Below are 288358 nucleotides of genomic sequence, written 5' to 3'. Positions count from 1 at the left end.
AAAGACACAAATAACTTATTTTCACTCTTTAGTATAAGCTCAGTTGCAGAAACTCCGGTCACCCCATGGCTGCTTGCAAGTACTGTAACCTCTTCCTAGCCTCTCCCCTCGGCTCTGGGGTTCACAGGATAACAGAACCTTCCCCTCCAGTGACTCTAACTTGTATGACATTGAGATGTAAATGTATCGTTAAAGGTAGCTATTTTTTTCTTTATCCTGGCTAGCTCCCATGTAAATGAGACTGGGACTATACAATTTATTTAATTAGCTTTACAAACAATAACCGGGCAGTCATTGATCTATTCTAAGCCTCTAAACTAATCTGGCTACCTCCCAGTCAAAATCCCCAAAATACTTCCATTTTAATATTGGTCTGGTTCTCTGGGCTTCAGGTGTTTTTCCATGAATCTCTCTGGACCCCTTCCTTGTAGCACATCCCCTCCACCCCCTCGCTCCCCTTCCCCTGGCTGGCGGAAGCCCAGCCCTATTCTTTTTCTTCCCAACCATTGGCTGGTCAGCTTTTATTGATAAGTCAGAGAGAGTAAATGAGGAGTAATATTCACACAAACTTGAAACAGGAAATACTTAGAATAAGCATTAAAACGACAGGCATGTCCAGATTGCAACAAGATATGGGGGCAGAGAAGTCAGCATTTGAATAATACAAGGATAATATTTTACATAGCACACAAAGCCATTATTCCTACATTGAGATGCACATGACTTACCAGCCCTCTCTGGCACAGTCTTCCGGGCTCTGGTGGCCTGTGACTGCTTGCACCAGATGCATCAGGTCCAGCCTAGGCTGCACAACCCATGCTTCTGCATAGCCTGTTGAGTCTGCCTGACCCTACCCTCCCTGCACCCACCACAACTCCAGACCTAGCCCAGCCCCCACAACTATGTAAATAAGTTTGGAGAATTCTCCAAAAACTAAAACTAAATCTTCCATTTATTTTTACACCTCTTCTTGACATAGTCACAGAGGATTCAACATCCAATTTTACAGATCTTTGTTCTGCTGTGTTCAGTTCATCAGTGCCCTATTCATAATAGCTAGCAAAAGGAAACAACTCAATGCCATTGAAATTATGAATGGATGATGAGAATGTTGTACACATACACAATCAAATATTATTCAGCTGCAAAAGAATGGAATTATACAATTGTAGCTAATAGAATTAGAAAATATCCTATTGAGTGAAGTAATTCAGACTCAGAAAGACAAATTCTTGTTCATTTGTAGTTAGTTCCTAGCTCCAGTCTTCATATGTGAGTATATAATCTGAAGTAGCTGTATAAACCAGTAAAATAAAAGAGGGCAATGGGTAGTGGGAACTCCAGAGCAGGGGGGTAGCAGGAAAAAACAGCAAGGGGCTTAGTTAGTGAGATGATTTGTACATGCTTGTTCCATATACTATTAGAAGGTGTGGCCTTGTTGGAGGAAGTGTGTCACTGTGAGGGTGGGCTTAGAGATCTGTCTCCTAGATGCCTGAGCATGCTGAGTCTGTTCCTGGCTTCCTTTGGATAAAGATGCAGAACCCTCAGCTCCTCCTGCACTATGCCTGCCTAGATGCAGCCATGCTTCTGCCTTGATGATAATGGACTGAACCTCTGAACCTGTAAGCCAGCCCCAAGTAAATGTTCTCTTTTATAAAGCTTGCATTGGTCACGGTGTCTGTTCACAGCAGTAAAACCCTGACTAAGACAGTTAGGTATGGGGAGGGCATACAATACAGAGGGAGAGTGGTAAATAATACTAAAGACGTTTGAAATACCCATAGGCAGTCATATTATTTTGTATTTATCTAAAATTACAGGTGATACATATTTTTAAAGTATAATTATGCCACTTGGGATGATAATACCTGCCCCAAAAGCCAAAGTCTAAGAAAGAAAAAAAAAAAAAAAAAAAAAAGCAGTGCCTGGCCGGGTGGTGGTGGCACACGCCTGTAATCCTAGCACTTGGGAGGCAGAGGCAGGTGGATTTCTGAGTTTGAGGCCAGCCTGGTCTACAGAGTGAGTTCCAGGACAGCCAGGGCTATACAGAGAAACCCTGTCTCAAAAAAACAAGCAAACAAACAAAAAAACAACAACAAAAAAAGCAGTGCCTGTCATGAGATACTTCCTTTTGACTTGTTCTGGGGAATCCAAGAAACTCCCCCAAACAATACAGACAATACAGACTATTGCTCTTCTCCTTGGTGACCTATTAGAAGCTGGTTCTTTATGGCTGAAGAAACCACAGAGTTTGGACACAGGATTTGTAGAGTCCAAGCTGGGTCCTTCCCGGAAACGTCCTCCCTGAGGACTAGCTCTTGTGGCACTGGATGCTGATACGCAAGCTGCCGAGGGTGGCAAGGAATCAACAGTCCTCCTCAGCTGTGAGGCCTATCGTGAGGCCTACACACCACAACGGTGACCAGAATGGCAAACTAGACTAAAGATACCATAATGGCACTTCTACCTTAGCAGTAACCAACAGCTGTGTAAATTGTATTTAATACCTGCTCAAAAGGGGGGAAATAAATCATGCCTGATACTGTAAAGCTAGCCAACCACTTGTGGCTAATGAGGCTGTGTGCCTTAGAGGACAATGTACCGCTGACACTTTCCCAAACCAATATAACTCTTAACGTCATCTAAATACTTACCCTTATACCCACAGATAAAAGTAGGTCTTCCCACTCAGCAAAGAAATTTCTGTCTATAATGTATGAAGGCCATTAGAGTGCCACAACTGGTCAAAACACAGCAAACAAATGACTGCAGGTCCCCAGTCCCAGTGATACAGTTACAACACAACCCCTGTACCTAAGGCTCAGTGAACATCGAGGGAGAGAGGTGGAAAGACTATAAGAGCCATAGACTCAGGATAGCTGCTGTGAGATAAGCATCTTCCATATGTGACAGAGAAGTCCTAGCCATGGAATCTCAACAATACGGTTGCTTCAATAAGACCTGAACAACACAAGGTGACATAAATAAAGAGCTACAGGCAATTAATGACTGTCAAAAGAGGGATAATTATTCTTCTCTAGGGATTACCCCCACCTTAAATGATTATCTGGGGCTGGAGAGATGGCTCAGCAGTTAAGCACACTGACTGCTCTTCCGAAGATCCTGAGTTCAAATCCCAGCAACCACATGGTGGCTCACAACCATCTGTAATGAGATTTGACATCCTTCTCTGGTGTGTCTGAAGATATATATATACACATACGTATACACACACATATATAATATATACAATATAATACATATATGTATAATAAATAAATAAATAAAGCTAAATAATTATCCAATGCCACATGGTTAGTTAGAAAAGCATAGATATAGGGGCTGGAGAGATGGTTCAGTGGTTAAGACCATTGGCTGCTCTTTTAGAGGCCCTGAGTTCAATTCTCAGCAACCACATGGTGGCTCATAACCATCTGTAATGGGAGCTGATGCCCTCTTCAGGTGTGTCTGAAGACAGCTACGGTGTACTAATATACATAAAATAAATAGTTCTTTTAAAAAAGAAAAGCATACAGATGCATTTATCTTTACTAGAATATATGTGTTACAATAATAATTAAAGAAAATAGATAATGAATCTGGAGGCGTGTGGAAGGGTTCAGAATGAAAGGAGGGGAGAAATGATATAATTATATTTTAATTAAATAAAAAAAAAATAAAAGTAACATGTCCAAACCATCCCCCATTGAGACAGCTGTTTGCTGTTCCTCAGTTATCCTCCTGCAAATGAGTGAGCACAGCGGCTCACGGGTAGCCGGGAGTGCTGCCTCGTGCCTGAAACTCCAGAGCTCCGGAGGGAGATCTGGTAATAGTATCCAGAGTTCAAGGTCATCATTGACTACAGTCAGGACCACTGCTTGCATAACACAGTTTAGCCACTGATTCTCTTGCCCTCCCAGAGCCGTCTGGAAGAGTTTGTCGGATCGCTGGGCTTTAGCAGTCTCACATTCCACTCACCATGGTACCACTGGGCTCGAGGGAAAGTTTAGTTGAAAAACCCATAGTTATTCATATTTTACATGAATAATTAGGAGACCATGCCGCAGAAAATGGAGTCCTGTCCATGGAGCAAGATGGCCCGTGAGTTTTCAAAAGAGGAGGCTGGGTACCCAATGATCACATGTGAGGCTCTAAGCTTCCACAGTGTCTTCTGTGGCTGAGTTTTTATGGGGTAATTGCGTGCAAAGATACCATACAGGCACTAAACTATGTTTACAAGGAATAGAAGGCTCTACATAATAGATCACCAGGAAGAACAAAGATGAGGAAGTATGAATAGAAAAGTATATGGAATCGTAACCAGGCTTTCCATCTTAAGAAACAGCACACTGCAGCTTCCTGGGGCAGAAGCAGCTGTTGTGCAGATCATTTTCCTGTGTCCTTAGTGTGCCAAGGGTCAGAGTGTTTTCAGACATAGAATATCTTTTGTTTTTTTCTCACACAAGTCTGCTGGGAAGAAGCCTTAAAATTTTTTTTCTGTTATTTTACTCTGAGCAAATACATCTCAGGTTTAATGTGAAATGCATTAAAATATATCAAAACCACAGAGTAAATAAATGAACAAATTCTTCTATACCTTAGCCTACTTTTGTTTGACCAATAATCTCCATCAACCCCATGCTTGCTTCCCGCCAGTGCAGGCAGATGAGGGAGCAATCGGTGTCTGCTCACATTTTAGGAGTGAATCTAAATCATGACCCTAGAGAAGATTATAGGTTCTATGTACAGCTGCTTTCAAAAATAAGGTACAAAATAGAACCTTGCAATCTGAGCAGAAATCAGAGGCTCCAGGAGTCCTGCACAAGGTGTCCTTGCTCAGAGTTCTGCTCCACAGAGGGAGAGTCAGCTTACAGTCAGTCCCAGCACAGCATTCTATGCAGCAGAGCCTTTGGCATTGATGGAGTGCTGGCTGTCCGTGCTATCCAGCATAGACGCTCCTCTCTGGGCTTTTGAATGCTTGGAATTTGACCAGTACAGCAGAAGAACCAAATTTTAAATTTTAGCTTCAATTAGCTTAAATTCAAAGACTACTTGATTGGACAGTATGAAAAATGCTGAGGCAACAATCAAAACAATAAAAAGCCATGTTTGATTCAGTAATGAATCTGACAACATTTGATGTGTCTGTGTGTGTAGGAACTCTCACATGCTAAGGGAGTGCTAATAATTGAATTTTCAATCCCTTTTTAATTTTTTAATATAAATTTTGAGACAGAGTCTGCCGAGCCCAGTGGCCCTGGTGGCCACAGAGTGACATGGTTTCTGCTCCTGGGACAGGGCCCCAGTGTGAGCCTCCATGAGTGCTGCAGGCAGAAGGTTTGTTTGTGAATGTACTAATTTTCACATTCCTCCAAGTATGTCCTCTCTGTTAACATTAATGACTCCATGATAATCTGACCACACAAGTCCAGGAGTTAAAGGTGTGGCTAATGTCTCAGCAAAATGGTAAAGGCTAGGATCTTCAGGACAGCCCTTAAGGCTAAGGGAGAAAGCTCTAGATACATGAATTTGAAAATACATAATTTCTCAACTGTGCAAAATATAAGGATGTAATAAAATTATGGGGTGGAGGAGACTGGAGAGATGGCTTAGTGGTTGAGAGCACTGACTGCTCTTCCAGAGGTCCTGAGTTCAATTCCCAGCAACCACATGATGGCTCACAACCACCTGTAATGGGATCTGACAGCCTCTTCTGGTATGTCTGAATATAGCTACAGTGTACTTACATATAATAAATAAATAAATCTTAAAAGAAAAAAGAATTATAAGGAGCTTCATGAATATAAAGGAACTACAGCAGTTGCATTAATGAGCCAGCTTGTCAGAAAGATACAAAGGCAGGCCGATTCCTGAGTTCAAGGTCAGCCTAGGACAGAGCAAGGTTAGGCCCAGGTGTGGTAGAGATGGTAATTTCAAGGCAGGGTCCCACCAAATTAGCTTATGGTTTGTGCTTAACAAAGGCAGACAGATCTCTGAGTTCTTTTGCAATGATAAGAAAAAAAAATGTATGCTTGCTCTCTCTTAAGAATCAAAGGGCTGGGGTCCTGGGATGCATATTTGTAAAATAATCTAAAGGAAACCTGGAGTAAAGGACTGGATTGATATGTAAAATAAAAGCCTGGACCTGTGTTCTGCAGATGAGCTCTCCAGGGACTTTTTTAGGATAAAAAGAGAGAACCGCTTGGAGAACTGACAGACACAGAGACAAACACACACACACATACAGAGACAGGCAGACAGACAGACAGACACAATCAGACAAACACACAACACACACACACACACACACACACACGAGCAAGACATGATTTCTTAGAATAGCAAGCAAGCAGAATAGAGACAGAGAAGTCTCCAGAGCAAAAGCAGAACATAGAGGGAAGCAGACTAGAGAAGCTGTATCAAGCAGAACACACGTTGTTAGCTTGACTCCACAATTTGGCTTCAAATTGTTCTTTTCTCTGCTCCCAGACACCCCTTCTCTCAGAATCCCTCTTCATGCTGTGACTAGTCCTTGGCAAGAGTCTTGCCCAGCCTGGCCATGAACTCACTCTATAGCCCAGGCAGGCCTTGAATTTGACAGTTCTTTGCCTTTTCCTCCTGAGCATCTGAGAACACAAGCTTAAGAGTGACTTTCAGTGTTCACAAGCCATCCAGGCCTGCCTGAGGTGACTTCCAGTGTTCACAGGCCTGTCCAGGCCTGCCTGAGGTGACTTCCAAAGTTCACAGGCCCTTCAGCCCTGCCTGAGGTGACTCCCAGTGTTCACAGGCCTGTCCAGGCCTGCCTGATGTGACTTCCAAAGTTCACAGGCCCTTCAGCCCTACCTGAGGTGACTTCCAGTGTTCACAGACCCTTCAGCCCTGCCTGAGGTGACTTCCAGTGTTCACAGGCCCTGCAGCTCTGCCTGAGGTGACTTCTAGTGTTCACAGACCCTTCAGCCCTGCCTGAGGTGACTGTCCAGTGTTCACAGGCCCTTCAGCCCTGCCTGAGGTGACTGTCCAGTGTTCACAGACCCTTCAGCCCTGCCTGAGGTGACTGTCCAGTGTTCACAGGCCCTTCAGCCCTGCCTGAGGTGACTGCCCAGTGTTCACAGGCCCTTCAGCCCTGCCTGAGGTGACTGTCCAGTGTTCACAGACCCTTCAGCCCTGCCTGAGGTGACTGTCCAGTGTTCACAGGCCCTTCAGCCCTGCCTGAGGTGACTGTCCAATGTTCACAGGCCCTTCAGCCCTGCCTGAGGTGACTGTCCAGTGTTCACAGGCCCTTCAGCCCTGCCTGAGGTGACTGTCCAGTGTTCACAGACCCTTCAGCCCTGCCTGAGGTGACTGTCCAGTGTTCACAGGCCCTTCAGCCCTGCCTGAGGTGACTCCCAGTGTTCACAGGCCCGTCCAGGCCTGCCTGATGTGACTTCCAAAGTTCACAGGCCCTTCAGCCCTGCCTGAGGTGACTTCCAGTGTTCACAGGGCCTCCAGCCCTGCCTGAGGTAACGTCCAGTGTTCACAGGGCCTCCAGCCCTGCCTGAGGTAACGTCCAGTGTTCACAGGGCCTCCAGCCCTGCCTGAGGTAACGTCCAGTGTTCAGAGGGCCTCCAGCCCTGCCTGAGATGCCTTTCTTTCCTATCTGCCTTTGAGCATCAGCTCTAAGATCCTAGTTCCTTCAACTCTCTTCTTTCTCACTCAGTCCCAGTAAAGAGATCTTTCTGGATTTTTTTTTTAATTGGCTCCAACATCAAGCCCTAAATTTCTAGTGATTATATTTTGTTGAGAAGAAAAGGGCAGTTGGGGTGAGAGGAGCTACTAGGTTAAGACTTTATCCTTTGCTGTCCTGATAGCAGTCCAATGACTTTACAGACTCTAAGTCAATCAGTAACCAGCAGTGACATGGTGTCCAAACATCCTCACATACGGTACCTTTTCAGTACACTCCTCTACTGTATTTTTAACCACATCACTTTCCAAGAATGAAAAACCTAGATGCCTTTATTGTACCAATTACATGTTGGGACATTGCTCCCTAAGAGAAGATGTATGTGGTTTATTGGATCTGTCTGGTAATCCCTTTTCCTCACTCTAGGAACTGAATGGAGGCGCTTGCACAGGCTAGACCACAGAGGTTCTGAAGTGACTATGGGAAAATGCCTATTTTTTTGTTTCACTAAGATCCTAAGTAATTGTTATCATCAGTAGAGTTCCATCCCAACCCTCTGACTCCATCTAATCCCCCTTCCTCCTCTCCCCTCTAAACCTGAAGAGCATCTGTGGGTCAGAGAAAAGAAAGACATAAACCTATTAGGCAAATGAAGGCAAAGAAATTTGGGTAGGAGAAAAAGCAAGGACCCTTCTATCCATTCTTCTCTATCTCTTCTCAAATAACAAAGAAATACGTCTTCTCTGTGAGCCTGTTTTAGTGTGTGTGTTTTGTGTGTGTGTTGTTTTGCTCTCTTGTGATGATGATAAGGAGGAGGAGGATGAAGAGGAGGAGGGGGAGATGATGAGTCTCAGAGCTTCTCACATGTTTCGGAAGAGCTTAACACTGTTTATAGGCCAGCACTAAGTGAAGACCTGTATGTATGTATGTATGTATGTATGTATGTATTTATTTATTTTTAATTTAATTTTTTTTTACTTATTCACTTTACATCCCTCTCACTGCCCCCTCCCAATCACCTCCTCCCTCAGTTCTTCCCTCCTCCCCCTCCCTTCTCCTCTGAGCAGGTGCCCCCTCCAGGTTTCCCCAACCCTGACACTTCAAGTCTCTGCAAGGCTAGGCGCTTCCTCTTCCACTGAGGCCAGACAAGGCAGCCCAGCTAGCAGAATTTATCTCACAGGCAACAGCTTTCAGGATAGCTCCCACTCTCCCAGTTGTTTGAAGACCAAGCTGTACACATGTGCAGAGAAGCTTAGGTCCTGCCTGTGTATGTTCTTTGGTTGATGGTTCAGACCCTGAGAGCCCCAAGGGTCCAGGTTAGTTGACTCTGTTGGTCGGTCATCTTGTGGAGTTCCGATCCCCTTCAGCGCCTGCAGTCCTTCCTCCTATTCTTCCATAAGAGTCCCCAAGCTCCATCCACTGTTTGGCTGTGGGTGTCTGTGTCTGAAAGGCCTATATTTAATGTGGCTTCACAAAAGTATCATTTTTTTAATCCAACATATATAAAAATAACCTTAAAATAACAGAATACACAAGAGAGTATGTAAAATGTATTAATACATAACTCTGCCAACACTGCACTAAATACTGAGGATAATATAAACAGTGAGGAAGACATCCTTTTCTGCAGTCTCCTGAGAGCTCGGAGGCAGTGGTTGGGAGCGCTTCCAGATTAAGAAATAGATGATGGTTTCAGGTGTAGTTGTGCACAGCTTACTCTTAGCAGCCAGAGGCAGAGGCAGGCAGATCTCTGTGACTTCTAACGCAGCCTGACCCATACTAGGAGTTACAGGCCACTCAAAGCTACTCAGTAAGACCCTGTCTCAAAAAACAACCAAACCAAAACAGAGAGAGGGAGAGAGAGAGAGAGAGAGGAAAAAGTAGAAGGTACCAAAAACCAAAGACCCTCCCAAAAAAAACCCCAAAACAAAAACAAAAAACAAAACAAAACAAAACCCAGTGTCAGACACAGGAAACCTCATTTGAGTTGTTGATCAGAGTTCAAGAGACTTCCATGCAGTGTGAGCATTGCTATTGTCCTTGGTGCTGTGTTTTATAAAAAAGAAAAAGAAGCCATGCCACACCAACTCCAGTAGATTCTGTGTGACAAGTTCCACAGACTGAGGTGTTAGACCCCAAAGGGAGGAGGTCGCCTGGGACCGGTTGTGGAACTCTCTAGCTAGAGGATAATTCTGAGCGGTAGTTCTCACTGCAGTTTGTTTGCTTTCAATTTCCCCTCTTCCTTTTTCACAAGATGATCCTAATAGCCCGGGCGGAGTAAGATGGATAAGAGTCTGTTCTTTGAAGTAGAGTCACTGGCCATAAACTCTTTTCTAAGAACTGCTCTTCTCATAGTCATTTACATAATTACAATATAAAATAACCTCCCAACAACATGTAAATTTATATGGCCATGCGTGTGTAGATGAGGGTGGCTCTGACACTGGTATGGAAAGCATTGATTAAGTACAGTTTTAAACTGAATTTCAAGAAGTTTTTACAAGGTGAAAGCTAGATGTTAGATAAGGATCACTCACAGAAACTCATTAGGACCTAGGGGGTATGACCAAATGTTCTTAAGGACCTTTGAACTCTCTTTGAAGGTTTGCTGTTAACTACAAGTGACTCTGTATTCTAATCAGGAAGATTGATGTTATCTGTGATTGATCCTCTAAATCTGTTACATGGGAGTCATTATACCTAATTGATTTTGCATTTCTTTATGCCAAATGGCTATGATAATTGTTCTTTGTGCCTGCTTCACTGGATACATCTTTTGAAATGGTAATACCGACTCCTCTTGTATAAAAGCCCTTGCTTGAGAGCTGCTAAATACATTCAGATTCAAACCACCTCTGTGCTTCTGTTTGTCATCTCCAAACCCATGCCATCCTGAGTACCAAAAGCCCTGATTCTCCCTTGGTCATGACTCCCCCGCTGGGTCAGTATGTGGCAAAGCCAGGGATATGTTTGGTGGAGGCTGTATGGTGTAGGGAAGGGGGAGCCTCTGTGGGCCCATGCTGAGGCATCCCTTCCCCTTGAGGTACCAGCCACACAATATAGTATAGAATAGAGTTTATTTGGGGCATGGGGAGGGGAGTTAGGGTAGTAGAGACAGAAACAGGCAGGGGAGGGAGGAAGAGTGTTGAGTAGTAGAGGCTGGTCACAAGCATGTTAGGGGGGTGCGGGGGGGGGATGAGGAGAGAGGGAACAGATGGGGAAGAGGGGAAGAGAGCAAGAGAAGAGCAAGGGAGTGAAGAGGGGACCAGCAGCCCCTTTTATAGCAAGTCAAGCATACCTGGCTGTTGCCAGGAAACTGTGGGGCAGAGCCTAGACGATATGCCAACGCTCCGTGCCTTCAGAGATTGAAAGAAAGTAAGACCCTGTAGTTGAAGACATCACATACCTCAGCCACAGGACTTGGAATTGAGTTGCACCTCATCTCGAACCCACTTCCCCGAGGACTAGCTCTCATAGTATCAGAAAGAGCTATACAAGCTGCCAAGAAAGAAAAGCCATCAATAGTTCTAGTCAGTTGTGACACCTACAAACCATAGCGTGGAAAGATATCCTGAAAGGTATAGGGGTAACCAACAGCTTTCTAACTGGACTCAAAGCCTGCTCAGTAGAAGGGAATTCTACTTAGTACTGAAAACCTAGCTAGCTACCCATAGCTGATGATGTCATAAACCCTACTGCCACTTCCCTGCACCAGTACAATTTATAACAAAAAGATTTATTTATTTATTTTATGTGTATGAGCATGCTGTGGCTGACACACCAGAAGAGAGCATTGGATCCCATTACAGATGGTTGTGAGCCACCATGTGATTGCTGGGAATTGAACTCATGACTTCCAAAAGTCTCAAGTTCGATTCCTAGAGCCTATATAGCATCTCACGACTATCTTTTAACTCCAATTCCAGTGCATTCAATGCCTTCTTGTACATATATACATGAGGCAAAATACTCATTTGCATAAAATTAGTTTTAAAAAAATTAAAAAATTAGGACTGGAGAGATGTCTCAGCAATTAAGAGCACTGAATATGCCGGGCGGTGGTGGTGCACGCCTGTAATCTCAGCACTCTGGGAGGCAGAGGCAGGCAGATTTCTGAGTTCAAGGCCAGCCTGGTCTACAGAGTGAGTTCCAGGACAGCCAGGGCTATACAGAGAAACCCTGTCTCGAAAAAACCAAATCCAAAAAAACAAAAAAAACAAAAACAAAAAAAAAAAAAAAAAAAAATAGAGCACTGACTGTTCTTCCTGAGGTTTTGAGTTCAATTCCCAGCAACCACATGGTAGTTCATAACCCTCTGTAATGGGGTCTGATGCACTATTCCGGTGTGTCTGAAGACAGCTACAGTGTACGCTTATAAATAAAAATAAATAAATCTTTTTTAAAAATTTAAAAATTAAAACTATAAAAAAGAAAACAAATAGGTAGTAGAAACTGAGACAGCTGCTGGCTCAGCAATAAAATTTTATAATTTGTTTTAGATGCTTTGGGACTGAGCAAGGTGACACGGAGGGAGAGGCAGGCTGTTGTTGGTCTGTCTGGTCTACATTCCTAGTTCCAGGCCAACTACATAGTAAGACCCTGAGCAGGAACAATAGAACCATGCTTCTAGGCTGGGCAATGGTGGCTCACACCTTTATTTACCAGCACCCAGGAAGCAGAGGCAGGTGGATCTCTGAGTTGGAGGCCAGCCTGGTCTACAGAGAGTTCCAGGACAGACAGGGCCCCAGGGATACACAAAGAAACCCTATCTGGAAAAACAAAACAGAAAGGCAAAAAAAAACAAAAAACAAAAAACAAAAAACAAAAAACAAAAAACAAAACAAAACACCAAACAAACAAAAACAAAAAACCAAACACCAACGTTTTTCATTTTAAATAAACATAGATAACAAACTATGGTATATTCATAAATACAGTATATTTATAAAACAGAATAGTGAAGATCGCTGGTCTATAGCCCTGTGCAACCATGTGGATGAGTTTCACAGATGCATTGAGAGACAGCAAGAGACAAAGTGGGTGATCTGACTATTTTGGAGTGTGTGAGACAGAACTGGTGCTGAGGGAAATCGGGAAACTGCTCTGGGAGGCAAGTACTGGCGAGGAATTCTGGTTCCTTGCATTTGATCCTCTCTTTTATTCTTTGTCGATGGAGATTGAGGCCAGGCCCTCACCCAAATCTGCTTTACAGCTGAGATATTATTTTGTGAAGGTCTGCTCAGTTTCTAACCACTACCACAACTTACAATATATAGACCCTCATGTCTTTAAATATGTAAATATGCTGATTAGTGGCCAAATGCATTTCTCACCCCCGACTTCTTGAGATTCACCTTTTCTTTTTCTTTTCTTTTCTTCCTTCCTTCCTTTCTTCCTTTCTTTCTTTTCTTTTCTTTCTTTCTTTCTTTTTTTAATTTTTTTTATTTATTTTTTTATTTTTTTGAGATAGGGTTTCTCTGTGTAGCCCTGGAACTCACTCTGTAGACCAGACTGGCTTCAAACTCTGAAATCTGCCTGCCTCTGCCTCCCAAATGCTGGGATTAAAGGCGTGAGCCACCACTGCCAGCCAAGATTCACTTTTTCATTACCCCTGTGCCTGCTGCTCTCCACTCCCTACAAACCCCTTTCTTACATTTATGCTCTTTCCTTTTGTACCCTGACCCACTACGTTCAGCCACGGCCTGTGTGCCCATAGGTTTGGAACCACCCATTGTAAACTTTAAGTCTACATCTCATGACACTGAGTCACCTCAAAAAAAAAAAATAAAATAAAAATCCTCTTTTCTTTTTTCCTTTAAATCGGTGTTCCTATCTTAGCTGATGACCAGCTGTACTCACTGACCCAGTCGCTCAGCAATGCCTGGACTAGGCAGTTATATCATATAGCCCTATCACGTCATGACCTCTGGCATGTCCACCTGACACAGAATGGCAGATGTAAGTTAATGATAAATGAGAAAAAGGAGGGGCTGGCTGGTAATACCAAGGCTTGTTAATGAGGAAATAATAGTTATATGGTTTGTATTTTCAACAAAGAAGTCCAGGTAGGGGTCAGCTCTAATTTATTTCAAACCTTGGGAAGCTGGAGTAAGAAGATTGATAGCTCTAGACCAGGGCTACATAGTGAATTCTAGGTTGAGCAGTAAAGCAAGACCCTAACTCAACCACAAAATAATGCTACTTATTTTTCTGAACTTGTGATAATATAGATCTGAGTTAAAGGAGCACTGAGCACACATCTCATCCACTTCACATGTAATTGGTGTTGATACGTGAACTGCAGTGCTAGTCAATCCTGCCTCTACCCTGAGCAAGCAGCAACTCACTAAGTGTTAGTAAAATAGAGCAGAGGTGTCACGGGGTGGCCTGGAGAGATGGCTCAGTGGTTAAGAGCACTGACTGCTCTTCCGAAGGTCCTGAGTTCAAATCCCAGCAACCACATGGTGGCCTACAACCATCCGTAATGAAATCTGATGCTCTCTTTTGGTGTGTCTGGAGACAGCTACAGTGTACTTAACTATAATAAAGAAATAAATCTTTAAAAAAAAAGTGTCACGGGGTGGTAAATTACTGTATAACAATTATACTCAAAAGTATCTTCATTCAGCTGGTCATGGTGGCACATGCCCTTAATCTCAGCACTCAAGAGGCAGATGCAAATAGATCTTTGTGTGTTCCAGCCAGCCTGGTCTACAGAGTGAGTTCCAGGACAGCCAGGGCTGAGTGGCGAAACCCTGTCTTGAAAACAAAGTTTAGAAAAAGGTATCTTCATTCTTCAAAAGGCACTTGACTGCCTTTACTTGCTTTGAGTGATAGCTTATTAATTTGGAAGTTCTGATCAATATAAACCAAATTTTAGAAGCCTGGAGCAGTCCTTAACTCAACAAAGAAACAAGACTTTATTGCCCACCCAGAAAACTATGTAAATTCTGCTTGCAGCCAGAGAAAGATTTAGGCAACACACAAGTCAATCTGTTATACCTGAGAAGTCCAGGGCTTTCATTCTTAATGATAAGATCAACAGAACTCCAGCCTGCAATAGATTATTCCAATTTTTTCTTTTTAAAGATTTATTTATTTATTTATTTATTTATTTATATATGAGTACACTGTAGCTGTACAGATGGTTGTGAGCCATACTGTGGTTGCTGAGAGTTAAACTCAGGACCTGTTCACTCTGGCCTGGCTCGCTCCGGCCTGGCTTGCTCTGGCCCAAAGATTTATTTATAATTATGTGTAAGTACACTGTAGCTATCTTTAGACACACCAGAAGAGGGTGTCAGATCTCATTACAGATGGTGGTGAGCCACCATGTGGTTGATGAGATTTGAACTCAGGACCTTCAAAGGAGCAGTCAGTGCTCTTACCTGATGAGCCATCTCACCAGTCCCGGTTATTCCCATTTTAAAGTAATTAACTCAAGAGCTGAAGAGATGGTCCACAGGTAAGAGAACTTGCTGGTATTGCAGAGGACCCAGGTTTGGTTCCTAGCACCCACGTGGCAACCTACATGTGTAATTACTATCTGTAATTCCAGTTCTAGCAGTCTGATGCCCTTCTCTGATTTTCGCAGGCAACAGCATGCATGTACTGTGCATACAGACATACAGTATGTAAACTAAAAATAAATCTTTTTAAAAAAAATAAAAATAATTCATTCATAGAAAACAAGATATAAGTGTCTACACAAATCTTTATAGCATTGTCTTATGCATGAATCAGGTTATACTTATAACTAGTATAGCTGGGGATCAAATACAGGACCTTGTACTTGCTATACAAGGTGAACTTCATCTCTAGCTTAACTCTTGGACTTTCAAAGTAAAGTCCAAACTGGAGGGTGAGTAAAAGCAAGAAAAAAATATTCAAACTAATTGAAATTAAATCTAGCTATTCCAGAGAAGGTTGCACTACCTATGCTCTAGAAGATACTTCAGAGGTAATTTTGTCAAATTCAGAAGTTCTGAAATCGACAATACTTATTAGTCAAAGCTTTTACCTTGCTAAACATTCTTTGAGAATCTATAGTAACATGCATAGGAATAGAAATGACTATAATTTTAGTTCCTTCTCCACGTCTTGCAGTGAGATTTCATATGTGTCTTAGTCAGGGTTTCTATTCCTGCACGAACATCATGACCAAGAAGCAAGTTGGGGAGGAAAGGGTTTATTGAGCTTACACTTCCACATTGCAGTTCATCACTAAAGGAAGTCAGGACTGGAACTCAAGCAGGTCAGGAAGCAGGAGCTGATGCAGAGGCCATGGAGAGATGGTCCTTACTGGCTTGCTTCCCCTGGCTTGCTCAGCCTGCTCTCTTATAGAATCCAAGAACATCAGCCCAAAGGTGGCACCACCCACAAGGGGCCCTCCCCACTTGATCACTAATTGAGAAAATGCCCCACAGCTGGATCTGATGGAGGCACTTCCCCAACTGAAGCTCCTTTCTCTGTGATAACTCCAGCCTGTGTCAAGTTGACACACAAAACCAGCCAGTACAATATGCATAATTTCCCACTCAATTTTCTATCTGACAAACAACAACAACAAAAGGAGTAGATGCTGAAGAGATGAATTGGTGATTAAAAGTTCTGGCTGCTCTCCCACAGGATCCCAGCTGGACTCCAACATGGTGGTTCACTGTGATCATAGTGATTCATCTGTAACTCTGGACTCTCCAGGGATTCAACAACCTCTTCTCATCTTCATGGGCACCAGTCATACATGTGGTGCACAGACATACAAGCAGACAAAACGCCTATACTGCTTCAAACTCCACAATTTTCAGATTGATCTGACTTAGGCAACAGGGAACCAAGGTCCAACAGATACAAGATACACACCCAGAAAATCTGGGGTTGGGTAGGCGGTGTGCTCTGATGGAGATAAGCCAGCCTCTGGGAAACTCGGTTGTTTATTCTATATAGCTGAAGTAGATTGGGGTTACCTAACCTTCTGAGTGGGTGTCTGTAGGGGAGCAGTCTCAGGCTACAGTCCTTTCCTGGGATGAAGTTTTGGTTGCTACTTCCTATACATCCTGTCAACATCTGTGCTACAGGATATTTGACTATTGTAGCTAGAGAACCTAATTATTAGCAAAATGTGAAAGCCTAGATACTGTGATTGTCAGATGCAGTTGGGTGTGTCCAGAAGAGATAGATGTTCAGGTGTGGCTCTAAAAGCCTCCATAGATAAAGAATGGAAAAGAATGGAAAGTTCCTGCCTATTTTAAGGCAAGTTGCTTGGGAGAGGTCTTGTGGTCTTTGCTCTATGAGCTCAGACAAAGTCAGCTGGATGGCCTTGAGCTACCCCACCATTCAGTAAAAAAGTTTAGCTCCTACTGAGTTGTCTTGGACAGCCCCACCCCCACGGCAGTAACATGGTTACCAAGGGTGTCAAGTGTGTAAGGGAGGAGTTGGGACTTCTTTGACATTTGAGAGAGCTCTCTTTTGGCTTGGAAGAACCTTATGGAAGGAGCTCCAGTTAAGAGATGGGTATCCTCTCTTTAGGTTTTTAGGAACAACACAGAAGCAGCAGGCAGGACACAGGAAAACAGTATCCTAGGAGAGAGGGCTAAGACGATCTCTTGGGCTCTTTTAGGAGCTCAAGAGAAATGTAGACTAGCTTGGTAGATGACACAGAAAGAAAGATTTCTAAAGACCTAGCAGTTTACTGACAGATTGCTAAGAAAATAAAATTACATCACTGAACTAGCAGGTTTTTACTTCATCTCCTGCCTCCAATGTCTTTATTGCTATAAAAATTAGTTAAAAGGATAAATAATATGCATCTGTGCTCAGATCAGGGAGGGCCTTGCAATCCCTTTGACTCTGAGGCACTGGAAACTGTAACATGGCTGTGCTCATGTTAACTCTACATATTGACTCGGGACTTCATCCAGTCCCCACACCCATATGTGGAATATAAATAAAAAATTATCTTAAAAAATAAGAGTAATGATTTACCTCATGAAATTGGTTTAAATGTATTAAACCAGCTAATACATAAAGATTCTTAACCAAAAAAGGCAGTGAACACAAGCTTACATTTTAAGGGGGTGGGGGCTGGAGAGATGGCTCAGCAGTTAAAAGCACTGACTGCTCTTCCAGAGGTCCTGAGTTCAATTTCCAGCAACCACATGGTGGCTCACAACCATCTGTAATGAGATCTGATGTCCTCTTCTGGTGTCTGAAGATCAGCTACAGTGTACTCACATACATAAGGTAAATAAATAAATCTTAAAAACAAACAAACAAACAAACAAACAACCAGCCAGGCATGGGGCTTGTGGTTGCAATCCCATTCAGGAAGCCATGCAGGAGAATGGCTCTAAGTTCCAGCCTAGCTCAGGCTACAGATTGAGTTCCTGACTCAAAAACCAACAAAAACCAGCCGGTAAGACGCTGTTAAGCATTTCATGGCTTTGCATCCATTAAGTGGTCTCCTTTATCTACCAGGAATGTATTTCGATTGGCAGAGTCCTTGCCGAGCATGAATGACATCCTCGGTGGGACCCCAAGGAGAACATAGAACCTGGCTAGGTGGCTCCCGCTGGCCAGAAATCTCAGTCCTCAAGAGACAGAGGAGGGAAGATCATAAGTTCAAGGTTACTCCTGGCTTCACAACGAGTTGGAAAACAGCTTGAGCTATATAATACTATGCCTTAAAGCAGGCAGGGAGGGGAGTGCCTTTGTTAAGAGTGTAAAGATTCCTAAGCAAAGACTGGAGCGATGTCTCAGAGGCTAGGAGTTAGGTTCCTGTTTGGGGACACTCACAACTAAGTGTAACTCCAGCCCTAGAGGGTGTGACACCTTTTTCTGGCTTCCCTGGATGTACACCCAAATGGCGTGCAATGACAGACTCATATACATGCACATAAATAAAAAAAAAAAAACTTAAAGAACGAACCCACCCACCCACCCAAAGATTCCTAGGCAGGGGTGACCGAACTCCCGAATCTGTCCTGTCATCTTGGGTGCCTTGCTGCTTTCACCCATGAGGCACAAGAAGCATCTTGCTCCTTTCTGTCTTTTGAAGTCTATTGAATGCTTCTTTTTAGGATTCTTTGTGACTGACTGAACATTCCAACCTACCTCCAAGGGAGGAGGCCTCTACTACTTCATTGATATAATTCCCAAGGGAAGAAGATAGCTCTGTCCAGGGAGCAATGAGTCTGGGTAAGCAAGAAGACTGAGCTCACAGTGACAAAAGCAGTGTTGGCAGTCTGTTGTCATGTCTGGTCAGGCCTGTGAACCAGGAAGCATCTGAGTCACGTGCTCAGCTCAGGGAGAATTTATGCCTCACAGACAAGCGTCAGAGAGGAAAGCATTTGACCAAAGCCAGACAAGCTCTGCCACAAGGGAATGCTGGGAAGCTCTGGGTTGCTATTTTACCAGGCAGCAGGATAATGACTGGGTCTGAGTACCAAGTCATCACCGAAACCATGACGCTTTGTTTTGTCTCATGAAAGTTGTATTCAGTGATGAAGACGCACACGCACACATGCACACACAACCCCAACAACACAGCCATCATAGTGCAATTGGGGAAATTTGGCAACCCCATGTCTGGGCACATAGCCAAGTTGAAATCAGTGTATCAAAGAGATGTTTGGACTCTCATTTTCACCGAAGCATTATTCTCAATAGCCAAGAACTGGAAACAACCAAAATGTCTGTAACAGCATAGGCATGAACTTTCTGTATAGGACTCCAGTAAAACAGGAAATAATCTGAAGAATTGACTAAAGGGATTCCAGGAATTTAAGAAACAGCCACCAGTGAGTAGTCAGTCTATACTATAGGCCCAAGAGACTGCAGGAAAAAATTTTGCCAACTGTACATCACACAGAGAATTAATATCCAGGATATATAAAGGATTAAAAATTAAATATCAAGAAGCCAGATTATACAATGAATGGTTAGACTAAAGAAGCCAACAGTCCAATTGATACTTGAAAGTATTGAACAACCCAAAACCTCTTTGAGAATCTTTCAGCCAGGTATAGTGGCACATGCCTTTAATGCCAGCACACAGGAGGCAGAGGCAGGTAGACCTCTGTGAGTTCGAAGCTAGTCTGGTCTACAAAGTGAGCTCCAGGACAGCCAGAGCCAAAGAATGAGACTCTGTCTCAGAGATTCTGTTTCTCCCCAATCAGATCATGGCCATCAAGAAAACAAGCAATAACAAATTCTGGGGGTGGGGGAAGAAGATTCATTATTCATTTGGGGTAGGAATGGAAATTTGTATAACCACCATTAAAGTTAGGGGTGATGTTACTCACAAACTGTAAGTGAGTCTATCATACCATCTAGGTATACTAAACTAGGGTATATTGCCCAAGGGAGTCTAAATCAACATAACACTAGTAGCCAGGAAATGTTTATCAAAGGAAGAACAGATAAAGAATATATGATGCATACACACAATGGAATTTTTTGCATTGTAAAATCTTCTATTTGCTGCCAAAGGGATACAATTGGAAATCATTATATTAAGTCCAATCAGCCAGATGCAGAAAGACAAACACTGAATGTTTTCTCTCATATTTGGAACCTGGATTTAAAATTATTCATATATACACATATTATACATGCATATGTACTATGTATATAGATGCACAAAGAGAAACAGAATGCATATAAAAATTAATGGAGTTTTCAATATGATACACAATAGAATCGATTCAGCCTTTACAAAAGGGGCAATTTTGCCAGTGACCTCATGGATGAACATAGGACACATCACAGGTGCTTCCTCTTACGGATATTGTCATCTCAAGCCTAGCCACTGAGGACCAAGCCTTCAAGCACGTGAGCCTGGCAGGGACAAATTATAGCCAACCACAGCAGGTTGCTTATAGTTTGGACCATCACAGGGCCACTTAGACCTTTGTGGACCCATCTTCACAAACATTTGCTTTCATTTCTCTTGGGTACATAACTAGAAAAGGAATGAGTGTGTTGTACAGTAGGGTATGATTAACTATCCAAGAAAACACCCGCTTGTGAAACTGGTTGCACTACTTTATATCTCCGCCAGAATTCTGGCTCCTCCGTATCCCAACAGATGTTTGGCAACATAATTTTCATTCCATCCATTCTTGTAGGTACATGGTACTTGTGCATCCTTTTTCAATTTTTGGTATTTTTATTGAATAATAAGAGTTCTTTCTGTATCTGTATATACACACACACACATATATATATAAGCATAAACATATATGTATATAGATAGATGTTTAACAATTGTCTTCCCCCAATCTACAGTGGCCTTCATTCCTTTAAGAATATCTTCCAGGGGATAGAGAGAGGGCTCAGTGGTTAAGAGGACTTCAGGAGACGGACCAAGGTTTAGTACCCAGCATCCACATGGCTGCTTATAGTTACCTATAACTCCGTTCTGGGGTCTGGTGCTCTCTTATAAATTCTGTAGACACTTGCACACATGGTAGACACAAGCTCTTGTGAGGTGTCTGTGAAAGTACACATACAAATAGATTTCTTCTTCTTCTTCTTCTTCTTCTTCTTCTTCTTCTTCTTCTTCTTCTTCTTCTTCTTCTTCTTCTATTTTGTTTTTTTTGAGACAGGGTTTCTCAGTGTAGCCCTGGCTGTCCTGGAACTCACTCTGTAGACCAGGCTGGTCTCGAACTCAGAAATCTGCCTGCCTCTGCCTCCCAGAGTGCTGGGATTACAGGTGTGCGCCACCACCGCCCAGCTGATTTCTTCTAAAAAAGAATATCTTACAAAGAACAGATGTTTTTATTTTGGTGAAGTCAATTTATTGATTTTATTTTTGTATAGTTTTATCTTTTAGTGTCCTATTTTAGGAATCTTTACCCAACAACAAGCTATTAAGGGTCTTTACAAATGTTTTCCTAAGACAACTTAGAAGGTCAGGTCTTATATTTAGGAGTAAGATCTATTTGAGCTAAATTAAGATAATAGTATGAGGTCTCTGGCATGTTGAGGGCCCATTCTTTGATTCAGTAGGTTTGGATGGTGATGCTTGCTGAAAGCACAGAATCAGGGGCTGTGGTCCAGACCCGCACTCTGAAACACTGAACAACCAAAGGGTTTTTTGTTTGTTTGTTTGTTTGTTTTCCGAGGTTTCTCTGTGTAGCCCTGGCTGTCCTGGAACTAACTCTGTAGACCAGGCTGGCCTCGAACTCAGAAATCCGCCTGCCTTTGCCTCCCAAATGCTGGGATTAAAGGTGTACACCACCACCGCCCGGCTCAATGAAAGGTTTTCAAGCTTGGCTCTATATTAAACCGGGGAACGTTTTTAAAATCCAGATATATTGCTCTCACTCAGATGAGCAAGTATCTGGGATCCCAGTGGAAAGGGAAGACTAGCTCAAACATCAGTGTCCTAGAAGGTTTCTAAAAGTGGCTGAGAGTAAATACGCCTTGACAGGAGGTTTCTGTCTGGGGATCTCTTTAGGGCTGGTAGGCTTATATACAGATTGAAACTGGGCCACAAGGGGAAGGCAGGTGACAGATAACTACAGAAACAACCCACGCAGAACTGTGAGAGAGCTTCCTTCAGGAATCCCCTCCCCGCTCCCCACAAAGACGCAGATGAGGAAGTCTCAAGTTCCAAGCTGTGCAATCCATTTCTGTTTCCCCCTCCCCCTCTTCTCACCCTTCACCTCTCCTAAGTTCAGCCAAGGTCCAGGTCTTTAGCTCTGTAGTTGTCTCCCTCGGCTTTTGGACGAAAGCTTCCTTTTTGGGAGTGGATTCCCTCTTCGCTGAAATTAACTTGCACAGAAATTAATAGTCAGTTATACTCAGCAAGGGCTGGTGTTTTCTTGCTTCCTTCCTGGCGCCCTATTTTTAACCTTCCTGCAATCCTTGTGGCGCTCCCTGTGAAAGGTCGCTTTGTAACCTTGTTTGCCCACACATCTGTAGTCCTTGCTATGGCCCGCCCTTAGGATAACAGGAATACTGCCTTATTCAGTGTTTGGTATTAAATAGTCATCCAACAAGTATTTGACGACCTAGTATACACTGGATATTTTATAAGGACACAGCAATCAAAGTAAAGAGGAACCCTTTCATTAACTGGATAGCAGCATGTGAGACACATAGATGAGTTTAAGAAAATGGGAATAAAAAAATCAGGCATGGTGGCTTATGCTTTTAGTGTCAGCGCATGGGAGACAGATACAGGCAGATCTCTTGAGTTCTTGGCCATGTTTTACATAGTGAGTTCAGAGAACTAGTCAAGGTTATGTCTCCAAAAGAAGCAACAACAACAAACGCTATGAAGAATGCAAATAAATCATAGTATGAAAGTGAATTGAGGGCTACTTAAGATTAAATGTACTAGGAAACTCTTTAGGGAGGAAGCGTTAAGTAAGCGGATAAAGGAGCACTGCGTGTATTCCCCAGAGACTGCCCACCTAGAGGGTCTGTGGATCTTATCGCGTGGGAGAGTAGAGAAGCTAAGGACAGAGAAGACAGGGGTGAGATGACCTTAAACTTTGCAGCGGAGGAAGAGTTTTGATTTGTGCTGCAAGTGTGGAGAGGGGCCTTGTCTGGTTTGTGTTTTTAAGAAGGTCGTCCCGAGGCTACGTGGCAGAGGCCTGAAAGGAGACTGAAACCCAAGGCTCCAGCTTTGGGAAAGGGCGGCGGCCGCAGTTACGGGGAACCGGACGAGAACCCGGGATTTACGCGGCTAAAGAGGCTCTGCCAACAGCTGACAGTCCCCGCAGAGTCCCGGCCCAGCGATCCGCGGGAGGGACCGGAAGAGGAAGTCGGGGCTGCACCCCACAGGTCCGGGTGCCGCCAGCGCAGCCTGCGCCTTGCTGCCCGCCCGTGGGATGGGGCTGCTGCACTCGCTGCACGCTCCCGCGGCTGCCCTGCTCTGGAGCTGCCTGCTCGGACTGGTGAGAACCGTACTCCCCTCCCCTCCCCTCCGCTCCGCTTTTCCCTCCCCTTCCTCCCCTCCCCCTCCATCCCGTCCTCTCCCTCTTCCCCCACTCCTGATTTCCCTCATCTCTCTTCCTTCCCTTCCTCCCCCTTCCTCTTTTTACACCCCAGCTTCCCATTCTCCCACTGCCCCGGCCATGTTAACTGCCTTCATCCTTGAGTCCCGGCATTCCTCACCCGCCCCCAGCCCCCGAAATCCTGCGGAATGCCCAGCCCTGGAGAAACCCGCGGGCGGGGGTGGGAGTGAACGGTGTGGGTGGGGAGCTTCGTCCTCCTTGGTCCTGGAGCCCTCTCTATAATTTTTCAGCGTGCTGACATGTTTTCTTCTATATTAAAGAATTCACTTCTTTATCTGTGTAGCCCATCTGACTGCTGCTTTTTGCCCGGAAAAAGGCGGGTGGAAGGGCGGGTGTGAACTGGGTTCTCGGTGTTAGCGTTCTGGCCTGCTCTTTAGTTGGCTCTGCTCACATACATTTCTCTCTATAGCCATATGATTATCTATATACTTCTCTTCCACTTCCATATACTACGTTCTATGTAATGTACATGTGATTATACTGTGGGGATTTGTTTCATACTTTTGCTTTCTTATAGGTATACTTTAAAATACCTTTAAAAGGGAAATTGGAGGTTTGAGTAGTTTGATGTCTAAAAGGGTCAAAGTCTGATTAAGAAAAAATAACAAATATGTGTACACATACCCATATTTGCAGAAATAATGTTTTAAAATTCGGCATCAAGTAATTTGAGCTCCAGTGTGTGGCCAAGAAGCTAGCTTTCAGTGTTTTAGATTTAGTTTCTATTCCCTTTCTTTTCTGGTGTTTGATGTTGGGAAATTTTTATCGGTGTTGTTTGCACAGTGGTGTGTAAACAGTGTATGCAGTTATTACTTAGAAATCATCACTTCTCTGAAAGACTGCTTTGTTACTCTGGGCTTTAAAAGGTCACTGAGAAAGTCTAAGCCCCAAACAGTATTTTTTTAAAAAGGTAGCCTTTGGCGTTCAAGGAACTTTGATGGACAGCATTCGGAGAGAACTCATTCAAAAAGTATTTTGAGAGAATGACAACACAGTAGCATTACTTTGTATCTTTAAAGTATGAACTAAGTAACCAGACAAGTACCATTTAGGTCCAAAGAAAACTCAGAGGGTATGTAAATGTCGTGAACCTATAACTTATCTGTCAAACTTAATACTCATCTCAGCATACCTCTGAAGACAATACAAAATGATGTCTACATACTTATACCATAGTTCCATTAATCTTTTCTCAAGATAAATCAATATTCAGCACAGTAATACATCTACTCTTGATAAACCCACATTTTTGGGCAGTGGTGGCACTTGTGTTTAATCCCAGCACTCAAGAAGCTAAAGCCTGCGGATCTCTGTGAGTTCGAGGCCAGTCTGGTCTACAGAGTTCCAGGACAGCCTATAGAGAGAAATCTTGTCTCAACAAAACAAACCAAACAAAGTGTTAAGTCCACACTGTGGCTGTTATTAAAGAGCTCAGAAGATCTAATGGATACATGGGTAAATGATGGCTAAGTATGTAGCCCTGCCTGTCCTGGAACTGGTCTGGATCTCCCCAGGAGTGACAGCGGACTTTGATTGTCTTTGGTGTGGGGATTATCAGCATGGACCACCATGCTCAAGTGGCTTCATGAATGGAGGGCAATGCTCAACTGAGCTAAATACTTAGCCAGTTGAGGAACTGGTAATAGGTTTCCTTGGTTGTGACTTTAAACATGTCCGTTTTCTGAGCAAACTAAGATTTCCAGATATTTTTGTAGTGGCTTTGCTCTTGGTTCTTAGTATAAATCTTTTTTTTTTGTTTTTTGTTTTTGGATTTGATTTTTTTGAGACAGGGTTTCTCCGTATAGCCCTGGCTGTCCTGGAACTCTGTAGACCAGGCTGGTCTCGAACTCAGAAATCCACCTGCCTCTGCCTCCCAGAGTGCTGGGATTACAGGTGTGCGCCACTACCACCCAGCTTCTTAGTATAAATCTTAACTAAAAGCATCCATTAATATCTGTGCGAGATAATCTGAACACTGTGCTACCCGGCCATTGCCTCTTGCAGGTTAGTCCTTTAAACTAGGCTTCCCACAGGGTCAAAGTTTGAACAAAATGAGGACAAGTTCTTTACCAGAATGTACAACGTGGTGCATTTAGCCTAATTCCAGATAGAGCCATCATTCCGTCTGTAAGTTCATGAGCCTGCCTTTTTACTGTCTGCACCGAGGGCAGCATCCCACCATTCTCTTCTCTTCCCAGAATGGCTTTGAGAAGCTCTTTTTATAGCATGGTAGGCTTTCTCTAGATTGCTCCTGCAAACCTCCAAACTTCTGCAAAGTAATGTCAAAGGCTTGAGAGCCATGTCATAAGCAATAGCCTGTCATACGCAACAGCCTCCCGTTGTGGTACAGTTTTCTCAGCTAGTTAGCATTCTGTTAAGTTGTGGCTGTTTGTGGTTTCACCTGCTGACCCATCTCCCTGGACCTCATGTTCTCTCTCTCTCTCACTTTTTTAACTGGAAATATTTGGTTCCTTTTAATCAGCTATTGATGGTATAATAAAATAATTTCAAGTGATACCTAATTTAAACATTTAATGCTTCATGGAAGGATCAATCTCAGCACAATGTAAAGCCTAAATGTCAGATGATTCCTCTTTGCTTTTTCAAAAAAGGAGGGATGAAGGCATAGTCAAAACTGTGGCTGACAGCTTGGGCTCACGTTGGTTACTTATGGGTCGTTTTGTAGGTATATTGGCAGGTGAAATGTTGGAGGCAAACCCGCTGTTCTTAGAAACAACAGTATGCTTAAAAAAGAAAAAGAAAAAATATACATTTGAGCTCATATCTGAAAACAAAGAAAAATATCCACCAAATATCACAGCAGATTTTTTTTAATAATTATTTTCTAACATTGTTATTGTTGGGAAATATCACTTCTTTTTGAACACTCAAACTTAATGTTCACTGCATTAAATAAATTGCAGAGAGAACTAAGTTCTGCGTTCTATACAAATTAAAAGTCCCATGAACATACTCCCCCCACCCTCCCAAAGCTCAGCTGTGCAAGGACCTCCTGTTCTTCCTTGTGTTCTTCCTTGTGGATTTAGAGATAGGTGTGTTCACAGGGAAGATGGGAAGAACCCCTAGGAAGGACGGAGCAGTATTCTGAATAATTGAGGTTGTCCGATGTTTTCCACCTCACACTTTTGTGTATTTTTTTTTGTTTTGTATTTTGTTTGTTTGTTTGTTTGTTTGTTTTTTGAGACAGGGTTTCCCTGTGTATCCCTGGCTGTCCTGGAACTCACTCTGTAGACCAGGCTGGCCTCAAACTCAGAAATCCACCTGCCTCTGCCTCACAAGTGCTGGGATTAAAGGCATGCGTCACCACCGCTGCCGCCTGGCTCACCTTTATGTATTTTTATCACCTTTTACTATTTCCCTATATTTCTAGGCAATGGGAAGGAAAAGTATTTTAGCTCTTCTCTAATAGTTATTTTTATTATTTTGTTTATTTATTGTGGGGGGCATGCATTTGTATTGTGATCTGAACACAACTTGTGGGGATTATTTCTCTTCCTCCCAGTATGGGTTTGTAAGACCCTGATCCTCGGTCAGTGGTACTTACTTGGAGACACTGAGATGTAGATCGATGCAAAAGCAAGAGGTTTATTTTCTGGCACGTGGGACCTCAGTCCCTCGAGGCTAGTGATGAGAAGGTGACCCCCCCCCCCATGGCTGTTACAAGCAGTTTTTATACTTTTAGGGGCACAGGTTACATCAGGCAGGTTACAGTTCAAACTTACTGGCTAAGCATATTGATCTTTAAATCTATTGGTCAGCAAGCATGACACGCATTTGAACTCTACCTGGGACTTTCCTGAGGGTCAGGTGACTATTAGTACATTCTGAAAATTTTTTACTCAAGAATTTTCCTGTGGGTGGAGAATGGAACTTGGCCTAGCCTTGACCCAAGGTGGGTTGGTGTAAGGCTGGCAAAAGCCCCTAGGGCCCTTCAAGTCCTGAGATCAAACTCTGATGGTCAGCCTTGGTGACAAGCGCAGTTACCAGCTGCGCTATCTTACCAGCCTTCTAGCTCTCCTTTATTTTATTTACTTATTAATTATTATTATTATTTGTTTGTTTGTTTATTGGTTTTTTTGAGATAGGGTTTCTCTGTATAGCCCTGGCTGTCCTGGAACTCACTCTGTAGACCAGGCTGGCCTCGGACTCAGAAATCTGCCTGCCTCTGCCTCCCAAGTGCTGGGATTAAAGGTGCGTGCCACCACTGCCCACCTCTTTATTTTATTTACATACTTATTTATGATTATTTGGAGATAGAATCTATGCAACCCTGGCTGTCCTAGAACTTACAAAGATCTGTTTGCCTCCGATTCCCCAACAGCTGGGACTGAAGGCATATGGACCATACTGGGCAATTTTTTGTTTGTTTTTTTTTTTTTTTTTTGTTTTGAGGCAGGATTTCTTTGTGTAGCCCTGGCTGTCCTGAAATTTGATCTGTAGACCAGGGTGACCTTGAGCTCATAAAGATCAGCCTGCCTCCACCTCCCAAGTACTGACGTCGAAGTCGAGTGCCACTCCCCACCCCCACTTGGCAAGCAATTTTTATCTTAAACTTTGCATTGGTGTTTGCGGATAGGCAGCTGAAGGCTCTTAAAGACTTGAGCGAAAATGTTTTTAAACTCCAGGTGGTTATCTTATATAGATAACACTTAGGAGTAATCTCACATCCTTTTTATCCTAGGTAAAAGAACTAGTCAAGAATTGATGGTGGGACAGTTGGAGAGGTTTTAAGGACCTCTTTCTGCATGGATGTGCACAGCGAAGTCATAACTCATAAAAGGGGAGGAAAGTCAAACTGAGAGGGAAGACAGGCATTGTTACATCACAGCAAAAATCCTCTCAGGGCTGTGGCCCTTAAAATTGGAGCCATGGTTAATCTTGTAGAAAAGGGACCCATTTTCCCCCAAAGAATGAGTTTAGACAAGTGTGTATCGTTTCACTATTCCTGAGCTAATTAAATAAGAGTAAATAAACTCATTGAAGGACTTGTTCTCTTTAGGAAAAGTGATCAACTCTGTATATAAATAGTTTTATTAAAATCTTTAGTTGTCTGCAAGCCTAAGTATGACTTCCACCATGAAAGCTGTTTGTATCTTAGACAGCTGCTCAGGAAGCCATCCTGCATGCGTCTGCAAATGGCGAATCTTCACGTTCCAAGGACTACTGCATGTATTATAACAACAACTGGACACAGCTTCCAAGTTCCCTAGAAAATGCTGTAAGTAAATAACAGATCATAATTATTCATAATAAGAACAATATTGAATATGGGTAATAACTTTTAGAATATGGATCAATTACTATATTTGGTGATTAATAAATACTTCATTGACTTTGGTCAAGTCTTTTCCATAAAAGAAATGAAAGAAATGACTTGGGGAATGTTTTGTTTGTTTTAGTGGGAAAAGGTCTTACTAAGTAGGCTTGACTAGCCTGGAACTCACTATGTCAATCAAGCTGGCCTCAAAGTCTTAGAGATCTGCTTGTCTCTGCTTCTAGAGTGCTGGCGTTAAAGGCATGTTCTACTGTACTGGGCTTGCTTGAGGGAAGTTTTTATTTATTTTTACTTTATGTGTGTAGGTGTTTTATCTGCCTGTGTGTTTCTACACCACATGCATTCCTGGTGCCTGCAGAGGCCACAAGAGAATGTCAGATGCCTGGAGTTTCAGATGCTTGGGAGCTGACATGTGGGAGCTGGGAACTGAACCTGGGTACTCTAGAAGAGCAACCAGTATTCTAAACTGCTGAGTCAACTCACCCGTCTCAGATTGAGGAAATTTTAAAATTTGCACCTCTAATCCTTGTTGTTTGTCATAAAGTTGATTTTGTTAGTTAACTCAGGTGTAAGTACATGCTGTATCCCTGAGCTACACGCCCAGCCCCTAAAAGACATTGTACCAAAGCAGTGTTGGAGTCCATCACTGAATACTGTTGGGCAAAATGAGGTATCTATCTTATCAAAACCATTTCTTCCTTTCAGGCTTCTCTTAGCTTGATGAATCTGACTGGCACACCGCTGTGCCACCTGTCTGATATTCCTCCTGATGGCATAAAGAACAAGTCAGTGGTGGTACACTGGGGGCCCTGCCATTTTCTTGAAAAAGCCAAAATTGCACAGGAAGGTGGTGCTGCAGCGTTGCTGATTGCCAACAACAGTGTCCTAGTAAGTCCCAAACAGAGGAACTTCTATTGCGCCTACAACATCTAGACTCCCAGGAATCGAGTTCTCTCTTCTGTCTATCCTAGAAGCTGAAGTTTTAATAATTTTATTGATTTTATTAATATACATTCTAGATTTATTAATAAATATAAATAATAAATAATAAAAATAATTATTTATTATAGTTTTGCTATATTTCTAGAGTTGAGATGACTCGATTGGAAGCAAATATGTATATATGTTTATATAGTATCTATACCATATAATGTCATATATAGTATGTATCAGTTCATGTTAAAAGTATTTTGTTTTGAGAACCTATATATTATTATTAATAAAGAATAATGAAGTTTTGTTTTTATAGTTTGACATATTTTCACTTAGTGTAGTAGTATGTATTTTTTTAAAGATTTATTTATTATTATATGTAAGCACACTGTAACTGTCTTTAGACACATCAGAAGAGGGTGTCAGATCTCATTACAGATGGTTGTGAACCACCATATGGTTGCTGGGATTTAAACTCAGGACCTTCAGGAGAGTAGTCAATGTTCTTAACTGCTGAGCCATCTCACCAACCCATGTGTATGTTTTTTATTCTGTAAATAGTTATGCTTCGTATTTTTTTCTTTTAGATTCCTTCCTCAAGGAACAAATCTGCATTTCAAAATGTGACTATACTAATTGCAGTTATAACCCAAAAAGACTTTAAAGACATGAAAGAAGTAAGTTAATTTTTGCATATTAGATTTTTAACAGTGTTACAGTTGATTACATTTAATCACTATGCTTTTTTTTGTTTGTTTTGAGATGGGGTTTCTCTGGGTAGCCTTGGCTGACCTAGAACTTGCTCTGTAGACCAGGCTAGCCTTGAACTCAGAGATCCATCTGCCTCTGCTTTCCAAGTTCTGGGATTAAAGGTATGCCCTACCTCCAGGCTCTAATTACTATACTTAATCTTTGACTAGTCTCCATTTGCTAACAGGAAGCTTGAGGAGCTGAATGAGGCTTCGTTTGTACTGCCTTCTTAGCTGTGTGATGACGTGTCCGTTGTAGCGTGAAATGTAGATGCTGCTGCTGTACTCCAGTAGAGGAGACCCATTCCTGTGTTTAACTGTCACTTTGCCTTTCAGACTCTCGGAGATGATATTACTGTGAAAATGTATTCTCCATCCTGGCCTAACTTTGACTATACTCTGGTGGTTATTTTTGTAATTGCTGTGTTCACTGTGGCCTTAGGAGGATACTGGAGTGGACTTATTGAATTGTAAGTGTAATTATACTTTTTATGACTTCCTGATAAATGGTTTTAAATAATGTTTCATGATAATCCTAATAACAAAAATATTTCATTTTTTTTAAACCTCAGCATATAGTGAGTGCCAGTAAGACCGAAGTGTGGGATTGACTTTAAAAAAAAAAAAAAAAAAAGGAAAGTTGAAGGCACCTGAGTTATTTGTTGCTAGGAAAACACTTATCTTACATCAATGCTCATGGAGGCTGGTGAGATGTCTCAGTGGATAGTGTTCACCGAACAAGTGTTAAGGGCTTGAGTTCAAAGCCCTAGAGCGCATTTAGAGCTGGACACAGTTGTCTATGTCTGTGCTCCTGCAACACTGTGGGAGTCAGAGATAGGAGTCTGTGGAAGCTGAAGGACAGACAGGTGGACCTCTCTACAAGGGTAGAAGACCAGGATCTGGGGTGACGCCTGAGGCTGTCTTCCAACATCCATATGTGTGTTCTGGCAGGTACACACACACACAGTACAATTTCATAGCAGGAGCTGGGAATATAGCTCAGTGATAGGGCTTGCATCTAGTGTTTTGAACAACTTTTGCCTTGTTGTTTGAACCACTGCACTCCCAAAAGAATACAATCAATAGTAGTATTTAATGTATAAACCTGGTACTTGGTTCTCTTTCAAGAAATTGTTTATGAAGGTTACATGTGATTCATGCTTATAATCACAGCACTTGAGAGGTGGAGGTCACCCTTTGCTATATACTGAGTTCTAGGCCACCCTGGGCTACTTATGACCCTGCCTAACACAGCCTCCCTCCCCCCAGTGAAGAGCGTTATGTGGTGTACACACCTGTAATCCCACTACGCAGGAGGACCATGAGTTTGAAAGTGCCCTGGGTTACATAGTAAGTTTAGGTCCAGCTTCTGCTACATCATAAGACTATGTCTCAGCAGGGGGAGTGCCTTGTGCTTCCTACTACATGGAATATGAATATGTAAGTTATTATGACTTCCATGTGTATTACTCTAAATTTTTAAAATTTATTTTCAATGACAGATACCAATGGTTGGTATCTTTTCCCACTTAGGCACCACATTAGTAACCCTTGTGTTAATGCCTTGACATCCTGATCTAGAGTTCTAGTGAAGGCGTTGGTGTCTCAATGAAAAAGTAACAGTTACAAATGTGCAAATGTTTAGACATAAAGTTTTATTTATTCAAAATCTGCAGTGAACCCAGACTTAATGATCTGGGCCAGAAAATGTATGATAGGAACTTTTAACTGGACAGAGTGAAGAATTAGGGTTGGGAGCATAGAGTAGGCTCTGTGCAACTGGGAAGAGGCAATGAGGCTGACAGCAGAGTCTACTCAACAAGGTGACTCTTGTTGGGAGAATTCATGGGAGGTAACAAAGGTAGGACAGGACTGTATCTGATAATTAAAAAAATTCTTCCAAATACATTACTGAGCACAGAAGAGATATATAGTAAATACTGAGTTTGCTTGTATGAGAATTTCATCTTTATATTTGAGAGAAACTAATTTTAGAAATACTTTATTGTATGTAGATGGATAATGTTGTTTGTAGGTTTATGTCTTAAAACTTAACTATGTCAGCATAAATAGTTCTCCCAACTTGATTGTATGAACATCTGCAAACCTTAATTTATTAATATTATAAATGTCATCTCTTCTAACAGTTTTGTTTTCACTAAAAAAAATCTTATTTCCAAGTTGTGTAATGGCAGATTATCTCTGGAGAGTGGGAATATAGGATGTTTTAATTTCCAGATTAAATATTTCTCTCTGGTCCTTATTTTTGGAAATTACATTACCTTTGTGATTAACCTTCAATTGGTGTTGGAAAGGGATTTTTAAAAGTAACTGTACTTGGTAAAAGCTTGCTGATGTTTTCCTGTGTGTGTTTATACAGGGAAAACATGAAGTCAGTGGAAGATGCAGAGGACAGAGAGACAAGGAAAAAGAAGGAAGATTACTTAACATTCAGTCCCCTCACGGTCGTTGTGTTCGTGGTCATCTGCTGTGTAATGATTGTCCTACTGTATTTCTTCTACAGGTGGCTTGGTAAGATGCTGGATTTTATGTGTGCTGCTTTGAACATATATCCATATATATTATATCTTCTCAAGAGACTGAGGCCAGCCTGGGACACACAGTAATCTCTAGGCCAGCCTAGGTCACAGAACTGTGCAGTAACACCCTATCTCAAAAACTAAACTTTGGGATTGGAGTGATGCTTCAGCTGTTAAGAGCAAGTCCTGCTCTTGTGAAGGATCCCAGTTTGGTTCCTAGCACCATGGCAGGTAGCTCACGAGCACCTGTGACTCCAGCTCCAGCAAGATGCAATGCTTCTGACTTCCTTAGGACTTGTGTACATGTATATACCCACCTATACACATACATACACATAATTAAAATACAGATAATTTTCAAAAGATACCTATTCTACCCTAAAGCATATTTCAGTTGTTAGTGAGAATTACAAATGGACTTTTTTCCCAAGAAATGGTTTCTCAGTGTAGCCCTGGCTATCCAGAAACTTGTTCTGTAGACCAAGCTGGCCTTGAACTCAGATATTTACCTGCCTCTGCCTCCCAAATGCTGAAACTAAAGGTGTGCATCACTGTGCCCAACTAACAAGTGAAATTTTTGATGTGGGAAGAAAATCATTGAAATCCATCATAATTGTCCCAGAACATGGTATTAAATTATGATTGGCCAATGTTTTATGTGGTATTGCAAGATTTTGTTTACCCAAAATGAGTTTTCATGACTAAGATGAAAACTTATGCTATTTCCTAGTTTTTTTGTTTTTGTTTTTTGTTTTTGTTTTTGTTTTTTTTTGGGGGGTTTTTTTTTTTGGTTTTTTTTCAAGACAGGGTTTCCCTGTGTAGCCCTGGCTGTCCTGGAACTCACTCTGTAGACCAGGCTGGCCTCGAACTCAGAAATCCCCCTGCCTCTGCCTCCCAAGTGGTAGGATTAAAAGCGTGCACCACCACCGCCTGGCTAGTGTGTAGTGTGTGTGTGTGTGTGTGTGTGTGTATGTATGTATGTATGTATGTGTATGTGTATGTGTATGTGTATGTATGTGTATGTATATGTATATGTGTATGCATATGTGTATGTATGTATGTATATATATGTATGTATGTGTATATGTGTATGTATGTATGTATGTATGTATATTGGTTTTTTGGATTTGGTTTTTTCGAGACAGGGTTTCTCTGTATAGCCCTGGCTGCCTTGGAACTCACTCTGTAGACTAGGCTGGCCTCAAACTCAGAAATCTGCCTGCCTCTGCCCCCCCAGAGTGCTGATATTACAGGCGTGCCACCATCGCCCGGCCGGCTAGTATATTTTAACTTAACAGAATTTTACTGAATTGCTAAGGCTTTCCTTACCTTTTTGTTTGGAAACAGGCATTCTCTGTGTAGCCTTGGCTGTCCTGGAAGTTTCCTTGCCATTTTGTAATTAAGATATACTTGAAGTAACTGATGTTGATCTTGAGAGTGCTTTCTGGTAAAATCCTTATATTTAAAACAGAACTAGTTGGAGCTAAGTTACAATAAAGTTATTCCTCATGTGGAATCATTTCCAAAGTGGTAGCACACTGTTGGACTTCCAGAATGACCTCAGGAAGTGTAATCTCTACCAGGCTGTTAGAGCTTGGGTTATGCAACTTGGCAGAGGACAGACCAAAATCCAGTTGACAGGCCATGGAGTGTGTATCCACTGCTCCTCTTACCACACATAACCAGTACTCATAGGGACTCACACGGGGTCCATGACTATATACATTAGCTTATCCAGTCCTCACAACCACACATAACAAGTGCTCACAGGGACTCACACGGGGTCCATGACTATATACATTAGTTTATCCAGTCCTCACAACCACACATAACCAGTGCTCACAGGGACTCACACGGGGTCCATGACTATATACATTAGCTTATCCAGTCCTCACAACCACACACAACCAGTGCTCACAGGGACTCACACGGGGTCCATGACTATATACATTAGCTTATCCCGTCCTTACAACCACCCAGTATTCGTCTCACGAACCTGACGTGTTAGACATGAGCACTGGGGGATTTAGAGTGGCTTCTCCAGCTTCACCCAAACCCAACTGTCCTGAATTTAGTGTTTGATCAGCCTCCGCTTTTCACCCCATCCCTGAGTACACGGCTGAAGCCTTGAAAATGGAGCTACAACTTGTATTTTTTCACAGTATTTTCTAGAAAGTCCATAAAAAGAATATTGTAAGATATAATAACTCTTCCCCCTTTATAAAAACACAGTAGTAAAATGTCTTTATATAATTTTCAAATAAATCTGGATAGTATATAATGCCCGTAAAATTTTACTACCTTGGTATCTTGTTGCAACAAAGAAGTTTCTTTGAGTGGATTTGAGTGTTTTTCATTTGTGCTCTATTTTTGTCCTTGAGCCAACATTATTCCGTGTAGCTCTGGCCAGAGTGGTAACTTTCTGTACAACCAAAGCTAGTCCTGAGTTGGTGGCTACCATGCCTGGCAGGATTTGGTTTGAACATAGATCAAATTGTTATAGATAAATTCTCCATGGGAAAGTATGGATAAGATGGCTGGTTGATACCCAGGACAGATATTTGTTTTCATCCCTAAATTACATTTCTAAAAAATCTTATTAATAGTTTATTAATCCAAAGCCAGGCCCAGTGGCATATGCTTTTAATCACAGCACTAGGGAGGCAGAGGCAGAGGCAGAGGCAGAGGCAGAGGCAGAGGCAGAGGCAGAGGCAGGCAGATCTCTACAAATTCAAGCCTGATCCACACAGCAAGTTCTAGGCCAGCCAAAGCTACCAAAAATTGTTTCCTAATCACTCAGAGAACATAAGTCAGTTGGTAGTGGTAGAGTACTTGCCTAATATACACAAAGTCCTGGTACAGTCCCAGATGTCAGAGTGGCTGGAGGTGGTGCACACCTGTAATGGCGGAACTCCGGAGGCTGAGAGAGAAGGACCAGAAGTCGAAGGTTTTTAAGGTTATTCTTTTTGGTTTTTTGAGACAGGGTTTCTCTGTGTAGCCCTGGCTGTCCTGGAACTCACTCTGTAGAGCAGGCTGGCCTCGAACTCAGAAATCCACCTGCCTCTGCCTCCCAAGTGCTGGGATTAAAGGCGTGTGCTCCCACAGCCTGGCTTTTAAGGTTATTCTTGGCTGTACAGCAAGTTCAGTCAGTTTGAACTACACAAGGCACACACAGAGGAGTGGGAGGAGTAGCTCAGTTGGTGAAGTGCTTACTGTGCAAGGGATACTTAGAGTCCAGTCCTAGGACCGGTGCGGTGCACTCCACCCCTCCTCCAGGATTTTCACTCTAGCACTGGGTAGAAGCAGGTTGGTCCCTGGAGCGTACTAGCCAGTCAGGGTGGTCTGCTTGGCAAACCTCCAGGCCATTGACTCATTCAAACAATCAAAACAAAAGAAATTCAAGACAGCTAAGGAATAATACCATGCTTGTCTTCTGGTTTTTACACGTATCTGCCTACATGTGTACACCTAGACACACACAAACACACACATATGACAAAGGTTCGTTAGTCCTTCTGTTCTTCAGGTTAAATTAAGGATTTATAAGTCTCTGTAATGAACATGTCACTTTGAATGTAGAACCATCCTGAGCCACATAAAGCAACCCTGGTGGTGTTTAATGGAAATAAAACCACAAGTGCCACGCCCTGTTTTAAACTCTAGCTATACATATTTGCACCTTAGCAACTACTTCAGGTAGTGATATAGTTACTATATTGAAAATATGATCTAACGAAGAGAGCTAAGGAATTAATACCTGTCTGTTCTTTTCTAGTTTATGTCATGATAGCAATTTTCTGCATAGCGTCATCAATGAGCCTGTACAACTGTCTTGCTGCATTGGTTCATAGAATGCCATGTGGACAGTGCACGTACGTATTTATTAGCATATGATGTAATTGGTATTTCAACTTAATACTACACAGGGAAAGTGAGGTGTTGCTTTAGACCTGTATATTCAATATACATTGTATTTATGCCTGTCTGAGTTTAAAGTCAATAATGTGTTTGGGATTTGTTTGTTTGTTTGTTTTGGTTTATGAGACAGGGTTTCTCGGTAGCCTAGTTATCCTGGAACTGTCTCTGTAGACCAGGCTGGCTTCGAACTCACAGAGATCTATCTGCCTGCCTCTGCCTCCTAAGTGCTGGGACAAGGTGTGCACTACCTTAGTGCTAGAACTAAAGGCGTGTGCCACCATGCCCAGCTATGCTTGGGATCTTTAAATTGAATTCCCGAGACATTTCAAGTGTTCAGTAGCCATATGTGACTAGTGGCCATCAATCCTGGAAAGCACGGGGAGCATTTCCATTACCATGAAGGGTTTTGTTGAACCCGTTATTATGTCTCATTGGTTTTAAGTAAAATCATGACATCAAGATTAGTATTTCAATCACTTCTTATTAATGTTCGCAACTTTTTGGTATCAAGTGAACATTATTTTTTATCTGCAGCACAAATTGACTATTTTATTTATTTTTAGGATTTTGTGTTGTGGCAAAAACATTCAAGTGAGCCTGATTTTCCTTTCTGGACTGAGCATCTCAGTTGCTGTTGTGTGGGCTGTGTTTCGAAATGAGGACAGGTATGAGGACTCTAGCCTACTTTAAATTTAAGGATGCATAGTGTTATATCTTTTCCTGAATCATATTCATTATGATTGTTGTGGATTCTTTTGTTTTTGTTCAAGAACATATTTTAAGACAAGGTAATTTGTTTTTTTAATGAATAAGTTATTTAACAGGATCTCTGTATGAGCCCCATTGCTAACCTGTAACTCTGGCCTTAAATTTGCAGTGACTCTGTCTCCTGTATGCAGAGGTTACAGGCACAGGACACCAAACCCAGCAAATGAACACATCTTATGCTAAGGGTTTGAGCTCATGCAGGGAAGGAAATCGGGTTATGCTTTAGACACCTAGACAGCTCAGTTATGCTGTGTTGCAGTGTAGTGTCTTATAACCTCAACAGATGGTGTCCGCACTGATTTCCAGAATGGGTTTTTGTTTGTTTTGTTTTGTTTTGTTTTGTTTTTTTTGAGACAGGGTTTTCTGTGTAGCTCTGGCTGTCCTAGAACTCATGCTGTAAACCAGGCCGGCCTCGAACTCAGAAATCCGCCTGCCTCTGCCTCCCAGAGTGCTGGGATTACAGGCATGTGCCACCACTGCCCAGCGGTGTCTCTCTTTTAAAAAAATTATTTCAAGTATTTAGTGTGTGTGTCTCTAGAGTGTAAATGCCACAGCATAACTGGACGGTACTTGACAGTTCTGGACACTTGAGGCAGTTCTCTCCGTCCACCCAGCGGGTCTAAGGACTAATGAGCCCCATTGCTAACCTGTAACTCTGGCTTAGGCCATCAGCTTGGTTACAGGTGTCTTTACTGCCCCATCGTGCCAGCCCAGGGTCTATCCGCAGCAGGAAGGGAAACCTGGAAAAATATATAACTCATCTTTAATGGCTTATTAATAAAATCATCGACCTAGAAATATTTTTATAATTGCCAAAGTTATTGAGTTTATCATTGGTTGCTAGTTATGCATTTTAGTTTCTAATAAGTAAATTGTGTTGCTTTTGCTTTGTGTTCAACCTGACTAGATATGAACACAAGGCTTTTGTTTGTTTGTTTGTTTATTTGTTTTTTTGAGACAGGGTTTCTCTGTGTAGCCCTGGCTGTCCTGGAACTCGCTCTCTAGACCAGGCTGGCCTTGAACTCAGAAATATGCCTGCCTCTGCCTCCTAAGTGGTAGCATTAAAGGCATGCACCACCACTGTCCCACTGAACAGGAGGATTTTATTGACAGCTGTCTTTGTAGAAGGAGACACGTAAAGCTGGAAAGATTAAGATGAATGTGTACTCATATCTGACATTCTTCTGAGGTAACCTTGGCAGTCATTATTCTGCCAGGACAGTAACTGGCTGAGCAGAGAGGATATGAGGAAACAGTTCATAGCTCTAACCGTAACAGCATAACCATAATGACCTATTTAAACTTTCATCTGAAGATAATGGAATGAAATAATAGGTTGATCTCTCTCTTTTTTATTTTAGGTGGGCTTGGATTTTACAGGATATCTTGGGAATCGCTTTCTGTCTAAACTTAATTAAAACAATGAAGTTACCCAATTTCATGGTAAAATATGTTATTTTATAGAACTGTAATAATTTTTTCCTTTTAAAAACAATATGATTGAGGTATAATTTGCATATAGTAAGACAAGCTGGTGGGGAGGGGCTAGAGAGATGGCTCAGTGGTTGGGAGCACTGACTGCTCTTCCAGAGGTCCTGAGTTCAATTCCCAGCAACCACATGGTGGCTCACAACCATCTGTATGGGATCCGATGCAGTCTTCTAGTGCATCAGTGTACTCATATACATAAAAAGTAAACACATCTTCTTTTAAAAAAAAAGATAAGCTCTTTCTAATTACACTCTTGAAATGTCACAAATGTATATATGGCTTTTGTAACTTTCATCCTCTTGAGCTACAGACCAACAGGCCGTTCCCCAGGCTTCAGAAAGCTTGTTCTGCCTGTCTGTACTCAGTCTAAGCCGGGCCAGGCCAGCTGCTGAGCATTTCTGTCAGTCATGCTCATTGCTTAAAACCTTGTGAGACTAAATATTGGGGAAGAACATTCTTTAATTCAGAGATGATCCTAAGCTAATGGGATACAGGAAGTAAGGATTTTTTAAATGATATATGAAATAAAATTATGCATAGTAATACTGGAAAACACCTTTTAAAAATGTTCAAATGTATACAAGTCCTTTTGCAAAGTAAGTTAATGCGTTAGTTTAGATGTGGGAAGTTTGATCTTTTAAATTCCTTTTTTCTCTGACAGTCATGTGTGATACTGCTAGGCCTTCTCCTCATCTACGACGTGTTCTTTGTCTTCATAACACCCTTCATCACAAAGGTATGACCATTTTAAATTCATGGCAAAACCTTCAAAATGATGGAACTTTTTTTTTTTTTAAAATCTGTGTGTGTGCTTTGAGACAGGGTCTACTCGGCATAGCCTTGACAGGTAGAGAACTCTCTATGTATAGCAGGCTGGGCTTGAACTCACAGAGATCTGCCTGCCTCTAGATTAAAGGCATGTGTCGCCACTCCCTGCACTGCCACATGCAGCTCCTTAAATATTTTCTAGTATTTATTTTTATTTCATGTATATAAGTGAGTACCTGTGTGTGTGTGTGTGTGTGTGTGTGTGTGTGTGTGTGTGTGTATGTATGTGTGTGTGCACCTCATGCTTGCTGCTTGGTGCTCACAGAGGCCTGCAGAGGGCAGGCATTCTGTCCCCTGACACTGTTGTTCCAGACCTTCAGATGCCACCCATTGTGGGTACTGGAACCTAGGCCCTTCCCAGAGTAGTGGGTGCTCTTAATGCTGAGCCATCTTGCCAGCCTCAAGAAGGGAACCTTAACTCTCTTCGTAGATTGTTGGTTTTGTGGATTTGTATTTCAGGGTGAACTTTAATTTCCTGAAGGAAATTACCTTTGAAATTGGTCTTTCAGTAGAGGGTATTTTAATAAGCAAGCTTTCAGTTGTTTATTAGAGAAAATGAGGAACTTCTGATTAGTATAAAGGGAGAATGTAATTTTTTTTTCCTTTTGAAAGTAAGACTTTCTTACAATCAGTGTCTACTGCGGACAGTTTAGGGGGCGGAGAGAGGGAGGGGAATGTGTCATTGATATCTTCATTTCTGAGAACTAATCTGAGAATAACAAAGAACAGCATGCCAACTCCGCAGGCTTGGAATGGACTGTGTACCCTGGCAGCCCCTCCTGAGCTTTAGGTCCCAGTCGACTGCAAGAAGCAACGCCAGCTTCCGACGTCATTAGAGTTCCTTTGGCTGAAGAGCTCAACTTGATTTTGATCTTTCTTTTTTTAGTTTTTTGGGGTTTTTTTTGTTTTTGTTTTTTTTGTTGTTGTTGTTGTTTTGGTTTTTTTGGATTTGGTTTTTTCAAGATAGGGTTTCTCTGTATAGCCTTGGCTGTCCTGGAACTCACTCTGTAGACCAGGCTGGCACCGAACTCAGAAATCCGCCTGCTTCTGCCTCCCAGAGTTCTGAGATTACAGGCGTGTGCCACCTCCGCCTGGAGATCTTTTTTTTTCCTTAAAAAACAAAAAACTAGTGGGGTAGTGGTGTCTTTAATCCCAGCACCTGGGAAGCAGAGGCAGGTGGATTTCTGAGTTCGAGGCCAGCCTGGTCTACAGAGTGAGTTCCAGAACAGCCAGGGCTACAAAGAGAAACCCTGTCTTGAAAAACCAAAAAAAAAAAAGGGGTGGTGGTGGTGGTGGTACAGGAAACACTGTTCTTGAACAAGCCTCTAATCCTAGCACCCAGGAGGCAGGGGCAGAGGATCTCTGAGTTCAGGGCAAATCTGGTCTACAGAGTGAGTTCCATGATACACCGAGGAACCTTTTCAAAAAAAACAAAACAAAAACCCAAACCCCTTATTTATCATTGTCTTCATAAAGCAGCTAGTCCTCAGCAGGAACTGGAAGTACAGCAGTAAATGATAGCCAGGTTTTGATGTGCTACTTTTTTTCATCTTAGACTTGGTATCAGTTTAATGTCAGATGAAGTTTTAAAGGTACAGGCTTTTTAAAGGGTAAAGGCCTTTGAGTCTTTTTTGTGTGATCAGTACATTTTTCATTATTTATTTATTTTTTTATTTATCTTAGGCATGTGATTTCTAGCAAATCTGTTGTTGTAGAAGTAGCTGGAGGCGCTCTTTGGCGCTGTTGCTGTAAATGTCCATTTAACCCTTCTCTGTTCCACCCTTTGCCTTCCTTACCGCTGGATGCTTTATCTTATTAGGTAACTGCAAATGCATGTCAAGCGCTGCGCATTCCCGGTTTTTATGATTTTCAAAATCCAGTTTGTATGTCTTCTCCCTGGTCTGCTGAGGCATTTTTTTTTCAATGAAGCATAAAAGTAGAGGCCCCACACAGAGTGTGGTGGTGCACACCTGTATCCCAGCGCTTGGCTGCAAAGGCAGGCAGATCAGGAGTTCAGGGTCCCCCTTGGCTAGATGAAAACAACAGGAAGGAAGCTTTGAGTATTTTTAGCCTCAAAGTTTCACCTCAGGCAGACATGGATTTCAGGAGAAAACTTGCTAGTAAACACCTTGTCTAGCCCACAGAAAAGATTTTAGCAGAAATAGGGCAGGAGCTGCCACTCAGGAGAGGGCTGATTGGAACCAAGGAAGGAGGCAGGGTTGACCCTGAATAGGAATCGGGCTGAAGAAGGCTGACCTATTCTCTAAGGGTGGGTCTTTTCAATCTGGCTTTATAGTTGTGTTGTGGGAAATACCAGAAGGTCAAACACATTTTTATTCAAATAAGATTACTTATATTTGGTAGAAAGCTAAGTTTAAAGGATTTTAGTATTTTCTCTTTTTTTTTGATGCTGAAAATGTTTAAGAACGATAATATACATAGTAAAAAAATTAAAATACTGAAAGTTCATAACCTCTGAACTTGTTATAACACGTTGGATGTCAGTATAATCCAGATCTCCAGGTAAGCTTGAATAATCTGTGTATATGCGGATTTGATCATTACTGAGCTCTAGTAAAGTGGAGTGGCGTACTCTCTGGATTTTGTCTCAGATTCAGTATCTGCTGTTTGTCGAGTCTGAGGAAGAAGTAGTTGATACCCCTTGTTCAGTGGCAGTAGGCTGTGTGCTGGGGGCTGTCAGTCATCCTTGCTTTGTGGCAGGTTATTCTCTGTAGAGGACTGAACGACATCTCTTCCTCCCTTTAGAATGGCGAGAGCATCATGGTGGAACTTGCTGCTGGGCCTTTCGAGAATGCTGAAAAGGTGGGGATGGTGTACGCGGCAGCTCACCCAGTTGCTGCCTGCCTGTCTGTCTCCTCCTGGAACTCATTGGTCATGGGTGCATGCTAAGGTGTTATCAAACTTCTTTCTCACAAATATAGCCATTTTCTTAGTTATTCTAAATTATTAAATACCTATTGACTTGGGTTTCATCCTAGAATGATGGAAACTTTGTGGAAGCCACTGCTCTGCATTCAGCTCCCCATGAGAAAGTAAGGATTGTACTTCAGATAAGTTCATTGGACTTTAAATCACACCCTCTGCGAGGAGGCTCTTCCTTGGGTGGGAAAAAATGTAGACTCACCAAAACAAAATAACACAACAAAATGTGTCAAGGTCTGAGTCCTATTCTTGGTAAAAAGAAAATAAAAATGTAAAGGTTGGCTGTGGGGGGAGTATGTTCCTAGCGTCCATCCTTCATGTGTTGGATGTAATTTCCTAAAACTACATGTCTTATTCCTTCAAGTGTTTTGTACAGAGTCTATGTTTGTATTATGTATGTGTGTGTTTATGTTGTCTTAAGTTAAGTTTTTTTTTCAAATGATCAGTTTAAAAAACACCAAAATGATTACTACAGTGTCAATGTTTCCCTTCTTAAAAGAGAGATTGGGAAGACTTACTGGTTCATTCTCTTTCTCTCTCTCCCTCCTTCCCCTTCCTCCTCCCTCCTGCCCTCCCCCTTGTCTCTGTTTTTCTTTCTTACAGTTGCCAGTAGTTATCAGGGTGCCAAAACTGGTGGGTTACTCAGTCATGAGTGTGTGCTCTGTGCCTGTTTCAGTATTGGGTTTCGGAGATATCATTGTGCCAGGTGAGTGAACATAATAATTTTAGCAAAACCATACTTATGGTTTTAGGGATGATATTCACAGTATCTGGTAAAAGTTACAAAGTTCTATATTTTTGGCTGTCATTAGAACTGGGATCAATGACAAAGGTTTAAAAAAAATGCATTGTGAAGGCTAAAAGAGAAATCAACACTTGGGACAGCCAACGTAAAATGTCTGCTGCTGAAAGACGTCTTGGAACCACAGGGGTCCATTTATCCTTATCTAGAAGGACTGGAGTGCTTTAGGGAAGTCATCAAGGTAGGGTTGAAGAAGAAAGGGAAGAGAACCCCAGCTTTCATGGCTTTATAATAAAAGACAGTCCAGTGGGAAGCCAGTCACGGTAGCCTGTCGGTTGGGGGCAGGAAGGTGCCTGTGGGAAGCTTGGAGGTTTTGAGAAGCACAGACCGGGTACCAGCCTAGGCTAGGACTCTGGATGTGATACCCAGGCTAGATATGGGGGAATTGTGGAAGAGGGGATCAAAGGGACTTATCTGACTAAACACTGGAGATACACATCTAAAAATACTTAAATACATACAACATGAAATTTCTTTTTTTGGTGATGTTCAACAAATTTCCTCTAAAAATAGGTATTGAGGGTTTTTTTCCCTTTACATTTGCATATATTAGTGAAAGCTTATATTTCAATTTTTAAAATTCCTAGTATTAGGGCTGGAGAGATGGCTCAGCAGTTACGACACTTACTCTTGCAGAGGTCCCGGGTTCAATTCCTGGCACTCACCCAGTGACCCAAACTCTGCAAGTTCAATTCTAGAGAATCCGATGCCTCTTTTGACAGGTACCAGGCATACACACGGTGCACATACATACATACATGGACATACATACAGGCATAATCAATGTTCAAACTCGTGAAATAAATAAATGTCTTTAAAGTACAATTCTTAGTAGTAAATCTTAAGTCATTATTTTAAACATCATTTAAAGTTACTTTTCTTGATGTATTATCAATATATTTTTAAACTCATATTTGTTTGTTTATATAAATGGAAAAATGGGTAATTTTTACACACAACATAGTTTGGAAGAATGTATAGAGTGTGGAATAACAAGCTGATTGGCAGAGGTTACCTTACCTTTTTTTGTCAAGAACATTTGCAATCCACTCAGCAGGTCTCTCAACTAATATATTGCTCATAACTACCATCGATGTGCTATTTGATGATTATTTCTATCTGGGTGAACTTTGTGTCCTTTGATCCGTATTTCCTTCCCCAAATCCCCAGTCCCACTGTGTTTCACTCTGCTTCCATGAGTTAAGTCTTTGAAGTTTTATTTACAAGTGAGATAATACAGTGTTTGCTTTTCTATGGCTGGCTGCTTCTTGCTTAACAGTGTCCTCCAGGTTGATCACAATGCTGTTACCACAGATGACAGGATTTCTATCTAGTCTGCTCTTCTCTCTCCCCACTGCTCCTCACTCCTTCACGCCCCCCAACCTCTGTGTGTGTGTGTGTGTGTGTGTGTGTGTATGTGTTCATGGAGGCCAAAGACTGATGGCCCTCTCTCTCTACCTTATTTATCCTTTTTTTTTTTTTTTTTGTTTTTTTTCGAGACAGGGTTTCTCTGTATAGCCCTGGCTGTCCTGGAACTCACTCTGTAGACTAGGCTGGCCTCGAACTCAGAAATTCTCCTGCCTCTGCCTCCCAGAGTGCTGGGATTACAGGTGTGCGCCACCACTGCCCGGCTTACTTTATTTATTCTTTTTGTTTGTTCTTCTGTCTTGTCTTCTCTTTTGTTTTCTTTCTTTCTTTTCTTTTCTTTTTCTTCCTTTCTTTTCTTTTTTTTTTTTTTGAGACAGTCTTTCTATATATCCCCAGGTACTGGGGGTACTTGCTTTGCAGGGCCAGGCTGGCTTTGAATTCACAGAGATTCTTCTGCCTCAATCTCCTGTGTACTGAAATTAAAGTTGTGTACCATACTATATCTGTCTCTTTAAAATATTATTTATTTATTTTATTTCTTTATTGTGTGTATGGGTGTTTTGCCTACCTGTATCTCTGATTACGATGTGCATGCTGTGCCTACGGAAGCCAGGAGAGAGCATCAGATCTTTGGGACTGGAGTTACAGATGGTTGTGAGCCACCAAGTGGGTGCTGGTGAACCCGGGTCCTCTAGAAAAGTAGCCAGTGCCCTTAACTGCTGAGCCATCGTTCAGTGTCCAGCTCAACATTATTTTTTGAGATAGGATCTTCACTGAATATGGTGCCTGCTGATTCAAGTAGGTTGGGCAGCTGTTAAAATCCACCCGTCTCCCTCCCCTTACTTAGCACTGAGATCATATACAGGTGCTATCACATGTGGGTGCTGGGAATCCAAACTCAGGACAGTGTGTGCAGCAAGCTTCATCCCTGTAGCCCAGTTTCCTTTTTAGAAGATGAATATTACTTGGTTTGATACACATACTACATCTTCTTTATCCACTCATTCACTAATAAATACTGAGATTGTTTTTATATCTTGGCTGTTCTGAATATCGAACATGTCTCTTTACCATATTAATTTCATTTCCTTTGGATATATGCCCAAGTATTGGAATTGCTGACCACATCTTAGATTTGTTTGTTTGTTTGTTTGTTTAAGGCTTCCTTGATCTGTAGCCCAGGCTAATGTCACTGGGCCTGGTTTGTTTTTAATTTTTTGTTATTTGTTCTCAAGCACTTAGGCAAACCCAAGAAATGCTGATAAATCCTTTGCCCATTTTCTCATTGGGTTGTCTTTTCTTACTGTTGGCTTGTTTGGGACCCACACTTGTGTTAGCTATCAGCCCTTATTACATGTGTTGTTTTGCTGATACTCTCATTGTATAGGCTATCTGTTCTATTGATTGTGTCCTTTGCTGTGTGGAAGAGTGCATATGATTCCATTTGTCTATTCAAAATATGTGTATGTATATATATATATATATATAAAATGAAACATAAAAATGTTTTCTCTTTAACATGGAATATTGAGCAGCTAATAAAGTTCATGTTCTTCAACTACTGTTGTTTGACCTGAGGGAAATATTTAAAGGATCAAATTTTTAAAAATTGACATATGAAAGTTCATTCTTAAGATACTTAAATGCTCTCAAAATGCAAAACAAGAAATGTGAAATTCAACAACCTGTATTGTTGCCCATTCTAACAGATGAATCTGTAATGTTGTTATTATTTTAAGAAAATAATGTGGGTTTTCTTTTAGGTCTGTTGATTGCATATTGTAGAAGATTCGATGTTCAGACTGGGTCTTCTATATACTATATTTCATCCACAATTGGTAAAATTTGCTTCTTTTTATTATGTTGTGCTATATTGTCTGGAGAAAAAGCCAAAGGGCTGAAAGTAGTAGTCTGTTTCCCTCTTACGACTTTCACATGCAGTGTTACAGAAGATCTTGTGTTTAAATGCTCCCTCACATCAGGCTGGCTTGGAGCCTAGTTAGTGGAGTGCGTACCCAGCATCTATGGCATCTTAGGCTTGACCCTAGATTCACATGTGTGATGGCATGTACCTGCAATCCCAGCATGTGGGAGATAGGGGCAGGAGGACTAGATTCACATGTGTGATGGCATGTACCTGCAATCCCAGAGATCTGCCTGACTCTGCTTCTGAGTTCTGGGATTAAAGACATGTATTACTACTACCCAGCTATTTTATGATTTCAAATAGTAAAATGTTAGGCTGGAGAGTTGGCATAGCAGTTAAGAGGATATATTTCTCTTGCAGAGAATCCAGGTTCAAATCCCAGTTTTTATGGGGGCTCACAATTGTCTGTGACTTCAGTCTCAGGGAATCTAACAACCTTTTCTGATCTCTGAGGGCCCCAGGCATGCACTTGGTGCACATACCTACATGTAGGCAAAACACTCATACACATAAAATAATAAAATCAATCTAAGTGTGGTACACACCTTTAAGCCAAGGACTCAGAAGCAGAACAAAAAAGACCTGTGAGTTTGAGGCCATCCAGATCTACAGAGTTCCAGGACAGCCAGAGCTACACAGAGAAACACTGTCTTAGACACACACACCCCACCATCTCCACCCCATGGTGCTGTAAGAAAAAGATAATTAAAATCAGGATTGGTGGGTATGCACTTGTAATTCCAGGACTCTGGAAGATCAGAAGTTCAAGATTATTCTTGGCTATGTATCAAGTTCAAAGTCTTGGGTTGCATGAAACCCTGTCTCAGAAACAAAAATAAATAAATGGAATAATCTTACTTTATATCACAAGATTTTAGAAGCTTTAAATTAAAACTTGAGGTTTTACTGGATATGTTGGAGCTCACCTTTCATTCCAGCACTCAGAGGCAAGTAGATCTCTGTGAGTTTGAGGCCAGCCTGGTCTACATAGCTAAGCAAGTTCTAGGACAGCATTAAATACTCAGAACATAAATAGCAAATGTTTATTACTTGATTTTTTTTTTTTTAGCATTGTATATAGATAACCATGAATTTAAGTAAATGAAGCCGGGTGGTGGTGGCACAGGCCTGTAATCCCAGCACTCTGGGAGGCATAGGCAGGCGGATTTCTGAGTTCGAGGCCAGCCTGGTCTACAGAGCGAGTTCCTGTCTCGAAAAATAAAAAAAAAAAAAAAAAAAAAGAAAAGAAATAAAAAAAAGAAAAAGAAAAGAATTTAAGTAAATGAATTAATGTTTTGTTAGTTATCTGGTATAGCAAGCAGTCATTACTTCTGTTTTTTTATTGAAGTGTTAATAATAGGAAATTTAAAATAAAAAGCTCTGATACCTCTGAATATTCTGCATAGATATTTCAATATCTGAAGCTCTGAATGCTTAGACAAATGGCCTGTACCACAGCCACAGATGTTCCTGAAGGCTTTCTAGTCCATATAGTTAAATCTCTGTGTTGTGGTGTCAGAGAATGATGTCACTAGAAATGCCACCCCTAACAGTATGAAAGAAAGCTAAGAGAGGGAAGAGGAAGATGTGCAGAGAGCACAAGAGAAGTAAGGAGAGAAAGAGGAGAAGAGGAGGGGGGAAAGGGAGGGAAACAGACTCTGTAAAAACAAGAAAAGCAGCTTGAAGCGTTGAGTGCAGCATCCTCTAAGGGCAGTAACACCCAGTACCAGCCAGCATGATTAAGTCAAGAACACTCAGGCAGTGCTGGGCTACTTGTCAGTTCTGCTGTGTAACTTTGGAAAGCTCATTCAGCCTCCCTGATCGTCCACCACCTCATCTTTATGTAGCTAGACTAAATTGCCTGAGATCCTACATTCATAGAATATTCCAGATCAGCAGGAAACATTCATATGATATTTGGTGTGCAATAGTTAAGGAAGTCTGTAGTATGTGTGTAGTATGTATGTAGTTTGTAGGACAAACTTAAGATTTGGTTTATTTTTAGTTGTGTGTCTGTGCCTGTGTGGGTATGCACACTCAGGTAAGCACAGGTTCCGGAAAAGGCCAGAAGCATCAGACCTTGTTGGAGCTGAAGTCACAGGCAATCGTAAAAGCCCAGCACCTGTTCTAGGACATCTGACACTTCTAACCTCAGGTGCCGGTGCTCACAGTCACAAATCCACACAGATACAAACACACAATTTTAAAACTACGTCTTATTTAAAGATGTCTTCAGACATATTTGAAAACTAATACTTTAGTGGGGAAGGAAAGCATGTAGAACTGATCTGCACTTCTGTTTCCCCACAGCCTATGCTGTTGGCATGATAATTACCTTTGTTGTCCTGATGGTGATGAAGACGGGGCAGCCTGCTCTCCTCTATTTAGTACCTTGTACACTCATTACTGTCTCAGTCGTTGCTTGGTGTCGTAAGGAAATGAGAAAGTTCTGGAAAGGCAGCAGCTATCAGGTATGTGCTTGTACTTTATAATTCACCAGCTGCTCTGCTACAGCAACTCTCTGTGTGTCAGAAATTTCGTGTTACCCAGAATGCCCTGAGTTCTTCCTCTTCAGTCCTGCTAGCATCTGCTTGCTGCACCCATGGGTCTCGGTGCCCATCGAGTACTGAGAGCACTGTGAAGTCCTGTGGGAGGAGGACATTGTCGAGCACAGTAGCATCACAATGAGCATTCAGGTCCACATAGGTAACACGCAAGGTGCCACTGTGACACCAGGCACTGGGTTTTGAAACTGGCAATACAAGTTTATAGTGAAGCCAGGCCTTTAATCTCAGCACTTGGGAGACAGAGGTGGACTTCTGAGTTCCAGGCCTGGCTGCACTAGAGTGAATTTCAGGGCGGCCAAAGCTACACAGAGACCCTGTCTCGAAAAACCAAAATCCAAACCAAACCAAACCAAACCAGAAGTTTATAGTAACATGCATGTTCGATCCAGCATTTGAATGTGCCAAACTAGCTTCAATATCAAGGCTGCTCTTTAAAGTTTGTATAACAAAGAAATCGTAATTTCAGATCTGATGTTTGAGTTATTTTTTTTTAATAAGCTGCTTTTATTTTATTTTATTTTTGGTTTATCGAGACAGGTTTTCTCTGTGTAGCCTTGACTGTCCTGGAACTAACTCTGTAGACCAGGCTGGCCTCAAACTCAGAAATCCACCTGCCTCTGCCTCCCAAGTGCTGAGTTTAAAGGCGCGCACTTGAGTTCCCCCCCCCCTCCCCGAGACAGGATTTCTCTGTGTAGCACTGGCTGTCCTGAAACTCACTCTGTAGACCAGGCTGGCCTCGAACTCAGAAATCCGCCTGCCTCTGCCTCCCAGAGTGCTGGGATTACAGGCCTGTGCCACCATCACCCGGCTGAGTTGTTTTTTTAACAGAGGTAAAAGCTCTTCTCCCTCTCCCTCCTCCTGCCCCTCCCCAATCTCCCTCCCCCCACTTCTCCCTACCCCCCTTCTCCTTCATGTGTTTGGAATTCCAGGAAAGTTGTTTTGTGCTGAAATTGAAGAGAGCTGAGAAACCCTTTCCTGCTCGGTTCAGGCCACTACACTGACCCCTTCCCAGAGGCATTTTGTCAAGGAGTTATTTCTGATTTGTGCTAATAAAATGAACTGCCTCCTTGAACTCCCCTGACACATGTCACTAGTCACCTGAACAGAGTCTTCACCTTGGAGTAAGTGGCTGCAGACATCCTTACCAGAGAAGCAGTTCAGATAGCTCACAGCATCTTCAGTAGCGTTTAAGAAGAGACGCCAACATTTTGTTACAGGCTTTTATAACTGGAATTCTTTCTGGTAAATATTATAATTTCCTTTTGAGATTTAAATAAAATAATAATAATACCTGCTTTGACTACTTATCAGTGCTATTGGGCAAGCCTGAACTTAAGTATACAAAAGGTATTTGTGGCCACAGGGTCCTTCACTAAATTATTAAAATAGCTGATAATTTTTCTATGAAGATGATACCTACATTGGTTTTTTTCCCCCCTAATGCTGGAGATCAAACCTAAAGTTCCCATGTGGTAGGCAAGTTTAGATTTTTATTTTTTTGTTTTCTTTTGTTTTCTGAGACAGGGTTTCTCTGTGTATCTCTGGCTATCTTGGAACTTACTCTGTAGACCAGACTGGCCTTAAACTCAGAGATCCACCTGCCTCTGCCTATCAAATGCTGGGATTAAAGGTTTGTGCTGCAGCCACAACCACTTGGCTTAGATTTTTCTTTTTTCTTTTCTTTTTTTCTTTTTTTAAAGATTCATGATTATTTTTTTATTTATATGAGTACACTGTAGCTATCTTCAGCCATACTAGAAGAGTGCATCAGATCCCATTACAGATGGTTGTGAGCCACCATGTGGGTACTGGGAATTGAACTCAGGACCTCTGGAAGAGCAGTCAGTGCTCTTAACCACTGAGCCATCTCTCCAGCCCCCTAGATCTTTCTTTTTAATTTAAATAAAAGAGTATCATAGTGTTCCACATGTACAGTCACAACTCTTGGGAGGTGGGGGTTGGAAGATGGGAGTTCAAGGCTAACCTCAAACGTAGCAAATTAGAGACCCTATTTCAATTAATTAATGAGATGAAAATGTGTCCTAAACTACTGCTAACTTTTGAGTATCTTTTCCAAAAAATGGCTTTTTTAATCTTCTTTAATAATTTTATATTTCTGCATTTAATGACTATTTGTTGAGCATGAGGTAAGTATGATTTCAGATATTGATTCTTATAGGATTAACAAGTTATAAGCAAAACTCTTCCTGCAACTTTGTGACAGTTACTAGGAAATGCAGACAGAGTCATAGCAATAGAGTGTACTGCATGTATTGATAATGGCAGAGTGTCTTGGTACCTCGGGGTGGGGCATCCATGGCCAAGGATTCAGGGCAAGTTAATGGGTGATTTGGAGAAGGGCTTCTAAAAAAATCATCAAATCTCATTTAGAACTGGGATATTTGTCTATCTTAGAGGAACCATGTCTTCAGCAGGTCCAAGAAAAGAGATCTGGCACATTCTGAGAGCTGACTGAAGCTTTGGGAGCTAGTGTTGAGTGTGGACAAAGGACCTGAGGGGATGGAAGCTGGAGGCGAGAGTGCATAGGGTCTTAGAAGCCTCGGTACATGAAGTGCTGGATGTGAAGAGAAATTTAGAGGCATAATGAATATGGTCTGATGATGTATTTAGGGCGGGAGAGGAAGAGGAAGTCTCAAGATCTCTGAAGGAGACCATAGACTTGGGGACTCAGCATGAGGCAGTTAATATTTCAAAGTGCCTATAGGACCAGAAAGGGAGCCGAGGCAGGAGTCAGAACCAACCAGATGCAGGTCTGAGTGCCAGTGTACAAAGCAGTGAGGAAGAACAGAACAGAACACCTCAGACAGACCTGCGGAGACGTTTCCACTGCTCAGAGCACTTAACAGTGTGTGAGGCAGATCACGACAAGGAAGTCAGATAACACAGATACTACTTTAGGACAGGTACCAAACCCTTGTTTAGGGTAGAATTTAAAATCAATATTGAATGCAAACACTATCTTAAACAGTGTATGTCATTTATTTTCATCACCAGCACCTTTACTGTAAGGAAGCCTTTCAATACAGCTATATGTACTTTTTTTTTAAAAAGATTTATTTATTATATGTAAGTACACTGTAGCTGTCTTCAGACACTCCAGAAGAGGATGTCAGATCTCATTATGGATGGTTGTGAGCCACCATGTCGTTGCTGAAGTTTGAACTCAGGACCTTCAGAAGAGCAGTCGGTGCTCTTAACTGCTGAGCCACCTCTCCAGCTCTCTATGTGCTTTTTATAGATTTATTTTTATTATTTTTAATTATGTATATTGGAAGTATGTATATGGAGTGTAGGAGCCTTCAGAAGTCAGAATAGATTGTCAGATATGTCCTCTGCTAGAACAGTGTATAACTGCTGAGCCATCTTTACAGCTCTTAAATATTTTATTATAAAAACATTTACTATAGAAAAATTTGAGGTATTAAAAACACAAGAAGAATCCTGTGACCCAGCTATAAGTAGAGCACTGTGCTTCCTTCTTCAGGGAGATGGCTACTCTGTGGGATGGTCCAATCCGCAGTTCCCCACTTGCTTTTCTATTTTTTATATATTTCATTTATTATTTCTTGTAAAAAAAATATCGACTAGCTGTACATTCATATTTCATTATACATGCTGCCATTCTTTATCATTTATTTTTACCCAGACATTTCTTCTTACAGGACTTTCTGGGAAATGGTAAAAACTATCTGAAAAGATGTTCATTATGACACATCTGGCCTTTCCTCCACTTAGTGAATACATTAATGTTATTGGCAGTTAATGTTATAAACATCTGTTGACTGTTTTTACTGCAGTCATTTTTTTTCTGTGTGTTTGAATTACAGAGTTATATATGTTTGTTTCTTGGTTTGTATCTGGGTTTTGACTCTTTTGAGACAGGGCCTCTCCCTGTAGTCTGGGCTGCACTGAGCTCAGACATAGTCCCTGAGAGCCTTGGGCTTTCAACATTCCTCCTGCTTTACCCTCCTGCGTGCTGAGATTGTCAGAGTCTGGCACCATTCCTCAGCTCATATTTGTGTTTTTAATTAAAACAGTTTAAGATGTGTTTATGCTTAGTGGGGAGTTGCCTGCAGAGACTGGAAGGTTCCTTGAAGGGGGAGTTACAGGTCCACATTAGGAACCAAACTCTGATCCTCTACAAGTGTAGCAAGTGCTCATAGCCACTGAGCCATCTCTCCAGCCTTCATATTTGTACTTTTTAAACAAGAAGTACAAAGGAGAGGCTGTGGAGGGAGTTCAGAATGTGTATTGCTCTTCTACAGGACCACAGTTCAGTTCCCAGCACTGACCTCTGAGCAGCTCACGACTGCCAGTAACTGTAGTTCCAGGGGTTCCTACAAGCCTCAGAGGCTTCCTGCACTCCATGCACATATCCACACAGAGATACATTATTGAGTAGATAGAATCAAATAAATGCTAAAAGAAAGAAAGAAAGACAGAGAGATGACTTGTGTTTGGGAACACTTGCTGTTCTTACGGAGAACCTGAATTCAGTTCCCAGCACCCACATGGGGTCTTACAATCAACCATAACTCCAGTTCCAGGGATACAGCATAAAGACATATGTGCAGGTAAAACACTCATGCACATAAAAGGAAAAGAAATAGCCAGACGGTGGTGGCGCATGCCTTTAATCCCAGCACTTGGGAGGCAGAGGCAGGTAGATTTCTGAGTTCGAGGCCAGCCTGGTCTACAGAGTGAGTTCCAGGACAGCCAGGCTACACAGAGAAACCCTGTCTCAAAATAAATGAAAAGAAATAAATATTTTTTAAAATGAGAAATGAATGTCTCAGGTAGAAGTGAAGGCCCCCTTTAACTGTCCCATCCTCCCTCTCTTGCAGGAGGGACAGCCACCTTGAGCCCTTTGTGTGTAGCTTCCAGGTCTTTCTTTGCTTCCCCACACTGGAAATAACTGATTATTTGAGAGTTACTATATACCTAAAAGCATGCATTTCTTTGGAGATCTACTTTTTTTTAATGTTTCTCTGGTTTCTTCTAGCATTTTCTTCTTTTCCCTTTCTATGTTTATTGAGAAAGGGGATGGTGGGAGGATATAGAAGGAATTCCACCAGTGAGTATCCATATTTGTCATGAGCATATGTTCTGCCCTAGACCATCCAAGTTTCACTCTTAATAATTATATATTTAAAAATATATACGTTTCTGTTTCAGGGCAGCTAGACAGTAATAGTCCCCGAGGCAGGCTTCAGGGGTTCAGTTTTGTTTCCTACTGGTATAATAAAATACCCTGACAAAATTAGCTTAGGAGAAAAATGACTTGTTTTGGCTCATAATTCCAGGCTATAGCCAATCATGCAGTGAGGCAAGGCAGCAGGAACTTGAAGCAGCTAGAAGCTTCGATAGTGGAGAACAAAGAGAAAATGAATCCACGCACGGGCCAGTGCTCAGTTGGCATGCTCCGTTCATTCCGTGGAAGTCTCCTGTCCTCCTGCCTAGGGAATGGTGTTGCCCAAAGTAGGTGGGTCTTCCCACCAAACAAGATCATCCTTCATAGACATGTTCACAGGGCAACCCGTTTTAGACGATCTCTCATGAGGCCCCTTTCCTGGCTTATTGTAGGTTGTGTCAAAGTGCTCATTAAAACTAACTATTATGCCGGGCAGGGCAATGGTGGTACACACCTTTAATCCCAGCACTTGGGAGGTAGAGGCCAGCGGATTTCTGAGTTTGAGGCCAGTCTTATCTACAGAGTGAGTTCCAGGATAGCCAGGGCTACACAGAGAAACCCTGTCTCAAAAAAACAAACAAAACCAAACAACCAAACAACCAAAGAAAAAAACCCTAACCTTTATAAGGGGCTTCCCTATGTGACACAGCAACTAAATAAAACAATTAATTATAGGAAAATCCATTTTAAAGTATCTGAAAACAAAGGCTAATTGTTTGTGTAAGGTGGCATTCATTATTTTATTCCACAAAGACTTTCAGAATACAGAATAACACCTAGTAAAGATCAAGAGTCTGGTGGCAGGGGATACTGGAAAACTGATTTAGTCATTCTAGCTCTGACCTTGGAAAATTTACCTTGCTCTTGGTGCCTCAGTTCGTCCCAGTATAAAATAGAAATAGGGTAATAACTTACTTCTGAAGACTGCATTTCATGTTAACCAATGAATATGTTAGTATTTGCCAGTTTCTTTCTTTCTTTCTTTCTTTCTTTCTTTCTTTCTTTCTTTCTTTCTTTCTTTCTTTCTTTCTTTCTTTCTTTCTTTTTTCTTCTCTCTCTCTCTCTCTCTCTCTTTTTTTGATTTGGTTTTTTTGAGACAGGGTTTCTCTGTGTAGCCCTGGTTGTCCTGGAGTTCACTCTGTAGGCCAGACTGGTCTCGAACTTAGAAATCCTCCTGCCTCTGCCTCCCAGAGTGCTGGGATTACAGCCATGCACCACCGCCACCCGGCTTATATGCCAGTTCTTAAGACAGTGTCACAACATACCATTAACTACAAATTTGTTACTATTTGAAAGAGTTGGGAGCTTCAAAACTTTGTTTTGTTGGTTTATATTTTTTCAGTTCACTATCTAGATTTTTTTTTTTCTGATTTTCGTTTGTTTTGTTTTTGAGACAGGGTTTTTCTGTATAGCTCTGCCTGTCCTGGAACTTGAGAACTGCCTGCCTCTGCCTCCTGAGTGCTGGGATCAAAGGCGTGTGCCACCACCATCCTTATCACTATTAACTTTTAAAACACAAAATAGACCTACTTTCTCTATAATCTTTGGGTTTTTTTTTTTGTTGTTGTTGTTTTTTGTTTTTGTTTTTGTTTTGTTTTTGATTTGGTTTTTTCGAGACAGGGTTTCTCTGTATAGCCCTGGCTGATCCTAGAACTCACTCTGTAGACCAGGCTGGCCTCGAACTCAGAAATCTGCCTACCTCTGCCTCCCAGAGTGCTGGGATTACAAGCGTGCGCCACCACCGCCTGACTCTTTATAATCTTTATACACAGTCATTTTTGTATGTTTCAAAAAATTTTAGTTGTTTTGAAATAAACATAAAAGAAGTAAAATAAAACAGAATCTATTAATAATACTAATAATTTGGTTCATTGTAATGTCAGATATCTGTTTTGAGTACAAGGATGGTGATAGAGGTTAAAACATCTCTAGTCTAAATTTCAAAATGCTCTTAAGATCTGAGATTCAGAGGGATGGTGATTTGAGTGAGAATGGCCCTCCTCGGTCAGTATGTTTGAATGCTTGACTGCCAGTTGACTGAACTGTTTGGGAAGGATTGGGAGGTGTGGCTTTGCTGGGAGATGTATGTCAATGATGGCAGGCTTCGAGGGGACCCGTTCAGTTAGCTCTTCCCCTGCCTCCTACTTGTGGGTCAGATGTGAGCTCTCAGGTTTCCCTGCTGCCATGCCTTTGCTCTGACAGCATGGACTCTGCCTCTGTATAGGAGTTGTATGTGAAATATAAGTTAATTTCTTGTTTGGGTCTTATCCTTAAAATATCTTGTCATGAATAGGCAAATATACCAAAAGTTTCAAACAATTTCAGTCCCAAGTATTTCAGATAAGAGAATCTTAACTTGTAGTTTAATTAAAGGAGGAGGTGTAGAACTTTCCATTGGAGACTTGGTCCAGGGGGCGGTGGGAGCAAGTGTCCAGGCACTGAACCTGTGGCCTTGCCCATGTCATGCAAGCTCTATACATTCAGCCTGTCTTTTAATGACTGTGGTGATCCTGATGGCGTAAGTTGCAGACGTCATCATGTAAGTGCTATAGTACTTGACTTGGAATCTTTAATCCTCTCTGTAAATTTCTCATGAAAAGAATTTTTCTACAATTACATTAAAATAACATAATTTTAGAAAAATTATTTATGAATTCTTTTGTGTAGCTTCAAAGCCAGTTTCCTTTGACGTTTTCTGGATACTTCTAAACCTACAGTACTCAGTTCCATTTATTTGACTTTACTTGAAGCCAGAGTTCTAATTAATGTAGAGTTAATAAATGACTTTTTTCCCCTAGAGAGCATAACGGTTTGGGGAGAGTGGTATTTTGTGTCTCTAATAGTAAATCAAATGCAGTGAGGTCCATGCAGTAGCTTGAACAGGCTGTTTCCTCTAATGGGTAACAGACTCTGAGCTTGTTGGCATCTGGAACAGTGTCTGCTAATGTCACCAGTACTTGTAATTATTTTTAGAAGTCACAAGCTTTGAGTCACGAGTTGGGGTTCAAAGCTACTTAAACTGACTGACGACCGAGAACTTGTTTCTCAGGTTGATTTATTAGACAGCTTTCCGTGATCAGCTCTAAACAAGTAGAGCTTCAGAAATGTCAGGTTAGCTGGGCCCCCTTTTAAAGGACAGCTTTCCAAACAGACTGCCTAGTAAACAAATGTTGCCAGTTCATTTTTTTTTTTTGGCTGTGTTGATTTGTTGAGTTTTATGTACTTGACCCTCAGTTTTGCTCTGTGTACCTCTGTGTTGTTTCTACCGAAAGCTTGGAGAATAGGAAGTAGCGATGGTAACTTTTCAATTAGTAGACCTTGAAATTGTTTTATTGTTGTTTGCTTTGGTTTTGTTTTGCTTTGTTCTGGAGACATGGGTGCATGTCTCTCACTGCATAGTCTAGGCTGGCTGAGATTCAGATTTCCCCTGCCTCAACTTCCTGCATGCCAGGAGTATGACCATGGCTGGTTAATTAATATATCTATATTTAGGCTGGGATTATAGTGCCCAGTGTAATACCCAAGAATTAGGAGAGCAGAGCCTGTTATAATGCCAGGCACATAGCTCTTACTGTTCAGGGCGGGTGCCAGGGTACACAGATCACAGAGAAGGAAAGCAGTGTGCCTACCCCACCCACCACCGTCCCTTCCAGGCTCCACCGGTCTCCTCACACTTCTGGCCTTTTGTCAGAAAAAAAGGGCCCTAACTCTATCTATATGTGCATGGCTATAATTTTAAGTGTGACTAAACTATGCCACAGCTTTACCCTCTGTCTCAAGTTGTAGAATGCTTAATGCTGTCTGTCTTGATCAGCTTTTATCTGTTTTTAAATTCATTGAAGTTTATTGTGTATTTTTATGTTGTTAAAGAAGAAACTCAGAGCTCCCACTTGTTAAGTAATCCCTTGAATTTTTTTCTCCTATACCCGTTATGAATATGAAACTACTTTAATCTAGGTGTTATCTTTGGCAGATAAAGGACCAAATAAATGGCCAGGGCCTTTATAACTGTGGTTGCTGACAGGTGGGCTTTACTGAAAGTATCCCCATTGGTTGAGGTGCCTGGCACCTGAAAGCCTCAACTTGTCTGGCAAGTCCAGAAATCCATTTGGAACAATCTCGTTTTTTTTTTTGTTGTTGTTGTTGTTTTTTTGTTTTTTTTTTAGTGCCAGGCAGTGGTGGTGCATGCCTATAGTCCCAGCACTCTGGGAGGCAGAGGCAGGCGGATTTCTGAGTTCGAGGCCAGCCTGGTCTACAGAGTGAGTTCCAGGACAGCCAGGGCTATACAGAGAAACCCTGTCTCGAAAAAACCAAAATCCAAAAAAACAAAAAACAAAACAAAAAAATTTTTAGTTAAAAAGAGAGAGAGAGAGAGAGACAGAGAAGAGAGAGATGACCAGCTCTGCCTGATCATGTCAACGGGAAACAGAGGAAAGGCAAACAATTCTTCCTTCCTATGACCATCTCCATCTTGAAATTGTTTGACAATCCTGTGTAGCTGTGACAGTGCAGGCTCCCCAGGATGAGTTAGGCAGGCCCTGGCAAGCATTCCGTGGAAACAACAGGATATTTGTGGAGTTATGGTAGAAAAACCGTCTTCACACTCCAAGGATTTCTTTGGCCAAGCGTCTTCACATTTATCTTCTGGCTGGAGGCTTGCTTTCCTGCAGCTCCTACCTCTAATCCTTCTCTCTCCGAGTCATGGTCATTCTCTCCAATCTCCTCTTAAAAAACAAAAACCTGAAATATTTAGAAAAAAAAATAGGTACATTTATATTGCTGGATTTTCTGTCTTCTGATTCTCAATAATGAAGAAAGCATAATCATTTATTGGTCTGAAAGTCTTTGACAACCTTTACAAAGATATTAAAAATTTCTATTTTAACAGAGTTTTATCTGAAGAATAGGACAAAATATTTTAAATATTTAAGCACTTCCTTTTTCCTTCATTCCCAAATATATGTTGTAAAAATGTGTAGATTATGGGTAGAATTGAAATGAGAAAAAAATTCACTTATAATGCCTTTAAAATGTTCTTTTAGCAAAGGCATTTTGATTTGTTTTCAGGGGTTTTAAGTGATTTTACATTTTTATTAGTAGGATTTTTTTGTTATGTAATATTATCCAAACTTTATGTATCAGTTTCAGCTTGATTCAGTGACAGTGGTGGGGTTTTCTTTGTTTTGTTGTTCTTGTTTGCTTCTTTTGAGAGGAATGTGAGTATGTGCATGTGTGCATATGTGTGTATATATACACATGCATGTGTATGCATGTGTGCTTGTGTGTGTCTTAAGATAGAGTCACTATGTAGCCCTGGCTTGCCTTGAACTTGCTATGTGGTCCAGGCTAGTCTGGAACTCATATAGAGAGCTGACTTCCTCTGTCTCTTGAGTGTTGGAATTAAAGGGAGCCTCATGTATTATTCTTACATTATCTTCATAAGGTTACAATGTTGCAGAGCCAGCAGGTGTTCTCACACTAACTTCTGGAACCATTTTTAGCTTTCTACTAACATAAGGGCACACTGCCTCATAAATCTTCTTTTGAAATGGAATTCCAACTACTACAAAGGTGAATATTCACACTGGGAAGTAGATTAATGGGAGAACCAGGAAATGCATTCATATGGGCCATAAGTCCTAAAATTCATCCTTCTGAAAAGTTAAAAGATGATGTTGATGTGGACAGTGTTGTAAAGGAAATGCTCTATAAGTTCATTAATTTTAAGGTTTATTTTTATTATTTTTAAATCATGTGTGTGTGTGTACAGGATTGCTGGCCTAAGGCAAATGATACCCCTAGAATTAGAGTTACAGGCAGCTGTGATCTCACTAAAGCCAGTGTTGAGGACCAGACTAAGAGCAAGTGCTCTTAATCTCTGAGACATTTCTCTCTAGTCCCAGGGTTACCCTTATTTTAGTTTTGAGATAAGGTCTCTCTATGTAACTCTGACTGTCCTGCCCCAAACCATTTAGATCAGGCTAGCTATGACCTCCCAGAAACTGGCTTGCCTCTGTCTCCTGAGTGTTCGAGTTAAAAATAGGGGTAGTGAGGATGGAGAGATGGCTCAGCAGTTAAGAACACTGACTGCTCTTCCAGAGGAACTGAGTTTAATTCCCAGCAACCATGTGGTGGCTCAAAACCTTTTGTAATGGGAGCTGATGCCCCCTTCTGGTGTGTCTGAAGAGAGCCAATGGTATAATTTACATACATTGAATGAATGAATGAGTGAGTGAATGAATGAATAAATAAACAAATAAATAGGTCTTTTTTTAAAAAAAATAGGGGTGGTGGTGGCAGCTGAGGAGTAGCTCAGTTGGATCCTGAGGGGAGGGGACATGGGGAGGAGCTGGGAAAAGAAGAGGTCGAGGAAACTGTAATTGAGATATATTGTATGAGAAAATTTTTACTGTATCAATAAAAGGGAAAAGGGGTGGGGTGGGGAGCAGAGATAGCTTGGTAAAGTGCTTCTGGACAAGCATGTAGGTGTGAGCTCAGATGTTCACACTCACTTAAAAAGCCGTGTTCCCAGGTCAGGCTCAGGCCGGCCTTGCCTCTCACCCCAGCACTCTGGAGGCAGAGGCGTGTGGATCTCTGTGAGTTTCAGGCCACCTAGGGCAACAGAAATCAGACTGTCTTAACACGATAAAAGTAAAAGAAGAACGAAAGCTAAGCTCAGTGGGTTTATCTGTGACCCCAGTGCTGGGGAAAGTGGCTGGATGGGATGCTGAGACAGGAGGATCCCTGGAGTACTCTCTGGTTAGCAAGCTCCAGGTGCGCTCCTGTCTCGGCAGCAGTGCTCATCTCAGAAACTAGGGTGGAAGGCAGCTGAGGAAGGCAGCCCTACGCATGTGCGTACAAGTGCCTGCGTACCTAGATGCAAACATGCGTCCACACATGCAAAACACACATAAATGTCATACAAAAACACAATACTTTTGCTAAATTACTGAAGACTGGGAGGCCAGTTTACACTTTGAATTTTCTGATATCTTTTATTTTGCCTAGGTGATGGACCACCTGGACTGTTCAACAGGTGAAGAAAACCCAGTGGTGACCGATGAGCAGATTGCACGACAGTAATTACGTGGACTTATAATGATGTGTTACTGATTTTCTACAAATAGATTTGGGCCTTTTTTTCTTTTTTGCTCTCGGAGATAGAGTCAAGACTGGAGTTCAGTCCTCCTGGCTTTGCCTCCCAAAGGTTTGGGACTATCGCTGGTCAATACCTTGTCCGGCAAGTTTTAAATCAAAGTTTGGGTTGAAAATTGGGAACAGTTACAGTGGTGTTTGCAAATCCATATATTTTTATGAGCTGGTAAAACTCCCATCATACATAGTGAAAATGCATTTTCTCTTAATCATGTTAAAGCTGTGCCTTCACAATCAGCTAAAAACATAGGGTTTGTGTAGTTTCCAAATGTATTAGATATGTTATATTTTTCTAAAAAAGAAAAAAAAAAGCTACCCTGATCTTCCTTTGTACTTTTCTTTTTCTTTTTTCTTTTTCTCTTTCTTTCTTTCTTTTTCTTTTTTTTTAATTTTTGAGACAGTGTTTTTCTTTGTAGTCCTGGCTGTCCTGGAACTCACTCTGTAGACCAGACTGGCCTCGAACTCAGAAATCCACCTGCTTCTGCCTCCCAAGTGCTGGGATTAAAGGCTGTCTGGCTCCTGTGTACTTTTCTTACTGAAATATTTCTCCAAATTCTAAGGCTAGATTATGTATAAATGTCAAAGCAAGTTTCTGAGTAGATGTTTTTGTTAAAGATTTATGCAACTCTTAACCCCTCTACAGAAATAAATACTTAAAGACTGCAAGAAGGCAGTTCATGTATATGGGTGTTGCCTGTATGCATCTGTCTGTACATCACATTTGTGCCTGGTGCCTGGTGCCCACAGAGACCAGAGGAGGGTGTTGGATCCCTGGGATTAGAGTTACAGATGGCTGTCAGCTGCCCTGTGGGTTCTGGGAATCAAACCCAGATCCTCAGAAAGAGCAACCAGTGCCCCTTACTGCTGAGCCATCTCTTCACCCTGTCGTTTATGCTTTTAAAAACTTGTAACCCTTTTTAATCCTGAGGACCTAAATTCCTTCATCTGCATACGCATACTATTAGACTGTTTTTTAGGTAGAAGGACACATAGAGGTAGTCATTAGAAGGATACCAAAACTGAATCTAGTTTCTATTGGTACATGGTTTACTTGAAGATGCAGATTAAACTTCTGTACTTACTTTTAAGTTTTAGTTCTTTTTTTTTCTGATCTTTGACATTTGATTCCATTGATTAGGTAAGATTTCTTCTTTTAAATGTTTTTCTTATCTGGCTAGATATTATATGTATAACTTTATTGTTTGCCTTGGCCATCCTGACAACCCCCATGTCATCACCACCCCCTGCTTTCCAGTCCTTCTTTATAAGTGAGTACGGCTAACCACAGTGTACTAAAGTTCAGCCCTGTTCTCACCTCCAACATGAGTGGTCAGAGCAGTTGACCACTTTGCTAGCCTGCAACCTGAAAAAAAAAATTCCTTCTCATTCTTTCAGGTGTATTTCTAGAAATTGGAGGTGAAAATTATCTTTCAGTTTTGTTTAGTTTTAAAATTTTCTCTAAGAAAGTACCAGGTGACAAGTCATTGCAAAAGCTCAGGATTTTGTATTTCGGCATAAATACTACACAGGAGATGTGAGCAAATCCAGTCTTTCCTGTTAAGGCTAATTCAGCTTGTCCAAAGGAAGACAAGCATATTGAAAAGTGGGTTAGACCTTTGATATTAGAATGAAAGTTCACTTTAAATGCGTTTTTGTTTAATTGTTAACTTTTGCTGAGTAAATGACATAGAAGCAGGACTGCCAGCCCGCCAGCCCGCCATTCTTCCAGGGGCAGGCGTGGGCCTCCTGTTTACTGCAGAAGGGCTGCCAGTGGGAGATAAGCGCCATTTCTCTTCAAAGGTCAAGAAAATGTCTGCCGAACACAGCTGTCTTACTAACGTCTCCATTCCCGTTCAAGTAGTGATATTCAAAAGCCCCAGTTACAATTTTATGAAGAATTTTAAAGAAAATTATTCTTTCTAAAATCATGTTGAAATAAGACAATTTCTCAAAATAATTTGGTTTTATTAATTTGTAACTAATATTTTAATTTCCTAATCTAAACTTTTGCTCCAGAAAAACTTGAATACATCTACAAATCTGAATCCTGACTTATTTGAAGCATTGTCTGTTTGACCCGGCCATCATATTGTTGTAATCAAAGTCTTCTGTATGGGCTGGAGTGGAGCTAGCTCAGAGTTGGAGCACTTGCCTACCTTGTTCAGAGTGCCTTCCCCAGCACTGCTGCTGACACAACTTACTGAGTAACTATAAATAACAAAATGAATTTCCTAGAGTCTATCTACCCTCGCTGCCAATTTCATGTGTACTTAAATAGCCCTCCTAGCAATATAGTTGAAAATAGCTCCAGAAAGAAAAGAAACTACAGAAATACTTTGTCTTGGAAATCAAAATGAATTGACACCAGAGTTGAAAATTTGGCTTTGAAAAATTGTCACCTCTTCCTCTCCTGCTAACCTAACACCAGTAACTTTTAAGAGGTGGGGAAGTTGGACATTTTTTTTTACTTTGATCATGCTTTCAAACAAAGTATATTGTATTTATTAGTACTTATTGTAAAATAAAATACTTCCTAGAAAGTTCCACACTTGTGGCTTATCAAGTAGAAATCACTCATCTTTTTTTTTTGTTTGTTAGTATGTTTGTTTTCAAGACAGGGTTTCTCTGTGTAGCCTTGGATGTCATAGAACTCACTCTGTAGACCAGGCTATCCTTGAACTCAGAGATCCAACAGCCTCTGCCTCCGAAGTGCTGAGATTAAAGGTGTGTACCACTGATGCCTGGTGTACTCATTAATCATAAATACATTTTTATTTTCTTCTAGCTTGCAGCTAACTTTAGCTCAAAATTATACTTTATACTAGAATGTGATTTAATGTTCTTTTGAAGGAAATCTTATTCTTCCATATGCTGCTGGCATTCGAGTATTTTAGTTACATGTGCATACAGGTTTGGGTAGAGTGGCATACCTGTAATAACTATCAGTGGGCTTTCTAAATGCCTTTGCTCTTTCAATGTCCATATTTCTAAAACTATTTTTCAGTCATGGGCCTTGCACCCAGGGCCTTGCACACACTGAGCTGGTGCTATGCCCCCAGCAGCATGCCCAGCTCCTGGGAGTCTGCTCTCAGGAGAAGTGGGGTGAGGCATATCTAGTCTGTCAACTGACTTGACCGAACTCCAGTTCGATTCCTGTCAGTGACCTTTCAAGCTGGCAGTTGTACTCCCGATGGGTAGAATACACTAGTTAAAGAAGCCTTTGTAGTTTTCTTTTCCTTTCTTTTCTCTTCTTTTCTTTTCTTTTCCTTCTTTTTCCTTCCTTCCTTCCTTCCTTCCTTCCTTCCTTCCTTCCTTCCTTTCTTTCTTTCTTCCTTTCTTTCTTTCTTTCTGGATTTGGTTTTTTTTTCGAGACAGGGTTTCTCTGTGTAGCCTTGGCTGTCCTGGAACTCACTCTGTAGACCAGGCTGGCCTCGAACTCAGAAATCCGCCTGTCTCTGCCTCCCAGAGTGCTGGGATTACAGGCGTGCGCTACCACCGCCCGGCTTGTAGTTTTCTATAAATAAGAAAAATAGATTGCATCAACTCAAGGTTGTAGTAGATGATCAGTTCACCATGTGGTGGGTTTGACTAGGCATTAAAAATACTATAAACAGCTTCCTATTCCTTTGAAATATACATAAAAAAATACATAACATATATCTGATTTGCCTGCAATGTCCCCATAGGACAAGTGAGTGTAAATTCAGTAGCTTTTGTCCACTTCTTCCCCTTCTACATTGTACTCAAATTAGTACCTTTTTAAGGGTGCATAGTTGGATTTTTACTTCTTGGATGGTTGGTTTGAATATGAGATTCTTTTTCTAACACTTTTCTATGTATAAGTTAGTGTAAATTAATATTTTTATAACACTATTAGACTTTTTATGGAACATAATTTGACTTAAAATTTTTGGAGTATTAATTTAGCAGTAAGTTAAGCTCTCCTCATCGTGTGCCAATTCTAACAAGAAAAACAACAACAAATCTTTCAGTGTATTGAATTTACTGCCGTGTTCAATAAATTCTATTTTAAAATAAAAAATGAATTTGTTTTATTTTGTATGGGGAAAAAAATCATTGAAAATGAACAGACAACACACTAGATCATGTCCATGTATTGTGCATGCCCAAAAAGAAATAGCATGAAGTTTTCCTGTTAGTCACCTTTGACAATTTACCTTTTAAAACCCAGGCTCTGAATGTGATACTTACTAGAAGGTTAAATTGATACCTAATAGCATTTGACTCCTTTTGGGACTGGAGCTTGCTATGTAACCTGGGCTACTTTGTAACTCTAGATCCTCCAGTCTCAGCCCCTGAAATGCAGAGATGACAGGCTTGCACTACCACACCTAGCAAGAGCTTTTAGTAGTTACTGTGCTAAGTGTCTCATTCTGTAGCCCAGTGTGTCCTGAAACTGGCTCTGTGGCAGCGCCTGGCTTTGAACTCTGGATCTTACAGCCCTTCACCTTCCAAGTACTGAGATTACAGGTGTATGCCATCATGTCGGGCAGCCTTGGGCACTTTTGTTTGTTTGGTTGTTTGGTTGTTTGGTTTGATTTGATGTTTTTTAGAAAGTATCTCAGCTCGAGGCTGAAGGAATGGCTGCGATGTTAAGATGCCTGTAGCCTTGAGATGATGAAAGAATTTTTTTTTGCATTAATGCCCCAATGGTGGGGGATGGGGGGTTGGGGAGCAGGAGGAGGGGTGGGGGTGGGGGGGAACTTCAACCCGCTGGTCCAACCACCTGAAATGATATGAGTACTTATGAGAGAACAGGAGATGGCTGGAGCACAGGAGAAGGAAGAACTTTGCCCCTCAACCTAGATCCTTATGACTTTTTTTTTTAATTTTATGCTTCAATTAAGTATTCAAAATACAAATCATAAAGGTCCCTGTTATTCTTTCCTCCCCACCCCCACCTCTTTCCCAAAGACAGGGTTTCTCTGTGTAGCCCTGGCTGTCCTGGAATTTCCTCTGTAGATGTCTCCAGCTCAGAGATCCACCTGCTCTGCCTCCCAAGTGCTGGGATTACAGGCATGTGCCACCCCTGCCCGGCCCCATTGTTATTCTCTTAATTAAGGAACTCATATTAGACTATGGGTGTAGCTCAGTTTGGACAATGCTGTGCTGTGGGATTGATCCTTAGCACTGTATTAAAACATATTCAGACCAATAACTAGTTTATTCATATCATCTAAAGGCTGAAAGGTACATGGCAGAAAACAAATGCATATGGTGTGAGTTAAGAGAGAAATAATCAACTGTGAGACTTTGTTACATTTAGATTTAAATAAAATTAACTTATGGTCTCTTAAAAATTACATTAGTTTGAAATCCATCTTTTTATACTAGAAAATGGGAAACAATTAAATTTTATATTAAGGCCATTTCCATTTTTATAATCCTATGATGTCTAGAATCTTAAGGTTTCATCTTTTTTGGTTGTCCCAGGTCAAATTAGGTTGATTAGGGGCTGTGGGTGTGGCCTAGTAAAACAGTTAATGTGTGGCTTGGCCCGATATATAAGATTTGCTTCCTAATACTAAAATCAATCAATCAAACGTAACAGTGTTTACCCCCAGGACCCCCAAAGTAGAATGCATCAGAAAATCATGAGTTCTAATGTGGTTGGTACTCAGTGGACCTGTTTGGGATGAGTTAGGGGATGTGGCCTTATTGGAGAAGGTGCGTTACTGGGATGGGCTCTGAGGTTTCATATGCTCCCTCCCTGCTCCCTAGGGTCTTTCTCTGCCTCCTGCGGGGTCAGGATTCGAACTCTCAGCACCAGCCCAGCTCCATGCATGCCCTCTGCCTTGCTGTCATGATGAGCATGGACTCTGAAACAGTAGGGGAGTCCTCAGTTAAATGCTTTCTTCTAACTCTGGTGTTGTTTGTTCTACAGCATTTTCTGTCCACATCTAGTCTCCATGAACACATTGTGTCAGCTCTGGTCTGTTAAACACATTTATCCCTGGCCTTGGGCTTTTCATTCTCGCTCCATTAATAAGTGTTATTGCTGGGCTGTATATTAAGTGTGTAATGAATTATTTTGGCTTATTTAGAAGGGTTAGAGACATCACACTATAGTAAGCTATAGTATTTTGCTGATTTTAATTAAACTAACTTTAATGATGTAGCTATCCCTAAATCACCAGACCTATTCCTTGAGAATTAAAAAAAATCCAATACTGTTTGTGTAAAATTTTTTATTTTATTTTATTATTATTTTTTGTTGTTTTTTTTCAAGACAGGGTTTCTCTGTGTAGTTCTGGTTGTCCTGGAACTCACTCTGTAGACCAGGCTGGCCTCGAACTCAGAAATCTGCCTGCCTCTGCCTCCCAAGTGCTGGGATTACAGGTGTGTGCCACCATGCACAGCCTTTTTTTTTTTTTTAACTTTTTTTTTTTTTTGGATTTTGTTTTTTTTTTCGAGACAGGGTTTCTCTGTGTAGCCCTGGCTATCCTGGAACTCACTCTGTAGACCAGGCTGGCCTCGAACTCAGAAATCCGCCTGCCTCTGCCTCCCAGAGTGCTGGGATTACTGTCGTGCGCCACCACCGCCCGGCTGTGTAAAATTTTAATGTGTATTTAAATACCTAAATTTCAATTTAAGGTAGACTTAACTGCTTAAAAATGAGGGACGCACAATCATGAGTGGTTTTGAGACATTACACATCATAAAATTGTGCTCTTGGTTTTAAATTTTCACTGTCTATTTTCAAACAAATCGGTAGTTCTAATAATGAATTGTTATTTATTCACATTAACACTTCCTTGATTTTGAGAAAACTCAGGAGATAGACATGTAAAGATGTAAGTCTGTTTAAACTTGATTATCTGGCTTTACACTTAATGATATTTATTCTGATATTATTCAGAGTTCCTTTAAAACAAGTTTTCAGGGTCTGGGGGTGGGTGGGTAGTACTCACCTTTGACCTTAGCACTCTCATCCCTCTGAGAGAAAATGGGGTTCTTATAGAGCTCTTAAAAGGAATTACCTGGTTTTGCTTTCTGAACCATTTGTGTGAAGTATCTGAAAAGAGTTTGTCTTGTAGTAAACACCAAGCGTCTGAGATTGGCCATCTGGGATGCAACCCTTAGGGATCATTCCTCTCCAACTGTTTACACAAGGCGTCTCAGTCACCCAGTCAGCTTCCCACACTTAGGTCCTGCTGCAGGAGGTGGGGGATGTTGCTTTTACTTTTGGCCTTTACCTTTTTGTCTCTACCATTAACATGGAGGCTTTGCTAAATTTGAAGGGAAATTTCTCAGTATGGGTACTGATAAATTTATGTTTGTTTATTGAGACAAGGCCTCACCGGGTGGCCCTAGCTAGCCTGGAACTCACAGATATCTGCTTGTCTTTGCCTCCAGTGTACTGGGAAGGCACGTGCCACCACATTTAGCTGTGTTAATTTGTTTTAGATTTTCTCTAAAATCTTGCCACTGAAAGAAGGCTTTTAAAACTTTATGGAGAAGGCCGAGAGAGTAAGTTGGTGGGAGAGAGCATGTTTAACATACGTAGCCCCTGTAGGAGATTGGCAACACCAAACCAAAAGACACAAACCTCCCATTGCCCTGTCCCCTACCCCCACCCACCAAAACATAATTACTTTTTGGGGGGGGGTTGTTTTTTCAAGACAAGGTTTCTCTGTGTAGCCCTGACTGTCCTGGAACTCACTCTGTAGACCAGGCTGGCCTTGAACTCAGAAATCCACTTGCCTTGGCCTCCCAAGTGTTGGGATTATAGGCGTGTGCCACCACTGCCCGGCCACAAAATTACTTACGATACTTTTCAACCTTTAAAATTAATCTGAGGAAGGTCTAGGAAGTAGCTCGATGAGTAGAGGTACTCAGGATCAAAGAAAACAAGACCGAAAACAATCCCTAGACACCATGTGCAGACAGAAAGAACCCGGCTCTCCAGTGTTGTCCTCTGACATACACACAGATACACACACACACACACACAGTGGCATGGACATCCCTGTCGCCACATGCATATATGCACACATATACATATACTGTGGCATGTGCATGAGTCTCCTCTCTCTCTCTCTCTCTCTCTCTCTCTCTCTCTCTCTCTCTCTCTCTCTCTCACACACACACACACACACACACACACACCGTGGCATGGACATCCCTGTCACCACATGCATATATGCACACATATACATATACATATACTGTGGCATGTGCATGAGTCTCCTCTCTCTCTCTCTCTCTCTCTCTCTCTCTCTCTCTCTCTCTCTCTCTCACACACACACACACACACACACACACACAAGTGTGTACTTGCATATACATGCACTAATAATTTTAAGAGGAAAACTGAGGGTTCTGAGGTGCAGTTCAGTGGTAGAGCACTTGTATAAAGATCCAGGTTTATCCAAGCCTCCCTGTCATAAATATGTATGTATGTATATGTATATGTGTATATATATATATAAAAAATCAAAGTTTATAAAATGTTTAGCTGTATAATTAGCATATTCACATATGATTACTCAGGAAGAAGATATTGAATACTTATGAGATACCAGACTCTGCTGTAAATAAGAATTCTTGGAGAGAAGCTGTCTGCAAAGGCTGACTGATTAGAACTTCATGGATGTGAAGAGAGTGGAAGTTGCAGGTCCAGAGCCTAATTACAAGTTATCTCAAGCTATCTTTAGCCCCCAAGTCCCATTCCTCACCCACCTCTGCTTGGACATAACAGCTGTGACCTCACATCCTGTGACTAGCAGATAAAAGCTTTAGGAATGCATTAACTTAAAAAAAACTCTACTTCTCCAATCAAAGGGCTAAGAATGTTCTCTGATAGTATCTAAAGCTTGTAGCAGGGTTTTCTGTCTACCCCATTATGACAACCCACCTACATGATGTGCCCAGTAACATTGTTTTGATTTATGACTTTTTTTTTTGTTACTATAAAAAAAAATTCATGAAGCTGATTCCACGTGAGAACATGGATTTTGAGGTCAAGTGAATCTGTGTCCCTGGCCGTGGTCACTCTTATTGAGCTCCAGAATAAACCATCTTCCACCCACTTTGAGGTGAGAGCTGGTTTTTTGCATCAACAGTGTCGAGGTACTGGCATTAAAGATTAATTCAAAACATTCCAAGTATTTATAGTTGGCATTTATCAAGTTTTCTGTTTGTGACTGAGGGTAATGCTTTTGAAATAGTATCTTTTAAAAATCCACACGTCTATCCAAAGTAGAGCAAAACTAGTTTAATCACCTTCTGTTTGTATAAAAGATTCTGTGCTGGCTGCCAAGCACTCCAAACTATCAAACGTCAAAGAATGGAGAGTGTTACATTAATTAGACATTCCATACACTTGCTTTCTTTCTGTTTGATTTGATTTTATTTGAATTGCTTAATGTCAGCATTATTTTTATTTCATGTTTTGCCTGAAATAAGTTCCCCTGGAACTGGAGTTACCTACAGACATTTGTGAGCTGCAGTGTAAGTGTTGGGAATTGAACTCAGGTTTTCTAGAAGATTAGCCAGTGCTCTTAACCACTGAGCCACCTCTCCAGCCTATAAGTCAAATGTGTCCATTTTTTCCTTTTTTTTTTGGAGTGGGGGGTTTGGGACAGGGTTTCTCTGTGTATCGCCAGCTGTCCTGGAACTCACTCTGTATACCAGGCTGGCCTGGGACTCAAGATCCACCTGCCCCTGCCTCCCAAGTGCTGGGATCAAAGGCATGCGCCACACTACCCCTAATGTCAGCATTTAAAGTCAGTTCTCTTCAGTTCTGAGATACGGTGTCCTCTCTCAGCTGACTAGAAATATACTGGCGACAAGCCCATCTGGAGAGAAAGGTCTGAGGGATGATTAATGCAGAAATGATCACACAATCAACAATTTGATTAAACAGAAGAGGCAAACACGTTGTGAAAGATGAAATGTATAGTATTTTTTGTGCTATTCTGGATGTTTCTGAGTTTGGTCTTCCTATCACAAAAGGGAACACAGCACACAGCTTGAGGGCAGACTCTGGAAGGGATAATATTGTACCTGTCTGCGCTCTGTACAGTTCCTCTGCTCCACCAGGCTCGTAGAGAATTTGAGCTAATGTTGAGTAATCAGAGCAACAGAGGACCAGGAGAAACCATATAATGAATGCTAGATATGCCACATAAAGACAGGAGTCTCTTGTTTTTAAATTATTTTACCTTCCTGCTTTTTCTAGCATTGAAAATAAACCTCTGTAAGTTGAATAGATAGCTCAGTGAATATAGTGCTTGCTGATCCAGAGGGCCTGAGTTTAGATGCAACTCCACGACAACAGGCAAGAACAATCACCTCAGTTGGCAGCTGTAACAGCTTCAGGGTAAGGAAGTCTCAACTCAATGTGTTTTCACCATTAAATTAAAATCATCTTGCATTCCACTTGCAATTTGGTTGCTAATTCTATAAAGCCAAAATTTATGGTCAGGAGGGCCTCGTGGCCAGAAACCTCCTCTCTCTACCCTGAAGTCCTTTCTTCCTATAGTTCCCTCCAGTTCACCATTACCACACCTTGGTATTAAAGAAGCTCTCCTGAGGTCTGCCAGTTCAGCTCCTTGGGGGTGGGGCAAGCTTGTGTCTTTTTATCACCAGAGCATTCTTCTGACTCACAGGAAGAGACAAGAATACTCGGGCTACTGTAGTACAGAATTCAGCTCACTGCACACCACCATTTCTAGCTATTTCCTTTTTATATGAAATTCACTTTTGCTCATCTATCTACCCTCCTTTTTTCAGCTTAGTAATTTTTCTGTATCTCTAAAAGTTATCTTATCCTGCACTTCAATAGCTACGTTATGACAAATTGTTTTATATGTATACCTTGCAAATAAATAGACCTTTTGGCATAGTTTTTAAAAAAGAAAGTAAACCTCTATATTGTCAAGACTTATGAAGCATATTTTAAATACTTTCAGAACGTTTTACAACCTGACTGGTGAGAGACATTTGTAATCACTCACAAATTGAAATACTTTTAACTTATTGGTTTCTAAAAGTGTATTTTCTGGACTGAGGTTTAAGTTTGATGTATAAAGTTAACCCACAGCACCAAAATAAATTTATTAATTTAAATCTCAAACCTAGAATTAAGCCCATTATTCACTACTTTAAAAAGAAAAACGAGCAGGGCAGTGGTGCAGGGCACTGGTGGCGTACACCTTTAATCCCAGCACTTGGGAGGCAGAGGCAGGCGGATTTCTGAGTTCGAGGCCAGCCTGGTCTACAGAGTGAGTTCCAGGACAGCCAGGGCTACAAAAACCAGTTTTCGTAAGCAGGCTATTTCAGCAGTAACTCTGGAACTCTTGCTTAAGCAAGGACGCTGTAGTAATTGTATCCAAAACCGACCATTTCCTGCACCATCAAATATACAACAGTTCCCTTCACACTATCCACAACACTGATCAATGAGCGGATTGAATTTATATTTGTTTCGCTGCCGCCATATCTACTAAGATAACTCAGGTTTCTTCCGAGGCTCTGGCATCTCTGGTGGAGGAGAGCGAAGGGATCGGCTTCACTTCGATGAGCCGCAGGCGCTGGCGTACTAGTCCTGGCTACAGCTGGTTACAGCCAGCACTCCTCCCTCCCACACTCCTTGAAAGTCAAGCACCCGGAGGAACTGAAAAGCACTCCTGCCTTTCTCTTTATCCTGCACAGATCAGATGCTCTGGGTTCCCCAGAGCGGAGAAACAGTCGCAGAGGGGGCTCTGGTCTCTATGTGGCCACAAGTGTCACAACCAGTGGCTCTGCCTTTGTTCGTTCCTGTGAGATTTCGGTAGTACACTGCTTTAACAGTAGATTCAAAGCTGGTGAATGCCACCGTGGAATATATCTCTGTCATCTACAGAGAAGCAATGCCCTTGTAGAATGTGTTCATGCCTTCTTTCCTGTACATCGTGAGAGCTGCATTGATTGTTGGTGTGTTCTGGAAAGGTTTGAATTGGAACTTTATTAGCTTTATAGACATCGTGGCAGCATCAGGAAAGAATTCAGCCCTGTGTCATAAAAGCCACACTTGTACAAATTAGTCAGTGAACTGGATCGGTATCTCAGCTAACCCTCCATTCTGTTTCAGTGCAACTGAGAATCCACTAAATATGCCCTTTGGAGCAGGGCAGTGGTGGCACACGCCTGTAATCCCAGCACTCTGGGAGGCAGAGGCAGGCGGATTTCTGAGTTCGAGGCTATCCTGGTCTACAGAGTGAGTTCCAGAACAGCCAGAGCTATACAGAGAAACCCTGCCTCGAAAAAACCAAATCCAAAAAACAAAACAAACAAAAGCCCTTTGGAAGGGCTACCTATGGGCAGCATTTAGCCAAATCTAAAAGGAGAATGTCAGTGTGCAGCAGCTCAAAACTTAAAACCTACCAACTCAATAGGCAATCGTGGTGCAGGCCTTTAAACCAGCATTCAGGCAGAGGCAGAGAGGCAGAGAGGCAGAGAGGCAGAGAGGCAGAGAGGCAGAGAGGCAGAGAGGCAGAGAGGCAGAGAGGCAGAGAGGCAGAGAGAGAGGCAGAGAGGCAGAGGCTGGTGGATCTCTGAGTTTGAGGTCAGCCTGGTCTACACAGTGAGTTTCAAGACAACTGAGTACACAATTAAACCACCACCACCACCAATAACAACAAGAAAGCACCAATTCCACATCATGCATAAGACTTTGTCTCTTCCACGGCACTGGCTCTCAGGGTGCAGGAACAAGCGTCTGTGGCTTTAGTCAGGATAGGTGAAGCCATAGAGTATCAACTACAGACATGGTGGACTGAAGGGGCTTGCTGGTGCTAAGCAGCCACCAAAACAGGAACAACCTCTCCCTAAGACATTCAATGTTCAACCTCTCCCTCAGGTTTGAATTTCCAGAGACTAAATGTCCTCCTGACCCTCGATTTCATGCATTTTCCCTGATGAAACTTTCTAATGTTTAAAATGGCTGTTGTGGGCCTATTTGTGTAGCAATTTGCTGAGATTAAGACCTTTTATCATCAAGGAAAGCTCATTAAGATATGGGATATTAAAAAGGAGGCAAAACAAGAGGCTATTCTAACCTGAGGGGAAAGGTTTCAGTAAACCCCTGAAGTTGACCGAATCCACTAGGGCCTTCTCTCCCCAGACAGCTCTAACCTGCAAGGGCTGCCGAGAGATACTTTTACACAAGCTTAAACCACTTGAGCTATTTGAAGGAGACAGTTTTCCACGTGTTAAGAAGTCTGCAGATTGTGAGCTATCACCCATGCGGGGATGGCTTTTTGACGTATCTGTCTTTGAGGCATTTCTGTAAGTAACCCCTCATCCATCCTTCTGTAAGTAATCCCAATAAAGCCCACTGGGTCACCACGTTGGACTATGGTGGTGACCTTACTTTGGTCTGTCATTGGTTTCTTATCTGTAATGAGTAGACATTTCTTTATATTTCCCTGGGAATATCAACGCACAGTAGGCCTTGGGTGTGTATCTCAGCCATAGAGCCTTTGCCAGGCCTGGGTGAGGCTCTGGGTTGCATTCCTAGCACTGCAAAAGTAAATAAGAAATGATTGCTTTTCAATGGACATATCCCTGATAGTCTTCTGAAAATTCATAAGCTGAAAGTGCCATACTGTATATTGTATATATTTACTTACAAATTTAAATTATAGAAATAAAGAAGAAATCATGGAGCTAACAACTGACAAATTTTGTTATCGTTGTTATGGTTCTGGGACTCAAAGTCATGTGTAGTTTCTGTGGAAGCTCAAATAGATAGGCTGGGATACCCATGTATAATGGCTCATGGATTCACTTTACACCACAGTGTCACAGACTTCCATGGTATTTCCATGTAGTATCTCACTTCATGTCATCTTCCCCTATTTAGGAACAGCATCTTGTCTCAATTTGACATGATGCTCTGCCTGCCAGAATTGGAGGTCAAAATTACAAATTGAATTACATATTATGAAAGTGTTTTTATTTTCATGTATATGTGTAGTTACCTGTGTGTGTGTGTGTGTGTGTGTGTGTGTGCGTGCGCGCGCGCGCCCTGAGGGGACAAAGAGTGTTTAGATCCCATGGAGCTTGAGTTACTGACAATTTTGAGCCCCTGATGTGATTACTGAGAACTGAATTCTGGCTCCCTGGAAAATCAGCCAGTCCTTAAGTTTGTTTTTAAACAAATGCCTATCTATATGTCATTAAGTGCTGGGCTGGGATACACTAGTGAAGATGGCTAAGGTTATCCACTGAGAGACGGCTCAGTGATTAAGAGGACTGACTGCTCTTCCAAAGGTCCTGAGTTCAAATCCCAGCAACCACATGGTAGCTCACAACTATCCATAATGAGATCTGATGCCCTCTTCTGGGGCATCTGAAGACAGCTACAATGCACTTACATATAATAAATAAATAAATCTATCTTTAAAAAAGAAGATTCTCATTCAATTGAATGTTTAGTGGGCAACTGACAAATAAATTGGTAATTATAGTTGGAGAAATGCTCACAGCCAAGAGCACACGCTGTTCTTCCAGAGGACCATCAACACTAACAACTATGTCAGGGGGCTTACAACTGTAACTACAGCTCCATGAGGATCCAATGCCTGTGCTTTTTACAGACACTTGCACTCACTTGCATATATACTAAAAAATAAAATCTCTCTCTCTCTCTCTCTCTCTCTCTCTCTCTCTCTCTCTCTCTCTCTCTCTCTCTCTCGTTCCTTTTTCAAGACAGGGTTTCTCTGTGTATCCCTGGCTGTCCTGGAACTCACTATGTAGACCAGGCTGGTCTCGAAGTCAGAAATCTATCTGCCTCTGCTTCCCAAGTGTTGGGATTAAAGGCACGCACCACCACTGCCTGGCATAAAAATCTCTTAAAAAGATAAATTTAAAAAAGGAATTACACACTATGCAACGGGAACGGTCTAGGAAAGGAGGCTCCTAAACCAAACTGCATGTGTGGTGAGAGGAGAGCCACACATTCTCAAAATAAGAAGCTTGTAAGTTGTAGTAACAACAGACACTTCACAGAAAAGTATTTGGAAGAATACAGAGGCAAGGCTGAAACCAACCAAATTAAGATATGTGGGCTTTTGTATATGTGTATGTATGTATGTACATATGATTGAAGCAAGGCCCCACTACATAGTTCTGACTGGCCTCAAACTCACAGAGATCCCACTGTTTCTGCCTTCCCAGTTCTGGGATTAAAGGTGTGCATAACTACATCCAGTCAAACTTCTTCATGAGAGCAACAGAGCCACTGAAGGAGTTTCAGTGTAGGTCTTAAAGGGTAATTATTTTTTTTATTTTTATTATTATTTATATATTTATTTTGGTTTTTTGAACTTGGTTTTTTCAAGACAGGGTTTCTCTGTATAGCCCTGGCTGTCCTGGAACTCACTTTGTAGATCAGGCTGCCCTTGAACTCAGAAATCTGCCTGCCTCTGCCCCCGGAGTGCTGGGATTACAGGCGTGTGCCACCACCACCCGGCTTTTTTTTTTTAATTATTTATTTATTTTATATATGTGAGTACACTGTAGCTGTCTTCAGACACACCAGAAGAGGGCATTGTATCCCATTCCAGATGGTTGTGAGCCACCATGTGGTTTCTGGGAATTGAATTCAGGACCTCTGGAAGAGCAGCCAGTGCTCTTAACTGCTGAGCCAGCTCTCCAGTCCTTAAAAGACAATTCTTACTGCATTAATTCAGAGTGTTCTCTTGTCTGTGAATATTTCCACAAGACTTAGTTGTAATTCAACTGAAGATTTCTAAATGTTCCCCAGTTGTAATTAAATTCTATCATGGAATAATGATCTTGGCATGCCATAATTTTAGATACTGCTACATATGTTATCTAAAAAATTAGAGGTTTGAAAGAGCAGTTCCCTGGGGTCAAGATGTTGGTTATGGCTTGGCTGATTTCCTCTTGAAGACTTTTGGAGTTAATGTCTTCCATAATGGCTTAGCGATGTGCCTGGCGATAGGCATCGGCTATTGGCAGGGTTCTCAGTTCCTTGGCATGTGTACTTTTTGAAGGGCTGTTCAGTTCTCTGAATGAGTGATCTGAAAGAGTAAGGTGGAAGCCAAAGTGTTCTTTGTGATCAAGCCTCAGAAGTCACACACTGTCATTTCTACAGTACCCCAGAGCTCAGCTCTGCTCAGTGTGAGACTGTCAATCATAAGGTAAGAAGATGAGGAAGGGGAGGAACAGGGAGAGCACGATCCAGGCTACCTAATACTGTATTGGTTATGTTTGTCCTCACTATGGGGTCATCTCACATTGAACTCTGCACTACTCACGCTGACAACCCATTCCAGGGAACCAAAAGTCAGTGCCGCCCTCTCAGTGCCCTAAGGACCTCCCACAGGACACCAGCTTTAAGAAGATGTATTAGTTTGGGTTCTCCAGAGTCACAGAACATATGAGCAGTCTTTATATAGTTAGGGAATTTGTCGATGACTTACAGTCTATAGTCCAACTCCCCAATAATGGTCAGCAGCAGCTGTGGATAGAAGGCCAAGGATCTAGCAGTTGCTCAGTCCCATGAGGCAAGCAGGCAAGGAGTGAGTAAATCTTCCTTCTTCCAATGTCCTTATATAGATCTCCAGCAGAGGATGTAGCCCAGATTAAAGGCTGTAGGTCTCCAGCAGAGGGTGTGGCCCAGATTAAAGGCGTGTGCCTCCATGCCTTTAATCCCAGATGATCTTGAACTGGGAGATCTCCTTGTCTTAATCTTCTGGAATTCATAGCCACTATGCTTCAAGATCTCCATGCCAAGATCCGGGTCAGAAACTTATATCTCTGAGCCTCCAGATTAGGATCATAGGTGAGCCTTCCAATTCTAGATTGTAGTTCATTCCAGACATAGTCAAGTTGACAACCAGGAATAGCCACTACAATCCACCCCTTGTCAGCTTGACACAAATAATATCTCATGTCCACATGAAACAATAACAAGGTCATGGATACGCCTAACATGATATAACTATTCCTCATACAATCGCAAACACATTTGTAAATTTACAAAGAGGCAATGTCCCTTGGGAACATTATTTTAGTGTCTCAATACCAATTGATGTTAAAGGAATTGGAAGAAAGACAAATGTATCTTTAACAAAATAAGATAGAAGCATTCATATTACTTATAATCCTCATTTCTGGTTGCGCTGGTTACGTGGCCTTAGCTGGTATTTATAACTACCTTCCTCTGCTACCCATTCTGTATTTCCTTCACCTTCAGCAAGCACCTCAGCAGGTCTTGGCTCTTTTCCTGGAGGATTGACCCATACCTTCATTCCTGATGGGTCTGTGTCCTTTGTCATCCTGCTTGGATTAGGCTGTTGTAGTTTCCCATTGACTTTAATCACAGGACATGGTAGTACTAAGAGACGCCCTAGGAGATCTCCTGCACTCCAGACATAATCCTGCTTACCTCCATTGTGGAGAGGCAATCCAATTTCCCCATGGTAATCTGGATCTATCACCCCTCCTAACACTGTTATTCCTTTCTTAGCCTGTTGGTTTAAGGGCATTAGAAGCCCAAAATGGCCAGGGGGAAGTCTGAGCTTCCAGTTCAATGGCATGTTTGTTGTGGCTCCTGGTAGGAGCACTCCCTCCTCTGGAACCAAAACTTCTAGGCCAGCGGAACCTAAAGTTGTGGGGACAGGAAGCAAAAATTTTCCTAGAGGGTCACTAGGAGTGATAGTGAGTGGAACTATTCCCTTTTCCACCCCTTGATTCCTGGACCCATGGATCCTGGCTATGGGAGAAACTGTACCATATATTGAACGCTGATTCAAAGCATATACTGCCTTCTGAAGAACTCTGCTCCAGCCCTCCATGCTGTTGCCACCTAATTGACGCCGCAACAGTGTCTTCAAAAGGCCATTCCATCTGTCTATCAGACCAGCTGCTTCAGGATGATGGAGAACATGGTAAGACCAGTGAATTCCATAATCGTGGGCCCACTGTCGCACTTCTCTGGCTGTGAAATGAGTTCCTCGATCAGAAGCAATACTGTGTGGAATACCATGATGATAGATAAGGCATTCTGTGAGTCCATGGATGGTGGTTTTGGCAGAAGCATTATGTGTAGGAAAGGCAAATCCATAACCAGAATAAGTATCTACTCCAATAAGAACAAAACATTGTCCTTTCCATGGAGGAAGTGGTCCAATATAGTCAACCTGCCACCAGGTTGCTGGCTGGTCACCTCGAGGAATGGTGCCATATCTGGGGCTCAGTGTTGGTTTCTGCCATTGGCAGATCTGGCTTTCAGCAGCAGCTGTAGCCAGGTCAGCCTTGGTGAGTGGAAGTCCATGTTGCTGAGCCCAAGCATAACCTCCATCTTAGCCACCATGGCCACTTTGTTCATGTGCCCACTGGGCAATAACTGGGATGGCTGGGGAAAGAGGCTGACTGTCCACAGAACGGGTCATCTTATCCACTTGATTATTGAACTCCTCCTCAGCTGAAGTCACCTTTTTGTGAGCATTTATATGGGACACAAATATCTTCACATCCTTTGCCCATTTGGAGAGATATATCCACATACTTCTTCCCCAGATGTTTTTCTCATCAATTTTCCTTTTTTTTTTTTTAAAGATTTATTTATTTATTATAGGTAAGTACACTGTAGCTGTCTCCAGACACACCAGAAGAGGGCATCAGATCTCATTATGGATGGTTGTAAGCCACCATGTGGTTGCTGGGATCCGAACTCAGGACCTTTAGAAGAGCAGTCGGTGCTCTCAACCACTGAGCCATCTCTCCAGCCCTCACCAATTTTCCAATTGTGATTTTTCCATGTCCCTGACCATCCAGTCAATCCACTGGCTACAGCCCATGAGTCAGTGAACAATCGTACATCTGGCCATTTCTTCTTCCAAACAAACTGTAATACCATGTGTACTGCCCGAAGTTCTGCCCACTGTGAAGATTTTCCTTCACTTGTATCTTTCAGGCTTGTCCCAGAAAGGGGTTGTAATGCTGCAGCTGTCCACTTCTGGGTGGTGACTGCATAACGTGCAGAGCCATCAGTAAACCAGGTCCTAGTCTTTTCTTCAGTCAGCAGGTCATAGGGAACACCCCATTAGGCTATGGGCGCATGCTTGGGAGCAGATGGCATTGAAACAGGAGTAGAAACCATAGGCATCTGAGCAACTTCTTCATGTAACTTGCTTGTGCCTTGCTTGTTCTGGCCCGATCATGTATATACCACTTCCATTTGATAACAGACTGCTGTTGTGCACACCCTACTTTATGACTTGGAGGGTCTGATAACACCCAGCTCCTAATGGGTAGTTAAGGTTGCATAGTAACTTGGTGTCCTATTGTCAAACGGTCAGTTTCCACTAAGGCCCAATAGCAGGCCAAGAGCTGTTTTTCAAAGGGAGAGTAGTTGTCTGCAGATGACGGTAGAGCTTTGCTCCAAAATCCCAAAGGTCTCTTCTGTGATTCACCTACAGGGGCCTGCCAGAGGCTCCAAACAGCATCTCTATCTGCCACTGATACCTCAAGTACCATTGGGTCTGCTGGATCATATGGTCCAAGTGGTAATGCAGCCTGCACAGCAGCCTGGACCTGTTGAAGAGCCTTCTCCTGTTCTGGGTCCCACACAAAGCTAGCAACTTTCCGAGTCACTCGGTAAATAGGCCTGAGTAACACACCCCAGTGAGGGATCCAAATAGACCCACTAAACGTTGTGCTTCTTTCTTGGTGATAGGAGGGGCCAGGTGCAATAACTTATTTTTTACCTTAGAAGGAATATCTCTGCATGCCCCACACCAGTGTACTCCTAAGAATTTCACTGAGGTAGATGGTCCTTGAATCTTGGTCAGATTTATTTCCCATCCTCTGATACGCATATGTGTTACCAATGAATCCAAAGTGGTTGCTACTTCCTGCTCACTTGGTCCAATCAGCATATCAATCAGCATATCATCAATATAGTGCACCAATGTGATATTTTGTGGAAGAGACAAATGATCAAGATCCCTTCTAAGTTATGACATAGGGCAGGAGAGTTAATATATCCTTGAGGCAAAACTGTAAAGTATACTGCTGGCCTTGCCAACTGAAAGCAAACTGCTTCTGGTGGTCCTTATGGACAGGTACTGAGAAGAAGGCATTTTCCAGGTCAATAGCTGCATACCAGGTTCCAGGAGATGTGTTAATTTGCTCAAGTGACGAAACTACATCTGGTACAGCAGCTGCAATTGGAGTTACTACCTGATTTAATTTTTGATAGTCAACTGTCATCCTCCATGATCGGTCTGTCTTCTGCACTGGCCAGATGGGAGAGTTAAAAGGAGATGTGATGGGAACCACCACCCCTGCATCTTTCAAGTCCTTGATCATGGCAGTAATTTCTGCAATTCCTCCAGGAATACGATATTGTTTTTGATTCACTATTTTCTTTGGCAGAGGCAACTCTAAAGGCTTCCACTTTGCCTTTCCAACTATAATAGCCCTCACTCCACAGATCAGAGAACCAATATGAGAATTCTGCCAGTTTCTGAGTATATCTATCCCAATTATACATTCTGGAACTGGGGAAATGACCACAGGATGTGTTCAGGGACCCACTGGACCTACTGTGAGTCACACATCAGTCAAAACTCCATTAATCACTTGTCCTCCATAAGCCCCTACTCTAACTGGAGGACCACAATGTTTCTTGGGATCTCCTGGGATCAGTGTCAATTTAGAACCAGTATCCAATAGCCCCCAGAAAGTCTGATTATTTCCTTTCCCCTAGTGTACAGTTACTCTTGTAAAAGGCCATAGGTCCCTCTGGGGAAGAATTGGAGAAAGACTAAGAGGAAAACTTTTGGTGTCTTATCAAGATCCTTCTTCAAGGGAACCCGGCCACCCCTTCATTCAAGGGGTTCTGGATCTGTAAACTGGCTCAAGTCTGGAAATTGATTCACTAGCCGAGATTGCCTTTTGCCACGATCCAAAGCAGCCTTTCTATTTTCTATGTTTGAGGATTTTTCTGCTTATACAGAGCAAACAGATATGCAGTAGGTTTCCTATGTATTCCATCCCTGGAAACACCATGATCAATTAGCCAGCACCATAGGTCCAAACGAGTCATACCATTATAAACTCCACCTCTCTGCCCATTATGGGGTATGTCATTATAAACATTGTTTTGTCTATGCTGTCCATTATAATAACTATGATCACCTTGTCTCTGGTGATTCAGTGCTGCCACCTGGCCCTTGTTAACTCAGGGCCCAATTAAACCCATTGAATTTAATTCATCTAATTGAGCAGCAGCATCTCCAACCCTAAGGTCTGGCCCAAGGAAAAGGGCAAGAACAAAACTCTTTAAATGTGCTGGTGCCCCTCTCACCAGTTTGTGTCTTATAGGACTGGTAAAGGGCATATCTTCTGGACCTTCCCACTGTGGAAGATTAGGTTTTACACAATGTATCCACTCTAGCACTGCAATTTCTCTAAGCCTTAAAATTCCTTCATCAACACTAAACCAAGGGATATCAGGCATCTCCAACTCCTTTTTCAGTAGGCCATCTTTTGATAAATACTTCAGCCTACCAATCAAACTTTTGACACCTTTTTTAACTGTGCGAGCTTCCATATTAAACCTAGAATCTCCACTCAGAGGACCCATGCCTGCTCTAGTTTTATGTTCCTTCCGCCATTATCCCACACCCTTAAAATTCATTCCCACGCATATTTCCCAGACTTCTGCTTGAATAAATTAGCAAACTCATTAAACTCTTTAGTAGTATAGTGTATTTCCTCATGGACTACACTTTCTACCTCCCCTCCAGGGGCCTGCTTTGCCTTGAGTCTGGTTATAGGTCTAGAAGAAACTATTGGTGAGCCCTGAGAAATATCAGTATTGTCAGCAAAAGTTACTGCTAGTTTATCAGGCTCTGAGGGATTAATTTCCTCAAGTGGAAAAGGCATTATTTCAAGGGGTGGGGCTGAGGGTACTACTTCTTCAGGTGGAGCAAATCCTTGAAAATCTGAAGATTCAAAATTCTCAATTTCAACAGGGTCTTCCCACACATCCCCATCCCAAGTTGTAGGATTCCATTCTTTGCCAATTAATACCCTTACTTTAACTGCTGACACCCTCTGAGGTTGAGACTTAAATTTTCGCTGTAATTCAGCCAACCTTATAATGAGGGCTTCAGTTTGATTTTCTGCTACTTGAGCTCTATGGCTGCTAGAGAGTAGATTCTCTTCAAGGGCACACTTAGCAACTTTTAGATTGTTTACCTGAGTCTGGAACTCTTCGATTTTAATCACACAACTCCTTCCTTTCCTTCATTGTTTCCCCCCAAGATCCTAAGAGCAACCAGCCAGCAAAATCATTTTCCGGATTTTTTCCCCAACTTGGAGAAAGTATTGTATACAACTGAATCACCTAATTCATCAAGATAATCAAAGGCATTAGCTTCTTTAAGCTTGAGATATAGTTTCATCCATGGGTCTTCAATATTCTCCAAGCTCCCAGGAGGGAGAGAATCTGAAGAGGATTCAGTAGTTGAAGGTGCTAGTGGATCAACCAACCAACTCCAAACTTTTAAAACATTCATCCTTATACTTTCGCTCCTCTAGAACCACTCTGGTACCAACTTCTGTATAAGTTTGGGTTCTCTAGAGTCACAGAACATATGGGTAGTTTTTATATAGTTAGGGAATTTGTCGATGACTTACAGTCTATAGTCCAACTCCCCAACAATGGTCAGCAGCAGCTGTGGATCCAAGGATCCAAGGATCTAGCAGTTGCTCAGTCCCATGAGGCAAGCAGGCAAGGAAGAGTGAGTAAATCTTCCTTCTTCCAATGTCCTTATATAGATCTCCAGCAGAGGGTATAGCCCAGATTAAAGGCTGTAGGTCTCCAGCAGAGGGTGTGGCCCAGATTAAAGGCATGTGCCTCCATGCCTTTAATCCCAGATGATCTTGAATTTGGAGATCTCCTTGTCTTAATCTTTTGGAATTCATAGCCACTATGCTTCAAGATCTCCATGCCAAGATTCAGGTCAGAAACTTTTATCTCTGAGCCTCCAGATTAGGATCATAGGTGAGCCTTCCAATTCTAGATTGTAGTTCATTCCAGATATAGTCAAGTTGACAACCAGGAATAGTCACTACAGAAGATTACTATTATTATTATAGTACTAGCACAGAAAGATACGGGGCTCGTTGGGAGATGGCTCATCTTTAAAATTCTTCTTATTCTTGTTAGTGTGTGTGTGTGTGTGTGTGTGTGTGAGGATTCTCTCTTTCTACCTTAACAATGGGTCCAGAAATGGAACTCAGACCTCTTGGCTTGTGCAGTAACATCTTTACCCACTAAATTATTTTGCCAACTTCTGAAAAGTTTCTGAATTACACGGATTTATTTTTACTTTTTAATTATTATTTTTATTTTATGTGTATGGGTGTTGAGATGGCTATTCTTGATTGTCAGCTTGACTATATCTGAAATGAAGTACAATCCAGAAATGGAGAACACACCTCTGAGAGATTCTCTCCTTGGTTTGAAGAGGGTGAATCCGCTTCCAGTCTGGACCTTTGAGGTAGGAATGCATTTGATCCTTTTGTTTGTTTGCTTGATTTTTTTGTTTGTTTGTTTGCTTGATTTTTGTTTCTTCAGGACAGGGTTTCTCTGTAGCTCTGGCTGTCCTAGAACTTGCTCTGTAGACCAGCCTAGCTTTAAACTTAAGACATGCCACCACTGCCCAGCTCATTGGTCTAGACACAAGCTTTTAATTCAGATCTTGAGGCAGGAAGACTCATAAACTTTAATATAAATCTTAAGGCAGGAAGACATATCTTTAATATGAGCCACACCTTCTTCTAGATGTCTATGTAAAGTCTATATAGAAGGAGGAAGCTTTTCCATTTTAACCAAGAGTTAGCTGGGCAGTGGTGGTGCACGCCTTTAATCCCAGCACTGGGGGGGGGCAGAGGCAGGTGGATTTCTGAGTTCGAGGCCAGCCTGGTCTATAGAGTGAGTTCCAGGACAGCCAGGACTATATAGAGAAACCCTGTCTCAAAACTATCTCAAAAAAAAGTTCCTTAACCAAGAGTTATAAAGTTCACAAGAAGTAAAGTACTTTCATTTCATTATGTTTTGATTTTCTTGTTTGTCCTGTTTCCTACATTATAAAGACCTCAAATCACAAACTGTATAGACAGTTGAAATTGAAAAGATAGTTATTGAATGATTACATGTTACTCAAGATCCCTGAAATATTCGCCAGAAATCTTTTATAACATGTATATTAAGACATTTTTTTTTTGAGACATAGTCTTACTATGTAGTTTTGGCTGGCCTGGAACTTGCTATGTAGACCAGACTGGCCTTGAACTCACAGAGGTTAGCATGCCTCAACCTCCAAAGTGCTAGGATTAAAGACAAGTACTACCATGGTCAGCAATTAAAACATTCTTTTTTTTTTTTTTTTTTTTCTGAGACAGGGTTTCTCTGTATAGCCCTGGCTGTCCTGGAACTCACTCTGTAGACCAGGCTGGCCTTGAACTCAGCCTCCTCCTGCCTGCCTCTGCCTTTCAAGTGCTAGGATTAAAGGCACGCACCACCACTGCCAGCTAGCAATTAAAACATTTAAAAACACTGTTCCTCCTAGGCCTACAAGATGGGGAATTCCTGAAGATGGTTTATAAGCACCATAAGACTTGTTAGAGAGATAGCGGCTGGATCAGTTTTGTTGAGAGGCTTGCCTCAGTGAAATGTGGGTCATATTGCTTGGGAGACAATAATCATGCAGTATGGAAGAAGCTAGACCAAATCATATTAAGTGCACATTGTACAAAACTTCTGCTAGTACAGCTAAAGTACATCTGCAGACACAAAGCAGGCCAGTGCAGTCTGCTCACCTCATACTCAGCAAACCAAAGAAGGAAAATATGTTTTTTTTTTTTTTTGAGATAGGGTTTCTCTGTATAGCCCTACCTGTCCTAGAACTCACTCTGTAGACCAGTGTGGCCTACTCAGAAATCCACCTGCCTCTGCCTCCCAAGTGCTGGGATTAAAGGTGTGTGCCACAACCGCCCAGTGAAGGAAAATATTTGGAAATAAAATTATATCTATACTAAACATTTTATTAACCTTTAAAGATATACATTTGTATTTTGTTAGGTATTGCATGTATTGATTTAATGTATACTTGAAGATGTATGTTATGGGTATGGAGAGTCCTGGAACCAATTTCCTACATAGACCTAGAGACACCTATAGTGTGAATGTTGGTTCTCAACCTGTGGGCTGCATGTCAGATTTCCTGCACGATAGATATCTATATCATGATTCATAACAGCAGCAAAATTTCAGGTATGAATTAGCAATGTAAAGAATTTTATGGTTGGGGGGGGTTTCACCATAATATAAGGAACTGTGTTACAGTAACACAGCATTAGGAAGGTTGAGAACCACTGAGTTAGAGGGATGCGATCTGTATACACAGGAAATATTTAGCAAAGGTGCCAGGAATTTGGGATTAATGAATATGTTCGGGGGCTGGAGAGGTGGCTCAGCGGGTAAGAGCACCGACTGTTCTTCCAAAGGTCCTGAGTTCAAATCCCAGCAACCACATGGTGGCTCACAACCATCGGTAATGAGATCTGACGCCCTCTTCTGGTGTATCTGAGGACAGCTACAGTGTACTTACATATAATAAATAAATAAATCTTTAAAAAAAATCTCTTAAAAAATGAATATGTTCATTGTCTTGATCAGAGTAGTGATTTCATGTTGTAGTTTATCAAATTGTACACTTAAATGTGTCAATCATTCATCAGTGAATCTGGTGGGATTTTTTTTTTGAGGGGGGGGTTGTTTTATTGAGACAGTGTTTCACAATGTATCTCTGGCAGACCTGGAAGTTGGCCTCCAGCTCAGAGATTTGCCTGCCTCTGTCTTCTGGGATTACAGACGTTTGCCATCTTGAACATTTTTTTTTTTAGACCAGTAGTGGTATGTGCCTGTAATCCCAGCACTCAGAAAACTAAGGCAGGAGAATTACAGTAAATTTGAGATTAGCCAAAGTTAAAAGAACAAAGGTTGAGGCAGAACAGAGCTTCAGGCAGAGGAGCCTTTAAAATTTTAAGAGCAGAAAGATGTGTCAAATGCAGGTCTGGTTTTGTGTTTTTTTAAAAATGGTGTCATTCTAATCCTGGCTAGCGTCGAATTTACTGCAATCCTCCTGCTTTAGCCATCTGAGTGATGGGATTACAGGCATGTGCCACTACTCATGGTCTAAAATCAAAAAAATAACTTTCAGGATGGCAAAAGCTGGTAATTCCAGCACTGTGAGGTTAAAAGCAGAATCCATAGTTCAAGGTCATATTAGGCCAGGAGCCTGGGCTATAAGGAACTCGAATAACACTAATTGTCTGAAATTTCAGTTCCGGAGGATCTAGCGCGGTCTTCTGAGGACACTGCACACATGTGGTACACAGATATACATGAGGCAAAACACACATACACATAAAATAAGCCACTAATAATAGAGTGATAATAATAAACAGATTGCACCTTTGATGGGAAAGGATAACGTGCGGGAAGCGATCGCTATTAACCAACTTAGAGTGATGCGATAGCAAAAGAAACGGACAAGCGTGCGCGGCCGCGAGAGCTATTTTTTGGCGAACCCGGAGATCCGGTCATAAACGCGGAACAAGTTCTCACGGACGGAGGCAGGGGAAGGCGAAGCCAGCAACACCCGGGAAAGCAGCAGCTCTGCGCTTCCCGGCCGGCGGCTGGGCGGAGCTTAGGGGTTGGCCGCATTAAGCGCGCCCTTCACGTGACACGCCCTCCGCGCGACGCACTCGACGCCCCCGTCACGTGGCTGCCGCGGCCCCGTCTCCGGCGGAGGCGGGCGCGGGCGCGTCCCTGTGGCCAGTCACCCGGCGGAGCTGGTCGCACAATTATGAAAGACTCGACTTCTGCTGCTAGCGCTGGAGCTGAGTTAGTTCTGAGAAGGTTTCCCGGGGCTGTCCTTGTTCGGTGGCCCGTGCCACCGCCTCCGGAGACGCTTTCCGATAGATGGCTGCAGGCCGCGGAGGAGGAGGAGGAGCCGCTGCCCTTCCGGAGTCCGCCCCGTGAGGAGAATGGTACGGAGCCGGGCCTGGCGCGGGCGGGCCTCGCGGGAGCCTGTGCGGCGCTCCGGGGAGCTCTGTGGCCCTCCCGGCGCCACCGCTCGCCGCGGGGTTGACACGGAAAGGGCGGGCAGGCTGGGGTGTTACGGAAAGGAGAAGGGAGCGGGTTCGGATCTGTGACTTGTTGGCTGTACCGCAGACGCTCTACAGGTATATTTTCTACTATTACTTCTTAATCGAACGGGAGTGATTTGATGGGGTAGACTGCGATGTGATGCGAGGTTTTCTTTAGCCAGGGACGGGAAAGGGACAATTCCTGGGAGGCTGAGACAGTGCGTTGCCAGGTCTGCGTCGAACTACCTCATCTGTTGTCCCAGACAGTTTGAAGCCAGTGTGCAGACTGAAGGAGTCGGTGTGTTGCAGCGTTGGCTAGGGCTTTTGTTGTTAAGGCCAGGAACCGGATTTGGAGATTTCTTACAAAGAAAGCCATTTAGATCTAGGATCTGAGCAGGAAAGGCATTCCTGCTCGGTAGTTTAACTTGATAGGCTTTATGCAAACTGGTGTTCCTTTGCCGAAGTCTTGACAGGCTTAGTTTTCTGCCTTTTCTTTATTTTTGAGACAAGGTCTCGCTTGTAACCCTGGCTGGCCTGGAATGTACTGTGTAGACCAGGTTGGCCTTAAACTCAGATCCGCTTACCTCTGCCTCCCAAGACGTGCGCCAGCCACCCCGTCGGGCTAGGTTTAGAAGTGTCTTATAAGGTACATGTGAATAAATACTGTATTTCTCATTTTGTAAAGTCATTGAAGACTACTTTTATTTGAGACTGGGTTACATGTAGCCCAGGCTGACCCTCAAATCCCGAAGCTGTCATTGAGTGTCTTATCTTTTTGCCTTCATCTGAGCTCTGGAATTACAGGTGTCTGTCGCCTGACTTTTCCTGTTTCCTGAAAGGAAAGTTCAAATCCCTCTACCTCTGCTAAATCATCTCATTTAAATACTTGTGGCTTTGATTTAAGGGACTCTACTGGAGGGTGAGTTGAATCCAAGTGCCTTGCAAGCCGTTAAGTTCTGACTGTTCAGTGATATATCTAGTTTTTCATTTTAGATGGTAAACAGCATACATTTGAACATAGTGGTTAAATATTTTTTAAAATGTTTTCTTTAACAGATGAAAGACCCCCCTCCACCAAAAAAAATAGCTTTAGTTTTGTAAGTAATTCACCATATATGGCTCATAGTATGAACTTAGTATTGTTTGGACATACACAAACTTGTTGATTCTGCAAGGAGAACGGTCTCACTTTAAAATTTAAAATTAAGAGTGTTTATCTTTTTTTCCCCTGCTTAATTCCAGATTAATAGTTGAGTGGTTAACATTACACTATGCATTTAAGTTATAGTAAAACCTTAGGATAGCTTTAAATGTGTGTTTTATTTGCTTGTGTTTTGCTTTTCTTCCCTCTTCCTCCTCCTCCCTTGTTGTAGGTTGTTTGTTTGTTGTTTTTGTTTTCCTTCTCCAAGCCAAGGCTAGCTTCTAACTCAGAGATCTGCCTCCTGAGTGCTGGGATTAAAGGCTTGCATCACTATGGTGGGCTTTTTGTTCAATAATTCAATTCAGTTTCCTCACCTTTTAGGTCAGTATGTCCAAAAGTTCACTTAGGAATAATGGGTCTATACTGTATAATTCTTACTGTAAATTGTTATTGTCATGAGTCTGTTGCGGGCCATGGAGAAGGTTCCTTGGGTAAAAGTGAAGAAGAAAGGGATTAAGATGTCAAAAATCAAAGAATTATGCCAGGCATGGTAGCTCGTACCTTTAATCCCAGCAATGCGGAGGCAGAGGCCAGCAGATCTCTGAGTTTAGTCCTGCCTTGAAAAAGCAAAATAAATAAATAGGTAACTTTTGTGGACTAGTATTTCTAGTGTTGTTTATAACCAACTGTAAAATGAAACCATATTGTGATTGGTCATTACCTAAAATGTGCAGGTATAATGGTTGAAGGCTTTACTTAAAATATAAACTGAAAAAAATGCTTATTACTGGGTACATAGTTCATTGGCAGATTGATTGCATACCTAGTATGTGCTATGCTATGGTTCAGTTTTTAATATTGGGGATGGGTAGGCCGGGTAGTGGTGGCACACACCTATAATCCCAGCACTTGGGAGGCAGAGGCAGGCGGATTTCTGAGTTCGAGGCCAGCCTGGTCTACACAGTGAGTTCCAGGACAGCCAGGGTCATACAGAGAAACCCTGTCTCAAAAAACCAAACCAAAAAAACCTCCCAAATATATATATATATTTATACACACACACATACATATGAATATGACACACATATACATATGTACATACATACATATGTATATATATATATATTGGGGATTGGTAAGTAAAAGTTTTGAAGTGGTCTATTCAACTAAGCACTTACAAAACTGAAGTTACATGTTCTCGTCAGAGGTACGACACACACTACCCTTATATTTTTGTTCAATATTTGAACACTAGATTGTATATTTCCATCTTTTTTTAAAGAAAAAGAATGACCAGTGGATTTAGCTGTAAAATTTTTCTTAATTCATTCACATAATACTTTAATGATTTTGCCATTGATAATTATTTAGTCTTGGTTCCTTTTCTTTCAACATTGAGTATGCTGCACATATGTTTTGTGTTTTGTTTTCTCATTTAAAAGTATGTTTTAAGTTTGATATCTGGAAATAAACTTCAGAGTAGTTAAGATTAGCTTAGAATATAAACATCATGAGGATTTGAGCTCCCCATTTATGTGAGGATATCAAAATTTAGATGATATCACTTTTTTTTTTAATTTATTAGTGCAGGTGCCTGCAGAGGCCAGAGCTAGAGTCCCCTGAAGCTGGAGTTTCAGGCAGTTATGAGCTATCTGATTGGGAATCAACTTCTGATCCTCTGGAAGAACAGTGTATGTTCTTTACTGCTGAGCTGTCCCTCCAGTACCAGGTGTTACTTTTTTTAAACATGGGATATCACTGAGTAACTGTGTAGCCTGGAATTTGCTGTGTAGATCAGACTAGCCTTGAAATCACAGGTACTCATCTGCTTCTGCCTCCTGATTGCTAGGACTAAGGGTGCACCACTACATCTGGCTCAGTGTCATCTTTAAATGGTACTTTGCAATGATTAAACTAGTTCGTATGGCTCATGTATACAAATGAATTGGAGAATGGAACCTTTCAGTTTATTTTCAAAAGATAAAAAGATAATCTAATTTGAAGAAGATTAGTACTTTCAGAGATTTATTGACTCTATTTCGGTTCAGTTTGGATTTAGAAAATGGTTCTCTATATACATTGTTTTCAGGTAGTATGTTTAGTTCTCTGAAGATTTAGGTTTTTATTTTGCCTTGTTTTTCGAGATAGGGATTCTTTGTGTAGTCCTAGCTGCCCTGGAACTAGCTCTGTAGACCTGGCTGGCCCAGAACTCACAAATCCACCTGCCTCTGCCTCCCAAATGGTTAGATTAAAGGCGTTAGGCCATCACCTCCCAGCTTTAGAATTTTTAGAACCTTGCTGTGTGAAGCTCTTACTGAATGTCTTTTTATCTTTATCTTATCTCTCTTTCTTTTTAAGAATGGGTGTGGCTATTTTGCCCCAGCTGGTTTCCTAAGGCCTAAGGGTCCTCATGTCTCCACCTTCTGGATAACTGTAACTGGTTGTATGCTGCTCCCCCTGGTTTAATGTCATATCATAGCCTGCTATCATCTAAAGGTAGATGGTCCTTTTTTCTACTTGACGTCAGGAGCTATGATAGGATTAGTCTGTGAAGTACTTTTTGTCTCTCCTACCATTATTTAAACACACTAACAACCTAATACCTCAGCTATTTAAATTCCAGACTGCCAGAAACCTCAAATCTTTTTCTTTACTCATAGAAAGAAAAAAGATTCCTAAGCTAAGCCATATCAAGAATTTAGCAACCTTAACAGAATTTACTTATTGTAAATGTACAAAGGGAAATTTAACACTTAGTTACCCACTTTCTTCTGGCAGTTTTGTAGTGTGCCAGAACAGTAGAAGAAAAGGTAGCTAAGAAGCTGTTACTATGAGGAGGAGCTTGGAAAAGCTCTCTTTTAGATTAGAGAGCTTCACCTTATCTTTAGCATGTGAATCAAGTCTTTGTAATCTTTAAGAATATAAATTTACTATAACAGACATAGGATATTCTTCTAAGTGTCTAATAGGTTTGAAACAAATTTTGATAGGATTAGCTAGTAGATATTAGCATTTAGATATGGCTGTCATTTTAAATGTTTTACATATGACAGTTACATACTGTTCACTCAAAAAACTATGAAGTAAACACTTGTCTTTTAATTGCACAATCACTTATTAAAGATCCTCAAGTTAAACCTGCTGGTGGTGGTAGCAACTGCACAAGCCTTTAATTCCAGCACCCTGGAGGCAGAGGCTGCGGCAGGTGGGATCAAGGTTCAAGGCCGGCCTGGTGTAGGCAGTGAGTTCAAGGACAGCCAGGGCTACACGGAAAAACCCTGTCTCAAACAAAACAAAACATCCTAAAGTTACTAATCAGTAGGTAGATGTTGATCTGCCAAACTAGATGCCTGGAAGTGGAGCTGTTATTTAAGGAGTTGTGTACTTGTCAGCTCTCAGGTGAAATGTATTAATGTTATATAAGGTTTTTTTGGTCTTTTTTGTTTGTTTGTTTTTTGTTCTGTTGTTGTTCTTTTAAAGTAGAATTGGAAGCTGGAGATGATCAGAGTATGGTTCCTAGCATCTACATTGGGAGGCTCACAAACAACTGTAATTCCAGCTCCAGGGGATCTCACACCCTCTTGGCGTCTGAGAGTATCAACAAGCACATGGCGCACACTCACGGACATACTCATAATAAATCCTTGTTTTTAAAAAGTAAAATCATTTAAAAATTGCTAAGAATGTATTAGTATACTATATTTTCTTCCAGTGACATGAAACCTAGTAGAATTTTCTTTATTGCTAAGTTCCTTACATATAGACCGGTTGTATGCAACTCCATTTAATGTACTTTACTTTGACAGAGTATGTGAGGGGGTTCTTAGGAGATTGGAAAAGTTATCTACTAAACCAAATAGATTTCTTTGAGAGGAAATTCTGTATTAAGGACTGAGAAACATATATGCATTAATAAAGAACTGTCAAAATACTTAGAGATAGACAATGTGTTAATAGCATTTGTTCCCAGAGTAAAACCCAGGCTTTCTAGTAGATAATGCCCTAGTACTTCTTTAGGTATCCCCTTTTCAGATTAATTTTTGTTATATATCCACGTATTATCATTGGCTATTGGTGGGTGGGTCCATTTATTTGATGTATCCACTGCATCGTTAGGAAAAAGGTTACTTTATTAAGAGACTCTACCTCCAAGCATCTGCTTTGAGTGAGATATGTCCCCCGTAGTCTTGGGCATTTCAACTCTTGCTTCACAGTTGATGGTGCTGATTGGGGAGGTTTAGGTGGTACAGCTTTGCTGAAAAAAGTATGTCATTAAGGGTGGGCTTTGAGATGAATAAGCCTAGCCTACTTCCAGTTCTTTCTCTGCTCCATATTTATAGTGAAGGATGTGAGCTCATGCTGTTTCCCTGCCGTAATGGACTCTTATCCTTCTGGAATTCTAAGCCCCAATAAATTCTTGTGTAATTTGCCATATTCATGGGATTTTATCACAGCAACTGGAAGGTAACTAATATAAGCACTATGCACTATTAACAGTAAGCTGTCGGTCTAGCCCAGCAATTCTCTGGGTTTCAGCCCATTTGGCAAACCTCTATCTCCAAAAATACATTGTGTACGATTTATAGCAGTAGCAAAATTACAGTTATGAAGTAATGAAAATAATTTTATGGTTGGGGTCACCACAAATGAAGAATGGTAGCAGTATTAGGAAGGTTGAGAATTACTACTTTGTAGGATTTTTTTGTTTATTGTTTTTGTTTTGGAGACAGGATTTCTCTATGTAGTCCTGGCTGTCCTGGCACTCATACTGTAGACCCGGCTGGCCTTGACTCAGAGCCACCTGCTTCTTTCTGCCTCCAAGTGCTGAGTGCTGAGATTAAAGGCATGTGCCATCACTGCCTGACACCTTACATACAGTATTTCTTAAGTATCTATATGCGACACCCCTCTCAGCCTCCCTACCCATATGCTCCAGGGCTGTGTGAATTGATTTTGAGCAACACTGTAGGAATGGATCTGGCTCAGAACTGTGACATTTTTAACCTGACTAAAATACTTGATAGCGAAAAAAGATGCCTAGTTCCTGATGCCATCCAGTGTTTCATTCTGGACCCACTGATTCTAACTCTCATATATGAGAGCTTGCCTCCAAGGCTTGCCTCATATATGACTCATCTCAAAGCTTGTGTTCCTCTTCACTCTCAGACCTTGTTGCTCCAGAGTCAACATGGTGCCAGAAGAGGCACCCTTTATGTTTTTTCAGCATCCCTACCTCTTCCCATATCCTTCCTCCTTCTGCTGCTTGGGATGTTTTAAGACTGGAATTGTGATGGTGGATTAGCAAAAAGAACCTTTAGTTAATCCCACCCATCCTTTGGGATTTTTACTACCCATTGTCACAAAAATTAATGAGTTTCTGATAGCTGTAAGAAATACTAACCGGGCAGTGGTGATGTACGCCTGTAGTCCCAGCACTTGGGAGGCCGAGGCAGACGAATTTCTGAGTTCGAGGCCAGTCTGGCCTACAGAGTGAGTTCCAGGACAGCCAGGGCTATACAGAGAAACCCTGTCTCCAAAAACCAAAAGAAAAAATGAAGAAGGAAAAAAGAAATGCTGCTGCTGATTTCATTGTCTAGCTAGCAGTTTTAAGGGTGCTTGTTAGACTTTTTTTGTTACTAAATTTTGTTTTAAGGTAATTATATCTTTCACAAATAACACATGTGAATGTGTGCATTATAGTTAGGGTTTTTATTAACTGAAAGCATGTGGGTTCTAAATAGTGAAAAACAGGCATCTAGGACAGGGGTTACCAGGAGTAGGGTGGTAGTGTGTCAGAAGAATAGAGACTGGAAGCCCTTTCCCACCTGATCTTCATACAGCAAATCAAAAAAGATGTTCAAGAAGAGTCTGTGGGGTCGATAAGCAAGGTAGGTGCTATATGAAGGGTCACATGCTCTACATGGCTCAGCACTTTTGGGGCTTTTTTTCCTTCAGCTCATTGGCCCATTTTCTTTTCTCAAGAGTGCTTTTCCTTTCTGAAACTGTTAGTTTTGGTCCAATTCTTTGCTGTGAGACATAAGAACCTAAATATCTGGGCAGGAGCCTTTAGACTCAGAGCCACACCTATACTATTGGGAGAGAAGCAAGGGATAATATTTAAAGTGTTTAAATTTAGTTATAAGAGGAATACAATCCGGAAACCTAATTGGTATGGTGACTAATACTAATATTTTGTACTTGAAATCTACTGAGAGTATATTTGCATAATATCTTAATCACAATCACTTCACAGTGTGCATAGAAACATCAAGTTGTATACCTTGAAGATACATTACTTTTCTTCTGTTTTGAAACTGGGTCTAGCTTGCAACCCAGTTAGATTGGAGCTCTTTGTGTAGCCCAGTCCTCCTGCCTCCATCTTCTAAGTGCTGGGATTATAGGCAGCAACCACTACTTCTAGAAAATGCATACAGTTCTTAATAGTCAGTTGCATATCAGTAAAGAAATGGTCCTCCCACTGAGGACCAAAGACCAGATTATATCTATCTGCTCTATGGTTGATCTAAGAACTGTCACCAACAAAGAATAGTTTATGCTGACATGCTGACTTGTTGATAATTCGAGACCTTTTTTAAAAACTTTATTTGATTTTTATCATTTTATATATATATATATACATACATGTGTTTTGCCTGCATGCATGTGTACTATGTGTGAGCAGTGATAGTTAAGGATAGAAAAGGGATTCGGACTCAACTAGACTTGGAGTTACAGATTGTTGTGAGCCACAATGTAAGTGCTGGGTATTGAACTTGGGTTCTCTGGAAGAAGCAGCCAGTGCTTATAATCAATGAGTCATCTATCCAGCACCATCTGGAGTTTTGAAGTTTTTATCTTTAGTTGAGTCCAAGAAGATTCCTTGGTTAATGTAGTAGTTATTTTTCTGTTGTGACATAGGGAGCCAGAGGTTTTGGGGGTCTTATAGAGGGATAGCGCCTATCATGATGGGGAAGGCCTGACAGCAGGAGCAAGAGGCCTGCCTACCTGACAGTCAGGAAGCGAGAAATCAAATTTTATCTGCACATAGGAAGCAAAGAAAGCACAAGAAGTTAGACCAACAAATTATAAAAACTATCCACAGGTATTTTGCATCCAAAACCAATATAAACTTCAAGGTTCATTATAATTTATAAATAGTTCATGACTATGTGGTGGTTTGAATATATTTGGCCCATGGGAAGTGGCACTATTAGGAGGTGTGGTCTTGTTGGAATAGGTGTGGCCTTGTTGGAGGAAGTATGCCTCTGTTTAGTCAGGCTTTGAGGTTTCCTAGTGCTCAAACTCTGTCCAGTGTGGGAGAGAGCCTTCTCTTAGCTGCCTGAAGAAGATAGTCTCCTTTTGGTTGCCTTTGGATCAAAGTATAGAACTCTAAGCTCTTCCAGCACTATGTTTGCCTGCATTCTGCCATGCTTCTTACCATAATGATAATGGACTGAGCCTCTGAAACTGTAAGCCAGCCCCAATTTGCCTTGGTCATAGTGTCTCTTCTGAGCAATGTAAACTCTTAAGGTAGGATACTTCTGATAAATTATATTTTTTAAAGTAATTTTGTTTTTAATTTTTATAATCTGAAGTTTCATTAATAACTGTCTTAGTCAGGGGCTAGAGAGATGGATTGGTTGGTGGTTAAGAGCACTGGCTTCACTTCTAGAGGACCCAGGTTCAATTGCTAGCACCCATATGCCATCTCAGTGACTATATCTCAATTCCAGGGGATCTGACACCCATACACAGATGTATATGCAGGCAAAACACCAGTGTACATAAAATGAAAATAAATAATTTTTAAAAAATATTTTAGGTTTTTTTATTGCTATATAAAACACTATTACCCAAAACAACCTGGGGAGAAAAGGCTTTATTCTATAACTCAGGTCACAGTCCATTATGGAAGGAAGTAATTCAAGGCAGGAACTTGGAGGAAGGAACCGAAGCAGAGACTTTGGAGCATTGCTGCCTACTGACTTGTTCCTCATGTCTTGCTCTGCCTCCTTTAGACAACTCAGGACCAGCTGCCCGGGGGGTAACGGTGCCCACAGTAAACTGTGCCCTCCAAAGTCAATCATTAATCAAGAAAATGCCTCTTAGACTTGGAATTTGAAGGCATTTTCTGAAGTTCCTCTTCCTAGATGTTACTCTGGCTTGTATTAAGTTGACATAATAATCCGAACAGCTGACTTCTTGTCAACTTGACACCACTACATTGCTATTACTGTAACTCTTGTTTTCTTGTTTGAACATTCCAACTTTTTAAAAATCCAACAGTTTTTAAAAATTAAAATACCTTAAAAGTTCAAAGTCTAAAATAGTGAAGGTCTGATAACTGGGTTCCTGTAAAATAAAAAAAAGTTATATGCTTTTTTATTTGTTAAGGGAAGAACCAGGGCATAGTTATATTCAAATCAAAGCAAAACCAAAGTCCAGCGCTAAAGCCAAGTATCAGACATGTGGGACTAACGATCTTCTGGGTTCAAAGGGCATGAGTAGCTCCTCTGTCTCTTCACATAGTATGTTTCATAGGCTCAGCCCAACTTGGTTTTACAACTGTTGTTGACTTTGATGGTTGTTCCATGATAACTGGCATCTCCAAAATTCTGGGGTCTGCAACTAGTCTGCTTTTACCAGCAGCCTCTAGGCTCTCTTCAGGGACTCTGACCCTGTCACATGGTACCAAGCCTCAACTTTCCTCCTTGGCCTCTTCATTCCTAAACCCTCTGCAAATGAGGCTGCATCTTTACACTGGCCTCTCATGGTGCCAAGCCCCAGCTGCTCACCTTGACCATTTCATGCCTTCAGAATCACTCTTACACATGACTAAGTTTGGTTGCCAACATGAGGTCCAGCCTCAGTCCCCGCTGGACCACAGCTTCTTGTGTACTGACCCTCAGGGAGCACTTCCCAGAAGATTTTATCTCAGTGATGCTATTCTCTTCCTCTTCATTTTTTTTTCAAGGTCTGGTCATTTATTTATTACTTTTGTGGGGTGGGTATTGTTTTGTTTTTCAAGACAGAGACAGGGTTTCTCTGCATAGCCCTGGCATTCCTGGAACTCACTCTGTAGACCAGGCTGGCCTTGAATTCAGAGATCCACCTGTCTCTGCCACACAAGTGCTAGAATTACAGGGGTAATGAGGTATGCCACCACACATGGGTTATTTGTTATTTTTAAAGGTTTATTTCTTACTAGATTCAGATTTAGAAGTAGAAACTCACAGACAGCCCACATCTATGTCTCTTGGCAATCTGTTTCTGGCATTTTTTTTTTTTTTTTTTTTTTTTGGCTTCCTTCATTCTCTTGGCTAATGTTTGGCATGTTGTGAAATCTCATTTTTCTTGTTTCTTCAGAGTAATACATTGATGTTGTGTTGGAGGACATGTGGAGTAACAAGATGCACAATATTAGGTGCTTTGGTCTTGAGTTCCTTATATTCTTTGTTCAAGGACTATCTGACAGCATATTGGTGGACATCATCTTCTTTAAAGATAGAGAAAAGTGTTTAGACTCTGAGCTCTTTGGGGCCCCAGTGATTGAAGCACGGTAGTATCTATTAGTCCAGGAATAATCTCTCTTATTCACATTCTCTGTCTCTGTCTCTCTGTCTCTCTCTCAGCCCCACCACCCCTGCATACACATGCTCCTCTTTCTCATCTTTCTCTTCCTCTCTCTCTCCCCACCCTCTCTCTGCATCCTCTCTTTCTCATAACAATACCTAAGTTGAGCCTCTCAGATTGGCATCTACAATTTGTCTCACAATAGACTTATGTTTCCTTTCCCCAGTTTCCCTTGGTCTAAAACAACCAGTACTCAACAACAGGTGCCCTCTTCTGTGAGTCAAGATACTTTGCTTCACCGGAAAACCTTGTTTGTTGTTTCCACTGATGACTCTGACCACATAACCCTTTTTCACTCAGGAGCAGCAGCAGCTGCTTCTCGGGCCATGTGCTTCTCATGCAAAGTACAAAGTCCGCGTTCATTGCCTACTTCAATGAGTTTCTGACGCTGATAGCTGGGAAGATATATTCATCTTGATGTGGCTGACTACTTAGGAGATGCCACAATAAAAAGAGCTGTTTTTAATCACAGCCCATTCTTATATTCCAGCTGACCAATGTGGGTTGACCTCACAGAGCAAAGATTTCACTTTAATGTCTCTGATCTCCTGTTAATGAAAGCTGATTCTTTTGTACCAACTGACCAGAATCACAGATTTTTTTTAAAGTCTTATTTATTATATGTAAGTACACTGTCTGCAGCTACCTTCAGACATCAGACATCAGATTTCATTACAGATGGTTGTGAGCCACTGTGTGGTTGCTGGGATTTGAACTCAGGACCTTTGGAAGGGCAAGTCAGTGTTCTTAACTGCTGAGCCATCTCTCCAGCCCCCAGAATCACAGATTCTTTTTTTTAAATTTATCGTTTCTATTTATTTGTTTGTTTACTTAATGTAAGTACACTGTAGCTGTCTTCAGACACCCCAGAAGAGGGCGTCAGATCTCATTACAGATGGTTGTGAGCCACCATGTGGTTGCTGGGATTTGAACTCAGGACCTTCGGAAGAACAGTTGGTTCTCTTAACCACTGAGCTATCTCTCCAGCCCCGAATCACAGATTCTTAATGCAGTATATGGAACTGTCACCATATAGTCTTTTAAGGGACTCTTAAACTTTCCGCTGAAACTACACAAGCCAGGCCTCTATTATCTGCTTTGTTTTCAGCATTATATTCTGAGTTCCCATAGCAGCTCATGAAGCTCTGAACACTCAGTGGGTTTTTTAGCCCATAGTTCTAATATCCTTCCTCAGTCACCTCCAAAACTCCATCAGTTCTGTCGTAGTGACATCCCACAAACCTAGGTACCAATTTCTGTCTTTGTTAGGGTTTCTATTGTTCTGAAAAAACATCATTACCAAAAGCAAGTTGAAGGGGTAAGGATTTATTTCAGTGTATAACTTTCAGGTCATACTCTACCATTCACTACGGAAAGTCAGAGCAGGAATTTGCAGGAAGCAGAAGTCATGGAGAAAAACCTGTTTACTGACTTGGTCCTTATGTCTTGATCCTGCTTTCTTATACAAACCAGCATCTGCTGCACATGGATGGCAGTGGCCCCATTGCGTTGGGCCCTCCTATATGAAACAGTAAACAAGAAAATGTACCCACAGTCTTGCCTAGAGGCAATCTGATAGAGGCATTTTAGATGTAGTTTTCTTTTTTATAATTTTGCTTGGCTTCTGGGCTTGATGTCACCTGATTGTAATTTCTGTATTTAGGGAGTTGTGATATTTCAATTACTCCAATATTAAGAAAAGTAATTTGCCTTTTACAAAGTTAGGCAAAACTGCACAAAAAATGAGTATTTGGGTAAAGATTCAATTTTAAGTTTGAGGTGCTTTTTAGGTATCAGAAGAACTGAATGCAAGATAGTTGATATATGTCGTGAGTTTGGGATTGAAATACAATTTGTTTTGTTTTGTTGAGACAGATCTTTCAGTAGACTAAGCTGGCCTTAAGCTCACTCCCAAGTGTTGGGATTAAAGGTGTGTGCCACCTCACCTGGCCTGCAATTTTTTTCAATGTTGGGATGGAATGTAGAAATAGAAATGTGCCAATTATCCAATGTATAGTGAGCTAGCTATGAACATAACAGGAAATATAGTTGAAAATAAAAAAGAAATCTAATATCTGATTTTTTAATAAATAAAGTATGCCAGCCTTTAAAAGATTGAGAAAGAAGGTTGGGCATAGGGTATGCCCCTTTAATCCCAAGGGGGCAGAGGCAGGCGGGTCTCTGTGAGTCATAGTTCATCCTAAGGCCCAGGCTATCCCGGGCTACTTAGTGAGACTTGTCTTTAAAAAGAAAGAGAAAGAAAAGAGAAGAAGAGAGGAGAGGAGAAGAGAAAAACAATTGGGGAGGACTGTGGAGGGTGTAGTGGTAGAGTGGACTATGCAGTAACAGTCAATAATTATCTAGTTTATTGAGTGCTTCTATTTTATAATCTAGAACAAAGTATGAGAATTAACCTAGGGATCTGAAGAATATCAGTTGGTAGTCTGTCAAATTTACTGCACACTTTCAATCTCAGCACTTGGGAGGTAGAGACAGGCAAATCTCTTGAGTTTGAGACCATCCTGATCTACAGAGTGAGTTCCAGGATGGCTAGAACTATACAGAGAATCCTCCTCACCCCCCCCCCCCAAATAATTTTTTTTTTAAATTTCTAGAATCAGAGGCAGTTGGAACTCTGAGTTTGAGTCCAGCCTGATCTTCATAGTTCCAGGCCAGCCAGGTCTACATAGGGGAATATCCTGCTTCAGTAACAGTGGAGCTTACTTGAGGAGGGTTGACTTGAAAATCTGACTTTTTTTTTTTTTTAAGTAGGTTCTAGAAAGTATTGGAAATGTTGAGAGTTTAAAAACAAAACAAAACAAAAAACATTTTTTTCCTAATGCTCTTTGCTGTTCAGGTTGAGGCAGAAACATGAACTGAGTAGCTTGAGGGTAAAGTGGAATCAAGAAAAGGTTTGTGTTCTTTCTTTAAAGGCTTGGAGATAGTATTCTGAATCCTGATGGAAATGAGTCAGTTAATTTAAGGAAAGAACAAGAAAATTGGTGAAGAATGTCCCTGATTTAGAATGTATGGACTTAGGGCCAGTGGTTGTATTTGAGTGGTTGCATAGTTGTCACTACTATGAAGGAAAAGTGAATGTTGACAGAGTAGGAGGGTAATTTAGTTTTTGTTGAGACAGGGTCTAACTATGTCACCCAAGCTGGTCACAAGCTCAGTGTTCCTCTGCCTTGCTCCACGGATTGAACTCTATTTACTAGGTTTGTGCTGCAAGTACTTTTGCTCTCTTAAGCTGTCTTGCCAGCTTTTACAGGAGTTTGCCACAGTTTTGCTCTGGTTTCTTCCATATTTTTTTCCCAATAGTGGAATAGGAGACTGAGAATGATGGAGGGTAGTTGAGAAGGAAATGCAGGTATACCTAAAGAGGAAAAAACAAAAAATAAACAAACAAAAAAACCCCAAAACTAGCGAGGTTTCAAGTATTATAGAGACTACCAGGGTAGTGAAGCTACAGGTTTTTTCCTGAGCAAAAGAAACAGTCTTCAGAAAATAACCAGATTTTAGTTTACAAAGAAGGTTCTGGAAGGACTATGCAAATGGGCTTTAGTCATGTAAGAAATGTTTATAAAAGACCCTAAGTTGTATAGGGCCTTACTTGTGACTTTGTTGGCTGAAGGTCATGGTATAATTTTTGTCTAAGTAAGCACATTCAAAGGAACTTTTTACCTAGCAAGTGGAGATTTTTGAATGAAGTCAGAATGATTGAATTTCAGAAACAGAAATGAGATGAATTAAAATTTATCATTAGAGTGTTTGAACCTCAATTCTAATGTTTTCTTTCATAGGTTTCCTTTAGAAATATGAGTTCTGTGCTATCTACGTGTATGTAGGATATAACTTAAAAAATTGTGTTTTTTGTTTGTTTGTGTTTTTTCAGTCAGTGGTGGCACACACCTTTAATCCCAGCACTTGGGAGGCAGAGACAGGCAAATCTCTGAGTTTGAGTTTGAGGCCATCCTGATCTACAGAGTGAGTTCCAGGATGGCTAGAGCTATACAAAGAATCCCTGTCTCTCAAACCCCTCCCCCCCCCCCCAATTTTTTTTTTTTTTATGCAGTGTCAGGAATTGACCCTCGCTCTGACATATGCTAAGAATTGCTCTGCCACTGGGCTATGGTCTCTAGAATCTTCAATTATTTAGTAATAGAGAATTACTTCTAATTTAACCTCATTTCCTTGTTCCCCTTCCTGTTGTTTGAACACATGAAGGTCAGAAGATAGCAGACTACTGTGGGTAGTTCTGTCCTTAGATGGACCTGGGCTGTATAAGAAACTAGCTGTGCAAGACTGTAAGCAGCATTTCTTTATGAGCTTTGCTTCAGCTTCGGCCTTTACTTTCCTCGGTGATGAACGGTTATTTGGAAGTGTAAGATGAAATAAACCTTTTCTTCCTTGAGTTGTTTTTGGTTGTGGTGTTTTATCACTACAAGAAACAAGAAAGCAAACCAGAACAGAATATGTGACCCCTTATTCACATCTAAGAACTTCAGATACTTGTGTTTGGTTGGCTTTTCAAGACAGTATTTCTCTCTGTGTAGCCCTGACTGTCCTGGAACTCACTCTGTAGACCAGGCTGGCCTCCAACTCAGAAATCCACCTGCCTCTGCCTGCCAAATGCTGGGACTAAAGGCCCGGCTTGATACTTAATGATTTTTATTTTGATTCCTAAGTACCTTAAGTATTGAGGACTAATTTGATTTATTAATTACAATGTGATCAGTCTGTATATTTTATAAGTATACATGGAATGTTTGTTGATTCATCCTTATGGATAAATATACCATTACTTTGTGAAATGTAATGGTATATTTATCCATATAAAGTAGTAAAGCATCTTTTTTTAATGTGGGATGCAGAAATGGGCACATATTTATCAAAATGAACTTGTTAATTGTGTTTAAAACTTTATATAAACCTTTCCTAATTAGAGAGAAGTGTGTCTAGCTGGACAGTGGTGGTGCATGCCTTTAATCCCAGGATTTGGGGGGCAGAGGCAGGTGGATTTCTGAGTTCAAGGCCAGCCTGGTCTACAGAGTAAGTTCCAGGACAGCTGGGGCTACCTACACAAAGAAACCCTGGAGGGAGGGGGGGGAAGGAAGGGGGGGGGAGAGAGAGAGAGAGAGAGAGAGAGAGAGAGAGAGAGAGAGAGAAGTATGTTTAAACTTATATGATCTAGAGTTGTTGAAAATTTCCTCATTGAGTTTTTGCTTTTTTTTTTTTTTAAGCAATCTGATTATGGTTGATTATAAGATTTACACATGAATTTGGTGGATTAAATGTTTGAAATTATTTAATAATTTACTGTATCTCCCATCCAGGTACTTAAGAGGTCAGCCTTGTTTAGCCTACAAGGTCAGATGAGATAGGCTGCTGTCTGGGAGGATTGTGGATAATTTGCTCTATTTCTATTGATGCTTAACAGTTTTTCCTGTTATCTTTCCTTTGACTAGAATTTTGCTTGCTGCTCCTTTGTTTCACAGTACCATTAGCCAACTTGTGCCCTTAAGCTTTCTAGAAATGCTTAATAGCGTAGGCTGGGCTTTGTTTTCTCTAAATTAAATGTGGCCATCACTTTTGACTCTTTAGGGGCTTAGGATGGTATTAATTCTTGAGGTGTATGCCTTATTCTGAGAGTCTCATACTTGGTTTGTTTCCTTTGGCACAGCACTGTTAAATCATGTTGGTTCAAGTGGAATTATTTTAATGGTTTAGGTGTACCATCACTGAGAATAATATATCACACCTATTTAGTAGATTAAAACATACTACACACATTTTTGTGTCTCTATTGTAAAATTACTTCCTCAGATTATCAGGCTGTAAATTTGTAAACCATCTTTGAACTCTGTTTTAGTCCCAGAAATCCTGGATAGAGAGCACTTTGACCAAGAGGGAGTGTGTGTATATTATACCAAGCTCCAAAGACCCTCACAGGTAAGCATACATTGATTTTGATATAAATTTATTGTTATTTATATTTAGCAAACAAATGCACATAATTGAGATTACTATTAATTTTTCTTTTGAGAATGGGAAAATAGACTTAGCAAGTTACCAGTGCTCTAGAATTTCTTTTCTTAAACTTTGTCTGAACCCTAATTGTCCAAGCTTACATGTAGCAGCTATCTGATCTACAAAGCAGTAGAGAGCTGTCTTAGTTAGGGGTCTGTGAACAGATACCATGGCCAAGGCAACTCTTAATTTTTTTTTTTAAGATTTATTTACTTATTATATGTAAGTACACTGTAGCTGTCCTCAGACACACCCGAAGAAGGGGTCAGATCTCATTACTGATGGTTGTGAGCCATTATGTGGATGCTGTGATTTGAACTCAGGACCTTTGAAAGAGCAGTCAGTACTCTTAACCACTAAGCCCAAAGGCAACTCTTTTTTTTTTAATTTTATTTTTTTATTTTTTGGTTTTTCGAGGCAGGGTTTCTCTGTTTAGCCCTAGCTGTCCTGGAATTCACTCTGTAGACCAGGCTGGCCTACTCAGAAATCCGCCTGCCTCTGCCTCCCAAGTGCTGGGATTAAAGGCATGGGCCACCACTGCCCGGCTCCAAAGGCAACTCTTATAAGGACAACATTTAATTTGGACTGGCTTACAGGTTCAGAGATTCATTCTATTATCATCAAGGCAGGAACATGGCAACATCCAGGCAGGCATGGTGCAGCAGGAGCTGAGAGTTCTACATCTTCATTTGAAGGCTGCTAGCAGAATACTGACTTCCAGGCAGCTAGGATGAGTGTCTTAAAGCCCATACCTACAGTGACACACCTATTTCAACAAGGCCACACCTCCAAATAGTGCCACTCCCTGGGCTAAGTATATTTAAACCATGACAGGAGCCTGTCTGCCCTCCAGGGTTGAAGGCACACACTGTTGTGTTTAGCCCCTCCCCCTTTCTCATTTATGAATGTTGATGCTAGGAGTCTATGTGTGTGTGACAAGAAGTATTGTGACTGAGGCAACTTCCCAGACCCTGCAAAGAATTGTAATTCTATAAGTCATTAGATTACCTTAATGTCCCCAAAATAATTAAATTCTGTGATTTTTTTTTTCTAATATGGCTTACTAAAGATAGGTTCTATTGGTACATCACAGGTAACATGATAGAGTATTCCTAACACTGGGGTTAATATAGTGTCCTAGTTCTAAGATACCATTTTCTCCCAGAAAAGTGTCATTTTTGCTTTATTAAAAACAGTAGATTCAGAGCCAGGTTTGGTGGCACTTGCCTTTAATCCCTATAGCACTCCAGACAGAGGTGGGAGCACCAGGCTAGACTAGTCTACGGAGTGAGTTCCAGCACAGCCAAGGCTATACTGAGAAACTGTAAAAACAAAACAAACAGAAAACTCACCAAGACCCTTCCCCCAAAACACCACCATAATCAACAATAAAACCCAGTAGATGTGATCCAGGGTTGTTGTGATGCAGATCTTTATTTAATCTTAGCATGTGGGAGACTGAGATGTTGATTTCTGAGTTTGAGGCCAACTTGGTCTATATTATCAGTTTCTAGTCTAACCAGGACAAGTACATAGTGAGCCCCTTTGCCCCCCCCAAAAATAATAGATTGCATTAGCGATAGGGAGTTTGTTTCTTTCTTGTGTTTTTGTTAATTTTACTCTGCAGTAGAAATAATAACGAGACTTTTATGAAACAACAATCACACAAAATATTCTGGTACTGTCCATACTGTATATTCTTTGAAATAACTTGTAGAGAGACCCGGATAAAGTATAATCATTATCAGTTCAGCTCCCTAGCACTCATCTAAAAGCTAAGTGTGGTATCATGTGCCAGTATTCTTAGCATTGTGGTAGGCAGAAATAGGTACATCCAAGGACCATACTGACCAGTTAGTCTAGCTAAAACAGCAACCCCAGGATCAGTGAAAGAGATCCTGTATCAAAAACCAAACCAAACGCAAAAAAAAAAAATACCAAAAACAACAACAACAACAAAAACAATGTGGAAGGCTGGAGAGATGGCTCACTGGTTGGTGAAAATCACTGACTGCTCTTCTGGAAAATCCAGGTTCAAATCCTAGCTTCCACATGTCAGCTCACAACTGATTTACAACTCCAATACCAAGTGATCTAATTCCCTTTTCTGACTTCCAAAGGCATTATGTACATGTGGTCCACAGACATACCTTTAGGCAAAACACCTATACATGTAAAATAAATCTTCAAAATAAAAATGTTGAGAAGTGATCAAGGAAGCCTTTGGCTTTCAATCTTGCATAATTTTAATGTATGAACATATCCCCCATACCTTTTAGAAATAGAGTGTGTGTGTGTGTGTCCTTCTCCCCAACTTTAAAGTTCACACTGTTTAATCTATTACGTTTATTTCTTATCTTGGAGACCATTGCTTCATTTTTTTTGAGACAGGGTCTTACTGTATAGCTCTCACTGGCCTGATAATTGGCTATTTAGACCAGGCTAACCTAGAACTTAGAATGGATGGAGAGAAGAGGACTTATGGGACATATTGGGGCGGGGGGATTGGGAAAGGGGAAAGCTTTTAGAATATAAACAAAGGATATAGAAAAAAAAGGCATCCTTCTGTCTCCCACATGCACTATCATACCTGGTGTGCGCAGCGAGCACACGGGGACACAAACACACACACACACACACACACACACTTTTTTAGTGGTACTAGGAATAGAACTCTTAGCCTTCTCATACTAGGCACGTTCTCTACCGCTGAGCTGTATCTCCAGCTTAGTACTCTATATTCAGTTGTTGCATGTTATGAGTTATATGTCTAAATCATTTATGTTAATACAGTAGTACCTTATTGGTGAACATTTTAGTTATACTGTTTTTCTCTGTTAGAAATGCTATAATGTATTGCCTTATAATTTTCATTTTTTTACATATAATTCAGATACTTTAGACAAACTTTAGCATATGCTTTTAAACTGCTGTTTGGTTATCAGTGCTGAGGAGTTAAACCCAGACTTTTATGCCTGTTAGACAGGTGCTCTGTCACTGAGCTATAGCTACAGACCTGACCCATACTTTCAGATTTTGGATTAGAGTGCAAGGAATTGATACATTTTTATTTTGACAAATATTATCAAATTGTTGTCCATAAAAATATTAATATGTATTTCACTAGCAGATAAGACTTCCCTATGTTTCCATGAAACATTTTTAAAAAAATGTATATTTTTTATTTACATATTTTAATATTTAAATATTTTAAAAAATTTTCCTAATTGAGTCTTTCATATGTACATTTTTACTATGAACTCTTCATATTTTTCCATTTTTATGTTGGATTTTAACAAATTAATTTGAGGAAACTCTATTAGGGAAACTTAAAATTTGTGTTTAAGTCTTATTAGTTGCAGATTGTAAGCATGCTTTTGCATATTTAAATTGTCATTTTATTCTGTTGTTTCTTGCTTTTATTTCAAAATTAATAATACTTAAAATATAATTCTATGCAAATTGAAAAGGTTAGTTGAATGTATAAACCAAGGTCTGCATGATCTATGATATTTATTAAAATATATTTATATATTAGTTTTCTTATGTTTTATATGTTTCAATAAACATATTATTTACTTTAAAATAAATGTTTTTTTCTTAAACTAATAATTTACCTTTCTACATTTTTATAGATGTCTTCCAGGATGTCAGATTTGTCAGCAACTTGTCAGGTGAGTTTATTATACATTGCAGAAATTTTAAAAAATAAACTTAACTGATATATTAGAAACATCAGGTATAGCACAGTGTGCTAAAATTGATATTATTATATTTGAAGAACTTTTTACTCAAACATTTGACAGTTCTGTTTCAAACTTAAAGCTACCAGAGTAGGATTCTGAGAGTGAGAGTTAGTTGAACAGAGAAGGAAGGGACAGGGAATTCTGACAAGCAAAACAGGCTATGGAAGATCTGACAATTAAAGATCCTCTGGTTCAATCAGGAAACTACAGTGTAAGAAATAGAATGTGGGGCTGGATAGATGGCTCAGTGGTTAAGAGCACTGACTGCTCTTTCAAAGGTCCTGAGTTCAAATCCCAGCAACCACATGGTGGTTCACAACCATCTGTAATGGGATCTGACGCCCTCTTCTAGTGTATCTGAAGACAGCTACAGCGTACTCATATACTTAGATATAATAATAAATACATCTGTAGGCCGGAGCGAGTGACCTTCATTCCCAGCAACCACATAATGGCTCACAACCATCAGTATAGCTACAGTGAACTCGTATACATAAAATAAATAAAATAAATCTAAAAAAAGAAAAGAAAAAAGAAACAGAATGTGGCTGGTAGGCGAGGCTACCAGCATTCAGGAGACAGAGGCAGGCAGATCTCTGTGAACTCAAGGCTAGCCTGTTCACATATAGTGAACTTCCACCCGTCTAGGGCTACACAGTAATTCCTTGTCTTCCCCCTTTCTCCAAAAAGAAATTTAGAAATAATTAGGGATTAGGTCATTTATGCGTAATATATAGTACTACTTCTGATTTTCTATTAAAAGAGATTAATTGCAAACCGGAGAGGTGAATCCTTGGTTAAGAACACTGGCTGTTCTTTGAGAGGACCCAACTTTGATTCCCCGCAGCTGAATGCCCGCTTACTATTGACTTTAGTTCTAGTTCCAGGGGATTCAGTGTCTGCTTCTAGCATCTTTGGCATTGCTTGCATGTGGTGCACATACATAATTCAGATAAACACTCATACACATAAAATTGACATGCTAGACTTTCTTCTCCCCTCACCCTTTGCAGCCTTCATTCTTTTTCGTGTTAGTTGTATCTGTTGGAGACAGGACCTCATGTAGTCTATGCTGGCTTCAAGGCTTCAAACACCTGGACCTAGGCTGACCTTGAGTTCTACTCTCTTGTCTCCATTTCCCAAGTGTTGGGGTTACAGTTATGTGCACCACCCCCCCCCCGTCTGTCTGTCTGTCTGTCTGTCTGTCTGTCTGTCTGTTTTATACTAACTTGTTTTAAGACTTCTTTCCCTCACCATTGGCTTTCAGTGGTGTCCTAGTTTTGTTTTGAAACAAGTTTTCTATATGTAGCTCTGGTTGTCCTGGAACTCAGAGGTCCGCCTGCCTCTGACTCTTATGTGTTGGGATTAAAGATATGTACCACCACTCCTGGCTGTAGTATGATTTTTGTTTATGCCTGCTTTGTTTATTTGTTGAACTGCTGAGATACATGGATTCAAGAATTTTCAAATTTGGAGTTCTTTTTCAATGTGTGTGGTGGTTGGTTTTGTGTGTCAAGTTGACACAAGCTGGAAGCCCCTTCGCTGCCAGTCTTCCCTTGTTACTTTCGCCTCACAGGTGTTCTGTGGGTACCCTTCCTACCTACTTTCCTTTCACTCTTAATTTTTTGAAAGATCTCTTTATAAACTCTTGCTTTTTCCCTTTAGATGTTTCTGTGGTCGTTTAGTCAAGCAACATGCATGCTTTACTGCAAGTCTTGCCATGAAATACTCAGATGTGAAATTGGGTGAACACTTTAACCAGGCAATAGAAGAATGGTCTGTGGAAAAGCACACGGAGCAGAGCCCAACAGATGCATATGGAGTCATCAATTTTCAAGGGGGTTCTCATTCCTACAGAGCTAAGGTATGTCATTTATTTGATTTATTTGTTACATCATTTATTTCATAAAATGTGTAGTACCAAAACTGAGTAAGGTACAGTACATATATTAAAGTTCTTAACATGGGTTGACATAGATACAGAATTGTTATATTTTTTGTAGATCAAATCATCATTATAAAAAGTTTTAATTTTATGTTTATTGTCAGAATCTATTTTCTGAGAGGAAAATTAAATCTCCTTTCTTTTTTAACATTTTCTTAAGATAAAAGGCCTCACTTTTTTTTTTCCTGGCATTGTGACATATGCCTGACATTCCAGCTAATTGAGAAGCCAAAGTTCAAGGATTATTTGAACCCACTTTTAGGATCAGGCCAGGCAGTCTGGGAAAACCCTGTGTGCTAAAGAAAATCAAAGCCCCAAAAGTATCTTTTTAGTAGCATATATAGATGACCTTTTAAAAATCAAATTTTTGAATTTCAGTTTCAATTTAACCATTGTAGCATTAGCTATCTACTTGTCTTCCCTTTTTTCTTTATTCACTTGTCTTATATTATTTTGATTGGCTTCCTTTTATTCAGACATTATTCTTTAGTGTGATCTTGTAATAAAATACAGTTTTAACTTACTGCTCTTTATAAAAGATTACCTACTCACTTTTTTTTTTTTTTGGAATTAGGTTTTTTTTTTCGAGACAGGGTTTCTCTGTATAGCCCTGACTGTCCTGGAACTCACTCTGTAGACCAGGCTGGCCTTGAACTCAGAAATTCACCTGCCTCTGCCTCCCAGAGTGCTGGAATTACAGGCGTGCGCCACCACCACCAGGCTTTTCTTTTCCCCGAGACAGGATTTCTCTGTATAGCCCTGGCTGTCCTAGAACTCACTCTGTAGACCAGGCTGGCCTCGAACTCAGAAATCTGCCTACCTCTGCCTCCCAAGTGCTGGGATTAAAGGCGTGTGCCACCTGCCTGGCTCTACTCCTCACTTTTATCACTCAACAATGTAAGAACTTTTAGAACATCTGTAACGCCATTATTTCTCTTGTGACGTTTGTGCATTTGCTGGCAAACATTTACATTCTGTGCATTTTAAAATTCTGTAATATAGTTGTTAATAACCTTTGCATCTTCCTCCTTGTCTTAAGACATCATGATCATCTCTAAGTTTTCTTATGTTCATAAGTTCTTATTGCTATTGTTCCTGACGGATTCCAAAAAGCACATGCTATTTGTCCTAGCACCTCTGACTCTTGGTGTATTCATAGTTAAACAGGGCAATAAATGTTATGGATGGGTTAATCAGTAATAGACAAATTGTATCCTGATTTTGTAATAGATCAGTAATAGACAAACTGAATCCTGATTTTGGTGAGTTACAATGCTAGTACTATAAATATCACAAGTATTTTTCCAAATTTTAAAGCCATTTACTATTTTATATTTATAGGAGTGTAAATATTTTGAAAATGGCCCATGAAAATTTTTTACATGATCTAATTTAAGTAATTTTTTTTGATTATCAGATAATGTTGCATTATTAAATCTACGAACATAGTTATTTTGGCCCTTTGTTTGTTTTAGTATGTGAGACTATCATATGATACCAAACCTGAAATCATTCTGCAACTTCTGCTTAAAGAATGGCAAATGGAGTTACCCAAACTTGTTATTTCTGTACATGGAGGCATGCAGAAATTTGAGCTTCATCCAAGAATCAAGCAGTTGCTTGGAAAGGGTCTTATTAAAGCTGCAGTTACAACCGGAGCTTGGATTTTAACTGGAGGAGTAAATACAGGTAATATGAACACTTATCAATTTTATCTAATGTTTCCTAATCTTTCATATCAGTTTGGCATTTGAACTAATAAATTATTTTAAATTTTTGATTCTTCTATTAATATATAATCTTTGGTAATTTCATTGATAAAAATAACTTAATTTTATTAGTTGTCATATAGGCCTTTAAAATATACACTTTAAGTTCACAAAGTTGACCTGTGTGCCAGATCCAGCTTAGGTAATTTTTGTTCTTATGAATAAAGATTAATTTGAACATAGCCACATTCATTTGTCTATACTTATAACAAAGACTAGTAAGTACATACTATACACAGCCCAAATGTTAATGCTTGTCTATTGCTAAAACATTTGCTGACTCTACTGTAAAGTATTGTCATTTCTGACTACTAATAAACTGGTAGAGAAGAATGGTTGTCTGCTCCTTTCATAGTGGTAAAGGCTTATCCTTTGGAAGCTGGAGATATGCTCAGCAGATAAGAACACTGGCTGTTTTTGTAGAGGACATGAGTTTTGTTTCCAACATTCACATGGTATCTCACAACTATCTGTAACTCCAGTTCCAGGGAATCTGTTACCTTTTTCTGGCTTTCTTGGGCATTATGGACATATGTGATTCACATACATGGAGACATATATATATATACATAAAAATATTATTGTAAAAAAGAAAAGTGGCCTTCAGAAATTAAATTTTCAGCCTGGTAGTGGTGGTCCATGCTTTTAATTCCAGCACCAGAGAGGCAGAGGCAGGTAGATATCTATGAGTTTGAGGCCAGCCTGGTCTACAGAGTGAATTCCAGGACTGTCAGGACTACATAGTGAGACCCTGTGTCTAAAAAGTAAACAAACCAACAAAATTAAATAAATAAAACATTTTTATTATTTGTTAATCCCTCTTCCTTTAACGTCTTTTGTATAAGGTTTAAACTTTGAATTTACAAAGGATGGGAAATTTAAATAATTAAAGTTAAACATAATTACTTACTTAAATCACCTTGATCATCTTATACATTATTGATAATTATTTGTTTAGACTCATCATTAAGATATTCTTTGAGCTTCAGGATATGTATTGTTCTGCAAAATAGACACTTTTAATATTATAGTAGGTCATATGTGTAGTGTATAAGATGATCAGTGATACGCAGAAAAATGGGATAAAGATAGATTCAGAGGATGATAGAGAGAGGCTACTTTGCTATCAGTCTCATTGATGTTACCAGTACTTGAGAAGAAATACCTTTAAAGAGAGGTACTGTTTATTTTGACTCATGGTTTTAGAAATGCCAATCTGTCATAGTGACCAGGAAGCAGAGAGGAGGAAATATAAGAAGGAACAGGGACATGTCCCTAACGATCTACTTCCTTCAGCTTGGACTACCTCCTTCCTACCTTTGACAACCTCCAAAAAAAGCCATTGTACTATGAATTTGTTCATCAGATCAGAGTCCTTGTGATCAATGTGTCTGGAAACACCAGCTACCCAGACTTGAGCTTTACCAGTGTCTTGACATCTCAGTACAGTCAAGCGGACTATTAAGAGTAAGCAGAATTTTACTGATATGGTGATATTTTAAGGAAGATGGAAATAAACAAAGGAACAAGAAAAACTTGGGACAGAGCATGTAGAAAAGACAGGTGTATTACAAGACTAAGTTCCCTATGTAACATAAAGAGAAGTAAAGAAAGAGTGCTGGTCAGAAGCTCTTGGGAGTTGGTGTAGTGTGGAAGCATGAAAGACAAAACTTTGTAAGGTCTTACAGGACATTAACAAACATTGTGTCTTTTTACTCTTTAAGAAGAGGGGGAAGGTTTTAAGGTGTTAGTTGGTAAGAACAAAGATTACCTGAATGTGCTTTGAAAAGGGATTATTTTTAAGCAAGTAAGACAGTGGGAATAAATCAGTGATGATGTTATTTTCTTTGTCTTATGTGAAAGAGGAGATCTAATATGTTGCAAGATGCAAATTATGCATCAGTTTGTTAGGACTAGACTTACTAATGTGATAGGATTCAGTTTACATGGGTTTTGGACAGTTGGCAATGGATTTGATACTGTGTAGTTTTGTTGATCTGTTTGCTTATCTTACAGTTTTTATAAGCTTGGCTTTGGATCTTACAGCCTTAAAATCTTTCTTTAAACAAATGTCATAAACTGTAACATTAGGAACTATAGGGTTTTTCTAATGGTAATTAAATTTTGTATGAACAGGTGTGGCAAAACATGTTGGTGATGCCCTCAAAGAACATGGTTCCAGGTCATCTCGAAAAATTTGCACTATTGGAATAGCTCCATGGGGAGTGATAGAAAACAGAAACGATCTTGTTGGGAGAGATGTAAGAAAGTTGTTTTTTTTTTCCTAATCGCTTAAATTTGAGCTTGTATATAAACAGGAATAATACCAACTTGATAGACTGAATCATACTTCCACACTAAGTTTAAAACAAAATTTCCAGTGGTCTTTTTTGATCCTTTGGAAAATGTTTATCAATATAAATGCTTATAATAGTATTGGTCCTTTTTGTTTTCTGTCTTTAATATAGAATGTTATTTTAACATGTTTTTCATTAGTATTTGTAATTAATTTTTTTCTTTTACTTTTTTCTTTTTTTCTGGTTTTTCAAGACACAGTTTCTCTGTGTAACTGTTGCTGTTTTGGAACTTGCTCTATAGACCAATAGACCAGGCTAGCCCTGAACTCAGAGATCTAACTGGTTATTATAATGTTAGACATTAATCTCATCACCAAGAATAGGAATCAAATGCTAGTGCTTTATTCAAATAGATTGAACATGTGAACTGGTTTATAGATATTCTTCGGGAGCCTATTAAAGTAAAACTGACTGGGCATGAAGGCTTTGGGGTGTGGATGTACCTGGCTGAGGGTCTTAGGTTCATTGCTGATAGGGCATCCACAGTGGATATGAGTCACCAAATGGAGTGAGAGGGTCACTCAATGGTCAGGGGATTTTAGCAATTCTGACTCTGAAGTGCTTCTTTATTTATACAAGTTTCACGGAACAAAGACAGACTAATGTTTATCTCAAGTGGAAAGGAATATTTTTTAATTTTTCATTGGCCCATGGTTGTAAGTTTAGTTACAATTAGAAAATACAAATAGAACAGATTTTATTATTAGCCTTATAACTCCCATTTTAAAGAATATAAAGAGTGTCTCCTCTGAAGCAAACTCATTTATTTTATGACATCCTGCTTTTAGACACTCCAGGCAAACAAAATATCTGAACCAGTCTTTTTATGACTAGCAAGTACTAATACCTAACTTATTTTACTATGTGTTTCTTCATTTACACTATAAAGTAGGAAAAGCTTATTTTTTTAGTCAATTTATCTTATTTACTGAGTTGTTTTCCTTCAGTATATACATTGTACAACCAACCCCCTATCTCTAAAATACAGTTTCAGAAAGCTCTAAGTTTATAGTAAAAAGAGACCTTGAATCTGTAACCTGTTCTCCTGGCTAGTCAGTTTGTCAGTTGACTATGTTTACCTTGTACCAGTTATGCTGTTTGAGGTTGCTCAGGAGCAGATATCCCAAGAACATTTCTGGAGCAATGGCCTCATTTAGCTATATGCACATCTGTGCTTCATGATGTCCAGAGCATAAGGAAGACTTGCAAATATTGGCCAGATCAAGTTTATTTTAGGATTTTCCTAAAAAGACTCAGATATAATTTTTCTCAGTAAAAGAAATAAAATTCATCAAAATGCAGAAAGTCCCGAAGAATGCAACACAAAGAGACCAAAATCCAAAAGTTAGAGATAGAAGGACAGAGATTATAGCAGTCTGTCTGTTGAGGTTTGCTAGAACTATATCAAGTAACTGTGCTGGCTTCATGACTCTCAGCATTCCCAGTGGATACGGCTGTGCCATTGCAGGCTTTTAATCCCAGCCTGCAGTACACAGAGGCAGAAGCAAATCAGTCTCTGAGTGTTGGTGGAGGCTGGCTTGATCTACATCTCAAAGTTCCAGGCTACTGGGACTATATAATGCAATCCTGTCTTCAAAAAATAACCAGAAGGAAAAAAAAATCTAAATTATGGCAAATCATTTTCAAATGATACTGGATTGGTTTCTTTCTTTTTCTTTCTTTCTTTCTTTCTTTCTTTCTTTCTTTCTTTCTTTCTTTCTTTCTTTCTTGTTTTGTTTTGTTTTGTTTTGTTTTGTTTTGTTTTGTTTTGTTTTGTTTTGTTTGAGATAGGGTTTCTCTGTGTAGCCCTGGCTGTCCTGGAACTCACTCTGTATACCTGGCTGGCCTTGAACTCAGAAATTTGCCTGCCTCTGCCTTCCAAGTACTGGGATTAAAGGTGTGCGCCACCACGTCTTGGCTGATACAGAATTTCTAATGTCTGTTTAAAAAGGCTATATTTATGCTTTGGAAAAAAAACACTTTCACATTTTGCTGCTTTTTTATTGTCTTCTGAATTGTACTTTACTCATTTAAATGAATTTATAATTAGCACTGTATATTTTGCTCCTCCTTTTGCATACTATGATAAAAAACATGGCTCGATTTATTATTTATCTTCAAATATATGAAAGCTTGTTCTTTTTACTTATATATACATGAAAATAGAATTGCACCTTTTTTCCATGGATCACATCAGAATTTATCTTACACTGTGTAACACTCAGCTCCCCTCCCTTGACTCTTGTTTTCACTCTTAGGTGGTTGCTCCTTATCAGACCCTATTGAATCCCTTGAGCAAATTGAATGTTCTGAATAATCTACACTCCCATTTCATCTTGGTGGATGACGGCACTGTTGGAAAGTATGGGGCAGAAGTCAGACTGAGAAGAGAACTTGAAAAAACCATTAATCAGCAAAGAATTCATGCTAGTAAGGGAGTTCATAGATTTCTTTTTTAACTGTTAAATTATTCAAAGGTGTATTAATAACCAGCAGCATACTTGAAAAGTAGCATGTTCTTTGAAGTAAGTACACTTTACCTATAAAGCAACCAAAAAATGGCCGATCTTAAGCAAAATGGTAAGACCTAGGAAAATACATCCTAAGGCAAGTGCCATATTTAGGTTTTCAGTCCAAGTCCAAAAACAAAAGAGTTTTGTTGTTGTTTTCCTTGTCTGTGGTTTTTTTTTTTTTTTTTTTTTAAACTCTGTTGGTATTGTAAACCACTGTAGCTCAAGGTACTTACTAACAGTCTTAATGTTTGTGGTCATTCTAATACATGACTTTGATATTCAAGATAGTGTTAAAAAAGGAGCAATATCACTTAGTTAAGAGTTAGCTTTCCCTAAACTTTATAAAGTAAGTCTGTATTGCTGTTGGCAAATGGGTCTTAAAGGTTGATACTCTTGGAACACTGATTTTTCTTTCCAACTGTGGCTGAACTTTCTCCTTCAACATCTATATTTTGTTACAGTCTGAAGTAATTCTGTAACCCTAGTATACTAAAAAGGTGAACTCTGATGAAGTGATATAGAAATATAAAATAACAGAAGAACACACATAGTAGAGTCACATTGTGAGATTGAGTAATTTAAAAAAATATTTTGGGGGCTGGAGAAATGGCTCAGTGACTGAGCACACTTGTTACTCTTGCAGAGTTGTTTTTTTTTGGGGGGGGGGTATTTTTCGAGACAGGGTTTCTCTGTATAGCCCTGGCTGTCCTGGAACTCACTCTGTAGACCAGGCTGGCCTCGAACTCAGAAATCTGCCTGTTTCTACCTCCCACGTGCTGGAATTAAAGGTGTACGCCACCACTGCCCCACTCTCTTGCAGAGGTTCTAAGTTCAGATCCCAGCATCCATTCAGTGTCTCAGACAGTCTATAATTCCATTCCTGGGGGATACAGTGTATTTTTCTGACCTCTCTTTTGGTCCATCTTTTTTTTCCTCTAAGATTTATCTTTATTTATATGAGTACACTATAGCTGTTAGCAGATACATCAGAAGAGGGCATGTGATCCCATTACAGATGGGATTAGATTGTTGTGAGGCACCATGTGGTTGCTGGGAATTGAACTCAGGACCTCTGGAAGAGCAGTGCTCTTAACCGCTAAGCCATCTCCCCAGCCCCAATAATGACTTAGAATTTTTTTTTAAGGCTTATTTATTGTATATGAGTACATTGTAGCTGTCTTCAGATCCATCAGAAGTGGGTGTCCCATCCCATTACAGATGGTTGGAGCCATCATATGGTTACTGGGAATTGAACTCAGGACTTCTGGAAGAGCAGCCAGTGCTCTTAACCACTGAGCCATCTCTCCAGCCCCAGACTTTCAAAAATATCACAGCACTCAATAGGCTAAGACTAGAGGCATGCTTGGGTTACATATAAGACTTTCAAAAAAACAAAAACAAAAAAAAAACAAAACAAAAACAAAACAAAAAGACTTTCAAATATAAGAAAAAGAAAAAGCTAGATATACCAAGCCACAAATTAATCCTAACATATCCTGTCAGAAGTTCAATTAATAAATAGACAAAGGTTTATTTTTGGTTAATATGCACATTCTAGTGGGTGTTAAATTATTGAATTTCCTAATTTTATAACCCAGAACAGATTTCAATGAATAAATATTTAGTGCTCTGATATTTATAAATATATTGGCTATTGGTAAAACTCTGTTTATGCTAAAGCCAACTGTCTCACAAGTAATTTTATTTTAATTTTTTATTTAAAATAAATCAGGTTAATTTATTGAGTTTTGTCAGATTTACTAATTAAACTTTTTATCCTTTTCAGGAATTGGGCAAGGTGTTCCTGTAGTGGCTTTGATATTCGAAGGTGGGCCAAATGTCATCCTTACAGTACTGGAGTACCTGCAGGAAAGCCCCCCAGTTCCAGTTGTTGTGTGTGAAGGGACAGGCAGAGCTGCAGATTTACTAGCATATATCCATAAACAGACAGAGGAAGGAGGGTAAGTGTAGAGTATAGCAGACTTAAAATACAGAGTGTTGTAGCTTCTGCAGCTCTGGATTCCTTTGTTTATTTAATAAGAATGAAAATCTCAGATTCAATAAAATGCTTTGTTCAGACTTAAGGCAGTAGCTTGTCTCATACATTATTGAAATGAAAGTATAATCATCTTTATTTTTTTATTCAAAAGATTATTTGAAGCAATAATCAAAAGGTTATTTTGATCAAAACATACCTTTGACATGATAGTTTAATTTCACATAATGGTTCCTACAAGTAAGCACTTGTATAAAGTATTTGTTATAGGGTTATTTGTGCAAGATAAAGACATAGAACATCTACTAAAAGAGGCCTAAATAAGTCATGGCATGTCTATACAGTGGGGTGATTGCCGCTGAGGAACAGTGGAGCCCATGTGTTAGATTACTTTACTCCATTGTGGCAGCACACACACAAACTGGCACAGTGCAGGGTATTGTAGCTCTTATGCAAGGACGACACGCAAAGTTGTGAAGCATTCCTTACTTTTAAGAAGAGTTAAGAAAATTACTAAAGATTAAGAAGAATTAAGAAAATTGCTTACATTACTAAAGATCTCAGAGCATCATACAAGCTAACAGTGATTGTTGAAAAGAGCTGAAGTGTAGAAGGCAAAAAGAGACCAGGAAAGGAGATTCTGATCATGAACTGCTGCATTGTGATACTCTGAGGCATGTAAAGTGTCCATGTTTGAGACACCTTGGAAAATTATTTTATAAGCCATAGTATAGAATTACCCTGTAGATCTGAATACTAATACTACATAACATGCTTTGTTTAAAACATTCACGAAATAATTCAAAGTGAAAACACTCGATATTCTTCTTACGCCACAGATTTAATAATAGGTATCTCAAGAAATTACTATTTAATATTAATATAGAATCTCTAGAAGCCTTGCTTGGGTCTACCTTTATTTCATTTTCATTCTACAGAGAAGATGAAATGAATGAAGTAAGTTGATTTTCTTCTTCTACCAGGAATCTTCCTGATGCAGCAGAGACTGATATTATATCAACTATCAAAAAAACATTTAACTTTGGCCAGAGTGAAGCAGTTCATTTATTTCAAACAGTGATGGAGTGTATGAAAAAAAAAGAGCTTGTGAGTAGATTTCAGCAGTATAAGTCTCTTATTTATTCTAATTTATACATTATTTCACCTTTGTGTTTTAAGTTTTTAAATCTGTTCTGTCATTTCCTTATTCATTGGTCTTAAACTGAGTGATGACATAGAAATGCTAATTTTCATATGATATTAAGACTGTTCTTTTAAAGGAAGTTTTATAACTGAGTCTAAGCTGACTATGCCTAGTATTTAAGAAGAATGCAGAAAAACAAGCAGCATGGCTCAGTGACCACTGGTCCTTGCCATCAAATCTGATGACCTGAGTTTGATCCTTGAAACTCAACCGGTGTAAGGAGAGAACCAACTCTTACAAATTGCTCTTTGACTTGTTTGTGGATGCTGTGTGCAAATCTCTCTTTGTCTCTGTCGGGGGGGGGGGGGGGGGCCGGGGATGAACAGGGGCATTATAGTTGCTAGTGACTTCTTTTTTTTTTTAATTTTTTTTATTTGATATAATTTATTTACATTTCAAATTATTTCCCCTTTTCTAGCCCCCCCACTCCCCGAAAGTCCCATAAGCCCCCTTCTCTTCCCCTGTCCTCCCACCCACCCCTTCCCACTTCCCCGTTTTGGTTTTGCCGAATACTGTTTCACTGAGTCTTTCCAGAACCAGGGGCCACTCCTCCTTTCTTCTTGTACTTCATTTGATGTGTGGATTATGTTTTGGGTATTCCAGTTTTCTAGGTTAATAACCACTTATTAGTGAGTGCATACCATGATTCACCTTTTGAGTCTGGGTTACCTCACTTAGTATGATGTTCTCTAGCTCCATCCATTTGCCTAAGAATTTCATGAATTCATTGTTTCTAATGGCTGAATAGTACTCCATTGTGTAGCTATACCACATTTTTTGCATCCACTCTTCTATTGAGGGATACCTGGGTTCTTTCCAGCATCTGGCAATTATAAATAGGGCTGCTATGAACATAGTAGAGCATGTATCCTTATTACATGGTGGGGAATCCTCTGGGTATATGCCCAGGAGTGGAATAGCAGGATCTTCTGGAAGTGAGGTGCCCAGTTTTCGGAGGAACCGCCAGACTGATTTCCAGAGTGGTTGTACCAATTTGCAACCCCACCAGCAGTGGAGGAGTGTTCCTCTTTCACCACACCCTCTCCAACACCTGCTGTCTCCTGAATTTTTAGTCTTAGCCATTCTGACTGGTGTAAGATGAAATCTTAGGGTTGTTTTGATTTGCATTGCCCTAATGACTAATGAAGTTGAGCATTTTTTAAGATGCTTCTCCACCATCCGAAGTTCTTCAGGTGAGAATTCTTTGTTTAACTCTGTACCCCATTTTTTAATAGGGTTGTTCGGTTTTCTGGAGTCTAACTTCTTGAGTTCTTTATATATATTGGATATTAGCCCTCTATCTGATGTAGGATTGGTGAAGATCTTTTCCCAATTTGTTGGTTGCCGATTTGTCCTCTTGATGGTGTCCTTTGCCTTACAGAAACTTTGTAATTTTATGAGGTCCTATTTGTCAATTCTTGATCTTAGAGCTTAGTGACTTCTAATAAAATGTCTGGGAAAGTATTTTACGACTACAGGATTAAAAGTTGGTGCTGCTTAATTTTATACATGTAGACATAGGCTTGTATTTTCAAGAGATAAAATGTCCGGCTCTGTTAGTACATAGAAAAATGGATTTGTTGTCATTTCTTGGCCTTTGGGCCTTGATGAGGTGTTGATTTGCCTTGTTTTGATTTTCATTGCAAGCTTTGTATTCCATGAAATGAAGCTCCTTGAACTTTATACTAGTGTAGTCATCATCTTTTACTTTCTGTAAAGTACCCAGGTAAAAGCTTCCTAAACAGTTTTATATTTCATTTGATTTATGCTCCTCACCTGAGAACACATGTGCTGCAAGGAATAGTGGTGCATACCTATGATCTAGGACCTAGAGGCTAAGGCTGAGGGCAGAGGCCGAGCCAGAACAACTTAAGAACTTTTTTAAAACAAAAAAAAGGCAGGAGTAATGCATTAATCACTGGAATAAGTGTTCACTCTGTAAAAGGAACAGCAGGATTTGCTCTGATAGTACACTCTTGCCTCTACCCACAAATTGCTTATGTCAGTTAATAGATATAAGTAAGATAGGGTAAAAAGAAGTGAACATGGTATGAAACAAACAAGCCACATGCCTTTAGTTAGTCTAGACACAGGAAGCACAGGACAGACAGGACTACTTAGGGAAACCCAGCCTCAACAAAACAGAACATAGAAGGAAAAAGAAAATACTGGTTTTGGATAAGTCTGCTAATGTGATGAAAGTAATTAAGTCATAATTTTGTTTTGTTTTTAGGGTTGTACTGATATTAGATCACTTAGGTCTATAGATTTAGAGATCTGTATAGTTATAGAGATATGTAAGTGACTACAAAAATCTTTTTGTTTAAAAAAACATTTTGTGTGTATGGTTGTGTGGGCCTCATGCAAGGAGGTTACTTGGTGGAGTCAGTTCTTTCCTTCCTCCTTTAATGGCTTCTGGTGACTGAACTTGGGTGTCAGGTTTGTGTGGTGTCTTAGTTACTTTTCTGTTGCTGTGAAAAGGTACCATGACCAAGGCAACTTAATAAAGGAGCATTTAATGGGCTCTCATAGTTTCAGAGGTGAGTTTATGATCATCTTAGTAGGGACCATGGTAACAGGCATGGAGCTGTAGCAGTGCTGAGAGCTTATGTGTTGAGACAACTACAATGTAGGGAAGCCAACTTCTGGAATGAATGCTTTTGAAACCTAGAAGCCCCACGCCCAGTAATAAACCTTCTCCAATAAGGCACTATCTTCTGATCCTTTGACCACCCCCACCACCATTGGTAGAACTGATCTCCAACAGTTCTACCAATAGGGGGAGGTCAAAGCATTTAATCATGTGAGCTTGCAGAGGCCATTCTCATTAAAATTGTAATATATGGCAAACACTTTTACCCACTTAGCCATCTTGCTAGATCTATAAATATCTGTCTCTATACAAATCTACATATGAACATTTCTCTTTATATTGTTTGAAATTATTTTTTGTTATTTATTTTAGCTTTAAAAATAAAGATATATTAATATATTTTTAAATAGATAACTGTTTTCCACATTGGATCAGAGGACCATCAAGATATAGATGTGGCCATACTTACTGCACTGCTAAAAGGTAAGGGTTTTTGATTTTGTTATGAAACAGGTTCTGTATATAGCCCCAGCTGTCCTGGACCTCACATAGATCCTCCTGCATCTACCTATGTGCTGAGATTAAGGTATGAGCCACAATCCTCAACTAAAAAGGTAAGATTCTAAAAATATGTTATCTTTAGAGTATGTCCTATCTATATAAAATAGGACTTATTTATGTCAAGGCCAGAGAAGTTGATTTGTTTTTGTTTTTGTTTTTGTTTTTGGGATTTGGTTTTTTCGAGACAGGGTTTTTCTGTATAGCCTGTATAGCCTTGGCTGTCCTGGAACTCACTCTGTAGACCAGGCTGGCCTTGAACTCAGAAATCCGCCTGCCTTTGCGTCCCAGAATGCTGGGATTAAAGGCATGCACCCAGCTGAGAAGTTGATTTTTAAATTGTTTTTCTTTATGAAACACACAGGTTAATTTTTAAGTTGACAACAAATTAATTATGTAGTTTTGTGTCTTGTAGATTTAACTTGTTGGATGGATAGGATGCATGGATGGATAGATTCATTCATTCATTCATATGTTTTTTACATATACACATACATGAAATGGGATATATTTCAAAAAATGACTTTAAAGGTATACTTAAAGTATTTAGTTGATAGATATAAAAGAGATCATTTAAATATACTAATTTCTTTTGAAGAAAATATGAACTAATGTGGTATTTCCAAATATTGCAGATACCCACTGGTTTTAAAAAATGTCATGGTGATAAGTATTTTCAAAAATGAGAAATGAAAATTCTGCCTTATTGGGAAACCACATGTTTGGAGATAGGGTAGGAACAAAGGTCTTATTATTCATTAAAGTGTCCCAAATACTAGACTATAATAAATTACCACTATGGGGTTTTGTTGTTTTTAATTTTTTTTTTTTTTTTTTTTTTTGGATTTGGTTTTATTGAGACTGTGTTTCTCTGTGTAACCCTGGCTGTCCTGGAACTCACTCTGTAGACCAGGCTGGCCTCGAACTCAAAAATCCGCCTGCCTCTGCCTCCCAGAGTGCTGGGATTACAGGCATGCGCCGCCACCACCAACCGGCCTACCACTATGTTTTTAAACATAATATAATTAAATATAAATCATCTTGGATCAAGAGATGCCTAAGTGCTCTGAAATCATAGATATCGTAAGAAAGGGAATGACATAAATATCATGACTTAAGATAATAATAGAACACTATCTGTACTGGTTGCCATAGGTATTCTGTGTGCTAGTCCCTGTACGAAAGTGGATCATATCCTTATTTTATTCTTCCAGTGGTTCTACATGGCCTGTTTCCTTTGCCTTTTCTTCATCTTACAAAGGAAGAACCTAAGGAATCAAATGATAAAGTCAAGGAATTTTAAAATCACCTATATTGGCCCATTGAGATGGCTTAGTGGATCAGACCACTTACATGAGCCTACAACACTAGTTCTGTCCATGGAATCCATAGTGGAAGGAGAGAATCAATTCATGAAAGTTGCCTTCAGAGTTACATGATTGCTGTGTTGTGCACACACCTAGACACATACACACACACAAACAAAATAATTTAAAGGCTATAACTTAAAGAAAAATGAATATCTTATGGAAAATTAATATGAAATTTGAAGAAGAATCCAAACACTTAAGATAGTGGACTTATATTGTTATTATATAAAAATAGAAATGAGACATTCTGTGTCCAATAAATGTAGCTCTCAATTCTTATCAAAGAAGTTTGTTTTTATGTAAGGTAGGAACCTTTACACAAAGCTACAGCTGCTTAAAATGTAGAGAATAACAGTGGAATACCCAATCCCAATTGCTACATTTACAACTTAACCTGTAAACCTAAGACTGGGAACATTTTGAAAGAGAGGAGAGGAAGGCTGTTAAGAGCCAGAGGACTAGGAAGTCAGCTGTGATACTGTATCTTCCAGATAAGACAGTTTTACCACAGGAAATATCAATAATATTGCTATCTAAACAAGATGTAAACAGTGCCACACCATTGATAGTTAGTGAATTTTACAAGCCCTACCCCTGGATGAAGAGTACAGACAGTTAACCACTGCTGAGACATGGAGGCTCAGTCTTCACCAGGAAGAAGTGCCACAGTTGGTTATGTAATGCTGGGTTCATCCCTAGACATGAACTTTACTTGTTAAGAAATAATAAAGTAGAAATGAATTGTAAATAAGTGCTACTACCTCCCTTCTGAAACAGAAAATTGCAGATCTTCTGCCTTAGTAAATGGAGCAAGTGTCCTGAAGCATGCTTTGGATGTGTCAGAAACCTTAAAGTGATATTCTTATATCCAGTAAATAACCAAATATGGACTAAAATATACTTGGAAACTTTCAGAGTAACCTAAACATTTGTGTACCGAAATGTTAAACTATTTCATGTTTAAAAGAATACATACAAAATGAAGTTAAGTATTTTTTAAAGAAAGCTATGTATAATAAATAGTCTCACATGGGAGCTTATGGGAACTAAACTTATGTTTTTAATCATATTTGCTCTGAAGATTTAACCTGGCTATAAACTCATGATAGTCCACCTCAGGCAGCCTCCCCAGAGCAAGGAAGGATTACAGCTGTTACATATCATGGTCATCTATTACCCCATCTCTCTCTCTCTCTCTTCCCTCCACTCCCTCTCTCCCCCCTCTCCCTTTCTCTCCCCGCCCCCCTCTCCCTTTCTCTCCCCGCCTCCCTCTCCCTCTCTCTGTCTCTCTGTCTGTGAGTGTATGTATGAGTGTGTGTGTGTGTGTGTGAGTGTATGTGTGAGTGTGTGTGTGTGTGTATGTGTGAGTGTGTGAGTCAATGTATCAAACAAGGTCTGAATAGTCTACTACTCAAGCCTGGTAGAAGGGTACAGTGTCTGTGATGGAAGCAAATCATCTTTGCTTTCTCAGTTTCTACATTCTGATTTTCTTTTCAACTGAGGCAATTTTTTTTCTTTCTTTCTGGGCTTTTTTTTTTTTTTTTTTTTTTGAAACAGGGTTAACTTACTCTGTAGTGCAAACTGGCCTCAAACTCAAGAGATCAACCTACTGAGTGCTGGGATTAAAGGTGTGCACCATCTCTGGCTAGGCAATATGATTTTTATGCTTAAATACAGATTTTTAGCAGTAACGCCCCATGACGGTGTATAGATATGTATAAATTAAAGGGTTCTAGGGGAAGTTTGTAAGTTGATGGAGATATACTTACCAACTGTTTTTCTTTATTCAATTAGGTACTAATGCTTCTGCATTTGACCAGCTTGTCCTTACACTGGCATGGGACAGAGTTGATATTGCCAAAAATCATGTATTTGTTTATGGACAACAGTGGCTGGTAGGTAGATAATCTAAATACACAAAGTTTATTTAATGCAGTTAAGCACAGTGGACCCTTAATATTAGCCACAGGTTTTATATCCATGGATTTAACTTTAACTAACTACAAAATGAGAACTCTGTAGTCAAGCCTACTGAAAATGTACAAATGTTTCCCTCTTTATTCCATAACCAGTGGCTTTAACATCTGTGCCTATTTAAGTGTCTTGAGTAATCTAGAGATAGGATATTTTTGTTACCACACCATTTGTTAAAAGTTGAGCATTGGGGGGCTGGAGAGATGGCTCAGTGGTTAAGAGCACCGACTGCTCTTCCAGAGGTCTGGAGTTCAAATCCCAGCAACTACATGGTGGCTCACAACTATCCATGATAAGGTCTGACGCCCTCTTCTGGAGTGTCTAAAGACAGCAACAGTGTACTTGGATATAATAAATAAATAAATCTAAAAAAAAAAAAATACAAAAAAAAAAAAAAAGTTGAGCATTGGGTCCCCACCACAAAAAGGAGTGATTATAATAAGTATTTATAAGGACTGTGTTTCCACTCATATTTTACCTTCTTCTTATCCAAGTATAAATGTAAGTCATACTTCCTTAACAACTTGGGGGTTTTTTTGTTTGTTTTGTTTTTCGAGATAGGGTTTCTCTTTATAGCCCTGGCTGTCCTGGAACTCACTCTGTAGACCAGGCTGACCTCGAACTCAGAAAGCTGACTGCCTCTGCCTCCTAAGTGCTGGGACTAAAGGCGTGCGCCACCACTGCCAGGCTTGTTTTTTTAATAAGATATGAATATCTGTAAAAATTCAGCAGTTGAAAAAGTCTTGGAACTTTTGTTTTGTGTACAGAATTCACTATAACTTGCCATGGTGTTAGTGCAGTTCCTATGTAATTCCTGTGTATTTACTATTTAGTGATGATTTATCTTTCTGCTTCTAAAATATTTGTGAGTTCAAGAGTAATTTTTAATTGTGTCCTATCCCTCGCCCCTCCTCCACACACATACTATGTTCACTGCCTATAAGTTTCTGTTATATGTCTAAATCCCTAGGGAGACAGGGTAAATGTGTAATGTATCAAAGATCAAAGTAAAAATAACATAGGTTAGAATGTAAATATTATAAGTAAGAATAAATAATAGTTTGCATGTGATGAGAGAAAATAATCATATAAAATAGGAATAATATCCACAATAAGTTATAGGCTATTAGTTTGTAGAAAAATTCATTCTTTAAAGTTTGTTCTTTTTTTTTTCTTTTTTGAGTATAACATCAAAATATTTTTCTTGTCAGAGAACTGAATAGCGAAAAAAATTTTTTTAAGAAAAGCATGCTTCTGTCTTAATTTCATCATGTGTAGCTAATATATGTGGTTACTAGGTAAATATAAATGTACATTAGAGTCCATACCCTCCTCTAGGTAAGAAAAATTAAAGTGAATTGGAGATAGTGATATAAGATACTATAGGGAAATTGTGTAGCTGTATGGCAAACCTCTGGGGACAGAATCAGAATATTTAAAATAGTGATTTCCAAAATAATTTTTTGCTACAAAGAGGGTTTTTTTTTTTTTAAAGTATGTCAAGTATAATAGTTTAGTTTGTCTAGTTTGTGGGAAACCCTGAGTTCCATACCTAGCATGACATAAACTGGGTATGTTGACACACTTTTGTAATTCTAGCACTAGAGATGGAGGCAGGAAGCAGGGACATTTACCCTCTGAGCCATCCTGGCTCTGTTTCTTAGTTTAATTGATGGTGGACTTTGTAGCTCCTTTCTGCCATGCCTATATGACAGTTGTCTGTAAGATAGAACATCTGTGTTGTGTTATTCAGGGAGTGCTGTGAAAGGTAGGCCTTTTTCTCCAGACTCTAATTACTGCAGGTCACTATTTGCATCTTTACAATGTTTTTCCCAAATTATTTGAGAATATATAGGTATAAATCGTGAGGACTTGTATTTAAGTGATTGATAGTTGGAGGATGTGAAATCTCTTTGTTAATTTGATACTCTAGGTTGGGTCCTTGGAACAAGCTATGCTTGATGCTCTCGTAATGGATAGAGTTTCATTTGTAAAACTTCTTATTGAAAACGGAGTAAGCATGCATAAATTCCTTACCATTCCCAGACTGGAAGAACTTTATAACACTGTAAGTCTGATACTTCCTTGTTCACTGTTTTATTGCCTTTTAAATGCCATTTTTAACTAAAATGCATATGCCTATTAATAAAGTTTTCATTGTCTTACCTGTTATCAGAATAACCTATTCTGATAATGGTTATTGTGTGACAGTCTGAAGCCATCATCCTGTTTTAGAGGCCCTTCTCTATTAACATAGTCATACAATAAAAGTGATGTTGACTTAATAACTCATCTTTGCTTTCCCTTTATACCTTTTAAATGAATAGGACTGACTTCTTACAGGATTCTTTATTTTGTTGTTGTTGGGTTTTTTCACTCTCATTTATTGGGAAATGTACACTATATTTTTATTCTTGTTTCCTTTCAAAGATTTTATTTATTTTATGTATGTGAGCACAATGTCGTTGTCCTCAGACACACTAGAAGAAAGCATCAGACCCAATTACAGATGGTTGTGAGCCACCATGTGGTTGCTTGGAATTGAACTCAGGACCTCTGGAAGAGCAGTTGGTGCTCTTTTCTTTTTTTTTTTTTTTTAAACAATTCATTTATTTTATTTATATGAATATACTGTCAGTCTCTTCAGACACACCAGAATAGTGCATTGGATCCCATTACAGATGGTTGTGAACCAACATGTGGTTGATGGGAATTGAACTCAGACCTCTTGAAGAACAGTCAGAGCTCTTAACTGCTGAGCCATCTTTCCAGCGATTTCTTCTTGTTTCTTAAATTCAGTATTGTTGAACTTCTGGTATTTCTTTTGGTGTGCTGTTTTCACTCTTCTTTAAATATTTAATATTTCATATTCATATTCATTGCATATTTCATGTCAGTATAGTGTGGTAAATACTTCATGGTTTTCTTTAGAGCCAGTGTAAATTTAATTGAGCTCTGCTCTGAAGAATACTAAACAAAGCCAAGGTTTGTAATTTCTAAAAACTGTATACTAATTTATCAATTTTTACTGCATTTTTATTCCTGGTGTCTTTCTAGTTCTACTTTGTCATTTCTGATTGACTTTATTACCACTGTTAAGCATTTTAATTTTCTTATTTATATCTTTTTGAAAATCTTTTGTATCTGTATCATATTGCTTGATTGAAATAAGATACTTTGATTATTTTAAAATTCTGAGACATGGCTTGCCTACAACTCTATCTGTATAAGGCCAGGAAAAGTGCTGAGATGAAAGGCCTGTGTCACTATGCTGGATGAATGGTAGCCACATATATGCCCTACCTATTTTCCTCACTCCATCTTTTTATTCAGTACCTCAACCTCAGATACTGTGTGTTTTCAGTATATTTTCTCTTATTTTCTAAACACATGAGCTTTTTAGAAAAGCATTGATTACTTGATTATACTGGCCTGCCTTTTTCTATCTAGCCTTTATTTATTGAAATTTTATTCTGTGCTTAAAGCAGTTCACATATTCTACTGCTTCCAAGAAACCTACTAGACTAGTTAAGAAAAATTACATCTTCCCCTGTGGGTTAACATTTTCTTTTAAAAAGGATTATATTCTTATTTTGGATATATTTGTTAATATTATCTAGTATAATCACTCTGATCCTTATATGTGTCCTGTTTCTTATTAACTGATGTAAAAATTAAAAGGATTGCTCACTGTTGATAATGGAGTTTTATCTCTGAAATATAAATCAAATATAAAACAATAAAAACAAAAATTGATCCTTTTAGCAAAGAAGTCTTTAGGGTTTGTTCAAGAGGTTCTTTTTAAGTCCCATAATTAACAAAAAGGGAGATTGTTATTTTGGATTAAATCTAATAGTTCCCTCGTGTTTTTCCCTAAAGAAACAGGGTCCAACCAATCCAATGTTGTTCCATCTCATTCGCGATGTCAAGCAGGTAAGAGACTGTCTTTGTATAGTAAAACCTTGCCTTTTAGTCCTTTTGTACTTTATTTTTGCTTCCAAAGCACCTAAGTACATTTTAAAGGTGGCCATAGAAACAACAGCTTTTTGTACAAGGTAAAATAAGAACCTTCTTTGTTATAAGAGCTTTGGAGCTGGAGAGGTGATGGCTCAGGTGAAAGAGAAAACCCAGATTCTATTTCCAGCACCCACTGAGAGCTAATGTTTGTTACTCTAGTTTCCCAGCATCTGGTGCCCTCTTCTGGCTTCTGGGTCCCAAGCACAAATGGTCCACAGACACGTGCACGTGAAATAACCGTACACATAAATTAAACAAAGGTGTATGGTTTTAAAAAGCTTATTAAATTATTAGTTTCCTAAGCTTCTAGTCATATCTGATATAGTATGATACATTTTATGATGTAATTGGTCCAGAAAAGGAAGATCGGTGAATGAATATATTATCTTCTTTCTCTTACCAGAAATATCTTCTTAGACAATTGTTTAACTGTAAAGGAGAGTGAGTGATGCACTAAAGTATTGATCCTCGGTGCTGAAGAAAGGCTGAAATGTGCTGCCCTTCCTTAGCGTTATTACAGTGGCGGCTGCAGTACTTGAATAGATAAATGCAGCATGACACCTCTTTTATCCTCCTGGTGTACTGTGAATTAGTCATTCTAACCATTTCTTAACCAATTTTAGAGTCTTTTACATTACTGGTGTCAAATACAGCTTTTTTTTCTTTTTGTTTGTGAGATCCACCTGCTTGATTCCCAAGTCCCAAGGCAGTAATTCAAATATTTGAAGATTTCTAAAACCAAAATACTTTGTCTTTTTTTATTTTGATTTAAGACAAGGTCTTACTCTCTAGTTCTGGCTATCCTGGAAATCGTAGCAGTCTTACCCACTTCTGCCTCCTGAGTGCTGGAGTTAAAGGTGTATGCCACTTTGCCTGGCTTAAAGTACTTTCAAAAATACATTTTGTAAAAACTTTTATGTTCTACTGTGAGTATGCTATTAATAAGCCCACCTCTACCCTCCCCCCCTTTTTGAGACTGTTTCTTTATGTAGACCTGGCTGTCCTGGATCTCACTATGTAGACGAGGATGGCCTTGAAATCACAGAAATCTGCCTGCTTTTGCCTTATGATTGATTGCTAAGATTCAAGGGGTATGCCACCGCCACCTGGTAATAAACCAAGCTTAATAAAATTTTCATTTTTGTGGCTTTTGATTTTTTTGTAATACAGAACAAACTTAAACTTAAGAAGTGGGTAGTTTATGCTTTAGAGAGTTGAAAGTTATGAATTTAAACATTTAAAAAGCAATGTTTAGAAGAATAATATTGATGTGAAGGCAGGATTAGTTATTAATAAATAGCATTCATCTGGTAGATTTTAATATTTAATGAAAAATTTAAAATTCTATAGTGTGTATATTTTATAATCTCATAAATGGCTTGTATTCTAAAAGTTAATTTGTAAGTTAATTTATTGTTCTAGAAAAATAAAATTGCAAGTGATAGTTAAATCCTGGATAAGGATATAAAAATTTGTCTGATATGCAGTATAGCTAAAAGAATGTCTGTTTTAAAAGACATTTGTGAATATTTCTGGGCTAGTCTTGAAACATAATACATTTTTATAGAAAATGCAGTTTGTGAGATATTTATCTTTAATAGTTTATAGCCTCTGTGTGTGGAATCTTGTAAGGTAACCATACCTAAGACCTCAAAAATGTCATCTCGTCATGAATCTTCTTCTTTCTCTCTCCCTCCCCCACTCTTTATGTATATGAGCACCCTATAGCTGTCTTCCGTCATACCAGAAGAAGGCATCTGATCCCATTACAGATGGTTGTGAGCCACCATGTGGTTGCTGGAAATTGAACTCAGGAATTCTAGAAGAGCAGTCAGTGCTCTTAACCACTGAGCCATCTCTCCAGCCCCCTTCTTATCTCATATAAGGAAAGAGAAACAGCCATTCACTTCTTTTGCAAAGATAACTGTTTGCAACATCACTTTTTATAGGAAATAAATATTTCCTAATTTGGCAGATTATATCTATTCCAGGGCATGGCAAAGTAATAGCGAATAATAGTATTCTGTCTATTTAATATTTTGTTTCCAGGGCAATCTTCCCCCAGGTTACAAGATCACTTTAATTGATATAGGACTTGTGATTGAATATCTCATGGGAGGAACCTACAGATGCACATACACACGAAAACGTTTTCGATTAATATATAATAGTCTTGGTGGAAATAACCGGGTATGTATAATTTTTTTGGTGGTTAAATGTTAAGAATTAGTTAAAGGAGCCGAGTTTGATAGGGCATGCCTATAATCTTAGCATTTGAGAGGCAGAAGAATGGCTGAATTTGAGGCCAGATGGGTTTACATAGTGAGTTGCATACAGGTTAGCCAGAGCTGCTGGTAAAACCCTTTCTCAAAACAAAATAAAATTAAGGGCATAGAAGTAGTTCCAAGGTAAATGATTCCCTAGTTTGTATTAGTTAGTCTTTAAGTTAGATGCCCAGCATCAACTGGTCTTCAGAGTGAGTTCCAGGACAGCCAAGGCTACACAGAGAGATCCTGTCTCCAAAAAAAAAAAAACCCAGAAACAGATAAAGCAAAAAGAATAGTGACACTAATATTGTCTTCAAATGTGAGATTTTAGGAGGACCCCTGAGTTCAATGCTAGCCTACAAAACTTAGGCCAGCCAGGTCTGCATAAACTGTCACGCACACACACAAAAACCTGATCTTTAAATTAATTAAAAATATTTTGGATTGTAACATGTAATTCCAGTTCCTTGGGTGGCTCAGCTAGGTCAGTCAATTGAGAATGTCAGTTTAATTACAATCAGGCTTGGCAACATAGAGAGAGCCATCACAGACAGAAGGGAAAACTATAGCTAGAGACTAGATAAGAGTAGTCACCACAGTACAGATGTAATCATCTGCCTTTGGTGGCAGAAGCAAGGTCAAGGCCAGCTTGGGCTACAAGTGAGACAGTACTTCAAAAGAAAAAAAAAATGGTAGTCAAATCCTAAAGCAGTTATTTTTATACATTAGCAAATATTTGCAAATATCATGAATTACCCTAGAATTTTTCATAACATTTCAGCATATTTTAACTTTTAAAAAAATAATAAGCTCTCATTTTTCAGAGGTCAGGTCGAAATACCTCCAGCAGCACCCCTCAGTTGCGAAAGAGTCATGAGACTTTTGGCAATAGAGCTGATAAAAAGGAAAAAATGAGACACAATCATTTCATTAAAACAGCCCAACCCTACAGACCAAAGGTATGTTTGTTTATTCTGTAAAGAAAACAGGTTTATTCTGCTTATTAAAGATGGAAATATTATCTTTTCTAAAGTTTTCTTTTGCTTTTTACTTATTAGTATTACTATGTGGAAACTTTGATTTAATGAAAATTTTTTTGTTTGTTTTGTTTTGTTTGTTTTATGAGACAAGGTTTCTTGGTGAAGCCCTGGCTGTCCTGGAACTCAATCTGTAGAACAGGCTGACCAAGAACTCAAAAGGTCTGCCTGCTTCCCCCCTCCAAAAAAAGAAAAAGAAAAAAATGGTTTCTGTTACTACACCTAGCTTGAGAATTACCTTTTGGTTTAGGATATTTTTATATCTTTAATGCTTGCTTCATTTTTCCATAAAGAAATATAATTGTCATGAATTAATGATTCTATCAATGTCAATATGGTCCAATTTTTGTTTTGTTTTGTTACTTTGTTTTTTCGAGACAGGGTTTCTCTGTGTATCCCTGGCTGTCCTGGAACTCACTCTGAAGACCAGGCTGGCCTTGAAGTCAAAAAATCCTCCTGCTTCTGCCTCCCAAGTGTTGGGATTAAAGGCGTGCGCCACCTCTGCCCAGCTCAGTGTTGTCCAGTTTTAGCCATGATAATAACCAAATTCAAAATTTTTTGACTAGTTTTATTCTGTATAAAAAACAAAATCTAAACTTCAAATTTTCATTTGATCAGATACTAGTTTAGAAATTATGGCTATAACTCAACATTTTTGTTGAAAAGGCATCTTGTAAAATAAATGATAAATTATAATAAAAAGTAATGTTTTTGAAATTTGCTTTATCCTGCATTATGAAATTAATAGAGGCTATTTTTATTAAAAAGTTTATTAATTTAGTTGTCATAAGACCTTGTTATTGCTGTCGCTACTGGTTTACAATGCTGGAGGTGCTATCAAAGCCTCTTTACGTAATGAGCAGCCTATCTCCCACAATTAATGTCCCCAGCCCTTATATTGCCCTACTGTGAGTCTTACAGTATTTATTTCCTTTGAAGATGGATGCATCTATGGAAGAAGGAAAGAAGAAAAGAACCAAAGATGAAATTGTAGATATAGATGATCCAGAAACCAAGCGCTTTCCTTATCCTCTTAATGAATTATTAATTTGGGCTTGCCTTATGAAGAGACAGGCCATGGCCCGCTTTTTATGGCAGCATGGTGAAGAATCAATGGCTAAAGCATTAGTTGCCTGTAAAATCTATCGTTCAATGGCTTATGAGGCAAAGCAGAGTGACCTGGTAGATGATACTTCAGAGGAACTGAAGCAGTATTCCAAGTAAGTGACATTTAACATGATACAGTGTTTGCCTGCATGTTGTTGTGTAATGTCCTTAACAGGGATGGGTGTAGGGATCAGTGGGGGTATAGAGTTTATTGGTGTAACTAAGACATATTGTTTAGTTGCATTAGGTAATTTTAAAAATTGTAAAGAAACTGTTTTGCTGTTTGATATATTAAACATTTCAGAAAGCAGTAAATAAATAGAAGTTAAATGTAGTAGCAAAGTAGCAATTACGTTAAGAATTCTGTTTGTAATATAAAAGAATGTTTTTGAGGTATGTTTTTGAGTAATAAACTGATTTTAAGCTAGGAGGACATTCTGAACAATGCAATCACAAATAACAAAGAGTAAAATATTTCACAAGCTTTGTAATTTGCTTAGGGAGACATAGTATTCATCTTAATCTGGAAAGGTATTTTTTGGAAGTTTTATTTAGCTCTTCCTTTCTCTTAGCTCTTAGTAAGCCAAATTTGGAAGAGATTAACAGTTGTTGCTGAAAACAGCACTGATAAGGATTCAATTTCTGCTTGATGAGAATTTACAGTTTATTTTTCATGAGTAAGTTAGTCCCTAGATATATTGTTCTTGTTTCCATATTTAAAATACAATGTAAAATGACTAGAAAGATGCTAAAGCACTGGCTGTTTTTCCAGAGGATCTGGGTTCAATTCCCAGCACTCACATGGCAGCTTACAACTGTCTGTAAATTTCAGTTCCAGGGCTACTGACAGTCTCACACAGACATACACGGAGGCAAAATACCAGTGAACATAAAATAAATTTTTTAAAAATAAATGTTAAAGAATAATGTAGAGATACTTTGAACAGAATATTGTATCACTGTTAACTTTGTTTTCCTGTAAAAACATATGGTTTTATTTATAAGACCAGGAGAAAGTGCTCTGAATTCACCTACTAATGTTTATACTTGGTGTAATTGTAATGTATTTTAGTATATTATGATTTCCATGTAGATACAAATATCTGTTAAAGTTACCATAATTCTAGTGCTTCACAGTTCTATAAGTGTGTGTGAATATATTAAAAACAATAAAATTGGGCTGGAAAGATGGCTCAGTATATAAGAGCACTTACTGCACTTGTAAAAAACTTGGTCAATTCTTAGCACCCAAACAATGACTAAAAAAAAAATCCCTGTACCTACAAAGGATCTGATGCTTTCTTCTGACCTTTGTGGGCTCTTATAATGCATATACCTACTATCAGGTATACATATAACCATAACAATGTAAAAGTAAATATTAAACAGCAAAATTATAGCATGATTTAATTTGTAATATTTATGCATATTGGTATTTATATCATTGTACCTCTTGTGTGCTTGACACCAAGGAGGCCAGAAGAGGGTATCATATCTCTTGGGACAGATGTACTGGCTATTGTGAGGCACTATGTGGTTGCTGGGAATCATACCCAGGAGACCTGGAAGAGCAGCTAGTGCTCTTAACTACTAAGCCATCTCTCCTCTGATTTTTAATTACATTTTACTTATTCTATTGTTTGGGGAGGGTAGTAGAGTTTCTATCTAACATGCTTATAAAGATGCCTAATTCTCAGCAAAAACCAAAACAACTCTACAATTTCTTTATCTGTTTACAGTTTAGGGGTTTTTGTTTTTGTTTGTTTTTTAGTGATTTTGGCCAACTCGCAGTTGAATTACTGGAACAGTCCTTCAGACAAGATGAAACGATGGCTATGAAATTACTCACTTATGAACTGAAAAACTGGAGTAATTCAACCTGCCTCAAGTTAGCAGTTTCTTCAAGACTTAGACCTTTTGTAGCTCACACTTGTACACAGATGTTGTTATCAGATATGTGGATGGGACGGCTGAATATGAGAAAAAATTCCTGGTATAAGGTATATTTTTAAAAAGTATTTAATGAGATACAAAGTATAAACAAATTAGCATATACATATGTAATAAAATGATTTACAAGGGTAATGGATAGAAATTAGAAGACGAGGAAATGTGTGATTGACATTTCATCCCAAGTAGGATAATGTATACTTTTTTCAACCTCTTGAGAAACTATCGAATATTTTGTAATTTGTGTATGATTATTGCTCTTCTGAGCTAAAAGTATGAAGACAGTAAATTAGGAATGTTGACATTTATTCTTTAGCCCTGTAAAGTTATGTGTTTTTAAAAGGACTTCTAATTTCTAAAATTCCAGACATATCATCAACTAATTTACTGTATTACTTTTATTTAGTACTGAATAAATGTATCCATGTGCCTAGTATATAGTATATCAATGTATGCAGGATTTTATGTTAAAAATTTGGGTAAAATGGCAAGCCCTTTCAGTTTTGTCATTGTGAGACAATACTATTTTAAATAATTCCTTTTTACTTAGAGTACAAAATTAGAGGGCAGAGATTTTGTGGTATGTAAAGTTTAGAAATGAACTTTTGGTTTATAGCTATTTGATGAGTCTTTATACTATAGCATGACTCAAGTAAAATAACACCTTCATAATGCTTGAGTTTTGTCTAAATTAAAAATATTTTTAACAAATTATTAAAATAACAAATTTTATTCAAATGACAAGTCTGTGCTGATTATTAAATTCATGCTGTCACTATCATAATCATATAGTAATTTAAGGAAAAAAATGTATCTTTAGTTTTCCCAACAGTTGTAGGGAAAAATTCATAAAATGCATAATACATAACTTACTGTTTCATTCTCTATTTATTGATTTACTGTATTTATTTATAAAGGTCTTTGATTTTAATATGCAAACTCTTATGTTTCTGAAATTTTAGGTCATATTAAGCATTTTAGTTCCACCTGCCATATTAATGCTAGAGTATAAAACCAAGGCTGAAATGTCCCATATCCCACAATCTCAGGATGCTCATCAAATGACCATGGAGGACAGTGAAAACAATTTCCACAACATAACAGAAGACATACCCATGGTAAGGATGAAAGACTTCAGAGCATGTATAAATTTGTTATGCACTAAATAAAAACTAAACACCTATTTTTAATTTTAGGAAGTATTTAAAGAAGTAAAGATTTTGGACAGCAGTGATGGAAAGAATGAAATGGAGATACATATTAAATCAAAAAAGCTTCCAATAACACGAAAATTTTATGCCTTTTATCATGCACCAATTGTAAAGTTCTGGTTTAACACAGTATGTTTTTAAATTGTTTTTCATGGTTTGGTTTGATGGTGGTGTTTTATTTGTTATTCAGTTCTGGGAGAGAGCATAGTGGTTTTTTAAAAAAAAAAAAAGTTGCACATAACTTTTAGTCTGGAATCCATATTAATCTTCATTTAATTTAGGTTACTGAAATACATTGCTTAATCAAGGAGCATTATTTTTGCCTTACCTTCATCTGAGCTGCCAGTGTCTAGAATAATCAAATTTTAGTTCTGATTAAAAACTAAAATGCATTAATGTAGAATATGCCTTCTAAAAGGTAACAAATATAAGGCAGGTGTGGTAGCACATGACTCACAGGACTCAGGAGGCAGAGGCAGGTGAGACCTCTAGGAGTTCAAGGACAGCTTGGTCTGTGAGTTTCAGGACAGCCAAAACTACATGTTAGTGAGTCTAGGAAAGTACAAACAAACCGAAACCACAAACAAATAAAAGGTAACATTTAAATTGTCTCTTAAAAATAACATTGTGAGCTGGGCAGCATAGAATAAAACTGTGAGTGGTGGTGCACACCTTTGACCCCAGCTTGGGAGGCAGTCAGGTGGATCTCTGTGAGTTCCAGGACAGCCATGGTTACACAGAGACACCCCATCTCCAAACACCTAAATAAATAGAGTTGTGACTATAGCCCAGTAGTAGAGCTACATGCTTATCATGTGTGAGGAGGGCCTGTAGTACTTGATGGAGGTGGGGAAATCTAAAGTAATGCAGCCAGCCAGCAACATGGCTGTAAAGGTAGATGGAGAGAACGAAATCCAGAGTTGTCCTCTGTCCTCTACAAGTAAAGTGTGTGTACCCTCCGTGAGTATCATATCTACACATCATAATAAAACAAACATGATTCTGAAAGCTCAGCTCAAACCCATACACTTTGTGATTTGTGTTTTAAGGTTGTACAGATAGCACACTAAAGTCTTTAGAAATAAGTCTGCTGCTTTAAAATAGAAGGCAGAGAGTAATCCAGATCACTGTGAAATCCAGCCATTTCTTTAGTCATATGCTCCATTGCTTTCCTGCATTAGCCTTTCTCCTTTTCTGTAGGATTGAAAAAAGCATAAATCCATAGAAGAATGTATCCATATGTTGAAATGTAGTTTTTATTCATTGTTGGGTTGGCTGTCTTGATGGATATATCCTCTAGGGAGGAACATATCTGAAGAAACACTTGAGATTAGTCCCTCCTTTAAAATATGGGCTTTATCTGACATGGTTTTTTGGTTATTTAAAAAAGGGTTTCATATAACCAGGCTGGTCCTGAACTTACTATCTAAGCAATGCTGGTCTTGAACTCTTGATTCTCCTACCTCTACCCTACAAGTGCTGGGAGTAGAAATTTACGACACTTGCATATGGTGACATGTGCCACCATACCTGGCTTGAGAAAATGAATCTTTATTCCTTTTACCAGGAAAACAAATGTTGCATGTTCCTTTTCATCAGTATCAGACAGTTGGCAAGTGGTTATATGTTAGGATGGATATTTAAGAGTTTGCTCCTTTAATCCTTGCTTTCTCACTCACACTCACACTTATTACTTTGGGATTGATTTATTACAGTTCTCAGTCCTAGATGCAGATAATGCAAACCTGTAATCTGCTACCTAAACTCTGCCCCACTAATGCAAATAATGAGTGTTGCCTTTGTTTACATTTTAACTAGCCCACCATAGCTCAAACTAAATTTTGTGTGTGCATTAAATGTCCATAATATATTTTATTTTGTAATTGATTTTATTCATGTAACTTTTGTTTCTTTTTTTTTATTAGTTGGCATACCTAGGATTTCTGATGCTTTATACATTTGTAGTTCTTGTAAAAATGGAACAGTTACCTTCCGTTCAAGAATGGATTGTTATCGCTTATATTTTTACCTATGCTATTGAAAAAGTCCGTGAGGTATGTCTATAGTTTTTTTGGTTTGTTTGTTTTGTTTTTTTTTTAACCAGTAAGTTATGTATGTATGCAGGATTCTTTTACTTTTGTTGTGGGTGTGGGTATGTTACTGTTACTTCAGTGGGTGATACATAGAAGTAGGGAGCATATTTGTTTTTGCTATTCTAAAAAACATGTTTTGTTTTAAATATTTTTGTTTAAGCTGGGCATGGTAGCACACACCTTTAATCTTAGCACTTGGGAAGCAGAGGCAAGTGAGTATTTTGAGTTCAAGACTAGCCTAGTCTTCAGAGCAAGTTTCAGGACAGCTGAGGTTAAACTGTCTCAAGAAAACAAAACAAAGAATGGTTATCAATAAATTGTGTTCTCTTTGCACACTATTACAAATTTAATAATTAGTCTTTGAAAACAAAGATTACTCATTTCACATGATCTGACATTCTTTAGAAATACTAAATATGCATGTAGATAGTCAAGAAATTAAAAGATATTACACTTTAAAATCTTCAATTGTATAGCATCCTTTTTTTTCCTTCTTTTCTTTCTTTTGTTGTTGTTGTTTGTTTGTTTGTTTGTTTTTTGGAGACAGGGTTTCTCTGTGTAGCCCTGGCTGTCCTGGAACTCACATTGTAGACCAGGCTGGCCTTGGAACTCAGAAATCCGCCTGCCTCTGCCTCCCAAGTGCTGGGATTAAAGGCATGCGCCACACCGCCCTGCTTATAGCATCCTAATTTTGAGGAGAAACATTTTTTTTCCTTTTCCTTAAAGAAATGCTTATGGTAATACACATCTGTAATTCCAGCATTGGAAGGCAGTTTAGGATCATCCGCTATACAGTGGAGATTTGAGGCTTGTCTGGGCTTTAAGAAACACTGTTTCAAAAGTAAAAACAAACTATTTATTTGAGTTTATTTGCATGAGTGTTTTTAGCTTGCATGTATGTCTGTGTACCATGTGTGTACCTGTTGCCCACAGAAGCCAGAAAAGGGCATCAGATCTCCTAAATGCATTATGATCTGCCATGTAGGTGCTGGCTGTCAAACTGGGGTTCTCTTTTTGTTTTTTGTTTTTTGTTTTTGTTTATTTTTCCGAGACAGGGTTTCTCTATGTAGTGCTGGCTGTCAGGGAACACACTCTGTAGACCAGGCTGGCCTTGAACTCAGAAATCCGCCTGCCTCTGCCTCCCAAGTGCTGGGATTAAAGGCTTGCGCCACCACCGCCCGGCATTGGGGTTCTCTTGAAGTGTATTCATACAGCTTTTGCATGTATTTTTGAGAATGGTATTAATTGTATCTGCCTTTGGTGGAGAAGGAAATTGCCTGAGAGAGAAAAGCAAAAGTAGGCTTTCTAATTGGGAAGCATTCTGATTTTGTAGCTGTAAATATATTTCTCAAATAATAAATTTTTAAAAAATTACTCAGGGATAATAAATATTTTTAATAAGTTAGATATATACAAATATTTAAATTATTTAATTACTTTGTGCAAATAAGGCATCTTTGGAATGTGTGTTCAGATATTGTTTTAACTTGAAATAAAACCTTTCAAAATGTACTGTTTTCTTATCAAATGAAATCTCAGATACTTTGAAAGAAATTATTGAAAAATTATTTTGAAAATTTTGAACAAATTGCTTTGAAAAATTATTCTGTGAAGTTATAATCAGCTCCTATATATGATTTAATAGAAAGGATTTGATTCAACCTTTTTTTTCTTCTTAAACCTTTAGGTCTTTATGTCTGAAGCTGGGAAAATCAGCCAGAAGATCAAAGTATGGTTTAGTGACTACTTCAATGTCAGTGACACAATTGCCATAATTTCTTTCTTCATTGGATTTGGACTAAGATTTGGAGCAAAATGGAACTTTATTAATGCATATGATAATCATGTTTTTGTGGCTGGAAGATTAATTTACTGTCTTAATATAATATTTTGGTATGTGCGCTTGCTAGATTTTCTAGCCGTAAATCAACAGGCAGGACCTTATGTAATGATGATTGGAAAAATGGTAAGTTGAAATTTCTACTAATATTCATGAATTGCTTCTTAAAAATCATAAAATACATATTTCCTATAACTTTATCTGGCCTCACCAATTTCTGTTAGTTCATAATTATTTGCCGCATACTCTGAATCTATGATTTCTTAAAGATATTTTATCAGTATGTTTGCTTGTGTGGAGTGTGTGTGGTGCATTCATGTGTGTGAGGGTGCATATGCATACATGCAGTGGACAGAAGTGATGTTGGATGTCTTCTGTCAACTGTCATCTTATTCCTGTAGACAGGGACTCTCACTGACTTGTTTCCTTGCCTTCTCCCCTACCCCTTTACTCTCTTTTGAGCCCTGCGTTTTCTCCTTCTCGTTCTCTTTTTTGCTCCTTCTACCCCCCCCCCCCCTTTTTTAGTTTTGAGTTAATTATAGATTCACATGGAGCTGTAAGAAGTAATAAGAATCCTGGTAGCCTTTCCGAAGGTTATATTTCCATTCTTTCCTTTTAAGCTTTATCTCATATATTCTTGGACTCTTAGCTGTGGTGTACTCACAAAAGCCTTTGCATGGTGGTACATGTCTCTAGTTCAGCTTCTATGAAGTGAGCAAAGTATGGATATATGAGACCAGGTAGAGGAAAGCCTGCATTTCCATTGCTAATTGACAAGCTATAAGAATTGGCATTTATTGGAATTAAGTCTCCAAATTTGCCCTTGTAACTACAGTTTTGGATTTGTCTTTTATTTGCAGGGCATAGGCTGTATTTTGAATTGATACAGTTTATTACAGAGACAATCTTCCTTCATAAGGCTTATGCCATGATGGCATTTTTTTCTGAATGATATTATTAACAATAAATGCAAACTCAAATGTTCTATTTAACTATTACAACATTAGAAACACTCTTTAGGATGAATTTTATAGGAATTAAATTTTCTTGTTTCTTAACACGTCTTTTTCTTTTTTAAAAACAGGTGGCCAATATGTTCTACATTGTAGTGATAATGGCTCTTGTATTACTTAGTTTTGGTGTTCCCAGAAAAGCAATACTTTATCCACATGAAGAACCATCTTGGTCCCTTGCTAAAGATATAGTTTTTCATCCATACTGGATGATTTTTGGTGAAGTTTATGCATATGAAATTGATGGTAAGGATTTATGTTTGCAAAATCATCTTTTGGTTATTTTATAAAGTCAGGATTGCATTCTAAAAATACTGCATATTTTTCAGTCAAACTTACAACCTAAATATCCCTATAATTTGTTAACAGGAAAAAAAAAAAGCAAGGATCAAAGAGAAGTGTCTTGAACATTGTTCAACTATACACATTAGAAGTCTGTTCTAATTATCTTAGACAATGAAGATATTTACTAACTCACATAACAAAAAGTTCAATTTGGTTACAAAGCCACTTCAAGAAATGATGGTAGTGGTAGTGATTGTGATGATGATAACCGCTAATGTGCACACTTTAAAATAATGACTAAGTATTAACTAAGTGTATATAAGAATCACCTCTAGTTCATGATAGTTTCCATCCCTTTCCTACTCACATGAACCTGGTATTCCTTGTAATTGTAGTGGATATGAAAGCTCTTCCCTTCCTTGCTTGTGGTTAGCTAAGTTTCAGCATGAGTAATGAATACCAAGGAATTCAAATCTAGGGATTTAAAAGTACATGTTTATTTTTAGTTACGTGTCTGTTCATATGTCTGTGTGGATTTGTACACCTAAGTGCAGCTGCTTGTGGAACCCAGAAAGAAGCACAGGATCCTCCTATAGCTGGAGTGACATGGTGATTCAAAGCTACCTAACGTGTGCTGAAATAAATTCAGTGTCTCACTTTTAACCATTTAGCCATCTCTGCACACCCCAAATTTAGTAATTTTCTATTAAATTGCATTTTAGTCCTCTTTGTGGATATAAAAAAGTCTGTAACTTCATAGGTTTACTAAGACTCTGTCATGTACATTTTAGGTTCAGACTTTTTTTTTTACATTTCCCCAATATCTAGTGATTTTGTCTACCTTTACCTCAGTCTAACCCCACCCACCAGTGATCTAAATTATAATACTGGTGCTTGTGTGCAGTGCAGTGCAGTGGTGAGGCAAAAAGCCCCATAGCCCTGAGTGTCTGTCGGAGGCTGTTGGAGCAGTGCTCCAAAAGCTAGCCGCCTCACAAAGATCCTTTCTTTTAAATTTTTAAGCAGATTTCTATGTGCTCAAAATAGTTAAGATTAGAACCTTGTATATTGAGCTAATATATTTAAACTTCTTTTCTCTCTTCCCAAAGTGTGCGCAAATGACTCCACTCTCCCGACAATCTGTGGTCCTGGAACTTGGCTGACTCCATTTCTTCAAGCAGTCTACCTCTTTGTACAGTATATCATTATGGTTAATCTTCTTATTGCATTTTTCAAGTAAGAACTGTATTACTTAATATATTTGATACATTTCTCATTTTGAATAGATTGACTTTCTCATTTTAAAATCTCAATTTTAATGGAATATTATATTATCTTTGAAAAATTACAAATAAGACATGATTTTTTAAGATAAAAGGAATTTTAAATGATGGGTTTTATTATTTTCAACATAAAAGCTGTGTATTGACTAAGAATATGCTCCATATGTAGCAGATGTGTAGTTTGGTCTCCATGTGGGTCCTGAACAACTGGAGCGGGGACTATCCCTAAATCTGTTGCCTGTCTGTGGGATATGTTCTGGCCGGGTTGCCTTATCTGGCCTCAGTGGGAGAGGATGCTCCTAGCCTCTTGATGTATCAAGGTTTCAGGGGGGCGGGGGGGGGGGTGAATACCCAGGGAAGCTCCTACCCACTCAGCGGAGAAGGGGAGGGGGTATGGGAAGGATTATCTAAGGAGGTGATTAGGAGGGGGCAGTGAGCATGATATAAAGTGAATAAGTAAAAAATAATTTAAAAAACAAACTAATCCATGTGCATGCCGATGTTAAATGAAGGAAGGAGGTAAATGTTGGGTGTCTGTTGCTCATTCTCCACCTTTTATTTATTTTTAAATTACTTTTTTTTTTTTATTTGGTTTTTTTTTATTTGGTTTTTTCAAGACAGGGTTTCTCTGTGTAGCCTTGGCTGTCCTGGAACTTACTCTGTAGACCAGGCTGGCCTCCAACTCAGAAATCCCTCCGCCTCTGTCTCCCGGAGTGCTGGGATTACAGGCGTGCACCCCCACTGCCTGGCTTTAAAATTACTTTTTATTTTCTGTGTATAGGTGTTTTTTGCCTGCTTGCTTGTTTGTTCTACATTGGTACAATATCCATGATGGCCAGAAAGGAGTGTCAGATCCTGCGAAACTAGAGTTTTTTTTTTTTTTTTAAGTTTTATCTATTATTATATCTAAGTATACTGTAGCTGTCTTCAGATGCTATTACAGATGGTTGTGAGCCACCATGTGGTTGCTGGTATTTGAACTCAGAACCTCTGGAAGAGTACTCAGTGCTTTTAACCACTGAGCCGTCTCTCCAGTCCCCCTTCCCCCCCATTGCATATATTTGTAATTACTTTTTTTTTATTGAAAGTATATAGTGCAGAATTAAATAAAGTGAAATCTTTATTGTTTAAGGTGCAGGATATAATTGTATGCTTTGGTTTTTTTTCTTTATTTTAGTAATGTATATTTACAAGTGAAGGCGATTTCCAATATCGTATGGAAATATCAGCGGTATCATTTTATTATGGCTTATCATGAAAAACCAGTCCTGCCTCCTCCTCTTATCATTCTCAGCCATATAGTTTCACTGTTTTGCTGTGTGTGTAAAAGAAGAAAGAAAGATAAGACTTCTGATGGTCCAAGTAAGTGAAATATGGAAATCTTTTTCTTGATCCTCAATATTATACTGAAGGTTAAGTATTGATTTTTTTTTTTTAAATTACTGTGAAAAGTTAAAATTTGCCAAAATATAAAACAGGTTTTAGGTACAAGTTGAGTATCTTCAAATAAGAACCATGATAACTTGGATGTTGAAAACCAATCTTCTTTAGAATTAGATCAAGCACATAAGGATAACTATGAAATCAAAGTGTCCAGAGGAAGACTAAAATTGAAAATAGTAGTTTATTACAAATGCTTTAAACATCAAATGTTTCATAAATAAATGTCTCATAGATACAGAGGGAATATATATCAGTCTGTTTAAAGAGTTTGATGGTGTGTCAAGAACATTTTGGTTGATTAGCACACCTACTTCCTCTATCTACTACTTTGACTATATTCGACCAAGCAGGGTTCTTGATTATTTTAAGTATAATAGTCCTCTTACATGTCACATGTAAATGCAATGTTAGCAATACAGAGACATAAAGTTATATCTGGATCAGGATCTGCTGTCCTACTAACTAAATCAGACACTATGACTAACCCATTCTAGCTATGTAGGGTTTTATACTCTAATATTTGATAGTAATATATGACTCCTTCCCATATGCATGATGTTTCAACTACAGGGGAACTGTAAATGAGAATTCCAGGAAAGAAGCTGTGCCTATAAAGGCTGACTGACTGATTAAAATGTCAGTAACTGCAGAATGTGCAATGTTGTGGGTTATTTAATGTGGGCTATTCTTAGCCTGCTAAATAGCTGTTCCTTGCAGACACCCTCCACTTCCCACCCTGTGTCAGAATTAACATCCTGAGTACAGATAAAACATCTTAAAATATGTTGACTCTAACACCCTAATTCTCTACCAGTCAAAAGACTTAATAGTCATCACGTCATATCTGAGCCTTATAGCTAAGATATCTGTTATGTGTATTTGAAAAATGTCTTGATTTATGACTTGTTCTGTTCTGGTACTATAAAATCTTGGTGAAATTGCTTATGTTTGAACATGGAATTTGGGGCAATCTAAATCTGTTTCTGGGCCATGCTGATTCATATTTGGCTTCAGAATAAACAATTGTTCATTTAAACAAAAGAAAAACAATACGATATATACAAAAGTTAATTTAGATTTAACTTTTGGAGAATGGTACTTAAGGGTTATTGTTGTTCGAAAATGGAATCTAAGGGTTTTGTTGTTTTTGTTGTTGTCTAAATAGTAATGTAAGTTATATCATTTTATAGCTTTATTTATCTGTTCTAGAAGCCATTAACATTCTGTTATAAAAAAATTAGTGTATCTTTTTACTACTTGGGGGAAAATCACTGTGTCAGTTGTACTTATATTTTTCATGGTTTTCTTTCTCTGATAAGATAGGTGACAAGGTAGCTGAGAGAAATAGGAAAAAGGCATAGTAAAAAAAAGGGGGGGGATTAAAAAATATATAAGACTTGGTGGGCATGGTGTCTCCCAGCATTAGGAGGCAGAAACAAAGGGGTGTCCATGAGTTCCAGGCCCCGGGACAGCCAGGCTTTGTAGAACGACCCTGTCTATTGGATGGATGGATGGATGGATGGATGGATGGATGGATGGATAAGCTGTGTAGAGGGGCCCTATTCATAAAAATAAAAAGACGAGACAATTCTGAAGTCTGAAAACTTAGTAGAGGTAGCCTTTTATGTTTTGTTTTCTAATTTTTTTTCTGGGCTTCTCCTTAGAACTTTTCTTAACAGAAGAAGATCAAAAGAAACTCCATGACTTTGAAGAGCAGTGTGTTGAGATGTATTTTGATGAGAAAGATGACAAATTCAATTCTGGAAGTGAAGAGAGAATCCGTGTCACTTTTGAAAGGTCTGTATGCTCTTTAATTATTACTGATTGAATGTCAGAATGAATTCTGTTAGTTGATACATGTTCACTGTTCAGTTTATTTTAACAAGTTTTATATTTACACATTGAGTAAACAGGTCAGTTCTTTACATTTACTACTTTAAATCCAGGAGATAGGTCTCTTATTACCAGTTATTATTTTATTTTACTTTTCATAAATATATTTTTAACTTTATTTTTATTTTATGTGTATGGGTACTTTGCCTCTGTGTATGTATGTGTGTGTGTGTGTACGTGTACGTGTGTACGTGTTGTGTTCGTGTATGTACATGCCCATACATACATCTTTACCATGGAGGTCAGAAGAAGGCATTGGCTCGATCCCCTGAAACTGGTGTTACAGACAATTGTGAGCCACCATCAGCATGGTGTCTGAAAGACCAGCCAGTGCTCTAAACAACTCAGTACTGTCTAACCAACCCACTTTATTCTTAGTGGTGCTGAGGGTCAATTCCAGGCCTCACACTTAACTAGGGAAGTGTACCTCTGAGTCTGGTACTTAGCCTTAGCACTCTTGTTTTTTGACCATAGCTGCAAAGGAAAGAAGAGTTGCTGTTCTTAATTATTTGAGAAAAGAAAAATAAAGCCGTCATTACTATTTCAAAGCTTTTATTTCCTTGCGTTGTTTTTGTTTCATAGTATAAGCATATGGTGTTTGTGTATGATACTGTTGGTGGTCCTTTGTATATGTATGTGTATATAGATTTTGTGAATAGACTCAAATAGCTTATGAAACAATTTGGTTTTAAACTTTGTGTTTTAAGCCAGGTAGTAGTGGTGCACACCTTTAATCCCATCATTCAGAGACAGAGCTAGGCAGATCTCTTGAGTTCCATAAATGAGGCCTTCCTAGTCTAGAGAGTAAGTTCCAGGACAGCCAGAGAAACCCTGTCTCCAAAACAAAACCCTTTGTGCTTTAATTATGATAGCATTAGCACTGCATCCTCCTGAAATACAAGTTGTGATTTATACAAATTCATAACCATACTTTATTTTTGCAATGTATTTGTTAAAATGTAAGATTTCTCTTACTCCACTATCATCCATTTAAACTACAAAAAATAATCTTTTATTTTTAAAATATTATTGTACCTGTGTATGGATGATGGCCCAAGTGTAGACATTAGAGCACAGCCTTGCAGATGCTTTTTCCTTATACACGTATGTGGATTACTGAGCTCAAACTCTGCTCTCCACTGAACCAATCTCCTCCTCCCATCTACATTAATTTTAACATCTGTAAAATGCCCTTTTTATCCCCCTACAGAGTGGAGCAGATGAGCATTCAGATTAAAGAAGTTGGAGATCGTGTCAACTACATAAAAAGATCATTACAGTCTTTAGATTCTCAAATTGGTCATCTGCAAGATCTCTCAGCCCTAACAGTAGATACATTAAAAACACTTACAGCCCAGAAAGCTTCAGAAGCGAGCAAAGTGCACAATGAGATCACCCGAGAATTGAGTATTTCCAAACACTTGGCTCAGAATCTTATTGATGATGTCCCCGTAAGACCTTTGTGGAAGAAGCCTAGTGTTGTGAATACACTGAGTTCCTCTCTTCCTCAAGGTGATCGGGAAAGTAATAATCCTTTTCTTTGTAATATTTTTATGAAAGATGAAAAAGACCCCCAGTATAACCTGTTTGGACAAGATTTGCCTGTGATACCCCAGAGAAAAGAATTCAACATTCCAGAGGCTGGTTCCTCCTGTGGTGCCTTATTCCCAAGTGCTGTTTCTCCCCCAGAATTACGACAGAGACGACATGGGGTAGAAATGTTAAAAATATTTAATAAAAATCAAAAATTAGGCAGTTCACCTAATAGTTCACCACATATGTCCTCCCCACCAACCAAATTTTCTGTGAGTACCCCATCCCAGCCAAGTTGCAAAAGCCACTTGGAATCCACAACCAAAGATCCAGAACCCATTTTCTATAAAGCTGCAGAAGGGGATAACATAGAATTTGGAGCATTTGTGGGTAAGTTTGGCAAACTCTTACTGCATATTAGTGTTGCTTTTCATGTCAGAAATATTACCTTAGAAAAGTAATTAGCTAACTAATAAAAATGTAGTATATGACAGGATCAGAAATATTAAAAAATCAATTGAATTGGGCTGAAGAAGTATATTGTTACGTGCCTACTTGGTGTCATTAATTATAGTAAACTTACTTGGACTCTGTCTTTTGAATTTAAATAAGTCTTCAATTGGGTTTTTCAATTATTGGAGGGATCTGACTGAAAGTAGGAGGCTATAGGGAGGTTAGAAGCTGGCACCAGTATGAATAGTATGTAGTTTCCTATACAGTCCAAAACTGTTGAAAGTGAAAGGTGCACTGCAGGTCGTTATGTTAGGACTTACAGGAGCAGCATACTCATTCCTTGCTTAGCAACGATACATTAGGCAGCATGATCATATGAATAACTTTAATAAAAACAGAAAAGAAATGGTTTGCCTTATAGAAAATTTTATTACCTTACCAGTCAAACATATGTATTTATGGTCTACTCAATTATGTATCTAAAGATGAAAGCATGGTTCTTTTTAAATATCTTTATGTATATGAGTTTTTGCCTACATATATGTCTTTGCACCATAAGTATGTCTGTTGCCCATAGATGTATTAGGTCCCCTGAAAGCTGAGATATGGATAGGTAGTTGTAAGCCACCATGTGGGTGCTGGGAACTGAACCTGGATCCTTTTCAAGATGAACAAGTACTATAAACCACTGAAACATCTCTCCAGCCCTCTTTCCTACTTTTATCAGATATCTGGCACACTTCAGAACCAGCACAAAGGAGGTACCTTTTATATTCTTTCTACCTTTTACACTATGTTCCCTGAGCATTGGCTAGTGGGAACATCTCATTTAAAGGTTAGTACTCCCAGTCACTTAGTCTCAGTATCTTAACCAGTTCTCTGTCTCTGCACTGCCTGCTGCAGAGTGAAGCTTTTCGTACCATGGTTGAGAGCAGCCCAGGTCTGTCAGTACAAACATGCTTCTAGAAGGTAATTTGATACATCATCAGTTACCAGAGTAATAGTAGAGTAAGATCTTATGGCCGATGGCTTCACAGACATGGATTTATAGTATCAGGCATTGATCCTTTGTATAGCAGGCCTCAGATCCATGAAAGCAGTTTACTCCACAGCAACCATGCCACCATTAGAGCAGAGGAGACTGGCGCAAAAGGAAATCTTGTCACTGTGATTGATTAAGTAATGGCAAAATATGCTCTTTGACAGTAATCCTAAATTTGTAAAAATTATTATTATTATATTATCATAATAATTATAATTATTATTTCACATTTGTGAAAATTATTTGTGTAGAGAACTGATGAAGAACTAGACTATAATGAAATAAATGAATCGTGAGTGTGAGGAGAGTGTATAAAGGGTGGTTGGACAAGCTCTGAAAAGCTTTGCTATGGTAGGAAGAATGCGGTTGAACCACACTCATTTTTATGCTTAGAGTGTTTTATTTGGATATTTTTGTTTTGGTTTGGTTTGGTTTTTTTGGAGACAGGGTCTTGCTACATAGCCCAAGTTGTCCTTGAACTTAGAATTCTCCTGCCTCAGCTTCTCCAGTCATGGCATTATTGTAAGCATACTCTAATCATAATGAGCAGATTGTCTGCATTAAATAATAATACAGACCTAAGCATATTTAAATGCTGACCATATGCCACATAGAGGAGAATAAATAACTGAAGAAAAGTATCATAGGACTAGCTAAGTTGTGCGATTTAGGAGTATGTAGAGTTCTAGTCATCTCCTGGTAGATAAGAGTATTAAAGTATTAACTAAAGTTCCTGGAATAACCTGCTCTTCTGGAGTAGTATTCATACTATTCTAAAAGCTGCCTGAGGCCTTTTGCCTTTTCATGTCTGGTTTCTCCTGTCTTTAACTGTTTGTTTTTGTTTTTGTTTTTTTGTTTTTTTAGCTTTCCCACCCTCAGATTTACCAAGTTGTGGACATTGTAATGATTAGCTGGAAACATGTTAATAAGACTGTAGGGTATCCATATTAAGCCAAGCTGGTATGCTATCTAGGTACCAAACATACTTAGGTCTATTGTTAGCTTATCTGGATAATTAAATAACATTTCCAAGTTTTTCTTAGGCTTGTTTGGTCCTGCCTCCACCTTAAAAGTGCTAGGATTGTAGGTGGACAGCTCAGTCTATTTATATTTCCTTATTAAGAGTAAAAATGTTCCCTTTTAATTCCAAGGTTTACGTGTGTGGGGTTCTCAACAGGAGATCTTTCTTGTTTGCTGTTGGATATCTTCCTGGTAGCTATATTCAATATGACTATTTAAAAAAAAAAAAAGGAAAGTTTGCAGAGCCTGGAAATTACTTGAAAGATCAATATAAATCATTTGTTTCTAAGATTGTACTTCAGTTAATAGAGAAGAAAAAGTTTTCATTGCAACCTTTATTTTTTTCTTTTTCCCCTGTTAAGGACACAGAGACAGTATGGATTTACAGAGGTTTAAAGAAACAACAAACAAAATAAGAGAACTGTTATCTGTAAGTATACACTTTATAACAGCACAATTAAATGTAATTTCACTTTTATGATTATTTCTTCTAAATAAAATTAAACTTTTTCAGTAAAAAGTAGATTAGCTGAGATTGTCATTAGTAAAATTTAAAAAGTAGATTAGCTGAGATTGTTATTAGTAAAATTACCCCAGATATTTGTAATGGTTATGTTTCAAAGGGGAGAAACATGAAAAAGTTTAAAGTAGCTTGCATTTCTGTTAACTGAAATAAAATGTTTAAAATTTTCCTTTTTAAAAAAATGCTTTTTTTTCTGTTTCCTTTTTTATGGAGTAATTACTGATCTTAATTTTTCTTCAAGAACTCTAAATTCATTAGAACATGATCCTAACTCTCAAGAACTTGGGATCTAGAAGTTAAAAAGCTATATATAAAATGTATATATGTAGACTGTTAAATACTTTTTTTAAGATTTATTTATTTATTATATGAAAGTACATTGTAGCTGTCTTCAGACTCCAGAAGAGGGCATCAGATCTCGCTATGGATCCTTGTGAGCCACCGTGTGGTTGCTGGGATTTGAACTCAGGACCTCTGGAAGAGCAGTTGGTGCTCTTAACCACTGAGCCATCTTTCCAGCCCCAAATAAATTCTTACTAATGTTTAATGAATATATGGAATGATTGGCAAAAAAAGTAATAAGTATTTCTTGCCTGAAAATTAGTTTTTATTTCTGTTGCTGTCATAAATTGCCTGTAGCTACTCATCACCTTAAGAACAATAGCTACATCGTGAGTGCCTTGAAATGCTTTAACTATTTTGTCCCTGGAATTTATATTTTAGGAATAATCAAATGACAAAAGAAAAAACAAAAAAAAAATGGTGGTGAAACAAGTTTTTTTTCCCTAAATATATAGCCAAGGATATGATAACGAGAAACTTGAGTCATCCCTCCTCATATGATCCAAAGTTAACTGTTTGATTGCTATCTGGCATACTATTTTGCATGTAAAAGGCAGGCTCAGATGCAGTTTAATATTGATGGTCACATTGGTATTTATAATGACATGTATTCTTATTAAAGTATTGTACTGAAATGATGTACATAATATCTAGTAAGTAGATGCTGTAAATTAGAAATTTAATTGGTAAATATCTGCAAATTGGGAAGTAATAGTTTTGTGTTTCTTCCCTAGTTACCTTAAAATTTGAAAATAGTTGTATGATTTTTCTGGCTTCAAAGAGAATCAGGATGATATATAAAACATGGTGCATTCAGAGGTGCCTGAATATTCAGTATCCTCTCATTAGTGTGTGTGGGAGTCAGAAACTCAGTTACATTTACAAAACCTTTTAGATGGAGGAAATCATTGTAAGTTGAGTGGACCAATCAGAGACTATTCTTTTAAAAAAAAAAAAAAGATTTAATTTATTATTATATGTGTACACTGTAGCTGACTTCAGACACCAGAAGAGGGCATCAGATCTCATTACGGATGGTTGTGAGCCACCATGTGGTTGCTGGGATTTGAACTCAGGACCTCTTCAGTCGACTCAGCAGTCGGTGCTCTTAACCACTGAGCCATCTCTCCAGCCCCAGAGACTATTCTTTGCTCACAGTTCTTCCTTACCTCTTAAATCTTTTGGTAATTTTGAGGATCTCATGAAGCCTCTACTTGGGCTAGTTTCTAAGTTCCTATCTGCCTTGCCTCCCAAGCACTGGGCTTGCAGGCATGTGCTGTTGCATTCACCAAAGTAACTATTAGGCCAAAAGGTAGCCAGCCTCTTAAATGTATGAATAATACAAAACAATAAGGAACCTTTCAAAGGGATTGAAATACTGATAGAACAGATTTAACTTTTTTTTTAAAGATTTATTTATTTTATGTATATGAGTATACCATTGCTCTCTTCAGGCACACTAGAAGAGGGCACCAGATTCCATTATACATGGTTATGAGCCACCATGTGGTTGCTGGGCATTGATCTCAGGACATATGGAAGAGCAGTCTGTACTCTTTTAACTTTTAAGCTCTCCAGCCCCAGATTTAAAGTTTTAAGATGTATTTATGTTATGTATATGAATACACTGTAACTGTCTTCAGACACACCAGAAGAGGGCATTAAATACCATTACAGATGGTTGGGAGCCACCATGTGACTGTTGGGAATTGAACTCAGAAGCTCTGGAAGAGCAGTCAGTGATCTTAAACCACTGAGTCATCTCTCCAGCCCCAGAACAGATTTAAAGTGAAGTTAAGGTTTAACACGTAGTTCCTACTGATAGTACAGTAAGCCACAGTGGCACGACTTCTCCTTTATCAAGTAATAATAGTTTTGTTTTCAAGTTTTCCCTACTTCTCTATTTTTTCCCAAACATCTTGAGAATTTATATTAATTTTAAAGGATTCATTCAGATGAGTAGGTAGTTTCAAGTAGTTTGTGAATTTCACACTGAAGTAATCAGATCTGTTATATATCTTTAAATGATCAAGTAGAATAAAGTATTTTGAATTCAGTTCCTTTTAAAATTTATGTGCACGTACACTCTATACAGAATGATACTCCTGAAAACACTTTGAAACATGTGGGAGCTGCTGGATATAGTGAATGTCATAAGACTGCTGCTTCACATCACTCAGAACTCGGTGAGTGCTTTGAGCTTACTGTGAATTCTGTTAGCAAACATACAAAGCTTTAAGTATATGTTTGCTAAGCACCTTATTAATAAGTAGTATGTAATTTACTACAGTGCATGATGACAGCATGTTCAAACCTAAGTAAGTCACATTTTATCATGGTATATAGAGAACTAATGAGAAATAAGACAGAGGTTGTATATGTTTGAATTTTATATTCTAGTCCTGGAAATAAGGCCAGTAAAGATAGAAGTAATTATCAAGGAAAAGGTGAGGCTGTCAGCATTTTAGATAATGTGTGTTTTATTACTAAAATTAACACAATTATATTGTTCAATGCTCTTGTTTCAGTTTTAGGTCACATCTCTTTGTTTGTTTGTTTGTTTGTTTGTGTGTTTGTTTGTTTGTGAGACAGAGTTTTTCAATATAGTCCTGGCTGTCCCAGGACTCATTATAGATGAGTCCAGGCTAGACCATGCTAACCTCAAACTCAGCCTCTTGTCTCCCGAAAGCTGAGATTAAAGGTGTGTCCTACCATGCCCGCCTCTAAGCTTTCTAAACTAAGTGGAAACTGAACTCTCTTTTCCCACTGTTTCCGGATTGAACACATAAATAAGACACAGTATGTACACCTTCATCCTTCCCTGCCAGCGCAGTAATGTCACAAGTTTAGTTAAATCCGCATCCTAAATTTTCTATTTGACTAAATATTCTTTTGCTTTCAAGTTACTGAAAAATTTTTGCTTAGCATTTTTTAATAATTTTATATATAATTTTATAATTTTAATAATTTTAATTTTAACATATTTTTTTTTACTTCATTTTATTTTTTAAAGATTGGGTTTTATTATGGCCCTTGACTTCAAGGTGGTTACCCTGCCTTACCCTCTTATGTGCTGAAATTGAAGGTGTGCACCACCAAAGCTGACTTTACCTTGTACATTTGGTGTAGGACTTTTTCTGAGACTTAATTTCTTGACATTGCCAAAAATACTCTAGATTTTAAAGTTCACTTGGGATTAAAAAAAAAAAAAAGCCTGTGACAACAGGTTATTATCTTAAGAGTGGAAAGAACAATATGACACTCATTATTATTATCAGAGTAAAAGATTAGGTGGGATGGAGAGCTGGCTAAGCAGTGAAGGTCTGCGATGATCCAGGCTTGATTCCTAGAACCCACATGGAGGCTTACAATCATATGTAATTCCAAGCCAGAGAATCTTAATTAATTTAAAATTTTTAATGATAATAAGATGACAGTCAGGTGGATCTGTGTAAGCTGGAGGTAAGTGTTTACATATCAGGTCCCAGGCTAACCAGGGCAACAAAGTAGGACCCTGTGTAAGATGATAATTAATGATGGGTGACAGTGATGGTGAATGATGAGGTGAAGGAGGAAGAGGAGGAAGAAGGGAAAGAAGAAGAGGAAGAAAGAATCATCATCCTATGTCTTTTCATGGAACATCTTCAAGCTTTAAGTTAATAAAATAAAACCTAAATAAATCTTGTACAGTGTAAGAAACTATAGTTAGGGCTTCTCAAGTGACACAGGTAGAAAGGTCATCTTTAAGATGGAGACAACCTGTGCATCATATTGACTTGTTTCTAAATTATGTTTTGTTTCTTAATTGGTTTTCACAATTAAATGATTAGAATAAGTTTTGTAGCTTATAGTAAGGATTTATAGGCCTCTTATAACTCTTGAGTTTAGCATCACTGGAGAGAAGAACTCTTAGGAAGGTTATATCCTATCTAGAAACACTTCATTAGTGAATACTTTAGTTGTTCAACTATGTCTTTTTAATTTCTTGTAGCAGAAAGCTATAGTAGAAGAGCGTCGACGGAAGACTCTCCGGAAGTAGATTCTAAAGCAGCTTTATTACCGGTTTGTACATTTCAATTAAATTGCATGTTGACAAGTACATACACTTACAAATGAATATCTAAAGTGGTAATTAATATTTTATGAGCAGTTAAGTCAAGCTCTTTCTTAGAAAACTGTTTATCTCAGTACATGGTGGCAGTTAGAGAAAACTCACCCCCTCCTATGAGTAGTCAGAAATTTTACACAGAAGAAAAACAAGACCTATTGAATTGAAGCTAATTATATTAATTCATTCCAAGCCTCCTGTGTTAATGTTTTATTTTCATAAACTTTTCTTAAAACCAGATGGACAACCAAGACAAATAGCTCAAGTGAAAGCAGATAAGTATCCAGAAATCAGCACTCATACAATACAGTACAGTCAGTAGAACAGTAACTTGGAGCCAGATGTTTTATTAAGGCACTGCATATTTGGTATACATCTACATTTCCAGAACTATAATCTCAATAATCCATAGGTTGAGGCAGAAGATCTCAAATTTGCCTGGATTAGGTAGTGAGATCATGTCTTAAAAAGCAAAGCAAAAACCCATATTATTTTTTAAATGTTAGGAAAAGGAATTGTTAATAGAATTTTACAGTGACATGTCCTGCTCTCTAGGAGTCTATTGTGAATTTGAATTGTATAGTATTGCTCTAAAGTCTTACTATTTCCTTTTCTGAGACTATTCAACCTCTAGTAATTAAAAATAGAATAACTAATTATAAATGATAAATTGTATTTAAAGTGATTAAAATTAAACATTAGATAAGGAAAAGATACTATTCACAAATACCAACATTTGAAAAATACAAAGAGAAATAAGATAAATACCAAGCTTGGTGACAGATCTTTAATCTCAGCACTCACAAATCAAAGACTGGTGGATCTCTGGGAGTTTAAGGTCAGCCTGGTCTACAAAGTGAGTTCCAGAACAGGTAGGGCTATACCTTTAGAGCCTGTCTCACAAAACCAAAAAGGTAATAGATAATAACACAAATATTCCATGGGTTTAGAGCACATGTCTGTAATCCTAGTCCCTGGGGACAGAAAAAAAGGAAGCCTGTTTAAGGCTAGCCTTGCTCCACAGCAGATTTCAGATCAACCTGGCTACAGAGAATTATTAAGTAGAGCCAGAATCCAACAGAGATGAAAGTGCATCTTGATAGAAAAGAAAAAAGACCAAGGCAGTACATCTGATTGGCCGTAGGAGAGTCAAGAATTTGAAAAATATAAACAAGTTGGGGTTTTCTAAATTGAACTATATGAAAATTTAAATGTAGAAAATGTGAAGGGAAATTAAATATATCTAGAAACATTACAAAGTCTGCTGAAGAGAAACCACATGAATTGGTGTGAAATGGCTGCAGTGTCTGTCTGAGTACTTGTCTTTCCATCATCATTTTATTTGTATATAGTTGGTGTGATTTTAATTTTTCTGTTTATATTTTGGTATTTTGGCAAGAAGTATACATTACTTGTAAAATCAGAGGCATGTTAGGAGACAAATGTCATCTTAAAAAAAGAATCTGAAGAACTAGAAATTCTGGAGGCTGGGGAGATAGGTAACATGCTTGTTATGCAAGCCTCAGGACCTGGGCTCGGATCACCAGCACCCATGGATAAGATAAAGGAAGACACCCACGTGGGTGCTCAGAAAGACACACACAACTTTTTTAGAAAATAACATTCCTGAATTTGCTCTTCCCCTTCATGGGACTATGAAACAAGGACTTTATATTAAGTTATCATATTAAGAAACAAATGTTAACTATTTAACATTTATTCTATAGAACTGCTTCATCTATATTTGTTTTTCTGTTTGTTTTTTGACTAAAGGATTGGTTACGAGATAGACCATCAAACAGAGAAATGTAAGTCTTTTCTTAATGACCTGGAAAGTATCTGAGTTAATGAATACTGTCTTTGGTTTTTCTGTCTTTCCTCTTTAATACTCTTTTTAAGATAGTTGTGGTAGCATTTCTCATCTTTACAGACCTGAAATTGGAGGAATTTCATTATAATCTTCCTGTATAGTTATACAAATTTTTCTTATTATTTCAGTTTCTCCTGACTAACTTTGGTGAAAGACCTATGTGGTATCTTTAGTTTGTACTTAGTTAATATAGTTATCAATTATTCTAACCAAACATGGTGCATGTAGAAAATATCTTGATTTGAGTAGTAGTAATACACAGAGTCTTTTAGAAAGCTTGGATGCTGAAATTATGTAACAAATCCAGAACCAGAAGAGTAAACAAAAGCAGACTGTTGGTAATTGTCCTTGATAAGTACAACTGGGGAAGAATGGCCAGTCTCATGAAATAGGAATTTCAGTGTCTCCCCTCTGTGAATCTGAAGAAGTGTGTACATAGAAGGAAATACGCAATGTTCACATAAATAGGCAACTCTGTTTGCAAGGTCCATCTCTAAGGTCATTTGTGAGACAGTTATAACCAAATCCTTAGGAAATAGACACAGAATACAAGTTAATTTTCTTTTTTGCTGCTGGGGTTTGAGTCAAGTACAGAGAAAAGAGTGTCTCACCAGCATCAAGAAAGTGGATAATGGAGGATCAATGCTCCTTTACAAGAAAACCTTTCCCTTACTTTAGTAAAGGGCCAATTGGATTCTGGGAATCAGAAAGACGTGGCTCTATCTTTCCAGAGTCCTTTTGGATCTAGTTTGAGATGTCTCAGATGAGGCTCAGAGCTTTGTATTGGGAGGACTCAGCCTGGAGTTCATCCTGGTCACATCCCACTCCCTTTTTCATTATACCTGTCTCATTTGCACAGGGATCCTTAGGATTCACAGAACTTCCATTTGGAACCAAGACTTGTTATAAATGAATGGATTGCATATTATTGAATCCCGCAAAATGATGATGTCCTTTTCCAATCAGTTGTTGGAATAAAATTTAGAATCATAGAAAATAATTTTCTGACATTGTCACAGTACTGGAATGAGTCTTTACAAATACTAAGCTATTAAATAAAAGTATTATTAAGATCAATTACCATCAATTTAGCACCAAAATAATAATATTTATGTAGTCATATAGTAAAAATACAAGTTGTTGGTAACATGGATACAGGTAAATACCTACATGTCTGGAGTGGGGGACCAGCAAGTGTCCAGACAAACAGATTTGACTATCTGTATTCTTTTAATTATATTTCATTAAATAATTATTATAACCTTATAACTTACAAGTTAAATGATAATCAAAACTAAGGTTGTTGCACAGCTTATATTATTTTTATATTTCTTTAGGCCATCTGAAGGAGGAACATTAAATGGTGAGTCCATGTGGTAGATTTAATATGAAAATTAAAGGTCATAATTCAAGCATTTACCATATTATTGTAGGTAAAACATGTTAGATTTCAAGTTTTAAAAAGACAGGGAAGTTGGAAGACTTCCCTCATCTTTAATATAGATACTTTACAGACACATGACCCACCTATAAATTATTATGACCATTTTTCTGTTACCACTCCCCACTGACCAGCACCCAAACCCAGAGTATTATTAATGCACTAGGCTCTCTGGCTGTGGCCTCCATCATAAACAACACAGTGGCTAGCTTTGTGTGGGTTTGTGGTATACCATAAATGGAGTCATGCAGATGTAACTGTTAGGAGATTCCTCACTATTGCTGGATTAGCGTAGTTTGTGGATTATTAGTATTTTGTAGTATTTCCTTGTTGGAATACATTGAATTTATCCATTCTATTTGATGGACATTTCAGCAGCTTCCAGTGTGTAATCATTATCCTTTCTGTTGCTATGAGCATTCTTGTTCATGTTGTTTGGTAAACATAAATTTGCTTTTCATAGTTATATGCCTAGGGGTGGAATTGTTGGGTCATAGTTTATGCATATGTTCATATTCAGTAGTTACTACCTGCCAGATAGATTTTCAGAGTAGTTATTCCATACTGGCTTCCTTCCTGTAATTTACTGCTAGTCTATCTTCTACCACCAAAATAATTTCTCCTAAAAGATTTGATCTTGCCACTCCTCTGCTTTACATTTTTCCCATTGTCATTCAGTAAAATGCAGTGTCCTTTCTTTGCATGACATATTAGGCTCTTCACAGTTTGATATTGCCTGCTTCTGTAGCTTCACCTCCTTCAGGTATGCTTATGCTCTTGCTCGTTAATTTGCAATCTTGGTTGCATATTCAGATCACTGTAGAGTCATCTGTGTGATACCACAGACCTGTAGAATTAGATAACTGAGGACTAAGTGTCAGTGGGTGATGTTCAAATAGCTCCACAAACTATTCTAATTGTATGTAGTCATTCATTCTAAACTGCCTGGGGTTTCTCAAATGTAGCATGTACTTCCGCACTTCAGATGTTCTTGTATAGGAGTCCTTAAAAATCCACTGCCTTGCAGATTGCTGTTTCTCTCCCCTCTCCCTTATTAACCAGGCAGCCTTAGTTCTCCACCGTAGTCCTCATGATGCACGTGTATGTGTGAAGGTGTCTGTATATTCCATAGCTCTTTATTTTGTGTGAAAGAGCAGATTTCCTTCTTGTTCATATTCTAGAACTTAGTACCTCACAGATCTATTGTTCTCCCATCTCTTCTCTCTAAGATTAAAAGTAAAATCCTCAATAAATACATACATTAAATTTAGCTGTGGAGAAGGGGATCTGGGGTATCTTTACATCCCAGCTCACTTCTCACGTTAGAACACTTAAAATAGTTAGATGGTTATTGTCCCCAAACCCAAAAGGCGAGAACAGAACAATTTTTCTTTTCAAGTGGCAGGTGTGAAAGTGCAGTTTATGCCAAGATGGAGAGTGGAGCATCATGTGCTTCTTCCCAGGTGTTTGGAGCACAGTGGTGACTGTTTTACTCAGTAAAATGTGACTTATGATAGTAGTCTTTTGTTATCTTTCTTTCTTCCCCTCCCCCCCATAGGTTAGGTTATGAAAGAAATTTAAGATTATTATTTGAGAATGTCTGAGCATAAATTTATGCTGTATAGGTGCTTTTTAAAGTCTGGTTTATTTACAATTTTAGGTCTTGCTTCTCCATTTAAGCCTGTTTTGGATACAAATTACTATTATTCAGGTTAGTGATACTGAAAACAAAATTTACTGATCTTTGAAATATTAGAGATTTCATCATTTGTCTTTCAATTCCTTGCAGCTGTGGAAAGAAATAACCTGATGAGGTTGTCACAGAGTATTCCCTTCGTTCCTGTACCTCCACGAGGTAAATCCCAAATCATAAAGTAAACTATCACTGGTCTCTAATTTTAACTTAGAAGAACATGGGTCAGGGCAGAATGAGAGGATTCCTGTGAAGAAAAACCACCAGCTTTGTAAAGCACCTTCTTAGCCTATGAGGAGGACAGAGTGCTACAATAAGGGAAAGCATTAGAAACCATTCTTTGTTCTATTTCAAAACCTGGAAAGTTGACATTACAGGGCTTGTAAGAGAGATGGCTCTAGCCAGCAGTCTGTCATTTACCTCAGAACTGTTGTAGTTGCTTCCTAAAAGTTTGTCCTCAAGAGCTAGGAAGATGAGCCAGTCAGTAAGAAGATGAGTTCATCCCCAAAACCCTGGGAAGAAGCCAGGCATCAGGATGTGTTGTCATTGTAGCACTCTGGCCCGGCAGCCTTGCCTAATCATCAGGCTTCAGGCCAATTATAGACCCTGCTCCAAAAATTAATGTGGACAGATAGCTGCTGAGGAATAGTAAATAGTCTAGCCATGGAGTTCCCTTCTGGCACCCACCTGCTTATGTATATCTGTACTCCACCAAACAGTTGGTCATTATATGCTACAATTTGAAGAATGCTTGTCTTTAAATGTGAGTTCAATGATATTAAATTATTTTAATTTTATTAATTGAAATAAATGTTTGTAATATATGTGCATAAGGTGTGATAGTGTGCACACAGATACCAGAGGTGAGCGTTGGTTGTCCTGTTCTGTTACTCAGTGCCTTGTTTCTCACTGCACCTGGAACTAGGCTGGTAGCCAGCAAAGCCCAGAGCTCCAAACAGCACTGGTTTACAGTTGCCCGTGTGCTGATCCCCTCAGGTTTGCCCAACAAGCACTTATATCCAGTTAGCCACATCCCCTTCAAAGAAGTGTATTTTTATTTCTATCACATATCATTTTTTGTAAAATTGCAACTTTGGGGTTATCTTTTATTTTTTGTTTAATATTGACCATAGATAACTTACAAATTCTTACTCTTCTTTGTTATTTTTTAAAGTTATTTGATCTTAAACTGTTCATTTGTTACAGGTGAGCCTGTCACAGTGTATCGTCTGGAGGAGAGTTCTCCCAGTATACTGAATAACAGCATGTCTTCTTGGTCTCAGCTAGGCCTCTGTGCCAAAATTGAGTTTTTAAGTAAAGAGGAAATGGGAGGCGGTTTACGAAGAGCAGTCAAAGTGCTGTGTACCTGGTCAGAGCATGATATCCTGAAATCAGGGCATCTTTATATCATTAAGTCATTTCTTCCTGAGGTGATAAACACATGGTCAAGCATTTATAAAGAAGATACAGTTCTTCATCTCTGTCTCAGAGTAAGTGTCAGTGAACTTGACTGTAAGCTGTGAGCTGAGTTTCATATTTTAACTTTGAAAGTATGAATGAACCAAATGAAATCTTATTTACATATTGATCAAGGCCTTTCCCCTTTTCTGTAGGAAATACAACAACAGAGAGCAGCACAAAAGCTCACATTTGCCTTTAATCAGATGAAACCCAAATCCATACCATATTCTCCGAGGTAAATGTTTACATTTGGTGGGGACTTAGTAATATTTAGATAGCAGTCTTTGGTGGTACTCATTGTTACTGTTGTGTATTTATTATACATGCTACTTATCAATTAGAATCTCACTAACAACCCGGGGTGATATCTGTCTTTTTTGTAAGGTTCCTTGAAGTTTTCCTGCTGTACTGCCATTCAGCAGGGCAGTGGTTCGCTGTAGAAGAGTGCATGACTGGTGAATTTAGAAAATACAACAATAATAATGGTGATGAAATCATTCCTACAAACACTCTGGAAGAGATCATGCTAGCATTTAGCCACTGGACCTATGAATATACCAGAGGGGAGTTACTGGTACTTGACTTACAAGGTAAATCCATTACTAATTGAATTACTGAGGTGAAGCTATGCGATGGGTTCTCTTTCCTATTCATATATTACACATGGTATACAGATATTTGCCAATTTAAAGTCTTAGGCTGATAGAAAGTGTAAAATGAGTCATTTACAATCATAATAGTGTAGTCATTGAGGTTTCAAATAATGTCATTGGTTATCTTTCCTTTTATTAAGGTATAGTTTTACTATGTATCCCAAACTGGCCTGGTGCTTGTGACCTTCCTGTCTGAGTCTCCCAAGTGCTTTGACTAAAGGGATGTGTCACCACACCTAGCCTGACTGTCTTAATAATTAGGGTGATACATGTTCATGTGAAATCTGTTACAATACTCTTAAGTGTCTAGCTCTTACTATTTCTTAGGTATAAAAATCATTTTTTACCAAAGCAGTAATGAGTGTCTTTGTTTTTTGTTTTATGTTATCTTTCACTAACCTATCCAAAAATAAATTAGTAGCTTAAAATAGCAACTGCTTAATTCATGGCTTCCAGAAATCTTGGGAGGTCAGAAGAGGGCAGCAGATCCCCTGGAACTGCAGTTCTTAGACTAACCCCTGGAGTTCCATTGGGTGCTGGGAAGAGCAGTAAGTGTTCTTATACTCTGAGCAATTTCTTCAGCCCCAGGCTTTCAGGATTTAGATAGACTATAATGTCAATATCTCATCTCTGTTGTCCTTTCTGAGGGCTTGAGTTGCTGAAGACATTGGATAGTTTATTTGGGATTAAATATCTTAGATCTCCATTCACTACCTATCTTCATGACTAAGATGGGGTTTCCTATAGTAGGATGATTTTAGGTAGTTGGACTTCTTACATGGCAGCTGCCTTTTCTAAGAGAAAAAGCTCAGACTCTCCCCCTCCCACCCCCCACCCCCCCACCCTACCCCCCCACCCCCACCCTACCCCCCCCCACCCCCCACCCCCGTGGTTCTTTGGTTTTTGAGACAAACTCACAGTGTATCCTTGGCTGACCTGGAACTCACACATCCTTCCTCTCCTTCAGGAGTTCTGGGATTGAAGGTGTGAGCCAACCCACCTAGTGGTAAAACGCTAAAACAGGGCTTGTTCGAGATTCTCTACCTGTTCTCCCTCATATTTGATTTCACACCTAAGGCAGGCGCTGCACTACTACTACTGCCCTTCTGTTTAACACCGCCTTCTAGATCACTGAGTCTGGGGGACTGGGTACATCTGTAGCATGGAGGGACATAGTGTATGTCTACATTGGTAGACCTTCACTCAGTTTTAATTTTGCTTCTATAACCAGAGCTGTTGCTGCTCTCATTTCTGTTAGTGGGCTCCTAAATTGGCTTGAGAGATTAGTGCAGTTTTATTAGCTTTGTGATTAAGAATGATGCTTTAAAATATCTCCAAACCTTTTTATTATGTAAACATAAACATATCACTTGCATAATACATGTAATTTGTCTTTTTTATGTATACATTTAAAGGTGTGGGAGAAAACTTGACTGACCCATCTGTAATAAAAGCTGAAGAAAAAAGGTAATAAGATTTAATTAACTCTTTTGTTGTGGCATAATTTGCTGTTTTAAACTCCACATTTCCATATACAGTTAAGTAAGTTAAGTCTTTAAACTTAACCTTTTTTACTCACCAATTCTGCAGATCCTGTGACATGGTTTTTGGCCCTGCCAATCTAGGAGAAGATGCAATAAAAAACTTCAGAGCCAAGCATCACTGTAATTCTTGCTGTCGAAAACTTAAACTTCCAGGTAAAAATTGTGACTCCTTGTCTGCTATGTGGTCCAAGCTAGCTTTGAATTCAAGATTTGGCTACCTTAGCCTCTGGGGTACTGAAATTACATGCATTTGCCATCATGACGAACTTATAGGATTTTAATCCACATGCTGTTTACGATACTTACTATAAAAAGGCCAGAGGTATAAAGGTTTGAGTAATTGACCTGGAATTCCTATGGTAGCTCCTTCATAAGTACACATGAACTCTTCTTCCATAACTCTAGTTTCAGAGGATTTGGCTCCCTTTTCTGGTCTCTGAGGGCACTAGACATACATATGATATGCATACATGCAGGGAAAACATATACCTAGAAAAATAAACAGGGCTTAGAGGGAGAAAATTATTTTAATTTTACTTAAAAATAAAATTTTTTAAGATCTCAGTTTAAATAATTTTAAAGTCATTAACTATATTTTTACACTTTGATTAAATTGAGAATTTTTTCTTTGTTTCTTAAGAATGTTCATTTTGGTGGGCATAGTTATACATGCGTTTAATCTGAGCATTCAGGAAACAGAGTCTTGTGTATCTCTGACTTTTAAGGCCAGCCTGGACTACATAGGGAATTCTAGGTTAGCCAAGGCAACATAAACTCTCCTTCTCAGAATCGGGTTGGGGATATATTAATTCTTTGGGAATTCCATACACTGGCTTTTGATCTGTTCACTGCCTGCCATGCCTTCCTGGTCACCTGTGTGTCCTCTTCCTGTTTCTCTAAAACCCATCAAGTCCTTTTGTGCTACCTATATATTCCTGGGTGTGTTCAACTTACCAGGAATTACTTTGTTGGGGTGTTTGAGGGTGGGGTCTTACTTTGTTGATCAGGCTGGCCCTGAATTCATCAAGATCCGCCTGTTTCAACCTTCGACCTGGCCACAGCTGACTTATGCTTACATGGCAATTATTTTATTTACTGAGCATCTATACAGCCCAGGGACATTTTTAAAGAATACTGACTTCCGTCTCCCAGGTAGTTCCTTGACTATGGCTAGAACTTACCCTCTCCATTTTGACATTTGGTTGGCATGGGGCTTGTGCTGTTAGAATTACTGTAAGTGCTTATATATGTAGCTGTTCTTCTCTGTCTGGTAGATATCGTTCCCTTGTGTTTATATACCTCCTGTGACTCTTAGTCTTTCTATCTCTCCTTCCCCAATGTGTTGTCTGTTCTCGTCATGTTTAGTTTTTTGTTTGTTTTGTCTGTGTGTGTATTCAAGATACTAACCTGTCAAGTGTTTAACTGTTAAAGATAATTCCCATTTTGTAAGTTGTCTCTTCGCTCAAATGATAGTGGTTTTTGCTGTACAGAAACATTTTAGTTTCATGAGGTCTGTCTATTAATTGTTGTTCTTAAATGTCTACAGGGCTAGGATCCTGATGAAAGTCTTTTCATGTACCAATGAATTTAAGTCTATTCCCACCTGTATCCTATATCTGATTCACACATCAGATCTTAACATTGAGTTCCTTGATCCATTTGTAGTTAAGTTTTGTGCTAGATGAGACATAAGTATCAGATTTCATTCTTCTACATGTAGCTATCCAGTTTGTTAAACACATCTGTTGAATATGCCCTCTGAAATTTTGTTGGCATATTTCAGGTGGCTATAAGAGTGTGCACTTAACACATGGGCCCTCAATTCTAGTCTGTTGTTCAGTGGGTCTGACTTTATGCTAGTCCCTAAATTTACTATAGTTCTGTAGTATCTCTTGAAATCTAGATGGTAAAAATTTTTTTAATGATCAGAGAGAGTGTATGTTTTAGCTAACTTATTTGTGTTTCCATGTGAAATTTAAGATTCTTTTTTAATTTTTGTCAAGAATTGTGTTGGAATTTTGATGGGATTACATTGAATCTGTAGATTGCTTTTGGTGGGGTTGCCATTTTCACAGTCTTAACCATAACAGTGCCTGAGCATGGGCGTTTTCCATCTGTGGTACAAGACTGTGACCCAGTAAGCTTGACAAAAGCAGGCTCTGTATACTGTGTTGGTTAATGTATCGTAACACTTCTGTGACTGTAAAATTGTACACACCTTATACACTGTCTCTTGCTATATTATCATATTTACATGACTTACTGATGTATAATCCTTATGTAATAATTATGTAGAAATGTATGGCTATTAAGTATGTAATTTAAGGAAATAGGACACATTTAGAGGAAAATTAATGTAGAAAATGTTCTTAAATCTTCATTTGTAAGTTTCTGACTTTTTTTTTTTCCTTTTCTCTCCTGGGGTTGTGAATATAGATCTGAAGAGGAATGACTACACGCCTGATAAAATTATATTTCCTCAGGATGAGTCATCAGATTTGAATCTTCAATCTGGAAATTCCACCAAAGAATCAGAAGCAACAAATTCTGTTCGTCTGATGTTATAGTGCTGAATCATTGATTTTTCCTACACTTCACAAAAGTGTGACTGTTGTTTTTCCTTTCAGGAGGGAATTGATATAAAAAGATGTGTGCAAAATGAGCTTCTGGCCCCACACATAGTTTAGAGGTAATGTTCTCACTGAGAGCACCTCGAGGCTACAGATGACAGCTGGAAAATGTTAACTGACGGAAAGTTAGTGCTCTCAGCTTGTGAAGGACCTGAGACTGCTGTTGAGAGGTGATTCTCCATCACTTGGTGCAGTACCATTAACCAAAGTCCGGTCTTCAGAGTTTTTTGGCTGCTCAGTTACAGCCATTCAGCTAAAGAAACTAAATTGTGCAGCTTTCTGGTTAAATGGCTGAAGTCTTCCTCAATTTGTGCTCTATGATAATGATGTTAGCTCTCAACTAGATGTTTGTGGCCACAGGAAAACTACTCCTTACAATTTTGCTTCACAGGCATGTTACAAAGCCTGCAGTGAAAACCATTTGTCTTCCCTCCCTCCCTCACTTCCTCCCTCCCTCCCTCTTTTCCCTGTAGTATTGAGGATCAAATCCAGGGCCTCATGAAGACCATTTTCTAAGAGATATTTTATTTAAGAATCAACTTTATGTTTTTTGTTAAACAAAACCTTAATTGTGCAAAAGGGTTTTTTAACATTTATCAATGTTAAGTAAAAGAAAGCCATGATAAATAAGAATTAACTCATTGTTCAATGGGTGTTTCCTGTGAGGAAGGTTACCGTTGTAACAGCCTGCAGTTGCATACATCTCCAAAGATGTACAGATTTAGTGTATCAAATCAGAGTGTCATGTGAGCTCTCACATTTGAAATTCTATAGGAATGTGTCAATGTGAATTCTATTTCTGGTACTTATTTAAGAAATCAGTTGTTGGATTATCCTTATACAGTATAGGGAGATCACAATACAACTTTATGCCAATAAAACATAACTTAATTGCCCAGATATTTTTGCATATTTAGCAACAAGAAAAGCTTATCATTGGACTCAAGTTTTATGCTTTCTCTTTCTTTTCATTTCCTAGGTACTAATTTTAACTTTTATTTGGAAGGGAGCAGTGTAAAGCTTATTTGTATTCAATAGTGTATCTCATAGATACAGACAAGGCCGCAGAGATAAGCTGTTAAATAGTGTTTAATGTTGATGTGGAGAGAAAGGTGTATTACTTAAAGATACTATACTATATACGTTTTGTATATCATTAAATCTTTAAAAGAAATTAAATTTATTCTTGTTTACAGATGTTTAATGAGTTTACTCATTCTGAAATGTATGGCTCCCAGTATCAGTTTTTGTGGATGTGTGTTTGTGTGGCATGCGATGGATTATATGTGGAGGTCGGAAGACAACTTCAGGTGTCAGTCCTCTCACCTGAAGGATACATTTTTTTTCACATCCATTTATTTTGGCTGGAAGATGTACACATCTTGTGATCAGAGGACTATCAGTTTTCTCCTTTCCACCATGTAGGTTGGAGGGATCAAAAGCAAGTCATTGGAGTTGGCAGCAAGCATTACCTACTAAGCCATCTTGCTGGCTACTTCAACCTAGTGTTGATAGGTCTCTTGTCTTTCAGCTCTGTGCACCCTGGCTAGCTGACCCTTGTGTGTCTAGGGATTCTTATGTCTTTTCTTTCCATTTCTTCGTAAGAAGCTTTGGAATTGCATGCACTACTGCAGCTGGCTTTCATATGGGTTCTAGGGATCTAAACTGAGCTCACAATGGTCAGCCTCTCTCCATCTACCATGTGGGTCCCAGGGATTGAATTTAGGTCATCGGGCTTCATAGCAAGCACCTTTGCCCATTATGACATGTCTCTCGTTTTCAATCTCCAGCTAATCAGAAAAAAAAAAGGTTCATGTTTAATTTTAACATTATTTTTGCAAAATATTTTAGAACTTCTTGAGACTGGAGAGATGACTCAGTGGTTAAGAACAGTGGTTGCTCTTCTAGAGGACCCAGGTTTAATTCCCAGCACCTACATGGCAGCTCACGGCTGTTCATAACTGAATTCCAGGGGACCCAACACCCTCACACAGACATACATGCAGGCAAAATACCAATCAGAGCACAATAAAAAAAAAATTTTTTTTGGAATGCCACTTATTTTTTTTTAAACTTTACGTACTTAAGCCATGTAATAGTCCTGTAAAAAATGTTAGTCCATTTTATAGGTGAAAAAAATCAAGGTTACTATAGATACTTTTAGTATTAGGATTCAGACCTAATCCATGCTGGTTTGCCTGTGCTTTTAACTAGTATTCTGTGTTGACTGACAAGTGACACACTGCACGGTGACCATTGATGCTTACTTTTAATTGTCAACGTTGAGACAATTTAGAATCTCTTGGAAAGAGTTTCAGTTAAAGAATTAATCTAGATCAGGTTGCCTCTGGGCATTCTGTGTGGAATTGTCTTAATTGATATGGGAAGTTCCAATGAAGTCCCTGGTTTGGGGCTTGGGGCTGTTGAGTGGGAGGGGCTGCCTGAGTGCAGGGCAGTTGGCTGGGATGCTGTGCTCGTTCTCTGCTTCACTGTGGCTATGGTGACTAACTGGCTGGAGCCCCTCCTGTTTCCGTAGCTTCCTTAAAATGCTGAAATGAAGAAATGAAAGTATAAGAGGTTCCATTTCCTGAACATTTACTCAAATTTATTTCCTTTGACCTTTTTGTTATTGTTGTTTATTCTGGAGAATGACCTGTAAATGACACTTTTATCCCAAACAAGTATTGCTTTGATTTTTGAACCAAATGCCCTTTTCTGATCGTCAAGGGCATCAAGCACACAGATGCTACACATGCATCCATTCAGGCAACACACTCCGTAGACTCAAAATAGTTTTAAAAATTACCATAATGCCAACCGAGGATATAGAATATGTTCAAGTAGTCATTTAAGGCAAGAGTTCCTTTAGCTATTCATTGCTTAGATGTATGGTAGAAGCTGGTCAGTGGTGGTACATGCCTTTAATCCCAGCACTTGGCCAGGCTGCTGTACAGAGTTCCAGGATGGCCAGGGCTACACAGAGAAACCCTGCCTTGAACCCCACCCCACCCCACCCCCCCCAAAAAGTATAATAGAAAAGCTATTTGCAGTGTGGAGATTTTTCTTTTTTTTTTTCTACTTACTGCAACATAACTATTCACTCTGGTTGAAAGACTCCTACAATGTTTGGGAGCTTTTTCCTAGGAGAATTCCAGGGTCAAGAATGTTATGACTGTCTGTGAAGCATCTGTTGGTGAGCTTTTGTTATGGTGTGAGGCAAGATTGCTGGCAGCATTCGCCAGGACCCGCAGGGCTCTTGTGTCTGTTTCCACCCAACAGTTAAAGCTCTCTTCTTTTATGGGTTTGCACGCCACATACTGCATACACAGTACACATATTAAAGCAGCACAGATACACAAGAGCATACACATCAACAACTGGTACGTATCAGCTCTGCATGGTGGCGTGGTGGCACACACCTTTAATCCCGGCACTAGGGAGGCAGAAGCAGGCTGAACTCACAATTACGTAGAGCACAGTGTACTTGAACTCACAATTCAAGAAGGGAAGCATATTTATCTTTTGAGACAGATTTCCCCTGCAAATATATCATGGTATAGCTGCTTCAATTAGTAAAAGTATAAACATGCACACCTAGAAGGCATGTAGACGTGTATAATGTATATCAAAGTGTTTACTCTGACTCCATGTTCAGTCCCTTTCCCCTTTAAGTGTGTGTAAGTGCCTGTACATATGAATGTGTACCGTGAGTATTCTGGGTGCTGGTGGAGGCCAGAAGACTTGGATTCTCTAGAAGTGACAGGCACTTGTGAGCTGCTCAGCTCAGATGCTGGAAACTGAACTCTAACCCCCACCCCAGAGAGAAGCCATTGCTTTTAATTACTGAGTCATTTCCCCAGCCCTCCATGTTCAACTTTACACATTTTAATTTTTCTTTGTGTATGGGTGTTTTGCCTGAACACATGCGTGCCTGCACCCTTGTATGCTGCTGTTCATAGTCTGCTGTCCCATCTGCTGTGGTGTGATCCACAACAATCGTAACCGTTGGATGGTGGGAGGAGAAGCCAGGTGGGATGTGTGGGACGGGAGGGAGCGGAAGAATCTCAGGCACCGCATAGCCTAAGAACAGACTCGTGGGAGGCAGCTTCAGTGAGACAGCTTGTCTAATGGGAACAGGCTATTTAAACCTTTTGTAGGGTGAGTAGGGGCTATCGGGTGTGGGTAAACATAATTGGTCAGGGCCTAGGTGCTGGGGATGCATAAGGAGAAATTCCAGATGCTGCTGGACATGACCTTATAAGGGGAGAGGAAATTAACCTGGCTCCTGTGCTACATGACCTCCAGTGAGGTAAGGGTGGGGCCCAGGGCATGGGGAGCAATCCTACTCCTGCAGATCTCAGGACGCGAGATTTCCAGGGTTTGCTAATGCCTTTGCCCCACTATTGCCCAGGGCCTGCTGCTGGGCCCCACAGTGTGCCTGGCTAGAAGAGGGCTTTGGGTCCCCTGAAACTGGAGTTGTTACAGACATTTGTGAGTGCTGAGAACAGAACCTGTGTCCTCCAGTGCTCTTAATACTTACATATGTGGATATACAGGTGTGTGTGGAAGCCGTAGTTCACACTAAGGCTTTCCCCCAGGAGCATCTGCCTTGTGTTTTAAGCCAGGGTCTCTATGAGCTCACTAAGTAGACTAGATTGGCTATCCCAGGGATCTTCGGTATCTGTCTCCTCCACACAAAGATTGCATGCATTTGCCACCACACCAGATCCTGATTGTCTGAGAAGTACTTCACCAACAAAGCCATCTCCCAGAACTCACCATCTCTTAACATTTGAAGGCATTTGTGGTTAACCTTTAAAACTGGGAAAAAGATGGAGTAGTGCTTTTGACTAGCATGCAGGAGACCCTCGGTTCTGCCCAGCACAAGAAGAAAGAGAATAGGAAAGACAATTCAAGCAACCATAAAAGTACCATTGGGCTGGAGCAATGGCTCAGTGGTCAAGAGCACTGGCTGCTGTTCCAGAGGATCCAGGTTTGATATCCAACACTCACATGGCGGCCCACACCCATCTGTAAATCCAGACCTAGGAGATCCTCTCCCCTCTTCTGAGCTCCACAGGCACCATGCATACAGGCACATACCCAGACAAAATACTGGCACACAAACTGTTTAAAAGAGCACTGGCTGCTCTTGCAAAGGATTAGTTAGTCACCACCCACACAGTGGCTCACAGCCACCTGTAACTCCAGTCCTAGCACATCTGACACCCTGTTTTGGCTTTTGAGGATAACAAGTACATAGATGGTGCACATACATGCGTGCCAGCAAAACACTGATACATTAAAAAATACTTTTAAAGTATAAATAATGGGAATATGCAAGAGTTGGAAAGCACAGAGCCTACATCCAAACTGTCAAAGACCATAAATTCTAATGTGCAGCCTGGGCTGCACACTGAGACCTTGTCTCAAGAAAGGAGGGCAGAGTTGGGGAGATGTCTTTTTGTTTGTTTGTTTGTTTGTTGGATTTGGTTTTTTCGAGACAGGGTTTCTCTGTATAGCCCTGGCTGTCCTGGAACTCACTCTGTAGACCAGGCTGGCCTTGAACTCAGAAATCTGCCTGCCTCTGCCTCCCAGAATGCTGGGAATTACAGGCGTGCACCACCATGGCCCAACTGGGGAGATGTCTTAGCAAGTAGGACTGCTTACTGAGCAAATGGTGGGACTGCATTACTCACTAACTACAGGGTTGAAGGGTGCAGAGATGGGGACTGGGGTTGGTAACATTAAGAAAGCTTGGAGCTGGATATAAGGCAACCAAACTGACTAGATAACAGGAAAACCAGGGACTCTGGGAAGCAAGTTGTTTGCAAGTTGGCTGGCCAGCTGCAGGGAACCCAGGAGACCATACAGAAGGCAGGGTGCTTTCACACTTGCTTCTAATGCAGCTGAATGTAACAGACTGAAGTGTAGGTGAAGACACCATCCCCTGTGGTTACATCTCTGGTAACTGTGACACTATGCTATGCTATACCACGAGAATCCAGAGAGCTGATGAACACAGACCCATCTAGGTCAGAGCAACAATATTTGCAAGGTTGGCAGAGCTGACACTGCCAGCCTAGGCTAACAGCCAGCAAAACAGTCAAGCTCAACAAAGCAAGTCAGAGATGATCAGGGGGCTTGATAGAGTGACCACGCCCTATCTGGACCAGAAGAACACACAATATGCAAACCTTTAATTGCCCCACTCCCTGATGTGTGCAGAGAATCAACCATTTGTAATGGGATTCTCAGCCTGTTTAGTCTGTTTGCTTGCTTGTTTTTTGAGACAGGGTTTCTCTGCATAGCACACTTCACTCTCCTCGATTTTGCAGTGTGGTCTCTTACCAAAGAGCATTTCTCCTTGGTCTTTGTCTTCTCAAAGGAAATAATGTAGCAATAATGCAGACTGTTCAAGTATAAATTTATCACCCCAGAGAGACTGAGGAGGGCAGGCTAGCAAGGAGGGTCAGCCCACTGGTTTATGTGCTGGGGACTTTTACGAGGTCTTATCACTATTTGTGAAATGGGTTTTATATTCATTGGGGTGAAGTGGCCCACTTTCCTCCAAAGTCATTGCACCTGATCTCTCCTTTTATTAAAAACTTCCCTGTGATATTTTAGAAAAGCCTACAAGAGCAGGGCTCTCAAACTGCAAGGCAAAGGACAAAGGACTGCACAGACTGCAAAGGGCGGTATAGACTTGGGACTGTGATGCCAAGATGCTGGAAAGTGCCTGGAGCTTTAATTCCTGATCCATCAGGAAGCGCCTAAGTCACAGCATCAAGGATGTTTAACCACAGGAGCATCCTCACTGCTGAGACCCAGCAGCGACCGACCCCAGGAGCATCCTGCATCCTCACTGCGAGACAGACGCAGCAGTTCCTGTTGTTACATCAGAGGAGCTCCTTGCCTCCCATCCTCACCAGTAGATTAACATCTGCGTGTTCACAAAAATCCATTATGTATCACCCAGAGCTTAAAAACCAAGTGGGTTGGAATAACATAGTCACCCTTGCTACTCAACTTTAGCTTAACATGAATATGTGAAAAGGACATCGACTGCACGTTCATAGTGTCAGAATATTTAAAATGCACGACAGAAGACTTTGAAAGTACTGCACAACTTTCAGATAACTAGAAAGAGACATCTAAGAGGGACAGACCACCAAACAAACCACCAAAGACATAAGGAAAAATTAAGAAGTCCTCTTAATTTAGTGTGAGCCAAATGAGGTGAGCCCACAAGCTGTGGGCAGTGGTGCCCGGTGTGCAGCTAAGGCAGGAATGTTGCATGCTGGGCAACCAGCCCAGGGATGGCCCCACCCACAATGGACCCTCCCTCCTTGATCACCAATTGAGAAAATGCCTTACAGCTGGATCTCATGGAGGCATTTCCTCAGCTGAGACTCCTTTCTCTGTGATAACTCCAGCTTGTGTCAAGTTGACACAAAAATCGGCCAGTACAGTGTCTCTCGCAGTTAGATTGTATGGGAAGGGAAAATAAATCTAGAAAGGTTGTGATTATTGGTGTGAATTCTGATTCTCAATACTACATACACATACACAGAGGGACATCATTATGGATCTAATGTATATTTCTTAGTCATTGTGGGGGGGGTTGGCAGTTGGCATAGTGTGTGTTTGTGTGTGTGTTTGTGTGTGTGTGTTGTAGTGAATGGTTTGCAACTAAAAGGCCTAGAAAGGACACTGCAACCTGTTGAGTGCCTGCAGGTTGTGTGTGCTCCTGGAGCCCAGCTTTCATGAGCTGTCACTCACACTGGGGTCTTCGGTGACACAACTGAGTCCTATTTGCTCCTGATCTCTTCACCCATTTGCTGTCACTGACCCCGGTGAAGCTCATTGGTTCACAAGTTGGACTTTGATGGCATCCTTCCTTCAGCCTGTCTTTAGGTCCCTACCTGGGATAAACTGATACTAAGGGTTCTCTGCCTGCTCTCTTCCGGTGCCTGGCTGACCCAGTAGATCTGCGCAGAGAGCAGGCCCCTGCACAGGTGCTTTCCCAGGTCACAGCCACATGCTTTCTCTAGTTAGAGCTGAGGATGCTGTCCTTTTCCTGCAGTGGACTAGTCTGAGCTCAGAGAATCACGTGTGCCCCTGAGGCCACAGCTTGTAAATCCTGTAATAAGCCAGTGTGCTGGATTTAATGTGCTTGGCCCGGAAGTGGCACTATTAGGAGGTGTGGCTTGTTGGAGTAGGGGTGGCCTTGTTGGAGGAATTGTGCCACAGTGGGGTTGGGCGATGAGACCTTCCTCCTAACCACGTGGGAACTAGTCTTCTAGTGTCCTTCAGTTGAAGATACAGAACTCTCAGCTCCTCCTGCACCATGTCTGCCAGGACATGCCCTTCTTCCCTCCCGCCTTGATGATAACAGACTGAACCTCTGAACCTGTAAGCAGCCCCATTTACATGTTGTCCTTATAAGAGTTGCCTTGGTCGTGGTGTGTGTCCACAGCAATAAGGCCCTAACTAAGACAGTCTGTGTGCTACAGGGAATGTGTCCATATCCAGCTGTGTCTCCATCCCAAGAATAAACAGTTCTGGTGACTTCGCTGAAGTGTGCATTGGAATGAGAAAATCTCACTACCTTCCTCCATAGGGTGAGGTGTCCTCTAGGGTTCACGGGAGCAGTTTGCCACACGGTAACCCCTAAGCTAGGGATGAACATCTGCACGTGCTTGTGTGTGAGAAACCGAGAAGTGGCGGGAAAGTGGAGACATGGACAGTTCATTCTCAGAAACTTGATCTTTCAGAAGCATTTCAGACAAACAAATAATGGTATCCCTTGGCAACACGTTAGAACCTTGGTATGAAGGTCAACAATTGTGATGCAGGGGAGATCCAAGAAGAACCGGGCCGGAGGCAAGGGAAATCAGTCTGCAGCAACGAAAAGGGGGGGAAGCCTTCAAATGCTTAAGACCAAAAGCCAGCCAGGGGAGCAGCCTTGGAGAAATGAAGTTAAAAGAATCAAACTTAGCTTGTGAGTAGAAGCAAAAGCTGATGTGCTCCCGCTGACATGGCGTCTCATCGGCCGTTCCCTGCAGACGACTTCGGTGCCTACTACATCCTGTGAGCCTCTTCGTCCTATGCCATTATAGATAACCTTAGGAGTAGGGGTGGGGTGGGGTATAGATAACCTTGGGAGTAGGGGTGGGGGTGGTGAGCGGCCCTACTGAAATCGGTCAGCTAATAAGAGGGGGCTGTGCAGATCGAGGCAGCCTCCTGGAGCTTGCCGTGTTTCTCGTGCCTGCGTGCTGGGCAGATGCTCCCTCTCTCCTAAACAAGTCATTGCATTCCTTTTTAAAGGATTTTATTCTGTGTATATGAATGTTTGGCTGGCAATGTAAGCACAGCAGAGCAGTGCCCTTGGAGGCCAGAAGAGGGCATTAGAGCCCCTGCATCCTTGGATACAAATAGTTGTGAGCTGCCATGTGGTTGCTGGGAAGTGAGTCAGGGTCTTCTGAGAGAACGCAGAAAGTGCTCTTAACTGCTGAGCCATCTCTTCAGCCCATGCTATGTGTATGTGTGTGTGTGTATACATATTATATATGTATATATGTGTGCATACATGTAAATATATGTGTATACATACTACACAGGTATATAGATGTGTATATATAGTGTATACATATATATATACATACACATAGACATATATACACACATGTGTATGTGTATATAAGTAGATATGTATACATGTGTGCGTATAATTATATACTTGTCTTTTTTTTTTGACACTGTTTCTCTGTGTTGCCTTAGCTATTCTGTTCTAGAACTCACCCTGTACACCAGGCTAGCCTCAGACTCAGAGATCCTCCCTGCTGCTGCCTCCTGAGTGCTAGGATCAAAGGTGTGCGCCACCAATGCCTCACTGTGTTATGTTCCTTTAAAGGATATCATTTCCTCTGTGATCTAAGCTAAGCACCTTGCCCGGCACCTGCACGGCCCTCACAGCAATCCTGCGGGAAGGTAGCAATGTGCCTTGTTTTGCTGGGGGATCAGGTGCTCGAGACCAAGGCCAATGCCTCACACTTCCACGGGCTCAATGTTTCTGTGCTGTAACTGAGTAGGCATAAGAAACAGATCATAAATACACATAGCCAGTTATTAGCATAGCAATGATTTGAGTCTAATGATTTCTCTCCTTTCCTCTATGTATGTGCATGTGTGCACACATGTGTATGCAAATATACCTATCTATGCCCTTAACGTGAATGTTTATGTTCCTACTATGTGTATGTCTCCTGTTCTCAAGAAGGCACCTATAGAGTTATATTCATTCTCAGTCTATGCTATCATTCCACATGACTTAGTGGGCAGGCTGTGTAGACCAGGCTGGCCTCGAACTCAGAAATCCGCCTGTCTCTGCCTTCCAGAGTGCTGGGATTACAGGCGAGCACCACCACTGCCAGGCAGGAAGAAACTTTTATTTATATCAGACACTCGTTCAGAGTTCTGGACCTAAGTTAAAATCCTTCTGTCCTTGGTAAAGAGTGAGTTTGAGAGAAAAAACCATTAAGAATCTTTCCTATCCAGACTGGTGAGATGGCTCAGTGGTTAAGAGCACCAACTGCTCTTCGGAAGGTCCTGAGTTCAAATCCCAGCAACCACATGGTGGCTCACAACCATCTATAATGAGGTCTGACTCCCTCTTCTGGAGTGTCTGAAAACAGCTACAGAGTACTTACATATAATACAATAAAATTTCCTAGGCAATCATAGCAGTACATACCTTTAATTCCAGCACTCAGGAGGAAGAGGCAGGGGGATGGGGATCTCTGTGAGTTCAAGTCCAGCCTGGTCAACAGCCAGTACAGAGTATATGGGGTAGAAATAAAAGCCTTCTTGCCAGGCTGATGGTCTCTAACTTCAGTCACTGAAATGTGAAACGAGAGAACTGAGAGAACTGTGCATTCAGTCGCCCTAGGTCACCAGACCTTGTCTCCCAGCCACAAAAGAAGGCTTTTATTTCAGAGGTTGCGAGGGCCTGAGCCGCACTAGCGCTCACTCTCTCCCCTGGGAACGCTCTCCTTCCATGTGGCCCACACAGCTCGGAGTGTGCAGACTACGACTCCCTTCCGGAGTCTGAGACCCAGCCACACTTCCAGGGCGTGACGGGACTACGCAACCTGGGCAACACCTGCTACATGAACGCCATCTTGCAATGCCTCTGCAGCATATCTCCACTGGTGGAGTACTTCCTGTCCGGGAAGTACATCACAGCTCTTCAGAAGTAAGAGGAGGTCTTCCCTGAGTCTGCCCCACCCCAGCTCCCCCAGGTGAGGTGAGGAAGGGACCCTGGAGTCCTTGTGAAGGGCTGTAAGCCCCGGCACTGTAGGTCCCCAGAGAGCAAGCGCATCGAGAGTGAGGAGAGCAGGGTGGGTGGGGCTCTGCAGTGGCAGGGGCCGATCTGTGCCCCCGATCCGTGCCCCTGATCCGTGCCCCCATCCGTGCCCCCCGAGACTGGGCCTTCCCTTTTCATTAAACCTGCGGGGAATGTTTGCCCTTTGCCCCTTTCTTCTTCTCAGGGACTGCAGCGAGGTTACCACCGCCTTTGCCTACTTGATGACAGACATGTGGCTTGGGGACTCAGACTGTGTCTCACCAGAGATCTTTCTGTCGGCTGTTGGCAGCCTTTACCCAGCTTTTCTGAAAAAGACACAGCAAGATGCGCAGGAGTTCCTGATTTACGTCCTCAACGAGCTCCACGAGGCTTTGAAAAAGGCAAGGACTGACAGCCCTGAGCTGTGAGCTGTGCACTGTTATCAGAAACGCCTGCACATGTGTGAATGTGCGTGTGTGAATGTGTGTGTGTGAATGTGCATGTATGAATGTGTGTATGAATGCGTGTATGTGTGTATGTGAATGTGGATGTGTGTGTATATGTGTGCATGAATATGTATGTGTATGAATGTGTGTGAATATGTGTGTATGGACATGTGAATGTGTATATATGTATATGTGCATGTGTATATATGTGTGTGTAAATGTGTGTATATGAATGTGGATGTGTATGAATGTGTGTGAATGTGTGTATATGTATGTGTGTGTGTGTGTGCATGTGCATACATGTATTCAGTCTGCATGGCCTGCCCTGCACTGAGTAAGACATGGCTCTCTCTGGTGTTGGGGTCCTAAGGAAAATGTCCAGGTCAGGATATTTGTTGTTTATTGGCTGGTTTGCTTTTTTTTAACTTAATTTTTTTTTTTTTTTGGTTTTTTTCAAGACAGGGTTTCTCTGTGGAGTCCTGGCTGTCCTAGAACTCACTCTGTAGACCAGGCTGGCCTTGAACTCAGAAATCAGCCTGCCTCTGCCTCCCAAGTGCTGGGATTACAGGCATGCGCCACCATGCCCAGCTATTTTACTTAAAATTTTAAAAAATGTTTATTGTATAGGCATGTATATCTGTGTACCATTTGCTTGCTAAGTTCCCATGGAGTCCAGAAGAGGGTGTCAAATGCCCTGAAGCTGGAATTACAGACAATTGGGAGCCACCGTCCATGTGGGTGTTGGGAATTGAACCCTGGTCCTCTGGAAAAGCAGCCAGTGTTTGTGTTTGGTTGTTTTTCAAGACAGGGTTTCTCTGAATAGACGTGACTGTACTAGAACTCACTCTGTAGACCAGGCTGGCCTCCAGCTCAGAGATCCCCTGCCTCTCCTCCTGAGAGCTGGGATCAAAGGCGTGCGCCACCATTGCCTAGTGCAGCCAATACTTCTAAAATTATTTGTTTTTATATTTAGTTTTATTTTTTTCAGAAACTGAGTTTTACTGTGGAGCCCAGTCAGGCCTATGACTCAGAATCTTCCAGCCTCAGCCCTGCTCCATACGCAGGTGTTATAGATGTCTGAATATTCACATTCCAGTCTTCCTTGGCATGGCAGATGCCCAAGAGCCCAAAAGTACTCCAGATTTGCTCAGACATTCAGAGGATAACAGCCCAAATGGTTCAAATGAAATCAAACAGCTCAAAAAAAAGAAAGTCCAGATTCGCCTGACCAGAAGAAATTCACCCGAGTTCAAAACAAAGCGTCTAAACACTTGTTTCTTTTTCCTAAACACAAAGCAGCTCGTGCTGGCTGAAGCCTGAGATCAAAGTTCTCTCAGGAAATCAGTTCTAGGTCTCAGGAAAGCGGCTCAAGGCCAACCTGCCTCCAAGTGCCTGCCTAGCTTGCCAGATTGTTACCATCGCTTTCTAAGGGTCAAAGCCTGAGCCCTAAAAGCCTTAACAAGCTAGCTTCAGCCCCTGCCTTCACCAGGACAGTTGGAGACCGTAACACTGGGAAGACGGAAGACGCAGGCAGGAGATGTACCCAGCCTGCCTACCCTGGGAAGAACCCATAAGGAGGTTCAGTGATCCCCAAGTCAACTTTGGGGTATGGACATGAGGTTTAGATGTAAATAGGTGGCAGGCAGTGCAGATAACTAAGAGTCCTGTTCAAAGCCAGTGCCCCCTACTGAGCCATCATTGTACTGGTGCCGATCTTTCTTGCAAGATAGTCTGAGAAGTTGTTACAAATGTGTTTAATCTCCTCTGGGGAGACAGGCTTCTCCACCACCGTCACAGAGCTTCATTCAGCCCTGAGAGCAGCAATTCCAATTTCTCCAAGACCATTGTTTTCAGTATTTTGATAGCCAAAGGGAGGGATACACGTCTCCTGCCAGGACAGTTATGACCATCTTCAGATTCATCCCTGAAAGGGAAATGGCTGCGTCACCAGATGCCACTCACACCTTTTGCTGCCAGTGTCTTAGTGTTCCGTCTGAATCCACAACTAAGCGTTTTCTGGTCCACATATCAGAGAAAGCCACCATGCTGTTTTCTGTGGGTTGTTTGTTTTTTGTTTGTTTTTTTACAGCTTGAAACACAACTTTTATTAGAAAAGTTATACATAACATAGGATCGGCTATTTTCAAGAATATTAAACCCAATAAAAACTGGACTAACAAAATATGTAACAAGAAACTAATGATCTTTCTATAATGAAACATTCAATTATCTACAGTGTCTTTTTACAAAGGGGATATTCATGGTTTACAGGCACTTTGTATTGAAAAGAAAACTGTAAGAGCAGTTTTATACAATTACCATTCTCGAGAAACTGAATGATTAAAATGTGTGCAATATTGGTGCATGTAAGAATATGGAGTAACAGTCAAAAGTCAACATTTTTATGTTAGTTTTCCATTACTATGTTGAAAAGGAAAACCTGCCTAGGAAAATGCCTGCCACTTTAAGAACTGTGGTTTGAGTCCCTTGACAGGAAGAGAAAAATGTTTTCCCATCAGTGAAACCAACAGTCTGGTTAACCACTGTACCTAGGGATAGTGTGTGAAGCTTGTCTTCTTGATCTTGTTTAAAATAAGCCCACAGTGGGGCGGGTGACTCCGCAAGCTGCAGGTCACGCTGATCAGACATCCACAGTGGGTGACTCTGCAGGCTGCAGGTCACACTGATCAGACGTCCACAGTGGGTGACTCCGCAGGCTGCAGGTCACACTGATCAGACGTCCACAGTGGGTGACTCCGCAGGCTGCAGGTCACTTTCTCAAAGGTGTTTGGATTTTTGCTTGAGTAATGAGATCATGAAAATAGAAATTCTCCTGCCTGCCAAAGGGCAAACCAATGAGAAACTACAGATTGACTTCCTTTAAGCAAACAGTGCTGTAAAAACTAATGACTTCTCTGATATTTATTATAAATGTTAGTACTCATCTTTTTCCAATGCTACACACTCCTGTATTTGAAACTTATTTTTAATAACTTTGCAACTATAATCCTGTATCAGTTTCCTATAATTTAAATGGAGAAAAACATCCAAATAAAGGTTTTATTATTAACAGACCAGTTAGTACCAGAAATTATGCGACTATATAAATATCAAAACATGTGTTCACTTTGTAGGACAGAATTATGTTGAAAGTTCTAGCTTAAGTGTTGGCACTTTTATGGGGAAGAAATCACTTTTAAAACTAAGACTTGGCCAGGCGGTGGTGGCACACGCCTGTAATCCCAGCACTCTGGGAGGCAGAGGCTGGCGAATTTCTGAGTTCGAGGCCAGCCTGGTCTACAGAGTGAGTTCCAGGACAGCCAGGGTATAAAGAGAAACCCTGTCGTGAAAAAACCAAATCCAAAAAAAACAAAACAAAAAAACAAAACAAAAAAACCCAACAACAACAACAAAAAACAAAAAACCCTAAGACTTCCATGTACACCCATGTACATGTAATTTAAAATTATGTGAAATATTTTAAATTTCTGTGTTTTTTTATAAGAGGAATTTATCCTTTTGCACAGCACTGCCGAAGAAGAGCGTGTGAGAAAAGAACAGCCCAAGGCGGCTGCAGGAAGGCGCCGGCCCGGGAGACCTCCATCATCACCCGGCTGTTTGAAGGACAGCTCTGTTACAGCATCACGTGTTTAAAGTGTGAGAACTGCACCCACAAGAATGAAGTCTTCACCATCCTTTCCCTCCCCATCCCATCGGAATATGAATGCTCCCTGCAGGTAGGGAGTCCCCAGCTCCTGAGTGCATTTTCTTGCTTTTGGGATGTGGGGGAAGAAGGGGTGTGTAGTGATGGTGGTGGTTCTTGCTGCAATCCTGCCTGAGTCTCTCAGGTCCTGGGATTACAGTTTCCTACAATTTTAAGTAGGAGAGGGCTGTTTTATACCTTAAAGCTATAAATAAAAGTAGCCCACGAATGAACAGCATTTTTAAAAAGCAATCCGTGGTTATAGTTACTGTGAATTTAATTTTACTTCTTAATGCACTCAAGGCAAGCCCCACCACCCCTGCCCCGTAAACTATAAATACAGGTGAGGTTTATTCAGTCTCTGGAGATGGGCAGTTTGTGATTTCTTACAACGATATCATGTCTCCCCGCCACACTTCCACACTCTATAGTTTAAAGCTAAAACTAGTTATGATAGATTCTTTTTAAAAAGATTTATTTGTGTTACACAGTGTATACTTGTTTGCCGGCATGCATATGTGTGCTCTGTGCATGCGTGGTGCCGAGAGGACCAGTAGAGGGCGCCAGATTCCCTGGAATTGAAGTTATGGTTCCCAGCCACCAAATGGGTTCCAAACCTGGCTCTTCTGCAGAGCAGCCGGTGCTCTTAACTGGTTGGTCATCTCTGCAGCCCCTAAGACTGTCGTGCAGTCTGGGTGGGAGCTGCAGCTGCCGCAGGAAGAGAGTGCTTGGTTAGGAACATTGGGGAATCAGGAAACACTTCACTTGCAAACTTACACAGATGTGTCTTGTTCTTTTGGAATTGTAAAGGCACATCTGTTGGTGACCGTTTCTGTGTATATATACCTGGGCAACAACAGAACCCTATGTTCTAGTTTTATGTTTTAGTTTTGTTTTCTGTTTGATCAAAAAGCTAAATAAAGGTTACTGAGAAGAATAGCAAGTCCCGGACTGAGGCACTGACAGGTCTAGCAGGAACAGTCTGTGCCTCCTCCTCTAAGGCAAGAACTTGCAGAAGCATCTTCCTGGGTGTGGGCTCTAATTCATCTCCTGTAAGGTGCCACCCAAAACCATGAGATATGGTCATTTTTCAGGTCCTACTGTTGAGTCAGGGATATATATATATATATATATATATATATATATATATATATATATGAGCTGCCTGATTTGTTATAGGCATTTCAAAGTCTGTGTTGTTCCAAAAATAAACCAGAAAAAGTAAAGTATAAGTTTCATAGAGTGTGAAAAGAATCTAAGCCTATCCGAGCAGTTCATTGAAAAAGCATCACTAGTTGCTAGGTAGATTTTTACTTATTCGTTGCACAGGGTCTCACTGTGTATCCCTGGCAGGCCTGGAACTTGGTATGCAGACCAACCTAGCCTTGAATTAGAAGAGATCCTCCTGCCTCTGGATTAAAGGTGTGAGCCACCAGCCCCGGCTCAACCAACGAAAACAGTTGCTAAGCAGATTTTACAGGACTCTGGGTCACGGATGATAATGGAGTATAGCTCCTTTGTTTGTTCCTTTATAAAATTCCCAGATGCGCATTTGCACAGCTCTTCCAAACTTTTATGGTTTTGTGTGTTTGAAAGATAGGTCTCCTTGTATCACACAGGCTGGTCTCAAACCAACGATTCTCCTGCCTCCACCTCCATCACGCAAACAGCACTGATTGCTGCTTTGTCCTCTAATGTCCTCTAAGGGTCCCAGGCCGCCCAATGCTCTCTCTCCGCCAACAGGACTGTCTCCAGGGTTTTTTCCAACAAGACACATTGACCTGGAACAACCAAATCCATTGCTCCTTTTGTGAAATCAAGCAAGAAACAGCTGTGAGGACCACTATTTCCAAGGCACCAAAAATAATTGTTTTTCACTTAAAAAGGTATGTGGATTTGGAAATCTTGTGGGCAGACGGTTTTCAACAGTTTTGTTAAGATATGATTCACATGGGAATAGTTTATCCATTTACTATGTAGCTTGTCCTAAGATCTTCAGCAAAGTGGGTGCTGAGCTGCAGGGCCTCCTGGGTTTAGTCCTCAACTGTTAAGTGAGAAATAGTCCAAGCCAGTTTAATGGCTTGGATTTTGATTTAATATCTAATTTCTTTTAAATTTTGTAAAAAAAAATATGCAACATAAAATCTATCATTCTGATCATTTCAAGTGTGTAGCCAATTGTTACAATTACCTTTACAATGTTAAAGCCAATCACCACAATTTCCAGAACATTTTAATGCTCCAAACAGAAACCCTGTTCCATCAAACAACACCTCCACCTTGTTCCTCTCTTGGGCCAGAGTGGCTGTGTCAGCTACTTTTATGTCAGTTTCACACAAGCTGGAGTCATCTGAAAGAAGGGAACCTCAACCTCAACTGCATAAGATTAGCCTACAGGCGAGCCTATAGAATATTTTCTTAATTAGAGATTGATGGGGGAGGACCCAGTGCATTGTGGGTGGTGCTTCTCTGGGACGATGGTGGTCTAGGTTTCCAAAAATCAGGCGGAACGAGCCAGAAAGCAGCACCCCCCATGACCTCTGCATCAGCTCCTGCCTCCAGGTTCCTCCCTCCCGTTTGTGTTCCTGTCTGATTTCCTTTGATAATGAACTGTGACATGGAAGGGTGACCCTTTCCTCCCCGAGTTGCTTTGCTGATGTTTCATCAGCAATAGTAACCTCTTGCTTGGTACCAGGATAGCCGAGTGTTGCTGTGACAGACTTGATTATGTTGTGTTGGGGGAAGACTGGGAAAGGACTTCGGAACTTTGGGCTAGAAGAGTCAGTGAGTGTTGAGAGTCCAGGGGGCTGTTTTATCGGATCTAGGAAGACTGTTGTGATCGATGCAGGATGGAGGCCTGGCTTGTGAAATTCCAGAGGGAAGTTTGAGAGTTATTATAGACTATCCAGGCTGTTGCATATTTGCTATTTTGAATTAAGACTTGGTGGTTCTGGTCAGCTGGGACTGAAGAATCAGCTGTGATTATCAAGAGTCAGCAGCACTGGAGCGAAACCTATGCTTACTGGAACAATAGATGATGGTTGTCTGGAAGCAAGAAATTAATTGTAAGTGAATTATCCTTAATATAAAGGATGAATTGATCCAGTGACTATTTCTTTACTTTATGCTATTCCACAATAATTATATAAAGAATCCAAGATTTACTTAAAATTGCACCTCAAGAGCTGAGCAGTTAAATGACCTTAACCGTCTGCGCTAACCTGGACGCCTCCCGCCCCATCCCACGATTTGATACTTGCATATTATTATTATTATTATTATTATTATTACTGAGCTGCTCTTCGGACCCCTTCCTCATGGCTCCATCCTCCTCACTGATCTGCCTCTCCCTCTCTCCCTCTCTCCTTCCTCTGCTGGCGGAAGGCCCAGCCTGTCCTCTCTTCTGCGCAGTCATTGTGTGATCAGCATTTATTGACAAGGCAGAGAATAAATGGTGAGAACTGTTCACATAAGCTGGAGACGGGAGATTATTGGTGTAAGCATCACAGTGCCAAGTCCAGAGTGAAGTAAGATGTGAGGGCAGAGAAATCAGCAGTTAAGTAAAGCAAGGGTAAACTTTACACAGTGTATAATGCCTACGGTTAATGATGAAAAAGACACCAGTGTGTCACTGGGTGAAATCTGAGAAGTGTTTCTACAAAGTTAGCACACAAAAGCAGTGTTCCATAGGTAGCCAAGGCTGTACTTCTGCGGGCAGGTGAACTAGGTTATGTGGAAGCGTCTTCCAGGTGGTGCTGGTATTTGGAGGCAGGAATGGGCCGTGGAGAGCAGCTGGGGTGCAGCACTGTTGGGAGGTCAGGAGAGGCCATTGATGAAGGTGCAGCTTCAGTAGCAACTGACGCCCAAGGAGGGAAGGGGTCTTGGTGAGAAGTCTGTAGTAGGTTTTATATTATAATATTAATATGAGATGTGGGGAACAACAGGAAAGGGAAGGGCATGGTTAATAAGTTGATGTGATTGTAAGTTCGCAAGGGATCAGTTGTGCCTATTAGTTTTATGTCAACTTGACACAAGCTAGAGTCATCTGAAAGGAGAAAATGACTCCATAGGATCAGGCTATAAGCCTGTAGGCCATTTTCTTAACCAATGACTGATGGGAGGGCCCGGCCTGTTGTGGGTGGTGCCATCCCCCGACTGGTGGTCCTGGATCCATGAGAAAGCAGACTGTGCCGCACGCCATGGGGAGCGAGCCAGTCAGCAGCGCTCCCCCGCGTGTGCGCTTTGGCGCCCAGTCCTTTCAATCCAGGTCCCACGACTGCATTCACTGGTTTTAGCTTTGCATTTATTAATATTCAGATATGTTTATTTAATGGCTAGTGTCTTGGGGTTTCTATTACTGTTACCATGACCACAGCAACTCGTATAAAGAAAAACATTTAATTGGGGGCTGGCTTACAGTTTAGGGATTTAGTTCATTACCATCATGGTGGGGAAACACAGCAGCATGCAGGCACACAGGGAGCTGAGAGTTCTACATCTTGGTCTGCAGGCAGCAGAGGTGAGTGCTAAACAAGGCCTAGCTTGAGCACCTGAGACCTCAAAGCTCACCCTCATAGTGACTCACTTCCTCTAACAAGGTCACACCTCCTTATAGTGTCACGTCCTAGGTCCAAGTATTCACACACATGAGTCTATGGGGGCTATTCCTGCTCAAACCGCCAGCGCTGGAGAGATAGCTCAGCAGATTAGAGTACTTGCTGCTCTTTGTACAGCAAGGGTTCGGATCCATGGCAACTCTGATCCATCTGTAACTCCAGTTTCCGGGGATCCAGAGCCCTCTTCCGGCCTCTGCAAGCAGTAGACAGACATGTGGTACACACACACATAGGAGAGCAAAACACTTATGTCCATAAAACTTTAAAATGAGCAAATCTCTTAAAAAGATATATTTACACATGAAATGCATTCTTTTGTCTATGCAATTGTATAAATGGATACAATCATATTCTCTGCAGTGCCTGTATCAACAACACCTGCCACCCCAGAAAGTTCCCTGGTGGTTCTTTACCATTCTTCTCTCCCTTTGCCATAAGCCCCCGGGACTTACCTAAAGAAAACTACGTGGGTGCCTGTGGGGTGGGGGTGGGGTGCATGTATGTGGCCAACATTTGATGTCTGGTGTCTTCCTCGGTCACTTCTATGCATCATTGTAAAATGAATCAATCATTCTCACTAACCCATATAAAAGACACACAGTATATGAAAGACACACCATCCAGGTATTTTGCTTCCCAGCTGTGAGCCTAGACTGGGCAGGTGTTGAGCTGTCCTAACTTACCCTCCAGCCATGTGTCCCTTACTTCTTGTTTCTCCTGGCCACGTGTTCATGGTCCATCTTCTCTCATGGTGGTTTTCTCCTCTCTCCCATGTCCTTCATCCTCCCTCCCTTCCTCCTTCCTTCCCTTCTTTCCTCCCTCCCTCCCTCCCTCCCTCCCTCCCTGCATCTCCCAGCCAGGTAACTGAAAACCTGCCTACCTCTCTCTTCTGTCCAATCTCAGGGATCTGATGCCCTCTTCTAATGTGTCTGAAGACAACTGCAGTGTACGCAAATAAATAAAAAGCTATTATGTATACAGTGTTCTGCTTGCATATATACTGCCAGAAGAGGGCACCAGATCCCATTACAGATGGTTATGAGCCACCACGTGGTTGCTGGGAATTGACCTCAGGACCTCTGGAAAGCAGCCAGGGGGCGCTCTTACCCGCTGAGCCATCTCTCCAGCCCCGCTGTGTTTTGATCCTTTTTGTATACATTTACTTCTCAATTCTCTAGCTGCTGGACATTGGCCTTGTTTTCACTCTGGGCAATTGAGGATAAAGTTGTTGTATTGTATAGCATCACTAAACTCATGTTTCTGGGGATGATTCCTGCCTAGGAGACCTGGTTACAGGGTGTCTTACTTAGGGTTTTATTGCTATGAAAAGACACCATGACCATGACAACTCTTACAAAGAAAAACATTTAGTTGGGTCTGGCTTACAGTTCAGAGGTCTAGTCCATTATCATCATGGCAGGAGCATGGCAGACAGGGTGCTAAGAGGTAGCTGAGCGTTCTACATCTGGATCCATAGGCAGCAGGCAGAGAGAGAGAGACTCTGGGCCTGGCTTGAGCATCTCAAACCTCAAAGCCCACCCCCAGTGACATACTTTCTCCAACCAGGCCACACCTTTTAGTAGAGCCACTCCCTAAGAGCCTAAGGGGCCATTTTCATTCACACCACCACACAGGGCATCCCCTAAATTTGGGGGAATGGGGTTTGCTTCCTTATGCCCCAACAATGACCCTGCTCAGCTGGTAATTTTCCTGCCTTAGACCTAAATCAGCACATTTTCTGAATGAACATGATTTTTTAAAAATAATTTATTTTCTGTGCATTGGCATTTTGCCTGCCTGTATGTCTGTGTGAGGGTATAAGATCTTGGGGTTACAGACAGTTGTGAGCTGCCATGTGGGTGCTTGGGATTCAACCTAGATTCTCTGGAAGAGCAGTCTGTGCTCTTGGCTGCTGAGCCATCTCTCCAGCCCCATGACATGATTTTTTAAAAGGTTCTGAATGATTTGCTGACCTCTGATCTATATAACCAGAGAGATTAAAGATTTGAACAGTCCCTGGATGGTGGCGCACGCCTTTAATCCCAGCACTGGGGAGGCAGAGGCAATGGATCTCTGTGAGTTTGAGGCCAACCTGGTCTACAGAGAGAGTTCCAGGCCAGCCAAGGCTACATAGACTCTAGGAAGAGAGAGGGAGGAGGGAAAAGTGAGAGGGAGGAGGGAAAAGAGAGAGGAGGGAAAGAGGGGGAAAGCACAGAATGGACAGAGGGGGAGGGAGGATGGAAAGGGAGTGAGAAAGGAAAAGGGAAGGGAGATGGGGGAAGGGAGAGAGGAGGGGGGCAGTGTGGAGAGGGAGAAGTGAGGGTGATTTGATTCGGCCCTCAGTGGCCTCTGATGCGCTGTCTTCCCCAGACAGGTTTGCCTTGCTCTCTCCACAGCAGTCCGCTGAGGTCTGTGCTCTCTCTCGCTGACATACTTTGGTGAGGCCAATGGGTCTGGCGTATGTAAATATATTTAGATGAGGAAGTGATTTACATACCAGATAATCATCTCAGAAATTAGTCTTAACTGTTGGCGGAATGTGTTTAGGCGTGTGCATCTCCCTCACACGAGGCTTATAGACATCTTTTGGATTTCCTGCATTTGCCATCTCTCCAGGTTTGACATCCAGGGTACAGTAAAGAGGAAGCTGAGGACAGACATCCATTACCCACTGACCAACCTGGACCTCACTCCTTATATCTGTCCAGTTTTCCGGAAACATCCCAAGTACAACCTGTGCGCAGTGGTGGTGAGTCCAATACTAGTGCTTTAATGACTGAAAGGACAGAACACCTGTTGTCTGCCCCCGCCTCTGCCTGGTGGCTGCTGCACAGCCCAAAATCTTGGCCACGTGCACTGCCAGAGGTCAGGTCTATGGTAACTGCGTGTCTTGTGTCATCACACTTCGTAGCCAGCGCCCCTACACTAGGTGCCAACAGTTCTAAGACTCCATGCGTGGCCAAAGCCCGCCCTAGGGCATCCTAGGGGCTCCTTCGGCTGCGAGTCAGCTATGACTCAAGCTGAGTCCTGGCAAATGTGGAACAATTCAGACGTGGTACAGTTCAGAAGCAGTCTCCAGAACCTCCCACAGGGGCCGCCCACTCGAGCAGCAAGCCATTCTCTGGGCTTTGGGATCCAGGTGTGAGCTGTTGTGTCTGAGGGTGGGTGTCCTCTGGCGTGTAGCCCTGTCATGGATCCTCTGGCATGGTGCTATTGAATCTGCCCATTCATCTTATTGCTCAGTAATATATTGAACTCTGCAGTGAGGTGTGGTGGTATATACCACCAGCATTCGGGAGTCAGAGGCAGGCAGGCAGATCTGAGTTCGAGAACTGCCTGGCCTACATAGTTTATTCCAGGACTACGTAGTGAGACCCTGCCTCAAAAATATTGAAGAGGGAGTCATCAGTCATTAGCCTTCCGTGCTCCTTGGCACAGAACCACTCATGTTTTCACAGCCCTCGCCTATCTCCCCTGTAGGCCCTGCCCCATCTCCTTTACACCATTTGCCCTTTTTCTTCACACCGCTGTTCTTACTCTGGAGGCTTAGGGTGGCTTCTGCCCTCTCTTCAGACATAGATGCTGATTAATGGCAGTTCCAAAGGTGCTGCTTCCTGAGGTCTTAGTTTTTTTAACTTCTCATTATATCTATTTCTGACTTAGAAAAAAATCTTAACAGAAAAAAATGGAGCTTCTATTTAGAATATAACTGTGTGTTATGAAAGATGCACACTTATGTAAGAATCACTCCAAGTATCTTTAAAAAAAAACCCTATTATTTATAACTCTAAGTTATTAGTCAGTTGAGGCACTGAAAGTTAGCTCTGAAAGAAACAGACATTTAGAGCTGGTGGCATATCGATGATGCATCAACAGATAAGAACTAAGCATCTTAAAAATTATAATGCCTGGTGGCAATAAAAAGGTGACAAGATCCTGGCTACATTGGCCATGGAGCACAAGGAAGGCAGAGCACTAGGACCTGTTAGAAACGAAGGGTTCTTGGTCCCATTCCGGATCTTCCAACCAGAAGTGCACACTTCAGCTGTTGGGTGACATGCACACACTGGTACATTGAATAACTCACCTAGAGTAGAGGGGACAAGCCATCTAGTGGGTGTGAGCCCTGGAAGTGAGTGGAATTCATTCATTTTCTTTTTCTTCATTTACTTATTTTTTAATTGTTACACTTAATGTATTGTTACACTTACAGTATTGAACATTTTTTTTTGATTTGCTTCTTGAGACAGGGTTTCTCTTTATAGGGTTGACTGTCTCTGTCTCTGTAGACCAGGCTGCCCTCAAACTCACAGAGAACCACCTGACTCTGCCTCCCAAGTTCTGGAATTAAAGACATGCGCCACCACTGCCCTGTGGTATTGAACATTTTACCAAATGTATTTATAGTGTCATTCTGGAAGCTTTTTTTGTGACAAGGTCTCATACAAGCCAGCTGTTTTTGAATTTTCCTTTTTGTCAAGGATAACATTGAACTCCTGGTGACTTGCCTTCACCCTTCAAATGCTGAGATAACAGGGGTGTGCCACCACACCTGAATGTGGTGCTCTGCAAGGCCTTTTCCCTAAGATTGTGTGTGTGTGTGTGTGTATCCTATGTATACAATGCCCACAGAAGCCAGTGGGCATTGAATCCCTTAGAGACGGAGTTATGGACAGCTATGAGCTGGGAACCAATCGCGGTCCTTCCGTCAGAGCTGCCTCTTAGCTGCTGAGCCCTCTCAGTCCCTCAGCTAAAGGTTTTATCCCCAGGTTGCTGATTTATTTTATTCTTACCTCGTCACACATGTACTGGGCACTGTTCAAATCTCTGTCATCATCACATCCTTGTCCTCTGAGAAATACCTACTTAGGTCCTTTTCTTGCCTTTTCAATTGGTATTTCATTTCTTTTCTTTTTAAACATTTATTCATTTATTGCAAGTACACTGTTCCTCTCTTCAGACACACCAAAAGAGGGCATTGGATCCCATTACAGATGGCTCTGAGCCACCATGTGGTTGCTGGGAATAGAACTCAGGACCTCTGGAAGAGCAATCTTAACCACTGAGTCATCTCTCCAGCCCCTCAATTGGTGTTTCTTGCTCTTGAGTTTTATTTTATATAGATAGGTATAGGTATAAGTATAGGTATAGGTATTAGGTATAGATATATAGAAATATGGTTTGCAAATATTTTCTTGCACAGTGGTTTTCCCCTCCACTCTTTGGTTTTCTTTACTATGCCATTCCATTCATCTGTTAATTTTGCTGCCTGTAGTTTTGATCATATACAAAAAGGCTATGCCTAGAACAGTGCTGTGACCTTTGCCCTCATGTTTCTTTGAGGTGTGCCCGTGGGGACAGGTGTGTGCTCATGGTACATGTGCATGGCTGTAGTTGAGTGGAGGCCAAAGAAAGTCCAGTGTGTGTGTGGGCCACACTTTCATTACCTGCCATGAGTGTTGAGCATCTAGGTGACCTCGTGTCTGTACTAGTTTTGGTTTCATGAGGTCCCACTTGCCTTCCTTCCTGGGCTGCTAAGTCTTGTCATGAAGTTCTTGCACATACTCCTCCCTTTCCTGTAGGAGCTTTAGTCTTTTGGGTTTTATGTTACAGTCTTTGATCTATCTGGGGTTGATGTTGGTACCCGGTGAAAGAGAAGGATCTACCCTCAATCTTCTACATGCAGCTGACAGTTTCCCCCAAAGCATTTGATGAAGATGCTGTCTTTTCTCCAGTCTGTTTTTTTGGCATCTTTGTCAAAAAGTAGGTGGCTGAAGAGATTGCTCAGAGGAGCTTGCTGTTCCTCTGGGACCCACGTTTGATGCCCAGTACTTACGTGGCAGCTTACAACCATTAGTCACTCCAGTTCTAGACCCAACTCCCTCTTTAGGTTCCTCTGGACACCAGCCATGCACATGGTGCAGACTAACATGTATGTAACACACATGCATACAGTTAAAATGTATCAGTTTCAAACACAAAATAGGTGGCTATAGTTTCATGGACTCATACTTGGCTCTTCTGGTCTGTTCTACCGGTCACATACCCACTCTTGTGCCACCCTGCTGGTTAGTTCCTGCGGCTCTGTAGTATAACTTCACACAGCACTCATACATTGCCAGTCACCTTTAGTCATTTAGTACTGACTGATCAACAGGACCATACAGCTCTATGCTATTGATTCTGCAGATCTGCCCTTATTCTATGCAACAATCAAAACACCTCACACACAGGATTCACAAACACAGACTGCTCCAAACTCACCAGCACTATCCATTTCATCGCTAACAAAAGCACATCCCAGCTTCAGTCTGTTGGAATTGCCAGAGGCTGAGGTGAACTTATTCCCACCCTTCTTGTTGCTATGCCTAAATGCTGTCTGGAGAGAGTCCCTTAGCTCTGCACTTCTTTTATCAGAGGCTCTCCTCAGTCTAGATCCGAAGATGTCTAGTTCTCAACTTCCACTGGTTGATTTTCGGTCACCAAGTCACAATTTTTTTGTAGTTGGTACCAATATGTGACATGTAATGAGAGTCCACTCGTCAGAAACCTCCTCAGAATGACCTGATATTTCTACATAAGATTCAGGAGCATCTTCTGGTCCTAAGCTTGGTGCTGCCCTTGCCGGAAGGAGGGTAATGCTGCCTCTCTGCATCTGTGAGGAGCAGTGCTCACATACAACAATGTGGGGGAGGGGTGGGCCAATGATGCAGTGAATCTCCTGAGTCCCCATGTGCCTGGCTTCCAAAGGAAGGCTCGTCTCCCCCACACACACACTTGAGGGCGTTCTCTATTCCAACTCCATGTCACAACATCTATATTGACAAGTCAATAAGGCTGAGTGGGAGCCAGTCAGCTGGGCTGTTTGGTTTGTGATGCAGTGATTTACTGAGTCAGGGTGAGGTTTCTCTTGCATACTGCATTCGGACAATGCAGTCCCTTATCCAGGTGGCTCCTGGCCACAGGAAGATGATGGGAACTGGTTTCCAAAGCCAGTCAGGTTTGTTATGTAATTCAGTTGGGAGCCTGTCACTTTCCACCAGCCAAGTTTCCCATAATCCACAAGGCTGATAGAGTGTTCAATCTCTCTCACTGCAGGAAGACTCCTCACTCCCATGAGAGCAGGTGACAGCTACCCTCTACACTGTTTATGGAGTGGGCAGTCTCTGTCACCCTCACTCTACAGATTTTTCACTGCTACAGAACTGTGACAGTGGGAGTAAGTGTCTTGTTTATCCTACTGTGCTGTTGTCCCCGATTTCTGGGTTTTGTTTTTCTCCTGCTGGTTTCCAGTGTTCTCAGTAACTTCCGCAGCTCTACATACCCTTGCTGCTTGGTTCTTTGTGGAGGTGGGTGGAGTGCGGGTGCTTTAAGTTACCTTGTAGTAAGTCTTGTGGTGTTTTATTTTTGGGGTTTTTTTTTTTTGTTGTTGTTGTTGTCTTTTGGGATAGGGTTACTCTGTATAACTCTGGCTGTCCTGGAACTCACTTTGTAGACCAGGCTGGCCTTGAACTCAAGAGACTGACCTTCCTCTGTCTGCCTCCCAAGTGCTGAGACAAAAGGTGCGTGCCAACGTTGCCAGGCTGAAAGTCTTTGTTTTTAAATAAGAAATTGGTGGTTGAGGTTGTAGCTGTTGATAGAGTGCTTGTCCAGGATCCACAATGTCTTGGCTTTAATCTCCAGCACTATAAACTGCTGCTGGTTGTACATGCCTATAAGTGCTCAGCACTCAGGAGGCAGAGGCAGGACCAGGTCAAGGTTATCTTCACTGGGTAAGCTTGAGGCTAGCGTGGGCTACATTAGACGCTGTCTCCAAAAGTTATTGAAGTAAAACAGGAAAACACATAAAACCTAAGAATACAATTTGGAAGTTGTCCCTCGAGCACATCCATGGAGTAAGAACAGGGCTCAGATGATTTTATCAGTGTGTAACTATCCGAATATTCCTCTTCGAGTGCAGAAACCAGACTTCCAATGGGATAACTCTGAGTTTGCCTCATGCAGAGGAGTCCTGCAGTAGGTACCAGATCATCAGGATCTGGTCCTTTTGCTCAAAATTCTGAAACCATTATCCACATTGCTACATACATGATGGTTTGGTCTCCCACTGGATAGGCCTTCACTGTGTGAAGACATCGTTACCTACCTACTCACCTGTTCTACTTGAGTGTTTGGGCCATTCTGAGTATTGCTGTGGTGGTCCTTGGATGTTGGCGAGATGGACACGGCCTTTTGGAGTCTATTTCTAGGAGCAGGGGGTACTGGCGGGAGGGCATGCATACATTAGTAATAGTAGGCTGGTGGCATCCCAAGGCAGTTGTTCCAGTTCACTTCTCAGCGGCAGCAAGGGGAGGTGTGGTTGCCTAAGTCCCTACTCTACCCCGCAGCTTTCCACTGGGCTGTTCTAGTTGCCTCCACAGTGGGACAGCACTTGAAGTTTATCCTTAGTCTTCCACATTGGCCGTGCTTCCTGGGTGCTGGGATTTCAGGCGTGTATATTATCTTGCTCTACTGAGGTTTGGGTTTTTTGTGTGTGGAAACAAGTCAAGTCTTTTGTCTGCCTTTCTATGTCACCTGTGTTTTCTTACTGCAATACAGGTCTGAGGCTGTCACACTCAGGGATACATTGCTTGCTGGGCACATGTCTATACCTAGGTTCAAGCTTAGTGTCTGGGAAAAACCAAGTCTTAACACATTATAGCTATTTCTTTATGTACCTAACATGCAAGGACTCACATCTTGAGACAGGGACACATGCCCATTGACCTAAGGACCTCAAAAATCCCCATCTCCAAAGGTTCTACCACCTCACTTTGGGGACAAGGTCTACATGTCAATCTGGGGTGGCACTGTTCCAAAACATACTAATGTGTATGTACTCACCAATGACCTTCATTCAATTTTTGGCTGGTTGTAAACTGTCATTTTCTCCTTTAGACTTAAAAGGTATGTGTAAGGCTCACTTGGGTGTGTACAGCTCAGTGGGGTCTGGTGTAGAGTGTATATTTACATAGTTGTTCATGATCGGCACAGTTAAATCTTACAACATCGTCGGTATTCCTAATAGAATCCTTCCTACTCATTTCTTCTCTCCACCAGACTCTGGCAACCACCAATGAACTTCCTGTTTCTATGGGCTTGTTATTTTTAGGCACATCACACAAATGAAATCATAAAACCACTTATCTTGCATTTTTCAGACAGCATGTCGATCCGTATGCCCGGTCAGCCTGAAACTCACTACTTAGAGCAGGCTAGCCTTGAGTCCTTTTGTTTTTTAAATTTAGATATTTTATTTACATTTCAAATGTTATCCCCTTTCCTGGTTTCTCCTCCCCAACCCCCCTAGCCCACCCCCCTTCTCCCTGAGTCTTTCTGTCTTAAAGGTGTAAGTTGTTTTCTTTCCTCAGCATGCTTTTAAAGGTTTCTCTGTGTTGGAGCACGTCCATTTGTTTTTTGGTTGACAATAACATTCTACTATGTAAACAACACACCTCAGTCTCTGAGAGGCTCGGGGGACTCTACTTTATGACTGTTGTAAGTGGTGCACAGGGGTTTGTGTGCACGTTTGATTTCTCTTGGGCATACACCCCAGGGAATTGCTCAGACACATGCTAACTGTATACTTAACCCTTGAAGCGTTGCCAACTTAATTTCCAATGTGACGGTGACTTTGTTCCACCAATGTATGAGGCCCCAGATCACTCGAATTCTCTACGTTTATTACCCAACTCTTAAAAAAATGTGACCCCAAAATGAAAATTTTATTTATTTACTGATTTATTTATAAACTGAGTATCTTATAGCCCAGGCAGGTCTTGAATCACATCCTGAGCACCGTCACATGCCAACCATACCTGGATATCTTGTGGTTTTAGTAGAAGTTCCGGTATTACCCATCACACTGAACATTTCTTTCATTCCAGGCAGTTTTTCCCCCCAGCTCAGTCTGCCTCCAACTCTGTCTTCTGACTTGGCCTCCTGTGCTGGGATGTCAGCCACCATGCTTAGTGCTAAAGGTTTTGCATTTTTAAGGTTTTTATTCATTCATGTGTGTGTGTGTATGTATGTATGTATGTATGTACGTACGTATATATGTATGTAAGCACACATGGCAGTGAACATGTGGAGCTCAGAGGACAACCTGCAGGGATTAGTTCTCCTCCCCCCACGTGGGGTCCAGATACCCAACTCAGGCTATCAGGCTTGCCGGCAGTGCCTTAGCCTGTCCTTCCACTGAGCTGTGCAGCCCTCAATCCAGCATGTTTTCTGATCTCTAGAGCTCATGTGTAACTTTACAGGTCCAGTGCCCTGATTCCCACACACCACATCCTCCTCTTTATTCTGCTTCCTCCATTTTGACCCATCATAGGCAAAGAGACAAGATGGAGACCGAGTAAACGTGGCATCCCTTGTGCTGCAGTGCATAAGCTATCTGTCTGACACAGGTTGAAAGGGGGCTGGAGAGATGGCTGCTCAGTGCTTAAGAGCACTTGTTCTGGCAGAGGACCAGGGTTTGGTTCCCAGCACCCACATGATGGCTCAGGACCACAGTAACTCCAGGTCCAGGGAACCAGAAACTCTCATCTGGCCTGCACAGGCACCAGCACACACCATGTACATACAGACACTGGAAAATACACATACTAAGTAAAAAAGCTGCATGTTTTCTTTTTGAGACTGGATCTAAGCTTTGAACTTGTGGCAGTCCTCCTGCCTCAACCTTTCCAAGGCCTAGGATTACAGGTATGAGCTACAGCTGGTTTAGGACAAGTCTTACTTCCTGCTGTTAACAGATTTAGGGCTTGTGAAAGTGGAAGGGTTCCAAAGGTTATCACTGATATTATTTTCTTTCTTTTGTATGAGGGTTCAGCAGACTTTGTAAAACCAGCTAGAAAATATTTTAGGCCTTAGAAGTCAGACTTTCTGTGCCAGTTCTTCAGGTTTTTGTTTGTTTTTTGTTTATTCTCCGAGACAGGGTTTCTCTGTGTAGCCCTGGCTGGTCTTGAACTCAGAAATCCACCTGCCTCTGCCTCCTGGCTCTTCAGTTTTACTGCTGCAGCCCTGAGACACTGAGGCACAACCACACCTGGAGGCTCACAAGCAGGAATTCCAGTTCCAGGGGAATCCAATGCTTGCTTCAGGCCTCCTGGGCACTGGGTATGCATGTGGTACACAAGCATATTTATTTCTTTTATTTATACAAGTTCACTGTAGCTGTCTTCAGACACACCAGAAGACGGCATTGGATCCCAGTCCAGATGATGCTGGTAAGTCACCAGGTGGTTACTGGGAATTGAACTCAGGACCTCTGGAAGAGCGGTCAGTGCTCCTAACTGCTGAGCCATCTCTCCAGCCTCCTTGTAAATTTTTTTTAAAATTTATATATAGTCTAATTTCCCATCTAATTCTATTAATGTCAATGAATACAATGTATAAGCAGTTCAAAGTTAGACTATATGTAAGACTTGAGAAAATTATTTCCTCAGTTTACGACATTTTAAAATGGTTTTTGGCCTTGTCTTTATCCCATCAGTCAGAGCATCCACATGGAAACCTTGCCTACATCCTTTCTTTCCTAGAACCACTTTGGAGACCTGGATGGTGGCCACTACACTGCCTTCTGCAAGAACTCAGTAACTCAGGCCTGGTATAGTTTTGATGACACCCGAGTCAGTGAGATTCCAGCTACTTCTGTTCAAACAGCGACAGCATACCTTCTGTTCTATAGCTGCCAGCCCTTTTCTATACCAACACAGAAACGCAAGAGCTAGGACAGTGCTCCTGAGCACTGCAGCAAGCTATCAGAAAATGGCCGTGAATATGCTTTCTTATTAAATCCTTACCACCTACCCACATCGCTAAGGTTTGTACGTCTCACAGACAGCCTCTGTAAAACAGTCTGCAGCACAGAAGACAGCCCTGCTCACTAAGGGCACCACGGAGGCCAGGCAATGCCACCACAGGGGCCTAAGAACTGCAGGTTTCAAAAGTCAATGCCCCCTGCAACGGGTTTCTATTACAATGTATTTCATACGTACCAAATTTTAACCTTATTTTGAATCTCTGTGTGTGTGGAAGTCAGAAGGGAACTTGTGGGCGTTAATTCTCTTGTCCACCATGTGGGTCCTGGGGATTGAACTCAGGTCAGGTCCTCAGCATTAGTGGAAGACATTTTTACCCACTGAACCATCTCTCCAGCCCAACACAAATAAGTTTTGTTTACACATGTGAATAAACAAAACAAAACAGAACAGAACAAAAACCTTAGTGGCAGAGTGTTTCTTTAGCATGCACTAAGTCCTGAGTCTTGATGCTAGCACAAGGAAAAAATTAGGTGCAAATGGCTCTGAGTGTAAGAATGTGACCTAGTGGGCTGGAAGAGATGGCACAGGGGTTAGAGCCCTTGCTGCTAGCAGAGGACCAGGATTTGGTTCTCAGCACCCCTATGGTACACATATACACATCAATACATAAAACACCAATACATATAAAAAGTCTTAAAAACAAAACATGTAGCCAGGCAGTGGTGGTGCAAGCCTTTATAGTCTCAGCACTCAAGAGGCAGAGGCAGGCGGGTCTCTGTGAGTTCCAGGACAGCCAAGGCTACACCAAGAAACCCTATCTCAAAAAACAAAAACAAAAGAAACAAAAGAATCCCATACAAACAAATAAATACCTGAAGCAATTTACACAGTAATTTAGGGAGCTGTCCTTTCAAGTTGCTAACTTTCTGACTTGAAGCCCAAGCTCTAACCTTCCCCTGGAAGCTAAATAACCACTTCCTAGGAGTCTCTGCTTAGATGCGACTCCAAAGCAGTATGAGCTGCTGCACTGCTCTCGGCTGCCTTCCAGCACTGAGGCCCCAGTGCTGCGGACAGCACGCTTTAGCTGGAGGTGACCTGAAAGCCTGCACTCAAGGACGCCCTCATAGCATCCCAAGATGCTGTGAAAGCTGCCAAGGGAGGAAGCAGTCCTGTTAGCTGCGACACGTATGAACCACAATGAACAGCACGGAAGATAGCCCAAATGGTGCAACGGCAGCACTTATGTCTTGGGGACAACTAACAGCTGTCTAACTGGACTTAAACCGTTCAACGTGAGGGAATCCATGCCTGCTAAACAGACTGTAAAATCTAGTCAACTACCCACGGCTGGGGAGGTGACAGACCCTAGAGACTACTGCTGCCAGCACGATTCCCAACTCGTAAGCATCTATCACCATGTGTAGGTCCTAATCCCGTATTAAAGCAGCTCTGTGCAGCAGATGAAGGCCATCACTAATCAAAGTACAGACAACTATGTGGTGCTTGGCTCCAAATGATAGGTCTACAACACAATCACTACACCTCTAGCTCAGAGGACATCTGGAAGAGGGGCAGAGCATCTGCTATGAGACAGTCTTCTGTACAGGATAAGGATTCTGCATACACAATCCCAACAATGTGGTCACCTCAATAAGGCCTGCCTAGTGACACCACCAGTTGACATGCCAGCATGGATGAGCATAACCTCACAAGGTGTCATCCCCAATGAATAGCTACAAGCAATTAATGGCTGAGAGAGGGGGATCAGTCTTCTCCAGGGAAGAGAACACTAAACCCAATCTCAAGTGGTTAGCTCTAAAACCATACAAGTAACAGCAAATGGACTCGGCAGGTTGGGTTTGTATCTATGTATGTATGAGTGTGTGTGTGCAGCATAAGAGGTCACGGAGTTTAGAGACATGAGAGAAATGAAAGAATAGGGTAAAAATGATCTAAAAAAATACTGTCACAGTATGGAAGCCTACAAACAAAGCAACCCCTCTGATACCCATTGTATAGTTTTCCTGTTGCTGTCTCTAAGAAAGGTAGCGCTCCCTTACTTCCCTGCTCTAGAAAGATCAGCACAGCAGGCTCCTTAGTGCAGTGTGCACATTACAAACACAGCTACTCGGGACTCTTCCTGATTCTTCTACAGATTTCCAACAGACATCTGGGGATCACTTACTGACTTCCAGCTCTGAGATCTGAATACCACATGTGGAGAGAGTGGAATCAAGTCCTAATTTACAGAATAAGTAAGCAAAGCCGGAGTGAGTGTAGGGAATAAAAGCAGCAGAGGCAGGCGGGCAATCCGTGAGCTCCAGGACAGCCAGGATGTGACACCCAGGGAGATCCTGTCTCAAAACACTTAGGGAAAAAAAGAAGACAGAACAGGTACAAGGTTTCAAATGATTTTTTTTCTTCATTAAGATTTTAATGTAGATGTAAATGAATTATTTTTAAAAAATTAAAGTTTCCATTTTTTTAGAATAAAGATTTAGTGCACAAATACAGCCGGAAGCCAACAGAAAAATAGTTTTGCCCTGTCATTTCCCTAAGAAAGCATTGCAGCTACCTAGAAGAGGCCAAAAGAAAAAGAAAAAAATCCTTTCTAGGCTCTCACAGAAGGTATGTTAAACTATGTACAGCAATCTGATGTGCAACAGTGCAATAAATATGTACATATACATTCCTATCTGACTTAGGTCATTCTAGAGTATTCATAGTGGACCGAGCTGGGTCTAGAAGTAAGAAGAGGCTAGAGCAGTGAGTAGGAAAATGGAGGTTACGGTGGTTTGGTACCAATAGGATAATAAATGTCTGACTAATGAATTATTTTAACTTTGGGGCAGACTCAAAAAGTTGTTTTGAAATAAATGATTCCTGTAAGGGATGCATACTATGATAGTTGTTAAATGTCAGGTTGTTTCTTTCTCTTTCTCTCTCTCTCTCTCTCTCTCTCTCTCTTCTTTGATAAACAGCACTGACCTGAATTATATGGTGCTAGTAACACAGTCCCCAGTGTTCTGGAATCCTTCTACAGAGCAGCTGCAGCGATCCGTTATCTTTGTAAGCATTAGATATGCGGCTGCAATTTGGAAACATCAATATGCTGACAACCTACACCTCTTTATGTGGCTACATCAGTTATGCGTGGTCCCAGGGAAGTATAAAAGAGGATATAAGCTGCTGATGACCTCACAGAAGACACAGAGATATCCGAAACTTCATGGTCATCAAACTTAAACCAGCGCTGCCTCGCTGCGTTTTTACAGTAGGCTGTATAGTGGCCTCCATCCAGCCCGCCATAGTGGTTCTGTACCAAACAAGACAAAACAAACTCAATTATTCCTTAGCATGGAAAAAAATGTGCCAGTTATTTCCAGTTTGGGCTATTCTCACTCTCCTATGAGGTAAGGAGATGCTGGAGCCTCCTATCTTATTAGTTTGCTTTAAAAACATCTTCAACATGATACTTACTGAAACAGAAAATAAGTTATATTTCTTCAAACTGTTTTTTGGACCAATCACATACTGTGACAGGTCTAGATTCTCCAATGGGAAATCCACGGACGTCTGCAGCTTCTGCTTCCACCTGCCATCATAGGAAAATCTGCAGGACAAGCATCACAGCAATTAGGCTGACAGAGAAAGACAAAAATGAGATTGCACTATTTAGCGTGGATTTTAGGAAGCCCTTAGAGTTTACTTCAGATCTGAGGGCCTGTAAGAGGCAAAACCCACGTAGGAGTGGAAGGAGAGAAGAGCCTCTGCAGAGGCTCCATGTGCGGCTGACAAGTCTGCCTGCACTCGGCCACACACAGCAAAGTGATTTCAGTAAGGCCTGTTGTGGTTAGCAGGGAAGATACGTTTCATTTTATTTTACAAAGAGAAGGAGATGTAAGTTAGAGAGCAAAACGCCAAAATCCAACCTCAATTATTCTTTACAGTGTCAAGGGTCAAACCCAGGGCATCATACACACCCAATGCTTCAGTGATGAACTGCTCCTCAACAACTCAGTAGTCTAGACAGTTGCCTTAGAGCTTCCAGAAATCATGTTTAATACTAACTACAACTTTTAACAGAACAATTCTATGCTTTACGCCTTCTTTCTATATTGCCGTATATACTACAACAATGCTCAAAAGTGAAGAAGACAAACTTGTCAAGACTAAACTATAGAAAACTGCACAAAGTTAAAAATGATAGAAGCAATTGGCTATGAATCTCCAGTAACTCAAAACAAAAATATGCTTCTCAAAAGATGAAACTTTAGGGCTTTTATGTTTTGTTTTGTTTTTTTAAAGCTAATCCAGGCTGGGCGTGGTGGTGTGTACCTGTAACCTCAGCATCAAGGGAGTCCAGGGAAGACAGGGCCATGGCTGGCCTATGGTATACGGGAAAAAGAGCCTAGCTGTGCCATCTAACTTCCCAAGTGGATGTCCCGAGGAGTGAGAACAGAGACACATTGCAGCTCTCCCTGCTGTGTTGTCTGCTGGGTGGGACCCTGTCCTTCCACTTGGTGCTTCTCACCATGAGGAGAAAGGACTCAACCTCTGAACCTGTAAGCCAACCTCGATTAAATGTTGTCCTTGTAAGAGTTGCCATGGGGGCTGGAGAGATGGCTCAGCGGCTAAGAGCACGGCCTGCTCTTCCAAAGGTCCTGAGTTCAAATCCCAGCACCCACATGGTGGCACACAGCCATCTGTAAAGAGATCTAATGCCCTCCTATGATGTCTGATAATGTACTTACATATAATAAATAAATAAATAAATATTAAAAAAAAAAAAAGAGTTGCCATGGTCATGGTGTCTGTTCACAGCAATAGAAACCCTAACTAAGAATTTCCAGACAATGCTTGCACCTAAGCACAGGCAGCATTCACATATTTTTATCTTAAAGTTAGACTTTAAAACTGTGGCTTCTTAGCTGGGCGGTGGTGGCGCACACCTTTAATCCCAGCACTTGGGAGGCAGAGACAGGTGGATTTCTGAGTTCGAGGCCAGCCTGGTTTACAGAGTGAGTTCCAGGACAGCCAGGGCTACACAGAGAAACCCTGTCTCAGGGGAAAAAATTGTGGCTTCTTTTTTTCCCCACTTAAAAAATGTACTTTAGCCGGGCGGTGGTGGTGCACGCCTGTAATCCCAGTACTCTGGGAGGCAGAGACAGGTGGATTTCTAAGTTCGAGGCCAGCCTGGTCTACCCGAGTGAGTTCCAGGACAGCCAGGGCTATACAGAGAAACCCTGTCTCGAAAAAACAAAATCCAAAAATCAAAAAAAAAAAAAAAATGTACTTTGGGCTGGTGAGATGGCTCAGCAGGCTCAAACAGCTGTGTGCAGTCCCAATGACCCAAGTTTAATTTCTAGATCTCAGAAGGGGGCAGGATTCGCTGACTCCCAAGAGCTGGCCTCTGCCTGTCACACATGAGCTAAGGAACATATGCCCTGAACTCTCACACTTTTGTTTTTAAAAGCATGACTTTACATTTTAACGTTTTTGACACCAGGCCTCATGAAGCCGGGGCTGGCTTTAAATTCTTGATCATCCTGCTTTCATTTCTCAGGAGCTTGGAATTATATGTGCCACCATGTTACACATAAACTAATTTTGCTATAGTTTGTAATTTCAATGTTAGTTAAAAACCACTTTATCATTTTATGTGTACGGATACTTTGCCTGCATGTGTATATGTGCACCACGCATGTGCCTGGTGGTCACAGATGACAGAAGAGGACATTAGATCTGCTGTTGTGACCTGCATGTGGGTGCTGGGAATAGAACCTGGGCCCTCTGCCAGAGTCAGTTCTCTCAACCACTGAATCATTTCTCCAGCAACTGAATGTTAATTTTTATTTATTCATCTGTGTTAAAATTATACTGTAACATTTTCCACTTGATGTTATTTAAAATTTTGTTATCTGAAATGCCATTATTTCCATTAATCTTTTTCCTCCATTTATTCTGTAAGGAAACAGAACCACACGGAATGCACATAAAGCCACGGTACAGTTATTCCGCTGTCATGTCTGCCTTACTCATTTGCTGGAGAATATTCCTTAGGTTTCCTTTAAGAGACAGTCTGTAAATTATGTAGCCGTGACAATTCCTCCATCAAATGCTACTGCACAGGCAGAGAGATCTTACCGTTTCAGGTGTACTAACAGCACAGGAGGCAACTTCCAGATTTCTATTTTCTTTAGAGAATCCCGCCGAGCTCGACAGTGGCTGCAGTAAAATCTGTTGTTATCTGTAAGCTTTTCTTCTTTGGAAAATAATCTAAGGCAGTCCTGGTGGGGGAAAAAAAGCACAAATACTCAGCGATTCACTTCTTAATGAAGTGCCTTAAGGAAGCCCTCTCCTGTAGGAATGCTGAGACACTTATGGGCACCTCAGTAAGGTGGGGAAGGAACACGTGAGGAGAGATGCGAACTGTGCTGCAGGGTGTGGTGAGGAATGGGGATGGGGTGCAGAGGGTCAGCACAGCACACACAAGACCTCTGTCCTGAGTCTGCTGGATTATGGTGGACTTCCTGGAGGAAGTAAAGACTGAAGGTATCAACACAAGCTATTCTATTAGTTACACTGCTAGTGTGTAGAAATCAACGTGTCTGATCCCAAGTAAGAGCATAAAAAAAAGCACATCTGCATTAACATCAAATACAATTTCCTGAGTTAGCTTTCAAACTGTGTTTAAAATACAAGCGTTTTAGTTGGCTGTGTGATGAAATGCATGCACAACGCTCTGGCTCAGCCTCCTTCCTAGCTCCTAATTACACGCAGGGACATACCCCTCTCCTCAGCACTGCTGGGTCCCGGCTAGTCTGAGCTGCTGGCAAGACCCATTTCAAAACCTCAAGGGCTAGCTATAGCTGGAGAGAGGGCTCAGCAGTTAAGAGCACTGGCTCTTACTGAGCAGAAGGGTTCAATTCCCAGCACCCACATGGCAGTTTGCAGCCACCAACTCTAGTTCCAGAGAATATGATACCCATTTCTGGCTTCTGTGGGTACTGCATGCAGTTGGTGCACAGACATGCTGGCAAAACACGTGAACACATAAAACAGTAACAGAACCCCACAAGGGCTAGGAGGGTAGCTCACATATTTTCCTGTCAGGATGAGGCACACTTCTATGCACACAAAATTAGCATTTTAATAACACGTTTTCTCTTAAACTTACCTGTAAAGTACATTTACTTGTGGATGCTAGTGGCAAAGACAAATACATGAAAGCCTCGAATGTCCGAGACTTCTTGTGACAGGTGAGGCACTGCACTGTGGATTTGAACTGACCCTGAAAGAGCGCAACGATAATGGACTCGTTGAGCTGCTTGTGCTTCTGCCAGGCATGTTCTGCCGCCTTAAAGTCATCGAGGTGGTCATTGTTCTCTTCCTTATGCCTCTTCCGATTGTCAGCCTGGGGTGAGGACAATTAAATGCTGTTAGTATCTAAGGGTGTGCTGTTGACAGTTAAAGGTGAAATTCAAGGAATAACACTAAAGATCTTTTTTGGTTTTTTTGTTTTGTTTTGTTTTGTTTTGTTTGAGACAGGGTTTCTCTGTGTAGCCCTGGCTGTCCTAGAACTCACTCTGTAGACCAGGCAGGCCTTGAACTCAGAAATCTGCCTGCCTCTGCCTCCCAAGTGCTGGGATTACAGGTGTGCGCCACCACTGCCTCTCTCTAACATCTTTTCTTTTTTATTTAAAGTGTGTAAGACTGTAGACTGTAGACAACCCTGATAGTCTGTGGACTGACCCTGAGTCAGGGAGGCTCAGCTCTGTTTCAGGAGCAAAGCTGTGATTGCAGTGTGGTGTTGACCATGGAGACTCTGAGAACAAATGACTGCTGACTGCCCAGCCATGGATGGAACATACGCGTCACCCTCTAGGCTCACAGAGGAAGAGTGGAAGGAAGGGGAGGGGAGAGAGGTATGCACGGCACAACTGTTTAGACTTAAAACTCAACAGCAGTTGTGATTACACATACCAGAAACATGGAAGGGAAAGGGGCTCATGGTCTCCACACCTCCCCTGAGGACTGACACAGTTAATGACTGATTGATACTGATGATTGATGCTGCTGCTGCTGATTGAATTACAAGAAAAAAGAAGTATGAAGGAAGAAGGGAAACTAGCCAGAGTTGAGGGGAGGGCAAGGAGAGTAAGGGAGGTAGACAGGCTTAAAATGTATTAGGAGCCTGCATGAGCATGTCCTAAGTACATTATCGTATCATTACACATAATGTTATATAAATTATTACATTATACATGATGTATATATGTATACATTGTGTATACAATACACATAAAACACTATATTATATATAATACATATTCTGTATATAAAATATACATAATTATGTTTTAAGTCCATGCCATTTTTTAAAAGTTGACGAGTTTGGCTTAAAAAACTTTTTGTTTTTGTTTTTTTGGATTTTTTTGTTTTTTTGGAGACAGGGTTTCTCTGTATAGCCCTGGCTGTCCTGGAACTCACTCTGTAGACCAGGCTGGCCTCGAACTCAGAAATCCGACTGCCTCTGCCTCCCAGAGTGCTGGGATTACAGGCGTGCGCCACCACCGCCCGGCTTAAAAAACTTTTTACATCAAATGTCCATGTGTTTGTTTGTGTGTGTGTGTGTGTGTGTACGATATATGTAAGGCACATGTGTCAAGATGCACGAGGAGCTCAGAGGACGGCTCTGTGCAGCTGGTTCTCTCCTGCATCTTTTACTCAGACTCAGGTTTTGAGGCTCAAACTCAGGTCACCAGGCTTGGCTTTGCCAGTGCTTTTACATCAGCTGGGGCATCTTGCTAGCCTCAAAAGCAGGGAATGAAATGTCATGTAAGGAGGAATTAGGGTTAAAATTGTGTGTGTGTGTGTGTGTGTGCGCGCGCGTGTGCATGTGCGCGCGCGCGTGTGTGCGTGTGTGTGTGTGTGTGTGTGTGTGTGTGTGTGGTGTCTATATACAATCCTTGAGAAAAATCTTATGTAGCCCAGGCTGTCTCTGAAGTAACTAACACTCTCCCTGCCTCAGTTTCCTGAGTACTGTGATCTTAGGTGTGAGCCACCACAACAGCTTGACTTTTTATACTTATGTTCAGCTGGGAAGCTTGACCTTAAAGGCTTTCTGAAGCTGAAGACATGGCTCAGCAGTTAAGAGCACTGACTGGTTTTCTGAAGGTCCTGAGTTCAAATCCCAGCAACCACATGGTAGCTCACAACCATCTGTAACGAGCTCTGACGCTCTCTTCTGGAGTGTCTGAAGACATCTACAGTGTACTCACATATAATAAATAAATAAATCTTGAGAGAGAGAGAAAAAGAGAGAGAAAGAGAGAGAGAGAGAGGGAGGGAGGGAGGAAGGGAGGGAGGGAAGGAGAGAGAGAGAGAAGCTATACTGCTTTAATAAAAGCTATGTGCATGCACCACTTGCTTACATGGAGCAATTCTTATTTTGTAAGATAAGTTTTAGAACACTAGAGTAGCACACACACAACACGAATATGCAATAATATATGAATTACAAAGATGTTCAGATTATGATTAATAAAACCATGGCTTTGCTTTCGTAAACAAGAGCGTCACAAGAACACCTCCAATAGCTATTTTACCATTTGTTAATTTTTTTTAAGATTTATTTATTTATTACACATACAAAATTCTGCAGCATGTATGCCTGCAGGCTAGAAGAGGGCACTAGATGTCATTATCGATGGTTGTGAGCCACCAAGTGGTTGCTGGGAATTGAACTCAGGACCTCTGCAAGAGCAGACAATGCTCTTAACCACTGAGCCATCTCTCCAGCCTTTACCATTTGTTAATCTGCAACACTTCCTATTAATACATGAGTAAATAACCACACACTACTTTTAAAAGCTATGACGCACGTTCCTAATCTGATAATCTAAAACATGGAATGTAGCCACAAGAGGAAAATTGTACTCCATGAGAAAAAAAGGATCAATAAAAAACATTTATTCAAAAGTTGTAAAAAAAAAAAAAACTCACTTTAAGGACATGTATATACAAAAATAAAAATAAAGTTTATGTTGAGTCTAAGATTCCAGTCCCAACATGTCCCATTCTATTTAATAACTGTAAACATTCAGTTTTGTTCTAGGGAGCTTAGCAGACTCCACAGCACACACATATATTCACATACAGCACTAGCACCCAGAACACACACACACAGCACCTATAACACACACTCAGCATACCTACACTCAGCACATACACACGTGTGCACATGCGCGTACACACACACACACACACACACAGACCACAGTCCACCCTTCTTACAGTCACTGTATCTGAGTAAGGACCACTGTGAACAGACATTTGAACTCTGAAGGTGGAAGGGAGCAGAACCGAGGAGACCCCACTTTTACCTTATTTAGGTCCTCGTGGAGGCCATCCATGAGGAACAGAAGCAGCTCTTGTGAATCCTGCTGGCTGGAGCCTGCAAACTGGTCATTAATTTTACCGATAGTGACTTTAAAGTCTTTTGGACTGATATATCTATACTGTCCTGTCCACAGAGCTTTCATGATTATACCAAATTCTTCTGCCACTTCACCTTTATGCCCCAACAAATTTGACCTGTGCAAGTAAAGTTATGGAAAATAAAGGAAAAAAAGTTATAGTGGGGTCTTGATGTCAGCACAAAACCACACACATAACACAGGAATCACTCACCTGCAGGCTTGAACCAAACACTTCTGAACCTTACTTTGCTATGGTCCTCCAACTCATTTTTTTTTAAAGATTTATTTTATTTATACAAGTACATCAGATCCCACTACAGATGGTTGTGAGCCACCATGTGGTTGCTGCGAATTGAACTCAGGACCTCTGGAAGAGCAATCAGTGCTCTTAGCCACTAAGCCATCTCTCCAGCCTCCAACTCACTTTCTTACCCTGGCTGCAAGTCCTGCTCCTCATGCACATCAACAGGCTGCAGTCAAAGATGGAAGTTGTAACCCTGATAGTATGCCTGCCATCTTTGTCCTTTATGACCAGATCTGGATAACTACCCCGTATTCTTACAGATAAAGATCATTTCTCTTTTACTAATTTGACTGCTCTGAAGTTGAGTGGAAACTGAATACGTCCCTCCAAAATTTAGGTATTGCACATAGACTAGGAACAGGCCTTAAGGGGCTGAAGAGATAGATAACTCTGTGTTATTTAGAAGGAACTGTTTCTCTTGGAGAATACCCAGGTTTGATTCCTAGCACCCAGATGGTGGCTCACAATTGTCCATAACTCCAGTTCTGGGGATCTGATACTCATTCTGGACGCCTCAAGCTGCTATACTCACACATGCACATTCTTCTAAAGATACAATGAAAAAACAAAAATGAAAATGACCTGAAGAGGCCATGCCTTGGCCTTGGGATTGGGTCTGCTGAAAAGGGCACAATGGAGGGCTGGCTCGCCCTGGGCCCTTCTGCCTCGGCTACACTGGGAGAGCACATGGCCCTGATGAGATACTGGCATGTTCATCCTGAACTGTCTTTACAACTATGGGAAAATAAGCTCAGCAGGTAACGTGTTCACGGTGTGAGCTGACAACATGACGTAATCCTGGAGTCTACACTGGAGAGAGCCAATTCCTGCAAGCTATCCTCTGACCTTCACGCTTGTATTTGTGCTCTAGTTTGTACAAAGCCACACTCAAGATACACACATTTTCAAAAAATCAAAATTGTTTTATATGAACAAACAAAAATAATTACCTAGTCTTGTATGTTATAACCATACAAAACAGAGGTGAGGAACATAGAAACTACGGTTAAATATCCTTTTCACTAGTGTACTGCAGAAGTGAAATGTTCCTTTACCTGTTGATATCATCCTGGTAGCAGTTTCGGTTGAAATAATCAGCTAAATGTGGAGCATTACACAGGCACTGCAATATTGAGTTCATGTAACAAGTATTTCCTAAATTACGAAGTCCAGTAAGAGCTGGTCCAGATCCTCCAAACACAGGATTGAGGTTCCGAATCTGAGAAGCAGAAAGCCTCGAGATCTCAGCTTTAGGGTAACATGGTGGCCTAAGAAAGAAAGAAAGAACAAGATGCCTTATGCAGAGCATCTCAAGCTGAATCCACACTGAAGATGGCAGATAGCTAGAGCAGCTGCACCAGATGAAATCTTGTCCACAGTCCACAGTCCACAGGCTAAACTGCTGTGTTCTCTAAGACATTTAGCAATTAGCTTGGCTGTGATCCAGGATCCTACAATGGAATGCATGCCTACCACTTCTCCAGAGTTCTTGATTCTAGAGGTGGCCTGAGACAGGTCCCCTAGCTTCCACAGACTCAGCTACTGCCCAATGGGAAAAAGCTCTTTCAAACTTTTCCAAGTGGCCCAGAGACATTAGCATCATGAAATACTCTAAACTCAACCAGAATGTTATATTATTAAATATAATAAAGTCATGTGTAATTATAAATTACACAATTCTAGAAGGATAATATATAGTATTCTCATATGTAGATCCCAACTGCTAAACCAAATAGTATATTTAAGTGGCATTAGGGTGAGTAGAAAGAAACCCATCAGTCAGGAAAAAAGAAACTAAGGAAATGAGGTGGGGAGAGATATAGGACTTGAGACATAGATTCCTGAGGTAGAAGGAAGCGGTGAGGACGCTGGGAGTTTGGGGTGAGGTGGGGAGGGTAGGACAGTGTCTGAACTGAGTGTGTGCAGACATTTTTCTTGTAACTATTTCCTCAATACTATAGTTGCACAACATTTACATTGTAGTAGGTATTAAATATTTAAAAAATAAAGAGGCAGATATTTATGTTCTTGCAAATAAATTATACATAAATAAAAGTATATACTAACCACAGAACAGGGGTCTCAAATGAGGCCAAGGTTATCTGGGCACTACTACCTAACTATGCCTGTAGTATTCCACTAAGTCTCAGAGGTGGCCACATTTAAATTAATTAAAATTTAAAGCCATGCTAGACAGCATGGGGGTGTCTGCTGGGCACTTCTGTCTGAAGGTGCCCTGACTAAGGACATTCCCTTGTCTTCCTGATGCCACTTAGTGTTCCCTAGCTATGAAGGGGAGTTACAGGAAACACAGCAAACCATCCCAGTTTTCTCTACATGCTCTTTCTCTGTTTGTGTACTCTCTTATAAAAGATACATGAGCTATTTATGAGACAGCTTCAAAATACTGCCTAATTAATGAACTTTAATAACATTAGGATTTCTAATATTTGAATTGTACTAATTCCAAAAATTCTTTCAAATAGGTCTCTCCCTGGTAAAATGAATCTCAGGAAAGTGACCAATTACTTCTTTGGGATGTGTCAGAAAAGATCAATTGAAAATCTTTAGCAATTAACAAATAATTTATAATACATGACAAAACCCACCACTTATTTATATATAGCCCAAACTTCAATATCCAAGACCCCTGCAGTAACAGTACGGATGCTCCATGCCTGGGATAAAAGGCCACGGTGCCTGCATTAATTTGTGCACCCCTTCCTGTTTCGGTTAAAGCACTCTTGATTGTTCATTAATACCAGATACAATGTAAATAAATAGCTGTTATACTGGGTTAAAAACAATGGCAAGGACAAACATCTATTTGTGCTCAGAGTTCTATAACTCCCCCCACCCCAATATTTTTGATCCCTTACTGGTTAAGTCCTAGATCCAGAAACCATTCAATATACTTTTGCTCTTGTTTTTTGAGGCAGGGTCTCATATAGGCCCAGGCTGGCTGAGGATAACGCTGAACTCTAACCCTTCTGTCGCCATTTCCTGAGTGGTGCTCTTATAGGTGTACCTAACCAATACTGGTTTACATGCAGTGTTGGGATCAAGCCCAGGCTCTGGGCATGTTAAGCAAGCATTCTGCTGAGTTACACCTCAGTCCAGAAGCCATGGACATGAAAGGCCAGTTGCATTTCACACCCACCCCGCAAAGTACCCAATTCCTATCAGTTTTAGGGGCAGAAATACAAGAAAATGATGTGCTACTTTGGGAAACTGAACCCACTAATCATCCTGGGAGCAGAGATGGGAAGAGGAAAGGGGACATTTTATGGACGGGAGACTATGCTCCTGTATGACTGGATGAGAGAAACAAAGGCTGGAAATTGAAGATGGTAACACTGCCAACTCAACCGTTCTATAATTACCATCTTGGGTGGTGAGACAGCTCTGTAAATAAAGGCACTCCCTCCCAAGCTTGATACCCGAGTCCAGTCTTCAGGACCCACATGGTAGATGAGAGTACTGTAATGTGCAAGTACACACACACTCACACACACAGACACTCACACCACACACACTTTCTTTCCTTAATAAAATTAAAAGTTACAAATTATGACCTATGAAAGAGAGTGGAGGCCTTGGGCATGAAGTGGGAAAGTGCTGTGACACTGTATGCAACACTCTCCTGTCTCTATCAATACTAAACTGATTAGACTTCTCATGCACTCAGCTAGCACTGGTTTCTTACTTTCCCTTCCATCGTAACAACAGAATCCTCCAGGCTGTACCTTTTATGAGGTGACATTCAGAGAGGTCTAAGTGATGCCAGTGCCTTTAGTTCGAGAATTGGGAGCGCTTACTTGTTCTCCCGGTTGACTGTCGGGGTCACTGCTGGCCTCCTCTTCTCCTCCTCCTGCAGGGCCTGAGTGATGTCTGGGGAGGAGTAGGAGCGCTTCAGTTTGGATGGCTCCCTGTCCCGCTCGGCAGGGATCTGGGGCTTGACTTTCTGAGTGGGAGGGGTGGAAGGCGGCACAGACGAAGGGGCCATCTCAGGTGGGTACATGTGAACCGTGTTTGTCGGAGAATGGTAGTAACGAAAGGTCCCAGTGATTGGATCAAGAAACTTGGAAAAGAAAAATAAACAAACAAAAGGTAAGAAAATCAGATAAGCACAGAAGTGACTGAAACATGTGTGCTAAGGAGTAAAGCTAGGGCCTGAATCTGCTAAGCACAAACTTTATATTCTGCAGTCCCTAAAATAACTTGAATAAAAGTGATAATCACTTTGCAAACTTTCACAGAAATTAAGGCTTGCCTTAACGGAATATGCAATTTCAAAATTATACTGACAGGGTGCTCATATGCCAGTCATCACCTGAGGCTGGGTACCAGGAGATTTTATCTGTAGTAATCTGGGGAAGAGTTTATGTTCTCTATAACAAGGTGGATGGACAACTAGAAAACGGCCTTTGAGCCACAGTAGCTTGCATTTAACGTAGAACTCTGGAGTTTACCTTGGCCCAGCCCAAAGGCAGTCCTGGTACAATCCTCCCCATTTCTTCACTTCGCGCTCTCGTCAAAGGTTCTCGCTGAGCCTAGTTTAAAAAACAATAATCTGATTTTCCAGTTAAAATTTTCCATTCATGAACTTAAAGTACTTACACAGAAAAAAAAGTTTCTTTACTACCCTTCATATTTTTAAAGGTAGCATCAAAGATGGAAGCAGTTTTGTGTTTCTCAAAGTCTACTATATCAAGGGTTAGAGGAATGTGAAATAAAAGGGGAAATGTAGCATTTCTAGAACTTTCCAAAGGAAGCCAAGAGGCCACTGGGAAGCAGAGACTATGACTGAAGCTGCTAGCTTGGAGAAAAAAAGACGGGTAGTCATTCTTAGTTAATTATCACGCTGCACAGAGACTGGAGACGCTGAGTTACACTCTTTGGAGCACTGACTGAGAGCTGTGTGACTCTTCTCAGTCTTCAACAGCAATTCCTAAAACTTAAGCATCTTGGTTACTTGTTTGCAGTTACTGTGTTTGCAGTCCTGGAGATGAGTGTGCAGAGGCCTGGTGATGAGTGGGAGGGGCTCTCCATGGTGGCCGGTAAGAGGAGGAGTCACATATGCCTGTCAGGCTCTCCTGACCTAGTCTAAGCCACCCTGCCCTCCTACCACAGCTCCTTCTGTATCTATTTATAAAAATCCTGTAGTGTTTCTCTGTAGTAATGCAGGGCAGCATGCTGAAGCATCAGTCTCTACACTGACTACAGATGCTTCTAGCTTTAGAAACTTTCTGTCTGTAATACTTCCTTACATGAATGAAAGACATCGTTCAGAAAATACTTAGAAATTTTACTTCAAATAAGGGACTTAGTCAGAATATTATAAATTCACACAGCTCAGTCAAAACTGCCAGTCTAATTTAAAAGTTGGCTACGATTTTGTCAAAGACAGATAAGCTGGGTGTGATAGTGACTGCCTATAACCTCAGCTTTTGCAGTATAGAGGCAAAAAGGTCATGAGTTCAAGGTCAGTGTCTCAGAAAACAAAGAGCAAAGATAAACAAAAGACAGCTCCATCTTACAACCACTGATGTTCTGGCTAGGATGCAGATGCATGTTGATATGTGTAAAATGGGCAGATGTACTGGAAAACGTTTTGGGAAGTTTTTCTGGTTTTTAAGTTTCTTTCTCTGTTGTTCTGGTTTCTGTTTTGTTTGTTTGTTTTTGAAGATGGTAGCTTTGGCTATCCTACAATTTGCTCTGTAGACCAGGCTGGCCTGAAACTCAGAGATCTGCCTGCCTCTTCCTATTTTTTTTTTTTTTTTTAATTTTATTATTATATGTAAGTACACTGTAGCTGTCTTCAGACACACCAGAAGAGGGCGTCAGATCTCATTACAGATGGTTGTGAGCCACCATGTGGTTGCTGGGAATTGAACTCAAGACCTTTGGAAGGGCAGTCAGTGCTCTTACCCGCTGAGCCATCTCCCCAGCCCCCGCCCCTTCCTTTTAAGTGCTGGGATTAAGGCTTGTGCCACCATGCCAGGCTCTTTCAAAGTTTTTTCAGTGTGTTTATTTTTCGGTTTTTAAGTTTATTAACAGAATGCATTGAAAAGAATTCCAGTCCAAAGTATCCACTCAAAAGTAAAGACACAAATGCTTACAGTAGCAGTATTCAAAATAATTCCCAAGAAGCAATGCAAATGTCTAATAATCCAAACTGACATGTGCATATGTACAAAGCCTATAATACCTAACTCCATAAAGAAACAAGCTACCAATACACACTATGAAATGAATATAGAACTGTGTGAGGTAAGGGCTGGAGACATGGCTCACTGGATAAAAGCACTGGCTGTGCTTCCAGAGGAGATGGGTTTGATTCCCAAGATTTGTGCTCTTCTTCCCTCTTTAGGGACACTAATATTCAGGGAAAATATCCATACACATTTAAAAAAATAAAAGTCTAGACCAGTGGTTCTCAATCTGTGGGTACCAACCCCTCCTCTGGGGGTTGAATATCAAATATCCTGTATATTAGATATTTGCATTACAATTCATGACAGTAGCAAATTACACTCATGAAGTACCAATGAAACAATCTAATCATTGAGGGTTACCACAATATGAGGAACTGTATTAAAGGGTCCCAGCATTAAAAAGTCTGAGAACCACTGTGCTAGATGGAAGAAGTCAGCTGCTAAAGACTGAGAAAAGACAGTCAATGGAGACAGCAGGTTCAGGTCTGAGGCTTTAGGGTGGGTATGGGATAGGACAGGCCTATACACAGGCAGAGTGGATTTTTGGTGTTGTAAAAGTGTTCTATGATTGGGTTATGTTAAATTTTCATGTACTATATTAATTTTTCTTGTGTTTTTCTTTTCTTTCTCTTTTTTATTTTATTTTTATTATTATTATTATTTTTTTTTTTTATTAAATTCAGGGTCTCTCTATGTAGTTGTGTCTGTCTGTCCTGTAACTCTCTATGTAGACCAGCCTGGCCTCATATGTTTACACATATGTCATAATCTGAGGGCCATTTAGGTTTGTAGGGATGTGTACAGCACCTCAAATGACTCCACAAACATGAAAGTGTTAAGTTCTTAAGGCTGTCTCCAGTACAGGAAGGGGAAAGAGGTGGTCTTCCAATTTCACTACCTATGGAATTTTAAGCAAACAGCCTCTGAGCTCAGTTTTGCCTGTAAACTCACTACCTTATGGGGCTACCACTATAAATAAAAAATGCTGGCAAATATTTGGCATTTGGCATGCCTTGAGTGTTTTGAAGTATTTAAAGTACATCTTAAGTAAGAATTTCATCTCTCTAATTGTAGGTGTTTAGAAAAGTCTCACACAGGGGTTGTATTCTGTTTAGCTTTAATCAGAGTTGAAGTCATAGGCTTATGTGACACCGAGTGAGCTGACCCACAGGTATGTGCAGTAGGAGCTTTTGCTCTATAGTGAGGTTAGCCCGTGTTCCCTACGCCTCATATTAATATGGACTGTTAATTTGGAATATGTAACTAAAGTAGTTTGAAAGGTATAATCTGGCATTTTGCAAGGTAGCATTTTGCTTTCCAGCAGTCATTTCTGCACTGCCAAAACTCGTTTCTATTTACTTGCATATAAATAAAAGTAAGTTGTTGGCCAGGCAGTGGTGGCGCACGCCTGTAATCCCAGCACTCTGGGAGGCAGAGGCAGGTGGATTTCTGAGTTCGAGGCCAGCATGGTCTACAGAGTGAGTTCCATGACAGGGCTACAAAGAGAAACCCTGTCTCGAAAAAAACAAATCCAAAAAACCCCCCCCAAAAAGTAAGCTGTTAGTGTTCCTGCTGTTACACCATAGTCAAAAGGAAAGGACACTATTTGCTGCACAAAGAAAACAGATTAAAAGTCTATCATTCCATGAACATACCTTCCAAAATTAAGGCAATCAACCTTTGAGTATGTAATTAAGGACAGAAAAAAGTAACATTGTTTTTACAAAGTGTACTGCCAGAAACAAAAATCACACAGACTGACCAAAAGTATGATTATATGCAAAAATAAATATCAGGCTATCAATGTTACTGACTCCATATTCTATGTAGACAAAAATTACCTCAACCTACTGGGACCTTTCATTTTATCCTAGTCTTTTGATAATCACACACACACATATTCAGAAATGAATATAACTATTTCTAGGAATAATAATGTGTATGGCATTTTATAAACCAAAGATTCTATTGCTATCCAATCATTCAATACATCATCACAGGCCTCAAAGGAGGGCAGGGAAGCAAATACCAAGGGGTCAGGACAGTCTCTCACCCCAGGAAGGCCTGTCCTGTCTGTGGAAGGCCACTGTGTCACCATCTTATTCACATTTACTGTTTGCTTTACCTACCTTGCCTGCACTCAGCTCTCCAGACGTGGATGCAGGGGACACATCTGCTGGCCTCTTCTGCGCTTCTGATGTGGGACACCTTTTACCTTCCATGGATATCGCAGCATCGGAAGCTTCATGCTCATTCTTACTTTGTCTCTGCATCCCTGAGGCTTCCTGGGCCTCATCTGCTGAGAGCGCTCTGGCGTCCATCTTGGTCTGTTTGCTGTCCCTCTTCTCTTGTTCACCCTTTGCTTTGTGCTGATTCTCAGTGAGGTCACGTTCTTCTGCATCCTGTGTTGTCCCAGTTTTGCGCTCTTGTTCCTCCCTTCTCAGCTTCTCTTTCTGTTCCTTCTGCTGCCTTTCCCAAAGTTCCTTCTCCTGTTTATTCTTTTCCATAAGAAGGGCAGTTTCTTGATGAATACGAGCCTTTTCTTCATCTGTTAACATGGTGGTCGGAGAGGGAAATACTGGCTTGGTGGATCGATCAGAAAGAACTCTTCCACTCTGATCTGTATTGTCAGATTTTATTCTATGATCTTCAGGCAACTTAACTGTCGGTTTTTTCGTACGATCAACCTAGAGAAACACAAATAGAACAAAATGTGCTTTTAGTGTCATTTTTGAGACAAGTTCTTACACAGAGGCTAAGTTGGCCCCAAACCTACAATCCTCTTGCTTCAGCAAAACTTAGAGGAGTACTACTTTGGTTTTAGTTTGCAATCATGTGTTGTGGGCTCAGAAGAGTTACATGTCTTTGTGATTGACCATAGAACTCAGACTTGGCAGAAGAGTCTGCAGCCCCATACCAATACACCCTCCTACTCCTCCCTATCTCCACATAAGTGCCCCATAATACCTCACGCCCAGCATGGCCAAAAGGGGATGTATGGTGCCCACAGCCATGAGTTTCTCTTCACTCTCCACACAGCTGTATAAACAGTCACCTGGCAGGTCTAGGCCCTGTTCTTCCAGTAGCTTTCAGATGCCTGGCCAAATTCCTTTCAGCTGTGCTTCCACCTTGAGACAGCCAGGAAGTCTACTGCCTAATGTCATCCTCTCTTCCCGACCTCCAGAAAAGCCTCCCACTGCCTGCTCACCTGTTTTGTCCCATTTCCAGTTACACATCTCAGGTGCCTGGCATAAGTGTGAAAGTTAAAGGACAATTTTGTAGGGTTGGTTCTTTCCCTCACCTTTATGGAGCCCCTTCTAGAAAGTGAATTCAAGTCACCAGGTTTATTTGGCAAGAGCCTTTATGTACCCAGCCATTCACTCACCCAAGTAATCACTGTAAACAAATCTGACCATGCTTCTCTTTTAATAAAATCCTATTTTATATTGCTATTCACATTTAAGTTGTAGTGCACATACATATACTTAAGTACATATACCTACACACAAAATGAATAAATGAATTAAATAAACTTTATCATAGCCTGACTACTATTCATTCTTTAATAAACACCTTTCTCCCTTTATTTATTTTTAATATTTATTTATTTTTATTTTATGTGCATTGGTGTTTTGCCTGTGTATCCGTGTGAGCATGTTAGACTCCTGGAACTGGAATTACAAGCTGCCATGTCGGTGTTGGGAATTGAACCCAAGTCTTCTGGGAGAGTAGCCAGTACTCTTTAACCGCTAAGCCATCTCTCCAGCCCCAACATGTTTATTTACTATTTTGTGTATGCATACTGTATGTGATGTGAATGCAGAGTCAAGTGTGGAGGTCAAAGGCAACTCCTGGAAGTTAGGTCTTTCCTGCTATGTTGCAGGATCCAGGGACTGAAGCTGACCTCGGGTCATTAGGCCTGTGCATAAACGCCTATACCCACTAAATCATCTCACCAGCCCTACCTCTTTATTCTTATACCTTACTATTATATATTTTTAAAGTTATTATTACTTTTATTTGGTAGGGAGAGTCAGAAGACAGCCTGCAGGAGTTAGTTCTCCTTCTACCACATAGTACTAGGGTTCAAACTCAAGCCATCTTTAACTCTTGGGCATCTTGTTGGTCTTCCATCTTACTTTGGAGACAGGATCTCTCACTGAGTCTGGAGCTCACTGATAGGTAGACTGGCTAGCCAGCAGGCCCAAGAGTCCCTTATGCTGGCCTCCCCAGTTCTGGGATGACAGGTGTGTGATGCTGCGTGGTGTTCAGGTGGCGGATGGGCCCTGAACTCATCATCAGACTTGCACGACAGGCTCTATATTGGCTGAGCCCTCCCCCAGCACCACATCCGACTGAGAAAGCTGCCATACTTTAGACGTGAGCACTAAGCAGTGCTTTAGCTGCTCTACAATATTGTGAGAAGAATATTGTAACCCTAACATTTCTTGAAAAACTGTGTGTTGAAAAAGCAAGGGGAACTTGAGAACTTCTTAATAATGACCTTGCAGCATGCTTATAAAATGCATTTTATGTTCCTATTAGAACAAAGTTAGTGGAAAAAAAATCCCAATTTCTTTCCACTTTTAATTTTTGCCTTTTAATGTTTAAAATAAGCAAACAAATCCTTCCTATAAACAAAACCACCTATTCTTTTCTACAATTGAGAATGAAGTCGGAAGAACCACTGTGGAGATGAAGCCAACACTAGAAGTGGAGCAGGACCCAAACCAAAGCTTCTGTCCCTACCTGCTGGTTCACTCTCTCTTCCCCAGTCTGAGAAGCACTACATTTTACTATCTTAGACTTACAATCTTCTCAGTCCCTCATAACTATAGAACAAAGTTCAAATTAGATCCAAGTCTCTGTCACTGGCTGTCTTTCTGGTCTCTTGTGCTGTTGCGGTGCTTTCTCCAGCATGGACGCTTAACTATGCAGGTCAAGGGCTAGCTGGCCCCGATCACTCATTTTTTTACTACAAGTCTCTGCACCTGTAAACTCTACTAAGATCCCAGATCCCAGAAAACTGCTGCTTCTCTATAGAAAAGAAACTCAGTTCTCCTGCTCTGCTCCCCAAGGGCTATAGAGCAATGGGGAACTATTCTGTGACTGGGCTCAACACAGGTCTCTCTTAGTCACTGCAGAGAATCCATCCTACTCACATTTACAAACTTTCATTTCATATAGAAATTTCCTCAATTGCTTCTCAGATTATTGAGTGCAAAGAACCTCAAAATACACTGGAAAAACTACATTTTTCAGTCATCTTGGGACACACAAGGATTAGAATTCAATTAACATGAAGATAAATACAATAATATACCCTCTCTTTATAATGTCTTATATTTATATTTTAAGGAAACGTATCTATTCAATTTGTTTAAGAGTTAATCTGAAATATTAGATAATCTAAAAAAAATTATGAAGATACTGACTTTCAATGGCTCTAAAGAAATCGGCATCATCCACTTCAAATGTTAATACCTGAGGGAAAATGAATGCTACAAAGCCATACTGAATAATAGGTAGGTAAGTTTTATTACTGTTTCTTTAAAGAGAACAAGAAGCTCTAAATTTTTATCTGAATATCTTTGCAAGTTTTAAATAACTATCATTAACATTTCAAATGCCAATGAAACGGAACTAAAATAGTTTTTAAAGCCAGAATACTGACATTTCACATCTCTGATACGCAAAAAAGCAGGCAAACCACACTCCACAGTGATGGGCCCATGCTCCGCAGTGCAATGTTTTGTTTGTAAAGGTCTGCTCCTGTCCTGAGCATGTCAGAGAACTTTTCTCATCATTGCTCTGAACAGTAGAGCATGGCTGCTACTCACACAGCATCTGTAAGCAGCAGAAGGATGCAGAGAGGACTTAGCTCTGAGAGGGGTGCAGGCGGTGTGCAGATGTGTGAGAGGGACTGGGCACTTGCAAGCTTTGCCATTCTTGTGGAGTCTGGGAGCTGGCAGACACTTGAGGGCAGCTGTGCCAGTCAACTCACAGCAATGTCACCAGCTGAGCTCTTCCAACCACCTCAGAACATAAGCTGCTGCTACAGGTAATGGGAAATGGCCACCGCTAGCTTTGAAGTCTTGTAAGTAATCTAATATAGCCAGGGCAACAGGGATAATTATTATAAAAGGGTTTTGTAAAAATAAAGGTGCCTAGGACTGGAGAGATGGCTCAGAGGTTAAAAGTGCTGACAGTTCTTCCAGAGGTCCTGAATTCAATTCCCAGCAATCACATGGTTGCTCACAAACATCTGTGATGGGGTCCAATGCCCTCTTCTGGTGTGTCTGAAGACAGAGACAGTGTGTACATTTACATAAAATAGATATTTTTAAACATTAATTAATTTATTTAATGTATACAAGCACACTGTAGCTTCACACATCAGATTCCATTTCAGATGGCTATGAGCCTCCATGTGGTTGCTGGGAAATGAACTCAGGACCTCTGGAAGAGCAGTTGCTGCTCTTAACTGCTGAGCCATTTCTCTAGCCCCCAAAATAAATAAATCTTAAAAAATAAATAAATAAATAAATAAAGGCTGGGCAGTGGTGGCAGACACCTTTAATCCCAGCACTTGGGAGGCAGAGGCAGGCAGATTTCTAAGTTTGAGACCAGCCTGGTCTACAGAGTGAGTTCCTGGACAGCCAGGGCTACACAGAGAAACCCTGTCTCGAAAAACCAAAAAATAAAAAATAAAAATAATGGTGCCAAAATGCACAAATCCTTCTGATGTTTCTTAAGGTAGCATAGACAATTTATATAACTCTGTGTATCATGTGTCAATATGATATTTAAACAAAAGAATAAAGTTAGTAAAAAACAAACAAACAAACAAACAAAAAAACCGAACCAAGACAATACCTGTGGAACATTCTTTGTAGCAGGCACTGGCTGAATTATGGGCGAAGCTTCAGCTTTGGGAGCCGCACTAGGTCCAGCTAGAGCTGACTGGTTCAACAGTCTCAGTTTTTCGTCTTGATCAGTTACCAACTGTGCCTTTTCATTTGCTTCTACAGGAGGAGGTGGCATCTGGGCAGGAGGTTTGGAAGGAACTGGTTCTTCCAGGGAGGGATAAGTAAAATCCACTAAAATGGATAAAAGAACAATATATATATTTAAAGAACAATATATATATTTTAAGAACCACAAACTTCACACACAGTATTTACATGTTTTCCAGGCTATGTGTGATAACTAACAGAGTGAAATGGCAATCACCACTGTCTTAAAGAACACGAACTCCTAATCTGTGCTTTGCCTGAAAACAAACTATCATGTCATAGGACAAAGGCATATACAAGTAAGGTTACCCTGAACACATAAGTGTTTTATTCTACTGAAGCAATTTTAAACACAATTTTCACACACACACATACATACATACATACATGAGACAGACACCTCTTCAGTTCTGCTCCGAGGGGGTGGAGTGACCTTAGCATTCGTTGTAAACTGTGGATAGCAAAGGAGCCAGTTTTCATAGCCTCCCTCCAACACCAACGGCTCATGGCGCAGGACAGTTTTACTTTCCCACTACAAAATAAGGACAGATATCTTTAAGATGGTACCAGTCTCTTGACCTCTTAACAGCAAAAACCACAAATCACAACAAACCCAAATGTAGAACTATTCCCTGTTGAGTAAAATGAAAACAAAAAATAATTAAATTCAAATATATATGCATATGAATGCACACACACACACGCACACGCACACGCACACGCGCGCGCGCGCGCGCGCACACACACACACACACACACTTCCGACCACCACCCCCTGCCATGCTGGAATAAACATCAAAGATATGCACCCATGCTGTCATCCCCTTAAGTAAAATTCTATATAGAGAATGACTGAACCCAGGCTCAAGAGCACATTATGACTTTCAATATTAAATATTCATCTCCAAGATGGTTCCTGAACACAACTTTATAGGACTATAGTTGGTTTAAAAGTCTAAACAACTAGACTCCCAACAATCAGACAATGGCGGTTACAGTAATAAGAGCCCCCAACCTTGAAAAGTGCATCTTTCAGACTCCGTAGAGTGGTCCCAAGCAGCAAATCTTTCGATGAACTAAACCAGTCAAGAAGGACCACATAGTCCACACTCCCCCTCTTTTTCCATGTGTCTTTAGAATCATCTGAGAGGTTTGCTTCAATCCAACTAGCAGTGACTCTGAAACAAATGAGCATTTGTATTGAGGCAAAGTTGAGAAATGATCCTTGTATATTCTGTGCCATACCAGGACAAACTTTCTCAAGTTAAGTTCCATATTAAGATATTAACTAGTCAAAGATATTCTAGCCCTTCTTTATTGCATATTAGTGCATTTTAGTAATTACTAGAGAGGGAAAGAAACAGGCTCAATTTTAAGTCCTTAAAAAAAGAAGATGGAGGTGGGGCACAGCAAAACTGGACACCCTTCACAGCCAAATCCCTGGACACCCTTCTCAGCCAAATCTAAACTGGAGAATCACATTGGATGCATTACTCATATTTAAGCTCACGTCTACCTATACTTATAGTAACTAAACAGCAAGATTTAACTTAGTCAGCAAGCACACACACAGCCTTACAGTGTGCCAGACACCATGTGCTTCAGATTTTACTGAGTCCTCCCAGAAGTACCAGGAGAGCCAGGGGCATGTGGGCGACATTCCCCCACGCTATGGTGTCCTGGCATGTAAAGGTCGTGCAACCTGCCTGTGGCTCCAGTTCACTTAGGTCCTGTCACCAGCGTATTCTCAACTACGGGAGGCAGGGTTCAGCTAGTGTCCTGCTCATGTGGAAGCTCAGGTCCTGACCATGGCCTGTTACCCTGACTGTAGTCCTGTCACCTCATCCTTCTCCTCTCTAACGGCTTGTCCCCTTCGCTGTGCTCCTGCTTAGAACCTCTCCTCTTGCTGGTGTCTCTGCTTGCTCCCACTCCTGGCCTTAGAACGTGCATATTTTCAACACTTGCTAAGAACTTTTCTGTGAGTCTTCCTTAAACTAAATTTTAGGGTCTACTCCAAGACAGAAAGACAGACAGAGAGACAAACAGACACACACACACACCAATACAGATCCACCCATCACACCTCACTAACTTAAGGAATATGATGTATTTTAATTTTTATTCTTTTCCTTGTCCTCATCTGCCTATTTAAATGAACGCCTCACAAAGGCACTGACTTGTGTCTCCTCACGGCTGTCTCAGCTCTCAGAGCCACAGCAACCCAGCCCACTGCTCAGAAAATATTTACTGAATTACAGAATGATTGAATAATACAGATCCATTCCGTTGGTTAAAAAAAAAAAAAGCCAATGTTCTAGAAAGCACGCAGCATTTAGTGGGCAGGCATTTTGGTGTTTAGCCACAGCACTGGCAAGCTGAGTGGGCCTGGTGAAACTTTTACCGATAAATAAAACAAAATAGCTCTGGACTAAAAATAAAACATGTTCCTAAGTAATAATGTTGGCTGTATCTACTGGGAAGTGCAGGGGAGGAGGAGGAGGAGGAAGAGGAGAAGGAGGAGCTGATCCATCATCTTCTGCTGTTCTTACAGAGACAGATCAAGATGCTTGACCTACAGCAAAATAGAGTGGAAGCCAATGAAATGTGAGGTTCTTAAGAGAACTATTTGCCTATATAGTTCTTTTACATTTAGTATTTTAGTGACCATGCTGGGAAATAACAGAATCAAAAATTGTTTCCCAAATTTAAGTTTCTTATGTACTGTCTTTATAATTTGTTCTACTAAGTTTATTTTAATAAATTCATATGTTCCTGTATATATAGAAAAGCACCATCATATTTACTAGATAAAGGCCAAGTCTAAAAACAAGACAGGTAAGTAAATCACACTTGTTATATAAGGAAATGAACAGAGCAATGGTAATAAGCACACCGTGCACTTCCATAGTAACAGAGACGACAGAACACAAGTTGATTGAAAGGACACAGGCAGGCCACATGGGGGCACAGCACGAATCAAGGCCGGCCTGTTAGCATCGCAAACTTGTCTGCTATTGTCTGAGCACACAGTGACCTACCCTGGACTTATCGCTTCTTCAGGAACACTGAGAGAATCCAGGATACAGGAACGCTGATAATCCTGTATTCTTCGAGCATCCATTATAATCAAGCTCGTGTTTTTATCCATCATCATTGTATACAGCTCCTTCGCTGTGATTGCTCCTTGGAATTGAGAGACACAGTAGTAAATGACAAGCAAATGTGGAAAAGCAAAGTATTCTTGGCATCACAAACTTATCATCCCACAGAGATGATATCTTTTACATGAACACCGAGTCTAATTCATATTGACATATATTAAGAGACAAGTTCCATGACTTATTTATACACAGGTTGACAGTGAAATAGTATCTGCCTAGCAGTGTTTGGCTCTGGGTTTGATTCCATCATGACTCCCTTCGCCCAATTAAAACCTTCATGTCAAGGTTCCAACTATATCTGGTATTAGTTCTCTCAAAGAAAGAAAATTAAATATATGCCTCATTAAGATAGAAACATTTCATACACAAACTGCATGAGTACTAACGTCACAAGGACGTGGCTCAATTGGTGGAATACTTTTCCAGCACACACGAGGCCCTGGGTTCAAACCCCAGCAACTGCATAAACTGGGCATGGTGGAGTACTTGCATTAAAAGGTCAACCCTGACTATATATAAAATTCAAGGCCAGTCTTGTATAGATAAGTTATTGTTCTAAACAAATGAGTCTCAAAAGGTTCTAATTTATCTTTTCTAATTCCTATTTGGGTCTCTGATGAGGTGCTATGAGGACTGTTTGAATTATTTTCAATTATTTATTAACTGGAATGGGGAATGCAATTTGCCAAAAGCAAACAAAACAATGTTGCTATTTTTTTGTCAGCTTTACCACCTGAAATGAAAGATAAAAAGTATCACGTTAAACTTTAGCTACAGAGCTGCTTGCTAAACCACCTTCCAGGGTGGGGAACAGGGTAATACTTAAGCATGATGAGCTGCAACGAAAACAAATCTTAAGACAACGGCTTCTAGGAGGGCACCTTACACTGCATGGAGCTTATTTTTAAAATTATTGTATGATCAGTACACAATTACTTTGGTGTTACATGTAATTATGTTTAATTTATATCTTTTCTGAAAAAGAAAAAATTTCTCTAATAGATGAAGTCAACTACCTAACTTATTGGTAGGTCAGATACTTGTCAGTAGATCATCAATACCAGGTATGGATACAAATTACATGTTAAGATTTCTTCATCAGGGCACAAGGGCATTCACTAAATAATTAACTCTTACAACCTAGAGTCACACATAACAGCTTACAACCCTTAAATTTACTATGGATCCTCAAAGTTCAATATATGCAACTGAATTTACCATGAACTGTTTCCTTATAAACTCCTTTGACAATTAATGCTGTCAACTTGACAGGATCTAAAATCCCCTCAGAGACAGCTTCTAGCCACGCCTGTGAGGAACTGTCTCACTTCTATTAGGCTACTGGTTCCTTGGCTGAGGTACTGTCTGGGTGAGAAGGAGAAGTGAGCTGATGCTGGCGCTCACCGTCCTCTGCTTCCTGACTACACAGCAGCTGCCCAGCTGCCTCAAGCTTCCCATACCAGGGCTGTGAGCAACTGTACTCTCGAACCAGGAGCCAAAATAAACCCTTCCTTCCTTAAGTAGTAGGAAAAGAAACCCCTCTTTACATATAGGGAAACTGAGGTAGAGTAGTAAGTATCATACTCAGTTTATTGAGGAGCAGCTTCTGAGAGGTCATCTCTCAAACACTATGCTATGGTTAAATACTGTACCAAGAAAACAAAATAAGTAAACTGCACATTGACACATTTAATCATGCCAGACTAAAGTAACGCATAAACTAACCCCTCAGTAAATCAATACAGAACTTACAGAGTATAGGAAGACTCTCACTGTGTCAAACTGAAGTCTATTCCAATGAAAAGAGCCTCAGAGGAACATCCTTTCTCACATACCTCTCTCTGCAGCTGCACCACCTTCACTCTTCTCTCCATTAATCTAGTTCACAGAAGAAAAGAATTTCAATTTCATAAAAAGACTCAATATTCCATTGCAATGGAAAGTTAAGAAATACAGTGTGCCGAGTAATGGCATTTTATAGAAATACACATAATAAAAGGCAGAGCTCAGTAGTAGAGAGCTCGTCTCAAGAGCATGAAGTCCTCAAGCCTGGTGACACCCTCTGCCCCCTGGAGTTTAGACACACAGTACTGGCTTTACTGGGCACCAGCTAAAATAACCTCAAGTGTATCAAAATCGCTGTTCCTTCTCAAATTTTCTTAAGCAAGTGCCAGATATAATTTGAGTACTTAATTAGAAAGTGCTTCTTAAAATGAAACAGCAATTCTAGTATTCCAGTCTGTGTTTTCTACCATAAAATTAAAGGAAAATCAAGTAAGAACAACCTCCTTATACTACTTCTACAGGTTACATTTTCTGAGGCAACATGACAGAACCTTGTAAGATGCTAGCTCATTTTACAGATGGGAAAACTGAGAACCCACTTGGACCTATGGATCAAAGTTAGTAACACTCTTTTGTAGGGGTACATCTGCACAAGTTATATGCATCACCTGGCTCCTAGTACGACACAATATGAAACACGGTACCATCTGCAGAGAATTCTCATCATGAAACAAAACAGCACTGCCCCAACATTGTAGGAAATAATGGAAACCCTACAGGTTGGGGGTGGGGTGGGGGAGAGTGTGATTCACTTTTTTTATTCAGTCAAGTACATGGTATGAAGTTTCAGAGGAAGAGACTCTTAAAGGAAAATTATTTTAGTGCCTCAACACATCAACTTGAGAACCAATCACATACAGGCAGCAGCAAAGTCTGAGCACCAGGCGGCACTAAGGAGTCACCGTTAGGTTTATAGGGTGGAGAGGACTATGGCTATGTGAGCTGTACAGCAAAGCAGTTAGCAGGAAAGTAGCAGAGCAGCTACAGTTGGCTTTCAAATACTCAAGTCAGAAGGGTGGGGGTGGGGGGCTGGGCGGGGAGTGTAGTAGATGAAGCAGGGCAATTGTTAAAGTGAAAGCAACAGGGCTGGAGATGTACCAAAGCTGGTCATTTGCTTGTCCTATGCCCATTAACTGGGCATAATTACATGGGCCTATAATCCTAGAAATTGGGGTAAAGGCAAAAAGCAGAGATTTAAGGCCAGCCTTGACTGCTTAGTGAGTCTGGGCTAACCTGGGCTACAAGAGACTCTGTCTGAAATTAGAAAAAAAGTGACTAGCCATTTTTGAAAAGGCAACAAGGGGCTGGAGGGATGACTTAGCAGTTAAGAGCGCTAACTGCTGATTCTTCCAGAGGACCCAGGTTCAATTCCTGGCACCCACATGGCAGCTCACAACTGTCTTTAACTCCAAGATCTGACACTCTCACACAGACATACAAGGAGGGAAAACACCAATGCACATAAAACACAAATAAATTATTTAAAAAAGAAGAAGAAAAGAAAAGGTAACAAAATGAAAAATTTCCCTTTAAGTCCTGTTATTTGCTCTGGCAGCCACGTGACCTGTTGAGAAACACCTCCCAAAGTTAGTGGTTTGTCTCCCACATGAAATCAAATGATGGAAAATCAGATTGCTTAACCCTCTTAGAGTGCTTAACCCAGTGAAAATTCTTCCAAGTACCAGTAATCAACACTAGCAACGGAACAGGACAAACCCTTCAGAAACACAAAGAATCAGAGGATCACAGTCTCCAAGGACTTCAACAACTCAAAAAAAATTTACATCATAGGGAGAGTAATTCTGAGAAAGGAAAGGAAGGGGCACAGTGACAGCTGGCAGAGACTGTGTCACTGGTGGCTTTGGATAAAGACATCTTGTATACATGGTAAGAAGACGGAATGAAATGCTGAGCAGGACAGACAGACAAATGGGAAATAGAAGAGAAGACAAAAGGAACAGATGGCAGTGCCTGAGACTCCAGTCACAGAGCTGTTTGGGACCAAATAAAGCAGCAAACCAAGTCCTTCTCTCTTTTTATTTTTGGTTTTCGGGCAGGTTTCTCTGTGTGTCCCTGGCTGGCCTGGAACTCACTTGAATGAACTCTGAGATCCACCTGCCTCTGCTGGGGTTAAAGTCACTCACCTCACCTCCATGCCTGACCCTGGTCCTTCTCTCAATGTAAATCTATCAGGAGGAAAAAGACACCTCAGATCTTGTTTTAAGACCTTCATTTGGCAAAACTGAGTCCAAGAGTTGTTAATCAAGGCTCACACAGGCCCAGAACCTAGATGGCTAGACCACAATCCAATGGTTCCTCTCATGCCACCCTCCTTCCACTGTAGTGACTGCGGAAACTGTAACCAGTGACCAGGCCAATGCTGCTGTGGGAGCTTACAGGGAAACCTGGGACCAACTGCAGCCGGGACCTTTGATTCAAATTCCTGACCAACATGTGAATTGTTATCCCTGTCGCCTCAAAGAACCTTACAGTGGCAGAGCAGTTCCTCCAGGTAGGAGGCAAACAGGACCAGGTTTTACACAATAAACATGCAGTACCCTTTGGGTTTTGGTTTTGGAATCCAGTAAACTCTCCACAGAGCGTCTGGCTGTCGCTCCGCTGTCCTCTCTCCCCATCTCCTGCCTCTTCTGTTGCTGCAGCTGCTCTTCCTCCCGTCTGTCCTTTTCTTCAAGTTGTTTCCGAACTTCAGCCTCTTCGTATCTAGTTGAAGGAAGATTCTTATTAACATGATGAACGGAGTATAGTTAAGGGAGTTCATGTTTCATACTTAGTATCCTGCCTTGGGAGAATTCTGCTAGAGTTCCCATACAAACCACATGCATCTGCCCTCAGGGGCACTGTGTACTTTAAACTGGACAAATGCCTTGCAAAATAAATGTTATGCTCTTTTTATTAATGTTCTTGCTTTTTCAGTAATTTCAAATATTCAATTATCAATTCTGCTACAATTTAATTTTTATTTTTTTTAAATATTCTTATTTTCTATATTCTTTGTTTACATTCCAAATGATTTCCCCTTTCCCAGATCCCCCCTCCCGATATGTCCCATAGACCTTCTTCTCTCCATCCATTCTCCAATCACCTCCCTCCTTTTTCTCTGTCCTTATATTCCTCTCCAATGCTAGATTACAATTTAATTTTTAAAACAAACTCTTGATTATCTCTGGAAAAGAAATTGTCCCAGTATCTCAACTATGTTGATGATTTAGATCAAAATGTTAAAACAAGTATTCAGGAAAGGTATTAACCACACCAACTGGAGAATTATTACCCAAGTCAAGAAGTGATTATCTTCTAATTTGCTAAAAGTTAAACAAGTTGTGGTGACTATAGTCTGCAGCTCTCCAAGGTATCTGGAACTATTCCCCACAGAATGACAAGCAGTACTGTTGGGAATGTATGCGCTCAAGAACCTTGCTCACCCTGTCATTAGTGATGACAGGAATGTCTGCTGGTTCTGAACTTCCGAGGATGGGAGGAGATGGAGACAGAGACAGAGGCGGGCGGGGTGTGGAGGGAAAGGAGAGAGAATATAGAGCAAAGGGAGAAAAGGGTAATGAATAATTGACTCCAGTTGGTTAATAAAGAATGAACTAAAACTCTGGCATGCTTATACAGACAAGGAACAGGCAGGGTGAAGGACTGGGAAGGGGAAGCACATCTGTCAAACTCTCTAATTTTGATAGTTTTATTCCTAACATCAGGACTTCATATGCCAGAAGCAGCTAAAACTAATAAGAAAGCCAATGTTCCAGTCTCTTTGCATAAAGTTGTTCAAGTCTACAGCCGACACCCAAACTAAGTAAGAATAGAGCAAACACTGAGGAAAGAGCTAACTTTAAAAGACATTCCAGATGTTAACTACCACAGACAAAACAGAGTATAAAATCCAACCCAGCCAAGTTCACCACCATCCCAGAACAAAATACAAAATACACAATTCTTGAAGGGAATAACCAAGGGGCTGAGCCTCCATGGCCCACCATGAACAAAACCAACCAACATACAGGAAAACAGGACATCCAAAGAGAAAGGACGAGTGATGAAACTGGCGAGACAAGCCGGGACAACATTCAAAACAGCAGTCATGAGCCGCTAACCAACTCTGCTCCAGGATAAGTGAAAAGTGGTTTGTAATGACTAAACATAAAGGACACTTCTGTAAAAAAAAAAAAAAAAAAAAAAAGGCAAATACTATAAAATAGCCAAATAGAAATTCTGGAGTTAAATTGTTTCTGAAAAGCCAGGTGGTAGTGGTGCACGCCTGTAATCCCAGCACTCTGGGAGGCAAAGGCAGGTGGATTTCTGAGTTCAAGGCCAGCCTGGACTACAGAGTGATTTTCAGAACAGCCAGGGCTACACAGAGAAACCCTGTCTCGAAAAAAACCAAATCAAAAAAAAAAAAAAGTTTCTGAAAAACAACCTGAAAACTAGAGGCAACATTCAGGACCTAAAGAGCAACAAAAACTTTTCAGTATAAGAAGAGAGGCTTAGACAGTAACAGACACAGCCTCAGGTGGATTTCCTGACAAACCACAGGCCTGTCGCATGGATACCCAGAGTGCCAGTAAGAGAATGAAACAAAATAAAAACATTTGAAAGAATAGCCCCAAATGCCCCAAATTTGATAAAAGACATAGATTTACAGATGCAGAGTCCAGTAAATCCCAATCAGAAACAATAGAAAAACAACAGTAGTCGCACCATAAACTGCTACTAAGGAGAAAATCTCAAGCCAGGAAAGAACATATGACATACAGTAAATTAACAACAGGGTCAACTGGTATGGATTTCCACATCAGAATCAATAGAAGACAGCTGGGGGGCTGGAGAGATGGCTCAGCTGGTAAGAGCACTGACTGCTCTTCCAAAAGTCATGAGTTCAAATCCCAGCATCCACATGGTGGCTCACAACCATCCGTAAAGAGATCTGACACCCTCTTCTGGCGTCTGAAGACAGCTACAGTGTACTTATACATAATAAATAAATACATATTTTAAAAAAAAAGAAGAAGACAGCTGGGCCTGGAGATGCACACCTTTAATCCCAGCGCTCCAGAAGCTTCTGTGACTCTGAAACTCTGGTCTACATAAAAGTGTTCCAGGCTAGTCAGAGCTACCAAGGGGGACAAAGAACAAAACAAACAAATATAACCACAAAACCCTGTCAACTCAGAAGAAGCATGTATCTTATGAGACATTACTTGGGAATAAAGACAAGGGCATCAGCTGATAACTGGGTCTGATCCCTGATCCTCACATGGTGGACAGAGAGAATGACTCCTACAATGTGTGACCTAAGACCACATGCCCACACCCAAAACAAAAAGCAAATGAAAAATAGGAGTAAAAATAAAATTACCAGATAAGAAAAGTGATGAACTTGTTCCCAGCAGATGTGGACTACCAGGAAAGCTAGGGAGATTCTCTAGAGCTCAGCAAGGTGTCAGGCAGAAACTTGCATCATGTAGCAACAGAATGAGCCAGAAAACAGGGAAGGAAAGGCAGGTAGAGAGAAAAAGTACTTTCCCTCCTGCTTTCCTTAAAGCATATATGCTATGACTGGTTTAGATGTGAACAGAGGGAATATGCCAACGAGACAGACTGTCAGGATAAATGAAAAGTGGGATAGAATTAAATTGAATGGGCTGGAAGTAATAAAGCAAAGATGAATGCCCCATATCAAAGGAGAGACTGTTTCCAGATAAGAAAAACACAATGACCGAATTCATTGCAATTTATGATAACCATAGATGTATAAATGCCTAAAATCACAACTTCAAAATACACAAAAGCTCAATGTAATTACAGAGAGAAATAAAGTATTTGTTTAGATTTTTAGTACCCTGTCACAATAATTGTTACAACCTCACTGCCAAAATAAACACCCCATGAAACAAAACAAAATCTCATAACAAATCACCACCACTGTGTGTGTGTGGGGGGGGGGGGGGGAAGGGTGTCTTTTCAAGTTCGAGCATTTGTGGTAGCACAGGCCCTAAGTTCAAAATCATTGAGGGGGTGGGGCAGAAAACAGTTAAGATCTGAACAGCATTCAACAAAGCATGGAGACCTAAACGACAAACAGTACTACAGTGTAAATAAGGTCCACAACTCTAACACATCTCCTAACCATCCCCACCCTGCTGAAAGTGCATTTCCATTGTGAGGTATATTCAGTCACTGCACTTTCTTTTCAGGTACACACTGCATATTGGCCAAGGTAACACTGTATATAGAACCACACGTTAAAGACTGTTTAAGGATGAAATATCTGTAGCTATGATGAAATTGAAATAGAAATCAGAGCCGGGCAGTAGTGGCACATGCCTTTAATCCCAGCACTTGGGAGGCAGAGGCAGGTGGATTTCTAAGTTCGAGGCCAGCCTGGTCTACAGAGTGAGTTCCAGGACAGCCAGGGCTACACAGAGAAACCCTGTCTCGAAAAAACAAAAAGAAAGAGAAAAAGAAAAAGAAAAAAGAAAAATCTCTTATTTGAAAATTAAACGCCATACTTCTAAACAATCCTGGTTCAAAAACAAAATGCTCAAGCACTCTGAAAGAGCAGCAAGTTGCTCTTGACTCCTGAGCCATCTCTGAGGTCCTTATTTGTAATCATTTCATAAACTGGTAAGGCAGTCATGGTAAATACTGAAATTATCTTGTTTATAAGATATATAACTTTTGCAACTATAGAGAGATTAAAACTAAGAATAAGTCATTTCTGATTAATTAAAGCCAGTAGCAGTTTCTAATACAACATGCCATATGTGAAGAATTAAAATTCCTTTTTATTATGTCAAAAATTTACAATTACCATAACATGAAAAATTGGACATGAATTCTAATGTAAAACATCAGTACTATTTTAATAGCCTAAAATGTTCATGAAGAATATTAATAGTAACACATTAATATGGGCAATATCAGTTAACATATGACTTGTTTGTAGGAACTGGGTATTATAGGTATGGTTAGATATAAATGAACAAACCTATAGTAGTATCATCTTCCAATTTGCATTCTTTTACAGAATTTATAGTAAAATCAGTACCTTAGTTTAAGGCTTTCGGAGAGTCTTTCAGCTTCTTCAATAGCTTTTTTGATGTTTGCAGGTCCAAGTATTGAAAGATAATAATCCTGAAAGTATACAAAAACCATCCCACACTGTTAGTACCAGGCACAGTTACAGCACTGGTGTTACAGAAAACACTAAAATCATGATGCCTGTAGAAAAGAAGCAGAAATATTTGTTTTTAACTTCTAACCTATATAAATGTACAATTTATTGTCAAATATTTCAAAAATATCTTTATACTATCAGTATGCACAAAATCACTATATAATACATTTAACTTAGTTATGAGATGCCATTAAAAGTTAACACTATTCTTACTGATCACAAATAAATACTGAGGAGAGTTTGGAAGAACAAAGCAAATTTTCTTCTTACAAATATGTAATACACTAAGTTCCTTTTCTCCAGTCTCAAAAGGAATAAACAAATTATGCAAAGATGAACAGTTTGGAATTTATTTATTCGCTGAGACAGTGTGTATTCCACGCTGGCTTAGATTCTAGGATCTTGTAGGGCGGTGGTGGCGTACCCCTGTAATCCCAGCACTCTGAGAGGCAGGGGCAGGAGGATTTCTGAGTTCGAGGCCAGCCTAGTCTACAGAGTGAGTTCCAGGACAGCCAGGGCTATACAGAGAAACCCTGTCTCAAAAAAAAAAAAAACAAACAAAAAACAAAAACAAAAAAACAAAAACAAAAACAAACAAACAAACAAAAAAAAACTACCACCACCACCAACAAAAAGATTCTAGGATCTTCATTCTCAACTCCCAAGTAATGGAATTACAGGTGTGTTCCTCTGTAAGAAACTGTGTTTACTATATTAAACAGATATTTTTGTCTCTATCTGTAATAGTTACATGCTAACTAGGGTTAAGATAGTTTTGACACACAAAACAAATTTTATACTTGAGGAAATCATGAATTTCTAAAATCAAATAGTACAAAGTAATAGCATAATCGAACTGCTGTGGAAAGTAACTTCCAAATGAAGCTACTTCCAAAGGTCACACATTATGGTCACTGAGATTCTGGAATCACGTCTGACTGACTCTAATTACATGTCACCGTGACTTTGTAAACAAAGCCTATTAGGACACTTCATTGCTAACAGTAGTAGTAGTAGTAATAGAAATGTGTGTGTGTGTGTGTGTGTGTGTGTGTGTGTGTGAAAGGGAGTGAGAAGGACCATGAAGATAAAGGGCTCACCTTCAGCAGTGAAGTAAGAGTAGTGATGGTAAAGAAATCTGTTGTAATAGTTATCATGTATCTATGCATTGATCTAAACTAAAAAAAACTCAAGACTTTGATTTTTTACATTCTAATACTTTATTGAGTCAGAAGAGTCCTTCACCAAGTAAAGACTTCTAGTGCAACATGTTCTTAAAAAAGTATAATGCAATCATTGCAAGCTTCTTATAAAAGCAAAACACAAAGCAAAAACAAAAATGTTCTCATTTGTTTTATTTTCATGAACTCAATTAAAAAGCTAGTCTAAGCCAGGTAGTGGTGGTGCATGCCTTTAATCCCAGCGCTTTGAGAGGCAGAGACAGGTGAATCTCTGAATTCAAGGCCAGCCTGGTCTACAAAGTAAGTTCTAGAACAACTAAGCCTACACAGAGAAACACTGTCTCAAAACAAACAAAACAAAACAAAAAGCTAGTCTGAGAGCCTTGCCTTCTCTAACTTAAAGGGTGTGTTTGAGACTCTTATTAGAAACTATGAGGCAGCAGTCCTCACAGTCCTCTATTATTACTGAGGTTCCGTAAAGGCCATTATCATCATAGATATTGTTGATAACATGTCAAGTGGCAGTATAGATCAATAACACCTGACCCCTACTCAACTGAAAATTCTTCACAGGTTTACCAGTACCCCTTTCCTATTTCCCTCAGATTTTCTCATTTAAAAGGTTAACCAGCAGGAATGTGATGGTGCACACCTTTAATCCCAGCACTCCTGAGGCAGAAGCAGGTGCATCCTACCTATGTTTGAGGCTAATTAGGCTCCACAGTAAGAGCCTATCCAAAAAAAAAAAAGTGTGAGGGGGTAAGGGGGGTGCATGCATGTATGCCACATGTGCAGGTGCCCAAGGTGGCCAGAATAGGGCACTGGATGGATACCCTGGAGCTGGAGTCAGAAGCATTTGTAAGTCACCTGAAGTGGGTGCTGGGAACCAAACCTGGGCCTTCTGTACAAAGCACTCTTATCTGTTGGGCTATGTCTCCAATCCCTGAGTTTTACTTATTGATATAGGATCTCTCTATGCTGTCCAAGCTGGCCTGGAACTCCTGGGCTCACCAGAGACTACAAGCATGAGACACTGCATTCAGCTATTATTTTTCTTATTCAGTGCACTGAATAAACTCAATCTTTCCACTTGACCTAGCAATAATTTATTACAACAAAAAGCAAACAGTTTATATACTTTCCCCCCCCAAGACAGGGTTTCTCTGTGTAGCCCTGGCTGTCCTGGAACTCACTCTGTAGACCAGGCTGGCCTCGAACTCAGAAATCCGACTGCCTCTGCCTCCCAAATGCTGGGATTAAAGGCATGCACCACCACTGCCTGGCTTTATACATTTATATACTGTTTTATACACATATTGATCCATACAAAATGTATGCATGAATATACTAACAAATAATAAAAGTATATTTTTGCTTTGCTTTTCCTGGCCACACAGGAGTTAAAAATTGTCAAGGTATCATGTGATCTAAATCCATTGTTATGTTGGTGACAGACCTTCTGATTAACATTACCAGGTTGCCAGAATTGAGAGAGAGGTGAAGAGGAACAAAAGTTAATGTCACAGGTAGTTAACGCTTTTAGAGGTAATCAATAGCTCTACTATGAAAAAATATCAACTAAAATAGCAAAAAGAGGGTACCTGCTGTTGCTTGAAATCAGGTCTCTTTTTGATAAGATTATAAACTGCCACATATTTCATATAAAGCACATAGGCCCTTTCCTCATCACGATCTAGTCTGCATTCTTCTGCTGCCTTGAAGATCTTCTGAGCGCTGTGTATATAACTTAGAAAAGAAGAGAATTTACAAAACTTGGTACTGGGAAAAATACATGTAATATATAAACTCTGCAGATGACCTCTGATAAAATAAATTTCATGATTTAAGTTCTTTACTTCACCCAATTACAATTTATAACCTCCCTCTGGTGTTAAGCTAGTCTTAAGAGATACACCAGACCCTGATAGAAAGAAATGAACATCTTTGATCTAACATTTATAAAGTTTCTGTCTTTAGTATTTGAGAAAGTTCAAAGATGATTTTATTGTCAAAAAAAAAAAATCAAACAATAAGAATTAAACAAAATTACTTTCCATGGTATCCCACGTTACCAATTTAGCTCAAGAAGAAGCCAATCTTTCTCTATTTCCCCCTAACCGGCATTTTTTAAAGTCATTCCACTACTGGTATATTAAGAAACAATGGTGTGAAATCCAAAAAAAAAAGAAAAAAAAACATAAGTGGTAGCACATGCCTTTAATCCCGCACTTGGGAGGCAGAGGCAGGCGGATTTCTGAGTTCGAGACCAGCCTGGTCTACAGAGTGAGTTCCAGGACAGCCAGGTCTATACAGAGAAACCCTGTCTCCGGGAAAATCAAAAAAAAAAAAAAAAAAAAAAAAAAGAAAAGAAAAAGAAAAAGAAACAATGGTGTGTGCCAGACTCTCTCCCCACTTCTACTGAAGTTTCACTACTCAACTATCACCACTGATGCTTTACTTTCTTTTCATTTTTTATTTTCTTGATAAAATGACTCATTAAAATGCCCCAGTGCCTACCCAGGTGTCTTAGCTTTGTCTTCATTGATTCATCTGGGATCATATTTCTCTCCAATCAGAGATACCTATTGCTCCTCCTTGCTCTCTAAGATCTACTTTTCCTAAGTCTAGGGAATGCGGTAGCTAGGTTCACCTTTCTTTCCAAAACTTTATTTCTGTCTAAATAACGACGTACTTACTTACTAATTTCTAAATCTCTTTTGCTGGTGAAAATAAATGTGAGTGGAAAGTTCTCTTTTGTTCTCTGTTCCTCAACTTGAGTTGACAATTTTAAAGACAACCTATTTTAAGCAAATTTATATTTCCAGCAAGTATTAGAATCAGTGGACCAATGGACCATGAGAGTTTGGAACCTCTCCTGGAAAGGCACATTTTCTACATGTGCCTTAGATAGCAAATAAACCCAGGCAAGTAAAAACACATAAAATAAATCATTAAGTTAAAGATTCTATCAAATCGGAACAAAATAAAACCCACAGAATACTAATATTTGTATTGTAGGGATTCCACCATAACTAAAGTAACTCAGAATGGAAAAGGATTATTTGGCTTATACATCCCTAGTCAGTCCATGAGGGAAGCCAAGCAGAAATTCAAACCTGTCAGAAACCTGGAAGCAGGAGCTGATGCAGGGGCCGGGGAGATGCTCCTCCTGGCTTGCTCAGGCTGCTTTCTGATAGAACTCAGAAGCACGAGCCCAGACATGTTCCCACTCTCCGTGGACTGGCAGTGCACTGGGCTAAGTCCCTTCCATCAATCATTTAAGAACTGCACTATAGGCTTGCCTTCCACAGCCTGATCTCACGGAGGCATTTGTTTCAGTTAGGCCCTCCTCTAAGACGACTAGCTTGTGTTAAGTTGTCACAAAACTATCGGAGGATAATTAGAAAAAAAAGCAGTCATAGTCCCTCTCAGTCAGAGAAAGACCACAGCAACATCCTAACTTGCACATGTCCTACACAAGAGTAAAGGTGCTCTTTTAAAAGACTAAAAACCTTAATTAAAAGTTATACGGTTAGGCAGAGGCAGGTGGACTTCTGGGTTCAAGGCCAGCCTGGTTTACAGAGTGAGTTCCAGGACAGTCAGGGCTACACAGAGAAACCTGGTCTTTTTTGTGGCAAAAAGGCTTTCCTGGAACCTTCATATTCTTTACACACATCATCTAGTATATATACTGGTCAGGAAGCAGGTAACTTACATCTGAGCAATCACACATTTATTCTGTTAACACAAAGTTAAGAACTTCTCTAGGTCTTATATATTCCTGTGATCATTTTTCAAATAAACTTTAAATTAGCTACTTATTAAAACTAAATAATAAGAGAATGAAATAAAATTGATATAACTTAATCAAACTAGCAAACAGCACACACTTCTTGGTGCTGGTTTTCTCAGGTTTAACTTCTGTCTTCTTATTGAGGTCTTTTAGTGAAGAACTGAGGTAGAGTTCTTTAGGAACTGAAGCTACAGCAGGCATGATGAATGATACTTGCTTTTCTACTCCAACAATCGGATGGTGTGGTTCATGAAAAGTAGTTCTTTCCTAAAACAAAACAAACAATTCCACTAAGTATCCTCATCAGCAAAGTGTTAGAAAGCAATCACAGGAGGCAGAGGGAGGGAGGGCCCTGGGAGGGAGAGAGGAGGAAGGGAGATAAAAGGGGAACTTGATCAGTTATGAGGGGGAGGGGATGCAGAGGGGAGGGGTTACAGACAACATGACAGAAGAGAAGCCCCGAGGGCCAGCAGAATGAATGGAAACATGCAACTTTGAGGAGTGGGAGGTGGGGGACCCTCCAGAATGCACCAGAGACCTGGGAGGAGAGTGACTCTCAGGACTCAAAGCATGGGACCTTAGATGAAATGCCTGACAGTGGGGAGAGGGAACCCATACAGTTGACCTCCAGCAAGAAGATAGGGCATCAAGTGAGGGATGGGCTTGTCATCCCACAGTCAAAAACCCTAACCCAGAATTGTTCCTGTCTAAAAGAACTGCAGGAACAAAAAAGGAGAAGAAACTGAGGGAAAGGAGGTCCAGTGACCAGCCCAACTTGGGATCCATCTCAAGAGCTATGGTGCACTTACAGACAGGAGCCTAGCATGGCTGTCCTTCGAAAGGCCCAACAAGCAGCTCACTGAGACAAGCACAGATACTCATACCCAACCATTGAACTTAAGTTGGGGAACCCTGTGGTTGAATTAGGAAAAGACTGGAAGAAGCTAAGGAGAAGGGTGACCCCAGTCTCAACTAACCCAGACTCCTGAGATCTCTCAGACACTAAGCCACCAATCAGGCAGCATACAAGAGCTAGTCCAAGGCCCTGACACATATACAACAGGCCTCAGTGAGAGAAGATGTGCCTAACCCTCGAGAGGCTTGAGAAGGGAGTGGGGAGGCCTGGCTGGGGGTGGGGGTGGGGGTGGGGGAAACATTCTCTTGAAGACAGGAGGAAGGAGAAATGGGATGAGGAACTGTGGGAGTGGGGGACTAGAGCGGGAGGGGGGGCAAAGACTGGACTGTAATAAAATAAAAGCAATAAAAAAGGAACATGAAGTTTGGGGGACATGTGAATTGCAGGGGATAGTGAGGGGTATATGAATGCATGTATGAAATTAATAAACTAACAAAAATCGTTACAGTTTTTAGAGAAAAAAGTGTTAGAAAAATGAAACTCCAGAACCAGGAGTGTAGCTCAGTCACAAAGTGACTGGGTGGCGTGCAAGGCTTTGGATTGCATTCTTGGCTTAGCAACACACATACACACCACACACACCAAACCAAAATACACTCCACTGTAAGCATGGCCCAGCAATCGGGAGATGGAGGTAGGAGGATTATGAGTTTACCAGTAATCTGGGCTACCCAGTAAGACTCTGTATTCAAACAAAAACAAACACCCACTATTTAACTATATCCTCCCCCAAAGGGTTCATTCAAAATTATCTTGAATTTCTATTTTGGGAGTTATATAACACACACAACAATCAATCAATCTATGGTATTAAGCAATTCTTATTTTCAAATGTTCATTAACTACATAGATTATTGTACCATTTTGCCATCAGTATTAAAATCTTATCTATTAAAAAGAACATAATAGTAAAGCTTTTATATTTTTTTCTGTTAAAACTACATTTGTACATAAGAAGAATTTACAACTTGGAATATTTTGCTTTCTTCTTGATATCAGTTTATAAAAGTAGTAGGGAAAATCAGATTTATACAGAGCTGGGAACTAAAACAATGTAGTTCTGCTTCTGCCAGAAAACACTCCTACACTTTGGTTTACTCTGAAAGGGTCTTTGATGGTTCATAACATTCTTTGTTTCCTGGTATGCTAATTCTGACCAGTAGAAAATATGGAGTAAACAAAATGAAAACAGGAAGAATTGGAAGGTATACACTAACTAAATTGTATATATAACTATTCACAAAGATATCTGGAGATGGAGCAGATCAAAGCACCCCAGGTGGAGCATCTTGGTATAGTCCTAAGTGTCACCATCTAAAAACCACAGTGACCAAACTAACTTCCAGTGGTGTCTTCTGCCAGGCACAACTAATTACCATTTAGTAATTTTTCTGCAATTTTATTTTCCCCATCATCTCTCTGTTCTCTAAATGATACAATCAATTCAGTTTACTCACAGAGATCAACAGCCCCTAATCCTAAAAGACTGAATGGGGAGAGCAGTAGAGAGATGGCTCAGATGGACTGCTCTTCCAGAAAACCTGTATTCAATTCCACACACTCACATGTTGGCTCATAACCATCTGTAACACCAATTTGAGAAGATCCAACACCCAAGTTGTATGTAGATATACAGGCAGACAAAATCACCATACACATAAAAAAAATTTTTTTTTTGGTTTTGTTTTGCCTTTCTGTATACTCCTCCCTGGCTGTCCTGGAACCTGCTTTGTAGACTGGTCTCAAAACTCAAGATCTACTTGCCTCTGCTTTCCAAGAGCTAGGATTAAAAAAAAAAATTCTTAAGGGCTGAGTAAGGTACAACTTAAGGGAATGGTCTTAGTTCACTTACATGAAACTCCAAAGCATTTCAGTTTCCTTTGACTCTAGTCATTCCTGTATTAAATGCTAATACTGTATGAATATCTAGACTTATCCCGTCCAATTCTGAGTTAGGACTACCAAACAGCTTTCCTCTAAAAATTACATTTTTACCTTTTCAGTTATTTTCTATGTATAATTGCTTCATCCATCTATCAAGACATGTTGGATACCTTGATATATATGCAATTAAAAACAATGACGTTGCATACAAAAATTTCATCACTCCCAAATAGGTCAAGTGACACTGGATATGTTCCACTGAGGTATCAATTCACTAACAATTCACCATCTAACTACCTAAGAACATCCATTAAATAAAGGGTCTGACGGGTGCCTTGGATTGCCTCGTGCTCGGACAGCATCATTATTTTAGTATTAATGTGAATCCCAAGCAGATTTGCCTTGCAAATGCAGGCTCTATATTAAAGAATAGGTGTTGAAGAAAACATAAGGCTTGATATCTTGCTCCCTAAGGATGAACAACACTTTAGTTCAAAAACAGGTGTTAGATCCCTTGGAACTAGAGTTACAGATCCTTTGAGCTGCCATATGGGTGCTGGGAACCTTCTGGAAAAGCAGCCAGTGCTCTCAGTCCCACCTCTTCAGCCCCTAAAACTTGGAATTTTAAAAGAATATGGAAATTGTATCAGATATATAGATAATTTAAAATAGTAAGTCATTTAAAAGAGTAAGGTAGTTTAAGGTTAAATTTAAACTCATCGATATCCTGCTATATAAAATGTCATGCTCTTAGAAGCTGAAGGATTAGAATATTTCCATATGAGGCTTATAAAACTAATGTGAAACAAAACTGTAAACAGTGGAAATAAAAGTAATAGATGGTATTTACAAATAAAAACATTAAGAAGGCAAATTACTACTAAAGGGAACTAGAAGCAATCAGAAAAAAACTGTAAGTATCTTCTTTGATGAAGACAGTTTTGATAGAGGTGAGGAATAGTGTGGGGACAAGGTCAAGAGACAAGTGCATCTCTAGGAATCAGCTGCCAGACAGAACATACAAGAAGTCATGAAGCAGAGAAGTCAAAACAGTCTCCACACAAATCATAAAAGGCTATGAAAAGCACATAAGTAGCCGGGCGGTGGTGGTGCACGTCTTTAATCCCAGCACTTGGGAGGCAGAGGCAGTCGGATTTCTGAGTTCAAGGCCAGCCTGGTCTACAAAGTGAGTTCCAGGACAGCCAGGGCTACAAAGAGAAACCATGTCTCGGAAAAAAACAAAAAGCAAAAAACAAACAAATAAAAAAGCACATAATTACCTTGTTTTCTAAAGGTAATAAGAAAGCCACAGCAGGCCGGGCTGTGGTTGCGCATGCCTGTAATCCCAGCACTCTGGGAGGCAGAGGCAGGTGGATTTCTGAGTTCGAGGCCAGCCTGGTCTACAGAGTGAGTTCCAGGACAGCCAGGGCTATACAGAGAAACCCTGTCTGGGGAAAAAAAAAAACCAAAAAAAAAAAAAAAAAAAGAAGAAGAAGAAGAAGAAAGCCACAGCAGGGTTCTAAAGGAAACTGCTTGTTAGTTGTGCAGTCCCAACTAACAATACAAAGAGGTGAAGAAAGAAAATCCTAGTTATCTATTGTAATGATTTGTAATTACGGAAGAGAAAGAAGGGTGGAGGTCGAACCTAAGGCAACAGAAAAGAAATAGGGGAAGTAGAACAAGAAACCCTGCAAAAGCCGGGTGGTGGTGACACAAGCCTGTAATCCCAGCACTCTGGGAGGCAGAGGCAGGCGGATTTCTGAGTTGAGGCCAGCCTGGTCTACAGAGTGAGTTCCAGGACAGCCAGGGCTACACAGACAAACCCTGTCTCAAAAAAAAAAAAAAAAAAAAAAAAAAAAAAAAAAAATCCAAAGGAAAAGAAAAAAGAAAAAAGAAAAAAAAAAAAAAGAAACCCTTCAAAGGCAATGACAGGACATACTTACATGGTCAGACTTAGCATGGAACAATGTAACTAAAGTGTGGCTTTTTAGACAAATGGGGATGGAGGCGCAGGCGCGCGTGCGCGCGCGCACACACACACACACACACACACACACACACACACACCCTTCCCAGGTTATAGATTCAAGGTCAACCTGGGCTTCATAGCAAGACCCTGCCTCAAAGAAAAGGGACACACACACACAACCTAGTAAAATTATATCATATTAAAAAAGAAAGATTATAAACTAAAGCAAACAAAGTAGCCTGATGTGTAGCCTGAAGCTAAACCAGGAGAACTGAGAATTCAAACCAGTCTAAGCTACATAGCAAGACAATGTCTCAAAACAAAACAAGAACTTGCTAGCTCACATGACAGCAATGCTATTCCACATATAGTCCAAAGACCAACACTGGCCTGGGGAGCTACTACTTGCTGTTCTGTAACAAAATAAGTTCATGATAGGATACAACCAAAAAGCGTACACCTTTTACAGTCCTCACACTTCCATTCTAAGGTGAGCTTTTACATCCTAAAAAAAACACAAGACTAAGCAAGGCTACACAATGCAGCCATGTCTCATCACTGAAGGTAAGGTGGAACCTTAAGTGACTCAGACTTGGAATACACTTTAAGAGATACAGAAAACAGGGTCACAAATGTCTTACTCTGGTTAACAAGTTAATATTTATGAAATAATAAGTCAACAATCAATTGCTCTACTACATATTAATATGACTCAGGTCACTAGCTGAACTCAAGGAAAGGAAAATCCAGTTCAGCTAGACAGAGTCACAGTTCAGCCAGTCCACAGTGTCTTCTTCAATGCTGGCCCCTTCCTTTCAGGGCCCGGCTTAAGCTTCCCCTCTGTCTCTGACAGTTCTTGGAGTTCATGTCTTAGTCTGAGTCCTACACACTGCTCACTACCTATATTGCTCAGCCAATACAGTTTTTGGCCCAAGTAACAAATTGGATGAAATGATGAGAGATGAGATGAGAAAGGCAGTCTTTCAGAAGGGAAGCACCATAGAGACATAAAGTGAGAAATTACTGTGAGAAAACAATGTGGAAAAGTAAGGCAAACTATAGGAAACATGAAGTAATAATCGCTGTGATCAAAGAAGTCCACTGATAATATGATGTATCCTGACTCTACATTAATAATCCTGTCAACATGTAATAGCTGCTAGATAAAAAGTCAGTCACAGAATGGAGGGCTTGAGGAGACATGACAAGTCAGTATTACCTCAGGATGGGTATAATAATAATGGGTATAATCAAGACGGATTTGAAAGACAGGAATAAGGGAACAATACTACAAGAAAGAATAATTAGAAAGTCACTGCAGGGGCTAGAGCGATGGCTCAGCGGTTAAGAGCACTGACTGCTTTCCTGAAGATCCTGAGTTCAAATCCCAGCAACCACATGGTGGCTCACAACCATCTATAATGGGATCTGATGCCCTCTTCTGGTGTGTCTGAAGACAGCTACAGTGTACTTACATATAATAAGTAAATAAACAAATAAAACTTTTTTAAAAAAAGGCACTGCAGGAAAGAACAAATTAGGCATACTGATTTGGTGATTTAATAATTAAAACAGTCTTTTCACTTGGCTTACATTACCCTATTTTCCTTCTGTGAAAGCGAAGAACACTAACATTATTAACTAAATAATAACAGGCATACAAAAATGTGTGCCTACACAAGAAGCTAAAGCTAGAAGGTGGTAAGTTCGAGGCTACTTCAGGCTATTCAAAAAGATCATATCTCAAAAACAACCAAACAAGCAAGCCAATAACAACAACAAACATGAAAAACAAAACACACTTGGGAGGCAGAGGCAGGCAGATTTCTGAGTTCGAGGGCAGCCTGGTCTACAAAGTGAGTTCCAGGACAGCCAGGAATACACAGAGGAACCCTGTCTCAAAAAACCAAAACCAAACCAAACCAAAACTGTAGTTTAATAACTGATCAGTGATGGGGCTGGAGAGATGGCTTAGTGGTTAAGAGCACTGACTGTTCTTCCAGAGGACCTCAGTTCAATTCCCAGCAACCACATGGTGGCTGGTAATGGGATCTGATTCCCCCTTCTGGGGTGTCTGAAGAGAGCAACAGTGTACTCAAATACATAAATAAGTAAATAAATAAAAATAAAAACTGATCATTGAGTCAGGCATGGTGGCACATACCTTTAATCACAGCACTGAGGAGGCAGAAGCAGGTAGATATCTAAGTTCAAAGCCAACCTGATCTACAAAAAGAGTTCTAAGACAGCTAAAGGCTACACAGAGAAACTCTGTCTCAGAAAGAAAAAAACAGGGGCTAGATGGCTCAGTGGTTAAGAGCACTGACTGCTCTTCCGAAGGTCCAGAATTCAAATCCCAGCAACTACATGGTGGCTCACAACCATCAGTAATGAGATCTGACTTCCTCTTCTGGTGTGTCTGAAGACAGCTACAGTGTACTTAGATATAATAATAAATAAATCTTTTTTAAAAAAAGAAACAAACAAACAAACAAAAAACCAACCCTATTGTTTGGGAGATTATAACATACTATCACTGAAAATGATTCTGTTTTTTTCTGTGACAAAAAACCTGAACTAATTTAAGGGGGAGTTTATTTCGGCTCACTGTTTTGGAAGAATTTCAGTCCATCATAGCAGGGAAAGTTATGACAGAGTTTATGACAGCAAGAGTATACTGAGGTGGCTCTTCTAATCTGGCAGACCAGGAGCAAAGAGCTCTGAGGGAACCCTAGGCTGGAACAACCTTCAACAGGCTATCCCCAGCAACAAACATCCACCAGTCAGGCCCCATCTCCTAAAGGGTACATATACTTCAAAATGGGGTGTGAAGCTGGAATCTAAGCAAAATTTGAGTCTGGGAGGAACATTTTACAACTATTTTATTTACCCTGATTTTATGTAGTGTATTTTAAAACATATGCAATTCTCTTTAAAACACAGACATCAACCATTGAGTACAGTGGTATGCATCTGCAATTCCAGCTACCTGGGGAGGCTGAGGCAGGAGGATCTCTTAAGACCAGGAGTTAGAGGCCAGCCTTGGTCATGTAAGACACTTTCAAAAAATATAAATAAGTACACATAATCAAAAATGTATGGATATGACATACTAACAAGAAAATTAAGAAAATAAATCAGCAAGGAATCTAAGCCTTGATTTTTTTACAGATGATATTTTACTTAAGGCCTCAAACTAGGCATTCTATGGGAAGACAGACTCAGCAAAGAATAGACATCGTTGCAATGAAGGAAAGCAAAATGCTAAAAAAGGAAAAGAAGAACTCTACGGAACATGAATAAGTATTAGAATGCTAAGAAAAAGAAAGGAAGGAGGGAAGGGAGGAAATAACCCTAGTTTCTAAGAGCAAATATATATGGCTAGATTATATTTGCTACATGAGTATTTGATATATACAAAAGACAGTTTTGTGTTGTATACCCATGTGCAGTGGTCATACACATGTTGGGAGCCTATAAAGTAGTTTTAAGAGCCTTTTGCTTTAAAAGGTAGGAGTCAGGCTGTGGATATATCATAGCAGTGCTTTGCTAAGTATGTGCCATGCCCTGGGTGCCCTAGCACCAAGCACAAAAAAACACAAAAATAGTATAAATCTATCATCTGTGAGAGGGAGCCTTGACTGCTCTAATCAGTAGAGTATTACAAGAAGTAATGAGCCAATTTCTTGATACAGGCTTTTCAGAGACTGAAAGCTTCCACTCCTGCCTCAAGTGTAGTCACAAAGCCCAACACACATGCCATGTGAAGTTCAATTCACACAGAGGCTTTACGCAGGCACGCCAGTTATCAGCTCCAGCTGCAACCAACACCAACAACTGTCTAGGTGAATGAGCAATCTGGGAGTGCACCCCAAGTAGAGTGTTCTGATAACCTAAACCCAGTTGGTTTTTATAACAAAATAAAATGACTGCCCTGCTTCCTGACTGCTATGAGGGAAACAGTCTGCATTACTCTTGCCACCAGGAGTCTATGCTTCACCTCAGATGCAAAGCAATGGATCCAACTAACCTTGGGCAGAAGCCTCTGAAACTGTGGGGCCAAAGAAATCTTCTTCCCTTCAGAAAATTAGGATACTAAGCATACTGTGAATAAAGTTTGATGTGCTGGCTTTATATTACAACTGTTTTACAAAGCCATCTGGATTCTGTTCCACTTATGTTCTTATCAACAAAAGATCAGAATGATTAATAAGGTTCAAGTAAATAAATCAACAAGTTAAAGGATTAAAAAAAACTTTAAATATTTTTGTTAGTTTTTCTTATCTATTGTTATCTCAAAAACTACATATCTACAAGCTATTATTCATTACTGGTTTCTATTACTACTGCAAGATCCTTACAATTCAACTTAAACATGTACCTAATATCTGATCAAAAGAGCAGGAATATACATTTTAGCATCAACAGTGATACAGTTGCATAATTAAATTATATACTACTTCATGTTCTTAAGCATAAATACAGCCAAAAGCACCTTAATTAAGGCCAGTGCTCTATAGATGAGAAACTACCTAAATCCAACACGATTGACTTTCAACAGAAAGAGTGAAATACTCACAAAGCAGAGATCTTTAAAAAAACAAAACAAACAACAACAACACACAGAGTCGGGCAGTGGTGGGCAGCACTCGGGAGGCAGACGCAGGCAACTTTCCGATCCCGGGCAAGTATGGTAAACAGAATGAGTTCCAGAATAGACATGGCTATACAGACAAACTGTCTTGGGGGGAGGGGAAGCCACCAAAACCAAAAAATAACACATGGAATTTTTAATGAAGCAGGATAACATACACAACAAGAATACTCTAAGATAATAATAATAAAAAAAAAAAAAAAAAAACCTTGCTAGGATTGCTGCTTGATGCAGTTTTATTCAACTCTCAAGCCAAGGGGGGAGGGTTTCTGTAAGTTCCAGACAAGAGACAAGTCTTGTTTACATATTAAGACCTTGTGAAAAAACAAAACAAGAATTACACCCTTTAGCTAGGCATCTTTTTGATCCGAAACCCTAGGGCTTTTAAATAAATATTAGACTCCTTAGACTTGCAACACCTCTGTGAGTCACGGAAATATTTCTTGAATGACTGACTTGGTCAAGGTCACAGACTGAAAGCAAGTACAGAGCATAGAAACAGGGTCTTCAGCTTTGTGGGTGATTAGGGGTTGACAACTCTCTCCGTACATCAGAGTTGAAGTTAACTTGTCAGTGCCACAAGTCAGTCTACAAACGAAGAAACATTCTTAAGAAAAGAAAATGCCCTCTTTGAAGAAGTTTTAAGTGTGATGAGTTTATTTAACTCAATTCTTGTACTTCACTACAAACATGCGTAACCAAGGTAGAGGGGAGTGGGGAAAACATGACAAACGGTTGTAGTAAGGCCCGGGGTTGTAGGTAGCACAAAATGAGAAAAAAGAAGCAAAAGGAAGGAGTCCAAAGTTGGGTCTAGTGTCCAACTCAAAGGAGAACTGGTCAAGGCCACCCTCTGAGACCGGCAAAGCACATCAAACTCGCTGGGCACCGTAGGAGGGGGACGGGAGAGACCAGGAGTCGGCCCTTCCTGGACCAGCCAGTTGTCTGGGGTTGTCCCACCCCTCCGCGGACAGGGCTCGTCTCCCGGATGACCAGCAGCTGGAGGACGCCTTCCCCGGGAACCAGGGCCGGGGCCAGGCTGCACTCACCGCAGCGCCCGCGCTCCGCTAACACCGGCCTCCTCGCCTGACGCCCATCGCCCACCACCAGAAGGAGAACGAGCCTTCGCTCGCAGACGCAGGACAGCGCAGCTCATCCCCTCTTCCCGATTCGCATTGCGTGGCGACGCGTCGCGTCTCTAAACGTCACGGCGAGGGCGGGGCTTCCAGTGAACCCTATAACTCCTCCTCTCTGTCCCGTAGGGAGGGACATCAGGGTGGCCCTCTCCGGAAGGGTGAGCGGCGAACCGGTCTGAGCATGCGTCGGAAAGGCGGTTTTAGCTTGTGCGGGAAGGAAGCGCCGGAGCAGCACTTCCGTTGTCTTCGCGCGTCTCGTCTCCCAGTAGAAGTCAGTTTGGACTGTGTCACATCGTGTCTTGGAGCTGTCCACGGAAGAAGCCAGGGTATTTTGACGCCTCTCAATAGTGCATTTTTCTTCTCAGATCGGAGATTAAGGGAAAAAGAAACGGGAAAAGGATTGATACCTTCTAAAACTTGGGAATAAGCATTCTCCAAAGCCAAGCCTCTGGTTAAAGAACAGACGTATTTGGAAAACACATTGCACAAACACCGTCAACATCTCCTAAAGGTCCAGTGTTAAAAATCTGGGGTTTGAACCCTTTGGAGAGTCGTCTTGTGGAGAAAGGATGGGCTACCCGTGGGCATAAAAATTGCTTAGGGTGGAGTTGTAGCCCCTGGTCATTAAATCCGTAGAGACAGTCCAAATGTTTAATGCACGTCAAATCTGTAAGCACAGGTCTGCTAAGTATATAAAATGAAAATACTTAGCGGGCTGGAGAGATGGCTCAGCGGTTAAGATCACTGACTGCTCTTCCTAAGGTCCTGAGTTCAAATCCCAGCAACCACATGGTGGCTCACAAGCCATCCGTAATGAGATCTGATGCCCTCTTCTGGAGTGTCTGAAGACAACTACAGTGTACTCACATATAATAAATAAATAAATCTTTAAAAAAGAAAAGAAAAGAAAATGCTTAGCAGGTAGGCAGCCATTGATTTTAAAGAGTAGTAAGCATCCAGTCCACCAGCCTTTAAAATAAACGTTAATTCCGTTTCCATTACAACTAGCTACATGCAAAAATATTGCATTCTTCTTTTTAAAAACCATCACTAAATTAAATCCTATTCTGTCTAAACAGGTAAAGATGGGTGTGATATGATACCGTGCAATGCTTGCAACTATTGAATAAAAGCCTCAATGGGTTTTCCCCCTCATAACTAAGGAAGAAAAAATTTTTAAATCTGGGTATTTTATTTTGTTTTTGTTTTTTTCTCGAAGATTTGATTATTTTATGTATGTGGGTACACTATGTCAGACACACCAGAAGAGGGCATCAGATCTCATTACAGATGGTTGTGAGCCACCATGTGGTTGCTGGGATTTGAACTCAGGACCTCTGCAAGAGCAGTCAATGCTCTTAACCGCTGAGCCATCTCTCCAGTCCCCAAGAAATTGTTTTTTGAGGACAGATTTTTTTAGGAAAATGTTTTGTCTCTGCTCAGCTTTGTGGAATTGAGTAAGGAAAGAAAAACTTAAAGCTGAATGTGAGAATAAGACACTTGTACCAATATCTGTCTTAGTTAAGATTTCTGTTGCTGTGAACCAAAAACAATGAGTTTTTTGTTTTGTTTTGTTTTGTTTTGTCTTACACTTCAAGACAGGGACAATAGTTAGGGTTTTACTGTTGGGAACAGACACCATGGCCAAAACAACTCTATTTTTTTTAATTGGATATTTTCTTCATTTACATTTCAAATGTTATCCTCTTTCCTGGTTCTCCCCCCTCCCTATTGCATTCCCCCTCCCCCTGATTCTATGAGGGTGTTCCACCACCTACCTACTCACTCCCACCTCCCTGCCCTGGCATTCCCCTACACTAGGGCATCCAGCCTTCACAGGACCAAGGTCCTCTCCTCCCACTGATGCCCAACAAGGCCATTCACTGCTACATATGCTACTGGAGCCATGGGTCCCCCCATGTGTACTCTTTGGTTGGTGGTTTAGTCCCTGGGAGCTCTTGGGGGGTCTGGTTGGATGATAATGTTGTTCTTCCTATGGGGTTGCAAACCCCTTCAGCTCCTTCAGTCCTTTCTCAAACTCCTCCATTAGGGACCCTGTGCTCAGGCCAATGGTTGGCTGCGAGCATTCTCTTCTGTATTTGACAGGCTCTGACAGAGCCTCTCAGAAGACAGCTATATCAGGCTCCTGTCAGCAAGTACTTCTTGGCATCCACAATAATAGTGTCTGGGTTTGGTAACTGTATATGGGATAGATCCCCAGGTGGGGCAATCTTTGGATGGCCTTTCCTTCAGTGTCTGCTCCATACTTTGTCTCCATCTTTCCTCCCTTGAGTATTTTGTTCCCCCTTCTAAGAAGGCCTGAAGCATCCACACTTTGGTCTTCCTACTTCTTGAGCTTCATGTGGTCTGTGAATTATATCTTGGATAATCCGAGCTTTTAGGCTAATATCCACTTATCATTGAGTGCATACCATGTGTGTTCTTTTGTGATTGGGTTACCTCACTCAGGGTGATATTTTCTAGTTCCATCCATTTGCCTAAGAATTTCATGAAGTTGTTTTTAATAGCTGAGTAGTACTCCATTGTGTAAATGTACATTTTCTGTATCCATTCCTCTGTTTTTTGTTTTGTTTTGTTTTTTGGTTTTTTGGACTTGGTTTTTTGGAGACAGGTTTTCTCTGTATAGCCCTGGCTGTCCTGGAACTCACTCTGTAGACCAGGCTGTCCTTGTACTTAGAAATCTACCTGCCTCTGCCTCCCAGATTGCTGGGATTACAGGCATGCGCCACCACTGCCCATTCCTCTGTTAAAGGACATCTGGGTTCTTTCCAGCGTCTAGATATTATAAATAAGGCTGTTATGAATATAGTGGAGCATGTGTCCTTATTGCATATTGGAGCATCCTTTGTTATATGCTCAGGAGTGGCATAGCTAGGTCCTCAGGTAATACTATGTCCAATTTTCTGAGGAACTGCAAGGCAACTCTTAGAACAACATTTAATTGGGGCTGACTTACAGGTTCAGAGGTCCATTATCATCAAGGCAGGAACATGGTAAGATCCAGGCAGACGGGCTAGAGGAGCTAAGAGTTTCACCTCTTGTTCCGAAGGCAGGTATAAAATCGGGGTTTTCCCACAGGGTTAGGAAAAGGTCTTACTGCCCATGCCCTTGGTGACACACTTCCTTCAACAAGGCCATACCTACTCCAACAAGGCCACACCTCCAAATAGTGCCACTTCTTGGGCCAAGCATATTCAAACAACCATAGGCAGCAACCTGGAGACAGAAACTGAAGTAGAAGCCATGGAAGAAAGCTGCTTAGTGGCTTGTTCAACCTGCTTTGTTATAACAAGCGAGGTCCCCCTGCACAGGGATGACACTGCCCACAATGGACTGAGCCCTTCACCTCAGTCAGTAGTGAAGAAAATGCCTTCAAAACTTATATGCATAGGCCAATTTGTAAAGGTCATTTTCTCAATTGAGGTTCCTTCTTTCTAAATAACTCTAGTTTGTGATAAATTGACAATAAACTAGCTGGGCGGTGGTGGTGCACGCCTTTAATCCCTGCATTCCGGGAGGCAGAGGCAGGCAGATTTCTGAGTTTGAGGCCAGCCTGGTCTACAGAGTGAATTCCAGGACTGCCAGGGCTACACAAAGAAACCCTGTCTCAAAACAACTACAACAGCAACAAACAAAACAAAAAACAAAAGAATGCCCCCCCCCCCCCAGGCTCATCTACTTGAATGCTTAGACACCAGGGAGTGGTACTGTTTGAGAGGGGTTAGAAGGATCAGGAGGTGTGGCTTTATTGGAGGAAGTATGTAATGGGGGAGGGGTGAGCATTGAATTTTCAAAAAGCCAGGAGAACAGCTAGACTAACTGCAGATCGTCCCTTATCCTTCCCTCTCCTCCAAATCCAGTGCCTCAGGTTTACTCCCCGCTCTGTAGCAGATCACGTGCTGCAGCCAGCTTCCTTTGCCCCCTGTTCCATCTCCTTGACTGTCCCACCCACCCCCACACACTCAGGGCTTTATCCTAGCCCCAACTCCTAAGAACCAGAGAGAGCAATAGAAACAAGGAATGAAACATCCGCTGAACAAAGACAGGACCAGATATCAGCACCTAGAATTACAATTTTTCCAAACCCAGGTGCCTAAACGTGGGGAGCAGTGCTGATGTTAAGGTCCTGTTCTCTAATTGGTTCTCCATCCGTCAATAAAGAAAGCCTTGGGCCAGCCAGGCAGTGGTGGTGCATGCCTTTAATCCCAGCACTCTGGGAGGCAGAGGCAGGTGGATTTCTGAGTTTGAGGCCATCCTGGTCTACAGTGTGAGTTCCAGGACAGCCAGGACTACACAGAGAAACCCTGACTCGGAAAAACAAAACAAAACCAAACAAAACAGAAAAGAAAAGAAAGCAAGCAAGCCTTGGGCCAATTGCTGGGTGGAAGGGACAGGCGGGCCTTGTCCCAGGAGGAGGCAGAGAGACACTGTTGGATGTAAAACCATGCCAGGCAGGAAGTTTGGTAACGTAGAGCAGATTGAAACATGGAGACTTGGTTGGACACACACCTGAGGCTTAGGTGACTCCCATCTGCCAGCTAGACTCCTGACTTAGAACATATGCCTGTGGTCACGTAGAGTTCTCTATGCTAATGAGGTACCTGGAGACTCAGAGGGTTTAGTTAAGAAGCTTCCCTTCCCAGACGTTCCTCCCTGCAATAGGTAGTTAATCTCAGGCCCACCCTGAGAAGTAGTGTATAGTTTTATGTATCCACTTTCCACCATGACAGTAAACTATTTGGAACTGTGGACTGTCTCTATTATTCTTCGTGGGGAGCCCTGAAGGAGGCCTTAGCCTATAGAGCCGCAGCCTAATCTCCCATGGTATGCCTGGCTTCAGCCACCACTAAGCCAGCATCCAGCCAAGCTAAGGACAATCATCCCTGCTGGGACAAGCAGAGCTCCCCTTCCCCTTCCCCTCCCCTCCCCGCTAGGCCCCCCAGGCTAGCTGCTGTCCCCAGCAACTCCGTTCTCTGCTCTTCTTCAACTCCCAGCAGCACCTGGATGTCCTAGAGCCTGAGAACCCCAGTGCTCGGGCCTCATTACAGGCCTAGGGACCCCCCCCCCCAACCAGCTCCAGCTTTCCCATATCTAAGTCTGCTTTCCCATCCCTGGAGCAGTGCCATGGTGCTTCCCTAGTCAAACTCCCCGAATTCAGCCTCCCCAACAGGCTGCTCCTGCCTGATGGCAGAGCAGATGCAGGCCAACAACCCTACAAGCTGCAAGGGAGAACAGAGTTTGCCTTGCTTTGGAGAGAGAGAACCAAGCAACCAGGTGACATCTCAAAACAGAGTGGCCACACAGACCGCTTCTACAGGCGGGTGGGTCTGGGGAATTTGTTAAGGTGGAAGAGACTGAGATAAGAAACTGATAAGGGCAAGTAGGCAAGTGGTAATTGAGCTACTGTGTGTCTGTGTCTTTTATCTGAGGAGTCAGAGGTATTTGTCTGGGGCCTGGTGGCATGCTCACCTTCCCAGAGCTAAAGGCAGATAGAACATAAAACTACGCGGTACACCTAAATACCAGTGTAAAAACACAACCGGTAACATCCAACATCCAGGACAATAGATCTCCGCCAGAGCCCAGTAACCCTGCCGCAGTAGAGCCTGAGAGGTGCAACAGAGCTGAAGCAAATTAAAGATCCTTAAAAAGCCTTTATAGATGGGATAGAGGTCCTTAAAGAGGAAGTGAACAAATTCTGTGAAGAAATCCATGAAAACACAGAGGAAATGAATGAAAAAGTTCAATACCCGAAAGTGGAAATAGAATCAACAAAGAAAACTCAAACTGAGGGAAATCTGGAAATGAAAAACTTAAGAAATTTAAACAGGAACCTCAGAGGCAAACCTCACCGACAGAAAGAGATCAAGGGGATACAAATTAGAAATGAAGAAATCAAAGTATCTTTGTTGGTTTCTGCGTTGATTTCTGCTGCCGCTGCTGACCGGGCCCACACGTGCGCACCCCGGGCACCCGGCCGCGATGGAACCGTGAACCGCAATGAGACACGCTAGACCAGATAGCTCCACGTGGGCTTTATTTAAGAAGGGGAAGGGGTAGCCGGCGGGAAGGGAAGGGGGAAGAGAAAGAGAGAGAGGAAAGGAGCGCTGCTCAGTTATATACCGGGGGTGAAGTAATTACAGGTAAAGGTGGGCTATGGAATTCTGGGTAAATGGCAGCCATTGCCTAGGCAACAGACCTATACATTGCTTTGCAAGCTTTGCAGGCCTCAGGCCTCGGGTACCTACATTCCTGTATTTCTTTTATTAAAAAAGAAAAAGAAAAGGGAGGGGGGACCCGATGATGAAAAGGAGTGAGGGCGCCGTGTCTCTTAAACTACTTCCTGCTGTCTAGGGGCATTGTCAATTTTGGGGTATAGATGACTTTCATCATCGGGGTCCACCTGGTGCATGTTGGCATCAGCTACATCTGGGGATGGGGGCTCTTCTGTGGGCAGCGGCTGGTAACTCTGTAACAGAAGCTGATTAATAGTTTGGTTAGTAAGTTTTTGCATTTGCCATTGGAGGAATGTAGAAACAAGATTAATTAGGCAGGGAGCAAACAATAACACCAGGAAAATGACTAGGAGAGGCGTTACAAAAGGGAATATCCACTTCCATATAGGGTTTTCGAAGATGTCAGAGCTGGAGGTCTCACGATCTCTGAAGTTCTTTATGTCTGTCTGAAGTTCCTTGATTTTGTTTCTCACTATCCCGGATTGGTTGACATAGAAACAGCATTCTTCTTGGAGTAACAGGCAAAGACCACCTTCCTTAGCTGTTAAAACATCTAGGCCCCGTCGGTTCTGAAGCACCACAGCGGCCAAAGAATCAATCTGCTTCTGGATAGTAAGCACAGTTTCAGTCATTCCCTGAAGGTCACTTTTAAACTGAGAAGTAAATGTATTGTATTGGGCCAGAGAAGTTGTTATCCCTGCCACACCTGTGCCAACACCTATGGCTATTCCTGTAGCTACCAAAAGAGGCACGATCTGAACTGCTCTCTCGCGTCGAGCAGCTACCATATTTATAACTGGGATTGGCAGGGGCTCATTTCCCTGGATCACTCCCACCTCAGGGAAAAGGAGTACCAACGTGCAAACTCCTGACCAGCTGGCAGGTAGGCGATGATATACCTGAGTGCCACAAAGAATTGACGTGTTCTGGATTGCAGGGCATTGTGGCAGAGATGATATATCAAGGCTTATGGTTTTATTACAGTCTAGGGAGCTTAATGTTCCTACAGAACGTGTCCCAGAGTTCTTAAAACAGTTTGCCATGCCAAAGAGAGGGACAGAGGTAAGGTACGGAGCCATGGTGACATCGGAATCAGGACAGCTAACAAAAGGTGAGGTAAGGTTATTTGGCAGTATCACCGGAGAAGCTGTAAGTGACAGTTTTGAGTCAATCCCTGGGGGTACACATAACCAACAATGTTTAAAGCAACCAGGCCTGGTGACATTAAGGAGCTGGTACGCTGAGGTCAAGGTTTGAAGCAACAGGCGAAATGACAAGTTAGTGCCATTTATGAGGGGTGCTGTCAAAGAATCAAGGACCTTAGAGGAGTGTTTAATTATCTCCCCCACTTTTCCATTATCTAGGGGTTGGGCGATTGAGATATACTTTCTCTGAATATGGATGGTACTTATTGGAGAACTGGGCTGGTTTTTACGATAGAGCTTACCAACAACTCCTGTTTCCCACCTGGAATCTCACGGGTCTTGTATGTGGAAGAAAAGTGTCTTGCTGTGTTGATAGAAGAAATGATTGACCTGTGATCCTAGCATATGTATCTGACATGACCAATATGGGCAGCCCCCATATTCGTCTGGCCATTTTTTACAGTAATCTTCTGTCTGGTCAAAGAGAAAGCAAGTATAGAGATCATAATACTTAGATGGGATAACAGATACAGGGATGATCGCGATTTGGATCGGTACCTGACATCCGGCTATGGAGCAGTTTCCTGACCCTATTTGGAAAGACTGTTTGTTATCTGTGGGGGTTTCTTGAACCTTGAATCTCCAAATGTAAGGACTGCCCTGGATGGAAATGAAGAACAGCAGGGGTAGGACAAGAAACCCATGTCTAATCCAATGAGGTCGAGCTCGGCTGCCGGAGTGGAGTCTCATGTTCTGGAATTGGGGACAAGGTGGGTGGTCCTGATGTCCTCCGGAGCTTAATAGAGCACGGTCCTGGTAGGATCCAGTAACTGGATGACAATGGGAGAGTGATGTTTAGCAACAGAGGGGTTCTGGACATCCCAAACTCTGGGGTCCACCTGAGAAGCTGGTAGAGGAAATAACATGTTAGTGTTAGTAGGTTGATTGGCTAGAAGGAGAAGTAGGGGAACTGCTGGCAAGCTCGGGTTCAGGCGAGTGGGGCGAGCAAAAGAAATTGAAGCTCCCAACTTAACTAAAAGGTCCCTTGCTAATAAGGGAACGGGAGAGGTTGGCACTACCAAAAAGGAATGGGTGAAGGGTATATTTCTAAAAGTACAGCTAAGTGGTGGGGTCTGATGAGGAAGGTAAGGCTGTCCTCCTATCCCGACTATGGGAAGAGCCCCAAAATTCCACCAGGACTGAGTAAGTGGCCCCGGTATCCCGAAGGAAAGAGATGGGCTTTCCACATACCATGATAGTTACCCGGGGCTCCCTGCTAGTGATGGGCGAGGTCGGGTTGAGGGAGCTCCGGCCCCTTCATTCATCCATAGCCAAGCCTAGGAGGTCAGTAGGAGGGGTTTCTGGGCGGGATGGCCTTCTGTTCTGTGTAACATGAGGACAGTCGACTGCCCAGTGGACCTCACGATGACATTTAGGACATGGTCCCCTTGGCTTGCAGGGGTTGGGGCAAATCTTTGCCCAGTGACCTGATTGACCACATCTGTAGCAGGGAGCTGATGGTTCCTGAGCCTTGGAAGGCCCGGAGCCCGGGGCGATAGCTGGAGCTGGTCGGACAGCTTTTGCCAGCATGTGGTACTTTTGTTTTCGGGCTTTTTCATCTCTCTCATGGTATACCTTGAAGGCCAGCGCCAAGACTTACGCCTGTGGAGTCAGGGGTCCTCTCTCCAAGCGCCTAAGTTTAGCTCTTATGTCGGGATAGCTTTGGGAAAAGAAATAAGTCATTAAGAGTTGCTTACCTTCCGGATTCTCAGGATCTAGATTAGTGTATTGTAACAAAGCCTTTGTGAGGCGTTCTAAAAACTGAGATGGATTTTCCTGTTTGTCCTGGACAACCTCTTGGAGTTTTTCAAAATTTATTGGCTTTAAAGCTGCCTTTCTGAGACCAGCTAGAAGGCATGTAACAAACCTGTCTCTGGCTAAAATGCCAGCCGTGGAATTATAATCCCATAGCGGGTCTTGGTCAGGCACTGCCTGAGATCCAATTGGATAGCTTCTGTCTGTCTGGTGAATTTCGTCTGCATGTGTTTTTGCCTCTTCCCAAACTCGCCTGCGTTCGTCAGGAAGTAAATTGTTAGTAAGAATCATATAAACATCATGAAAAGTCAAGTTGTAAGATTGAGTAATATACTGAAATTCTTTAATAAAGTTAGAGGAGTTAGAGGTATAAGAACCCAGTCTGCTTTCTATTTGAGAAAGTTCACTCAATGAGAAGGGAACATGTACTCTAACCAGACCATCAATTCCAGCCACTTCCCTCAGAGGAAGGACTGGTGCTGGGTCAGGTGTCTTTGGAGGAGAAGAACTTGGGGGTTTGGCCGTAGCCTTAGAACGTGTAATAGGAGGGGTAAAGGTTGGCGCCAGTTCAGGGCATCTGTGGTGATCCTTTGCTGGCACAGAGGGAGAGGAGACATCTGGGGAGGTCGGGTTGGTAGACTCCGAGACCTGGTGAGAGGGAGAAACTGAGGCTGCAGGTTGAGATCTTGTAGTCTCAACATGTCTGTGGCGAGTGGACGGAGGTGGTTGTCAGCGGGGTCGAAGGTAATGCCATCTAGTGGAGGGTGAGCAGGTTTCATGGCTAGGAGGAGCTGGGATGGGGTGCAGGCAGCGCAAAGGGAAGGCTTAGACTGGAGATAGATAAAAGCTTGAATGTATAGGATTTGGTCCCATTTACCGGATTGCTGACAGTATGTATTAAGATCCCTTAAAATAATTGGATCTAGGGTGCCATTAGGTGGCCATTTGGAATTATTATCTAGTTTATATTGAGTCCAGACCTTATTAAAGAGGTTTATTAGTTTTGACCGCCTCACATCGTGCGTTAGTTTTAGAGACTTGAGATTTTCCAGGAGACATCCCAGAGGGGTGCCTGGAGGTACCAGCGGAGACACTCTATTACCCATCAGGTGCGTGGGGGTATTGTTATATCACAATCGGCGTCCCGAAGAGTGTATATAACAAATAACGGCAGCTAAGCCAGAGGGTCCAGACCGTCGTGAGGACTCCTGGGAGCTGAGGCAAAAGCCGGAAGAAGTATCCTGCCTGGGCCCAGGGTTTGAGTGAGCGGCTGGAAGCCAATGGGGAGACTCAGGAATACTTCTGGAGTGGGAGACACCTGGGGTTGAGAGTGTCGTAAAACGAGTGTTAGCTGAGGCGGCGCCCAGCTCTAGAAAAGACTGGCCAGGTCCCTTCTGAACTTAAGAAACCGCCCAGCCAACCGAAAGACCTTACCTTCTTAGGCCGATGGTGTTTGCTAAGGAAGTGCAATCCGATATCGGGGAACGTGGAACTATTTGGTTTAGCGGCTCAGTGGCAAACCAAGTGGCAGCGGTGGCAGTGGCGCGTGGAGCAGCGGCAGGCAGCAGGCAGCGCAGCAGCACGTGCGGGAGGCGGCGGCGGTGGCTGCGGGCAGTGGCGGCGGCTGTGGCGGTGCAGGAAGCAGTGGCGCGGCCAGTCGTAGCGCGGGCGGGAGGGAGGGAGTGCTGGGGGTGCTCCTGGCTGGCTCGCCAGTGTTGGTTTCTGCGTTGATTTCTGTGGCTGCCGCTGCTGACTGGGCCAACACATGCGCACCCCGGGCGCCGGGCCGCGGGCCACGGTGGAACCGTGAACAGCAATGAGACACGCTAGACCAGATAGCTCCACGTGGGCTTTATTTAAGAAGGGGAAGGGGTAGCCGGCGGGAAGGGAAGGGGAAGAGAAAGAAAGAGAGAGAGGAAAGGAGCGCTGCTCAGTTATATACCGGCGTGACATAATTACAGGTAAAGGTGGGCTATGGAATTCTGGGTAAATGGCAGCCATTGCCTAGGCAACAGACCTATACATTGCTTTGCATGGCGTCACAAGCTTTGCAGGCCTCAGGCCTCGGGTACCTACAATCTTTATTTGCAGATGTTATGATAGCATACATAAGTGACCCTAAAAATTACACCGGGAACTCCCTAAAGATGATAAACACTTTCAACAAAACACCTAGATACAAAATTAAGACATATATATATATACATACATACATATATCAGTAGCCTTCCTGTATACAAATGACAAATGGACAGAAAGAAAAAGAAATCGGGGAAATATCTTCAAATAATATCAAATATCTTGGATTGATATTTGACATAGTAAAGACTATGTAAAGACTTGTAATGATGAAACCTTTAAAACACTGAATAAGATTTAAGAAGATATCAGAAATTGGAAAGATCTCCTATGCTCATAGACTGATATAATTAACATAATAAAAATGATCATCCTACTAAAAGCAATCTACAGATTCAATGAAATCACATTGCTGGGCAGTGGTTGCATATGCTTTTAATCTCAGCATTTGGGAGGCAGAGGCAGGCAGATTTCTGAGTTCAAGGCCAGGTATACAGAATGAGTTCCAGGACAGCCAGGACTATACAGAGAAACCATGTCTTGGAAAAAAAAAAGAAATTCCATCAAAATTCAGCACAATTCTTCTCATGTCTGGAACGGACAATTTTCAGCTTTGTACAGAAACATAAGAAATAAAAAAACAAATCCCAGAACAACTAAAACAATCCTGACTAATAACGAACTGCTAGAGATGTCACCATCCCTGATCTCAAGTTATACTACAGAGCTAGAGTAATAAGGAGACATTTTGATCAGTGGAGTCAAACTGAAGACTCAGATATAAATCCATACACCAGCCAAGTGGTGGTGGCACTTTAATTCTAGCACTTGGGAGGCAGAGTGAGTTCTAGAACAGCCAGGACTACACAGAGAAACTCTGTCTCAAAAAACCAACCAACCAACCAACCCACCAACCAATCCATACACCTAGAGACTCTTGATTTTTAATAAAGAAGGCAGAAACACTCACTCACTGGGGTGGGGGTGGGACATTGCATCTACAACATACAGTGCTGGTCAAACTGAACAGCTGTGTGTAGAATAACCTAATAGATCCATACTTACCATCCTATTAAAAACTCAACTCCAAGTGTGTCAAAGACCTCAATTTAAGACTAGATATCAGAACCTAATAGAAGAGAAAGTAGAGAATAGCCTTGGACTCATTGGCGCAGGAGAGACAGTTCCTGAACAGAACACCAATAGCACAGGCACTAAGATCAACAATTAATAAATGGGACCTCATGAGATTAAAAATCTTCTGTATGAGAAAGGACACTGTCAGTTAGACAAAGTAGCAATGTAAAGAATGGGAAAAGATCTTTTGAAATTACACAGCCCATAGAGGGCTAATACCAAAAACATATAATGACTCAAAGACTAGATATCAAAAAACAAAACAAAACAAAACCAAATAACTCGATTAAAAACAGAGGACAGATCTAAACAGAAAATTCTCAAAAAAGGAAAGTCAAATGACTGGAAACACTTAAAGAAATGCTCAACACTCTTAGTCATGAGGGAAATTAAAACTACTTTGAGATTTTTATCTTACACTATCAGGATGGCTAAGATGAATAAAACAAGTGATAGCTAATGCTGGCAAGGATGTGGAATAAGGGGACCACTCCATTGCTGGTGGGAGTGCAAATTTGTAGAGACACTATGGAAATCAGTGGGGTAGTTTCTCTGGAAGATGGAAGTTTCTCTTGATCTACCTTAAAACCCAGCTATGCCCAAGACTCTAGGCACATAAAAAGAACACTTCATCCTACCACAGAGACTCGCCCTCAACCATGGTCACTGCTTTTCTATTCATAACAGCCAGAAATGGGGAACAACTTAGATGTCCCTCAACAGATAGGTGGATAAAGAAGTGTGGTAATTAACACAATGATATATTACTCAGCCATTACAAAAGCAAAATCATGAAATTCAAAGGTAAATGGATAGATATAGAAAAAAGAATCATCCTGTGTGAGGTAAGACCCAGAAAGAAAAATATGATATGTATTTGCTTATCTGTGAATCTTAGTTGTTAACTCAATGATAGCCAAGCTACAACCTACAGAACCACATAGATTAGGTAAGTATAGAAAAAGGGACTAGAGCATGAGAGTTGGGAGAGGCTGGAATCTCTAGGAAAGAGAAAGAAAAAAGATAGTTATAGAAGGAAAAAAAAGAAAAAAGTTATAAATGGATGGGGGGGGGGACTGGAACAGAGGTTTCAAGTTGGAAGGGTGGAGGGAAATATGGGGAGTCACAGCTAAAATTAAAGGTCATTTGATGGGTAGTATGAAAGCCTAATACAGTAGGAGCTTCCTAGAATATACAGATATAGGACAGTGGTCTAAATGAAATTACCAAATAATAGGGGAGACAGTGCCCCATCTGGCTAGGTTAGCTCTTGTCACCAAATGAAGCATCTAGTACCAGGATAGAGTTATATCTAGTTGGGTTGTTGTCCAAAGGTTGTCCCATGGGAGCCCCCAAACAACTAGGCTATTGCCGTGACTATATAGGTTGTTCTTCACAAACTGATGGCCAGGCCCCATTGCTGAACATAGCACCTTTACAACTTACCCAACATGAAGAGGTCAAGTTGGTGCGTACATAGAGTCTTTACCCTTACATGAAAACATCTTTGGTACAAGAAGTTACTCTGCATTGCTACCAAGGGAGAAATGAACACCAACTATCACAGAGAAAGGAGGTTTAGTTGGGGAAGTGCCTCCATGAGATCCAGCTGTGGGGCATTTTCTCAATTAGTGATCAAGTGGAGAGGGCCCCTTGTGGGTGGTGCCATCCCTGGGCTGGTGCTCTTGGGTTCTATAAGAGAGCAGGCTGAGCAAGCCAGGGGAAGCAAGCCAATAAGAAACATCCCTCCATGGCCTCCATCAGCTCCTGCTTCCTGACCTGCTTGGATTCCAGTCCTGACTTCCTTTAGATGAACTGCAATGTGGAAGTGTAAGCTCAATAAACCCTTTCCTCCCCAACTTGCTTCTTGGTCATGATGTTTGTGCTAGAAACCCTGACTAAGACAACAACTCAGCCATAAACCACTGGAAGGAAGGAAGGAAGAAAGGAAGGAAGGAAGGAAGGAAGGAAGGAAGGAAGGAAGGAAGGAAGGAAGGAAGGAGGGAAGGAGGGGAAGGGAGGGAGGGAGGAAGGAGAGAAGGAAGGAGGGAAGGAGGGAAGGAAGGGAAAGTAGTAATAACATGCCATTGGGCTATATTCATAGATCAGTGCTTTGCTCAGTCATTATCAGAGATGCTTCCTCCTGTAGCAGATGGGAAAATAAAATAAAGAGACCCACAGCCAGATATTATGCAGAGTGAGAGACCGTGGAACACTTAGGTCTTTATGGGCTGTCTCCTTCAAATCCCTCCCCTAGAGCTCAGAGAATCTCATGAAGAGGTAAAAGTCAGAGTGTATGGAAAACACCAAGAAAACAAGGCTCTCTACATCACCAAGATTGATGCACATATGAACTCTGAACCAGAAACCATGTGCACAGGATCTGCACAGTTTGCACTAGATGGGGGGGTCTTAGAGCTGAAGGGAGAAGTGTGCACACACCCCCATCCCTGGCCCAGAAGCAATTGCCAATTGATAAGTACTTGCAAATTAAGATACTTTTTTCCAAGGAATCTCATTCAGGAGCAGGCTGCATGATGAACTCAAGGAGCTTTGGAAACTCCTTGTCTCACAATGTTGTGACAAGACTTTTCCTTTTTTCAGAAATTTTATTTAATTTTTATCTATTTCTTTTCTCTTTTTACCCTACAGGTCCTCTGTGTTTCTATTATGGCTTCCAGTCTAGTGTCTTTATGGGATTCCTGAGTGTGCAAATGAGTGGGTTGCTCTTTTTTGTACCTTTCCTTGGTCTCTTTGTTTTATCCTATTCTGATAGTGTTAGTTTTATTTTTTTACTATCTCTTGAAAACCTGTTTGTTTACTAATGAGAGATTGAAAGTGGGTGGAACTAGATGGGGGGGAGGAGAGGAGGAATTGGGAGTAGAGGGAGTGGAAACCATTAGGATATATTATGTGAGGGGAAAAAAACTACTTTCAATGAAAGAAGGGGGATAAAAACCATGTCTAATTGTAATTTGGTTCTGGATCTGCAACATCCCAAACTCTCCACAGTCACTGAGGTTGTTTTGTTTGTTTGTTTGTTTATTTGTTTGTTTGTTTTACATCCTCAATGTTGCCCTCCCCTCCCACTCCCTGCTCCCAGAGTTCTTCACCCTATGGAAGAGTTAGGGGAAGGCTTGAAGGAGCTGAAGGGGACGGCAACTCCATGGGAAGACCAACAGTGTCAACTAGTCACTGAGGTTTTAATTAGTCAGTCAGCCTGTGCAGCTGCTTTCCAGGAATTCTAATTCATTGTGCAATCATTACTTTGGTCTGTTGTGGGTTCCCTTTTTGGGATAAATAGGTGTGTGTGTGTGTGTGTGTGTGTGTGTGTGTGTGTGTGTGAGAGAGAGAGAGAGAGAGAGAGAGAGAGAGAGAGAGAGAGAGAGAGAGAGAGAACAGATATGTATGTATGTGGTCCTGCTCTTTCTCGTTGTTTGCATACCTACCTTCACTGCCAGGGTCAACCAGGTATTCTGTACATTTGGACTCCAGAACACAGAAGGTGGTAAAACTGCAGGCAGAAGAAGAGGCAAAAGACTTGTGAATGTAGCTCCTGCCTCTGGCTGGGAGATCTGCCCCAGAGCTCCTGGTGTCTTCAGGGGGAAGAGGAATGAAGAAGCTCAGCTCCCAGGCAGCTCCTGGTGAAAGGCTCACAGAGTCCCCTGACACCAAGACTTCTACACCAGACAGGGAACTTACTTGACCCAACCCCCAGACCTCCACCATTCTTGCCTCTTCCTGTGAGACTGCACTTTAGTGGCAGCTGGGAATTCATTCCTTCAGTTTCCCCGAGTTATCTGAAAGAGCGGCAAGTGCTCCTAACAGCAAAACCGTCTCTCCAGCTCCTTATCATCAACTCTGACCTGAATTTCCAGATGCTGGCTTGTTTTATGTGATTTGAACTTGCTAGCTCTAATAATTGCATAACCCGATTATAAAAATTTTTCCTCCTTCCAAATACAGATTTGTATATGCATTTTATATTTAGTATATATTATTTATAATTTGATATTTATTTTGTATATAAATAAAATTTATATTTAATGTATCAAGAGTTGGATATGCTTAATTTGTTTACACTAATGGGTAATCAAAACTAGGCCCTTGAGCAATTTACCACTGAGCTACATCCATCTCTGAAGGAGACTCTCTCTGCCCCTCGGTTTGTTTCCCACTTATGCACCTGGCATGTCCGATTTCCTAGCATATCCAAAAAGCTCTCTACGATCTGGCTGCCTCTTGCCAGCTTCACTTGTCACTGCAGTGAGCATGCCACCTTATTACATTCTGTGCCTTTGCTTTGTCTGGCCACCCGGAAAGTCTCTGTCCTTCAGACTATAATTGAGCTTTACTCTTGCATGATGAGGCAGACACAGCAGGCAGCTTCTCATCAATTCCTGTCACTGTCACACCTTGAACACAGATTCTTCCTTATACCTGTTCACAGGCATGGGCCTCTCTCTCTCTCTCTTTATCTCTCACTTTCTCTCTCTCTCTCTCTCTCTCTCTCACACACACACACACACACACACACACACAGAGTGTGCAGCGATTCCTGGCCATATCCTCTTTGGCTTGGCATCCTTCTTCTATGAGCAATTTGGTTCTTGCTGAATTTCTTCATATCCTAATTGAGGATCAATACTCAATAAAACATAACCGAATCTAACTTTGAAAAAAAAAAAAGATGGCCGGGCGGTGGTGGCTCACACCTGTAATCCCAGCACTCTGGGAGGCAGAGGCAGGTGGATTTCTGAGTTCGAGGCCAGCCTAGTCTACAGAGTGAGTTCCAGGACAGCAAGGGCTACACAGAGAAACCCTGTCTCTAAAAAAACCAAATCAAAAAAAAAAAAAAAAAAAAAGGATGAATGGTGAAAAAATAATTTTGTTTGAATCTCTAGCATTTAGTGTAATATCTGGTACATGGTGTCGTGTGACAAGACTTTTCCTGGGGAGATGAAACACACATCTAGTCACCCTAGATAGGGAGCCCACAACAAAGTACCAAAGTCCAACATGGTGAACCAATGAGTTTTATTGGGGTTACTTACAGGAGTAGTAAAAACAACAGCTGCTATCACAAAGCCCACTCCGGCATGAGTGACTGCTCACAAAATGTGGGAACCTGGAGAGCACTACAAAGCTTAAAGGCAGGTCAACAGATTGGAGAGTCCTTTCCAAGTGGTTGTAAACCACTTCCAGGCAGCTCGGCTGACTTCTGTTTCTTCCAGAAAGCTGGTCTGGTCTCATAATCCTTTTTTTAAAAAAAATATTTATGACACCAGAAGGGGGCATTGGATTCTATTACAGATGGTTGTGAGCCACCATGTGGTTGCTGGGAATTGAATTTAGGACCTCTGGAAGAGCAGTCAGTGCTCTTAACCACGGAGCCATCTCTCAGCCTTGGTCTTAGGATCCTGTCTGCTTTCTTGCTGGTCTTTGCTCCTTGGCTTGTCTGGGGGTGACTCCTAGCAGCCTTCATTCCTTCTCTTCTAGGGAGGGGCCTAGTAAATCTGGTCAGCTTCAGGAACTTCTTGAAGCTATTTTGAGTTGTTCTTCTTCCATCTTAAGGATTGTCCCGGCTGGATGGAAAGGTTTTGTCTCAGAGGAAACCACACAACACATGGGAACCAGGAAATCGATGGTTACTTAAGAAATAAAAGTGTTCAGTTAAAATAGTAAATGACTGCTCATCGTTTTTGAGATAAGAGACACGCCTGTGCAGCACACAGTCTGTGTTCACCTCTCTAGTCTCTTCTCTTGGGCTTCCAGTGCCCCGAGTTCTAGCTTTATGAACAAGATGATGTTCTAACAATGAGTCTACTTTCCCTGCGTGAGCAATCTCCTGTCTCCACTGTCCACTGCACATCTCTTCCCTCAAGCAACTTTGCATTTTCTCTCAACCTTGTAATCACCCTCTCAAGTTTTCTTTCCCCCTTCAGTCCCATTTCATATCTCTTCTTGTTGTCTTCTCCATGTCCCCTGAGTATTTTGTACTTAACTGTTTACCACAGAGTATAAAACAATCTGTCTTCCCCTTGTCTTCCGCAGCTCTGTGTAGCCCCACTTCTCCCAGTGGATTCTAGCGATATTCAAACACAATGGGGGGGATACGGGGTCAGCAGGAGTGGAAGGAGGAATCACCCTGGAAGGTTCTGCTGAAAATAAATCATTTTGCTCAACTTCAGCCTCATGGGCCAGTACTCTATAGAAGAGAGGTTTGGTTTAACTAAAGTGCTCAGCAAATATTATTTCCCAGCAGTGCTAATTATCTCCCAGTGATCCAGCAAGGTTTCGTAAGTATCAGGATTGCGAAATCACCCTATACTGAAATCAAAGTAACAACAGATGGAAAGATTTTTAAAGTCATGAGCCGTAAGTAGGGTGTGGTGGCCTACATGTTTAATCCTAGAAGCTGGAAGCAGAAGTAGGCAGATCTCTGAGAGTCTGAAACCAGCCTGGTTTACATAATGAGTTCCACACCATCCAGGGTTATGATGGGGAACCCTGACTCGAAAAAATAATAATTCTGAGTTGTCTTTAGGAAAGGTGTGATTCCAAAGTTGAGTTTGGGAGAAAGAAAGGAGTTAAGCTATCCCCTTTTAATTGTGTGTCCCTTCTGCAGACCCCACCTCTCAGCAAGTTTGTTCTCATATTGTCACTCTGTCATTCAGAGCCCCCAACTAGGGCACCAACCCCCTACTTTCAAGACTGGGATAATTCCCCTTCAAAGACGTTTAGGAATTCATGCTCTATCAGAACAATTTCTGTGTCTCATTCTGTTACCAGAAGAACTGCCTAAGATCAGTCTGCTAGCCAGGTTACCTTTGCTAATCATTTATGAATGAATGGCCTTCCAAGAGTCTTTATAAACATCATCTCTGAACCTGGGCCAGCCAGATAGCTCAGCAAGTATGGGTGCCTGCAGCCAAGGCCAATGGCTTGGGTTGATCCCTGGGACCCATGTGGTAGAAATAGAGAAACAACTTCTGCAAATTATTTTTTGACCTCTACATATATCCTGGGGCATGTGCGTGCTCTCCATACCCTAAAATAAAAATGTAAAATAAAAGTCTTTGTCTTCACCAGACTGTTCTGTTAGCAGTTTGCCTCTGTTGTTGGGGACACAAAAATACTGCAGTTTCTCATTGGCTGAATGTGTCGTCACAGTTTACACATACAGCCACAGTCCTCAACACTTGCTGCTTGTGGCAGTGCCTGTTTTTGTTTTGTTTGTTGTGGTTGTTTTGTTCGTGGTGGTTTTGTTGTTGTTTTAGCGTTTATTCTTCTTTCATACATTACATCTCAACCAGTTTCCCCTCGCATTGCCTGGTTTTAAAAAAAATTTTAGATGTATTTATTTGTTTTGTTTTATGTGTATGAATTCTTTGCCTGCTCACGTGTAAGCGTACCATGTACATAACTGGTGCCTGCAGAGGTCAGGGGTCCAGAAGGTACTGGAACTAGAGATATTGACGATTGGGACCCACCATGTGGGTATTGGGAACCAAACTTCTGGGGGTTCTCTGTAAGAGAAGTAAGTGGTCTTAACCTCTGAGAACTCTGAGCCATCTCTTCATTCTCTCATTTTGCCTGATTGAAAGGCCTGTCAGGAAACAGCTTTCCTGTACAAATGATGTCAGAGTGAAGAGGTTTGACCAATTATGATCTTTGACCAATTATGAGGCAATAACACCTCAAACTAAGAGCTGAATTTGATACAGACTGAGAGTCTTTTTAGCTTTACTCTTTCTTCTTTCTCTGTTTCTTCTATTAGTTTAATAAGTACCTTTTAGCCGGGCAGTGGTGGTGCACGCCTGTAATCCCAGCACTCTGGGAGGCAGAGGCAGGCGGATTTCTGAGTTCGAGCCCAGCCTGGTCTACAGAGTGCGTTCCAGGACAGCCAGGGCTACACAGAGAAACCCTGTCTCGGAAAAAAAAAAAAAAAAAACAAAATCAAAAAAACAAAAAAACAAAAAAACAAAAGTACCTTTTGAGTTTGTAGCACAGATTTGCTGGATGAAATGGTGAGGCAGCAAGAGTGTAATATTGAAGAGCACAAATGTACTCGGCCTCTGTGTGTGTGAGTGTGTGTATGTGTGTGTGTATGTGTATGTGTGTGTGTGTGTGTGTGTGTGTGTGTGTGTTGTGTGTTGTGTGTCTGGGTGTGTCTGGGTGTGTCTGGGAGTGGGTGTATGTAAGTCAGAGGTTGATATTCCTCAAACACTCTCCACCTTATTTTTTGAGATAAGGTCCTTTATTTAACTGAAAGGCTGTTATTTGGCTAAAATGGCTAGCCAAGGAATGGGTATCTTCCCCTGATCTGACCTGAATATACAACTATGCAGTTTCTGGCGAATGTTATATGGTTGCCAGGGACTGAACTCAGCCCCTTATTTGTATGCTGCAAACACTTTACTAAATGACCCATCTCTCCCACCATGGATGTGTGCTTTGAATCTTGGTTTTGACAGTTAACAGCTGTATGGTTCTGATCAAATAATTTTACTTCTTGCTCTTTATTTTCGTCAAATAGAGGTGATAAAAAAAAAAAAAAAGGTATCCAAGCCTGGGAGTGGTGGCATATGCCTTTAATCCCAGCACTTGGGAGGCAGAGGCAGGCGGATTTCTGAGTTTGAGGCTAGCCTGGTCTACAGAGTAAGTTCCAGGACAGCCAAGGATACACAGAGAAATGCTGTCTCGAAAAACCAAACCAAAAAAACAAAATAAAACAAAACAAAACAAAACGGTATCTATTTCAGCCCCGTGGTGGTGGTGGTGGTGGTGGTGGTGGTGGTGGTGGTGGTGGTGGTGGTGGTGGTGGTGGAGGTGGAGGTGGAGGTGGAGGTGGAGGTGGAGGTGGAGGTGGAGGTGGAGGTGGAGGTGGAGGTGGAGGTGGAGGTGGTGGTGGCACTCGTCTTTAATCACAGTACTTGGGAGTCAGAGGCAAGGTAGAGCTCTGTGAGTTTGAGGCCATCCTTGTCTACAAAGTATGTTTCAGGACAGCCAGGACTACTTTCAGGACAGCCAGGACTACACAGAGAAATCCTGTCTGGAAAAACAAGCAAACAAGAGAGTATCTATTTCATAAGGTGGTGTGAGGATTAAAATATTTAGTACATAAGAGTTCTCGGCATATACTTGATCCTCTAAAATATTAGCTAGAGTTTGTTGCTTAATTTTTTGGTGACTTAAAGGAATTAAGTAGGGAGACAATGGCTTGTGGGAAGAAAGAAATTTCAACATAAAGGAGCATCTTCTTTGAAGTCCCTAAGGCAACATTAAAAGAAGCAGATAGAAGTTGACAAGGGCAGCAGGGCTGGAGAGATGTCTCAGTGGTCAAGAGCACTGGCTGTTCTTCCAGATGACCCAGGTTCAATTCCCAGCACCTATGTGGCAGATAGACATATATGTGGGCAAGACATCAATGCACATGAGATAAAAATAGGTATTTTATTTTTTTAGAAAAGAAACTGACAATGGCTACTAAGATAGGCAGAGACCAAATTATTTGGAGCCTTATACCCCATACGTTGTATGAGGTTTTATTTTAACCGTGAAAACTAGGATTTATTTATTTATTTTATGTATGTGAGTACGCTGTTGCTGTCTTCAGACACACCAGAATAGGGCATCAGATCCCATTACAGATGGTTGGGACCCACCATGAGGTTGCTGGGAACTGAACTCAGGACCTCTGGGAGAGCAGTCAGTGCTCTTAACAGCTGAGCCATCTCTCCAGCCCTAGACTGAACTTTTAAAGTGATTGATTGTTTTTAGAGACTGTGAGTAGTATTTTGTTATGATATTAATATGAGCTCTTGAGCTTTCTTTGTCTTTTGTTGTTGTTGTTGTTTAGTTTTTGATACAGTGTTTCATTATGGCACTTTGACTGACAGATCTGCTTGACTCCAAAGGGATGAGATTAAAGGTGTGTACCACCAAGCCAGACTAAAGGATCATGGTTTAATAGAAATATATATGTTAAGATAACAAGGGATCAGCTGTGCTGGTTAATTTTTCCTCAACTTGACACAAACTAAAGTCAGTCCTGAAGAGGGAGCCTCAGTTGAGAAAATGCCACTATCCTATTGGCCTGTAGGCAAGACTGTAGAGATATTTTCTTGATTAATGATTGATGTGGGAGGGCCCAGCATTCTCTGGGTAGATAGTTCTGGGGGATATAAGAAAGCAAGCTGATAGCTAGGCTTGGTGGCACACACCTTCAGTCCCAGCACTTGGGAGGCAAAGTCAGGTAGACCTCTGTGAATTTTAGGACAGCCTGGCTTACATAAAAAGTTACAGGCCACCCAGAACTACACAGCGAGACTGTCTCAAACAGCAACAACAACAACAACCACTACCCTCACAACCCCCATCTCCCACCCCCCAAAGAAAGCTGAGCAAGGCTTGGAAAGTAAGCCAGTAAGCAATGTCCCTTCATGTTCTCTGCATTAGTTCTGCCTAGAATTCTTGCCCTAACTTCCTTTCATAATGACTGGAGCTTTAAGATAAAATTAACCCTCTCCTCTCCAAGCTGCTTCTGGACATGCTCTTAATCACAGAAAACAAACTAGGATATTAGCTTCAAGAATAGAATCAACGGCTTCAGGGATAATGGTGTGTATAAGAATGATTTCAGAGTAGCTGGGCTATCGGAGAAAGCATAGCCACACAATGACAGTCTGCTGGCTGGGGAGCCAGCCGGAACTAGTAGCCGCCCCCCCCCCTGCCCCCCCAACCTGGAGGCTGGGAGAATTACAAATCTGCATGCAAAAGCTAAAGAATGTTGGCATCTAACATCCATGGGCAACGGCAGCCACAAACAACAGACCTGTCCGAATGAAGTCAAGCTTGAGCACAACTATCGGTCTCTCCTATTCTGTCATCCTGTGTCTCAGTCTGTCAGGTATGCTGTTCACCTTGAGGATGCCTTTCTTACTTCACAGGCACACACACCAAACATTTATAGGAGAAATATCCTCAGAAATATACCTAGAAGCATACCAATTTTAAAGTCTCTCAACTCAGTCAAGTTGACAACCACGTTCAGCCACCACAACATATGATGTAGAGCATCTTTTCAATGCATTTATTCATTGGCTGTGTATACTCTTTAGAGGTGTTCTAGCTTACTTACTATAGTTATGATAACACATTGACCCAAACCGACTTCAGTCCATTGTTGGGAACCAGAGAGCTTGGCTCAACGCCCCCAGTTGAGCTGTTTGCACAGGTTTCTTGAGAGCAAAACATCCCCTGGCTTAGCTTGATTTCTGCCTTCCTGCCTGGTGTGGTATGGACTTCCCAGATGCCTGAACTATGGCTATAATTGTTTTTTCCTGTTCCCTTCCCTGGCCTCTAGTATATATATTGCTGGTCTCTCAGTAAAGCCTGGGGCATTCTCCTTACAGAATGACCCGTGTCTGTGTTTTCTGTTAATCCCCCAGGCCTATGCCCGATACTTGGTACTGTGGCAGCATCAAGGCAGGAAGTGAAGCAAGGGATGTGGAGGGATACTGCCTAGTGGCTTGCTCTCTATGACTTGCTCAGCTTGCTTTCCTGTGCAACCCATCGCCCAGGAGTGGCACTGCCCCTAGGGGTCTGGGCCCTTCATATCAATCATTACTCAAGAAAATATACCCCAACAGTCTTGCCTAGAGGCCAATCAGATAGAGACAGTTTCTCAACTGAGGCCCCCTCCTCTTTTCAGATGACTTTGTGTCAAGTTGACAAAGATGTAACTAGCACAATGAGGTATCTGTTAAGATCCGTAGTTAATTATCTTTAGTATATTCAATTTATAGTATTGAGGACTGAACCCAGGGTCCTTTGCAAGCAAGGCAAGTCCTCTACCACCAAGCTATAATCCCAGCTTTCTTATTCTGAGACAAGGACACTGAGCTGATGCTGAACTCATTATATAGCTCAGGTAGGCTTTGAACTTGTGATCTTCCTGACTGGGCCTCCTGAGTAGGTGGGACTATAATGCTGTTGTCAACTAGGCCTAAATAACCTTTAAGATCAAGTTTTGAACATTGTAATATTCTTTGTATATTTTAGATAATGCCCTTTAACACACATGCCTTTAGCAAGTGTTTTCTTCTAGCTTGTGACTGTTTTCCTGCTATTGAGTACTCTCAGTTTTTAAGAGTGTAAGAATCTTAAGTTGAAAAGTTTAAGCAACTTTGCTTTGAGCCATTTGAAGTGAGTTTTTAATCTCAAGACTGGTGAAGAGATGTGGAGGTAGAATTACTTCCTGGGAGCTGAATGTACTTAATTTTGGGAGTGATTGTTTACGTTTTCACTAGGTCCCAAGTGTCCAAAGCACTCTCATGTTAAGAATAGTCTAAGCCAGGCATGTTGGTGCCTCTGCACTTGCAAGGCTGAGGCAGAAGAACTGTGAGTTCAAGGCCATCCTAGGTTAAACAGTGAGGCACTTGTACCCACCTCTAGCATTTTAAGGCCAGGTAAGCGCAAGTCATGTGGCCTAAGCTGTCTGGAACTCACTGTGTAGCTCAAGTTCCTATTGTAGTGTTAGGACAGAGGACAAGTGACCACACATTTAAACGATGAATCTTTGATATGAGGATTGATTTATGTATTTATGTATGTATGTATGTATGTATGTATATATGTATGTATGTATGTATGTATGTATGTATGTATGTATTTGAGACAGGGTTTCTTTGGATAGCCTTGGCTGTCCTGGAACTCAGAGATCCCCCTGCCTCTGCCTCCCAAGTGCTGGGATTAAAGGCGTGCACCACCACTGCCCGGCTTATTTTTACTTTTTTGAAGGTTAGCTTACCAGGGTTTTTCTCATATATCACCCAGATGTCTGTACTAAAGTTTTTTGTTTGTTTGTTTGTTTTTTGAAACAGGGTTTCTCTGTATAGCCCTGGCTGTCCTGGAACTCACTCTGTAGACCAGGCTGGCCTTGAACTCAGAAATCTACCTGCCTCTGCCTCCCAAGTGCTGGGATTACAGGCGTGGTGCACTACCACACCTCCCAGCACAGCTTTTTTTTTTTAATTGTTTTGTTTTGTTGTGACTATTCTTCCAAATGATGAATGATTTATGAGTAAGGAGCTTACTCCAATTACTACCATTTAACACCTCAGCCAACATAATTTTTGATCTCTACCGTTCTCCACCCCATCCTTATTTTCTCTTGGGCTTCAGGAAATGTCCTCAAGGATACCTGAAGAATCTCTAACTCTTAATCTTCCAGGCTCACACTCTCCAGTGCTGAGATTGCAGGGGTGTGCCAGGATACCTGACTAAGCTTTCTTTTACTTATTAACTTGTAGACATTTTTGTTCTGGGCACAAGCCTTTTTAAAATTTATATATTAACATTTTCTTTCACTCTGTAGCTTGCCTTTTAATGTTCTTATTGGTGTTGTGGTGGTTTGAATATGTTTGGCCCATGGGAAGTGACACTATTAGGAGGCGTGGCTTTGTCCAAATAGGTGTGGCCTTGTTGAAGAAAGTGCGTCAATGTGGGGGAGGGGGAGGCTTTGAGGACTCCTAGGCTCAAGCCCCACCCAGTGCAGAAGAGTCTCTCCTGGCTGCCTGTGGGGAGACAGTCTCTCAGCTGCTTTTGGATCAAGATGTAGAACTCTCATCTACTCCCGAATCATGTCAGCCTGCAGGCTGCCTTGCTGCCTGCCGTGATGACAATGAATTGAATCTCTGAAACTGTAAGCCACCCCCAGTTAAATGCCTTTATAAGAGTTGCCCTGGTCATGGCGCCTCTTCCAGCAATAAAACCCTAAGGTAGGTGTCAATCATAGTACACATGGAAAACATCCTCAGAAGGCTCTTGTATTTGAGTCCTTGGTCCGCCGATGGTAGTGCTGTCTGAGGAGGTTATGGAAGCTTTAGCAGGTGAGACCTTCCTGGAGGATGTATGCCAGTAAAGGTGGGCTTTATAGCTTGGTCCCTGTCTTAGTCAGGGTTTCTATTCCTGCACAAACATCATGACCAAGAAGCAAGTTGGGGAGGAAAGGGTTTATTCAGCTTACACTTCTCACTTCTGCATTGCTGTTCGTCACAAAAGGAAGTCAGGACTGGAACTCAAGCAGGGTTGGAAACAGGAGCTGATACAGAGGCCATGGAGGGATGTTCCTTACTGGCTTGCTTCCCCTGGCTTGCTTAGCCTGCTTTCTTATAGAACCCAAGAATACCAGCCCAGGGATGGCACCACCCACAAGGGGCCCTCCCCACTTGATCACTAATTGAGAAAATGCCCCACAGCTGGATCTCATGGAGGCACTTCCCCAACTGAAGCTCCTTTCTCTGTGATAACTCCAGCCTGTGTCAAGTTGACACACTAAACCAGCCAGTACAGTCCCACTTGCATTCTCTGCCTTCTGTGTAGGGATGAAGTGTGTTCTCTGTGCCCCCTTACTGCCAGGACTGCCTCACCGTGATGGACTCTGTCCCTCCAGAACTGTGGGCCAATGTATATATTTCCTTCTTATCTAACTTGCTTTCGTCAGGGACTTTTATTAGAGCTATAGAAAAGTAACTAATACAGTGTCTATAGATGAATTTAAAAAATTTAATGAACAAAATATAATTTTTTAATAATTTCAAGGATCACCTATTTTCCCCTTTATGTTTTGTGTGTGGTCTCTTATTTAAAAAGTCTTTGCCTATTTCAAGTCATAAAGAAATATTTTTATATTTTTTTCCTACAGACTATTGTTTTACTTGTGATTTTTAAAACGCCTGAGTTAGAATTGTAAAAGTCACTATGTAGACCAAGCTGGCCTCAAACTCCCAGAGATTCACCTGCCTCTGGCACCTCCCATCCTCAATTTTTTTAAAAAGGGGAATACTGTGCTGTGTGGTATGAAATCTGAGGGAGCTGGGGCTGAAGAGATGGCTTAGTGGTTAAGAGTACTGACTGCTCTTCTGAAGGTAGTGAGTTCAAATCTCAGCAACCACATGATGGCTTACAACGATCTGTAATGAGATCTGATGCCCTATTCTGAGGTGTCTGAAGACAGCTACAGTGTACTTACAAATAATAAATAAATAAATCTTAAAAAAAAAAAAAGAAATCTGAGGGAGTCAAACAAGGAGTTTTCTACAGCACGAAAGCCAGGAGAAATGGTTACATGACTCTCAATCTACTTCGGCTAGGCAGTCTTGCTAAAAAGGCCATGGAGCAACAGGTCATTCAGAAATCAGCTTCTGGGGTCAATAACCAGGAGAGCATATAAAATGAAGGCTAGGAGTGTAGCTCAGGTGATGGAGTCCCTGCCTCTCATATGCAAAGCCTTGGCTTCATCTCTAGCACTGCATAAAATGGATGTGTTGCACATCTCTAATCCTAGTATTTGGGAGGTTAATAGTGAGTTGGAGACTAGCCTAGGATCCAAACATATGACTGTAACTGAATGACTTCCAGGAAAACAGTGAGACAATCGGAATTGGCATGTGAGGATTTAAAAACAAACCATCATCATCATCTCCTATGCCTAGAAAATCCTGGTACAGAAACATTTAGTCTGAGACTAATCTCTCCTTTCGGTTTAAATGTGAAATGCCATGGATAGGGGCATTGTGTTTGATCTGCCCCTCAGCTGGTGACAGTGGGTTAGAAGGTGTGGAGCCTTTAGGAGGTAGGAGCCTTGCTGAAGGGAGTAGGTCAGGCCTGGTGGTATTATAGCTGGCCCTACTCCCTGTCTACTCTGCTTCCTGACTGAGATTGTGATGTGACTTTCACATCAGGCCATTGCAACCATGCCTTACCCCACATAATGCACGCAGGCTATAAATGAAAACAAGTCATTCCTCTCCTAACTCTATTCTTGTCAGGTATTCGGTCACAGCCACAATTAAAGTCTAATGACTTTCCTTCCCCAGTAACTTTTTTCTTTTTTCCTTTCCTTTCTTTTTCTCCCCCCTCCCCCCAGGGATTCACTTATTATATGTAAGTACACTGTAGCTATCTTCAGACACACCAGAAGAGGGCATCTGATCTCATTAGGGATGGTTGTGAGCTACCATGTGGATGCTGGGATTTGAACTCCGGACCTCCTGAAGAGCAGTCGGTGCTCTAAACCACCGAGCCATCTCTCCAGCTCCTCCTCTTTCTTTTCTTCCTTCCTTCCTTCCTTCCTTCCTTCCTTCCTTCCTTCCTTCCTTCCTTCCTTCCTTCCTTCCTTCCTTCCTTCCTTTCTTTCTTTCTTTCTTTCTTTCTTCTTTCTTGTTTTTTTTTGGTTTTTTGAGACAGGGCTCCTATGTGTAGCCCTGGCTGCCCCGGAACTCGCTCTGTAAACCAGGCTAGCCTCGAATTTAGAAGAAATCCGCCTGCCTCTGCCTCCCAAGTGCTGGCCAAACATTCAAATCCATGAGTCTTTGGTATACTATACTATTGAATAGTATACCTATTCAATCTAATTGGCCCAGTTTTTATCGTACATCTGCCCGTAGCAAGCTGGCCAAAGCCAGCACATGATCTTATTTATCTCGTTTCTATCAATGTATGAAAACTGTGCTTTTAATGTTCCCAAGAATCGCATGTCCAAAATGATTGTTTTTTCATTTCTTCCATGTCTTAGCTCTCATTTCTTATTTTTGTTAAGGAGATAACACTCAGGTTGTCAATAGGAATGCACTCATGTCTATAACACTAGTTCATTTGTGTCTTTCTTTTATTCCTCTTGTATTTTATCTTATTTTATTGCAGTGGTGATGAGCTGGGCGTGGAATCCAGGGCTTTCCTAGTTGAATGTTATGTCAATCACTGTTTCCACAACACCATAAATATACCATTGTAACAGTTTTTGTCTGTAATAAATATGAACATAACTTCCTTAGACTCTTCCCTATTAATTTTTTAGTCTCAAAATCAAGCATAAAATAATTTAAATCTTTGCAGCTCTAGTGCTTATCATAATACCCTGCACAGAGACATTTGTAATCTGAGTGCAAGTAGTCCAGGCTCGTCCCCAAACTACTGTGAGGCAGAGAGCAGGCTGAATTCTTTACTCCTTCCGTTCTCACCTCCCAAGAGCTGGTACTGCAGTAATTGGTCAGTGTGTATCATCCATTTCCTATCGATAACAACAGATCGGAAGCTCAGTAATTTAAAAAGAAAGTATGTTTATTTATTTTAGTTTTGGACCCTAAAAGCCCCAAAGTGGGAAACCTATGCTCGGTCTCCAGTGGGGGGCTTCTGGTGTTGTACCACGCAGGGTACGGGCAACACCAACAGCTGCATGAAGGAAGGACCATGTGTGAGGTTGCCTTAATTCAAAATTACCTTCTCTCCTGGGAGCTACTCAGGGTCCTGGGAAAACATTATTTCCTTTTAAGGACAGGGCTTCTTACCTCATTGCCTTCTTGTGGGCCTTACTCCTTCAAGTACCTCCCAACATTGCTCAACTGGTTCTAAGGTCCAGCATGGGAGCTCTTGGAAGCCACACTCAAATCCTAACAGATGACAATCACTGAACAGCTAGAGACTTGGCCTTGTCACTGAGGGCCTTGTGTGGGCTAACAGAAAGGTCTTTCCACAGGGTCCCTTCATCATCTGCACACCCGGGCTTGGCTTTTTATCAGGTCAAACTGCCAAACCACAAGAGCACAATGTTCCAAAGCTAGAGTGCTAGAGACAGGCCCGAGAAAGTATCTAAAAGATCAGCTTTGCTTCTGTCTTCAGAAACTGGTAACTTAGGCTTCTGTTAGTAAGTACTGCTTGGCAGCCAGGCATGGTAAACTCGGTGTGCCTGCCACCGCTGGAACAATACTGTCACCTATTTCTTCCTCCGTTTGTAGACTGCTTTGTAGAAAAGAAAGATGTGATTCAATAAGATGGGTGGTTCTGTCATAGAACCAAGACTTGAAAGTAGTACATCTGAGCCTCAAGCAGAAGCTCTTTCTACCTCGTCTTGAACACACTCATGTTTCCACAGAAACAACTAGAGAGTATCTTGAGCCTCGAGGGGAGCGTAACCCTTTAGGACCAGTGTTAAATTTACATCAAATGTCTTTGAGGAAATGCTTGGGAAACTACGAGAAGCAAAGACTCTTGCTTTGTATTAAGATCACTGGAAACTCAGTAGTGGAAGTGAGGCAAGCCAGGCATCAGCTCAGAATGGAAGGCACACTGCGCCATGCCATGCCTGGGTATCAGAGGGCAGAGTTTAAACTCCAAAGCAAGTCCCTTCGTCTCCCCCACTTGCTGAGTTACAAGTAGGAAACACCATCTATGTCTCGCAATTCCTGTATTGCAATACTTTTTTTTTCTCAACAAAACTTGGGATTCATCTCTATATTTTATATCCTGTTCATTTTAAAGCTTCTCATGTACATGATCTTGTCACCCTTCTGGGGGAGGGCTTTGCTTCATTTTAGTTAGGGTTTCTATTGACATGATGAAAAACCATGACCAAGAGCAAGTTGGGGAGGAAAGTGGTTTTTTGTTTTTCCCACTCACGCTTAGTCATTAAAGCCAGTCATGGCTGGGATGGAGAGACGGCTCAGTGGTTAAGAGCACGGCTTTTCCAGAAGACCGTGGCTCAATTCTCAGCAGCCACATGGCAGCTCAGTAACTCCCGTTCCAGAGTATCCAACAGCCTCACACGGACATACATACATGCCGTAGATGCAGGCAAAGCACCAATGCAAGTAAAATAAAAATAAGTAAATTAATCATAAAAAGAAATGTAAAAAAGCAGTCATGGCAGGAACTCAAGCAGGGTGGGGCGCATGTTTATGCTCCGTGATTTAATCCATATGCTATCTTATAGCATCTCTTTTTGTTTTTTGTAGACAGGGTTTCTCTCTGTAGTCCTGGCTGTCCTGGAACTCACTCTGTAGTCCAGGCTGGCCTTGAACTCAGAAATCTGCCTGCCTCTGTCTCCCAAGTGCTGGGATTAAAGGCATGGGCCACCACCGCCCGGCTATAGCAATTTATAATCTTATAGTACCCAAGACCACCTGGCTGGGGGTGGTATCACCCACAGAGGGCTGGGCGTTCTCCCATTAATCATGAATTAAGAAAATGCACTACAGCTGGATCTTACGGTGTCATTTTCTCTTAATGTTCCCTCCTCTTAGATGACTCTGGTTTGTGTCAAGTTAACATGAAGTTAGCCAGCCCCCCACCCCTCCAGCTCCCAGTTAATCTTAAGGAAATACCTTTACAGACTTAGGTATGTCTTAGTTGATTCCAAAGCCAATGCAGTTGATAACCAAGAATAGCCAATGACTTCATGAAATAACCAATGCTTATTACTTTGGTAATACTAGATCAGTGTGCTGAGAATGTCACCCACAGGCTCAAATACTTGAATACTACGTCCCCAGTTGATGGCACTGTTTGGGTAGGTGTAGGAGTTGTGGCCTTGCTGGAGCCGAGTAGGTCACTGGGCCTGTTTTGACATTTCAAGCCAACTGACATCCCCAGTTTACGCTGCTTCCTGTTGTGGACTAAGCTGTAAGCTCTAGATTCCTGCCCAGTCCTCAGGCTTTGCTCCCCCACTATGATGTCACTGACCATTATCCCCCTGGACGCTAAGCTCAAATAAATCTTTCTGTAAGTTGCCCTTGTCATGGTGTGTGTGTGTGTTTCCTTCTTCAAGACAGCACTTCTTTGTCTGTGTAGCCTTGGCTGTCCTAGAACTCAAAGTTCCACCTGTCCCTGCCTCCCTCCCGAGGCCTGTGCCACCACTGCCCAGCAGTCATGGTGTTTTATTATGGTGATAGGAATGTAACTAACACAGTGAGCCTTGGAGAAACCAACTTTCTCTGTTTTATAAATGAAACGACAAAGTGTAGATGATGGCACATTTGTTTATAACAACAGTTTATTGAAAAGTTTAAGCTGATTGTTGGAACTACTCAAAACAAAAGGATTCATTTTGAAATATTAATGTGGAGAACATGGCTGGGTCACTGCCACCCCCCACCCCCAAAACCAAAACAACCAAAACAAAACCCCAGGAAACAACACACACACAGATCTTGTCTCAAATAAGAAACAGTTTATTCTGGAGTCACATAGTGATCACGGCCCAGGAACACAGACACAAATTGTTCCAAAGTTCACATTTCAACATGGCTTAGTTTCATTAGGTTTTTACAGTATTAATCAAAGAAAGCCATAATAAATAAAAATTAAAAAAAAAAAAACAAAAAAACTCGAGTTGGTGTTATGGTACGGCTGGCTTGTAACTCATAAAAGACCCACCTGCTTCTGTCCCGAGTGCTGGGCTGGGGTTCATTCCTTGAGCCACCATGCCTAGCATTCACTTTTCCCTCCCAAAAAGTCTTAAAGTGGGTGTGGAAACACACACCTTAATCCCAGCATTCGAGGAGGTACAGGCAGCCAAATGTCTGAATTCAAGGTTAACATGGGCTACAGAGTGAGTTCTAGGATAACCAGGCTACACACAGAAACTCTCTTGAAAAGCCAAAAACCAAACCAAAATAAAAAAAGCAAAACAACAACCCCAATATTCTCAACAACCCCAATTTGGAGAAGCTAAAATATTATTATGGGAAATTTCAAAAGACGTTAATTCTAATCTTCATATCTTAGTCTGAGGGTTTCAAATTTTCAATGTACCCACCAGCCGCTGATGTGGCTAAGAAGTAAGCTAGTAGCAGAGTTTGAGGATTGGACAAAATTACTACTAATAGATAAGCAAAGAAAGTAGTTTATTTCTGTATAATTACATTTATAATTTGTGGCAGTAGGGACAAAAATATACTTTAAAAATTACATTTTTGGGGGGCGGGCATGCAAATGCTATGGTACACACATGACTGTCTGAGGACAACTCATAAGAGTCAGTTCTCCTCTTGTACCATGTGGGACACGGGGATCAAATGCAGGTCATCAGGCTTGGTGGCAAGTGCCTTTCCCTGCTGAACCATACCAAAATTTGCTCTTTAGCAGGTTCCTCCATGATTAAAACCTTCCTTCAAAGGAGCAGCTTATTCAGACACAGGGTGTTTGTTTATAGGGAGGTGTAACAACCCATCCAGCAGGGAAGCTCAGAAATCATTAACCTCAGGAAGGAAACACGCAAAATAGCTTCAAGAAGTCCCTGAAACCAACAAAAAGATTCACTATACTCCTCCCTCCCCGACTGTAGATAAGCAGTAGAGACTGTCTGAAAGGCACTCCCAGACAAGCTAAGCTGCCTAGAACGGTAGTCTTAGGACTCAGCAAAATCAGTTATGAACTATCAATGAAAATAAATTTATGGTTGGGAGTTCCTAAGACCATTAGAAATGTGTGTTTTTCAAAGAGCATGACCTACAGGTTGAAAACTGCTAGGCTAGAAGAATATCAGATAAGACACATTGCTTAGAAGCAGAGACTTGGTAATTTGCTTCAAAGATGCTCCGAACATGCCAACTATCTGGAAAAGACATTCTCTAAGTTGTTGAGCTGCCAATGGGCTCAACAGCGTGCCCCAGGTTCCTAGCTTCTGTGAACTGTCACCCATACTGGAGTGGGATTTTGATAATGTCATATCTTCGCTATAATTAAACCTATTCAAACTCTATTGTTCACCAACTCGGACTTTGGTGGTATCCTTACTTTGGTGTATCATGTTCCCCCCATATGGTCAATAGACATTTGTTCCTGTCTCTCCCCAGGAATAGAGTCACACAACATCCCAGAAAGTAGTGTCTTAAAATGGATTCTGCTTTAGATGAAGGTGCTATGGATATTATCAGAATCATACCCAAAGACTTACAATATTAAATAAACTCACTGTTACTGCTTTCCTTAGTCATTGTGATTGTGACAAGAGGTAAATTAATGGAAGTGAGGTTTATTGTGGCTACATCTTGGCAGAGGAAGCAAAGTAGTGGAAGGTACTCTTGGCTGCAGCAGGAATGTAAGGCTACTGGCTCATTTCTAAGTAGATTAGGAAGCAGACAGGACCGGAAGCTGAGCTGTGCTATAAATATTAAGGCTTGCTCCACCCCTCAACCAGTACTTCCTCTAGGTAAGCCCTTCCTTCTAAATGTTCCACAATTTCTCAAAACAGCACATCAGCTGAGGACCAAGTGTTTCAAACATCTGAACTTGTTGAGTGCATTTTACATCTAAACCTCAACACTGGCTAAAGCAGAAGCAAGGTTCTACTGTGAGCAAAGTGCTACCAGATAGCATCCTATGTTCTTGGGGTATGGGAGTCAGGTCCCACAAACATAAACAAACAACTGCACAAAATAATAAAACAATTCAAGATATGAAAATAAAAAAGGTAGAATTTCTGA

General features: G+C 40.9%; 4 protein-coding genes across 9 annotated transcripts; 3 read left to right on the top strand and 1 right to left on the bottom strand.

The window, feature by feature from the left end:
- The first annotated feature begins 23435 nt into the window (after nucleotides 1–23435).
- Nucleotides 23436–65555, top strand: Sppl2a (signal peptide peptidase like 2A). Of its 4 annotated transcripts, none has more exons than XM_052183514.1 (16): nucleotides 23436–23571; nucleotides 28811–28930; nucleotides 29693–29875; nucleotides 30508–30597; nucleotides 31006–31139; nucleotides 33050–33201; nucleotides 36985–37081; nucleotides 37691–37792; nucleotides 39257–39338; nucleotides 40048–40122; nucleotides 42981–43037; nucleotides 43214–43267; nucleotides 43761–43863; nucleotides 47091–47165; nucleotides 49565–49725; nucleotides 50751–51056. In XM_052183514.1, the coding sequence occupies exons 1-16, from the start codon at nucleotides 23506–23508 to the stop codon at nucleotides 50820–50822; spliced, it is 1623 nt and encodes a 540-aa protein (XP_052039474.1). In that variant the 5' UTR covers nucleotides 23436–23505; the 3' UTR covers nucleotides 50823–51056. The 4 variants fall into 4 exon arrangements, with proteins under 4 accessions (XP_052039474.1, XP_052039473.1, XP_052039475.1 ...); XM_052183513.1 differs by lacking the exon at nucleotides 50751–51056 and adding an exon at nucleotides 62042–65555 and having other exon boundaries at nucleotides 23437–23571; XM_052183516.1 differs by lacking the exon at nucleotides 50751–51056 and adding an exon at nucleotides 62042–65555 and having other exon boundaries at nucleotides 23491–23571; nucleotides 28796–28930.
- Nucleotides 65556–89022: 23467 nt separating this feature from the next.
- Trpm7 (transient receptor potential cation channel subfamily M member 7) lies at nucleotides 89023–171169 on the top strand. 2 transcript variants are annotated; one of them, XM_052183512.1, is made up of 39 exons: nucleotides 89023–89299; nucleotides 106045–106124; nucleotides 109838–109876; nucleotides 111614–111812; nucleotides 113369–113582; nucleotides 115799–115923; nucleotides 118278–118449; nucleotides 120319–120493; nucleotides 121512–121635; nucleotides 124736–124808; nucleotides 128048–128148; nucleotides 130161–130295; nucleotides 132107–132160; nucleotides 134294–134434; nucleotides 135336–135470; nucleotides 136488–136768; nucleotides 138427–138655; nucleotides 139568–139723; nucleotides 139802–139945; nucleotides 141742–141870; nucleotides 143597–143875; nucleotides 144834–145008; nucleotides 146154–146280; nucleotides 147505–147689; nucleotides 149435–149567; nucleotides 150874–151586; nucleotides 154074–154141; nucleotides 156672–156762; nucleotides 158571–158638; nucleotides 160458–160492; nucleotides 161892–161917; nucleotides 163656–163706; nucleotides 163785–163850; nucleotides 164895–165178; nucleotides 165302–165384; nucleotides 165534–165739; nucleotides 167218–167269; nucleotides 167393–167499; nucleotides 169783–171169. In XM_052183512.1, exons 1-39 carry the CDS (start codon nucleotides 89297–89299, stop codon nucleotides 169911–169913), a joined length of 5589 nt encoding a protein of 1862 aa, XP_052039472.1. In that variant the 5' UTR covers nucleotides 89023–89296; the 3' UTR covers nucleotides 169914–171169. The 2 variants fall into 2 exon arrangements, with proteins under 2 accessions (XP_052039472.1, XP_052039471.1); XM_052183511.1 differs by having other exon boundaries at nucleotides 158568–158638.
- A 7847-nt stretch (nucleotides 171170–179016) lies between these two features.
- On the top strand, nucleotides 179017–202217 carry Usp50 (ubiquitin specific peptidase 50). Its single transcript, XM_052181684.1, has 7 exons — nucleotides 179017–179069; nucleotides 181051–181233; nucleotides 181529–181724; nucleotides 185297–185506; nucleotides 187216–187358; nucleotides 192705–192837; nucleotides 201671–202217. Exons 1-7 carry the CDS (start codon nucleotides 179017–179019, stop codon nucleotides 201860–201862), a joined length of 1110 nt encoding a protein of 369 aa, XP_052037644.1. The 3' UTR covers nucleotides 201863–202217.
- A 2075-nt stretch (nucleotides 202218–204292) lies between these two features.
- On the bottom strand, nucleotides 204293–253723 carry Usp8 (ubiquitin specific peptidase 8). Of its 2 annotated transcripts, none has more exons than XM_052183509.1 (19): nucleotides 253571–253723; nucleotides 243199–243368; nucleotides 240910–241054; nucleotides 237999–238084; nucleotides 233482–233644; nucleotides 230914–230956; nucleotides 228956–229100; nucleotides 226933–227095; nucleotides 226305–226449; nucleotides 225778–226001; nucleotides 221031–221588; nucleotides 217156–217236; nucleotides 216502–216764; nucleotides 213739–213951; nucleotides 212284–212494; nucleotides 209076–209312; nucleotides 208043–208185; nucleotides 205376–205508; nucleotides 204293–205211 (listed from the first exon to the last, which is right to left on the bottom strand). In XM_052183509.1, exons 2-19 carry the CDS (start codon nucleotides 243300–243302, stop codon nucleotides 205026–205028), a joined length of 3243 nt encoding a protein of 1080 aa, XP_052039469.1. In that variant the 5' UTR covers nucleotides 243303–243368; nucleotides 253571–253723; the 3' UTR covers nucleotides 204293–205025. The 2 variants fall into 2 exon arrangements, with proteins under 2 accessions (XP_052039469.1, XP_052039470.1); XM_052183510.1 differs by having other exon boundaries at nucleotides 243319–243368; nucleotides 253571–253722.
- Between the last annotated feature and the right edge of the window lie 34635 nt (nucleotides 253724–288358).

The sequence above is a fragment of the Apodemus sylvaticus genome, chromosome 5 (genome assembly GCF_947179515.1).
Source record: "Apodemus sylvaticus chromosome 5, mApoSyl1.1, whole genome shotgun sequence".
NCBI lineage: Eukaryota > Metazoa > Chordata > Mammalia > Rodentia > Muridae > Apodemus > Apodemus sylvaticus.
The sequence above is the reverse complement of the archived record's forward strand: the minus strand, read 5'-3'. Positions and strand labels throughout refer to the sequence as shown.

Coding starts and splice junctions, on each gene's coding strand:
- Sppl2a (XM_052183513.1), top strand. CDS start 23,506: ATGGGGCTGCTGCACTCGCTGCACGCTCCCGCGGCTGCCCTGCTCTGG. Junction 37,793..39,256: donor GTGTTTCGAAATGAGGACAG/GTATGAGGACTC, acceptor TTTTTATTTTAG/GTGGGCTTGGATTTTACAGG. Junction 43,038..43,213: donor CTTTCGAGAATGCTGAAAAG/GTGGGGATGGTG, acceptor GTTTCATCCTAG/AATGATGGAAACTTTGTGGA.
- Trpm7 (XM_052183511.1), top strand. Junction 158,639..160,457: donor CTAAAGCAGCTTTATTACCG/GTTTGTACATTT, acceptor TTTTGACTAAAG/GATTGGTTACGAGATAGACC. Junction 161,918..163,655: donor TGAAGGAGGAACATTAAATG/GTGAGTCCATGT, acceptor TTACAATTTTAG/GTCTTGCTTCTCCATTTAAG.
- Usp50 (XM_052181684.1), top strand. CDS start 179,017: ATGGCGTCTCATCGGCCGTTCCCTGCAGACGACTTCGGTGCCTACTAC. Junction 187,359..192,704: donor ATTGTTTTTCACTTAAAAAG/GTATGTGGATTT, acceptor CCATCTCTCCAG/GTTTGACATCCAGGGTACAG. Junction 192,838..201,670: donor ACAACCTGTGCGCAGTGGTG/GTGAGTCCAATA, acceptor TTTCTTTCCTAG/AACCACTTTGGAGACCTGGA.
- Usp8 (XM_052183509.1), bottom strand. CDS start 243,302: ATGCCTGCTGTAGCTTCAGTTCCTAAAGAACTCTACCTCAGTTCTTCA. Junction 241,055..243,198: donor GAGAAAACCAGCACCAAGAA/GTGTGTGCTGTT, acceptor TTCTTTTCTAAG/TTATATACACAGCGCTCAGA. Junction 205,509..208,042: donor CTGTTAGTACACCTGAAACG/GTAAGATCTCTC, acceptor CTTGTCCTGCAG/ATTTTCCTATGATGGCAGGT.